The sequence below is a fragment of the Lineus longissimus genome, chromosome 2 (genome assembly GCF_910592395.1).
Source record: "Lineus longissimus chromosome 2, tnLinLong1.2, whole genome shotgun sequence".
NCBI lineage: Eukaryota > Metazoa > Nemertea > Pilidiophora > Heteronemertea > Lineidae > Lineus > Lineus longissimus.
In genome coordinates, this window is record NC_088309.1 from 12,276,000 (window position 1) to 12,552,935 (window position 276,936).

The 276,936-nt window shown below is 40.4% G+C and overlaps 3 protein-coding genes across 16 annotated transcripts; all 3 read left to right on the plus strand.

The window, feature by feature from the left end:
* Window positions 1-76,854: 76,854 nt before the first annotated feature.
* On the plus strand, window positions 76,855-239,930 carry LOC135482641 (RNA-binding protein Musashi homolog 2-like). Of its 14 annotated transcripts, none has more exons than XM_064762871.1 (15): window positions 76,855-76,996; window positions 77,203-77,243; window positions 77,470-77,551; window positions 77,992-78,085; window positions 79,731-79,772; window positions 113,356-113,448; window positions 169,177-169,225; window positions 215,132-215,253; window positions 218,831-218,888; window positions 222,106-222,219; window positions 226,152-226,379; window positions 227,779-227,859; window positions 229,749-229,921; window positions 234,202-234,263; window positions 236,525-239,930. In XM_064762871.1, exons 1-14 carry the CDS (start codon window positions 76,926-76,928, stop codon window positions 234,241-234,243), a joined length of 1,290 nt encoding a protein of 429 aa, XP_064618941.1. In that variant the 5' UTR covers window positions 76,855-76,925; the 3' UTR covers window positions 234,244-234,263; window positions 236,525-239,930. The 14 variants fall into 14 exon arrangements, with proteins under 14 accessions (XP_064618941.1, XP_064618944.1, XP_064618947.1 ...); XM_064762874.1 differs by having other exon boundaries at window positions 215,132-215,214; XM_064762877.1 differs by lacking the exons at window positions 169,177-169,225; window positions 226,152-226,379 and adding exons at window positions 169,280-169,328; window positions 224,846-224,959.
* A 21,452-nt stretch (window positions 239,931-261,382) lies between these two features.
* On the plus strand, window positions 261,383-264,827 carry LOC135499710 (uncharacterized). The gene is made up of 2 exons (XM_064790648.1): window positions 261,383-261,800; window positions 263,353-264,827. The coding sequence occupies exons 1-2, from the start codon at window positions 261,383-261,385 to the stop codon at window positions 264,825-264,827; spliced, it is 1,893 nt and encodes a 630-aa protein (XP_064646718.1).
* Window positions 264,828-264,868: 41 nt separating this feature from the next.
* Window positions 264,869-265,594, plus strand: LOC135499716 (uncharacterized). The gene has a single exon (XM_064790660.1). It carries the CDS (start codon window positions 264,869-264,871, stop codon window positions 265,592-265,594), a length of 726 nt encoding a protein of 241 aa, XP_064646730.1.
* Window positions 265,595-276,936: the final 11,342 nt, after the last annotated feature.

Here is a 276,936-nt window from a genome sequence, read left to right on the forward strand (position 1 = left end):
CAAACAATTTGCTCCCACCCTTGAAATTGGCATTCACCTCCTTTTAAAAGAGTTTGTTAGGATTTCAAGCCCCAGCCAAAATTGTGGTGCCATTGGTTTGTGTAGGAACCAAGTTACCTTGCCTTGAGCCATGATTACGCATTATAAGACCAGTAGCACTGTGTACCCCGGGTACAACCAGGTCTCTGCCAAGGATGACTTATAAAATGCAGCTTTGTCAGCTACAGCTCTGACGTCCTTTGCTCTCCATGCATTGTTAAGAGGTATATTTGACTCATGCCCACAGATCTCTTGCCCTTTCATGCTATGCAAAAACTCTGGGGATTTTTTGAGATGCTAAACATTCTGATATCATGCTGCCAGGAGCTTTCTTGTAGTTTAGTAGAACTGGTGGAAATGCACAGTTCAGGTCCACAAGCACTTGGCAGTTTTCGGGTGCTGTGCTGGTCATATAAATCATAATGTCATGAATATTCTTACCTCAATACTAATATTCTTGTTATCAAATTGAAGAAAAAATTCCAAACCTCATCATTTCTCATTGGCCTTTTTTTCCTGGTATTTAAACATTCAGCAGGGTATGATTCAAGTGGTTCATAAATGCTTGTGTGTACATTTGTGCGCTCTGCTCCCCCTTTGGAAAACGGTGTCTTTTTCTGTGGCACGGTTTGAAGAAATTGGTGCATTGAATGCTGTCTCTCTACTCACTGCTGTATCTCAAGGCAAACTGACCCTCACTGGATGTGATCATTGGTCCGTACTGTCTTATCCTCAGGCCACAGTAGCATTTTTTCAAACAGTCGCGGCCTTTCCTATGTGATTGCCATACATCCACCTAGAACGGTGTTTTTTTGAGATGGATACATCAATTTTGGAGATAGTGCTAGAAAGGTTTGCTGTGGGGGCAGATGATATGCATCATGCACAAGCTTAAAAGTAAGAATCTGTAGGTTTTTTTAGACAGGATATCAGACATTCTACAGGCTGATGATCACAAACAATGCTAATAGCTTGAAACGCTCCTTGGCTCGCTTGTTAAAAGGCATGTCCGCTCATAACATCATGTGGACATGTCATTTCATGTACATGTACATCAATGCCCATGTAACAGCGTGTTTACATGCTGTTATGAATTAACATGCTTTCTAACAAACCGGTCTTGGATATTTTTTTACCTCAAAAAGTACACAATAAATGTTGTCATTCTCAAAACTGAAAAAAATGTAATATTGGATCAAATTGCAAACTCGAACATTTTGTTAAATGGTGCAAAAACCATCCAACTACTAAATATCATCATCAGACTTACCCATTATCATAAACTAATTGATATGAAATCTTTCAATTACAGTTTTGCAAACAATAAGTACCGCAACATGTTCCTGTTAAAGGGGAACTAGAGGCAGAAGATTGGTGGTCAGACCACTGGTGATCTCCAGGTGACTATATAATAGGGAATGGTCTGGTTTGATAAAAAGGGATGTACAATGTGAATGTACTGTGAGATAGTAGAGACACCTAACGGCAACTTTGCTTAACTTATTCTGGCCAACATGGCTTTTGCCTATAGTTTCCCTTTAACAGTAAATAGTTTATCCGTCTGGTGCAAATGCAAGCATGTTTAAGATAAACGCAGTGAGCTTGAAGGCATCTGACGTGTCTGATGCTACACAACTAAGGCAAATAGCTCTGATGATAAGATCAAAGAAGAAATAAATTGGTGTAGAGTGAATTAGTCAATAAATGATAATCACTTTGGTGACTGTTACAAGTGGAAGCTTAGGTTGATAAAATGTAGTTCTACAAACCGCTGCTAAATCTCTGGTGAGGCAAAAGTAGTATTATGGTTTGCTCTATTCATTGTGACATTTAGGCCTACGATTCAAGGATTCAGTGCTATTTAACTACCATTTTACTCACTTCACCTAACGCAAACCAAATACTTGGAGAAAGTGTGGAGTTTGGGTAGGTTGTCATTGACTATTTGTACAATTTCTCTCTTATCAGTCTTGTAAAAGTAAGTTCATAGAGGTTCCTTCACATCAACCTAGTAAAGTGCTAACTCATAAAAAATCTCTCACATCAGCCCTGTAAGAGCAGGTTTATACAGGTCTTCTCACATCAGCTCTGTAATCGTTAGTTCTCAGAAGTTCTCACATGTAAGTGCTGTAGAAGTAAATATGTGTAAGTTCTCTAACATCAGCCCTGTAAGAGGCAGAGAACCTAAATTGCCACAAAGCTCTGTTGATGATGATGATGATGAGGAGGAGGAGGAGGAGGAGGAGGAGGAGGAAATTAGTCCTCACATATGGTGTAAAAGGTTTCCTCAAATGCCTTGGACAGGTAAAGCGCTGTACAGACTAGCAAGTTTTGTTGCTGCCACCAATGACTATTATCACAATAATGTGCGACAAAAGCTCTCATCTGCGGTTAAATTGGGAATTGCTGGGTTTCATATTGATTGCAGGTTGCATGCACCTGCAATCACCTGCAATCACCTGGGGGAAAAAAAGCAATCTTTGCTTGATCACAGGTCGCTGCGACCAACATTGCTTGTGTGCAGGGCACTTTAGAGATATTGATAAGTAACGTATTCTATCAGATATCAGCTCTTGTCTAAGTAAAACTAGAGGTGTAATATCGTGGCCATTGTGATAGGAGATGCTGACTGAAATCCATACCGTAACTAGAAGCTCTTCTGGCATTCATATATCCATTTAGAGTGTACACATTCATACGAGACACCACATTTATCAGCTAAATGATATGATAGTGGACCTCAGATATCCCATCGTATATATAATCAATTGATCGCAATGCCTCCCTGATTTCTTGATAGATTGCCATATTTGCAGGTATTTAGATTTGTGTGTTTCGATTGACGCGGGGAATATACGTCATAGCATCTGGTACCATGGGGAATATGTCGAAGCAATTTCGAAATGCATTACTAAGATTGATCAGTAGTCCAATCGGCAACTGAATGTTCATGATCGTGGCTTTTGGTTCTTTAGCACACAATCGTCTATTTAAAGAACATAACTTGATAATAAATAATAATTAGATCCCAAATAACATGTTGTTCTTCGGTCTGTTGTTGATAAAACTAAAACTGTAGGTCCGATTCCTTTTCTAGGTAAGCCATTTTCAGCTCACCTGGGGGAGCTTATCTCATTACGTCGTCGTCTTGTCCGTCTGTCGTCCTTTAACAATGGTGGCACGTTTGCTCACTGTTCTTGGTGTGTGCATGTCTTATGACAACATGACGTGACACACAAAAATTCATCGCCATTTGACCTACTTTCTGGGTCCAGGCAGCCATCTTTGAAAACCTTATTTTGTCAATATCTTATTGACGCTTATAGCTAGAACCATGAAAATGCTACTGTCAATACTTCTGAGACTACATGACATAATATGCGGGGTTTTTATTTGATCCACTTTTGAAGGTCATAGAGGTCAAACTATTAAATTTCAGCAAAGGTGGCACGTTTCATCATTAATTGTCCTAGACTCTACAAATTTGATATGTAGACACCTATTGGGTGTCTGTACATATTAACAAAAAATCAGGTCAATGTGACCTACTTTTCCGGAGTAAGTAGGTCAGGTCTTAAAACTCAATGTCGGTCATATATCAAGACATCTTCACTTTATGATCTTCAAATGGCATCATTGATTGATATGTTCAAGATTAACATAGTGCTTATAACTTTTGACCTTGACCTAGTTTCCACGGTCAGAAAGGTCAAACTCTTACATTTCACTAAAGATGGTATGTTTCAATACTATTTGTCACAGATTCTTCAAATTTTACATATAGACACCTGTTGGTCATATTAAGAAGTCAATTTAACCTCTATGTCTCATTTCATCTGGTACTAAATCATTCCCAGGTGAGCACATTGTCCCCAGGACATTTCATTTCGAAAAACTTGCCAAATTCATGACACCATATCAGGTTGCATGTTGAAATAAGTAAACAAGCACCACAATGTAATATAATCTGTCCCATATCAGGTTGCAGCCAATGAAACCATCCCAGATCTACATCTGAGGGATAAAACCCCTGTGCCAGGTTGTCCCCACCATGCTGACATTGATCTTATTTTACCTTATTCTAAAACAAATTGTAGAAAACCATGTGAAGGTTGAAAACCTTGTCAAAAACACTTCATCAAATTATTGAACTCCTGGTACTGATGTAAAAGTGACATTAGTGGAGAAAAGTCTGAACAAATATTGAATTGCACAATCCTCTTTTAGGCGGTGTAGTCTCACAGCACTTTTCTTCAATCTGTACTTTCAGAACTGGTAGAATGTTTTTCAGTGTTTTTATGGAAACACTGAGATATGTTGGACGCTAAAAAACGTCACTGCACTGTTCTGTGTCACAATGACTTCTTATCTAAAACAATTTTTATCAGTAATCTCATTAATTTCATTATAGATCCAAATCTTGACTTTCATCAACATGATTTCGACAAGCCACTGGACTGAAGTTATAGTTTAGTCAGGTTGAAGGCTGTAGAAGAAGAAGAATTAGCATGATTTGAGACAATTACAGAAAGGAATTATTCACAATAATTCCCTCCACGGCATTCACTTAATTCGTATCCTATCGGTTTAATCTTGTGGTGGTGGCTATCAATTTTGATAAAAATTTTCATTTCATTAATTCATCAAAAGTAATTATTCTCTATTGGAAAGAAAGTGAGGCAACTACTGGTATGAATCTTTAATAGTCAATCGATCAGTAATTTAAGGCATAACCCTTACATTAATTCAGTGCGAAACATGAAACATCACAAATGGCAGCACATTTTAGGAAACTGCTTGACACTTTTAGGTCGGTAACATTCAGGTAGGTTATCAGTCTTTTCTCTGCCAGGTTGCTTTCTTGATGCAAAAAACTGTTAAGCATTGTTAAGAGAAGATGCAAGATGCTGAGTTGTAATACTCTGAATTGTTATGACCCAAAAATGCAGTCTCTTTGGTAGATAATCCAATGATCTTGGTCATGAAACCAGAACAATTCACCCAGGGTGATCCCTTTACCTGATATCATCCTTATCAGCGTACAGTTCATAAAATCCGTTCTCTAAATTGTGCTGCCAGTTGGGGAGTTTCATGTTTCACTCTGAATTAGCTGATGGTATTCCTTAAGTTATTGATCAACTGACTACTATCAAAGATTAGGTCCTCAAGAAGAAGAAAAAAATTCACACCATTATTTGAATTATATTCTTTTCAAATAGAGAAATAATGGCATAAAGTGAAAATATAAATTGTAGGAAGAAAATTATTTCTGGTGAGTTTTCACCATCGTTTTTGGAGCATGGCAGATCTGTAAATTGCATGAAGAAAACCTTTTCTGGTGATCGAGTTTTGACCATCGTTTTTGGAGAATGGCAGATGAAGTTGATCGAATGTCTGTGGATTTGACACGTTCTTGTCCATCAACAATGAAAGAAACTGGTCATCTACATATACTAACTGATTGTCATGTCTACCATTAGTCACAAGCGAGTTGTCAAGCTCACATTTGTCACCACGACTGACTCCTGCCACCATCAACACGCGTTCCATCAGATTCCAATATGTATTGGCAATAACCTGAGTCGCAGCTACACATCAGTGATATTAGCAATCACGGCTAGGCCATAGCCCAAGGGATGTTGTCCCTGAATACCACATTATTAAATTTTGGCTTGTCCTGGGAACTAGCCTGGGGGGATTGATGGTGAATATTTGCTCTGCTTTCCACAAGAATCTATGAATAACAAGGCATTGTTTACTTTTTGTCTATATCTCGTGGCCAAGGTGTCCATATATTGTATGCGATTGTCTTGTTAGAATCTATCGATGTCAACCGATTTTTCAATATTTTTATCCTGTTACAAGTTTGTCAGAGATCAAGGGTTTGTAACCTCCAGTCTCTACTGTCTTTCACATATTGATATTGATTTTTAAGATCGTTAGGATCAAAGAACTAGCAACCATGTTTCTGTACACATTTTGCTCCAGATTTCAAGGAAACTTTCTTAACTTGGTATAGACCGCCAGAGATTCGCTGGCGTTTTGTTTTTATGGTTCTTGAATAACGTTAACTCATGAAAAAGAAATTTAAAAAAAGAAGAAGACCAGCAATCGGAATTTCAGAAATTTCAAAATAAAATAGCCGAAAAAAATGGTGATTGCCAATTACTTAATTATAAAATCTATAGCTGATAACTCCATACATGAAGGAGTAATAAGCCGCACTTACACCACCTGAAAATGGACCACCAACCTTGGTTCGGGAACCAATGCCGCACCATCGAAAATCCACCAAGCGCTTACACCAGCGCTGCAGCTAGTTATAAAATCCGGCTACAGATGGCGCGCAAACAATAAGCAGAAAGCGCCATTTCGAAAGCGCCGCCTGGAGCCGAACCATCTAACTAGCTAATTGCCGATCCATTTGCGCTTACACCACGACAAAGCCGAGCTTTCAACAAGCCGGGCGAATTTGGACCATCAAGCTTGGTGGGACAAATTCGCTCGGCAATTTGTATCGGCAATGGATTGCCGAACCAATTTGTCGCGGCAATGTGGTGGTGTACGTGCAATTGGTCCACCAATATTTCGTGGTGTAAGCGCAGCTACTCTCTTTACGTTTAGGTAGTGAACTAATGAGCCGTAGACATTTCTGTGCTCAGGGGTGGATACAAGAGGATGCAGCTGGAGCAACCCCTTTTATTTCAGGGAAATCTTTGAAACTGACCATAAAATTTTGAAAGTTGAAAATAAAACTTCAAAGTTCAAAGCACTGAGATGACTCCTCTTTCTTTGACTCATGGATCTGTGCCTGATGCTTGCTAGGTAACTGCAATGATCTCAATAAGTTGGGGTTCTCCCAAGATCCAGATTTTATCCTCTGGGATGTCATGCTTTAATGGTGCTCAGGTTAGAAGTACACAATCATAGCCTATAAAATTTTCTTTCATCCTCATAATGTCAGTATCATCGTGCTTTGGCTGTACATAACGGTATAGAAATGAGTCATTTGCATGTTAAGCGTCTTGAGGCTTGATCCCACCCCAATCCTGACACGGCCTAGACAAGGTTTCCTCCATGATTAGGAGCCAGAATCAATCAGACATTTCATGGCTTGGGACTTAACGTCATCAATCTCCTTTGACAAGCCAAAGTGACCTATAATAGCATGTTGTTCATTACTTTACCAACTTGATGATATTCTATCGATTTATTGGATTTAAGTAGTAAGATGTATTATCTTCGGATTAGGCGTTTGTCCAGTTCATAAGATGAATTCCTGTGGGGTCCCTATACATAGAAGTAGAAATCCCAAAGTATGCAAGGCAGTCTTCATAGTTGGTGTTAAGTTCGCATATTGTGTTCTCCATGTTCCATTTTGTAGCCCACGTGATTCTCTGGAACGAATACAATCCCCGATCATGGCCCAAAGAAAGGTCATCCATTGACAAAATATGTGATCAAACTACATCATCTCATATCAGGGATTGTAAGTCTTCAACAATTTACTCGGTTGTCCTCTGTTCATCTTTCAGATGCTATCCAGTGGGTTCCCTTCTAAATATCATATCAGTCTTGGCTAGGGTCAACTGTTATTTCAGTTTCTGGCATGTGATCCAATATCAGTGATGATTAACAGATGACAACAAACTTACATCCAAAATCATTAAAAACTCTACAAGTGTCCCACCAAATTGCGCAAGGCGAAGATATTGTTATTGTCTAGACCTTTATCGTTACTATCTGTAAAGGCCTACATTGTCTGTTGACAGAGCTTTACTTTGTATTTTCCTGTGGATAGGGTTTATCTAGTACCATTGTCTAACACCAGAGTGACAATCACCAATTTTTTGCTCAGTTGAACATGAATATGGTAGGGCCTGGTTGTTCAAAATAAATTTTGTCACTAACGCTGGCGTTAACTTAACTCAGCGTTATCTCCTTCAGTTAAGCCTTTAGACTTAACGCCAGGTTAACTTAACGCCAGTGTTAGTGACAAAACTTGCTTTCAACAACTGGGCCACTTCAGTGCAGGAAATGATGCTGTTTCTCTCTGGCATTGTCTGGTGGCTTTATTTCGATGCAAGTTATTTGCTTGGTGACTGTGACCGACCACAACGGTGCAACGATGATCTGCTGTTATAGATAGAATCAGGCCTCTATAAACCAGACTGCCAAATTTGCAGAAAGAAAGTGGCAAACTCTCGAGGCTTTTGTGATAAAAAACATTTTGTTTCAGTAGATGTTATTCCATTACAACTACACTTTGTAAGAGCCGGTCCTTGTGTCTCAGCTCAACTTTTCAGGCATGATTTATTGCCTGTGTCTTGTTATCGCCAAATCTACTCATCTTTCACGTCTGCAAATAGGTGACAGCCAACCAGTGAAAAATACAATTCCCACTGTAATAGAATTATATCAGTCGTCGTGGAAACGGGCGATGCTTCTGCCAAGATCTGAGTGAAAGTGTAATTGAGTATTTGATACAGATGAAGATGTAACGAAATCAATAACAAATCAGTCACCCGGAAAAATACATTCGGGGGCATCTCATGCAACAATCTGTTTGAAATATTTTTACAATGTCAAGCAGTCTTTCTTCTGTCTTAGTGTCCATCCAAAGTCTTCGTTATTATGGCATCCATTAAAGTGCCTTGTTATTGTTTAATTAAGGTAAATAGATGGATAGGATATCCCAGAGTAGAATCTTCACTGATACTTAGGACTGTCAAAATTTGTAGTTTGAAATTTGACTTAAATTTTTTCAGTTGCCAGTATGTAAATATGTGTTAATTTCAAACTTCAACAATGCTATAGGTTTAACACAGATGTAAAATACTATACATGCCAAGTTTCATCATGATGGCAGTAATAATGAGTTCACTACAGCAATGTTTATGTCAAACTGCCAATGGTCCACATGTAAACAATTTACTTGGATGAACTTGGCCATTAATTTCATGACACGCTCGCAGTTGGAAGTTAATCCCTTCAACCTCAAGACACTTCATCCCAGTTACAATCAACTGCCATCAGATATCTTGGCTTTCAGCATCTTGACCTTGTGGGTGCTCCATTCCAGGACCTTGTGGGTGCTGTACCTTTAGCAATTTCTACCTACTGACATGAAACTTTGTCATCATGATAACAATCCAAATACCTCAGGTTGGTTACTCTTGGCCATTTCAGCTCATAGTTAGGCCTATGGTGGTGTACTGTGAAAATACAAAACACAGATACCTTGTTAAAGCTGCATCGTCACTTCTACAACATGACCATTATTGTAGACATCTTCAATTTAATATTCCTTATCATAACTCAAGTACCGGTTCCGAGATTCATTTCATATTAGAGTTGGATAGTGGGGTAGAATGAGCCAGCTGCCCTATTGGTCTTTGGTTCGTCTAATAGTCAGTCTGGCTGCCAGGCAGATATCTTTAATAGATTTCCTCTTCTTGACCGTAAGTGGACCATCCCTTGCCACATCAATTTCATTTCATTGTCCCCAAGAGGTGTCCTATCGATCTTCGCCTACCTATTGCACCTATAGTTTGACTTTCATATTTCACTCAAATATCATTCCTCAATCCATGCCTACAAAGTGGGAGTATCTTTGAACGCGTGCTCATTTACATCACATCTAGTTATTGATATGATTGAGAGCCAATTTTATTTATTTTATCGGATACAACTTTGGAGCTGACCCCTCGAAGACCTTGGCATTCCATGCCATCAAAACGAAGGGGTTATCATATTATTTATCTTTGGTTCATCACATGAAATATTCCAAAATTGACAATGATTTTCAATCCATCATGGAGAGATTTTTGGGCAATCAAGTGAAAAATATCTCTCAATCATTGACTTAAAGTTTTTTTATTGATTCTGAGGTCATCGCTATCTCTGGGAAGGGTTTCTTCCACTGCAGCACTTTAGATATCATTCAATCTAATTCACCAAACTGCCAAGTCATTTTGACACTGACAGTTTCCCTTCCAAAGGATGACACCATCAGAAAAAAACATGGTCTTGTATTTTCTCACACAAAAAATCAATGTGCTATATTAACTTCATTTTGAAGAAAAAACAGGGAGACCAGAGGCAGAATGGTTAAAGGGCCAGGCTCACTTTCTGGAGGCTGTGGGCTCAACTCTCGGAAGGATCACCACTGTTTTGTCTTTGAACAACACACTCAACCCTATTTTGCTTCATCCTTTGCGTGGGATGTAAAACCTTGGATCCTTTTACCTGTTTTTTTTTTTGCCCAGCTTGAATTAAATCCTTAGGTGTTCATACCCTCCAGTTATGACAAACATCAAAATAGCAAATTTAGGGTTAGAGTTAAAAGAAAGCTGTTAATCATGGAATAGGAATATGAACCAGGGGCACAAAACCTGAGATATTAAATAGGTTGTGCATCATTTACGCCTCCTACTCTGATTTCAAATTTGAGAGTGAATTACACTCGTCTAATGACTAATTAGATTTATACTGATAATATGTGTTCCTGCACATACCATAATCTTTTAAACAGTGTTGTTTAAAGATTTGTTATAAAGATGCAGGGGGAAGATTGATATAAAAATGCTTGACAATTAGAATAAATCTGGAGACAGGGAAAATTTGGGGGAGTAAGTGTTTTAATTTCTCATGACCAGCAAATTTTGCACAAAAAAACCCAGCAAAAGCAAAATTTCATTGAAATTTATACTGTCACAGTGTTCTGATTAATGGTAAATTAAAACTATGCCAAAGATGCAATTCCACAAAACCACAATCTATAATAGACGCAAATGTTTTCTGTTTTAGTAACTGTAATTCAGCCTCCGAGATGAAGTCAGAGTGGGAGTCGAAAGGGTGCGTAATCTTCCTATTATACGGAGTGGCCATGCAATGCCACTAGGCATGAGATGGTTCGAATAGTTTTAGCACTTTAGTTGAAGATTTTCATTTGGCAGGAGGGCGTGTCTGACATCGCCAGAAAGGCTATTTCCTATTCTAAACCAGACTGAAGCAAGAATGCGTGCTATGATACCTTGCTTCATTATACAGCTGTTTAAGTGACAATGTCCCATCTCCCCCTGGCTGTTATTAATGAGGCCCACATCAGTGCAATAATGGCTTAGATCAGACCTAAACATGTGATAGTCTGCTCTCGGCTATTCTTTTTTTTTGACAGGTGAATATATTCAAAATGTACGTTGATCCATGATTTGACTTGTGCTGTCCAGAATGTATTCTGTGTTGTCAAAATATTATTCTATCAGTTTGAACATTCAACATGAAAACTATAAACGTCAGTTACATGGTTTCCTGATATAAAACTACCCTCTTCCTTTAAGTCTCAAACAAAGTAGAAGTTCATGTGCCCATCATACTCATTATCAACAAATGGAATCGTGACGATTACTTTTAGAACCTATACGCTTTTATCACATCCTAAAACATCAGTGCAGTCGAACCTTCTTCAGCGGACAAATATTGACAGGAAACCCTCTCCATTAGGAACAACAATTTAGGCCCCATATAGGTTGTTTCTTTACAACTTTACCTCTGTTATCAGGACACCATACCAGTTCCAATTGCATCTTTTGCATTCACAGATAATCATGAAAAGATATGCCTGCCAAGAAGAAAATCTAATTGAAAGTACTGTAACAGGGCCGGGGTGGTCAAAATGGTAAATTAGAAGTGCGCAGAAGTTGCAATTTCACAGAACCGCGTGTACATGTAAGTAACCTTGAGGTGAGTGTTTCTCAAATAAAAACTTTTACAAATTATGTGTTCTGAAGTTCCTATCGCACTAAATTCTCCATCTAATTACATGTGTCATGTCATTTTATAGGCAATATTTTACATAATCAGTCCATGCTAAAAGCACAATGTCTCAGTGTCTTTGCCCCCCCCCCCCCCAAGGGTCGCATACTGGATGGATTTGACTCATCTTGACAAGTGAGTGAGTGCCACTCCTGCTTCATCCAAAATACAAACATGATGTCACATGTGGTGTCACGATTTGTAACATTTACATTACCAACTGTCTGATCCCTTCCATTGTCTTCATCTATGACTTGGTAACATTTGCATTACCAACTGTCTGATCCCTTACATTATCTTCGTCAATAGCTTGGTAACATTTACATTACCAATCATCTGATCCCTTCCATTGTCTTCATCTATGACTTGGTAACATTTACATCACCAGCTGTCTGATCCCTTCCATTGTCTTCATCTATGACTTGGTAACATTTACATTACCATATATCATCTGATCTTCCCCTTATCTTCTTCTGTTACTTGCTGAAGTTTGAGGCTTTGGCAGAGTACCAGAGGATGAGAATCTGTACAAGGTTTGTCTTCTCTTGATCACCATGAAGCAGATTTGACAATTGGACATTTTCTTGGAATCTACACTTTACAAATACACATATACAGCTGTGAAAATGATATCCTAGAAGTGGAAGAATGAAGCAATTTGAAGCACATGGTAAGTTATAAGTTTTAGTATACTTGGCAGGTTACCTGCCTTTTCACTAACTGTTCTAATTTGTAGGAGTTTGTGAGCAGAGGGGATGGGGTGGACTGAAAACAAGCCTTCCCACACCAGATTGCTCATGTGACCTCTGACCTTTTCATAATCACCTAAACTTGCCAGGAGTGTTCAGGAACTTCGCCTCCTCCTTCACAAGCACTAATAGCCCTGATACTTTAATACCTCGCCATTGCCAATAGTTATAATTAAAGTCTCGAGCATGTCTCTCGTGATTCACAGGAACCATTTCCGCACTTACAATGGATCCAACCCCCAAGGTAATGGCGGGTATACGCTTCTGAGTGTCGCCAGTCAATATTCCAGCCCGGCAGCGCCTGCGTTGATTCGATACTTTTGTCCCTGTTCCTTCGAGTCACACGCAATATTCCAGTTGACCACCATTGTACGCTGTATAATTTCCTGATCATTCACACTGAATATGTAGGGGAATGCCCGGTAGGAAGCAACGGGTCAATCTCGTCATCGATGGCTTTAATGACGGCGTGTTTCTGTACGCAGCTGGAAAAAACCAGACCTCCGACGCTGAGCTGCGGGGTAATTGCTATTGAGGCTTGACTTGAGAGTTGGGGATGACGTATCACGATTTGTGATTAGTGAGCTGCCGTGATCTATCTTGGGGGGAAATCCTGTTATTACACCTTGTGGCGAAAGGAAAAGGGTCTCTTATCAAACACTGGGTGATATTTACGCTGCTTTGTAGAACTAATCAGACAGGCTACTGGCTGGTTGAGGTGTTGCCCACACAGTCATGTAATGTTGACTTGTGGTAAAGAGTAAGTAAGGTCCATAGGTTGCAGGTGATGTGGCACATCCTCCCCTTCACCCAACTAGCTAAAGATTTTGTAGTTAAAATGTTTTTGCCTTCTTTCATAGTTGTATTAAAGGCCATTGGGTGTTACATAGTGACAAGTGTGTTGTAAAAAAAGTTTGAGGTGTAAATTCAACTCTTTGATGCAGAGACATGATTTTTGTCATGATCACGAGATTGCACACACTGCACGAGAAATCTGATAAAATGCTATTTTTTGTAGCGAAATATTTAACAAGTAATATTGCATGCTCCAACTGCCATCTTTCATGTAAAATCACAAACAAATAACTGAATTCTCATCTCACTAATTAAGTCATCAGTATCAAGAGATGATATCAGATATGGCAACGCCTCAGTCTTTTCCAAAAAGGTCATTGACCCGAAATTTTTAGTATTCCGGTGTACGGTTCAACTGAGTGTCGCCAGGGAATGAAAGGCCAACCGAGTACACCCGGTCTACAGCATCAAAGAGTTCACCAGGGACTGAAAGGCCAACCGAGTACACCCGGTCTACAGCATCAAGGAATTAACCAGGGACTGAAAAGCCAACCGAGTACACCCTGTATGTGGCATCAAAGAGTCAAACATGAAATTCAAGCGCATGATGGCTGAGGATGAGAAATCATGTCTTTCTCGGTAAGTGCTGCCCTGATGGTTTCTGAGTTTTAGTAAGTTGTGGAGTTTTAGTGAGGAGTAGAGTTTGAGTGAGAAATGGAGTTTTAGTGATGAATAAGTTAAGTGAGAAACGGAAAGTTTACCACGTTGTGTCTTTGTTACCGATCGGGGTAAGTGCTCTTAAAGTATTCTTATTACATGTATAAGGCTCATGTTTTAGAGACCCTGTCCTTATTTGTAGATCTCATAGCCCTACTAATAGTTATTGGCTAACAACCTATTTGCTAGAAACCCTCAAGACACTGCGGCGGCCATCCATCTCACATTTTAGAATCACCTGCAGCCACATTTTGATCAGGCCCCATAAATGAGAATGTAAGTCTGCTCATTACTTTACTTTGACAAAATGTGAGTGACAAGAAGTAATTCGTGATGAATCACGTGTCGTGGTTTTTAGAGTGCTTTCAAATACTTTTAATTGGGAAATCGACAGCACTCCTTGACCATTTATTGACACCTTGTTGACGAATCGTTGAAGCAATGGAAGTGAATCACCACGCTGTTGCAAAAGTGATAAGAGAATGAAGTAATTATGACATTATGATGTGACGAATAACTTCATTGTTGTCTATGTCAATGTAACAAGTTCTTCATGAATGGCTATTGATGCGAGAGGTTATCGGCCATAAAACACGACCGGTTGGCTGTAGACGTTGAGACGTCGAAATGAATGATGTGAATCCACTTATTCTAACTGGTCATTGATTTGATTTCTCTGAGTGGTCATTAGGGCAAAAGTTGCAAGTTAGGATCACTTGGGTTAGCGTGAGTGTGTGAAAGGTCCTCTATGAGAGGGCAATGACGCTTACCCTTAGGTTGCAGTAATGGTCGCAAATTGCTTCTGGCAGGCCTGCTCTTGTCATTAGTGTGAATATAGGGAGGGGAGGCAGAATATGTTCTTGTATTTGAACAGTGTCTAAGATGTTTAAATCTTTTATCCATGAAGCATGATATCGACTGAGGTTTTTGCGGGTAATCAAAGTGTAAGACTCTTATTTCTGTATGAACATGATGAAAGGCACTTTTAATTAGTCTCGCTCCCAAGTCAATGTACCGTGCCCTGGTCATAGCACGAGTTGAGATAGTCGCATAACTTCCATCATTAGGGGCGTCAAGCATGTTCTGATATTAATAATGGACCGTCGCAATGGGCGAATTCATGACAACGCAACACTCGAGTAATTAGTAGGTAGCGAGCGTCTAATTGAAACTTTGTAAAGGGCATAATCACCGCTCGCTAAACTAATCCGGGTTTTTCCACATGGCTGACTTCTTGTCGATTAAGAGACAATCTAATTAGATGGGAGGTCCATTGGTTTATTGGTGAGGACCCTATTCTCGAACGTGTGACTTAATAACCGTGCCAGGCGGAAACTAAACTTGGTCAGCTACTTGGTTTTTCGATGTCATTGATGGTAAGTAAAGGAATCTGGTTGAAATTAAATGAATGTCATCTTTCGTAATTTACTCTCTGCGAGGGATATCGTTGAAGGTGAGGGAGACACACTTGGGGAGAGCACTGCTAGTGAAGAACAGGAAGATTGTTCAACAAGTTTTTTTTTCAGCAAAATGATACCTAACTTTATTATTTCGTGCGACAACATGTTGCTTTTTACCTCAGCAGACGAAACTCAGCAGAGCTGGTAAAATAGCTGTTCGAGTTGTGTCCGTCCTTCCATCCATCCGTCCGTCCGTAGACATATTTGGCATTTTCGACTTAAATTCTTCTCACCAGGGGGCTAAAGGCGTAAATTACAAAGAAATTTGTTGTCGCTTTATTCCAATAGAAAGAGGCTTGAAAGAAAGTTTAGGAAGTCTGCATGCAAGTAGGTTTTGCTATAAAATTGGAATAGTTTTGATTGGTACTACCAGTTGGCGTGACAGAGCAAAACTCTGTATTGACCTAGTTTTAACTTGATTTGAATTTCTCGCTCTTGTAACTCCGAAGGTTTTTAAACGAAAATTAGTTTTTGCCATGAAGAGTTTTTTAAAAACTCTTCAGGCAAAAACTAATTTTGGTTTATTTTATTTTTTCCTTTTTCCATTTGTATACTACATGTTCTTTCTTTTTTAGCTCAGCCGACAAAGTCAGCAGAGCTAGTCTAATAGCTATTCGATTGGTGTCCATCCTTCCTTCCATCCATCCATCCATCCATCCGTTGACAAATTTGGCGTTTTGTAACTGTAAAACCTAGGCACTTCAAATTTGACCATCAGGAAAAATGTCCAAGATATGCTGATGACAGAAAATTCAGTGCTATCCGACAGAAATTCTTCTCAATAGGCAGCTAAAGGCATAAATTACAAAGACATTTTTTGTCACTTTATTCCGATAGATAGAAGCTTGAAATAAAGTTGAGGAGGGCTGCATGCAAGTAGGTTTTGATATAAAATTGGAATAGTTTTGATTGATACTACCAGTTGGTGTTACTGGGCAAAACTCTGTATTGACCTAGTTTTAACTTGATTTGAATTTCCCGCTCTTGTAACTCCGAAGGTTGTGGGTTTGATCCTTCTTCAGGGCAAACCTTTTTTTTCTTCTTTTTTCCTTTTTCAATTGTATATTACATGTTCTTTCTTTTTTTTATCAAATCTGACAGGTGGCCATCTTGGATATTCATATTTCGCCATTTTAAAGCCTTGGGCTGTTGCTAAAGAGTGACTAAATGGTTGGTGTGTCTAATAAATCTCCATTATATATCACCCAGGTTTTCGATTTGACGTACTCCTGAAGGTCATAAGGCTCAAGCTCTCAACTTTCACTAATAAGTGGCACGTTTTGATATTATTTGTCCAAGAGTCTTTTTACTTTGGTATATTTATGCGTGATACATATACTGAGATACCAAATTTACAGTCAGATTCCAAAAATGTTTTCCCCAATTTCGAAATGTCACAGTCAAATCCAAAGATTTATCTCAAAGTGTGGGAGGCCTTCCCTGCATCTTGACTTGCCATGGCTGTGGTGTGATAACGTGAAAACAGTGATGTGCCAAGTATGATATCGATTAAATATGAAACTTTAAGGAAATGCCAGGTAATACTGGCAATTAACCCACTAAAACTAGGTTCTTGTGATTTTCAATCCAAACAGGTGATATTTTGGTACACCCAGTAGCAAATGGTTAAAACACAAGAAATCCATCAACGCAGCTGCTGATTGGAACCATTCCACAAGAAGAGGTCGGTTTTTTTGGTAGCCCATAAAGTGTTCTAGTTGTTCAGGAAATCTCATTAATTTGGAAAAACAGCTCAAGGATTATGCATGAATGTCCATTAGTTAATGAATAATGCTAAAAATTGTTGTGATTTCTTGCAATCAATAATCTTCTGAGAAGGTGATAATTCACGGGAATGACGGCTTGCTGTTTCTGAATGAAAATGTAGAATTGATGTGGAATTAAGTATCAAATGAAGCATAAATAAATTACAGTACCAAATAGAGATACAGTTTAACAGAAAAAATATTCTTCAGTTGTTACACATCTATCCAGAATCACTGAACCTTTCTTCAACCAAAAGCTAACCCTCCAAATTTTCATTGTCAACATGATCAGGCTGTCCATCTCTTTCATAAAGATCCAGTTTTAACTGAAAAATTTCTCTGTTCGTGAAAGTATTCAAGGAAACCTTGACTGTGTTTCAGTAGGTCAATGAAACTACTTTAATATCCCTAACAGGGCCCTAGTGTCACCTCCTTTGGTTGTTGTGTTTGGGTCATATGTCCATTACAGGGCTCTAGTGTCACCTTGGTTAGTTGTGTTCAGGTTTCCTACTTGTGCTTCCCCTGTACTTGATAATAGTCTGAGTTAATTGTTGTTGGCTTTGATCCATAGAATAGCTCCTCTGCTCCCAAATCACCCCCATCAGTTCATAGAATCGCTTTTTGCCAGAAATCCCTCTTGTCATCACCTGCCCCTGCATCTGATGATAGTCAAGGATCATCTTACCCCAATGGTTCATGTCCCTGTCACCCATCTCTCCTTGCAAGAATTTCCCTCTCACCTTGCAATCACCTGCCATTCCATGTCCATGTTTCATAAGGGTCAATGATCATCTATCCCTCAATCTCACCAAAATTGGTTCACGTCCCACATCACTAAACTCTCCATGCCGGAACCTCCTTCTCACCTTGCCATCAACCTGCCCTTGCATATCTATGTTCATAACAGGCAGTGATCACGTTCCCCCAATCTCACCAAAATTGATTTGTGTCCCTCATCACCCATCCCCCATGCCTGAACTTTCATGCCTTGCCATCATCTGCCCTGCATCTATCCACCCAATGGTTCATGCCCCTATGTCACCAATTCCTTTATTGCAGACTACCCTTTCTTCATGTCCTGTGGTCCAGTTTCTAACCAGAACAACTCCATAGCCCTTCTTATTGGCTCACTTGTGAGCCTTTACTCTGGCGCAACGTCCCACGTACGTCGGTGTTAGACATGGGACCATGGTGGCACGTTTTGTCACGGCTAAAGCTACTGAACTCAAACCTGGTACACATGTTCCCCTGGGTGACCACTACTCAGAGACGGCATTGCAGCCCCCTATCTTTTCTTGTTTGCTCACGGTGGGGGGCAAACATAAAAAGTGAAAAAATCAATAACACCCTTGATACTAATAGGAGTTTTATTTAACCTATTTCTCAAGGAAACAAAGGTCAGTGTTATCTGTGATCTGTGATCCAACAAACATTATGCAAATTAGCCACGTCTGTGGGTGAGCAGAGCACATGGTCCCTGGACAATTTCATGTCATCTCATCTTATGTCAAGTTCTGTCAAAATAGACAAAGTTTTCCGTTAAAAAGGTATATTGTTTTCAGTGATTTTAGTGACTTTGTTGTCCAAATTACTGCCTCTATCCATAATTCTTACTAGGTTTAAGTTGAGGTCATATAACCACCACTTCTCTCCAATTGTTTGTGCATCTTTGTCAACAACCACCCCTATCCTGAGACCCCTTCCCATGTTTTAATCAAAGAGCTGCTAATGGTCATATGTGACTCGCTCTACCAAAACTAGGCGCTTGTCGCATCTGAACTTGACAGGTTGATACGGACTTGTTGTTCTTTCCCTATTGTAGACCTTTTGTGAATAGACTGGCGAAACGGAAGTAAGAACCAAGGGGTGAGGACAGGGGAAATATGTGACCAGCTCTACCAAAACTAGGCGCTTGTCGCATCTGAACTTGACAGGTTGATACGGACTTGTTGTTCATTTCCCTATTGTAGACCTTTTGTGAAATGTGACCAAATCAGTTTGTAATAGATTTCACAAAAGGTCTACAAAAGGGAAATGAACAACAAGTCCGTATCAACCTGTCAAGTTCAGATGCGACAAGCGCCTAGTTTTGGTAGAGCGGGTCACATATTTCCCCTGTCCTCACCCCTTGGTTCTTACTCCCGTTTCACCAGTCTATGCATACCCCTGCCACCCCCTTCCAATATTTAGGGGCCACCCAACACATATGTCATTATTGCCTGCAACCAAGTTTCCATCAAACAATCGCAAAAGTTTCGGCAAGAAGGAGCCCCCAAGTCACTATCAGCTTGTCCTAACCTGTCCGTATTGACGTGTCTTACACTAAATGGTCATCTTGTTGCAATTTCACCCAATAGTTCATTCCTCCATGTCACCAATCTCCTCTTGCCAAAACCCCTTCCTATGATGCGTGTCCATCCAGGATTTCCCAAAGCCATACCATCTTAAACAAGGTTTCTGAGAAACATTTGAATGGTTTCCAACTGGCATCGACCCCTGGTCACTTTCAGGGTGCCCTCACCAGTCCTGTCTGTATTAATCTTACACTTAGTGATAATCTTTGTCCAAATATCACCCAGTGTGTCACCAATCTCCCCTCGCCAGACCCCCTTGGTATCGTTTAGTTTCCTAAGTGGCCATTGAGTCAATAAAGTGCAATCATTGATAGTAGAATCTTGGAGACCTTACTTCCACATTATCTAAATTACCAACTCTGGCCAATTCAATGGTGTGCCAATATCGAAATTGTCGACCTTGATTGTCTGTCTTGCCAGAGGAGGGTGAAATATTAACCCTTATTCCATTGTAGGAGGGCGAGACAGAGGAGTGAGAATGAAAGAACATTCTTAGGAACTTTAGATTGAGTTCATTGTCTCCATATCTGGGTTTGCTCTAGCTAATAGGAGTTTCTCTTAAAGCTGATGGTCCACCAACAGACTTTCGATGGGGATGGGTAAATGGGATGCGATGATGCATTATTTTTTGTAGGTGCTGGTCTCATATGATATATTTTGTCAGCCGCAGCCCTGCAGATAACAGTTTGGGGATTCAATCACTAGTGTAGCTCCCAGTTTATGACACCTCATTCTAAGAAAATCGCAGTGAAGGATTCGCTACCTAATGATTTTAAAGAGCATACCATGGTGGCCAGAGTTCTTTGCAATACACTGCTTGCCAATTGGTCCGCTTTCCAGTGTGGTTGTTAAAAGTTCATGTCAACATCCTATGACTTTTTGTTGCAAGAACTTTTGAGCTGATCAGTACTGATCAGAACTGTCGTACACGTGTAGTACACTGTTGGATGATGATGGCTATCATGTTTAGCCGAAATATTTAAGAATACATTTCAAACACTGCTTGTGACAGAATTAATTTCGAAACTTTTAGTCATTCATACCAACCAAGCTGATAAACTTCTTGGTTCTATTTTTCAGTCCATTCATAGTTTCCAGCTTATGGTGTAAACAGTCAACATCAGTTTGCCTCAGTCTCTAGCCTCAAACATTCCAGCTGCTGATTCGGAGAATCCTCCACATTGGCCCTGAAAGCAGAAAAATGTTTCAGATTCACCAGGATTCAACCACCCGATCCAAAGTCCAACGCTCTAACCACTGAACCCTTAACATTCAGTCATTTCATCATCTTATAAGGTCAAAGGCTGTTCACCTATTGGCCTGTAAGGTATAGCAGCTAAAGTATAAAGGTCGCAAGAGATTGCTTACACAGCAACTTTCCCAATGTTAAAGAGGGGAAGTTTTCTCCATTCTCTAACTTATTTAAAATTACCAGCCAATCATATGAGAGAATGTTAATTTTCCAGATCTCTTTCCTTCATTGATTTGTATTGAGCATTAAAGTGGCTAGTCTAAGGTCACAAGGGAGTAGACAGTCACATAGATTTTCCTGAAGTAAGAGAGGGGAGGTTTAAAACTCATTCACCATTGCCAGCCAATCATGAAATAGCATGCATGTAATAGCATGTCACTTTGCCCCATCAACTCGCATCGTTGGGGCACTTGCACCGTTGGGGCGCATGGTCCCGTGGAAGCCATGTCGGCGGCTAAACTGATAACGTGTTCTGTTTGGCTTTATCTACCACGCCGTCCCCGCGGCCAGAGAAGTGGTCAATGGTAAGGCTCCAATCACGATATTGACGAGAAAAATTGACATGAATGCAACACAGATCTAATATTAGAATGATATGCTAGTTTAGTTTTGACCGGCCGTATCAAGATAGCATTGATCATCGGCTACATTTCCGAGTTTTGACAAATCCCGATTAATTGGCAGTGACTGACCAGCACACATGCGTAGCCGAGATATAGTATTTAGGATTAAGTCTTTTAAATGACGGAAAATTGTTCATCGGCAGGACGGAGCCTCTGAGGCGGTGTCTTGATTGGTTGGGGCTACTGGAGTCACGGCTTTAGATATCGGTTATCGTCTAAACATAGCAATGAAAGATAAACTATCTCTTATTCTTATGTACTCAGTCGAGTGAAAACCCTAGTACATTATCCACTATAAGTAAACTTTGTATCTGATTCAAGTTAGAATGAAGTCCAAAAGGGGCAAAATATTGAATTATCTGCTTGATTGATGGGCTTAAGTGAAGATGCAATAAGTATGAGCTGTGATTTCTACGGGCGCTGGTAATAAATCTGACTTATCATTACAAAAGGACTTTATTCATCTTCGGTCCACAAATGCTGATTTTATAAGATTACCGATGAGCATTTTTCTGGCTAGGAACTCTCTGGTGCTTCATAAAGGCATCATTTATGACTATGATGATTATCTCTGGCTGTATTTTTCAGTTGTGTCCTTGACAATTATGATCGGCATCCATCTTGGATAGCATAGTGTCACCTTATCTTCAATAAAGACAGCAATTATCTCATTCTGCGTTCAGATTTGCTGCTTTATACTGACAACTTAGCTTTGCAACTCTCAAAGGGTAATGCAAGGCTTGACTAATCCTGCACTTCTGTATATATCAGAGTTCTAGTGTAGAACGTCATGGCTGGTCCAGCACTCTTGTATATTTCAGTGTTCCATTGTAGAACCTCATGCTGCCATCGTTTTCTCAACTAAGCACCTCAAAAAACAAAAACCCCTTTAAGGTGTAGGCATCTCGCACATTGTTGCCCTTGCAAGATCAAATGGAAATGATGTTCTTATTTATGACTTTGAAGAAAGCCATTTCGACTTTAAAAAGGTAGACTTGATATAAATATCATTAGTGTTTCAGTCTAAACAGCGGCATTGTTAAAATCAGTATATAGTATGTTCTTTCAAAATTGGAAATTTGTGAATTTTATTTTCAAATATATGAATTATGAACAGAGAAAATAGGTTTTAACACCAGATATAAGGTTGGCTGTTGATGAGTGTTGTGTGACCTTATGCGTGTCAACTTTTGCTGCCAAACTCAGCCATGAACACACGGCCCTCAGTTGCCTTGGCATTACATTCATGTTTGTCTTGAGGGAGTCAATCCGCCTACTAATTGAACAACTGATGTGGATCACTTTGACATGTTAGTCATTCCTCCTCAGCTTGTTGGCATGTCACTTGCCGTTTTACTCCTGTCTCTTTCAACAAATCGACAAGTTAAGAATACACGATTCAATCACGTCGTCAGGCGGTCTCCTCCCCTATGGTGTTATTGCGTGTCGGGAGCGGTTGGGGGCATGTGGTGATCAGGAGAAGACATGAGGTAAGGACATGACTGGCTCAAGACAATGAAACAGTCGTGATCATCTGTAGGGATTTTATTCAGAGAATCAGTGCTTGGCTTTTTAGATTGAACAGTATGATTTTATAAAAATAGTTGCAGCCATTGATCATAATACAGCGCTGTTGTGCAGTTGAAACATAGATCCTGTCACCTCTGGGGTCTCCAGTTCGATTCCCGGCTGGTTCATTTATATTCATGGGATAAACGGCAACTCTCTTCAACATCATGAGTTTTTCCTACAGTACAAATTGGCTGTGTATTTTCTAAAGAGCCGATAGTAAGCCAAGTTTGCTCGAATAACATTTACTGGACAGTGTAATGGTTAGCGCTTCTGTTCATTATTGGTATTGACTTTCAACAAATGGTGGTGCCTGCCAAAAAATTGCTGCTGCAGCGAGAGGGTTAATGGATATGGTTGATCAGGTCTGGGAACTGTGGCATTTCGTGCTAAAATTAGTTAGGAAAACAAAGATGGTGATTAACTGACTCATAAAGTAGCCGTGGATGCTGACACCTCAATCACGATTAAATAAATGAACAAAAAACAAGACAGAGTACGCCATTCTCGATGTCCAAAAACAATACGTTGCATGTAAAACATTAACATTGCATGAGAAAATATTTGCCAGTGTACTGGGATAGCAGAACCACTTTATTGAGAAAACATTGGAAAGGTTTATCTCTGTTTGGTGTGTCACTCGGCGATGGAAATGTTGGAAGTAATGGGTTTTAGCGCATATAGGTCCTGCATATGTTCATCAACAAATATTGTATGGTGACATTCACATGAGCATGGAGATTTTCATGTAAGGGAAAATTTTGCTGATAAAAAGGGATATCAAATTTGTTTGATGTCTTTAGCCCTACATGTAAATGCCAACAATGACCTCACATCACTTATCTGCAGGGCTGCAGGGCTGTTCAAAATAACGTTATCTTTAACAGCGTTGTTAAGTCAAAACGTGAAAATGTTAATGGGTTTAACTGAAAAAGATAATGCCGTAAGGATACTTGATGTAACTGTTAGGATAACGTGACTTTTGTACTTTTGAACAACCGGGCCATGGTCACTAACACAGCCTTGCAAAACACTTCTTCCCGCAAAACGGTGGATGAAATTTTGTAATCCTGAGAGGCTTGCCTCCAGTGAGTAAAGAATAAGCCTGCATGCTCACAAAGGTTGGAGATATGAAGAGTTTGGTAATGAGTAATGTGGGCCTTGGACCAGAAGTAGGGAGCTGCAGATCCCCAGAAGCCACTCACTCTCGTTAACACGTGCTAAGGATAAGCCACTAATTAAGAGGTCCCCTCATCTTGTCAGAAACAGCATGGGGGAGTGTAATAACACGCCTTAATTAACCTGAATAGGAGCAAAAGAGGAATGAATCCAATCAATCAGTACTTACGGGATCTCATTTAAAAACCAAGCATGTTGAAGATATCATTTGGATCCACATTATGGGCTGATCAAACCAATTATTATATAACTCGGTGAAAGATTTCTTTATAAAGAACATAGAAAAGTCTAGCGATAAAGGTCACTCAACAGACCAAAAGGTCATTAAAACCAAAACCATAATATGTTAAGTTTATAAATTATCTTGTTCTTTTTCATAGATTTAGGGTTATTATTTAAAAAGCCGGCGTTTGAGACCCAACCGATTCATTATTGCAACTCTACATTCTATCCCCAGAATCACCTCTTCCCAGACTGGAGCCAGATTCGACTCTTGTCAGACTGAACTTGACGTGTGAAAAATTCTTCTTTCAACAACAGGGCTGGTGGTGGGTTCTTGCTGCCTCTCAATTTCCATGTATTTGTAATTGGCTAGCAGCATTTTGTGTGGAATTCGCAAATCTCAGTCTTGCGAAAACGTGAGAGATAGTAAATACGGCTAACTAAAACTGAAATACTTTTCGCCTACTTGTGTAAATACCAACATAACTTATTGCTTTAAAGAATACTTCTTACATTTAAGAAGACATTTCAATGGATGAAAGTTGGGTTTTCTGTCAAATATAATACTAAAATCTAATTACAACAAGTCCTGTAGATGTCGATGGTAGTTACCTACAACAGTATTGAAGAAGGTTGGCTTTGAAAGGTGGTAGGCTGGTAGAACTTGATATCAGCCCTCAGTTTAGTAATATTAAAACAAGACTGTTCTACACATTTTTCGAACACCTGATATAGGTTTGTGAAATAATTAGAGAAGGGTTGCCTAATCTGGGATGACATTTTTTCAATATTCATTAAATATCCCTTTACCAATTTTCAATATTCGCTCCAGAATCTGTGGAGAGCCTTTTGAAATCTTAATCACACTCTTATTACCCATTTTCATGTCCTGGTATCTCAGTTATGGATCCAGCTGTAGCTTCGTTAAGGATTGGCTGCTAATTAGTGATCTTTGTAAGGCTTTCATCAACCTTATTAGTGGCCTTTGTTGATGTTTTAGGTGCACATCATGGAGTATTTGATGAATTCAGCTCCCAGCTGCGACTGATTAGAGGCAACTGATTTTCATGATTGACTTGATTTTCCAATACTTTAGCAACCGCACTAATTAAAGTCGCCAAAGGTTCAAGTGACATTTGCAGGAAGTTGGTTTTGCACATATCATATCATCTCGGTGTACTTGAGATATGCAGAACTTGAATACTTTGAGATTATGCGTCAAATTAAATACATCTATAGCCAGGAAAGGCGTACCCTTGTAAAAAATTAGTAGGCCTGGAATACACAAACATCAGAGTTGCAGTCCTATTGTGAGATAATCATTAGGGGTTTGGCATAGGCACCACAATTTTGGCTAAAACTTGAAATCCTTAAAGCAATCAGAAATCTTTTTAACGAAGTGAATGACAATTTAATGGATGGGAGACTGTTCTTTGTTCCCAAGGCACAGCCTCTCACATTTGAAATGGGCATTCACTCTATTTTGAAGGAGTTCTAATTGCCTTGGCATTCTAGGTTCCAGCAAAGCAAGTGGTGCCTATGGTCAATCCCTAAATGATTCTTCTCTGATAAGAACATTTTTACTCGAATCGTAGGCTGTGGTTTTCCTTATGTACCAGTGTTGTTCGGTGTTGTGTTCCCGCTTTATACAGATTTTCTATCACGCCAATGGTGAATCTTGATAAAGCGTCAGCGAGTGCAATCATAGATAGTGACCATCTGTCCTATATTGAATACCAGCTCGCATGTGGTCCAGACTTAGCCTTGTCCTCCAGTAAGCCATCTGCAGTACAGTAAGCTTCCCTGGAAGGGAGCTTTCAACAAAAATGTATACAGTTACTGAAAGTGGATTCGGAGGCGTCTAGCACAGTAGGACTATGACAGGTATGGCTACTGGTTACTGATTAGGGGATGGAAGGACGAGAAAACTCATTGATACTGTGAAACAGACTACAGATCCCAAGGCCGACATTGTCGTTTTTCCCTGGCGTTTAGAATTTGACTTTTCTGGCAAACATATCATGCGTGCCTTTGAATCTATTTGAAATTAGGAAACTAAAACATGTGATCCTGCCATAATAAAAAAAGCTAGCAATATACTTTTCAAAATATCTTTCTAACCGATTGGCATTTACCAAACGACTTTCAGATTACCTTTCTACATGAAGGGTAAGTCGAAGGGAACCAAATGGGTTAGTTTGCCCATTTTCAATACCCTAAAAGGTACCCCACCCTTCATTTCCTTGCAATGCCCTTCACCCCCTGAACAATCAGTTCCCCAGCTGACCAAGAACCTGGTGTATACAAGGCAGACCTTCCAACTTTCCGAGCGGACATGGGGCCTGAAAGAGGCCTAGGAAAGTGTGTATGCTTCACAAGAAAAACAAGAAAAATGTGTAGTTACTGGTAAAAGATTTTATGAAATAACCTGGTCAGAATTTCTTCAAACAATGACGAAGTATTTGAGTGTTAAAGACCTAACCTCCAAATTTTCGATGCCAAGCTGAATCGAAAAGATAGATGGGAGCTTCCCAAGGCCTACCTACCACTGCTCCGCAAGGAGGCGGGGGGGGGACCTTGGCAAACTTGAAACTGGGACTCGGTGATCAAGATGGACAGTTGACATTGAAAATTTGGAGGTTAGTTCTATAACACTCAAATACGTCGTCAATGTTTGAAGAATCTCTATTCTGACTGGATTACTACATGACAGATATATCTCTTCAACGATGAAATAACCTGTTTCCATATGACAACTTGGACAACATGGGATCTTTTGAATGAAATTTTTAAGTAACTTATCCACCAGCCCAGGGGGGTTACTCTGTAGTCAAGCGACAAATTTAGTTGAGAGCCTCTTCATTAAACTTGTTGATTGGTGGACCATAAGAAGGCTCACAAGGCAGTTGGTGGCTGTCCCTTAAGCACCCTGCAAACAAGGAGTTTCAATATTTCAGATGAACCCACACGCAAGTAAGCATCGTCCTCAGCAAATGAGGGACATAATGACATCTTGTAGACAATGTACCCCCTCCAAGTTTTTACTTATCATTCCGGTCTTTTGTCTTCAAATTGATTATGCTATCCCTAGATGAATGCTTACCAACTGCATGTATATGATACAAAAAGAGTATCTTTTACGTGTGTAACTCAAGAAATAAATACCCATGGCCTGAGTAAGACTCAGTAGACAGAAGCTGACTGCCACAACTGTTCATGTGAAGAGTACCTTGGGGAAATTCTACAACAAAATGTGTTCTTTCAACAAACATGATAAAAATGTTCACCTGTGGTGCTCATGAAAAAGGCCTACTGAGTGACAACGGTGCATGAAGTTCATAACAGATTTCTTTCACAATGACATCATGTTTTTCCCTGTGTGTCAGTTTTTTCATCATTAGGCTGGCGTACCCACAAGTGGCAATGTACAGGGTAGTTTGTAAAGGTTGAAATGGCTCAAAATGAAACGGGCTAGATGATTTAACGACATCTTTCCTTGTATTATAAAGTGAATGTAAAAGTAGTTGTTTGTCGTAGATTTTCATTTGGATTATAAGTCGAAATCGAAGATCAGTGGTCCACTAACTTATACCATACCAGCATACAAGTTGTATGTCACGTCACGAGAGTTTTTTTGGTCTTTTGAGGTTTTTTATCGTCGTTTCTTAGATATGTATGGGGATGTGTGGTATCGGTCTCAAGCTTTATTCTTGCCGTAGAAAATCATCTCGTGCTGATCCGGTGACACAGACCAGTCACTTAGCGGGTTTTCTTACTTTATCAACTACCCATACATGTTGATGGCCTGACTTGTCTGTAATTCAGAATCACCTACTACATGGATCCTATTTTGTATTTTTTGTATTTGATTGGATTGACAGAAGTGACTAGCAAGGGGTTAACTCAAAGAACGAAAGGGGCAAGGCAGGCATTCTTTTTTGCTGGTAGGCATTCGTTTTTACTGGCGGAGGTTTTTGTTCTCAATGCATTGCAGTGCATTGGTATACTGTTCCATCAAATAGCACCTGAGTTGGGTTAACATGTTTTTTAATGCACAAATATACAAAGTTCCATTCCAAATATACAGCAAACTTTTTTACTTGGTTTAAACTATGTTTTCACTTCGAAACTTGTTTAAGCCTGATTCTGTCTCAGAGGCGCACAGATGGTACATTCTTTCCACACAGGTATCGCCTCTGTGGTATTGCATGGCATTTCTCTCATTTCATCTATCTTGCTGTGTTGTTTCCTCCAAATCTTTTTTCCGGGGCTTGATTTAAGTTTGTACACATGCATCACACTGAGTGATAGGTACAGCTAACCTTTCAGAGATCTCTTTCTCTTTGATAGCATTCAACCATATGTTTTACTCAGAAATTTTTTAAACACAACTAAAAATCTATTTCAGTGAGTTTTTTCCCTGTGCTTAACTTTGGTTTAAATTCAAGCTTGCTGACTCTATGTTTCTACAAGAGATGATGTATCACTCTTTAGCATTTGTTTAGGAAAATTATATTTCTCAAAAAGCTATGAAAGAAGTGATCATGTAAGAAGAAAAATGTGTTAGTTATCTGTAATGCCTATTGTTTGCAACCCCACTTCATTCAGCTCTAAATGTACAAGTGATTGAATGATAAAAAACAATTACCGCTTCACTATTTTACCATTAACATTTTTGCTTTAACCCTAATAAATTTTTGCTAACATTAATTATTCCACAAGTGTTCCTTTGTCTGAAAAGAGGAAGCTTGACTTGTTGTTCTGGAAAACACAACTTTTTATGACAGAGCTCCACAAACATTGAGGACAAATTAGCAATGGTGGTAAAATAATTCACTCAATGCTATTAGCTTAGATCAATGATGATGATATCTCGGGCTCAATCACAGACTTTTGAAAACTGTGATGGACACTTTCTCCAAAGGTTGGCATTCTCAAGAGATAGAATCTTAAGTCGTAATTAAAACATTGTCCACAAAAACCAGCTTATCCTAATCAAGAATATTAACTTGGACCAACTTTGGTCTGCTCACTAGGAGGCTGTCAACTAAATAGCAGGATTTTTTCCCCCTTTGACAAGATCAATATATTTAATATTGAAAATCACATCTTGGAGAATTGGACTGTGTCTTATCAATAAATTGCACATGTACTTGGGCGCGAATTCATCTTACAACCTTTGTGAGGTTAAGATTAATTAGGTTTTTCAATTACGAGAACTCTTGGCAATCTTAAATTTACATCGGCAAATAAATTGGGAATTGATCCGCATTTGATCAACTGGAATGGTGTACTTATTGACTTTTTGTTTGCTAATTACGTTTATGTAAATGTCACTCATATTCACCAAATCACAGATATTTTCCTGCTGCAATCGATTACCTATAATAACGTCATTTGTCCATGGCTAGATTGATTGGAGCTTTTTTCTAATGGTTATTTTAGAGTGGTTTTGGCGTAAGTCTGCGTTATTGATGTTAGGTATATCAGCATTGACCCTTTCTCATGTGACCTTGGATAGGGTAGATTCAATGGATGAGTCCCTGGAATAGCAGATGGCCTTCACTTAACATGTAATTGCATTTTACTAACTGTTTTTTCCACTTCAAGATACATGTACACCCCTATTTTTTGGCAGTGTTCAAAAAGTTTATAATTCTCATCTGACTAAAGTTTGCTCTGTTCCCTATTTCTCACTCTAAGATCTCGCCTAAATAACATAATCCCGATTCATAGCAGATATAAGGGCTTAATCAGTTATCCATTAGTAAGGGCTGAAGTCACTTAAAGCTTAGTAAGTAAGCAGCATCGGGAATAAGACATAGGAAATAATCAGCCAACTTTCAACTTGTATTTTCATGAACACTCTTTTTAGATTGCCCATAGGCAATAAATCTGAAAACAATTCAAACTTGTTTAAGATATGGGCCTTTACAAATGTATGCATGTCTTCCCCTCAGTATGAGAGGGTTAAGTTGCTTCCACTCTCCCACTTGGCTCTATGAAGGATGATAAGACATGATCACTCCGGTTACCACTGATAGGGTTAATGCCTGGAGGAATGGGAGGTGTCATTAAATTCTGCTCGGAATGCCCTGTATTGTCAACCTTTTTTTATGGTGGCATTTCTATGTGTCACCTGTTTGAATTTCATTCAGATGACAGTGATCATATTGAATTACAATGAAACGGTGTCAATATTCTTGCTGAAATGAAGTTATTGATAATTAGGTATTTGACAATCAACCAGGTGGTAGCACTGTTTGATTATTCATATTGGATGAGCTTTGGAGAGAATATCTAGTTACTAAGTACCAGAGTTACTTTGTAACCATCATCTTAAAGAAAAATAAAATCTCAGCCAGAACAAGGGATTCTTTAATCAGTGATAAACCAGTTTGGTTAGTTGTTCATTTTCCCATCACCTTCAAAAATGTGAAAACTATATGACCATCACCAGTATTCTAGTGGTGGATAACAACTATACATCAGGTATGCTGTTCCTCAGGACTCCCTTCACTTGCTGCATCCTATGCAGCATCATCGCTTCCTCCCATGTTGCATCTGGTGGTTGCGTGCAACAGAGAAAAAAACATTGTGATGAGGATTTGAATGATTGATTGATTGACAAGCACAAAAACATGAGAAAAATGGCATTGGATCTAAATGAGGCTCGCTCCATTAGGCTATGAGTATTAGTTTCTTCGGTTGATGGTTTAGAGCTTTACCACGGTGCTTCTTAGGGTAGATTGAGAGGTGGTACTGCAGTGTACCCTGCCTTTCGCAACAGCTATCCATCTCATTTCCGTTTTCTAATCTTGAAGCTCAGGGGTGGATCCAGAGTCACCCGCCATGCACCACAATTTTTACGACCAACCAGAGATATTTTCCAAACTATTATATTTCAGTCATTTTTGAATAATTTTTTAAAAATAATGTAGGCACATGCCCATTCCCCCCCCCCCCCCCCCTTAGATTTTCACCTGGAGCTGGTGGCAGCTGGATCTCAAATTACAACCTTTAACTCGAACTTAGCTACTACAGTCCATAACAAATCCTTCTTCTTTGAAGACGGATAAAAACATTTTCTTAGCTCATGACTGGTGTGCAAACCAATTGGTTGTGATGGATGAGAAAACATCAACATGTATAAGTATATAGTTGTTGTTTAACAATGTATTTTGATCTCGCTTGTCTAACACTTTGCTTGTTTTTCCCCATTTGTCTTACATCTAATGAGTTGTTGCATTAACAAGTCTAAGAATGCTTTATGTCTGCGTGGAAATGTACACCTGAGGAATTTGTAGTTGTCGGGTCTGGTGTACTTCAGCAAATACGGTGATGGGAACCACTGACTGCTCTGGCTGGGTGGAGAATAGCCAGGATACAAGACCCCTGAGGAAAGAATCGTCATGTCCAATTTTACTGACTGCTCTGGCTCGCGAGCAACTGGTTTACATGACCAATAAGGAAAGAATGGTCTTGTCCAGTTCTACTGCTCAGCCTCGAGAGCAGCTAGCTGGTATACATGACCAATCAAAAGAGAATGCGCATGCATTTCTACTGCAGCGTTTCAAGTTAATTACAAATGATTTCGTATGTATTACGTATATATATTTCGTATGTGAAAAAAAGAGAGGAACTCAAAACATTAGTGGTTTCATTTTCATTATCACACATAAATGCAGAATTAAAAAACAACAATTACCCTGAAAGTATAAAAAGGATAAGTCAAAGGAATGAAATGGAAGATCTTCCCCTTCTGTGTATTGTCCGTCTTGTTTCTGCTGAATAAACCAATATCTTTGACCAAAAAAGAATGCTGTTGCTGATACAAAAAGCTGACCCGTAACTACTTCACCGACAGCCTCTGTAATGGTAAATACTTCAGATAGAATTACCATTCTTAATCGCCTAAATATTGTCTACAATACGTGCCTCTTCCTCCTTCCGTTCATAGAAGTGTGTTCGACGTGCTACAAGATAATACCTAACTTAAAGTCCCTGATGTTGTGTTTTCCTGATCAAACAGGCCGATAGAAGGATTAAATGGCTGAGGAAACTTGGGAATCAAACAGGCAATACGTCCCAGATCAAACGAGTTCGACTTAATGCAACATGTATGGAGCAACTTTAGATGAGCGTGACAAGGCCCTAATCTGGGCAACAAATGGCACTCACGTTTTAATCAATTTCTCTTGTTTATGATTAGAGGTAAATCTTGTCCATGTCTTCGAATGCAGTTTTAAACCCTTCATGTGGTAGCATGAAAACATGTTGTCCGATAAAAGTCTGTTTCAGCATCAGTCACGGCACCAGAGCATTAGAGTTCGTTTGCAAATTAGGCTGCAGTTGTGGTGGAATAAGGACAGATCTGAGTGGAATGGAGACCAATCTGAGCAGAATTGAGAAAGATCTGAGTGGCATGAAGCCAGATCCAATTGGAGTGGAGACCAATCTGAATTGATTGGAGATAGATCTGAGTGGAATGGGGACAGGTCAGAGAGGATGGAGACAGTTCTGAATTAAATGAAGACTGGTTTGTGTGGAATGAGATAAATCTGAGTGGAATGGAGACAGATCTGAGTAGAATGGAGACAGGTCTGGATAAAGGGAGACAGGTCTTAGTGGAATGGAGACCGTTCTGAGTGGAGACAGATCTGAGTGGAATGGGGACAGGTCAGAGAGGATGGAGACAGTTCTGAATTAAAGGAAGACTGGTTGGTGTGGAATGAGATAGATCTGAGTAGAATGGAGACAGGTCTGAGTAAAGGGAGACAGGTCTGAGTGGAGACAAATCTGAGTGGAATGAGGACAGATCTGAGTGGAATGGAGACAGGTCTGAGTCGAGACAGATCTGGGTGGAATGAAGACAGATCTGAGTCGAGGGGAGACATGTCTTAGTTGAATGGAGACAGATCTGAGTGGAATGGAGACAGATTTGAATTGAATGGATACAGGTCTGAATGGAGTGGAGACAGATCTGAGTCGAATGGAGACAGGTCAGAGTGATATAAGACAGATCTGAGTTGAATGGAGACAGTTTGTGTAGTTTATTTGGATGAAAACCTAGATACTTTTATAGATTCACATGCACAATTTTAGGTTTTATGAAGTACCTATATACAGGATAATATTTAATAATAGCCTGATACACAAAACAAGCCAACTTAAAAATTGATTAAAAATAGGTAGAAACATTATTGGGTTTTTTTCGCTATTAGTTCAGACATGATCATGACATTTTTAGCTCACCTCTTAGCAGAGGTGAGCTTATCCCATACCGTGGCGTCCGTCGTCCATCGTCGTCGTCGTCGTCGTCGTCGTCGTCGTCGTCCGTCGTCCGTTAGCAGGGCACGTTTCGTAACTGTTAGAGCTATTGAGTTGAAACTTGGTACACATGTACCCTTATGTAATGACACCTTGGAGACCAAGTTTCGGTCCGATTCATTTCATGGTTTGGCCACCAGGGGGCCAAACGTTAAAAGTGAAAATATGCAATATCTCCCTTAATAGTAGTCGGGAAATTTTGAAAAAAATATGGTAGGTACTTCTAGCAAAGGTGCATCATATATCCTCCGGGTTTTTGATTTGACCTCCTTTTCAAGGTCACAGAGGTCAAATGGTGTAAATTGGCCGTTAGGATGTAACGATGGCACGTTTCTAAACTGCAATGACTATTGATACCAAATTTGGTACACATTTACCCCTTAGTCAGGTGATCTCAGGGACCGAAGTTTGGTCCAATATGATTTGCCACTTGACCACCAGGGGGCAAAATCCAAAAACCTTAAAAATGTGATTATTCCTTAACTTCTTGCCCGATTGCCACCAATTTGATATCATGGGTACATCTAACCACCATACAGTATATGTCACACAGGTTTTTAATTTGACCTTCTTGTCAAGGTCACAGAGGTCAAATGGCGTAAATTCGCTGTCAGGCCGTAACTATGGCACGTTTCTTAACTGCAATGACTATTGATCACAAATTAAGTACACATGTACCCCTTGGTCAGGTGATCTCAGGTACCGAAGTTTGGTGCGATCTGATTTGCCGTTTGGCCTCCAGGGAGGGGGCCAAATCCTAAATTCTTCGAAATGCCATTATTCCTAGTAATGACTTGCCCGATTGGCACCAATTTTATATCATAGGAACATCTAATTCTAACAACCATTCAATGTGTCACCCGGGTCTTCTTTGATTTGACCTACTTTTCAAGGTCACAGAGGTCGAATGTACTGTAAATTGGCCATTTTGGGGAAATTGTAATTGCTTGGACCTACATCAAACCTAATACTACATGACACAATACCATGCTCTTTATCCATCTTTCCTCCACATGAGGTGAGCACAATGGCCCTGGCCATTTCATTAAGAATAGCATTACTCCATAATATATTCGCTGGGCCGCAAAAACCAACTCACTACCAAATATGGAATTGTACAAATAGTACAGAGGTTGAAGCTGTCATATAACACCCTCAACAGCTCTTTCAAAATTTGATGTAAAAAATGCTATGCCTGATGGAAAGTCTACTCAGGGAAATCACAGAAATTACTTGAACAGTATTAGCAGGTTGATGCAGTTACCGACACTTACATCAACGAGGTAATGCAACATTTCACTTTAAATCAGACGAATGCCCACCATGGACATTAAAATGTCCGCTTAGCTTCTGCAACTACATTTTGCTACTTAAAGCAATGCCACCTTGACAATATTTGATATTTGATATGGATATACATGTAATCATTGAGTAGGGGGTGTGAAATATGAAAGTCTTGCCTGATCAAGATTATTTAGCTATTGGCCTAAAATTTGTAGCCAGTGTGGCAAAAAACTTATCAAAAATGGGTGAGAAATATCTAAATTGTAGTTCTCGTACTTATTGCACAATTTAATTGTGTACTCGTTTTTTGTAGCCCACCCGCTACTACCCTAATTTGATTAAAATGCTTTTCAAGTGTACTGTCTAATTTAAATTCGTCTCGAGGAGAATGGGAACTGCACATACTTTATATATGGCTTCATATATACTAAACGATGAGGTTTTCTGTCACCATAGATAGATATATCGCCCCTGCTCCCCTGCAGTGCATGGACCAATCTCACAATTTGATAATTCCATTCTTTTGTGCTCTTATGATGTCACTTTGAAAATATTTAGAACACCGGTGCCTGTGGGTTAAAATTGGTACCGTGTATTGACAGCACTTAATGCGGAATAAAAGAAATAATCCATCGCTTTGCTTTGGGCAGTTCAAATGGAAAATGCTCATGAATAAGAATCATCTCACGCATGTAGTTGTGAAGCATTCTAGTGCTCAAAATGCCATCGGCGATATCGGGAGAGAATTACATCAATAGACTGGAAATGTGGGCTCAGTTCATCAAGTCCGGTATTTTATTTTTGTAAACGTTGATCAGATCACTAGAATTGTTCGTATTAAAGCTCTAAGATGAGCTTATGATAATCGGTCTTATGTCTGTGTACGTGTTTGTATCTGTCCTTGAATATGGCTCTGGACACTCAATCGTTAACCCGTTGTGATAAAATGTTTCATTGTCTCTGTGTGGATAGTGAATATATGGGCAATTTAAAGAAAGGTGTAAAATATATGTGTCAGAACACTCAGTGATGTTACCATGAGGTAATTTTTAAGTCGGCATTCACAAAATTCAGTAGATTTGAAAATAGTAATACAGTACAAACAGTCTTGTCCGTTATACATGTATAGTCCATTTCAGGAATGATCAGCACTGTATGCAAAAAGCCTAAAAGCTGCTGTTTGGTGCTATTTATAGCAATGAACAAGTAAGATTTATCTTTTTTCCGTTTGGTGCTATTTGTATATAGCAATGAACAAGTAAGATTGCTGTTTTCTTTTTTAAGTGCTATTTATAGCAATGAACAAGTAAGATTTACCTTTTTTTCCGTTTGGTGCTATTTATATATAGCAATGAACAAGTAAGATTGCCGTTTCCTTTTTTTAGTGATATATGTATATATAGCAGCGTTGGCTATTGCCGTCTGCATGTATGAGCCTGATCATTTCTTCGCTCATGACATCATCTCGGTTTTCAATACATGGTCCAGACACATGCCATTCAGCTCAGAGAATTTGGATTACATGCCCCAAGGCTGAACATCAATTGGGAAAGTAAAAGTGGATTAGTGCTATGTCCGTTGATAATTTCGTATAAGATGAATTATGATAATACTGTAGAAATGAAGGGAAATGTAAATACGCCTGCCCTGAGGACTGTAAGGACATGCCTGCACACGTCATTCCAAAATTGCCTTGGTTTGCTTTGTACTTCTCAGTATAAAAGCCCTACTTGTTTTACTTAGATTTCAATATTTTAATCAGCTCTGTCAATGCAACTGCACTTGCGTAAAGTGTCTGCTTTCTCTGAGCGATTTGTCGTTGAATTGCAATTTAGATTATTTTGTTTGAAATACCGCAGCTTTATCTCAGGAAAAGAAAGGAAAATGTGCACCTGAGGACACAATATGAGGAAATCTGTTTGTATTTTCTTGTTCAGAATTTCTCAATTGAATTTGAGATTAAGAATATTTAGTATACAAAAACCAAATTACGTTTTCTTCCATTTTCTGTGAGAAATTAGAACCAGTATTAAATCTCAAGGTAAACTTGGTATAATATGAAGATATTTGTTTTCAAAAGCTTGTGTTTAATAGTGTTACTTTTAAAAATAAGTTTGATTGTGTGATTAATGTCCCCTGAGGTCAGAAGTACTCAATGACCAAACACATTCATGTCTTTGTTCATTGCACCATAATGGTAATGGAATAGTTTGTCATTGCATGTCCAGCAAGGGGAAAACACTTCTAAGAAAGTCCCAGAACAAGGCTACATACATGTAAACATATTTGAAATTTGAATGGGCAGTCAGAATTTGGCCATGAAATTAGCACTCTCCATTCACTGATTTCGCTGGGGGAGGGACTCTTCATCAATTTTAAAAGGAGTGGCTTATGAAGGTTAGACGCTGGGTAAGAACAGACCTAGCCACGAGTGGTTGGGGAAAAAAATGATCCATCCCCTTCATCAGGGGTCGGGTTGAAGATACAGTACAGAAATTGCCAGATACTTCTGGAAAGGACGCCCTCGAAATGTTTTAAAAGAAAATATTGGTGGGTTGCTGTAAACAAATTGTGATATGCTGTTTTCCATGACCAGATTATAGCATTTGTGCTAAAATGTTATGTTCAGTTTGTTGATTCAACAGACTGCTCATACCAAGTACAGTATCAAGTGGCAGATATAAAAAAGCTAGGACCCTTAGCCTAAAAGATTATGTAAACTCACTTATGTATTTTTGCCATTGCCTAGTTCTGCAGAACCATAGGCAACACTGGTAAATCTGAGTTGAAAAAAGTTCCCCATCCCAAGCTGATCAGAACAAAGAGTATGAAAAAAGAGAATATGATAAATAATCCTTTATTTCCTCAGGATGACTTTCCTTGCTATAGGTAAATGTGGACTCGGGTTATTGAGTCATTTAGATAAAGCATAACAACAGTATCACTTTCAAAAAGTTGCTGATTGCGGACATTCTATGCTGATATTAACAGGTTTTGTTAATTCTTCGGAGGCAACTTTTATTTCCCCACTCCACACATATGTGGTCATCGGACCTTAAAGTGTTAATCGTACAGATTCAAAATGTGTTGAATCTCTGTCATCATGATCAGAAATGGGAATGTGATAAAATGTGATAATTCATTACCTACTCTAATTAGCCACACTTAAATTCTCTCGTCTCTCCATTACGGTAACACCACACGAAATTAGTCATAATTACTTCGCGCCAAGTGGTTGTCACCAAGCGTTGGGTTTCTTGTCGTAATAAATGGATTTCTTTAGCGATTTGGGCTGACAGAATCGACATATGATCACGGCCGCTTTGGGTATTGACAGGTGGATTTTAGAGATTAACTGTGTAATTGATTGACGTCGGCCATTAAAACTTGCCACTCTTGTTAGTATGTCAAACAGCATTAATTGTACCACTGCGGGCCCACGCGACATCATCTCTGTTGGACTGGTGAGATTTAAAGCCGCCCTCGAGCTTGCTTCTATAAATCTGTCTTGAGTTGATTTTTATGCGTTCTGTTCATTCTATAGATAATGAGATCATTGCTTTAGGTTACCCTCACATTCTGAATGTTAAAAAGACTTGCCCAGTTTTTTCAACTGTACATACTGTCAAACTTGATGTGCAACTTCCGGCCAGTAAAAACTGAAGATGTCTCTAGGAGGAGATGTATTCTTTTAGCTTGTTATATCAATTTTTTGTTTCATTTCTTTTCGGTCGATTTCTTTAGGACTATGTGTTGTTGCTTTTAAGATGAGGAGATATTCAAGAGGTGATTGTGGGGAAAAACCAGAAATCGATATTGTCGGAAGTTCATGTATCTGATTACAGTTGCCTTATTCTAATTGAGACCACTACCAAGCAAAACCTCTGACTTTGAACTAAAGGGCCAACAGAGTTTTAAAGAGAATTATTACCAAGCTGTGGGCTGCTCAGTCACCTACAATGCTAAGTTGTTTCCATCTTAAAAGTTTACATGAAATGGGCAAATTCTAAATCTGACTGAATTATCAAGCTAATCCGATTTTAATCCCAACTGAACCAGAGTGAGCCCTCCATGCACCGATGATCTTTCTCCGGATTGTTGCATTGTGAACACACTGTGCTGAATCGAGGAATGGCATCATGACATCATTGAGTCTCGATATACAATGTAACAATGACATTCATGCCAATGGTGTTAGGGTTGTGTTGTTGGGGTGTTGTCGTTAACCTGGGGTGCATTCGGGAGGCACAAAAAGTTTCCCACACCAGGAAATGTGCTAAAAATTGTGTTAAAAATAATGTAGAAGTTGTTTTTCTACTATTTTAGAGGTGAAACAAAATAAACCTCAAACATTACTCATGAAAGAGGTGCAGAACAAGCGTATTGAAGGAATAATGCATCCGCAGAGAATGATGAAATTATTGAAAGCTCCTGCCAACATTTACCAATTTCCCACCAACGCTTATTCCTTAAGACTTCAACAACATACATGTCCAATCCATCCCTCAAAAGATCGATAACCCTTGTGAACCCTTTCAAATGATACTTGTGAAAACTTCCATAATTCGATTAAGTTTTCATAGATGGTAATGTAAGTCTCTGCCAATATCTGACTTGAGGGACCATTACTTGTCATGTGCAATAAACTCAACTCATGTTAATCTGAATAGCCATTAATAGTTTCATTTTAGAGGAAATTAAGTAAAAGGAACAGTATGACAGACATTCAATAATACCAGGACCATTTACTAGATCCTCATTATCAACAGGAACACACAAGTCCCATGAATTTCGTGTCTCATTATGCTAATTGTGATCAGGATGTTCGATTACATCACTCACTATGACACAGTGGATGAACTAATGTCAATTTCACCTTCGAATCTTAGACATAATTGATGGTAAATCATACCAGGCAGTCAAAAGGTTTAAGACTTATTTGGCCAATATGAATGGACAAGTTAATGGATTGAGGGAAGACTAATCGTTGGATAAACTATCCAGATTTAATCCTAATTGATGCTGAGATTGCATTGCAGAGCGGACCATCGGATATGGCGCACTAGCCGTCCATCCTGCAAGGTCACCATTCTGTAGGATTGGCACATATCTTGTGGAGTCCAACCTGTGATATGAGATGGCCTTGCTATAGAGGTTCTTCACGTGACATCAAGACGTGATGTTTTGATGGCCTCCTGCCAATGCATTTCCTTCACGTCGTGACCACGTGTGACGGCCAATATGGCAGTGCAAAACAATTGGCAACGTATTCCTTTGACGTCAGTGAAGCACCTCAATATACAGAATATAATGAATCCCTACAATCATAAGAATCATGTTTCTGTGACGAACCTGGTTCAGTCTATTTCTTGAAAGACTGATAGGTGGTTAATTATTCCTACCTGTGGTATTTCATGAAATGATGACTCCTACTAATTTGTTGTTTATTTCTCTTTTTGGGAGCCAACAGATAATGGGCCCGTTGTCAAACAATATCGTTCTATGTCCTTGTGCAAGTCAGATAGCAATCTTGTGAATCTTGTGATCGAGTTAAATGACGTTCTTCCCAAGTGGTTTCTGGATGTAATGCTAAACGATTTAAACTACCAGTATTTCAAAATTTGAGGATGTTTAAGTTTGAATATGAAATGTGTCACATGTGTCATGATTCACCACTAAATTATAAGATTATGTAAAATATTTTGAAATATCGTGAACAAGCCCATTCACATCCCATGATTATATGTACCAAGTGAACCGTCCTAATGCTCACTAAAACTTGTGTTCACATGAATAACACATTCGACAATGGATGGATTTTTATCAACCATATCCAGTTGGTTAAAAATTTCTTATCCAATGCATGCGTCAGAATTCTCTCAAGGCCAACTCATTTCTAGATTCTTATGCCTCATCTACTGTCGATATTTTCAAATGAGTGAAGAGGACAGAGAGCAGGGTCAATAGGCTTTGAATCCTCTTGGAAAAGTAAGGCGAGAAAGGATGTTCAAAACAAAATATATGCAATCACCTAATTGATTGGGGGGTCTGGCCTAAAGCCTGAGGGGCCGGTCAACAAGGATGGGTGCAAGCCACCACGGCCCCGCAGCCTGAAGCCAAAGTCTCATGGATCAAGGTACAACTGACATGAGTTTGACAAGACCCCCTCAAGCTTTAAAGAGAAGAGTGTGGAGTAACTTGTTGCTGGTGTGGAAGACAAATCTAGGAAATCTCTAACCCTCAATATGGCCAATGATGAGCAAAAAAACAGTCCATCATTTCACTCCAAAATTCTTAGGTAAGGGTATGTAGGTGTAAAATGCAGTACCGTCAGGACCCATTTTGAAAAAAATTTCTACTTCTTCTTCTGCTTTCAATATTGGTCAGCATACTCTCAAATCCGTAGCATTTACAAAAGCGGTGCTCCAGGATAGTTCATCCAGCCATCCCAATGGCTTGTTCTTCAGTTCAGTTCTGCTCATTCTCACCACGTATTTTAGTCGTTGGGCTAAGAAGTTGGGTAGTCCTGCAGTATTTGGGCTGAAGTTTGGGTGCCAATCTCTCACTGGCACTGGCACAGCACTGTGTCAATCGCATCAAGTCTCTTGAAGTGGGCTCGTAGACATTGTCCAGTTCTGAAGCGAGTTAATGAAATTGAGACAATCAAATTGACAGTGATATATCATGTCTGTCAAAACACCCCGTTGAAAACAGCTCAGAATTACAATGTGATAAACAGTATTATGTGAACCAAAAAATAAAGTTTGTTGGGCTTACAACAGTTAATCCGTCTGCAACCAAGCAGTAGGCACTTAATCCAGGCAGTCATCTGCATAGGGATCACACCATTTAAAATCCATCGATCACGAACCGCCTCCCTATCATTATCCAATTGGCAGCCTGTATTTGGCGACCGTCTCGCGGGAAGAGAATGGCCGTGATTTATGGACTGACGTTACCTAGTATGCCAACTGTGTTGGAGTTATTCAAGTATGCTGGACACAATTTAACCCCTCAGCAATTGGTGAAACTTGCATTTTAAGAAGAATCACATCCAAGAGACATCATGGAAAATCACTTTGAAGAGTTTTAAAATGTTTATTATTTGAGTTTGATTTCCAGACTGATTACATGCATTTTACAACTTGTGTCAAGACTGATTTTGCAATGCCCAAAGCCATTCAAATGAGTTATTGAAATCACTGCTACCAGTGAGTTTTAAATTGCATGCCATGAAATTGACTACAGTAGTTTGGGGTGATCATCTCTGGCACCTGTGACATGAATTTGTGATTGCTTTGACCGATGATCAATATCAAACCCGGAATGACTGGTTTTAACTGCACACAAGAGATACTTTTTTTGCGCATAGCAGCACTTAAAATAATTTGCGAGCGCTTTCGTAAGATGGAAGTTTGGACTTGTTAAAGCATAAAGATATGCCAAAAAGGGCTAGAGTAGTCCTTCCTTGCCCGGTGCCAGTGCAAAGTCCCTAATGAGTGCTAATTAGCGCATTTCTTTAAGTCACCTTTCCCATCAAGTAAATTTTTATAAATAGCATTAGGGAATTTAAATCCCATTTTGGAGGTTATTTCAATCCAGCACCCCATCAGCTTGGTCAGCTGGGATCCTCAACCACCTCAAACCTTTCGAAATTCGCAACAATCAAATCTCACTTGGTGCCCAGTCTGCATGGGTTATGATGATGATGATGTTGATGATGATGATGATGATGATGATTGTGACTGTGACGGTGATATCAATGTTGATGATGATGATGATGATGATAATATGATATTGGGCTTTGTGTTGCTGTCCATCTTTGGGAGAACTTTGGAGTTGTTATTTCACCCTACATGTCGTTGAAATATCTTTGCATGACATGCTAAGAGAATCTATTGGAAGTCAAATTTGACATTCGAAATGGATAAAAACAGAATGGCCTCGAGGAACAAGCTACTTTATTGGACTCATGTGAAGGTCATAGCTGATCCTGGTCATTAAGTTCCCTGAATCTAATCTGACATCAGCGTATGCCATCTCTGATGAATAAATCTCCAAACATTAAAACGTTACAACGTGCCACGATACAATCTAACAATTGTCATAACAGCTTTTTATTCGGATGGAAATGACTTGAAACGTGCCACGATTTGATGCGACTGTCACTGAATGACAGGGCAGTGTTTTGATTAATCAAGTTGCATTGCATGTTCTGTGCTCCTCATGTCAAGCCGTCTCTCATGCATCAGTGTTTCTAATCCGGCCAATTTAAAACAAAATCCCTTTGGGAAATACCCTGCCAGTGTCATAATCAATGAAACAGTTGGCCCGTCTTTTACAATAAAGTTCTTTAGTATCATACTAACCATAACTCCGAGTACTATTTTTATGCGTCTTACACTGAACACAGTAGCTTATTCTAGTGCTGCATTAGTGTACACTGACTTAAATTTGAGTTAATTGGAGTAAAATTCTGTATCGTGAGTTTAATTTGAATATCGTAGAAAGAAAATATTGTAGAGATTAAAAAACTCTCAACAATCATTTCTACACTGCTTTAGCTTAACATGCTGAAGTAAAACCATGGGAAGCTTTACAAATTTCAGCAGAAAATGGAAGAGTTTTACAAATTGTAGTTGACTTCTTTCACCATTTTCACATGTTGCACGTCAGTACAATTGAAGTGACACAACATGCAAAAATTAGCTTGGGCACTTGGATTGATAATGGACTCATGATGAAATCCATATAAAGTTACCTGGCAGATACCGCCCTCCTGGACTATAACATAAAGGAAAGTTGGAGCTCTCCACTCCCCAACCTCCTAACGCATCTCATACTTAAAACGTTATTTCAAATTGGCCGTGGGTTTTGCTAAATTGGCCCTAATACTCCCACTTTAGCACACTTTACTTCTCTAATGGATCCGGCCCTGCTCCCTGCCAGTGATATGTGACTGAAGATGTTTGCTAGGCTCTGGCTAAAGGCTACACATATGCAAAAAAACTTTTAACTGAGTTATAAGCTTATAAGCATGGGATTATGCCTCACATAATTATCTTTAAAAAGATATATGATAAATTACAATCCATTAAGGTTTCACTGGGATATGGATTTCGGAATACATCACGCTCGAAAGTTTAGAAAGTGGTGAAAACCTGGTCCAACTATAGGTTACCTTTAAGAAAAGCATTTGAAGGAACAATATATTTACTGTATTACATGGCTTATGTGGTCTGTAAACAAAGTGGAAATTACTCAGGAATGTCATAAAATCATTTTTATGACCCTTTTTCTCCCTTTTCCTCAAATGCAGCTTGCAGATCCTACAGCCAGAGCCTGTCACATATGTGTATCCAAACTGAAGATTCAGCGGCTTAATTATCAATTTACTCTCCATCAAATTCTCAAATGGAAACCCATCAATCTTGATGAGTATTTATTGAACTCACATTTACCATTTAGTTGCCATCGAAAGTCATCAATTTGACCACTATGCCAGTGAATAAAGCGGAAATAAAGCATATATAGAACACTCAGAGTAGTATGGAAAACTTTTCTAATGTTGCTTCAAACCAGCATGGTGTACTGTCTCACTTCCTGCGCACAGTTGCTGCACACTTCCTCTGCACAATAACTATTGACGGGTGACTTAGACACACTTTTCTTTTTTCACATTCTAGATAATTCAATAAATTAAATTTATTGACACTTGTGCGCTTGCTTATCAGATGTCAAGAGCCTGAGGCCTTTTTATCAAGTTTGATCAAATTGATTGTGACAGTGTGACAATTCACATCGTAGATTGGTGCCCCTTCCAGCAATAATAATAAATATTGTTGGCAGTTGGCTCCTCGCTCTCACTTAGAGAGCTGATTCATTTTAGCCGGACAGAGAAAGCCGGTGGTTATTATTTTTAAACCTTTAAGGGGAATTTGCCAGATGAGGGGATCATCTATAATGTGAATAAGTTTTGGAAATATTTCAAAAGACGAGTTCTCTTGTATCTGTTTTGTTCACATCGTGACCCAATGTAGATGATACCCATAATGCAGTTATGAGATAACCAAGGGCTCTGAAACCTGCATGGTGTGATTTCTCCAGCTTCATTCTTTACCATTTCCAATGTTGAAGCAGTGCGGGCATCAACCCCGTTACCAGGAGGTAAAGGTTAGAGGCACGTTGGCAATTCGTTTGATTAGCTGCCAGCTACCGGTAGTTTAATATTTTTTACAAGCTGCCTTCTCAAAGTACTTGGCGTTACACGATAGGAGTTTGGAGTAAAGACTATTAAGCTTTGTCAGTAGGCATGATACTTTAAAGAGGGGAAAGATGTCTCATTATAGAAAAGCTCCATCAAAATTCCCAAAAAGCTGAAATCCCAAATTTTATTCACTGCTTAAAATTAATATAGGTGTCAATCCTGTATCCTGTTAGCAGCATTCAGCCTAGTAACAACCATACCTCCTCTAAAATCAGCAAATTTTACTATTGTCAGTTTGAGAGAGAAAAAAGATTTAGTGCAAAATAATGCATTTCAATTGCATTACAATGTTTTTGTAACAGGTAAGATAATTGGCAACATTCAACTCATTTTGCAGTTCTGGGTCATGTCTAAAATTGCTCCCTATTTTGTGATATCTGCTTTTCTTTTTGCCAATCTACACTTAGCCAGATTTGTTGTCCTAATTTCGTACAGAAATATGTCACTGCTAGCACAGGCGATGTCTAGGAAGAAAAAGCTTTGTGATAGATGTGATGTCACTCAGTAATGTCAGCGCAAATCAAATTTAAGGATCAGATTGTACTGGGGACTCTAAAATCGCTCAAGTGGCAAGACGAATTTCAACCAAATACTGTCACCTTGGTAACCAACGAGGAGATTACATGAAAGACTAAATTGAACAAATTGGATCAGTGACATCCCTTTTTGCACGATAGAAAACGTCCCGATTTTTTACCCTGTTATGGAAGGACATGTCCTGGCATTGCACCTCATAGCATCAGTTTCTAGTTCCAGGAAAATTTTTAAAAGGACACAGCTAAATAAGTTTTTGTTGTTATTTTATCTATCAAGAATAAACATGTGTATAGCATTTATTTCAGAAAGTGTTTCTGTCAACATATCTTGAATCCCTATTTATTGACAATGAATCGTGATGGGTGGTATTGATACCATAGTGAAGTAAATGAAAATTGGCGATCCTGGAAAATTTCAACAGGCATTCTATAAAGCGACCTGTAAGCAAATGAGTAATTTTTGTCACTGCGATCTGCAGTCATGATCGCATGTGACAAAATTGCTCATCTGCGGTGGGCATTGCAGGTGCCTGTGACAGGAATTAGCAATTGCATTTTCTGTGATTAAAATCAAACCCAGTGATTACTGGTCACCCACAGACGAGAGATAGTTTTGTAGCATGCACCAGCGATTATAATCTGGTGGCTGTGACAAAAAGTGCCTGTTCACGGCGATTTAAGTGCGTTGTTCTCGGCATTATGATTGAATCCAATAATTGACGAATTTTTCAACATTCTTTGTTTAGGATGATGTGTCATCGACCCTGACCCCTTGTTATTGAACCGTTTGTGGTGAGAGAAAGTCTGCTCATAACTCATCATAAAACAAATTGACTTTCCACGCCAAATTGAACATTTTGAAATGAAATTTGAAAACTTCCAGACTTAAAGCAATGTTGAAATCCAATCACGGCCCAAGAAATGATATGTAGAATTTTCAGCCTTGGAGTTTCGTATTGATCAAAGTTCATCAATTTTCCTAAGGTTATCTCATTGACCCTGAGCTTTTTGATCCAGGAAGGGCTGGAACTATTCGAGATGAATTTTCATTGTTTATGACAATATATGCCTAAGGTTATGAATCTCCCAAACAGGTACAAACCATCACAATAGCTGATTGTAATAAGAAGGCTACTTTGAAATGACCATTTGATGTACAAGAATTTGATTGCTTGTTTTTTGCTTGATTTCTGTTTGATGGCCACCAGGTAATTGCTGATTTATCTGTTCATTCAGATATCTTCACGCGCCTTTGACACATCAGGGACCGCATGATGTAGTGGAAGTCAGTGGTGGCGTCGAGAATACCTTTCGATCTGCTTCCAGAGGGCATAATAATATCAACAAATATACCATGGGTCTTTTTTGTGGCTTAGAAAAAGAAATTGGAAATCATTCGTCAATAATATTAATGTTGCTATTCTCCATTGATATTAATTGATCTGTCACTAAGGGGTTAAAATGTGTCAGTTATGAATATCGAGATTCATTAAACGTTCGTCGTAGATACTCGCCTCGTCCAGCATGACCAAGATTAGTTTTGTTTTATCTTATTGGCTGGTATTTTTCTGTCACATTAAAGCTAATACTTTGTGTAGTAGCGTATCGATTGGCTGTCGGATGAAAAGAATGGCTGAAATATTACTGTGATAGGGTCAGTTGGGGGGTCACTCCAATGAATCACGGCTCGGCTAACTGAGATGCCAGCTTAATCAGACTTATTTTGGTTGGTTTGTAATATAGAATGGTTCGAGGTTGAGTTGGAGTAAAAATGTTTGTCGGTTGCAGTCTTTTTCATGACATTCATTATAGATGAAGTTTAGCGATTCCAAAAGACTCAGTGTGGCTTGACTTTGCAGAAGCCATCCTCCAACAGCTGGACTTTTCCTTCGACCTGTTATATAATATCAGTCATCCTGAACCTCATGGTCTACACTCCCTTTAAACATAGCCAGGACCGGATAAGATGCAAAAACCTTGGTGGTCAAGATGGATATCAGTTATAACATACATACATAGCCGCCAGCTAGTTAAATATAGGGTACAAACTGCTTTCTCGCCAGGCGCCTGGCATTGGAGATAGGAGTTTGGAAATAAAAAGCGCCCAAGAGCAAAAGCACAAGTTTCGATATGAAGTTGCTTAGACCTTTTGATTTCATGACTTATGTAGTATAACTATTTCATTAACTGTAAGTTGTCACCAAATGATAGTCAATTTCATAAGTGGTTGGTGCTGCACGCAACAATAGCTTGGAAAATTTTGTTTTGCTTCAGATTGCTGGTGATTATTGGTCAGACATTGTTAACAGTAGATTTGATCAGCAGTGGTTTAACCAGTACAAAATCACTCGCTCTACAAATGTAGATGGAGCGAGAAATTCTGTCGACTTGCTACAGCTGTCGATACTCACCCTGCAGAGAAAACATAATCACGCAGTTGTGGGTCGTAACAGCTTGGCGGTCATTCTTCCTCACGAAGCTCTAGAATAGCATTTCTTTGATTATGGTATTAAGTGAAAGATAAGTACTCAAGCACCCCGGACCAAGCCCAGCCAAGATCCCAGATTGCCACGCAGGACTACTTACAGCTGATGCCAGCTTATTAACGGGTCTTTGTGACTTGGGAGGGCTGGATAATCAGCTTTGCCGCAGACTCATCCTGATGCATGGTCATGAAATCAGGAAAGTCTTACAAACTCTTTGATACAATGAAGCACTGGTCTGGTTGATTATGACCTTGAGCAAGTCACTTGAGAGTCGCATCCCGATGCATGGTCATGAAATCAGGAAAGTCTCACAAGCTCTCTGATACAATGTAAATTGGAGCACTGTTTGATTATGACCTTGAACAATTCTGTTGAGAGTCTCATCCCGATGCATGGTAATAAGAATAGGACAGTCTCACAAACTCTTTGATACAATGTAGCTCTGGATTATGACTTGAGAGTCTCATCCCGATGCATGGACATGAAATCAGGACAGTCTCACAAACTCAATTTAGAGCTGGTCTTTTTGATTATGACCTTGAGCAAGTCACTTGAGAGTCTCATCCCGATGCATGGTCATAAAATCAGGACAGTCTCACAAACTATTTGATAAAATGTACATTGTAGCACTGGTCATTTAATCAGGACAGTCTCGTAGACTCTTTGATGCAATAGAGCAAAGGTTTGTTGATTTTGACCTTGAGCAAGTCACTTGGAGAGTCTCATCCCGATGCATGGTCATAAAAACAGGAGTCTCACAAACTCTTTGATACAATGTACATTGTAGCACTGGTCTGTTTGAATATGACCTTGAGCAAGTCACTTGAGAGTCTCATCCCGATGCATGGTCATAAAAACAGGACAGTCTCACAAACTCTTTGATACAATGTACATTGTAGCATTGGTCTGTTTGAATATGACCTTGAGCAAGTCACTTGAGAGTCTCATCCCAATGCATGGTCATAAAAACAGGACAGCCTCACAAACTCTTTGATACAATGTACATTGTAGCACTGGTCTGTTTGATTATGTCCTTTAGCAAGTCACTTGAGAGTTTCATCCCGATGCATGATCACTAAATCAGGACAGTCTCGTAGACTCTTTGATGCAATAGAGCACAGGTTCGTTGATTGTAACTTTCAGCAAGTCACTTCACAGTTTCATCATGATGCCTTGTCAAAAAATCAGGACTGCCTCATGAAGAGTTTTGATTTGATGTAGTGTCGTACCGGTCAGTGCGATTGAGGACTTGAGTGGGCCAATGAATATGTGAATGTATTTCTCATAAATGTAGCAAAATTGAATTCTTTGAATGGTATTTTAGGTTGATATTTCAAATATCGATGAGTGTTCTGGTTCTCTTACTATTATATATTTGGCTGCTCTGATAAAGGGGTATGCGGTTTGTAGTTACTGGTGGTCCAGGAAAATAGCAATGCAGTTATTCACAATGCCGTAGTTCAGTTATCATAATACAAATTTGCTGAAAATTGGTTCTTATAGTATTTGTATGTCTATCTACACAAAGACAATGCTGAAATTTATATCTGGTACGTATTTACGCAATTGGGAAGTTTCAAATTCAATTTACAAATTTTTAACAACGGTGTAACCCTTTAAAGCAGTTCAGCATCCTATATATAAAGAGAACCCAAACACTCATTAATTATTGGCAAGTTAGTTTCACATTCCATGTAATGGACCAGACGATTTTTAATCCTATTTAGATACTTTGATAGGTTACTGCTTAAGCTATTGTGGTCCTTTTGAGGTAATCAAAGTTGGTCCAAATGCAGGATCAACATGACATTATATTTACTGCTTTGAACATAACCATCCCTCCCTATCGCCAAGGTATTTCAGCTGTCTCATGAAAATGCCTGCTGTATTGTGATTGACATAATGGGGCATTGTTGTACATATCTTATGTTGGGAATAGGATTATTGTCCCATCTGGCCCTGTGACTGTGTGCAGTTTGTGCGTACATGTGATTGCTGACATTCTTTATCCTTCATTATGACATCGAACAATAAGTTGGTCGCAGCTGGAGATGCAGATGATATCTCATTCGATTTCTGTTAACATAGGAAATGGCCAAGAACATCCCATTATAGGCCTTCTTTTGAATTATGTATCAAGTGGGATAATGTCTTACACTGATGATACTAGAATGTTTCTTATCATCACGTCTCTGGCAATTCTCTTGTAGGTCTCAAATGTAGAACTCTCGATGACATAGATATGAATACACTTGGTCTTGTAATCAAACTTGGCTTCAATATTAGCATTTTCAAAAGCAACTTCATGTATCATAATTGTTTGCCATTTATTCAATCTGAGGTCTAACATCCTTGTAACAGTCCAGATATACAATTCAGGTTATTCAGATGTATTTCCAGTGCCCCTTTGAAGACTTTAGCCTTGACATGCTACCATTGGTTCGCCAACTTTGCTGTCGTGTCATATCCGCCCCTGAGTTACGGAGGACCCCATATCTCCTGGACCAGATCAGCAGATCCTGCCAATTTGATGGATATGATTCGATCCATGAATCACAATTATTTCTCTCCCATGCTTTATTTTGCTTGTATCTTTGTATATTGACTATGCTCATTGGCAAATCACATGATTATCCAGCCATAAAATGAAGTCCTGATTGTAATCATGTACGTACAGTGGGCAATAGTAGTCGTTGTACCATGACTGGCAGAAAACAGGGGGCTTGGCTTGGCTTGGCTTGGCTTGTCTCTCGATCATATGCATCATGTCATAAAAATACCCTGATACATCACATGGTGCGACTTTTTGAGATATCATGTGCTACAAGTTCTCATGATGCATCAGATAGTACACATTCTTTGAGATATTATGTGCTACAAGTTCTCATGATGCATCAGATAGTACACATTCTTTGAGATATTATGTGATACAAGTTCTCTTGATGCATGAGATAGTACACATTCTTTGAGATATTATGTGATACAAGTTCTCATGATGCATCAGATAGTACACATTCTTTGAGATATTATGTGATACAAGTTCTCATGATGCATCAGATAGTACACATTCTTTGAGATATTATGTGATACAAGTTCTTTTGATGCATGAGATTGTACACATTCTTTGAGATATCATGTGATACAAGTTCTCATGATGCATCAGATTGTACACATTCTTTGAGATATCATCTGATACAAGCTCTCATGATGCATCAGATAGTACACATTCTTTGAGATATCATGTGTTACAAGTTCTCATGATGCATGAGATAGTACACATTCTTTGAGATATTATGTGATACAAGTTCTCTTGATGCATTAGATAGTACACATTCTTTCAGGTATTATCTGATACAAGTACTCCTGATGCATCAGATGGTACACATTCTTTGAGATATCATGTGATACAAGTTCTCGTGATGCATCAGATAGTACACATTCTTTGAGATATCATGTGTTACAAGTTCTCATGATGCATGAGATAGTACACATTCTTTGAGATATTATGTGATACAAGTTCTCTTGATGCATTAGATAGTACACATTCTTTCAGGTATTATCTGATACAAGTACTCCTGATGCATCAGATGGTACACATTCTTTGAGATATCATGTGATACAAGTTCTCGTGATGCATCAGATGGTACACATTCTTTGAGATATCATGTGATACAAGTTCTCGTGATGCATCAGATGGTACACATTCTTTGAGATATTATGTGATACAACTACTCCTGATGCATCAGATGGTACACTAACTCTGAGATATCATGTGGTGCAAATGGTCCTAGCATATATCACATCATACACATTATTTTAGTCTGGGATCATCATGACCACACACACAACAATTCTTCTGTGTGCATTTTTTCGATGTTAACAATAACCTAACCTGCAAAAATCAGGGCAATCAGTTCCCAAATTGAGCTTTTTAAGGACACACCATTATTGCCAAAATATAGTCAGAGTATAGGGAAACCTCTTGGCTGTTGCATAAAATACCCTCAATCGTACGTTTGAAGAGTGATTTAGATATCTCTGCATTGCGTGTTATGAAAGATATTTTCCACAATTACATTATCCTTGGAGAATTTTGACCAAGTAGTGATAATTCAATCTAGATTAAAAACTCAGCTAAATCTGTATATGAAACTCTCCAGTATCCTAGCCAGCTACCTATGCGTTTTAATTGTTACCCAGCCAGAGTAGTGATTCTGCTGGAAATTGAACTCTGGGCCTCTCAATCATGAGGCAACTTCTCTAATTCCCTACCACCAAGCCCCATGAAAAACTGAAATCTTACCGTCTATTTCAAAACTGTTTTTATCAAAGTAGATTGTGTTGCCTGATCCTTACCAGAGGAATAGGCAGCGCAAATGGTGATCACAAGTGATTGTACTTTATCCCTTTTGCTGTTGTGTCTAATTTAATTTAAACCAATTTGCTTTAAGTTGATTGAGGCAAAGCTATTGGCTTTAGATCTAAGCCTCGCTCTGTTGGATTGAAGTGGAAACGTGCCATCTGATAGTTCTATATTTTGAGGAGGATGAGCAGTGGATGTTAAAGCACTGTAAAGCATTTTAATGGCGGCCATGATATTCAGCAAATATTATTGTTTTATTATTGTGTGACCATTTTCCTTTCATGAACTAGACACCACAGTCGCTACCATGTGGTATTTCAGAACCTGCTACAATGTGTTACTTCAGAACCATTTAAAAAAACGGGTATTGATGATGCAGGGTGGCGAGAATAATAATGTTCCTATCATTAGTGTATCTTCCATACCTTTGCCATTCTATTACAAAGAAATACAAGGGTGGTTATGATGATTATGATTTTGAAATAATGGGATGACCATTATACCAGGCAACAATCATGAGGCAACTTCTCTAATTCCCTACCACCAAGCCCCATGAAAAACTGAAATCTTACCGTCTATTTCAAAACTGTTTTTATCAAAGTAGATTGTGTTGCCTGATCCTTACCAGAGGAATAGGCAGCGCAAATGGTGATCACAAGTGATTGTACTTTATCCCTTTTGCTGTTGTGTCTAATTTAATTTAAACCAATTTGCTTTAAGTTGATTGAGGCAAAGCTATTGGCTTTAGATCTAAGCCTCGCTCTGTTGGATTGAAGTGGAAACGTGCCATCTGATAGTTCTATATTTTGAGGAGGATGAGCAGTGGATGTTAAAGCACTGTAAAGCATTTTAATGGCGGCCATGATATTCAGCAAATATTATTGTTTTATTATTGTGTGACCATTTTCCTTTCATGAACTAGACACCACAGTCGCTACCATGTGGTATTTCAGAACCTGCTACAATGTGTTACTTCAGAACCATTTAAAAAAACGGGTATTGATGATGCAGGGTGGCGAGAATAATAATGTTCCTATCATTAGTGTATCTTCCATACCTTTGCCATTCTATTACAAAGAAATACAAGGGTGGTTATGATGATTATGATTTTGAAATAATGGGATGACCATTATACCAGGCACCACATCAGAAGACGATTCTGGGAAGAATACAGTCTGCTCAGGTAACGTCATCACAGAACCTTCAACACTGACCCATGTTGCATCCTTAGTCTTTGGCACAACAATGCCATTAGTTAGGTGGGGTAATGTCAATGGTGATGTTATCCACATAATATCGGGTCAAGACACGTATCAACATTTGAAATGATATGTCCAATTTACATCTGTCTAGGTTGAAGCTAATGTTCCATCCCAAATGGTTTTTATCCACTTTCACACTCATCATAGCATTCCTCCAGTTCCACTTTTTTATCACCCAATAGTTAATTTCTGCTAAACATTCTCTCTACTGAAAGGGTGAATGTGCAGGTATAGCAATCAGATATGCAGATGCCACCACATAGGCAAGCCTGATTGTTCATTTCCGGCCTTAACGAGGAAATCAACGGTGAAAAATTGGCTGTATCATCGTGGAGATATTGAAAACAGCAATTTGGTGTCTTAACCGCAACGCAAATCACGTTGATGATTCGCCATTGTTGTGGAGTGTATGGTGATTGCTTTCCATGTTACCAGTTTCCTAGGGTAAATAGTGCCCGAGATTGGTGCATTGTTGTTAGATCCAGTGTGGAGGGGGTCTCTAAAGATGATGTAAACGAGGGCCCAACCCTCAAACAAACAATATCGCGAGACATGTTCAAGCAGCTATACCATGATTTATATTTTGTTTCTAATAATAGTCAACTTTATTTCCTCTGTGTAGAGGAGGTTTTTACCTTGGGTTGATTGTTCATTTCAAAGATTAAAAATTTACTACATGTTCTAAAGAATAATACAAAACTTATTATCTTGTGGGGAATCTATAAAAGTGTCTGTCATAACCAATGGGTTGTCAGTTACTAATTTATTCTTTTTGTCAGGCACAAACTGAACTTGGTTCAATTTTAAGACTAGTTTTGAGACCGGTTCATAAGAAAGCAGGAACTGACCGAAACGAACCAAAACCGGGATAGGAGTTAAAATTTTCCGAAACGGAGCTTCTAGTGGTTTTAAATGGCATCTATACGCAAGATAGGGCCCCTGAATTATAAATTATGTTCATATAATGAAGATCAGACTTCTTTTCCATCGTGATATTGATGATATTGCCTGATTTGGTCGGGGCCGATTCCAGTAGCAGACAGCGCTTATACTGCACAAGAACTGATGACATCACTTCAGCTCTGCGTGAAAGTAAATTTAGTCCTCATTAAATATTTAGGGGCTATCATGGAAAAGAAGTCTAATCTTCATTATATGAACATAATTTATAATTCAGGGGCCCTATCTTCCATATAGATGCCATTTAAAACCACGAGAAGCTCCGTTTCGGCAAATTTTAACTCTGTTCCGGCCCGATCTGGCCCGTTTTGGTCCGTTTCGGTCTGTTCCTGCTTTCTTACGCACCCTTTGAGACTAAGACTGTGGGGATGGTGGTAGTTTTACCCTTCTTGATACTGGCAAAGATAGCCAAGAACAAAATTTGAATTGAATGTTGTTGTGATGAATAGAATTGATGTACTTGTATCTGTTTTAGAATAAATGTTGTGACATCATTTTTGTCTCCATCTCATTGAGAACATCTGGCACAGAATGAATTCTGTCACATTAAAAAGTGGCCTTGAGAAGTCAAATTTCAGATCAAATGGCAAATTTGTTGTTCAATATGTTTTTTGCAGAAAAACATATTGACACAAGGCTTCCAAACTCAGTTCCTTTTTTCTGAATGTTCAATATTTGAACCTGAAATGTATCATTTAGCCCCAAGCATTCAGTTGGTAGAAGTGGAGAGGGGTTATAATAACCCATAATTTTGCTCAGCACTACGAGAGTGCCAAGTAACCTTGTGCTCAAATCTCGAGGAAGACAGTGACAATGTTGACTTCCTTGTTAAATCTGCTCAGTCATCAGTTTTAAGAGGCTGTTATTTGAACAAGTCAGATTTTAGCCCTCGGCACTGTGCTATCATATCCTTTCTTGCAACCTTGAAACTTTCCTTGAAAAATGGAACTGCATCCATGGTATCATGTTATACTGGATTATTTTGTGTTATATATATGACTTGCTCATGGTAATCATAAGAACTATTTTTCCTTATCAGTTATCTAAATCACTGGGTACCTAGGGTATCTGAAAGCTGTATCACTTCAAAAGCTAACACAAAAAAGCCAAACAATTTGGGCGTTATTATTCAGTACTTTACCTAGAGGGCCTACTAAAATTTCTCAGTCATGATTGGTGCCAATTATAAATTGCAGTAATAGAACTACAACTGGGAGCAAATGCACAAACACTAATGTTTGTTATTAATAAATCAGTCATTTCTATGATTTGTCATTTTACTGTGGAGAAGTGAAGGGTGACTATTGTAGGAATGAAGAAAGAAACAGGAAATGGCATATTCCGACCACGTCATTATTGCCCGCAGATATTTGTAATGAGCAGTGACATTTTCGATTCGATATCGTTTCATATTCATTCAATCTGTGCACAAAGTAAGCACATGTATTGCACAAGATTGAAATTGCTGTTATATCTAGGCTCTAGACTTTAACCCCTTCTGACATGTCAGATGCATTCATGACTTCAGTTGAACGAAGAGAGACCCTTTGCTAAATCTGGCCCAACAACGTTGCAGCAGAGCTTGTTGAAAAATATGACATTACGTTGTTTCTTGTAATGATTATAGGTCTTATTATTCTGGGCCTTGATGACAGCCTTCTGAGCATTCGATTCGATTTAGTACCATAAGTGAGGTGGTATGCCTCAAATGGGCCCACATAGGTGTTTTTAAACAACCAGTGACTTAATGCTTTCCTCTGAACATTTTGCTGGTCAGAATTGTCCTTCTTCGTTGTGGTATAGTTATAATCATAGATCGTGGTGTGTTTCCTCTGTGATTCATTTTATGTGTAGGTACGGTGATGATAAATCCATAACAGTTTCAGTCGAGAGAGATGACTATTTTTGCTGAGACAAAACTCATTCAAACCCTTTTGAGGATCTATCCCACCCATTGGTATGTCTTCAATTCTTCACATTAAAGGAAATCTATCACAAAATAAGAACTTTAAAAAATGGCCCAGTCAAAATCCTTTGGCCTGATTAGCTTTCGATCAATCTGATGCTTATTGTGGTGCCTTTATAATTCACCATCAGGTGAGCTGGGATTTAGGACATCTGATATAACATTTCCATGCTTCGATCAATGTCAATCTCTAAACTAATGGTTTTCACTGCAATTAGGAGTGAGTTTGTATTCTTGATTGGATCCCTTTAAATGATGATATATTTCTTCATAAAATGTGGTGATGTTGGCTTTGCTGGAACTAACAGCAGATGAACTTTAACATTTCAGACGCCTAAAGGTATTTTCTTATTAAGCGTGTTATATCAATTTAATTAAATATGAAAAGCCTTCTCGGGTAATAATCTAATAGAACCATTAAATACTAGCCACAGTAATGGAGTCTATTTCATATTATATTAAACACTAATGACATGGACGGCCAAAATATTTTAATCGAGGTTGTCCCAGATTCAAACTTGTATGGTAAATGAGTGTCTGCGTGAGCAAAAAATGGTCCTTTTCATGTATATATATCTGATAGCTGATTATTCATATTTTACCTGGTAATGTCATTAGCTCATGGATAATAACTGGGATCCTTGGTTGACCGTTTTCTTACAATGTTAAAATTTACTCTGTGACCCCCTCCCTACCCTAATGTGAACAGCAAAAACATTGGAATTGCACTATTAAATTACCCTTGATAAATGATGGCCCTGTTTTATTTTTGCTCCCCCCAAGACCAAACAGCTAGTTACACCCCTGCTTTCCCCCCTCTCCCCATTCTGAGCATTGTCAGCATTGTGATGTACATTGAAATGTATTGACAGTCCTTTAAAAATGAGGAAAACTGAAAGTCTTGTAAAAGTTGGAATTCCCGTCAAGCTTTGGAATAGATTATCCAGGGTGGTCCTGATTTGTATTGCTTTGACTCGAATTTTCGGCTGGTAAGCAATAAATTATGATACTATATTGAGTAGACAGAGGGCTTTCTGTCCCTTATGTTTTAAATCAAATGAAAATAAACAGCTGAATACAGCTTTAGAAACTTGGCGACAGTTAAAGCCTTGTTGACTTTCTTTACGAAAGTCCATGAAAGATATCATGAATATTCACGAGAACTATTTATATGGCAATTTTAAGATGTCATGTATATCAGCAACACAGCTCTCGTTATTTAATTATTTTTAAAAGAGATGAAATCTGATTTGGGTAAACTCCGGGATGTCTTGTTATCAAGTTTCTTTTTATTAGTGTCATATTTATCCACTATAGTTATGGATCCCGTTGGTAATGAAACATGAATTTAATGTGATTGATAATGTGACACTGTATGTACTTTTGGGAAATCGTTATGATTGGATTATTCCTGATTAAAAGATGATGCATTAGAAATCTTTTAATGGAAAAGGCGATTTCATTTTCTTGCTCTGGTTTTTAATCAGAGAGTCTGAGCACTTTTGTTCAAGACTTCTTGGAGTTAGCTTATCTGTTTGTTAGTTTTTTGCATGATGATTGACTTTCAGGTTCCGATCTGATTGTCTTCCATTTGAGTGTTTGTGTGAGGACCCTGCAATGGTGTGGATTTTAGACATAATGGTTGCTAATTATTCACTAGTTAGCATTTTACAGAACACCTATAATCAGTGTTCAAAGAGGTATTGGTTGTCTCAACAAACACAAGACATAAAATGTAGCTCAAAATTGAGGTGATAGCCAATGTTTTGGGTGAAATAACACCAAAGAAGTGTTCGCTGAGACAACCAATATTGACAGTGAGGCATCAATTCCTCTCCTGGAACACCTCAAAATAAACAACAAAATTAGATTTTGACTGCTTTCATATTTTTCTTAACTGGGGCCTTGATGTACCGGATGTACTGGGAGAGACGGAAAACTGTCAGAGAGCTTGTTGCCAATTCCCAGGGTGATTAAAATGCAGTGCTCAGATACATTCTAAAAAAAGGTCTGTGAGAATGAACTGAATTCACAAATGTGAAAAACATTTGTGACATTGTTGTCTCATAACATAGTTGGGGTAGTGATCATAAAAATATAGTTCTGAGGCGTCAACATCTTAAGAACCTACTGTACTTCTGGTCGACCATTACAACGATTTCTTACTAAAGCAGTAAGTCTTGTATAATACTTCAATACCCCAGTGATTGCCAACCAATCAGATACATCTCATACCACCTTTCTCTTAAGTGTTTAGCTTCTCACAAAAGTTCCACTCTCCTTTTCTTTCATTGATTTTTTGAAAGAAGTAAATGGCATCGGAACTTGGTCTGTTCAGGACGTGCTCTCCATCTCTTTGCCTAAGAACTCTGCACCAGTAATTGCAGGTGCATCTATTGGTTCGTTAGGGCACTTCTTCTGTTATCTTTCATTCTCCATTTCAGCTTTCCGTCCCAATGGCTCTCGATGACCATGATTACTACGATGACCGCTGATGATGAGACGGTGGAGAGATTTGTCGTGATTGTAGTCGAAGAAATGATCTGCACACTCGATACTTACCGGTATTGAGAGAATATGAAATTTGCCGTGCTCTGTGTTTGGTCATGATTAGGAGCCTAATGAGAACAATCATATGCCATCATGATCTGGAGCGGGGATCATTGAGTGACAAGGACCTAATCCGGTGTGGACAATACATGGTGAATCAGACACTTACCCATTGTGACAACTGGAAGAGATATGGATATATAATCTGATCAGAAGATACTCGATCAAGATCCACCATGTCCTCTCCAGCTCTCACGCTCTTCTTCCCATTGTGTTTTTGGGTTTACTTTCTAGCTCTGTCTGAGGGTCATATATTTATCTTCCTATCAATTGCTGGAAAAATCCTGTGAGTTATTTCTCATCAACTTGTGTTAGTGGATGCCATTTATGTATTTAGTTTGAACATAAATGTGTTAGTTGATACCAGAGGCAGATCCTGAAATTTAGGAAGGGGGTGCAGCCCAACCCAAAGAGAACTGAAAGTGTGATCTTGGAATGAGGGAGGTCTGGGATCCTCCCTCAAAAGAAAATTTGGACATTTTATTGTCAGATATGTATATTCCTGCATGCCCTCTGCACTAAGACTTGAAGTAGCTTTTTACTTCTTAGGGAGGGAGCCTTGAGAAAAGAATTTGCTTTGGGGGAGGGGAGGGGGATGCGCCTTATGCATCACCATCACTGGATACCTAGTAGTTACTGCTGACCAATAATGCCTAAATGTTTGATTGAGGCTAGTGAAGTTACTCGGTTGTTTCAGTACCAAATACTGCTGCTGCAGAAATTTGTCACTCAGTTATGTGCTTGAATTCATTAATATCATTTAAGCAATTCAAACAACTTGGGGTACAAACGTGACAAAATGTGTTTATTCAGTGATGCTGCAAATTATGGGACATACAGAGTTGCTAATAACTGTTTCACTTGTAGTTACTTTCTCCTTTGTGCAATCGTCATGTGTCTTTCACTAAAGTTTGTCATCACCATTCATGTTTACTTCCTGATCAACATCAGTCTTTAATTCTCTTAATTCAACATGGAGTGAATTTTCTTGCACCCTGCAGTTCTGACTCCACCCTAGATTGACCCAATAAAAACAGAGTTCATCTCACCGGAATCTGACCATAATATCCTTTGCATTTTATGGCAACAACTGTTTGATAGGTTCTGCTTATTTTAGTCAAGTTTCCTGAATTAAACAATTTGGCTTGCATGCATTTCACATTAAGTTAACACGATCCATTAGTGCGGCCAGGACTCGTGCCGTGCATTCAGGTTCAGGTACGGACGGACGTGGCCCATTGTGTCACTAACGCACAAGTCTATTTCATTCATCCACCCATGGCAGAAATGTTATGAATTTGTCGATGCAAGATGAATATGCTGCCTGTGATGTGTGAATGACTCAGGGGGAGACTTAACGGTGAATTACCATGTGCATGTTTCTTGATGTCACAGACCGCAAGATGCTAACTTTGTGGTTAGCCAGTGGCTTTATGTATCCAGCATCATTTTGATGTCAGGCTTAAACAGTGGCTCCACATGCAAATTATTTCATCCCCTTGCAACCTTGTTTTTTGAACTGTGAGGAAAAATATTTGGATGTTTATTTCATTTTATGATTTCCTTTATGTCTGTGATAAGCTGTAAGTGTTCCTTTATGTTTTTTTAAAGGGATGGATATATCCTGTTACAATGTTTACCAAGGTTGCCATGGAGCTAAATAGCCACAACAAGGAAGTCGCTTAGTGGTCTCTGCAAGAAGTTGTCTTTCATAAATCAAAACTTTATTGGAGGTTCTCCAAATGCATTCATGTGTTTATATTCTTAATTATGGAAATAGTAAAAACTAGCAGTGATAAATGCTTGCGAAATTCTACAATGATTGGATTTTCATTTTCACTTTTGACATTAATGAAGTGATATTTAATGAAAATTTAAAAGTTTTTCTATGTTCACTGGCATTATCTTATGTGCCCCATGGCCAATTGTGGCATGAGGTGTAAGCATGATCACCCCAGCTTAATCTGTGTCTCCACACTCTGTATCAAACACCAATAACAGTGGTGGATATGTCCACAATCCATGTCACATGTCACATGCCTATGTTTATGGGATAATCGGAAAATTGGAATATTTAAAACGGTGGTATCAAAATGGAAGTGTTTCTATCTAGTAATTATGACTAAAGAGCATCCTCTGAACACAATTTAAAGGGAAATGAATGCACAGTATTTTGTAAAAACATGTCAAAAATGTCAAAACAGATCAAAGAAATTGAAAACTGTTTTGAGCACATTTGAAGAAGTGAACTAGCTACCTGGTGCATTTCAAAAAATGTCATTAAGGCACATTGTTAAAGGCTCTTTTTACACTTTTCCTGTGCTGTGTTGGTTTTCACATGCAAATGAGGTTATTCCGCTGGTAATGGTTGTAACTTGAGTGAATTTTTATGGTGGGTGTACGTGGTCTCAGCTAATAGCGTGGATTCCTTCAAGAGGAGGTTGACTGAACACTGGGAGGAGATCCCTCAGTGTTTGAATAATGGGACATTAATTTGTATATACATTACGGCAATGTAAATTGAGGACAATTTGAATAGCACAAGTTCAGATATTTTCTCAAGTTAAAGTGAAGGCACTACGTCTCCCATGCTAAGTCTCGTTTGAAGCTAAGGCACCCGCACGCAAACCCTAAATAGTCGCTACAATCATGACATGGTTACTAAGCAAAATGATGATGATGATGATAAGGCTACATGTCACCCGGGTTTTTTATTTGACCTACTTTTCAAGGTCAAAGAAGTCGGACTATAACTCTTTTCAACACTCTTTTTTTGTGTATATCGCCAAAAACACTGGATGCGGAAACAGAGCCAATGGTTTTGATTCGGGACACCCAGTAGACTTAGTCGTTTGTCATTGCCATCAAAGACTTTCTGTATCAAGAGACATAAAACCAAGAGAATCCAAAGGTAAAACAAAAAATTAGTTATGTACGAAGATGTATAAATATGCAGTCCTTATTTTGATGGTGTAATCTGTTGCAGTAAAAATAGAGTTATCACACGGATTGTCGTCACCGTTTTGTTATTGTATTTTGTGTATTATCGCCGATATTTCATTCGAAATTTATATGATGAATATTAAGAGATAATAATATCACGTAATTTTTTAAGGCGGATTGTTTTGTCAAGAACAGGATGGTTTTAGTGTTAGGTAATTTGGACACTAACCATGTAGGGAAGCAGGTGCAGAAACATATGTGGGACTCATGAAAGATTAATTTCTTTAAGTGTGAATCATGATTTTGAAGGTGGATTATTTTGTCAAGAACTGGGCCATTTTAGTTATAGGAGACGTGAACACAAACCCATCCCGGCAATATCAGGCCATTTCACTCGATACATACTTAGGCCCTTCGTAGGCCCTGTTTGCAAGAGGATGACACAAACAATAAAGGGAAACAAGTGGCAGAAATCAAATACAGAAACCATGAAAGATTAATTTCTTTAAGAGTGCTTCACGATTTTCAGCTCCAGTCTATTGTCAGCAGTCACAACATGGTGAATATTCATCAACATTATAGTAATTATGTAGGACTTCAAAGCAAGAATATAAGCATGAGATGAATGTAGCTGAAAAGGCCTTGCGGAGGATCAATTGAAAAAAAATGGGACACTCAATGATGAACGATTTGATTATTGTGCCTTCCATGCATTTAGCAGTCCAGGTTCTATATGAAGGGGCTAAAGTTGTGCTGCTGGAAGGAGGTGTATGGCTTGTTTCTTTCTGTTCTCAGTAAGCCAGGACAAGCCATTGACTGGAGAGGTACATAAGGAAATCTGCTGCCACCCAGAAGTTGTTTGGACCCTGTCATTTGTTCTCACTAGATACTTTGTCTGTTAAAATACGCAGCCCCAGATATGGTTAGTGTAGATAACCCGGATATGCCAACATACGAAGTGTGTGAGCAGTATAAAAGGTTATTTGCCAGGCACAGACAAAATTTGAATGTGCCAGATATATCCCTATGAAATCTTGAGGTCCAGATTCACTGCACCATCCACCAGTAGGCAGGGATGAAAAACAATGAAGTGCAGGACTGGTAAAACGGATTCTGGCTTGTGGTGAGACAAAGCAACCCTGTCATTTGTTCTAACTGGATTCTTTGTCTGTTATGAATAAAGCAGCATTGGATCCTGTTGGTACAGAGGACCTGGGCATGACATCATTCCTAAGAGTAAAGATTAAGAATTTTGTAGCAGGTCTGTTTGTTGGAGAATTACTTTTCTGGATGATTTGGTCTTCATCCTAGTTATGATATGTCTTTCCAACGGAATTGCTCGCAACCATCATGGCAATGAAGACAATTCACCCAAGGTCAGAGTTCAATGGATCGAATGGGGTAACATTAAGTAAAGTCTAAGTTGCTTCACAAATATCAATTGTATAAATTAAAGCTTCCAGCAACTGAGAAGAGCAAAGCAAGCGACCATCTTTAGACTAAAGCATGCACAACAACCACTTATTCCACACTTAGTACCGAACTGGAAACACTGACCAATGCTCTAACCACACTGGACGAATGACAACAAGCCATGTACCACAGGACTGCCCACTGCACGAAGCCCTGCGAAAATTGCAGAGGACGGCTGAGTACATCCCTGAGCAGGAGTAACTGAGGGAGAGATCATGAAGAAGAAAGAAAGGAAGTAGAAGTACCCAACAAAAGTATCATATCTTCCTTGCAGGGGCCATCAAAGTGAATTGGATGGCATTCACCTTCTAGAGAATGGCTTTACACCTCCCTTGACCCCTACAGGTCTGATTTTTCCCAAGTCTGCCAAATCTGATGTGACACTACTGCCAAACTGTGATTTCGACAGCTTCAGATTGCTTGTCTGTTCCCATGACAACTTCAGAATCTTGTAATGGACTTTCAATCTGAAAGCCTCCCAAACCCATCAATCCAATTTCAAATTATTTCTGCTAGATTGGACTTGACACTGATTCTTCTGAAGATTGTTCAAGAACAAAGAACACTGACCTTGGTATTCATATTTAGTTGTAGCATTCATGGGGCTTAATCCGAGCTAGTCTTGCCCATAATGAGATGACGACCAGAGGTGACCATTGCCGAGATTATTCGTGCTAGTTAATATGCAATCATGTTTTGCTCACTGGTATTAAGCAAGGGGGCCATACCCGGAGAGAGTTAGTTACTAGTACTTCCAGGTTGGTACGTGTACTTCGGGTATACTGAAGAATTCACAACACTGATGAAAGAAATTTTTTTTGTTGAAATCCTTATAAGATACAATTTATAACCCAGTATCCAAATAACGAGCAGCACCAATGGTCTGCTAAACAGGTTGTGGGGATGCTGTTTTGGTATACAGAGAAAAGCAGTTGTATCAGAATCCAGCTGAATTGACTTGGGTTTGACATCACTAAAAAGCTCAGACTGAAAAACTTCAGGGTTGGTTGAAGAATCTCAGCCAAGCTTGTGAGTGTATGAGAAGGCCCCTTTGATCTGCGATCATCCTCCAGACAATGTCCACAGAAGTGACCAATGATGCTACAGTGAATTAGGGGAGGCTCCAGCACGGTAATCTGTAATCTTCATTTGATGGCACTTCAATAAGCAGTTATCACAGATATTCATCTCCTGCACAATCGCCTCTGGTCAATCTCGTCTTCCAGGGAGGATCAGGCCAAAGGATTCAATGGAATCTGATGGTTCAGTGCGGGTCCTAAAATGGCAAAAAAGCAATTACCTGCTAATCTGTAGTGATTATATAACTATTATTTCTGAAAAGCAGTAGTTAAAGCTTGTTGGGTTTTAGAAAGAATATACAAGCACGATAGTGATGGCGCGGGCAATCACAATCATAAATGGTCCCGGACTGGTTTGGCAATACAGAAGGATGCGTAAATACGAGGTGATGTTAAAAAGTAATACATGGGTCATGCCAGCCCACAGATCTTCGTGAAAAGTAAAATACAAAGGCAATACCAGCCACAGATCTTCTTGAAAAGTAATACAAAGGCCAAACCAGCCCACAGATCTTCTTGAAAAGTAATACAAAGGCAATGCCAGCCCAGAGATCTTCTTAAAAGTAATACAAAGGCCAAACCAGCCCAGAGATCTTCTTGAAAAGTAATAAAAGGCCATGCCAGCCCACAGGTCTTCTTGAAAAGTATACAAAGGCCAAACCAGCCAACAGATCTTCTTGAAAAGTAATACAAAGGCCATTCGAGCCCACAGATCTTCTTGAAAAGTAATACAAAGGCCATACGAGCCCACAGATCTTCTTGAAAAGTAATACAAAGGCCATACGAGCCCAGAGATCTTCTTGAAAAGTAATACAAAGGCCAAACTAGCCCACAGATCTTCTTGAAAAGTAATACAAAGGCCATTCGAGCACACAGATATTCTTGAAAAGTAATACAAAGGCCATGCCAGCCCACAGATCTTCTTGAAAAGTAATACAAAGGCCATTCGAGCCCACAGATCTTCTTGAAAAGTAATACAAAGGCCATTCGAGCCCACAGATATTCTTGAAAAGTAATGCAAAGGCCAAACCAGCCCACAGATCTTCTTGAAAAGTAATACAAAGGCCATGCCAGCCCAGAGATCTTCTTAAAAGTAATACAAAGGCCAAACCAGCCCAGAGATCTTCTTGAAAAGTAATAAAAGGCCATGCCAGCCCACAGATCTTCTTGAAAAGTAATACAAAGGCCAAACCAGCCAACAGATCTTCTTGAAAAGTAATACAAAGGCCATTCGAGCACACAGATATTCTTGAAAAGTAATGCAAAGGCCATACGAGCCCACAGATATTCTTGAAAAGTAATACAAAGGCCATTCAAGCCCACAGATATTCTTGAAAAGTAATACGAAGGCCATACCAGCCCACAGATATTCTTGAAAAGTAATACAAAGGCCATTCGAGCCCACAGATCTTCTTGAAAAGTAATACGAAGGCCATGCCAGCCCACAGATCTTCTTGAAAAGTAATAAAAAGGCCATACGAGCCCACAGATCTTCTTGAAAAGTAATACAAAAACCATTCGAGCCCACAGATCTTCTTGAAAAGTAATACAAAGCCCATACGAGCCCACAGATATTCTTGAAAAGTAATACGAAGGCCATGCCAGCCCACAGATCTTCTTGAAAAGTAATACAAAGGCCATTCGAGCCCACAGATCTTCTTGAAAAGTAATACAAAGGCCATGCCAGCCCACAGATATTCTTGAAAAGTAATACAAAGGCCATACGAGCCCACAGATCTTCTTGAAAAGTAATACAAAGGCCATACCAGCACACAGATCTTCTTGAAAAGTAATACAAAGGCCATTCGAGCCCACAGATCTTCTTGAAAAGTAATACATGTATAAAGGTCATAACATCACACCTATCTTTTGAATAAGTAATAAAGAAAAACCGAACAATTTCGTTCTACTGCAGTAAATTCAATTCATTTTGCCAAAGTCATCAAGACTGTCAATCTTCCACGGTCTTGCATCTATAGTTGCATCAAATAGTTTTCATTAGCCTCATTCACTTAGTTAGATATGCTAAAATCGCTCCTGATTAGATGCTAGCTCTTTTCTTTGAAATTTTTTGAATGTTATTTTTACATAACATGACTGTGTCAATTCCACTCTGATAGAATTAGAATTTAGTAGCTTTTCATTTGCGTATCTGTAGATGATGTACAAGTGATTTTAGACAGGTTTAGGGTGAATCGGTAGGATAGTAGAACTAAAATGAAAATATTCTTTGGTCGAATCGTAAATTGCTGGACGGTGTTATGTGTCACAGCTTGGTTATAGATGTACAGTAGAAACTCTCTATTAAGGACACCCTCGGGACTGATAAGTGCTGTCCTGATTATAGAGGTCAAATTGAATGGAAACAGCCAATTTGGGACCAAACCTAGTGTCTTTAATATAAGGTGTCCGCCAAGGGAGGTTCCACTGTATATACTTGAGTTGGGTTATACCAAGTATGTATGCAGACCGCTGACCCACGCCTGTGACCTTGGCCTCGTTTCATCTCAAGATAGGGTAGTTGGAGAACCATAGAATAATCTATACTCAGAACTACAGTAGAACCTCTCCATTAAACCCTCGGAACTGACAACTGCTGTCTTTAATAGAGAGGTGTCCTGATTGAGAGGTCAAATTGAATGGAAACAGCCAATTTGGGACCAGACATAATGTCCTTAATAGAGAGGTTGTCCTTGATAGAAAAGTGTCCGCTAAGGGAGGTTCACTGTATTAGAGGAAATATTCTATATTCTAAATCACATCAATAATGTAGTCAATTGCTGAACCAGCTGAGCAATGTCCAAAGATATTGCCAGATATGCTTCTATCAGTAATTAGACTCACGAAAGGTTTCTTGAACAATCATTGCATTACATCAAGCATAGATAAAGCCAACTAGGCTTTATTTATTCTTGATTGAATGTCTTGATACAAGTACCATCAATGTGTGTGAATGGTGAATGAAATAGTTGGTCACAAAAGGCAGAATCAGTTGTAACTTTTTCTAAGCAAATGCAACTCATTTCCCCTGACTGGACATAATCAATACCAAGGAGACAGTCAATTACTATAGCGTAATTAATTAATTAACAGTGGGCTCAGTTTCTTCATTGATGTTGCCTTGGTGTATCACCATCTTTAGATGATTCGATGTTCCTAGCACTACGGACACTAGATTTAATCGTAGATTGTAATCGCAATCTGTGTTCGCGCTTGCACGGGCAGTTGTGAATGAAGATGCATAACTCACTGTGTATGCCATCTTGGCACCAGTGGTTTTCAATGGTAAGACGGTATACGGTAAAAAAGGTACAGGAAAAAAGGTACAGGAAAAAAAGGTACGGAAATAAAGGTTCAGGAAATAAAAGTACAGGAAATAAAAGTACTGGAAATAAAGGTACCGGAAAAAAGGTACCGGAAAAAAAGGTACACAAAATGGCATAAATAGGTAAAAAAGTACACAATTTTTTTAATAATATTATTCTCTTCAACTGGTTCAGACTCGGCCTATGTCTTAATCTTTTCTTGCCCATTTTTCTTCTTCTGTGACTATAAAGGTGGTGCCTTAAAATAGTTTAATACATTGCGGACAATTTTGTTACGGAATGAATTTGAGGAAAATTCATGGAAGAAGTTGCCCAACAGAGCTGACGTTTTTTTTGGCAATAACTACATGTACATTCATGTTATTTTAAATTTTAAAAAACTCGAGTCGTATTCTTATTAGGGGCAGATCCAGGATCTTAGGAAAGGGGGGTGGGGGAGCACCTGGCATCCTACCTGGCATTTCACATTAAGATTCTCGCCAATTTCCCTAAAAAGCTTGTGTTTGGTCTTAAATCTAATAATTTGTCTGTTAAGACCTAATTGGCCAGGCACATTGTTAATTGGGTCCAGCTCTATGATGAATGTTAATTGATTAATTGCAATTTAACTTGAACATTGGTACGTTTATCGGTTAACCCTTTTGCAGAGGGAATTGTCCTAGAATCTTTACAATCATCATGATCTTGATAGCCGTGTTTTCACTCTTGAAAACCATAACGGTATACTGGAAATTTGATATACCTATTTCTAAGGCCTATGCAATGCCTACGCAACAAATAAAGTTAACTTTATGAATAGAAAAAGGGAGAATTCAAATGATATTTTTTTAAAAATGTGTACTTTTTTACCTATTTATGCCATTTTGTGTACCTATTTTTCCAGTACCTTTTTTCCGGTACCTTTATTTCCGGTACTTTTATTTCCTGTACCTTTATTTCCGTAACTTTTTTCCTGTACCTTTTTTCCTGTACCTTTATTACCTAGATTCGTTTTCAATATTCTCCACCACATGACGTAGGAGTAAAAAATCATAATCTCAGGACGTGTGTATGCATCTAACAGAACAAACTAAATCAGGTTGGCTGGTGTTTGTATGATCGCTTATTTGTTGGAAACCTTTTGTGAAAATGCTGAAATATGGCATGCCGATCTATCCGCGTTGTGCGTATTTTAAGATTGGCGCTCACCGCCGTGTGCTGGCATGAAATATTGACGATTTAGGGATATGTTTCAAAGAGATTCAATAGAAAAGCTAGCTACTTACAAACAATAGCATCACTGACAGATTTCATTTGGTGTACATTGATACCATTCCTCCCTACAGATGTCGGCCCTCCACCCTGGTCTTCTGATGATGCGCTCTTTAATGAGACATATCATGCATATACATGTAGTTGTCTTCAGCCCTGGTCATCTACGATACGTAGCTATCATGACACCCACCTACCATGTTTCTTTTGCCCTGGTCTTTTGCGATGCGTTCTAATGAGACCTACCATGGCAATAGGTATTTCTTTAATTCCGTCATGGAATGACGTACCTCCCATACCCCACACGCAACTCCTTATCATGCCAAGAAGGCATCTTATCCGGGAGGCAATATTGTGCATATTTTTACATGCCAATTATGTTTGCTGACATTCCGTAGCTTGGCTTGCCTGATATCTTACCAATTATACAGGTGGCATATCTGCGGAATCCTCGCCAGCAGACGTCAATTCTCGGAGAAGGCTTCCCATAAATTGCGGCATTAATTAATGGTTAGCGGAAATACGGCGAAATGTCAGGTTCCGCTGATTTTCCCATTTGACAGTCGCATACAAGCAGCATGTGTTTTGTGCAAGCTGAGGTTGCAGTCTGTGTATCATTTTATGGCTAGAAATAGCCATCAAATTGTCTCGTCAGTCAGTGGCAAAAGGCCCTTTAGAACTTGATCGACCCTCTAACGAAATTATCTGTTCCCTGGTGCGGAAAAGAAACGGAGAATAGGGCCTGATGTGTCTTGCCAATCGGGACAGAGGAAGATGAAGTTTCTGCCTGTCGGGCGTACCTAGGGATTAACACAAATGTCACATGCACGTCACTAGCACGCGAGTGTTTATCTTTCTCAATAAATGTAATTTTAACTTATAAATAACTTCGATTTTTGTCCTCAATATATCGGCAGCGATATTGGTATCATTAAGAAAGCGGATGACAATTTGCGTCACCACAATGATGCATTCATTGGATAGAGCTTTTCCAATCGCATCACCACGCCAAGGTGCAACTTGGCTGGCTGATCAGTTAGTGGTGGGAATGATATCTCGGCTGTGCAAGCCGTCATCGCTTGGCCACGTCCACCTTGACCCTCAAGGCTCCGAGTTCAGCCGGTGAAAGAGTTTTTAATGTCCTAGATGGCGTGATGGGGATAAAGGATTCCATTACCCGTTTTGAATCACAGAGCAATTAAATGTCATTGATCTCTCTTCACTGAGAACTATATCTTCTTCCGTCACCATTCAAGGACACTTTTTCCCGGGCGGACATCTAAGACTACTACACCGCCGGTACTGATTTCGCTAGTTTTGTCTAATGGATGAACACGACAAATGTGCGCATTTATATTACAATGCCCGTCCTATGCGCCTTGAAGCCATCTTTTAGAGTGTAGCAGCAATTTTCATCAATGATTTACCAACAAAATGGTGCAAATTATTGGTGCCAGTTTAGAAAATGGTATTCGCTACCCAATAAAACAATGTATAAGTCGATCGAGTTAATATATTTGAACGATCAGTGGGTCTCAACGGGCGCAGTTTCCACACTGTATAATTAGAAAGGCGCGGCAGAGACAGGGACTCGTCGAAAAAGAGATTGTGAATTGTATGATGTAAGAGATGCTAACGGCCGTCAAAGTCCTGACTGTAACCTGCCTGGACCCTGCAAATGTAAGCAAAATGTGTAAGGAGAAGTAGCGCCCCAAGAAGAAGAGCTGTCCAGTAAGATGCACGAGTAAGATGGGCATTGCAGCTAAAAATATGTTGCCTCCTCCTCATCCTTTTTCCTCTTTTTCTTACTCCTGTATCAGACCTAATAAATAGTCAAGTTGAATAATATTGGCGTGTCCGTGCACCGTAACTACCTGAAGGTTCCTCAGCCAAGTCAATTCGATTTTGCACTTGCGAACGTGTCAATTTGCAGCAACCTATACTTGCATGATTTGAGTGACTAGGATTGCGTGTGAATTGGATAATCCATAATGGAATACGATAGTTACATTATAATCACGACGAATGCATGTCTTAGTCAGCCAGAATCTGCGCTCCTTCTTGGAAAGAGTTCATGTTGCAGAAGACACACCCTGCAATGTCTCTTATACAGCCGCAATGGGTTTGCTCCTTAAAGCATAACAATTTTACTGATCATGGCAAATCATGTACCGAAAACCTATTTGAAGTAATGGATTTTTGTATGTCCTGGGGGCTTGGATATGGTACACATGTAGGTCGGCCAAATTCCGTCCTCATATGTGCAAAAGCATGATGTCACGGCAGAAATGACAAAACTCGCCTTTAATATGCATGGGTGTTTTAACAACATGGAGATGACACAAGTTTCTTGCATCTGGACGTTTTAGCAGCGATGCCACAGACAGAAGTGACAAAACTCGCTTGTGCACAGACGCAGTGTCACTGACAATGGCAAAATTTGCGAATATTTCATATGTGCAAATGGGCGTTTGAACAGCAATGTCGTAGCATAAAAATGATAAATCTCTCGTATCATGACGTGCACTCATGATGTGCGTTTTAGCAGTGATCCCACAGCCAGAAACTTACAAACTCACTTTTTATCATCATCATCATCATCATCGTATATCATTATCATACGACATATCCCCTTGGGGATATGTGCATGTGAACTCGCTTTGCATGTGCACATAGTTATTTCAGCAGTAGGCTATTCTCAAAATTTATAAAACTGGCTTTCCATCTATATATATATATATATGCGCATGGTCTTTTAAATAGCGATATCACTGCTAAACATGGTGAGTTGTGTAATGATATTTGTACCCTCATTTCAATGAATGTACAGAGAATATCTCATGACGCACTCATTGATTCCATAGAGCATGTACAGCGCAGTTTTCTTCCTAAGTTGGTCCTTTTCAATCTTGATCCTTGCGCATGGAGCTGAGGGCATGCACATAAAAAAAAGGTTTTAACTTGTTTATAACGGCGTTTTTCCTTCTATATTGGCCTGCAAGCCGAGCATATAGCCCCAGGTTGTCGCGTATAAGATGGAAATATCGATCGTAAATTGATTTTTTACTATTTCTACCGATGGAGATATCCGACTGCTATTTATTCCATCGAATGATACCCACGCTTCTATAACCAAGGTACTAGTTTTCTTCCTCGCTGATCAAGGCTATGACGTATACCAGGGAAATCTCTGACGCATTCGTGACGCACTTGCAAGCGGAGCTAATGAATGGGCTCGAAGCACGGCAGCTTCGGGCGGAATTCTCGGTCACCTGTAGGAAAGAAATGGGGGAAGAGGCCACCCCGGGGCTATTCACTGACAATGTATACTTTCAGTATATTTTTGTTTTCTATTGTGAGGCTGCGTATCGATATGCTCACGTAATCCATTAATACTTGCGTGATAGGCGCAGGATCAACGCTGCTGTATTTATCAATAGCCCGTGGCATAGGTATTTTTTGCATTGATATAAAGGGCAACACGTGTCAATTTTTGTAGTACAATTACAAACATGGTTTCTTGTTGTGAAATGAAAGAAATCATGACCGTGCGTGAGTGAGCTGACTATCACCGCAAGGCTACCCTCGCTATGAACGCTGTTTCTTTGAATTGACACGTTTTTTCTGTATATGATTTTCGATTTTTCCACTGAAATATAACTGTCAAGTACAATACGAGAGGTGAAAAACACAAGGAGAAGGCAAAAAACCAAAACAATAACACGGCTACAACTTCATCGCATCTCGTGCGTCCATCTGAAGCCGAAATCATCCAAAAAGGCACCAGATGCCCTGTAGAGAATTCTTTTTCACGAGGGTTCCAGACACCATATTTTTACATCACAATTCTAAGCGGTGGCGAACTGTACTTTGTGGTTGTTCTATACCGCGATGCTCTAACCCCACTCCCCAGGTCTATAAAACCTAACCCTTTTACTTCAGATAGCAGACATTCAATTAGGAATGCGTCCATCCTGGCATCAGTGGTTTTCAATATACTCCGCCTCTTGATATTTCATATTTGTACATGACGTAGGAGTATCCAAAACCTGTATCCCAGGATGGAATGCTTCAGAGTAGGTAGATCGAGGGGTATGCCATCTTGACCCGCAATGTTTTGAGATCGCTAAATCACTCACGGAGCTCGATTGTGGTGACGCAAACGCATGAGAGTCAGGATGGGGTTATGCTTAAGGATCGAGACGTAATGGTACTTGGTAGAGTCAGGATGGGGTAATGCTTGCAAGTACCATTACGTCTCGATCCTTAAGCATAACCCCATCCTGACTCTCATGCGTTTGCGTCACCACAATCGAGCTCCGTGAGTGATTTAGCGATCTCAAAACATTGCGGGTCAAGATGGCATTAAAAAAAAGAGCGAAATTCAATCTTTAAGAGCTAATTTAGCGATCGCTCTTTCTCAAAGAGCAGAAAGCACAGAAGAGTGAAATAACCTAACATGTAAAATATTGTTTACAATCTGCTGTAATCATTTTCAGTGCGTTTATTAGTTTCAACACACCTGAAAGTGTTCCAAGTTAATCATTGCAATAATTGTATAAACACCAAAGGGGAAGATTATCTTATCCAAGTTTCACTCTTCTCTTGTCTCGAAGAGCGATCACTAAATTAGCGCTTTCAGAGCGAATTTCGTTCGCCCTTTCTTTTTAGAGAGTATTGTCATAACAAGCAATGCTTGGAATAAAAGCAATGTACGACCATTTCGTGCTATATAATAGAATTTCGACACTGAATTCACATTTCGTGTTCGTTTTAAATCGTTAAATAAAATAAACAAACCACAGTTTTCACCCGAACGTCTGCTAATATAGGCGAAATTTAACAAGTATGATCAGGTCGCATTGATTGGCGAAATCCATGGACGCTATTATATGGAGGCTTTTTGTGAAAGAAAAAGATAAACATTTATCTTTCTCACGGCATTACCAAAATGTTTGTCTTGCCTGTTCGCATTTGGTGTGCGGTATACTATGTACACACCGAAATCTACATATATAGGCATTCTCACATAAGCATGTCGAGATGTCCATGTATAAGTCCATGCAAGAATATAACAGCGGTATTTCATACTATTTATCAAGCAAATGCTAAATAGGCTACCCCTTGCTGAGAAAATTGGCTTGATATTCAACAAGCAACCAGAAAATCATGTTCAAACTGACGTTTCTTTCAAAAGTTTGTGTACCCCATTGGAAATTTGATAAAGAACCAATCATCAGTCAAGTGGTGTGCAGGCCATAGTGATATCTCTGCCGTTCATCAAAACTTTGACCCCCCCACCACCAAACAGTGGACAGGTTTGTCTAGATCCAGGGGTCCAGGGGTGTGTGATTTTGGGCGGGGGGGGGGGGGGGGTGTCACCTCGTTTGTCAGGTACCAAAAAACACGTTTTCGGCCCACATCTCTCTACAGTTATAAAAGATGCTTCATATTGGACAAAAATGCTGTAGCCGAAATTGCCTCCACGAACACAAGAGTCAGTCGTATGCTCCTCCCCTTGCACACGTTAAGTTATTATTAGTAATTGGTGGCGAGTGTTGCACTGAAGTTCAGGATGGCTAGAAATGTAGAAATGGTTGCGCGTCATTCTCTCATCAGGCCAGGGGAAAGGGTTACCACTGACTGGCCTCACCCGTAACGCCAGTCTAAGGTTATTTCTAACGCCAAACCCTTACCCCAACCCACGTCAAGATGTTTGCTCGCATTCGATGCGCACGGGCATGAGACAAACATCTCTCTGGCGGTGGTCATCGCAAGTGCATGCAACAAGACACGTCCATCGTTTCGACCAATCAAACTCGGGCGGTTACCCGCGCAAACAAGAAATTGCTGACGCTCATCGTAGTGGTCATCGATCATTATGACGCTGGTCGCAGCCAACCGAGGCAAAATCGCTCGTTGCAAGGTGTTAAGGCATACCGGCTTTCCGGCGGAGTGTACCCCAACGAACGAACCTATAAAAATTTATGGTTATGATTTTATGTCAGTTATTGCCTCTTTTTACTCCACTAAAGTTGGCACAACTATAGACTCCCGGGCAGTCATTTGCGTCATCCTCTCTAATTGGATTTCCTTATGGCGAAAGGAGGAGGCCGGTCCAGTGCGTCCGGATTGTACCTGCTCAGAAATGAGTGAAAATTTAGGTAAAAGTATGCTATAGGATTGCTCTGATAAGTATACCTTTGTCGGGTGCTTTCAAAAGTCCGTACATAATTTTTTTCGATACACTCTGTATGAAAGGCAATAGCGTCAGGGGAGGACTTAAACACGTACATGTTCATGTATATGCAAGGCTACATTATATCTATTTAGATCTACACAGTGATTTGAGTGTCACACGATTTATCAAAATGTATTGCGTAACATGGTCTGCGATCAGTTTTGATAATGAAAATGTCATATTTGTATAATGAATGACAAACTGATAGGGATTGTAAGGAAAGGTTCCTGTATGACGAGCATATACATGTTTTAAACAACTTGGACATGCTCAAATAAGGTGTCCAAGCCAGACGAACCGTTAAATGTATCATTTTCAAGATTTAATCACCCGAAAAATACTTCATGGGTCTCCTTTCTTGCTGGTGTTGAGAAATATCAATGCTTAGCCTAGTTTTCAATTGTTGAGACTTACAAATGTTTCATGTTCCGTAATTTGGGACCATTTGTTGAATAATTTGAGAACACGCAGACCAACTGCTGTTCGGCCATCAATGGTGCATGTTTTATTTCGTATAAATGCATGAAACGCAAAACTTGTGTGATGCTCTTTCTGAAAAAAGCTGGCAAGAACCATTCATTTATGTATTGAAGTAATAGCCGTTTAAATCAACAAAAAAACTCACATTAAAATCATTGCCAAGGACTAAAACCGAAGTTCTTACAATATCTCAAAATCTCGTCTGCAAATGAATCTTCGCGATGGTTCCGTTGCTCCGTCTCGAGAGGGCGTGTTTGTTTTCATTGCGATATCGCTCATTGGAGGCGTGGTTTGTGGGGAAATCTTTCTATGACGTCGAAGACATTTGACAGATGTTGCTACGTAACACACTGCAAAGAAATCCGATTGGCTGAAAGAGCTGTCAATTACCCATGTGACGCGCTTACTCGTAAAGCGCGAAATGCCCACCCACGATGGACCAATAGTAGGGAGAAAGCGAGTCCAGTGGTATACACGTGCTGGCTCCATTTTCGCGTTTAGTTAGTAGAAGTAGTGGATTAGAAACATGAAAATGGATGTTCAGAGCCAGCAAAACTCTGTAGTGGCCATGGCTAATTGTGGTGATGATAATCCAGGGTGAGTACACGTAGATTGGGGCATAGATTTTCCTGTAGACCCTTATTACATTGTTGTTCTGTCGATCGGTAGCGCTAAGGCTGTACATAGTATACATGGCGTGTATTCATTTTCTCCGAAAAGACGCCCGTCTTTGAATGACTGTAGCTTCTTTGTGGCGTTATGTAGCACTATATTTTACACACTCCTTTCTTCCTACATTTCAGGAAGATGTTTATAGGAGGCCTAAGTTGGCAGACAACGCCAGGTAAGTGCACAATCTCTCTTCATTTTGCCATTGTTTTCATCGCTTTTCTTACACGATCGGGCATTCCGTTGTATACATAAGTATTGGAATGTATGCGGTCAGTGTACAATGAGTTGTCAGTTCTGCTTAAAGTAGACATGGCGCGGCGCTCAAATGCGCTCTAAGCCCCTTGCGTTGGGCTATTCAATAGCTGGTCTGTGACCGCTATTTCTGTTGTATTTTTCAGACAGCCTAAAAGAATATTTCAAGAGATTTGGAGATGTTAAAGAATGTATGGTGATGAAAGACCCAGTTACAAAGAGATCCAGGTAACTTCTGTTTTTGGAAATTTCATGTCTGACCTCTACAAATTACATAAGTATCTCACCTGGCCTAGATGTCATTTTTAGTGAAAAAGCTTCTTTTTTCCCCTTATACTATTTAGAATAGCCTAACTTTGCTCATAGTCCCCCATAGTCAGTATTTTCTAGTGGAACCTTCTGTATAGAAATAGGGTCTAGTCGCCTAGTTCAGTTGTTAAGTTGTAGCAATTGCTTAGAATTACCTAGAATTAAAGCCTCCCCTAAACAGCCATTAAAATTCCAGTTGAGTTGTTGCATGGTGCCGGTCAATGAGGTAATTCCCAACCTCCCAGTCTTTGAAAACTCCTGTGTCACAAAATTGTGCATTTTAAATCGGTTTCAAATACGAAAAAAAATCAAATGCATGCTACTTGAGCCTCATTAATTTTGTGTATTTTATGTTTCAGGGGCTTTGGCTTTGTAACCTTCAATGACCCGTCTTGTGTAGATAACGTTATAACTAGTGGATGTAACACACCTCATATTTTAGATTCGAAGAAGGTATGCATAGCTTTACTTCCATTGTTGTTTTCTGTGTGTGGCTTCGAGTGTGTTTCTTTGCCAATTAGTGATAGGAACTGTGCCACCCAGCTCTGTTTCCTTGCTAATTAAGCCTGGAAGCTGAGTTAATCAATTCCTGTTGCTGTGTGACGTCAGTTTACATTCCTGTTCTTCTCCAAAAAATCTTGTTGACTTTCCAATATATAATCCTTAGTTAACTGTTGTTGATCGAAGGTGCTGGTTTTCACACGTTGATGTTAGTCTAGCCATGTCTTTTACTATTGATGAATAGAAAAGTGCAAAGAAAACAAATAAATGATCTTGAAATTGGGTGGAAACTGTGGGCTGTTTTAATGACCAAAGAGCCTTTTTTGTGAAAAGTGACAAAAAAAACATTTCTTCTCTAAAATGGCTTTTTATCCCTGACTTGGCTTTCTAAAACATTGAGGCTTTGAATTGAAGTGATATGAGTGTTAAAATCTGTGAATAATTGGCAACTTTCTTCTCCTGAAAATTTTTATATCACTCCCAGTTCTGCGACGTAAGATCTAGAAACTACGCTATGTGAAATTGACATGAGTGTCTTGCTTCTGAAGGTGGGCTACCTCAGAAATCATTAGCATCCTGAGCAACAAATGCTGATAGTTCGGCTAACCTGAATCACTGAACGATATTTATATCTCCTCGTTATTTATTATACAAACATTCCAAAGCAAAGTACTAGCATCTGAGGTTTTTGCACACTAGGTTTTTGTTTGATGCCGGCTCTCCCGAGTTGGGATGATCTGGCTTCACCTAGCCATTATGCGCATGTAAATCACATGGCTCCAGCTTGGAAACCAATCATCTCATTAATAACGCACGCTCATTTCAATTAATCATGATGTGGCAAATTGTATAGTTTTTGCATATAAATCAACTGTCATTGTGCGGCAGTAAGGTGTTTTTGTCATTGGTTTGCACAGATTGTACCGGACTGGCTCCCCAGTAAGCTGCTGCAGACTGCCGACCAATCAGGTGCGAGCGTGGTCGGGTTAGAGGTCACATGAATTGTGTATTTCAGCTTGCTCTAATGATGCCGTGTTTGATATAAAGCCCAAGATCAGTGAAGTACATTACACTAGTGCAGTTGTTTTACAACTTATATTTTTAATGCTCTTGATTATACATTTATAATATTTCTGGATTATTTGATAGCTTTTTGCTGGCAGTTTACGCGATATGTACAACGCTTCATTACTTGGTCCAACTATTCAACCGCAGAGCACAGTTTTTGATCTGGTAAAACTTTTTGTTGGGATGGGTTGGATCATGCATGCACATTAATAATCTGATATGCATTACATCATGCCAGTGGTTTATATTAGAGCAAATACATAATGCATAATATACCATCACCTTATCTCAAAACATTTTGATAACTTTGGTTAACTTTTAGGGAAACATTTCTCACTTCTAAAAATTATCAGTTTATTTTATTTTTTCCAAAAAAAGTTTCTTTGGAAGTGTTCCAGTGGTGTAGTCTGGGTATTTTGAAACAGGCTTCTCTAAGTTCAGTTTTGTTCTTAGGCAATTTTAAACTTTTCACTATATATTTTTGAAATAATTTGTTGGCAGTTTTTATACGCTCCCTTTTCATTTTCAGATTGATCCGAAGTTAGCAGTTCCCAAGAAAAACACACAAAAGGTAAAGTATTTCCTAATATTTCTCACTCTGTGTGGAGCACCGCCAGCACTGCACTCCGTGGATTACTCCATTTTATGCCTTTTCTGGATTACCTTGCTACCATCGTTTTCACATCTTGAGTTGTCTGCTGCTGAGGATTACAGGGAAAGGATCAGTAAGTCAACTTGGCATCCGGTGTCAGAAACTTTACCCAGCTTTTTTCTTCTGGGTGCTGATGATGTGATAAAGAGGAGGCTATTTTTATAAAGTTGGATATATCTTGTGGATTATCTTCATATTACGGTATTCTTGGACAATTAATCTTCTGAGGTCAGTACGTAATTAGAAGTAGAAAATCTAGACTAGGCCTGTAGAAAATTAGGCATGATTATTCCAGAGCTGAGCGGGAAATATAGAACATAGTATTCGTTAAAAAATGTCTTCTCTTTTTTCGAATAACACAATCAGAATATTAGTCGAATAGATTCTATGTTAGCACTTTCTGTGGCCCAAATATGCAATTTAGCCTTCAATTTAAAATAATTACATTTCTCAGTTAGTGGCAATATGAAATTAACAGTCATTTTTTTCTCTTAACAATTCACCCATTACTGGCATTAGCTCCAACAGGAAAAAGTCCCTTAATTAAATCTGATTCTACGTCATTTCTAATTGCCACTGTGATTTTATCAACAATAAATATATCTCATGAATATATTTCCAATCGTCAACAATATAGTTCTGGTCACAGCAGCATGCTAACAATTTTAATAACCTTATAAATGGCGATAACTCCATCCAACCATACATGAAATTGTGCCCAGGGAGAAATTCCCCATTAATAGCGGCTATTGAAAGAATAATGAGGATTGTAGTCTTGTTCTATAAATATGTGACCCTGCGTACAATTGGTTGCTAAGGCTGTCTGTGCATCTTTTGTGGTATCCAGTAGTCCAGTGTGATTACTGAGACTGTCCCTTTGGGCTATCTTCTGCCGGCTGTGTTGTTATTGCTCGTCTCCAATGACACTGACACAATTTCTGTCATTCCATAACTCTGATTGCAAAACTTAAGCCGCTTATGTAAGCTTTTTTCTGTAAATTCTCAAGTCTTGCCCAATGATATTTGCAGAAAAAACATTATTTGTGGAGTGATACTCACTGTAACATAACCCAGATGAATTGGAGCATGTTCAAATGTCAACAGCAATTTTCCATTTGCTGGAATGTCTGTCCACTCAATGGTTTTTTCATACTTCTGTGATACATCTCTTGTCATTTTTTTCTGGGAATTAAAAAAGGATGTGTAGAACCCATTAAAGCAGTGTATACTATGCTGTCTGCTCAGCTCTCTGAAGCAGGCATTGTTTGCACAAGAGTAGAAATGTTAACTCTTTAATGACGGAGACCTCGATGCCAACGATTTTGCTGGAACCATTTGAAGACTTAGAAATATAAAATAATGTTTTCAGCATTACTTAATATGGAAATGTAAGACCAGTTTTAAACATAGGTTTTTAAAAAGTCGCTAGGCCTATATATATGATTTGTACTGTAGCTCTAAAAAATGTCCCTACTCATTAAGGTGAGAGTATTGGTTGCATTGCATTATCTGACAGGATTGGTTTGTAATGGCCTGAAGGCTTCAGCATTATTGGTTCCTCCTGCTTGGTTTCACTGTCTGTTGCTGATCTTTCCAACATGTGGAGGGGATTTGCCTGCTATCCTCACAAATGTCAAAGGTATATAGAACACAGCCGTACCTCTGGCCTTTCATTATATTGATGATGTTGAAGGCTTCAATATTGGGTTGTGGGGGCAGAAGACGCTTCATGAAGTTACCTTTGTGTCTGGCATTGACAGCCTCTGAGATTCCATGAGGCCTACTGTATGAGCCCTTCTTTAAAACTAAATTCTATTATATAATTTTGAAGGCCTGTGGGCAGGCATATATCAGTCCAATAACCTATGCTTCTTTATTCTATCTCATTTACTCTTTTTGGATTATGAAGAACTGTTCTGTTCTGTATTGTGAAAGGAAAGAATATGCACATTGTGGCATTATGCCTATCATCTTCTATACTTCATCCAACATGCGTCCAATTGTGACTCATCCAGTCCAAAGCCCCGTTATCACACAATTTTTTACACTGGAAACCACACCTCCCCACGCTACTTTTTCTGTTCCTTTCATTGTTTTGCATGGCCGCTGACCTCTTCACCTTGTCTTCAATTTCATGGTCCTGCTGTGACCAGTATCCACCCATCATCACGCATGTCCATTTTGATCCAATGTTCTCCACTCCATGTGTTGCAGGCTATCGTTGTCCTGCCTCCTATGGATGGCTCATCCTTTGTGTTGTCTGCTCCAGATTGTCCCGGCTGCTACAACTCGTTTTAAGTGAGGGGCATCAAACTTGCATTACCGGGTTGCAGTGTACTCAAGTGGATAGAATGTGCTGAATTCTTTATAGGATACAAAATGAACAAGAAATATGAATAATAGCTGTTGAGCCCGTCATTGCCCTTTGGCTAAATCCTGTCACCTTCTTACATGATGAAGGCGGCTTACCGCACTCCTTGTATAATATGAAGTCATACAAATCACCCGTCTGCAGGCCGGTACTGCGTGTATCGGTACTGCATGTATCGGCTCTTCTGACCCTCTTCTGCAGTGTATGCTCTAAGATCTTACTTCATTGGGTCCAGCAGGAATGTGAACTGGGTGAACGTTGGTTGGAAGGGGCAGTATTAAGTTTGTGCAAAATAATAGATTATATACCTCTGCCGCATTGACAAAAACATCCCTGGAGTGTGTTGGCTCCCATCTTGCTTGCCTTTCAAAAGATTGGACACTAGTTCTTTGTATCGGTCTTCAGACTCATTCTACTGCTCGATCAGATGTTGAGTAACACATTCTATGCCTCGTCCCAAAATAACTACAGGTTCCCTTGGGTCAGATAGACACTAAGAAAAGAAAGGCGGTCCAGCCACATCGAGTGACTAGGGTAGAGTAGGACAATTTTGAGATGATGGTCCAACATTGATAATGTTGATAGGACTGATCATGCTGATACAGAATTAAAAAGGATCATCTTGTGAAACACCTCAAAGTTATGTGCTCTACTCATCGAATCCGGTCTGTGCCTCAGCCTTTTTGAAGTAGGCTACACTTGATACTTGAAATCTATATGATACTGACAAAGCTCTGATGATAGTTTGTTTTGTCTGGAGTCTCCATTTTCTCATGCATTATGAGCATGCGTCTTCTATTCCTGAAGAGATCCTTGATGCTCCTTTTGTATCTTAAGCCCACCAGTTCCTTAATTTTATTTTTGGAGTATTATCCTTTTTGATAAAGAATGGTTGTATAAGCTGTGTTGTACATGTATATTAAAAAAGCATGGCTTTGAAAAGACTGCAGAATGTCTTGAATTCTATTTCTAGGTTACCTTTCTTGTGTCTGTTTGTCTAAATCATTTGTCCAGGACAGCAGGGCTGTTCTTTTCATTATTTTGAAGTGTTTTCCAAATATATTTCAAGTGGGTTAAAGGTTACATCATGTCTTTTATCACAACATTTATGTGCTCATCTTGATGATATACTGTTAACCCTTTGTTCATGAAAACAATTAAAACTCATTCCATGGCCTCTTTGAAAAAGGAATGTTGTAAAGTGAATATAGCAAACTTGTGTTTTCACAAGTATTTTGAGAAATGCCCTGAAAATCAAAACCTCTTGAGCCTGTTCTATCTCTCCACCTGGCCTCCCCTGTGGCCAGTCTCCATTTCAAGTGCAGTGTATATTGTTTGACTAGTTCCCTTGACATTGCATCTCACTTCAGTTGTATGTTGTAATGCATTATGTGTAGTATTTCTCATTAATTTACACTATTAAATTGATTTTTGTTTTAACAGATGTTATTAGAATTTACTCTTAATATGGACAAAGGTCTGGGTTTATACAGGTTTTGAGCCATTTGTTCAGCTTTTGAGTAGGGCCTGGGACCTGAATTTAGTTTATTTAAACATCTATGAGTGTGTTGTGCGTGCAAATGCTTTTAATGAGGGCTTTTCAAACAAGATTAACAGTTTTACAAATACAAGTTTCATCTCTAAGAAGGAATACGCTCTCAGGTCATGAGATGAAACATCCAAATGATATGTGACAAGCTTGGTTCATGGAAATAGAAATACTCACTTTCCCATCTAATATAGTTAGTAACCCTCCGATCACTTATGAATTGCGGTTTATAGAGATGAATTCTTTGTATTTTGCATGTAAATTGTATAATATATTCATCTGTTCTCTGTTCAAGAATATAGCTGCGCGTACACCACGAAATATTGGTGGACCAATTGCACGTACACCACCACATTGCCGCGACAAATTGGTTTGGCAATCCATTGCCGATACAAATTGCCGGGCGAATTTGTGCCATCAAGCTTGATGGTCCAAATTCGCCCGGCTTGTTAAAAGCTCGGCTTTGTCGTGGTGTACGCGCTAATGGTTCGTCAATTAGCTAGTTAGATGGTTTGGCGACAGGCGGCGCTTTCGAAATGGCACTTTCTGCTTATTGTTTGAGCGCCATCTGTTGCCGGTTTTTATAACTAGCTGCAGCGCTGGTGTACGCACTTGGTGGATTTTCAATGGTGCGGCATTGGTTTGCGAACCAAGATTGGTGATCCCTTTTCAGGTGGTGAATGTGCGGCTTATATTCCATGATTATGTAATCTTTTGGGTAGGTTTAAAATGGTAGCCTGCTCATGAAGAAACTGGGCCTACATGTAGGTCTGGGTCCTAACATGTGTTATAAGGTAACAGCATCCTGTTCAGTTTTCTAATGTGAACTATTAAATTTTTCACTTGAGTTCACACAGGAAGCTGGTATCAAATGAAAGGCTGACAGCTGACAGCTCTTGGTAGGCCTGGTATACCTGGTTGTGAGGCAAAAAAACAAAGAAAACAAACTTCTGTAAATTTTGTAAAACTAACCTTCGCTTTGCTGACAACAGCCTCTAGCTTAAAAAAACCTGATGGTTCATCTCAAGCAGCCTGCATCACATGGGAGTGTTTTCTGAAGTTTGGTTGGAGATAAGGCAGAGTTGTGTGATTAAATGGTTAAACAGTCGAAAATAGAACATGAAATTCTAGTATTTTATTGTATTGACTCCGCACACTTGAGAATGCATTGCCAAGGAAAGGTCAGACTCATTGTCATTCTTGTTTGGCTCTGTGTCACTTGAAAAAGTTTGCCTCTGGTGCAGTATAACATCTGGTGACCTATTTTCTCTGGTTCTTTGCCCTAAACTTGACATGGCAATCTGAGATTCATTTCCGGGCCACTGCTGGTGCCTGTTGACAGGTAAAAATGGTACACCCTCTGTACATACAGATGTATTTTAAATAATGGGCTGATATACTGTGTTACAATTACATTGTGTCCTAGTGTGTAAGAAGTGAAGTACATTGTATCAGGTTATATGGTTTAGACATTCTTTTAATTTTCCAATCCTTTCTGACAATCCAAACTGGTTGAGCTTGGTGACATATCTGTTCTGGATGCCCAGGAATCAAAAAAGATACAAATCTTTGTGTCGTTGTTTACCTGGTATGGTAGTCAAGTCTTTATTTCAGAGTGGAGTTCAATTTGGTTTGCTTCAGGTCCATTCGTGTGGTTTAATTGGTGAAAAAAAGCTCGACTGATAAAAAAGGGCTACTTTTCCCTTGTAAGCTAGACAGTTGAGAAGGATTTTGTGGATGGGAGGTGGGCTTACTGCTTTTTCCCCTGCACACACTATAGAGTACAAATGGTACTTCTCACTTTCATGCTATAAGTAGCATACGTGTTCGCCATACTTATTCAGGCACATGTGTCCAATGAACACTATTTGTCCAACATGTTGACTTTCTTTGAATGAAAATGGAAACTTCGTCATCCACCTAGAAACGTTTGTACGTATTTGGAAAATTCATGTAATTGAGCATAGACTGGCCCTGGGCAGCATACATGCTTACACAATTTGTGTTGACCTGCTCAATTCCAGACAAGCTTGTGATTGTAATGAGGCAAGTTCCTGCAACAACAATAGAACTTATATTCTCCACCACAATCTGACATGAGAGTGTAGAATGTCCCATTACATGTCAGTCTCTGGTGTATTATTGCTCTGCCCTCTAGGTGTAGTCCATTGAAATGACTAATTAACGGTGGTTAATTTTTATTTATACATTTATATGTATAATGTACATGTTGGCATTATATGTACAATGTACATGTTGGCATTAACTGTGTCTGTTCTAGCGTTTAAAGTGAAAAGTCAGAAGCTGGCTACAAAGGAGAAACATCCTTTCTTCGGTGGGTGACTGCAGCACAGTATGGGTGACAGAGTTGCGCTAGAACTGGATGTTTCACTTCCTTCTCTGGACAAAATCTGGATTACAAATGTACCCTAATGATGTAGCAGGGACCGAAGTTGCTGGGAGGCTTTTAGAATTTGGGATGTTCTGTGCAGCTTTTACAGATACAGTGAACTCTTCGTACATCAATTTGGGACATGGTCCCTTAATGTAATTAGTGCACCTATCAATCCCTTCCATGTTTTCAAGGTGGAAAAACAGAAAACATGCACTCTTTTGCTGCCCGACTCTCTTTGTAATTGAGTAAGCCACTGGGTGCTGCAGCGAATAGGTTGGCTAAACTGGGTGTACTGTGTTATCTGCATTTGGTGGTGCATGTGCATTTGGTCGTGCACAGTATAGCCTCCTTTCTTGAGCGGGAGTTAATTGTCTGAAACCAGTCTATTATGGTGGGATAATGAGGGAGCTTATGAAGCCTGATCCCGTTACTTTTCTTTGTGTTTCCTCTCTGTGATTTGTGCCATGGAATGGTGATGACGTCCCCTTAGGAATGGTATCTGGGGGCAGCTGCTGCGCACCAGGTCTGATGGGTGGAGGAGGGTTGGGAGTGTTCCAGGGATCTCAAAGGCAGAAAAGGGTGAAACCTTTTTCTATTCCAGCAGTTCTTCTCTCATTTGAATTGAAATGATCTATAAAACGGGGAAACCATGACCAGCTTCGTTTGATTTATACAAGTGCAGTGTTGGCTTCATTTCTCATCGGGTTAATTATGACATTGTTGGTGATAATGAAATAAATCAATTGGTGTGAGTCAGCAGATCTTCAGCAGCTGATTATTATTCCGTTCAAATCAGTCCACGTTTTTACCTTTTAATAAACCTCATTGTTCATTTTCGTTCACAGCTTGTGCAACTGTTGAGTCCTTGCACATGTGTTTTGATTGAATTGAATATTGGCTATACAGAGCAGACTATGACCACGTGGGGTTTCTCATCATCAATATCGGAAGTCCAATCATTGTTTGTGAAAAATAATTGTGATGAACTCAACGTCCAATGGTTCTGTCCCAGCTTCAGCCCATTTCATTATTCATCACATTTGGTTTTCAATGGATGCCCATGGCTTTTGCTGTATGCCATAGGTTGGCCATTTAATCATGTAGTCAGGGTAGCCTGCTTGACCCATGCTGGTCCAGACAGTTTTTCTTAACATAGCTCCTTGATGATAGTACCTACCATTATACACTACATGCTGTTGGCCAAGACTCAATGGATTTGAATATCACCGCCTTTGTTTTTAGATTTGTTGTTTTGAAACTATATAAGCTGTAGCTTTAGAGGACACTTTACTCTCAACTGAAAATAACAATACTGTGAGAAACAAGCAAAATCCTGCATGTTACTGAGGTTTACTAAAGATGTGTACACTTTTTTAACTGACACAGCTGTGTTCTAAAAACATTCTGTATAGTGTCAATTTCCCTGACAGTGTATAGAATAATAGTAACTAGTTAATGATTCTAATAAGTTGATGTTAAAATTGCATAAATGAATGTTACAGATTGTTGTGATAATTGTGCACTCTGTTGTACAGTAAATGCTCTTGGGATAAATTCACAGTTTATGGTTGCCAAATAACACATTTGAGCGATCGTTGAGAGTGCGAACATCATTCCATATAACTTGTGCATAGAACTAAGATTTACACACCAATTTAACCTTTGTTGCATGTGGAATCACTACTTTCTCCATGGTTTCACTTTTATTTTAGAAGTGGCATAGGCTTATTGCACAAAAATAGCTAATACCAAGTACCCTTTAGCATTATTGAAGAATGCGTGGGAATAATCTGGTTAATTTTAGTGACTGACTGAAATAATCGAAAGCTGTTTCATGTTGTCAAAATATTGTCTATTTTCTCAATTTCATCAGGTAAACACGAATTCAAAGTGTTGTATTGAACTTTGCTGTTTTAGAAATCCATCAATGATCCTGCCCTCAAATGGTTTACAAGGTCTTAAAATCTTGTAAAGCGAGATATCTATTGAGTCCTTTCCTGTCCTAGTTTGGTGCATCCAAATCTCCATCTGTAAGTACTCCTTGAGGGTCAACCATCCCTGAAGACAGGGTCCCTATGAACTATGACATTATTAGACAAAGTATTGGATTTTGGGCCGTCATCATGGAATACTTCCTGAGATTCTCAGAATGTCATCAAAGTATATTCACTTTACCACTATGGCCTTTAATAAAATGATTTGGCTTTATATCTTGCAAAGTTACGTTTGCATCTGCATGATTCCTTTGTGGACAATTTGAACAGGATGACTGTTGTGCAGTGGAAGTTGTGTTCCTCAGAGCTGCAGCGATGAGCAATGCATTGCGCATATTGATTACAACTTGTGCAGCTATAGCTGACCTTATAAAGCTGAAGAGTTGAGGGGAACGTTGTATCTTTACCCTCACTGTTTAAACAGTGCTCCCCTAGTGCACTATTGTCAGGAATTTGGGAAGGCAGGCTTTGCAAAAGTGGTTGGGGAAAAGACCTTACACAGGCACCCTTCTGTAATTGAAAATGCATTAGAATCTTTTTGAGGAAGACAGGGCGCAAATGGACTTCGTGGAAAAAGGTAGGGTCCAGCACCCTTCTGAAATGGCGGAGCAGAAAAGCCACTTGCACTCTCTGCTACCAAGCTCTGCTACAAAGCACTAGGAGTTCGGAGAGCGGATGGTTGCATAAAATCCATTCTTTTTCTTAAATTTGGAAGTTGTGGTGTCCACATCTGTCAGAACTCTCTTTAAGTTAAAACCTAGTTGATATCTTAGATAAACTGATAGCTGGCTTTCACTACACATCGATATTATATACAGATGTAATGGCAAACACGTGATTCAGTGAAGTTAATGTTACTTTGTCGTATCCAGGTACAACATCGCATATTCTGGGGCTATAAATTGTTAATCTAATAAAAATTCTCATCAATGGTCATTCATCATTCCTGAGTTTTTCATTTAGGTTTTACCTGTCCATAGATCACTGTACATTTCATAGTACATTTCTGTGTATATGCTGATGATGCAGAGGGTTTTGTGTGTACATGAGGTATTCATCTACAGGAAATAAAATTTTTTTCAAAATGCGTTTAGACTGGGGATTGTGCCATATTTGTCTACCAGGGGACTTGTATCAAGTATTATGACCTCAAATCATGTAAGAACCCATCTCTCTCGTGCAAAATATCATCTGGTGCATTTAGCGGCTCTGAAAAATAAAATATCTAGGGTTTGATAGTCACTGACTGATCATATGTTGGGTCGCCATATAGACAGAAGTGGTCTTCATGATATTTCGTAATAAGCTGAAGGGCACTTTGCTTATCATTGTTCTTTATCAATGGTATTAGTATTGTGATTAGTGCGCCCTGTTGTTGGGGACGATTACATAATTACTATGATAAGGCTTCGGCCACCTCATATGTGTCACAACAATTAGCGTTGGTATTTGTCCTTTTGTGTGTTGAGTGTGATTTATGCTTTAGGGTGCTGAGCTTATCTCCGTGATTTGTCATTGTTTCAAGATAGATGACAATTGTATTAGCAATGTATAAACATTTATATATGATTGCAATAGTCGCTTCTTAATTATTTGCTATAACAAGTATTTGATCATCACAACAGATTGTGTCAATGTTAGCAAATATTGAATCAATGCACAAAATAGTGATTTACAATTCTTTGTACCATACTAGCCTTAACTGTTTCAAAAAAACCTGACTAGCTTGCGGACTTTTTTACCCATAAAATAGTTAAATGCCATTCTTCTTGATGTTTAAACCATTTCAAATACCAGCACCCTTAAGCATGATTACCCAAGTAGCATTCATAATTCAGAAGCCCTTATCAACTCGTAATCTTTCGTTTTTTGACGAAATTGTGCCACTTTCCACAAGACGATAAGCCATTTCATATTACGCCATGATTAGAGGTCGCTCCCTGTCAACTGCTCTTTGACAACAATGCAAGATAAAAGAAATGCGACAAGAATGTGGCACTTTTTTCGCCAGGACTACCAGCAAATTGTACCTTTTGTTGCCCAGACAGTTCTTTTTGTCATTTCTTTGAGATAGCGAGAAAAGTGCTATTGAGATTTTGTTGGAGGAGATAAAAAAGTTCTATGTAAAGGTTAGGTTATGTTAGGAATGAAATTGGCTCCATTGTGTTGTCAGCAGCGTCTCGCTGGGCAGACGTGAAAAGCCACTTCCTCCTGGTGATGATAATTGGACATCCTCTGTCCATGTATGGAGGGATTTTCAGACATGCATCTGGCTGACGGATTTCAACTCTTTCAAGAGGTTTTGTTGATAATACTGTCTGAGGGAGTGGTGTCCATTTGGGCTGCTACACGATCTGTGTCTCTTCTTCTCCGCATGTTTGGCACTGTTTGCACTTTCTTGTGATTATTCCACCGTTGCCCTTGGCAAGACTTGATATTTTTTTAATTGAAAATGACGAAATCATGCAAGCATTATGAGTGCTTTTATTGAACAGTTCCCTAATTGCACAAGTCACCATGGAGATTTTATTGTTATTTCACATTCACGCATAAAAGTGATGATGTCGTTGTCAATTGCATCTTCTTTTTACTCGCAGGCGAGTTTTAAGAGAAAAAAATTCTCGAGCTTCAGAACTTTATACGCATTAATAGGAGGGGTTGATAAAACTGTTCTTTCCTTGTTGAAATATTACCGGAAGATGGCAGGCAATATTGAAGTCGAATTTATAAAAATACATGTTCACAGATCATTCTGTCCAAAGGCTATATGGTCGTACAGGAAATCAATGGCAAAATCGAAACTGAACTCTGTCTGAGATAAAACCTATGGTCAAAGCTAAAAATATTTATCTATTTGTTGGACTTCAGTGTTGGAATCCCCATTTGAGTGTAGCCAAATGAGTTAATGGGTCTCTCATACTTCCCATCATCAGAGTCCTCTCTGGAAATGATGAAAAAATCCCTTTTGATTGCCTCTGATCCTTCTTTGCGGCGATTAATCCGTACTAAATACGCGCAGTCTTGAAACCTTGGAGGCATCATGGCGGACTTATAGCCAATCCTCCACTCGGGCATAATTAGTGAATCATGCACAGATGAGACCTGGCTCTGCCCGATGGTAAGAAGAATTGATGACAGGCTCCGCCTCTCATACCCCAAGGTGAACTTACTTGATAGATCCATAGCCTACTGTGGCTGTCTGGATGAAAGTCGCTCTTGCTGCCTATGAAAGTATGTGAGTGATACTGCTGTTGTTTCAAAATGTGTTGTTATGTAATTTATTACTGGATGAGGTCTTGGCTGTGCTGTGTTACCATCAGCGATGTCTATGTGCCATTAGTCGTTTAGGATTAGGAACTGTGTGCTGCATGGTGATGTCTTTGCCTGGATAGATTGGCCCATTTTAATTTTTTGGTGTCAAGGTGATACACATTATGAGCTGTTTGGGCTGGAACCTGACTAAGTACAGGTGAACATGGGTATTTGATGTAGTTCCATTGTTATCAGCCATGATTACCACAAAGGAAGCCCTCAAAATGAAAAATGACCAAGGTTGAACTGCAACCTTTTCTGTCTATGTCTTATTAGGTCGCTTTATGGTATCAAAGCTATGAGATGGTAACCATGTTGCTTTGATATGGCTTCATTTCAACACCCTGGGTAAGGAAGCCGATTTATAACGTCCATCAGAAGTGTGAGTGTCTCCCTGAAGGTATCATGAAGGATTGAATTGTAATCGCAGGCTATGGAACTGGTTACTGCATTCATAAAAAGAACGGTATGAAGTAAGCTCATAAGCTCGACAAGAATGGATGGCTGACTTGGTAGGCAAATGTTAACCCTGTGAAAGGTTTTCCTAGATTTCTAATGGAAATTTACTGTGTTGGATTGAGAATTTATCATGAAAATATCTAGTACCTGCCAGTAGTGTTCATCTACTAATAGCTAACACTGCATCTTTGAGCTAACAGGCTGATAAGGTAATTCTCCTTAGCTCAAGTTCACTTGCTTTTTTGCAGTATATCAAAAATCTTAGCCAGGGTCACTACTCGAGTCTCACTGCGGCCAGAAACAGCCGATAACTGCAGCATTATTGCCATGAATTGCCTTGAGAGTCATCCATCGTTAGAATCATGTGGTCACTTGGGCCACTCTTAATTGAATTAATGAAGATGAGGAGATACATCTTGCTTAAAGGTCCATGCAGATTGAGTATCCGCTACCACTAAGTGCAAAAAACCACACTCGCCTGGGCGTTATTATTCCTAAGTGATGCAAGTAATTTGTCATTTGGGATTGGAAAATGGTATGCGTCGCCATGAAAAAGTAACTGCGGTGAGGAAAATGTACATACTGATACCTAAATCATTTGTGTGGAGATGGTGTTGTGGTGCTAAGTGGGGCTTAGGCTACAGTACTATTACACTCCACATCGCACACTTTTAGGTTTGAGACTGACTGCCGACAATGAGATTGAAACACAATTAAAATATAGAGGAAGATGTCTGATGGCCACTTATTGGTATGTCTCATACATGCACTCTAAAAAGGTTGGTTAATGGTCAGCTCACTGAAAAGCTAAAGCCACAAGATTACATGCAAGTTTTTTGTTGCCAAAAAATCCCCAGCTGAGTTTTGATTAATCATGTTATTGTGTGACTTGGTAGGGATTTATTGGTTAATTGTATGAAGACTTGCACCGTTCTCCTATTGCTGTATGCATGAGTTTGTCTCAATGTGTATGTTAAGACGTTATGCCTCTTAAACACTGCTTTCAGTTGAAATCATTGTAAACATGGCAATAATTTCCTATAATTGATGAACAACACTTGGTTAAATGCATGCTCGATCAGGGGTGCCCTGAAAAATCCCCTCTCAGAGTTGGATGTTTGGGGTAAAAAAGGTCACCAACATTCATGCTAATGTAATGTGTATAGGGCCTCCCAGTCAAAGGTCTGCATACTTTTTGACTGAGTAATATCGGTGTACAAGCCTCCTTATTGTACGTTTTAGTGGGATAGCAATGGCATTGCACCCTGTCCCATCATCAAATCATGACCGGCGTCGTAACCCTATTGAATTTTTGCCGGGAGGTATGGAGTCCACTGTGGGCTACTGTCTACCTATGTGGGATCTTTTACTTGCCCTAACATAGACACTCAGGAGCGAGTATTTCATATGTACGTGTTGTGAAGAGCCAGGAATTTTAGTTTTATGAAAGCCATGCCAGTTCATCCAGAAATACAATCCTTGGATCTTCCCGGGATCGAACCCGGGACCTATTGCCTAGTAGCCAGCAGTGTTAACCACTAGGCTATGAGGCTCCTCTATGACAATATCCCCCCCCCCATCTGGCAAGCAGAAGCAGCTGGTGCACGCAGGACAGTGCATGTATTTGTGATGCAGTGTTGATCCAAGAATACAGATGTATTGTAATCTCGAATTGTGGATTCTCAATGATATTTCAGTTACATGCCTTGTCATGAAGAGCGACTGGAGTGTGAAGTCAGCTGCAGCGCAGCAAGCGTTTGTCCACATTGCAACTGACCTTGATGGATCCGTACATATTGTACACAAACGTATTTATTCCTGGGAACATATTGGAACATACAATCACAAGTATACATGAATAATTTCCTCTAAATAATGGTTGAGATTAATTAGGGGTCATTTAGCCATTATTGCGGTGATTCCTTCTCATGTATTTTAGTGTATTTTCGTGATCAAAATTATACCTTATGGATTGGATATGTCTGAAAAGGGGTCAGGTCGGTTCCTACAAAATTAGTGAAGTTTGATTTTTCTGTGTCATCTTGAGTTGATCACTTAATGCAACAGAGGTCTTTCCAACATTTCAGCACCTAATGATACTGTGCATCCTCAGTTAATCAGCATTATATACTATCAAGTGGCCAGTTTGGTTAATAACCCACTTATCCTGGCACCACTTTGTCAGAACCCTATGAGACTGCTGCAGGTTTCTTATATATTGCTCCATCCTGGCAAAGACAAGATACCAGTTTACCAGAATAAGCTGCTGGTCTCCTCCATCATCAAGGTTATTAAAACATATGTGTAATTGTAGTTAATTCAACTGGCCAGCCTGTAAACAAGTGGTTGAAACACAGGTATGCTTGTCCTAACATCTCAACATGCATCCCTATTTATCTATATTCTAGTACATTGAACTCATCAGAAACGCTTGGAGGACTGTGATAACCTATATTACACTTGTCCCTCCAGAAAGAATGCACATGGGAGCTGTACCTGGTCAGACATCTTCCTGGCTGCCAATAGCCTACTGTATTTTGACATTTGAAAAACTCTTTTTCCATACATGTACAATATGCTGCTGAGGATGACGGGATCATGCTGATTGGCTTCCAGTTTTATCAGCTTGAACACTTGGGTAGTTAGAGCAATGAGCGCGTGTGGTGGCATTTTGCCTCATTTACCAGACATCAGCACCGATATAATGATCATTGCTAGTCGGTTCTGCATTACCATAATCCTGTACTAAAAGCTCCTATGAGGGTCATGTATGGATTTAACCATAGATCCTGTTGCCTTCTTGCCCCATGGGTCCAGCGTAATTGAGACGCCAAGTGCAAAATGCCTAATTCCAGGCTAATCTAAGACTTCTGTCTCTACCCTTTTACTCCCACTAATGAACAAGCTGGCTCGTTCCGGATGCTGGTCACATCTCCAGTCACAAGTAAGGCTGAAGGGGTTATTGTCGTCCTGGGTGATGCACAATATCACCCAGGCTCTATCTGGCGATGCATAACATCACCCTGGGTGATATTGTGCATGCACAACATCACCCTGGGTGATCACCCTGGGTGATATTGTGCATGCACAACATCACCCTGGGTGATGTTGTGCATTCGTTTCGCTATTGGTGACGAGGTTGTCAAATCGTAGCATGGTACTTCTGCTATATACCGTAGACGACCGCGCACGGCGAATAAATCCTCGGCACCTTTCTCATGTTTATTTGTTAAACGCACATATTTTTGTTTGATTTCCCGTCCTTTGGCAACTAAAGATGCCCTTTCGACTTCGGGAATAGCTGCCAAATGATGTTTCAAGTCGCGCTGGTGAACCAGATGAACGGCTGCCATTTTTTTGGGCCGTGAACATTTCCACGTCCGCCGATTCGACAACCCCGTCACCAATAGCGAAACGAATGCATAACATCACCCTGGGTGATGTTGTGCATGGACTATAGCCGCACTTACACCACCTGAAAATGGACCAACAATCTTGGTTCGGGAACCAATGCCGCACCATCGAAAATCCACCAAGCGCTTACACCAGCGCTGCAGCTAGTTATAAAATCCGGCTACAGATGGCGCGCAAACAATAAGCAGAACGCGGAAAGCCTTGGCAGAAAGCGCCATTTCGAAAGCGCCGCCTGGAGCCGAACCATTAACTAGCTAATTGCCGAACCATTTGCGCGTACACCACGACAAAGCCGAGCTTTTAACAAGCCGGGCGAATTTGGACCATCAAGCTTGGTGGGACAAATTCGCTCGGCAATTTGTATCGGCAATGGATTGCCGAACCAATTTGTCGCGGCAATGTGGTGGTGTAAGTGCAATTGGTCCACCAATATTTCGTGGTGTAAGCGCAGCTTATGTCACCCAGGGTGATGTTATGCATCACCCAGATAGAGGCTGTGTGATATTGTGCATCACCCAGGACGACAATAACCCTTTTGGCACAAGTAACATAGAACGTGAGCGATTGCTACCCTGAAATCAGGGACTTGGTGTAGTTGGGTGCTGTTGGCAATGGTGTGTGTATGTCACTGCGATTTTTACTTACATCGAAGAATATGCATGATGAGGGGGTGGGAGGGCCAGGGGAGCGGACAGTCACTCTACAGAGATTGTGATATCCACAATCCCCCAGTTTAGGCCATGCCCTTGTTGATAAACAAATTCTTGGTTCTAGGCGGAAGTGTAAAGAAATGTACCTTGCTTGGCTTGGTCGAATTTCAGTCCATATCAAGCACTGTACAGTAGATTGAATGTTTACCTGGAAACAAGAATTTGTTTATCAAGAAGGGTATGACCTAAACTGGGGGATTCTACATGGTTTGTAATACATGCAGTGACACCTATGGACCGTAAAAGGAATTGTATTTGGCTGCAATATGAAATTTCGAGGAAAAAGGGATGACAATCCAATAAAAGGGGAATGTTAAGACACTGCATTTCTCTTATGATAAATAAATATCAGTAATCAGAATTGGGCATTAAAACCAGTGAAAATGAGTAAGTGACCAGGGCATTTTGATAATGAGATCATTGCTATTGTTATATTTATGGTTCCTTAGTGCTTTTGTAGTGGGGCAAGCATCTGATGAGAGTACTAATGTATTAGGATGAACCACCTACAAGTGCTGTTAAACCTCTCATAAACCTGACAATATCACTCTGAAGTGTTGTTGAAAAATCTTCATTTACTAGTGATTCATAGTATGAAGCAATGATTCCAACCGGAGTGGTGTGCTTTGCAGTGTAAAGCAGGAAACGCTCACTGGACAAGTTAATAGCCATTTTCCTGTCATCTAGGGTCATATTGAACATATTGTGATTAAACAATATATACAACTTTAATTAGTGTGAAGTGCTCTAGAGGCCAGGATGTTTCCAGGTGCCATGGTCTGATGATGTGCCTCTCTCGTTTTCCTAATCTGTTTCTTACAGTTCAGTTCTTTTATGTTGTTTCAATCCAGTTTCAGCACCAGAATCATGAGTAATTTCTGTGTAGAATAAAAAATCCCTGATCGAATTAAAAAATAAATAATTTATTGGCTTACCCTTACCTGTACTCTTTTACCATTTGGTACGTAAATTTAATTGTGTGACTTCGCAAGTCAGCTAATGTGCTGAACACTTGCGAGACGTGCTCATAATGTGTCTTTACCATCTGTCATTCCGGTGCCCCGCAGTGCCTAATTTTGAGTTCCCCCCCTTGAGATTTCAAGCGAAGACAGTATTCTGATTATCCATGTTCGTCTTCATTACATTGTAGAGCCTGCGTATCCCTTAAGACTGTACCCATGGAATAAAATTATGTTCATCAATGATTAAGGACTACAAAAGCTACTCGGTGCCCTGGTCTTAATTGAAAATGGTAAAATGAATATTATGGCACACACACACACCTTCTAAGCTAAGGAACTGTATTGACCCCAGCTTGAAGGTGGGCATGATCAGTTGCATCGCTAGAGACATGCGCACAGTTAATATTGTTAGAATGAGAAATTGATGGAAGTTTGTTCAATTAGACTGTCTGGCGCTAGCTCAAAATGGTAACACCTTTCATCACATTTTGAGTAGCGCTGCCAAGGTCAGCGCTCTCCTTCAGCACCGAGGCCTAGGCCCCTGTTTTTTCCTGGGCTCAGCTTTCTCAGAGAGAATTTTAATGATGACAATGGTTCTCACTCAAGATGCCGCCTTTGCCTGCTTCTGTTCCAGGCATAGTAGTTTCAGTGTGGCTAATCTGCATGGCTTGTGGTATTCGACTCGATGACTCGACGACGCGATGGCTCGATGACGCGATCGTTGCTATGGATTTTGCTAAAATACGGAATCCCATGATCCTGGTCTCCGGGCTACCGCTGCAACAGCAGAGGTTTTAGCTCGGCCTTCCCATACCAAGCTACGGTATGTGGAAGGATGTCCCCCCCCCCCCCCCCAGCCATGGCCACTGAAGATTGGTCCCCGCGATTGATTTTGATATTTAAAGGACTCGTGGAAGTTTCATAGCATGCAAAATGACCGGAGATTTAATTGACAAACAAGCTTCTAGTGGCCAATGTCAGATGTCATGTGGTAGTCTGTCAAGAATCGGAATTTCGCATATGTGCAGTTTTTTAGACTCAGTCACTCAGTCCCTCTTCTGTCCCTTGACATCTGCCCCCCCCCCCCCCCCCAATACATCAGCCCCTATACATGCTTTCCGAAATTGGTGGCTTGCATTGGAACTAACTTTTTCCCCCTTGTCCGTCATTAAAGGCATTCAAGTGTGTTGGTCAACCATGACTATCTCCTTTGTCCCTCCACCACAGGCCTAGTTTCCCCTTATGACATCACTATTTCGGACACTCAGCGCCCCATTTCTGGAAAGGTGTATAGGACATTTAATATTGCCGTGCTGAACGGATATCCAGAGCCAACCTTGTCTCCAGGAACTCGCGTGTCATTTTAACATTGGAATTTCTGCTCGTAAAGATCCTGGGTAGGAGGTTGATCTGAACCAGCTATATTTAGGTGTATTAGCTGTATTGACGGTAAGATACCAGTGGCTTGCATAGCAACATGGCGCATGGTTTTATCAAAAATGCGAACTTGTAGGAAACGAAAAATGGTCGGATTAGATACGGTGAAAACAGCTGGAAAGGGGTTGGTAATGATCGGTTCTTTTTTATTTTCCTCCACTTATGATTCTATGTATAAATTACAGTCCAAGCAGTGATATTCTTTAAAAAGATTCCAACCGGATCGCGTCATCGAGTCATCGCGTCGTCGAGTCATCGAGTCGAATACCACAAGCCAATCTGCATTGCTCAGATACCAAGGGCTTGTGGTATTCGACTCGATGACTCGACGACGTGATGGCTCGATGACGCGATCGTTGCTATGGATTTTGCTAAAATACGGAATCCCATGATCCTGGTCTCCGGGCTGCCGCTGCAACAGCAGAGGTTTTAGCTCGGCCTTCCCATACCCAGCTACGGTATGTAGAAGGATGTGCCCCCCCCCCCCCAGCCATGGCCACTGAAGATTGGTCCCCGCGATTGATTTTGATATTTAAAGGACTCGCGGAAGTTTCATAGCATGCAAAATGACCGGAGATTTAATTGACAAACAAGCTTCTAGTGGCCAATGTCAGATGTCATGTGGTAGTCTGTCAACAATCGGAATTTCGCATATGTGCAGTTTTTTAGACTCAGTCACTCAGTCCCTCTTCCGCCCCTTGACATCTGCTCCCCCCCCCCCCCCAATACATCAGCCCCTATACATGCTTTCCGAAATTGGTGGCTTGCATTGGAACTAACTTTTTCCCCCTTGTCCGTCATTAAAGGCATTCAAGTGTGTTGGTCAACCATGACTATCTCCTTTGTCCCTCCACCACAATCCTAGTTTCCCCTTATGACATCACTATTTCGGACACTCGGCGCCCCATTTCTGGAAAGGTGTATAGCTTGCATAGCAACATGGCGCATGGTTTTATCAAAAATGCGAACTTGTAGGAAACGAAAAATGGTCGGATTAGATACGGTGAAAACAGCTGGAAAGGGATTGGTAATGATCGGTTCTTTTTTATTTTCCTCCACTTATGATTCTATGTATAAATTACAGTCCAGGCAGTGATATTCTATAAAAAGATTCCAACTTGATCGCGTCATCGAGTCATCGCGTCGTCGAGTCATCGAGTCGAATACCACAAGCCGATACCAAGTGTAAGCAGTGATTACTATGAACCAGTGCAGAAATGCAGAGGATATAACCAAGCACCACTACCACTGTTTGCTTTGAAAGATCCTGATCAGAAATTTGTTGTTAGGTTAACCACTTGTGTTCAGTGTGGAGTGAATTGTATTGAAATGGTTATGTTTGCACACCTGACTCTCTTGAAGTGTTGAGTTATTGTATATGTTGCTGTTGTATTTACGAAAATCAGGTTCTGTTCTTGATGTTGGCAAAGGGCATGGGTATTTGAATTGACCTAAAACGTGGTCTCCATAAATCATCCACACTGCCTACTTAGGCCCTATGCCTTTGAGCATGAACTGAATCAGTGCCCTGTGAGTGTTGGTTTGTCTGATCTAGCTGAGAAATTTAAAGGCATGTGCACCTCTCACATGCAGATACAACTTGACCTCTTTGGTATGAAAATCTGCTAATTTCTAATCCTGGGGAATTCCCTGTGTTGTGCTAACTGAACTAATATTATGCCTTGGTCCTAATATTATGCCTTGGAGACTCTGGTAGCCATTGGCCAATCCATAGCTTTTCAGACAGTATTGTTCCTGTCACTTGACCTTCACAGCTCACAGTATTCTGATGCCCACAGGTGGCACTGCAAGTCTGGAAAATAGCAGTTTGCCATGTTACTTGTAGAATGCAGTGCCACCTGTGTGAATGGTCTAAACTTTATCGGACTAAACAGCTTGATGGTGTACTACATTTGCCAGTGGGATTTACAGTTAATTTGTTTCAGTGGTGCCAGTCAGACCCCAACCAACCATGGGCATCCTTCAGCTATGGAGCACACATTTTACTGTTAGCTTGCATTCTCACTTTACCAGACAAACAAGTAAATGACAATGTTTGCTTATTTCCCACTTCAGATCTTTCACCTGGTGGTAACGTTTTTGTAGGAAGTGTGAATACTTGCTCTTATCAAAGTGTTTCCTGACACTTCTATTATAGACCTCTTTGAGGGCATTATATGGCAGAAAATCTAAAACTTGTGGTCATTCTTCTAACAATTGGTCTCTTTTTTTCTTCTGAGGGTATGACAGCATGTATCCACAAATTGGCCAAGCCACATGTGTGAGGATCCCATGGTCGAGTAGGGAGTAGTGAGTAGCGCAATGCAATCACTGTTGAGTTCAGCCATTGTCCACTTAGCAAGAACTCTTTGAACTGGTCTTTTTTGGGAACTCAATGGGCAGTCTGGCCACGAATTATGAGTTCTTGCAGCACAATACCATTCCCGACAATACTATTTCAGTCATGGTATGTGATTTTTGGGGTGAATGGTTTAGGCCATATTCACCAGGTGGCACCTACAGGCAGCCCTCCATTGTGGGACCAACTGTAAAGAATAATCTCAAATTAATGCTAATAGATTTTGCCATAAGCATAGCATTGAAAGGATGTTGACTTGTCTTTTGACTAAGAGTTCAAATTTATCTAAATTCTGTTTTGGTTCATAAAATATCCCTGCAGGACTTAAACTTTGTTGTGGTTACTGATACCAATATTTACATGTGTTCATACACAAATCTGAGAGAAAGATTGAAGCCAACTTTTGAAATATTTGAAGTTGAACTGAAGGTTGTTAACTGCTTTTTATTATATTCAACTGATCATACATAATGTTACAAGTCCAAGAATAATGCAAATGATCATAAGAACAAGGGCTAACACAGTGCTGTAAGTTTGCCAGAAAATGCCTGTTCAAATGAAGACAGCCAACAATGTGACTGGACCAAGTAAACCAAGTTATGCAACCCACATAGAAACCTTACTTCAGTTATGGATGACAAATATTTGAGTTGTTTGCTTAGACAAGGTTTGGTTAGCTTTCAGCAGTATGGGGTTAATTGATCTGCATGTGCTTGTGAAAACACAACTTTGGTTTTGATCCTTGAATAAGTGACCAAGACATCCTAATGTTTGCTAAGTGATTGTTCAACACTGGTTGAGTATACTTAAGCCAGTTCCTGTAGCATATAGTTGCAAACAGTCCAAGGCTGGCGTACCATTTACAGGCGGACTTCAGTGGTGCTAGAGAAGAGAAGTGCTTCCAGGTTCGTAAGAAAGTGGGAGACAGCTTGGAATAATATGCTATATACAGATTAGTGTGGCCTAAAGAAAACAGCTTGAATCTTGGAATACAGAACACCATATCCAGGAGTAATATATTCAACTTGGAAACAGCTGTGTCCTTGTCTCCCTGGCTTTCTAGTCCATCATGCTCAGTCCACCCAAGCAGTCCTTCCTCATGAAGGATATGTTCAGTCCTCCGTCCAGTGAGCAGCTTGAGTTTGAGAGAAGGCGGGCAGAAGATATGAGGGTAAGTCCACTCATCATGGAAATACTACTTGTGACCTGAAGTCAGGCTGTCCTCCATTTGATCTACCCAGTATCAGACTGATCATCAGATTGTCTCGCTATATTTTTGTGCATAGAATTCTGGTCTGCAGGTCTACATAATAGAAATTACAAGAAGGTGTGTCAACTGACCATATTTGGCCCAAGGCATGCTTCCATTCATCAACTTTGCTGTACATTGGTGAAGACAGTAACTCAAAGGGAAGCAATTGTGGGTTAAGTACTTTTGATCTTGAATAACTCCCAGACAATGGGTTAAATTAATTATTACCAACTTTTTGTTACCTGCATTGGTTAGTGCGCGATAAGCTTTAACATTTTCCTACACTTCTGCAGGGAGGCTTGAGCAGGATTTATTGGTCACCAGTTAAAAGTGTGAGATATATTTCGTGTCATCGAGCACTTTGAGTCGATGTATTTACCTAATCTGTCTCTAAAGATACTGACTCTGTAATCAACTCCCCTTAAGGATTGTGCCCTTTCCAATATGAATTCAAGAGCTGCCTTTCATGTTTACATCTGTAAATATTTCTCTTCATAAAAACAGAAACAGGATAAATTGGTTTCCCATTTATTCTTATTATTCCAGGAAGTTTAAACCACTTTATATTTAATGATATTCAATCTAATTTTGGTTAGAAGCTATTTCGTATTGTATTGACATCACTGGCGGTGTCATGTTCCCATGATGCTCGGTTGCACAGATTTTTATGTACTCTTCAGAACACAATGATGAAAGCTATTGACATGCACTCAGATCTAATTGTAGTGAATAATGCATATTTAGCCAGGTGCAATACCAGCATGTCCCTGAACCCTCATCCATAGATTTCATTTAAGCATGTGTCGAGAAGTTCATGCTTTGATTTTGATTAAAATATGACCTATTGAATAAAGTATTAAATATTCTCTTATAACTGATATCAGTATATTGCATTTTGAGAATTTGAAAAAAACAAATTGATTTCAGCAAAAGTTTAGATTAATGGCCAATGATACTCGCCATAGGCAATTTTGTGACATCTGAATCAGTCTTTTTTCAGTTAAAGAGATCCAATCATGGCACAAGTCTTTATTTGGAATTGCTAAACGTGGTAAAAATTACTAAATTAGTGATTACTTCTGATGCAGCTCATTTGCTAAATAATCAACCACCTGAGGGAACTCGAAACTGCTTACTTTTATCAATGGAAGCTTATTCCGGCCTTAGATTTTAACCGGGCCGTTCAAAACTCCCCATTTTTATCAGCGTTTCGCTATTGGTTTCCTTTAATCTGCCTATCGTTTGGTTAAATTTCGGTGCACTTTTAGTGTAATGGCATTCTTTATCGTAGGAAGAGTTATTTGTGGACCCATACGTTTTTCACCGTCTAATCAATCAATGTACATGATGTAGTCGAGGTGTCATATAACAGATCGTTGTCTATATTTAATGTGAAATCATAGAAGATGCAAGCGCCTTGGCGATGTCACGCTAATGTCAGCACATCTGATGTGATGCTCGGTGGCGGCATGTTATTGTCTTGTGGAAAATGGGCCTTCAATCTAGTTTCATGTCTTTGGAGTTGGTAAAGATGTTTGAACTAAATGTCATTAACCTTTTGGGGAGTAGGCTGTGATTCTAAATGATTCTTTCTCCGACCATACCTTGAATGATTGTAATCCATGAGTACTGAACTGATCTTTGCGATTATTATTAACCTGGTTTAATTTTGATGACAAATCAGACGTGCTGTCAGCATCTCACTGAACTCATGTCTGACCTTGAAATAATATTGATTGAAAAAAATATTCACAATAATTACACACATCACACTGAGTGTCATATTGTATTATATAATTAGGACAAATCTCTATGTCACCTGAGGACAAAATCATGATCATTTGCAATTTTTCTATAACTTATATTTTCTATGAGATAAGACATTGATTTCTGATAATTTGCTTATAGAAACTAGCATTAGAGTCATAGTTTGCAGTCTGCTGTCTGTTTTATTAAGTACCCTTTATCAATAAAGTATTCTGGAAGTGATGATGTGTAGCACAGGCAAGTTTCCTCAAGGGAAAATAGCCAATTTTGTTTGTGATAAAAAGTGGGCGTTAACATTGTCACCTGAAACCAATTATCCTTGATATAGCTACCACATACCGGTAGTTCCAGGCAGTCCTAGTGCAAGAGCTGCATGTATGTATGTCAGGACATAATTCTGTGAAAATTTTGAAATAAATCATACCCACACTTGTTCAGTATTTTCCTGGCTTATATCACCAAGGGAGGTCATCTGCCTGACACTTTCTAAACATTGAGAATGTACTGAAAAATGTTGAAGTGATGAAAATATGTATCTTTGAGGATTGAGGCAAAACCCGTTAATAATGATTTCTGGCCTGTTGAACTGTAGTCTTTGATAGGTAATATGAATAAAAAGTCACTGAGAAATGCTGTGGTTTCAGAGTTATGTTGACTGGTGGGAAATATGGATTGTTTGTGTCAACGCTTGGCCAATAACTGTGGACATTTTGTGCCCAGGAATGTACCCCCTCTACAGCCAAATATCTGAAGTTTGCATAATGACGTGGTCATTCTAGCGTGACATGCACCGCTCTACACCTGATTACACAAGCCATTATGTTGCAAAAATAGCACAAAAATTGTACTAGGTCAGGTATTTTGATTGTTTTGGGCCTGAGTAAAAACTTGTGCTGGGTCCAGCGATACCCAGTGTCATGTCAATACAAAATGATATTTTTGTGATTGTACTTCTATTAAAGTTTCAGTTGTGCAGTTCATTTGCATGGCTGGTGTGAAAGAAAGTTCATCTCCATATAACATCGGTCAAACCTAGTAGCAGCAGGTCGATTTCCATCAGTCCTTTGCCTTGTTCAAATGGGTATATTCTTATATAATAGTGTGCCACAGTTTTCATACGAACAGCTTAGATATCGTATGTACAGTGCTCCAAATCCATTTCTGGAAACAAAAATGGCAAAAAACTGATATTGTCATATTTTCCAATAAAATCTATGTGTGAGGTGTCTGGAATAATAGAGTATATAATGGCTTTGGTTGTGATTGAGGTTTGAGTGTGCGTCTGCCTGTGAGCGACCTCTGTTAAGGCGTTATCCAATATGATTTGAACAGAAGTTCATACCGACATTAGGCAAGTTACAAAATGCGACAAATTCAGTGGAAATGAAAAAAATGGAATCTATGGCTATAAGATTTTTTTCGACCAAGAAGCAAACGTGTTTTGGCTTGAGTAATTGAGTAATTCAGAAATGGAAAATTCTTTCTGAGCAGTCACGGAAGGGTTTTGTCGCCAAATTAGGCAATAACCCCTCTAAACTTCTTATTTGACGGGAGATAGCTCAATCAGTGAGTTTGACGGAGATAGTGCGATCAAATTATGACATCACGAGGCTGAATATACAAAATGTTCAGAATTTTACATACATAAAAAATGTGTTATATCTGACCGCTTAGTGTTGTGATGCTTATTCCAAAGTTGATTTTACAATTTAGGTTTCCCAAATCATTTACCCTATTAGGGCTGCAAAAGTACCACTTGAACCTGAGGCTTGGACATTGACCGAGTCTCTTTGTTTTCGTCGATTATGCAAGTAAAGGTCTAACAAAATACAATATTACTGTTTAAGTGTCTTCAACAACCATAGCTTTCACGCAATTCTGTATTTCTAAAAAGGCATTCATGTATTCCAGTTCGGCATTAATTGTTAGGGTCAAATGTTCATAGTGGGTAAAACTTGAATGATCATATTGATCTTTCGAAGCATGATGAGCCCTCCAAAGTGTCCTTTACACTTATCATCATCACCCCAAAAGCTTCCAGGACAGATTTTTATTGACCATTTATCGCTCAATATTGAGTCACGCCTAATCATTTCAATGATCCAGCATGTTTTCGGGGCTGGAGTGTCCGTTGAAAGTGACAATAATTATATTTGAATAACTCACTTTCTGTTTATTGAAGCGCTGTGTTTTGGCTACCTTGGCAACTATATACACAATATGCGGGTTAATGGCAGGATTCAGGTCAAAGTGAATGGCTTTGCTGAATGCGACCAAGGGACGGCTTTATCCCCCTTGTTGAGTCAGGTCCAAAACATCCATTGCTTTGTGCAAACACGGTGCAGTTATCTAGCCCTATAGTCCGTTTCCAGGTTATGCTTGGGCAGTATTTTAGTAGCTAAAATGTGAGAGGGTTATTTTCCACAGACTCAAAAACCAAAAGTGTCTCAAAGTGGCAAAATAGCACAGAACCTTGCACAGACTTTGGTTACCACAAACCTGATGTTAAAACTTTCGATTTACTAGTACAAGGTGGAGGTGTTATTTGTCCATGGGAATGAGTGAAGAAGGCCTGTACAATCACTACCAAAATAAATAAGGACTTTGTCTGGCACTATCTTTCCTTTATAAGAATTTCATCAGTGCACCAAATTTCATTATTTCTTCTTTATAATTCTCTATATTAATCAAATCTTTAGTGCAGAAGTTAACTTCAGATATGCCTGTGGCTGAATTTTAAGGAAATATCCTCCTTCATTTAAGCGGTTTGTAAAGCTAAACCAGCATGAGGGGGGAGAAGATTCAGGGGTTGGTCGCTTTCTTATGCCCGAGTTCGTAATCTGTATAGGCCACTGCTTGGTTGGGAAGACTATAGCCACCTCATGAGATTCCTCCATATGACAGTAGTGCAAGTTCTATAACGCTTTTATATGACGTGAATGGAGTATGAAGAATGGGATATAAAACTATCACAGTTGAATTGAATGTGAACTTGCTCTGTATGTTTGGCAGGGCATGACTTGTGAATTCAAAAAGAAATGGTTCGGGCGTGCATTGACACCATAGGGTTTCAGAAAGTATAGGTCGTCGCTCAGTCACCAACCCAGATACGAATTCAAAGGGCGCCTTTGTTGAAGGAAACTATGTATCCATGGGTGGATGGCTACGTCACCCAAACTTTTCATTGCTCGTCAAAGCATATTGTTATCACTATCTCTATACTTTTATTCATATGATCCACTCATTTTAGTTCTTGGATTTTGTTCAAAATTATTGATGGGACTTTATTGTGATTGTCTGTGACTACTGATCCTGGACTTGCTTAGACCTGTTAAAGCATATACTATCATTTTATATGTGATATCCATGCGATGCAATTAGTATATGACACAAGCTCACGGGTTTAGGAGACATTCATTCGTAGTTGGTAGTTTAGCGTAGCGTGAACAAGCATAAGCAGAAATCATGAACTCCATGCCGGCACAACCGGTAAGTATGAAACAGTATTTCAATTTCATTTTCATATTTCTAAAAATCAAGGATTCTGATTCATGTGATGTTTGTTTCAAGTGAGAATTCTTGGAGTGCCAGAGGCACTTTTCATATGGCGCCACCATGGTTTTTTGCTTCGATGATTTTGCACTGGCATACATTATAATTTGAATTGCTGTATAGGCTATCGAAATAACGATGACGCACTAAAACCGTATGTTAAAAATCAATGGAGGTAATTTGCGATTATGGGGTGGAAGCGCCCAAAAAGGTTACATAATCAACCAAAGAAGATGCGGGATCAGTTGAAAAGGGTTTCGTCGTATGCTCCTCGACAATTATGCAGCCATTTTGTTGAATAAATTAACGAAGGTTTGACCACAAAGAAAGGTGTCTTTCCTATAAAGTCTTGTTTCTGATATTCCTGATCTAATTACTGTGACCTTCCTGCCGATGGGAAGTGTTAGTCATCCTCAAGTCACTCATCTTGATGACAAATTTCTTTGTTGATGTTGGGTGTCATGATTCAGCTCATTTGGTACCTGATTTGTCCATATTCAAACAATATTTGGACTTTTCTGGTGTAGAGTAGCATCCTCTGGCTTTGGTGGAAAGCACTTATCTTGTCACATCTTCTGGTCTATTTCTTTGTATTTAAAGAAACACCTGCCCTTTGTTTCCAGTTTTCCTTTGCAAGATTGGTGTTTTCTGCAAAATTTGCTCAAACATTGTACTTCTTGAGTTTAATTCGTATCACCTCCTAACTCTGTTCTACTTCATGCATAAAAACTATCTTTGCTAAACAGATAGCTTTTTAAATATTTTGTTGTGCAACAATCAACTTTCAAACTATTAGTAGTTGTTGTCTTGACGCCGTTGTTCCCACGATTATGCCTGTTGTTGTGTCGAACAAGATGTTGCCAGGACTTAGCATTGTAATGATGATTGTTGTCTCCTCGCAAGTGATTGTATTTCATTGGCGATGTCCTATAGCTTTGACGCACAACCAGCTGCCGCCCTCACACAATAATTCAGAATCATCTCAGCTGCCGTAGTCTGCTGAATCTGAATGATGCATGTTATCAGGCAGCCATCTTGGAAAGATTGCAGATTCCCATTTGTGCTGTTGAACTTCCACTAATTAGTGTTGAGCGAGCAGCACTCTCAGTTGTAATTAGAATGCTTAATTGAGAATAATTCTGCTTGATTTTGGATATGATGTGTCAGATGTTTGATTGGGCGCTGGCAAAATTCAAAGACTTCTGACGAAATGCTTATTTCCTGTTTCATGATGTCTACTTTCTGCCATCATTATTTTTTGTTGTCATTGGTTTCAGCATTGTGGATAATTCAGTTCCTTTGCAACAAAGTAATTGCAGTGCTTTTGGTTCTATTTTGAACGTACACATTAACTTCCATTTTTTTGCCAGTTTGTCATTTCTCGTCAAGTTGTAACACACACACATTGGGTTACAGTGGAATGACCAAAGATGAAAATATGTTGGATCCCATGAAAGTGAAAAGAAGTTTGGGGTGTTTTTGTGCTGATTTAATATGAATAAGAAAAGAAACTCATACAATTGTCACCCACGACTGCATTCCCCTGTGTCTGCATCTTTAGAAGCGACAGCCATTGTATCTGCCGTCTTGTGGGAAGATGCTGCCAAGCGTAACAAGAGGTGGGCGCATTTGAGGTGTAATTTAACATGCCCAAGCATCAGTACTATTGAGAAATCAGGAAATATTCATCAGTGGATTGTTGGCCACAAGGAATTCTTTTGACTTGTAGACCTTTGTTTTGTATCATTTTGATTGGGGCATGAAGTTTAGGATACTTTCCTCACAATTTCCTTATTCCCTTGGGGAGTAATACATATACTTAGCTGATCCCCTAGTGTATAAAATCACTTAACAACTGGCCGGGCTGCTGCGATGTTGCTGACATTGTAATCACATCATAATGAATGGCCTTGCCACATTCACTTCTAGTGACTGACTGTGCACTGACCATTACACGAGGAAATTGTCGCCCGTGATTTTTGTGGTTTATTTCCATTATTGCCCAGGGTTACCACTAACACTCGTATGAAGCAACGACTGGGCATGTTGAAACAGCCACATCTTTCCATTTCTTTCACCCATAATCCAATTTGTTGCCATGCTGCCCAAGAATCGCTTTCCTGTGTTGGATTTTTATACACCGGATAAAAGAATGACTTCTTCTGCTTGGAATCTTGCGGAGAATTGGGGAAGAAGTGCTATGAGCTTCCCTGATTGAATTTCGTTCTCTGGCTTTGATGTTGGCTTCATGGGGAATGGGTGACTTGGGTAAAATTGCCATGAGTCCCTGGTAAAATACCACAATCTATTCCATTGTATTCTCATCTTCTTTATAGCCTATATATTGCTGTCATCAGCCTACTCTTTGATGATCTGGAGTTGCAGTCTTTCTGGTGGAGTTGGCTCTGACTTAAAGCGATTGCGATATTCTATTCAAATATCTTAGTGGCTTGAATAGAGGCTGTAAATTGCCTTGGATACAGTGGGGGAGGCAGGGGCGTCTTGCGTCATATTCCACTGTCGAAGTACATCCTTTGTTTCGAGGCATTATGTGTCATTGTCTTCCATAAAAGAGAAAGACATGTTCTTCCAGACTGCTTCTGTCATTATTTTGCACAATTGGAAGGCCTACGCTATGCCAATAACTTCTTTTTACTTGGGTCTTGATTTCGACAGCAACCTTCCCTGTCGATTGCTTTATTGAGGACAGAAGGGTTAGGAAAAGAAGACATAAACTTAATGATCTTGAAACAGAACCCATTGCCATGCAAAGATGTTCATGTGATATTGTGTTCGTGCGACAATCGTTTGTAAATGAAGCATTTATTTGGGATGGCATCATCTGGTAGTCTTGTCAGTGAAGTCCCAAACCATGTTTCTGACAGCCTCATATCACCTAGAATTTGATTTAACAGAACCATATGCTAGCCTGTGTACATTCATGTTAGGTACATTGCGATGGCTAAGCCGTAGGGATAGTGATTGGCTATATTTACTGCTCACCAATTTCCCCTGACAGAAATTATGGTGGCCAAGTGAAAAATGAGCTGCGCACATGTACGGCAGTGTAAGAAATGCCACAAGCCGTCCGCAGTTGACAAGCTAAATTTGTAGTCCGTTACATGGTTCTAAGATTCGTCTTTTTAACCAATAGCTCTCTGTGGATAACATTCTTTCAGCGGCATGTATTGGGCTAAATAGCTACATCAGTCGCGCTACTGGAGACCAATATATAGAAGCGCTCTTCTTGTTGTTGCACTGAAAAATACATGATGGTCTGTTGGCAGTTGGCAATCCACTTGCGGGTTGACATAAGAGCTGAAGGTTGTTCAGGGGGGAAATAGACTGGCAGTGCGACTACTTTGGCATTGATGGAAATTGGAGATCGATGCTGTGAAAGATGTTCATTCATTGATGGCTGTGCACTTTGCAGAAGAAGTAGTGTTTAGTCCTTAAGTGATCTCAACTACTGGTACATTATATAAGAGTCTAGACCTGAAGTAGCAGTCTGGAGAGTATTGCTGAGGTTGCTGCTGGTCTTTACCTATGGCTCCATAGCACAATATGGTAAAGCATTATGGACATAGCATGGGGTGTTATCTATGTATCTCAGCCTTCTGGCCGTACTTACTAAATATTTACCGCTAATATAAATTATCAGGAACACAGAAGTCTTTATTTTAACCCATCCTTGATCAGACACAGGTGCACTTTGAATATACAGTTCCACTCTTGAGTCCACTTTCTATAAGAATTCCAAGTGAGGTGTAGTAGGCCTACAATTTCTTGAATCATATTTTATTTTACATGAGGCAGACAAACCTTAGACATATAACATGGATTTTGGCCAGGATTGAAAATCAAACCCAGCAGATAATTGCCCCCCTTGGCAGAATATCTTGTGTTGTCATCCATTTTGGTAGGGTGATAGAAAACAGGAACAAAGAAAGTATTAATAACATTATTCCAAGCCCAATGATGTGGAGGTCTTCAATTGGCATTTCTTTCTCGAAAATTGTGAAAGGCTATCAGTATGAGACTTATTTTCTTGGGTTCTTACTTAAAATTCATAAAACTTTCGGCCTTGGTACCGTTCTATGAAGATAATAGCATTCGTTGTGACAACTTTCTCCTGGCGGGCCTGCTTAATACCTTTGTCCTCTATTCACCCTTCCCACGTATAGAATTTTGTGGTTATCATAAAATATCTGCCACGTATAAAGGTGATTTCAAATAAAGGCCATTTCAGTGCAGAGTTCTATTGGCTTTCTCATATGCGTATAATTTCATACAGCATTCACAGTGGGGTGTCCACAGGCCTATCTTTATATTGACGTCACCTAGCGTGGTTTGATGGGACATTATTCAGAGCACAGACAACAAGCTGTTCCAGCTTGTTGATGACACAAAGGAAAATGGTCTTGAATCAAGGGTGTTCCTATTGACCACACTGTTGGTTCTCATCAACAGAAGAGATTCCTGAGAGATTGCCCATTCTTACGTAGATAGACCTATGAAATCCAGATAGTGATTTCATGTTAGACACAACAGCGTTATAGCTTTATTTCAGGATTTAGGCTGTCTAGTTTGGTCTGATGGAGGCTTCTCTGAATCAGTGGTATTAAACTATAACTTAAAAAATTTACCAAAATAGCCTACTCAATTTTAATCCAGGGAAACTACTCATTTAGTAGTTGAATACGTTGATGGATATATTTTCTTTTGCGTCTGACCTGAAGAGATGATCAAGGATGGTAAAATTCTGTTTGCCAAGCATCCTGCTTATTCTAAAGGGAGAATATTGGTAAATCTCTTTACCTACATTCTCCTTTGAAAGTGCCTAGTTGACCATGTAGTCTGTCTAGACCTGTCATGTCTAGGCCTCCAATTGACTGGTATATATAATTAGGGCCAAATCTGATTAAGAAAAGACAAGAAGAAGTCAATGCCTTTGAAGAAGCTAATGCATTAAACGTAACTGTATGTTTGTCTGGTGTAATTCATCGCGTGTAAAGGTCTATTTTACATGAAATTTTAAACACTTGATTAATCTTGTGAGTGACTGGCTTCATTAAGCGTTTTGTTGGTCATTTTAGGTCAAGGCCTTAGGGAATTACATGGGCTAACTTGTGTCAAGTCACTCTCTGCAATCTCTTACTCCTATTTCCCCCTCAGTGTCCCTAGATTGCATGGACTCGTTTGCTGTAAACTATGGGTCTTTGTTGATTTCACAGCTGGCGTATAACCTGCATACACTATATCAGCAATAGTATTGGCTCTACGTATCCTGAGATATTCATCTAAAGCACTGTTATTGGGCATTAAGAGTCTCCGACCGCCTCATTTTGAAAGCGGTTAATGTCATTATTTTCCTCGACCTGTCAGTTTTTTTTGTCAAGGGACGCCTGCTGATGCACTCTTCATGTGTCTGCTTCTTCAGCACTCTGGTGACATGTCATCAGTTCCATTAGGGCATACTGCGACTCATAAGAAAACACAAACTTCCTTGAAATGCATGGCTGAACATGCAGAAGGGTTTTTCAGCTGGGTATGGGAACCTGCAAAAAAATAAATTTCAGCCATTTAGAAAGAAATTTTTTTCACATGCAACGATTGTTTACCATGGCATAAAAGTAATAATAGACAAGCTTATTCAAGCAATTTACTTGAAGTTGTCCATGTCTTCTTATGTTTATGATGATTTGAATGTTTTTTGTGATGATTTGATTCAAAACATGACTTTATGTCATGGTAAACTTACACTGCCTGTGAAAAGGCCATTCCAAAAAAGCCGAAATTTATTTTCGCAAACTGTCTATTATTGGTGATCAAACTAACAGACTGGGAGACTGAAACTGCACACTTAAAAACGAAAGGGTAGATTACTGACCAAGTTGCACTGTGAATCAGGCTTAAGAATGGTAAAAGTTAAAAGTAGTACTAATTTTCACCTTTCCGTGTCTTTGCAGATGGTTACAAGAACAAAGAAAATCTTTATAGGAGGTGTGGCTAACACTACACAAGAAGAGGATATTAGGCGCTGTTTTGAAAAAATTGGAAAGGTATGTTACTTTATTGTGTGCTTTTGCTATCAGTTGTCACAATCTACACATTGCTGAGGCTGAGAATCCCAAATTAGGTTATATGTGAATGCTCATGAACCCATTGAATCAATATGACACATGAGTTTATGTAAAATGGCCAAGACATTTGTATGAATTGGTACCGATGCATAAAATAGTGATATTCTCAGCCTTGGCAATGCTGTAAATGGTTACTGGTTACATAAGGACTGGACCTCTCATGTGATTTTTGCACATGACCAACCTCTTGCAGCAGTAGTATCTTTTAGTTTTCGATTATTTTTAAAAACCTCAATTGACATGAAACATTTTCAACAAACATTTGAGTTGGACCTTTGAGATACAGCTGATGAATGTGGTCAATCAAAATGATATATATGATGTACTTCTAATAATGAGAAAACAGCATGTAGCCTACAGGGGCCTGGTTGCTCAATCGGTGTTAGCGGTGATATTGGTGTGCACTAACGTTGGTGTTTGTCTCTACAATTAATTGAGCAACTGGGCCCTGGTGTTCAAAAATGGTGGTGTGAACAATGACTTATGGCCTCAGAAAGCCATCTTACTCAAGTCATTGGTCACCCTTCAATTTGCAAATGATGATCATAATCAGTGATGACTGTTTATTCTCAGATTTGTGATTCTAGTCTGATTAGTCCTGTGGGAAATAGATAATTCACTACCATTTAAGTTAATGGCACCAAAATAAATGCGATGGACGATTATGCCCAGTTGTTATCTGTGTGAGGGGAGTTCTATTCCTTGGGTACCATTTGTTTTGATTTGCTTGCGCATGTCAATTTTCATTCCAGCTATGTGATCAAATTAAGTGAAATTTTCCAAGTTGTCAAGTTTATTTTCTGTTTCCTTCAACTTCTGACTTGAGACTTGTATTGTATTGAGATCAAAGCCGTCATGTTGAAAAATGTCCCACCTCTGTATTGATACCTGAACAAGTCAAGTGCATAGTCATCTTCAGTGTTTTTCTGATTAGTGATTTTGATGTTCCTTTCATTAAATTAATGAGGGAAGCAGTCTTGTAATTAGTTGTAAGCAACAGTAATGGGAGCCCTCCATCAGACTAGTACCTATCCAATCTTCATGCCCATGCCTTCTTGTCAATTTCATGTCCCCATCCAACCTTTACCCTCATGTGGCTTGACTTCAATTTCCTGAGCACTCCTCAATCCAGACCCTTTTATAATTGTGCCTGAATTCCCATCAGCAATTAACTTGATTTCAGCCAGCACTCTCTTGAGTATTTCATGTCTTTGACAGCTCCAATTCATATTTCATCAAAACTTCAATCCCCTCATATTTAGAAGCGATCAATTAGAAATATATATCGGCATGCTGCCAGCTCCATCTGCCTGAACAGCTGCCGTGCCAGCACTTGCGCTGGTTAGCGTCACAAGTTACCCCATCGGAGCCCCACTCTGCTGATGATGAATCTCAGTTTCTCGTTCTACGCTGGTTAGAAGATAAATGTGTCCCCACGGACCATGCTCAGGGCTGTATCTCTGCTCGAGATGCCGAAGACTGCCTATTCCTCGGCTATATTGGCTGTACTGCGCAGCTAAAATGGGTGTCATAATCAGTCACCATAAAATTGAAGGTTATGGAATTGTTGCTCGTTTCTTCTTAGCTTCTGTGATGTTGAATTAAAAGGCTAGCTTGTGTGTAAGAAATTTCTGTGATTGGCCTCTCTATATTGGTGACCACACTGTCACTATACACACGCGTATACTTGGAATACAACACTTATAAACTAATAATATGTTGTAATAATAAGCTGTAAAATTTCCAATATAAAAAGTTGAATTTTTCTGCACTTTTCTGTCATTTTAAAAGAACTAAAACTGGCACTTCGTTCATAGGATCCAAAGCCATATCCAAGCAAAATCTTTTATTTCATGGTCATATTAAATGCTTTTTAGCATGACTAAACAGTTATGATTTATTGCTTGTTGTAAATGTGGTTTGTATCCATTCCCATAGATTACCTCCTTAGATATTGAGTTATACACCAAAAACAAGCTGATGTCTCTCATTTATCCCTCAGCTTGAAATGGTGGCAGTCAAAAAAGTAATGACCGGTCACAGGGATTAACAGTCGGGTCAGATATATGACCCCACTGTCTATAACACAGTCTCTGTTAGTGCGCTTTGGTACAATCTGATCAATATTTGATTATGCATGTCAGTCACACTCCTTTACAAACAGGTGATGCAACACCAACGATAATTGGAAATGTTTGGGGTACTCTCTGCTGTAGCTTCCCTGGTTTTGGTGAACCATGGAATTTTCTCTATCAGACATGTCAGTGACTCCCAGTACACGCTGTCCTTTTCAACAGAGAGATTTGATGAGCTAGAGACATAGTCATTATATTGCGCTATCCTTTCTAATTAGGTTGGGAGTCTGCTCCACTCCCTGGATCTCATGTAGACATTCTTGTATTTGTCTTCTCATCGAAGAAGCTCGCAAATTCGGTCTCGGACGTATTGCAATAGCTTTTACACAATATATAGGCCTATATTGCCATGTCTTGTGGCCCATTTGCTTCCTTTAGGCCTCTAGTCAGCTGGGACAGATTTCTTAAGAATTTATGATTCACCTTTCCAACCTGGGTGAGAAAAAACCTGATTCCTGATGCCATGTGAAGGTTTCAAATCATTTGATACCAATGCTGATCATTTACTGAACAATACTCATTTGACAGCCAGGGTTGTAAAATGTGTTCATTGACTTCTGCTGACTCATTTCCAGTGATGGAGAAATGTTGGTGAAGCCAAAAAAATGAAAACTTGCCTATTAATCATTTGGCACAGTGATGTTTCATGCCTTGGTTAAGTCATTTCAGTTGAAATTTTAGTGAATTTAATGTTAGTGTTTGCTCCCAGATTGCGAAAATGAAATGGTTAGTGTATGACTGGTCATACACTGCCGATAAAACAAGGAACTTGACAGAGCGGAATGCTTGGTGTATTCTTAGCAGTGGCCTACTGAATAAAGGCTTCCAGGAATTTGTAGGCTTGTAATGAGGAAGCATGCTATGTTCTTTAGTTTCATCTTTGGAAGTGAGTCATAGGCAAGAAAAAGAATCTGCCGCCAGCAGATCATGGGTTTTTAATGTCCCTCTGAATTCATTGACGTTCATTAGAATTTGAAACTAAAAGTTTCTTCACTCTAAAAGGTTTTGTTCTGGCTGGCATCATCTTAAGCTTCCTTCTGATATTTACGGCATACTTGAACTTATCAATGGTATGTATGGCTGTATTTATATGTCATAAAACGTGAACTACTTGTTACAGATGAAAAGTCTTCTGGCTCTCCTTGGAAACTGCACTTCGTGAAATATGGACATCATGTTCAGGGTTGACCGAAGGCACCAACTTGAAATCTTGAAGCAATTAAAACTCCCTCAGAATGAAGTGAATCCTTATTTGAAACATGCGACACTCTCTAAAAATGAGAGAACCGACTCCCACCTTTGAAATTGGCATTCACTTCATTTTGAAAATATTCTTATTGTTATATATAAGATTTCAAGTTCCAGCCAAAATAATAGTGCCCGTAAGTAACTGTTGAAGCTAAATGTTGGTGAATCTGTTCATTTTCAATTCACCTCTTTCCAGCTGAGTGCCCCAAGTGGTTGAGCTCCTTTGTGGTGAAATCAAATGGTTGATTTGTTGAACCTTTGATGTTACTGACATCACGTCAGCCGTTGAAGTCAATAGAGGCTCACCCCAGAACCTAGCAAGTTCAACTACTCCACCCCACCAGGTGCTCATCTACCATAAAGAGGACCAGCAGTCGACTAAATTCTACATTAGTTGCCAAAAATGAAATTGTTGATCTTTGTGTTAATGCAAACGTTTTTTTCTGGCTATATTTTCCTGGTTTACAGTAGACATTTTGTATGATAGGAATTGTGTTTGCTTTAGAAAATCGATGACATGATTGATTGATGTGGTGCAAACCTGACTGTCCTTGGTTTGAAGAGGGACTTATGGCCTGACAATGTTGACCTGTTGTGCGCTCAGTACATGATGCTTTTTAGCTCACCTCTTAGCAGAGGTGAGCTTATCCCATACCGTGGCGTACGTCGTCCGTCGTCGTCGTCGTCGTCGTCGTCGTTGTCGTCGTCCGTCGTCCGTTAGCAGGGCACGTTTCGTAACTATTAGAGCTATTGAGTTGAAACTTGGTACACATGTACCCTTATGTAATGACACCTTGGAGACCAAGTTTCGGTCCGATTCGTTTCATGGTTTGGCCACCAGGGGGCCAAACGTTAAAAGTGAAAATATGCAATATCTCCCTTAATAGTAGTCGGGAAATTTTGAAAAAAATATGGTAGGTACTTCTAGCAAATGTGCATCATATATCCTCCGGGTTTTTGATTTGACCTCCTTTTCAAGGTCACAGAGGTCAAATGGTGTAAATTGGCCGTTAGGATGTAACGATGGCACGTTTCTAAACTGCAATGACTATTGATACCAAATTTGGTACACATTTACCCCTTAGTCAGGTGATCTCAGGGACCGAAGTTTGGTCCAATATGATTCACCACTTGACCACCAGGGGGCAAAATCCAAAAACCTTAAAAATGTGATTATTCCTTAACTTCTTGCCCGATTGCCACCAATTTGATATCATGGGTACATCTAACCACCATACAGTATGTGTCACACAGGTTTTTAATTTGACCTTCTTGTCAAGGTCACAAAGGTCAAATGGCGTAAATTCGCCGTCAGGCCGTAACTATGGCACGTTTCTTAACTGCAATGACTATCGATCAAAAATTAGGTACACATGTACCCCTTGGTCAGGTGATCTCAGGTACTGAAGTTTGGTGCGATCTGATTTGCCGTTTGGCCTCCAGGGAGGGGGCCAAATCCTAAATTCTTCAAAATGCCATTATTCCTAGTAATGACTTGCCCGATTGGCACCAATTTTATATCATAGGTACATCTAATTCTAACAACCATTCAATGTGTCACCCGGGTCTTCTTTGATTTGACCTACTTTTCAAGGTCACAGAGGTCGAATGTTATGTAAATTGGCCATTTTGGGGAAATTGTAATTGCTTGGACCTACATCAAACCTAACACTACATGACACAATACCATGCTCTTTATCCATCTTTCCTCCACATGAGGTGAGCACAATGGCCCTGGCCATTTCATTTAAAGATGGTGATTACCTTAACTCAGCTCTGTACTCTAAAATAGTTTACACCCTACATGTACCATCTTCAAAAAACATATAGCGCCTCCATTTCAAACGTCCGCATGGTGGTATTGCCTTAGTACTGTAATTATTTATAATCAGTTCTTTCCTTGAGTCAATTGATCATTCAATTGCTTCCTGGCCAATCTCCGCCATGACCTTGAGGCCAGGAAAACACCCTTTCGTGTGCTTGGATGGTTTAATGTAGGCTACACAGTTGAGTGTTAAAATGTGTGTCACTGAAATCTGCAGCCCCAATTATTTTCAGACAAAATTTGATTGGAAGACACCCGTCTGACACCTCACAGTTTTGTGTCTTGTCATTTCTTTTAGTTCACCCATGAACATCCCCCTACCCTTGAACATTACCACCTGGTTGAGCCCTACTTACTGTGTGATGACTCTGTGAGGAAAATTGCAAAAGGGAGTATACCTCAAGTCTGTTAGCTGTTTTCCTTCAGCTGTTGACAGTGTAAAGTTTCCTCCTGGACTGAATATGATACACTGGTTTATCATATCACTTCCACATTATCTTCGGCCTATCTGGTAAACATGGAGTTTAGGGCCTACTGATATCTATAACCTCTAGGCCTACATGTACCCTTCTTCTGTTCGTGCTTTGCATCAGTTTCTAATTGCCACCAAAACAGCTGATGTCTTGGAGCCAATCCTTTTCCAGAATTTTGGTCGTATTGAATTGTGATATTGCCAGTCTTTTGAGAGCCGTTTATCAGATTAAAACGACACCAAATAACAGGCTAAGCCTTTTAAAAAAAGCATGATTTATTTCTCTGTTTTTTCTTCAAATATCACTGATTATTAAACCAACCGGTGAAATCAGCATTTCTCCCATTTTTTCCTGGCTAATTGCCCTTCCAACGTCCTTGTCTGTGTTTCTTACCTTTACCTGGCTCTGTAGGAAGTCACCATCACGGAAGCCTCCTCGCTGAGTATGCACCACCTCTGACTCATCACCAACACAAGCAACTCAGCTTCATTTTGTTATCGTGAGCTTGATGATAACCTCATGGAACCCTACTCTAAAGATACCTGGAATTTTCACTAAACCAGCAGTTGGGGAGCTGAAGACCTGATCTGTCCTATCGATGCTTCTCTTCACATGCCAGGTGTTATGTGTTTACCACAAGATTCTGCAGCTTCTGTCTTTTTTTTCCTCATGATTCACATCGATGCTTGCTGTTCTGCACCAGGAGGTTGATGCATGAATTCACATGCCTGTCATCATGAAGGCAGAAAGAAACTCATTTTTGGTTTCTCAACCATCGCTTCAGAGGATGTAGCATTAATTCCTTGTGGGCTTGAAATGAAGTAGTCACATGAAGTTCACCTTAAGAAAACACCACTCCGAGAGTTGTGACGCCACTTGTGTTTTTACCATTCTCAGTTTCCTGGATCAGAAATATGGAAATCAAATGAATGCATGTGCCAATGAATATTTGATTGGGCAAACCCATGCATCACCTGGGACAGTCAACCCATTGCTTCTTAAAATCAGAAGTGAAAATGATTGTGTGATGCAGTCCTGCACAATGACTGTACTTTACATGGTGATTGTCACTGATATATTTACTACTTTCCCATAACAATCAGGTCACTATGTCAATGGTCCTTATGTTGGCAGGTTGCAAAGGTCAGTCCATCTAATTAAATCTTCCACAGTGATTTACTGGCAGTGTGTAGCAGAGCAGCAGTCAGTACAGTGTTCTTGATTTTCATGCAGCCAAAAGGGGGGCCTACTTTCCAGGTGTTCCTTAGGAAAGTATACATTATGGCCTGTACCTGGAGTCTGAGGTCACAAAGCTATGCATCTACAGGATGTTGGTTGGAAACCCACAAACCGATCCCCTATCATTCATCAGCCAGACCAGCAATTGGGAGTCTACTTTCGTATGGAAGATCATTTTGTAAAGCATAAGATGGAAAAATCAGCCATCCTCATTTACAGGTCGATTTGACTGATGTTGTTTAATTAGGCAAACATTCTATATCATATCACAGCCATCCAGAATATATAGACTGTCTGAGCAAGTCATATTCTGCCCCTCGTCTCAAAGTCTACCAAGCCGAGAATATAGCAAACCCAGCCAACTGGTTGTGACAGTGAGTAATTTGTGTCCGCCCTGTTTCTGAAAAGGTCCAGGGGTGATTAGATACAAGACGTCACTGTCTGCAATTACAGGAGGTCTCACAACCAAATGACCCTTCCATATTAGGTATTAATAAAGCAGAGGCACGTCCTCTCTCTTAGTTAAGTCTGTTAGACAGCCTCTTCTGGTGTTGATTGGTCAATGTTGCCTTTGGAAATATTAAGAAAAAAACGTCACACCCAAATGGGCAGATGACACAAGCGTGTTACATGGCTAGTTTTGTTAGTTAATCATCTCGTAAAAGATCACTTTTGGTCTCTATCGCTATCAGTATTTTTCCATTTTCATGGTTTTGTTGTGGAATGATACCAAGTGTATGATGTTATTATCCAGAACTGCAGCTGGGGCCTTTAACCTTCTCTGTATTATTGCCATAATGGCGCTACAAAGCAGTTTCTGTCTATTTCTGGTTGCTATAGAAGCCATGTGATAGGATGCTTTCCTTGTGGGGAAAGTCACTTGGATGGCAACCTTTTTTCTAAAGGGAAACTTCAAATGCTGAAGTGGAACCTTGTAGAAACCCCTTTCTGTAATTATGAAAACAATATTGAGGCTTTTTTCATGTCTGGCATTCTCTGGTTAGTAATTTTAATGCAATCCCACCACAGTTTCAAGTTTTTGTGATTGCCCTGTTTTGATTATATTGGGAGGAAATTGATGCAATACTCGGCACTACCATTGTTAAGCAGTCTTGCAGCTCTGATGAAATTGAATTTACATTGTTATGTTAATGGCTTAATTAGATTATAGACTGTTCAAATTAGATTTAGAATTTCTGAATATTTCTTTTCTTTTTACCACTGCATGTCAAGTGCAGCTCTCACAGCTCTTTGCCAACAGAAAGCGACGCTCTACTGTCCAGGACCACTGAGGTGATATGAGCAGGCAATTGTTAATGAAGTAAGGGTGTAACATATGGAAAATTGTTCGTCATTATCATGATATTACCAAATGTTGAAAATGTCAGTTCACCTTGAAACAAACCTGCTGTGTTTCAGTGATTTGCGAGTCGCTTCCTTCACATCAGAGAACAGCGTCAGTTGCTTTCCTAGAACAACAACAGTTGCTGGCGTCTGTTTCCGAGCTGTGTACACTACATCCAGTCTCCCTTGGTTTCCCGCCTAATTGGCTGACCTGCTGTTGCAAGCTCATTTTTCCACGTCGAGGTGTTTCGCTTGTGTCTCTGATCTCCTGATGAAATAGAGGCGTAATGCTATTGCTGTATAAGTTGTAAGACAGAGCTATGAGATTATTAGCAAAGATTGTGTGCTGTCGCCCATAAAATTAGCTCAAACTATTGCTTCCATATTTCATTTCTGCGAGCTACTCCCACAAGGTGAGATTTATTGGATAGGTGTAGGAATACATGGTGCAAGTTGAATAGTAGTGTAGTAATAGTGGCGCGTGCTATCCTTGGAATGCGGTAACCTCGCTAGCCAGTTTTAAGCCAAGTTCACAAAAATATATGTAGGTTTTGACTTGGAAAGTACAGATGAATCAAGCCAATTACCTGAAGCTATATTCACCCATAGACTGTGCCAAGATGCCGCACTTTCCCTACCTGACTCTTACGTTTGCATTTGTGATTGGAAAAAAGTCTCAATGAATTATGTCAAACTTGGGCAGGTGGTGTGATGAGTATGATAAATTTCTGGGATCACTTCAACTTGTTTTCCTCCTGAAATAGACATTTACGCTTTAAATGTCTATGCTCAATCAGGTTGCAGCTATTTCCCAAGCCAGAAGTCTCACCTGGTTGATCTTGTAAATAGGCCTTGCTATATCCTAGCATCATTGTCTATTTGAAGGCGTACATCCCAGGCTTTAAAGAATATTCTTATTGGTAAACATTGATTGGCTTTGACCTTTTAACCTAGAATTTCTCACCAAATTTATTGTAAAAACACACACCATAACACAATAAAGAAGAGAATGTGAAGGTCACATTGGTGAAGCTGCAAGTTCAAGGCCATTGGAATGTTGACACTCGTTACAACTGCCAAATGGTAAAAACTTTCAAGGTCAAGGTCACTTTGTTGAAATAGCTAAGGTCAAGGTCTTCTAATCAGACAATTTTTCATTAGGAATATTCCCCAGATGGCTGTTGGAAATAGATCTCCCCCACTTGAAACTGTGCCTGGTAACAACACCAATCTAAACAAACAAATCCAATAAAACCTCCTTTATGATCAATAATTGTCTTGAATAAAATCCATTTCAACCGTGGCCAATCCTTTTATATTAGTACTAAATTGGTAAATGTCCTTAAAGGTATTGACCCCTTAACCTTTCCAGATGATCACGAAATACAGCTGCCATTCCTAAATGGAAAAGCATTAAGGAAATATGATTATGACATGTATTTCATATTGAAATCTGTTTTATTCACTTGTGCAGCTGTGACCACGAGACAAGCTAATTAAAATGTGGGGAGTAAAGCCGCTGGACATGGCTAGTGTAGTTTGTGTGTACATCTGGGCTCAGGTTAGGGTGAAGTGTTCTGATATATTGTGCTGGACTTGTATTCAAGAAATATTTTAATGAAAATATAAAATTGAACGTCTGGTGTCCTATTGATTCATGTGTCTGATGTAGCATTCATTCGTTGCAGCTGATTCTTGTCTATGTTTAATCTTTCATGGGCTGCTTTTTGAGCATCATTGGCCATTGTTTTCAGAAGAGGAATTGATGGGTAGAAAAAAGTGCAGAAAAATGCAAACAGCAAATCTTTTGTTTGTGTCATATGAGTATGATCAAACCTGTTGTATATGATTGAAGACAAAAATTGAGTGAGTGTCTCTAAATGTGTACTGTAGCTCTTTTGTGTTTCTTGCCTGAAGTGTAAATCACCTTCGTATGTCGTTTCTATTTTTCAACTAATCATATTTGTGCAAAGTTGGTGTTTTCTAATATTGTCGTTTTCCCCTGCAAGGTCTTTATTACACGTTCTTGTTCACAATGCATTAATCAACTTTGTGGAGAACACAATCTGCCTTCCAGGAATATGTTGTTCTTCTCCGTATTTCTTTCCCGTGGCATTTTCATCCGTTCAGGGCCACAACCAATTTTCTGTGTCTATTTGTAATATTTGCCAATGATTCTTTTCTATTATGGTACACAATGTTGGTTGAACTTATCTGATGTCTTATTTTCATCTCCCGACCTCATCCCGAGTAATGCTTTCATGGCAATGGTTGTGTTGTTGTCTTCGTCATCACCCAATCGCAGCAAATATGACACATGAAATGTCCTGAGTGAGTTAACTTTCCCACAAAAGACTCAACCTATTGTTGACTAATAATCTATAAAGTGGAATCACTACCACTACTGTTCATTCCTGCCTCCCCTTGAACTGACTTCGATTTCAGCACAGCCCATAGAGTTCCAGTGAAGATTGTCATTGTACAGTTGCTTGACAACCATGTGAGCCATTTCCCTATACAACTCCACGGTCCCACATGTAATTTCGATATTCAAAGATTTGCCTTAATGCTTTCTTTGTTTTGGTTTGATGGGTGTGCATATGGCTGGACTTGGAGGCCGGTAATAGCCTGAGTGTATATCCTGATACATTTGATTGAAAATTGGGAATTGTGGTGTTAATTAGAGTTCACTATATGTATTCTATGGTATATTCATTTGTGCATAGCATTAATTTTATTCTGATCACAATATGGCCGGGATTCCATACAGGAAGCTCTTTCATGCGCTGTGACAATGGGAAAATTACATTCAATCAATGTAGATTTGCTTGAATCTCTTAATTTGTGCGTGCATAAGTGGGATTATTCATGCTGCAGTCATTCTTGGGGCCTCAAATGGGTTATGGTGATTATCAACATGGTTAGAATCTTTGAGAAAATAAACTGCTCTATAAATTACATTTAGTGCCTGGCTGAGGCAATTTCACTGGTTTATGGTATAGCGTTAGAATTACTGCTCAAGCCCTTTTGAAATTAAGTGAGGAGTTCTCATATTGTCTTGTTGGTGGTTAAAATGTTATACTTAAGCTAATCTAACCTGTTTCTCTCCCTGGTCCGGCATCCTAAGGAAATCAGGGTCAACGTTTGCTTCTCCCACTCTCACACATTTCCCCTCATTGGCTGTAAAGAAATGCGCCCAATCAGAGCATTACTAGCAGATTTTAGGAGTTTCAGAAATGTTGTAGTCATCAAATATGCATTTTCATTGGCTGTTATCTTGCTGATGAGGAGAAAACACATACTTTCTCTTGCAGCACTATTCCATGAATACGTGACTACCATCATAGTAAACAACCAGATTTGTGAGGCATTTCCATTCATAAAAATCATTCGAAGTACTGGAACCGAGGTTGTCACTTAATATCTCGGTTGTGGAAGTATGTGCATGTACTTCAGCCAATGAGGTGAAATGTCTCAGGGGTTTTGTATGAGGGCCGGAAAACCAAACGTTACCCCTGATTTCCTCGGAATGCCGATCCTGTTGCTTAACCAACCTGCTGCGGGTGATGTGCATAGTATGTCGTCATGTACATGACACCATGACCTGCGCATAAATTCTGTTTTTAAACATGGCTGTTTTATCATGCTCTTTCTTGAGCGTTTGAGAATCTCCTAAGTGACTTTGTTTCAAAGCCAAACACTTGAAATTGACAATGCCCCTTGACAGTATGATACTTCACTTTAAAACCAAAATGGATATTACAAAACCAATACTAGAAGTAGCACTCAGATTGTATGAGTTTTCAATTAACACTCACTCTTGTTTCATAGAAAATGATGCCTGGCCTTAATTAATAGATTCAGTGTCAAATGTAATATAAAATCCAATAAAGGAGCTGGTAAAGTATCAGAGGATCGCATTTGATATTCAAGTTGCCATAATGAGAACATAATATTACTTGAGATTAGGTGTTCATTATTACCAATTGATTACAGCCATATAGGAATTTGACAGTTGCTTACTGTATACATGTCATCTTTTTAATCAGTTGGCAGAGAGTGGAGTGGGGTTAGTGAAGGGTATCGTTCAGATGTCGAAGCAGTTATTTAGGGAGGTGTAGAATTTAAGGCCATCACAACTCACATCATGAAACCAAAAACAGAGTGTGAAATGGACCCTGGTAAGCCAGGATGAGCATATTAACATACAGTAGAACCTCTCTATTAAGGACACCCTCTGGACTGACGAGTGCTATCCTTAATAGAGAGGTCAAATTGAATAGAAACAACCAGTTTGGGACCAAAACAAAAGTCCTTAATAGAGAGGTGTCTGCTAAGGGAGGTTCCACTGTACAAGCAGTCTTGACAAGCATCTGGGCGCTGCTTTGGGTTGCCATAGTTTTACATTACTTATATCATGATCTTAGATTTGATGATGCTGTTTCCCCTTGTGGCTGTCCCCAGAATCGCCAATCATATTCAAGTGCCAGTGGCAATGATGTTGCGTGGCAGTTACTGTCTGTGGCGTGGTTTGGGGACATCGCCTGTGGACTGCCTTGATTAAGGGTGGTAGCCATCATCTTCAGGGTGTGGACCTCAAGCCGCAGTGCCCTTATGTATATAAACTGTCCAGCACGAGGAGAGAGCAAAACAATTGCACCAAGACTATCATCGAATACGCCCATTATATTCACAGTGCTGTGTGAGCTATGAAGGCACTGTCATTGTGTCGCATGCAATAAAATTTAAATTATTCTTAACAAGAGCAGAGGAAGGGGATTTTCATTTGAGTTATGACGCTCCACTGCGCATTGAATCTCCATAGCTCGGAGTAATGTGTGCTCTCTATTAATCTTTCAGTATGGTAATCATGTCTGTATAGTTGGAATGGTTTGATGGAAGTGTTGTTCCCAGGCGTTTTGTCGTATTTTCTGACGACATTCTTGGGCAATATTTGCCTGAACTCGTCCGCTGCACACAACAAATCACAGATCAGCTGCGCATAGCACCAGCCGTTGCCAACATATCCACCGAACCTATTCATTGTACGCCAACTGATGCATTCTGGTCTAGATATCTGAATTAATTCCTTCATTCGTGCGCAAATCTCCTCTCGCCAGATGTTGAAGATTGATGATATTGCCTTGAGTGATTTATTTCAGAATTGTAGAGATTTGTTGCTGGTATGTTAGTTAAATGAAGTGAAACCTACGTCACACAACTGCTCACCAGATCCTGTGAAATGTTCTCCCATGCAAAATTACTGAACCCCACTTTTTCGGCGGTGTTCTATTTTCAAAATTGGGTTGCAAATTATCCTAATTTTCTTTGTGCATTTCACACCATGTTATTAACAGCACAATAGATTTTCCTGGCTGCCGTCCATTTCTGTTGAATAAAAACCTCATCATTGAGGCTGTTTGTAATAACATTAAACTCTCTCATTGATTAATTAACCTGTCGGGCAATCAGAACATGTACACGCCAACATTGCATTGGCGCCATTTAATGATAGTAGTAGAGGGTTAATGGAAAAGTAATTGGGTCTATCCATCAATGACTGATTAAGCACTCTACAACCAGTATGAGGGGCTCGAAAGGGAGTGCGTCTGCAACATGGGCATTGTATATTGCATACAATATTGACTCTTTTGTTCATCTCCTTCTTAGTCGGACTTGCAGTCATCTCCAATGTCAAAACAACATATGCTTGTCGAGGTTGTCAAACTCGACATCTCCAACACCCCACACCCCCCACCCAATATACTTGTACTGATCCTTTGCTGCCCAACTTAGTCAAACACATAAATACAACAACAGCTCCCTGGGTGATTGAAGTCATTTATCCAATAGTTCAGGAACAGGGATGAAACTCCTATTGGTGCTTATTGCTTTGCCACAGATTTTCAATAGCGATAACAGACCAAGAATACGTTTTTCTGATAAATAATGAACACTAGTTACATATATATAGTACGTCGATATTGGAATTATTGGTTTTGTTTATTAATTGCTTTTGCCCAAAGTATTGGATGCTTTATTCTCAAGATACTAAGGAATACCAATATATAGAAAAATGGCTATAAATGAAGGACGTTATGTGCTTCAAATGTCACCACATTGTATCATGAGCTACTGTTGTCTCTTGAATAACCGTTCTGCACTTATACTAGAGCCTTGCTGAAAATATTCAGTGGGTGCAGGGTTCTCCACTATGCTTTTTGTCCAGGCGCAGCACCCGGGCAGAATCATCTTCCCCACTTCAGCACCCGGACAAAAAAGTTAGCACCCGGACAGATTCATAGAGTTGGTAATGGTTTTACTGTTATAGCACCCAGACAGATTTTGCTGCCAACCTGGACAGAACTGAAGTGAATTCTCAATTGTGTCAAAATATGGCGACAGCACCCGGCCCAAAAAAATTGTTGGGAGAACACTGGGTGCCCTTCTAGGGCAACAGGTTGACCATAAACATCCATGCGGTGTAAAATATATGGCGGCATTAATTCTCTGTCATGAATGGGGCGCCCCAAGGATTGGATGTGGCATGCAAGTTGCCTCTGAGGTGCATAAATCTGAGGTAAACATTGACATAATGGCAGTTGATGAAGAAGGAGGCAGCTGTTTACATGCTGAGTGGTGGAGCTGTGAAGGCGAGTGTAATGGCGGCAGGATGGATGAGATGGCGTCGATAGTACCAATGAACCAGATTGATCATAATGGAAAAAAATTGCCTTGATTGGACATAAGGAGGGACTGTTAAATTTGCTGTTGTCTAGTGTTTGCTTGTGTGATGGGTTTGTTTGGCCAGTTCATGTGAAGTGCTCACAACCTTATTAATGGGTATGGGTATGGTCATGCTAAAGAAAGTATCTCCTTATAGTTCATAGTGGGTTTTGCAGCACTTTGCAATGCCAGAACCATGCTGAAGTCGGTGCGCCATGGATCACGACTGAACTTTCTAAATTACACTGATCGATCTCCTCTGCTGTCTCGCGTGTTAATTGATAAAGTCAAAATCACTCCCAAGGTAGTGTGTTTATAATTTGGAGCAATACCCTTGGGTAGTGTCCATTTTGATGACATTCTTCACAAATTGAAGAATTTCGCAAATTTTTGGTTGGCTCTTGTGGCTTACTAATTCCACCCAGAGCAAACTTCGGCCTAATCATGTGGAACAGCTCTAATGGCTTTAACTTCATATGGAAGAAAATTAATCGAAATTTATGCTGATAATTGTAGCATGACTGATGGCCGATTAGTGATGCATGTTGGTGAGGCAATCACAGCGCAAGCTATTATTAGAATATCAATACAATCTGTGGCTGCAGCGGGCTCCTGGTTTATTGGCCGTTCTGAAACCAGTGTGTGGTAACAGGCAATTATTCCCGTCCATTCTGTCTGTGTGATGCTGTACATCAGAACACTCCACACTGGTCACAAAATCTGCTATTAACCCATTTCCGCTTCTGGTTTTGTTGTGAAGGTAATTTTTGCCACTGATGTCTAGTAAACCTGCACTGTCATTAATGACACGACGTGTAATTCTATTCTGTTAACTTTCGTTATTGACTTATCAACTGTTTTATTGCAGAAATAGATTACCGCATAAAAGAATGAATTGCACAATAACATTAAAAAACATTAAAACAAATCCATGAGCGAATACAGGCTCTTATTTTTCCCCAGTCCACGGTGCATTGTCAGATTCCGCCATTCTTTTTGTAGCAAGTCATGATTAATGGTTTGTTATGTGTGCCACGCATGACTGCCAGAGTGTGGGAAGTCCGCTCTATTCCTCCCGAGCCAAACTCAACCTGCGACACGAGAATCCCATTTGGATGTGAGAAAGCCATTGGTGTAGGCTGTGGTTTGCAATGTCATCAGGCGACCATAGATCGCCTCAATCTTGCGTTGCCTGGAGCTAAGCATATCATTCCAACTAATCAATTGAAAATGGATTCTTACTTGATCTCAGTGTTGCCATTGGATGCATTCTTAAACAGACGCTTTGGGCCAGTTTCTTCAGACTCCAAGGTTTGGTTGGGTTAGAAATCAGGTTCTGAGATGGGTAATCTAGCGGATAGATTTTAGGCCAGATTTTCAATTGAAAGACTTTCATAATGTTGGTGATTGCAATCCCTATCAATAAAGATAAAAATAAGAACACTTTAATTTGAATTGTCTCTTCTATTTGTCCCAAAGAGATCATATCCCATATGAGCATCATATCCCATATGATAAACCTGAGTTGTGGAAGCAATCATTTTAAATTAGATTGTCTTACTAATCTTCTCTCCGAGTTAAAATGGCTCATCTTTATTGATAAAGGTCAAATTGATCTACCAGGGGTGAGACGGTCCAGTTCCTTTGGGAGTAGTCAGTTGAACACGGGTGTCATCCCCACTTTCTTGCAGGCAAGTCGCTATGGCTGAGGCCCAACATATCGCACTCTACTAGATAGTTGGGCCGGGCGTGATGGATGTTGCATGCAAGCTATGTGAATTATGAATGCTCCCATGACTGTGCATACCGATAAATATATTTATTAATATTCAATCTTTCTTTTGGTGGCATCATGATGGTATGGATGTGTTATTATGGTGCAATCATGGGATCAGAACGTCCCATCTACTTAGGCAATACTCGACAGATGATTTTTTTTGTGGTACATGCGATCTACTAATATTTTGTTAGTAAATATTAGATGATGTACATCGTGTATGAGGGGATGTTGACCGATGTCTGTGGATAAAGGAATCAGTATGGAGCACTGCGACTACACGATGGCATTGCATGATGCATATGAAATTTCAGAAATGCTGATCTTGGATGACAAGCATTGGGAATGGGCTGAGATAATGTCTGATCATCGCTGATAAATTGGATGGCCAGAACATTATACGTCAACTTTGTCTCTTTCTCATTGCGTATTAGCACATCTCAGATGTATTCTAACCTTTAACTGCATGTTTCTCAGTAGGTTTTCCATACCTGGTATCCAAAATATAAATAATAAAAATGAATCCAATAAAATTTGCATATCAATGAAATGCTGAAAACCATTGCAGTGTACAGCAACAACACACTATTGCTTGAATTTTTGAAGGTGAATGTCCTCAAGAAGCTGAACAGATCTATATTCAGTGGTATTTATTATTCTGTGAATTTTCTTTGCGTTTATGTCTTTCATTTTTGTGTGGGTGGGGTACAATATTACAACAAAAAGATAAAATGCATGATACACGCAACTACTTATTCCTGTGGGTCCATCTGGTCAGTGACCTTTCCAGTGAGTGCAGTCGTCATAACAATAATCAATTTCCTGTACATGGTATAGTCAAAGACAGCCCGGACTCCATTTTGCCTACCTCTCGTTCATTGCCGTTTGATTATATTTATCTGAAAAATAAAAGCATCAGGCTTCTGTAAATAGCTATTAGCAACACCCTATAAAACCAATAAACTTGCTTTCAGTAATTGTGGTTTCAATTGTTTTGCTTGATGTGTTCAACTGTTTTCATTTTACCATTGCCTTTGTTGTGGTGTGTTTTGTCTCATCGCAGAACAGCTGTGGTTATTCAGTGGTTTTTCAACATTGCTGGGAGTTCATTTACAAAGTAACATTAAGACAACATTTTGACTTACTTAATCATTGAATAGCTCCTTCTGCTTTGTGCAATTCGACTGATGCACTTTTTGGCATATTACAGGCTAGTTTTCTTTGCTACAATATTGCTCGTATCAAAATAATATAGTGTCATGCTAAAATGTAGTTGATGCCATTATCCAATATTACGAACTCTTGTTGAAATACCGTCAAAAACCCTAATCACCATCTATACACTGTCAGCCTCCGTGAACAACAAAATGAAATTCTACAAGAAAATGAGTGTCGCTTCAGAATTGTCTGCTGTAGTTTCTTCACCTCTGTACTGACTTGTTGCAAGTCTAAAGCATTTATAAGTAAATTCCATCTCAGTTGTGACATGTTTTGATTAAATTCAGAGAGCTGATTCCCTAGGGGGTCTTGCCAAATGCGTGAATCAATAAAACTACTATTAATTATGAAATGGCATGTTCTCTTCTGAGCCGAACCTCCCCCATTCGAAGATAAATGATATGACTTTCGGTATTTTATCATGGTAAGTCGGGAAATACAGCAAATAAAGTAATGGTCTTGAGCGTAATACGCTGCAAGAATACCAAACGTTGGGCACGCCGCACAGCAGTCAAATGTCTGTGGCGGCATTCCTGATCGCTTTGTGGCAATGTCTCTCCTCCTGTGCTGGATTCTGCAAATTAATCAGAGTGCTAGTGTCAGGAATGAAATGCTCCTCAATTTATGATAGGACAGCCTATCAATTATTGCAATAACAAGCGCATCTCTTCCAGCCAGCCGAGCTTGAGAATTGCTTTGAACTCGATTTCGCTGCTGGTATACCCGTAGCGTCGCATGCAGATCTGCTAATGGCAGCCGTGTGCATTTTATTACACGTATTAGTCTCTAGTTGTGATTTTATATCACGATAATGTAATAATTTAAAGGGTATTGGCAAAGGTTGTGCCTTGTTTGGCATAAATAGACGGGATGGCTGGTTATAAATTGGCAATGATGAATTGTTAGTTTCTCCAAGGAAAACAAGCTACCATGGGTTTCTCACAGTTTCTACCCATAGGTTCTCTGCCAGTTGCATTACTTCATTGTCACGGGCTGCTAGAAATAAAGATCTTCATTTGTTCACTTTTCATGATATTGGGTAATGTTCTATGATTTTTCACCAAAAAATGATCAGAATTGCCATCCTTGTACATGTATTGGTGATGACAAAATAGTGGGAGGGCATAAATCCATAGATTTAATCCATCTTGTATAAAAATGACCCTCAATTTCCGAAGTTTTATCATGATGAATATGGATCTTTACTCATAGAATTCTTCAGGCAATTAAGTGTGATTAGTATTCCTCTGGATGGTTTACATAAGATGATTTTCTTGAGCCCAGGTGAGCAATTGGCAAGGGGCATGTGATTAAGGGATAATTGTGGCTCAATAGGGGATTTATCCACCTGTTTCAGGTGGGTGTTACATAAAACAATCCTAAATATATGTTTTCTCAATTATAGATAAAACCAAGATGTCTTTATTTATACATGATAAAATTGATTGATTCCTATCCCTAACTTTCCTAGTTGGCATATTGTGATCAGATAAGCTGTTGATGAGAACATAACTAGGTATCAAACAGGTTGTAGGAATCTTTCTCCGTCAGCCATAGGACCCTTCCCTAAACTATGTAGTTGGGATAAGACTGAATCACTGGACTCACTGGACTGGAGACCGTTTTAATCCAGCCTCATTTTGGTCCGTTGCTTTGGGCAACTCGCATGAACTGTGGAAGATTCAACAATGTTCCACACTGCAAGTTACTGTTGATCAACGTACGTGAGACGTCAAAGCGATTTCCTGGTGGAAGGATCTACAGTTGCTGCTCAATAGCAACCACAGTGGTATCAGCAGTGTGCTGGTGGTATGCATCATGGCCCCCAGAAAGTGACGAAGTAAATACTAGTGCTGGTGCGTCCTTAGCAAGTCAGCCAGCTGCATGAAACCAGCCTTCTTAGGGCCAGTTCCAACTTGTGTTTGGTGGAAGGTTTCACCTATGGCCAACCTCTGGCTGTGCCAGCGAAATGTTAAAAAGAATTTTCTGGTCCAGATTGTGTGCCATCAAGCATTTGTGCATGAGTAACTTACATCAATACAAAAGTACAGTTCCTGCATAAAAAGCAGTACATTAGCACGAATGTTGCCAGCATCAGCTGCATCATCTCCATTGTGAAATCAATACAGTCATTATGGCACCTCCATCACTCACCTGGCTCAACAACTAGCAATTCTTCCATGCTATCCTAGGCGGAGATGGACCTACCTGCCAAGATGGAAAGGTCAGACTTACTTGGCAGGGAGATTGAACCCATGTTGATAGGATGACAATTCACATTGGACAGTCCAGTAAGGTGATGGTCCTTGGAACCTTACCTGTGTTTGAATGAAGGAAAAAGTAGATTTTATCCATTATTGCCTATTTGTCCTAATTTGCCAACCTCTGTATATACACCTCTTTACTTGCCTTCCCCGCTTCACTCTGAAAGTGTCAATAACTGGGGACCTCTTCCGAACATTTCGGTGCAAATCTGATGAAGGCTACAAATGTAAAAGTTCAACATGAAATTCTTCTTCTTCCCAATGGCTGCTTCCACGCCTCACACTTAAATGTCACTAGCATGGCCTCCACTTGACAACAGCATCATTCCATTCTATAGCGCATTCCCTCTGGGAGAACCTAAGCCTGCCTTGTCACAAATGTCAGACAGCCATACAAGAAGGAGATGGGTGATGTGCCTGTCAAGATTTTAACAGCTGCTCATATAGACCATAATGTTGGAGGTTGTTGCTAGAAAACAACTAATTGAGAGTATTAATCTCAAATTCAGCGATGGTGGTGGTTTACAAGTGTTCACCCATGTAGAACTCGGCATTAGAAGGCCAGTTGTGTGCAAATAGAATTCGATGAAGTGAACATGCCATCAAAAATAAATAGATATCTATAACACCATATTTGTTCAACTCTTTCTCGATGTCTGTCTTAAAGAAATTAGAGACCTTTGCCACATGTACCCCTGTTTGCTGGTCATGTCACTGACATAGTACTGGTTCCTGAAGGTAACGCCACATGCCACTTAAAATTCTCGTAAAATGGCCTCAGGGCACCCTCACTTGTCTTGGCAATCCTTGTATCCATCCCTCACCGATATTGGTTTCATTTCTTCAATGACTGCTATGTCTACCAGTTAATGGGTGTGTCACTCATATTGCTTGTCTTTGACATCAGGGCGTTTGAGTCCTTGCGCTTATGTTAGCCTGCTATTCTCATGAATGGACATTGCCTTGTTATATGGCTTTTGCTGGTGAAATCATAAGTGCATGCACATCAGATAGATACAAACTGTAAATTGGTTAGGTGTGTTTATGTTGGCCATAATGGCTTCAGCTTGGAATGTAAACTTACCTTCTTGAACCAAGCTTTTGTCTACATGAAGTTGTGTGTATCATTGATACTGTATTCATAGTTTTGGCAATCACACCACCTTTCGAAACGACACTGATATCCTTGCGCCAGAGAACATTCTGACATCTTGAAATCGAAATCTTGATGCTTCCACTGGAAAAAAGAGTGCCTGTTAGTTCTTGATTTCCATTCGCTACCCCACCTCTAAAGTTAAGAGAAACGCATAGTCTTTTCTCAGCCTACCCTCAATCCAGCCACAGTTCATCTCCCTTTCCCCAATTGATTTGAATAACAAGAAACTGGGGCCCTTCCCAAGGTCTTCTTTAATCTCACAGCCATCCCTGTTCTTCAACGTGCTATGCAAGTCAAAGATTTCCTTTTGTCAGTTTTAAAAACGAAAGGCAACAAACCATTGGTTAATGTATTCTATATCTTCACCTTGGGGATCAATACGTCTTCCGTTTGTTACGGAGGTGATCTGATTGGTTCAAATGACAGCTGATGCCCTCCACGGGATATGAGCCGCCTCTGCAGGGCACTCGATAACAGACGAAGCTTTTTCTAGGCAGGAGATATAAAACACACAACATTTCAGCTGTGGCTGCTCTTGACGTACATTTTCATGGTAAATGGCAAATATCAGAGAGTCATCAATCCACAGGCTACTTTTCTCAACTTTGATGACGTGGTTACTTAGTCTGTTGCTGCCCTTAGATAAAAAGGCGCAAATCCCAGTGGCTACTTTGTGGCTTACTAATTTGGCTTAGCTATCGCGTGTATTGGTAAAAGAACCTCACACATGACTTCGTCACACATAGTTGCGCTTGATGATGGAAAACTTGCTGTCGGATTGGGCGATCTATATCAGTATTGAGCATGACGTGGGGAATAAGCAAGCACACAGACTTGAGCATGCCAGATCATAATGGGAGCAAAATGATTGGTTCATTAAGCTCATTTCATAGCTATCGTTTTCTCGGCTAAGACATAATGATGTGCTTGTCGCAGAGATGTGACTGTAGCCTGAACACAGCATGGCTGAAGTAGGCTGTGTTAACACTCTCAAGGCAGACATCATCTGATTCGAGCACTCTTAACTCATTTCTGTGGTAATTAGTCAAATTATGTGGCACGAAGCAGGATTAGAACAGAAGTAACATAAGATGGTATATGTGATGTTATGACATCCATTGTCATGTGGCCTCCATGGTCTCAATGGAGGCCCGGCTGGAAGAACTGAGTCTCTGGCAGGGGCCACACCAGAGCTAGAGGACCACAATTGATTCCTAATAAGAATTTCATTGATATGCACCTCTTCGTGTGCTTCATCACCGCTGAAAAAGGACCACTTTGTCTTGCGAGAAATCCAGAGCTTGCTTTGATATTGAGAAGTTTTGAATATCGTGGCATTAATTTGGTATCAGATTTTGTTTGATTCGATCTTGTGGGCTTATAATAGGAAGGAATTGGCAGCGAGGCCAGCTGTGGTGGCCACCAATCAGATTTACTCCACAGATTGCCTTTCTAAGCGGATCAGCAGTGAATCGGTGGCGGCTTGCTGGCGAGCTTTCCCGACATGTGTGTGCCAAAGATAACAAGTCTGAAAAGGTTTCAATGACAGCTAATCCTCAGTAGATTCTTGACCATGTTTAATACAGGCCACCGCCGTCCTGACCAGTTCGACTGCTTCAGTTAGAGGAAATATGGTCCACGTGGTTTGCTATCTTGGCAAGAAAAGCATCCCAAGGTTCTGATGCCAGTCTTGTTAATTTCGAGTTAAAATCTAATGGAAAGCAATCGTGTCAAAACACAGCACTATTCTAGGTTGTCCAATCTTGGGTTCCAGCATAAAAACTTGAAGACTAGCCTTGTCTTAGTATGCTGCTGCTTTGTTCATTGCCTCCGGGTCAGATTACAGCCTGGAATTCGTAGCTAATCCAAGCATCTCACGATTGTGCCAAAAAAATCTGCGCTTGCTTGGAATTTGTGTGAAAGAAGCCGTGACACCAGAGCTGATGAAGTGTTCGATGACTCTAGCTACAGAGGCGGTATGCCGTACTTTCATAGCGAATTTGCTAAATTGGCAGCCATTTAATATAAAATTGTGGAATATGTCCTCGGCAATCCTGCTGAACATGAATAATTGTTTAATAAGGATATCTTGCATCCTGTGGCGGTCCTTCCTGAAGTGTTCTGCTCTTCTCCTGATTTCCATAAGTAATTGTTGGCTTTCAGTTTTTCGCTCTGCACTCGTACTTTTTATCCCGCAATATTGCAATAATCACGATGCCTCTGGCTCTATCAGTTTAATTAGCGACATGTGATCAGTGAGGGGAATGTGGCCCTTGGCAGAACATAATACAAAATTTCATTTGCATGGCAAAGTCTTCCACGCATCTGATTAATTTGCATTGGATGTTCGGGCTTTAGGGTGCTCCACTTTTTCAGAGCAATTTCCACTGTAATTTGAGGTTTCTTACTCCTGTATTGGAATGGCATGAAAACCGGTGTACTTATGTGATATCCAGTAATTGTTTTGTTCTGCAATTAGTATAATATTAGTGATTGGTAATTTGGCTGCCAGACAGTCTCGTTGATGCTTATGTGATTTGTTTGTGGTTTGTTGTTAGTGTTCCAGATTGTGCTACAGTACTGTTGTTTGGGGTATATGATTATGTGAAACCATGGTCAGATAGGTCAACTACCTTACACCCATCACACCAATAAGTAAGGCGTCATGCCTAGCCTTAAGCAGTCATCAAAAATATAAAATTTTGTAAATTTTGTTCACTTTCTGATTGAGACAAATAAAATCCAGGTTCTCTGTTTTGTTATTCAATTTGGCAGAAATACTATTTTAGAGCAGCTTGAATGAAGTCCACCCATGAGAAAATGGATGACCTTTGATTTTCTTCAGACGATATTGCTAAAATCTTGCTACTTTCTCTAAAGTTGTTTATCGATATCTCAATCATCACAAAAGATACAAAGGTAAGTTATAAGAACATATGGATGAATCCATAAGTCCCAAATGCGACTTACTGACCCTTTTGGTTTGATTGGTCTTGTACGTTTCAGCATTGTCCGTCCATTTCCTATGAGAGTTATGTGTTTGTATTACATTACTGGTACTAATTACTCCCACTCTCCACTCCCATCGAAATAGAATACAAAGGCATATCAACTTAGGATATTTCCCACCAAAAAGATGGTCCAAAATGCTCATCAAAAACCATCTAGAAATTAGACACTGTTATCTCTCTTAAATTCCATTAACCTAAACCCATTGCAATACAATGTGGATTTCGATAGGCAGCATTTTATCATTCAAATTGCGCTCTCCAAGTCTCTCTCGGGCCTCCTTGCACCCGACAAACTGTTTGGTCAACAAGATATGAAGAACACTTTGATTTTCTTCTTCAAAGTAATCTGTGGGATATTGTCGAGAACGATGCAGATTCAGTCCAGTGGGACTGACATTAACCACAATTTTATCGCTACCTTGGGAAATGGCTTTGAGAAGTGGCAGTAATTTGAAGACTTTGTCCAGCTGTTGGAATGTTGAGAGGAATGCGCTTATAAGTGTATTTTGAGAAAGAATATTGGTGATTGCTAAAAAGATGCTCTCTTGGCTTTGGTAGCTCATCTTATTTCTTGTGTAGCAATTTCTTGAAATCAGAGTGATTGCATTTGAACATTGTATTCCCAGTGGGAAAGAAGTTAGAAGCTCATGTCACTCAAAGATTTTATTTCATTCAAAGCCTAAGAAGCTTCTTTTTCCTCTCCTGAAGCTTTACACAGCATTATACGGCTATATTACTATACATCTTTCTCTATTCTTGTTATATGGGAACCTTCTGATTTTGTTCTGCAAATCTCATAATGTGGAGGAATTTGTCTGGTTCCAGACAAATACCAGACATCGTGATAGAGAATCAATGGATAGGCTAAAGGAGACACTAATCAGTCCTGAAAGGAGGATACGGTCATATCCATTAGCATTGATTTCGTCCTATTAGTCGCTAATCAACTTCCAATCAGTGACCAGGAGCAGAAGGTGACTAGTAAAGATCACATAGGGTGATCTGTCATTGTTATGACTTGCTCTTACCAGCAATTATTCCTCCATTGTCCTGTAGTTGCACAATGTGATGTATGCTGTTTACGTTATCAATTTTCCATCACTGTGTTGTGGTATTATGTCATCGTCTACTCATGCTTTCCCGATCATTCTGCGACTTCTCACAATAAACAATGCTTGATACATAGATTCGTAACAATGCTTTTGCTTTAGAAATACCTGAATAGATGGATTGGTTTGACAATATGATGTAATATCCTTTTTGATATGTAAGTGAAATGTATTAAATTTCTGCTAATTTGTCTCTTTTTAGGTGAGCATCAAAGTCCTGTCGCGGTCAGGGATTGGTAATGTAGTATTTATTTTTGGAACTCAGCTCTTGAGGAGCTAATCAGTGAATTGCTGTTAAGGAATTGGTATCAAATTGGAGGCATTAATTACCTCACCAAACACCGCAATGTCGCAGCTAAAATGTGGCCAAAACAGAGGCATCTTGCTGAGGTTTTAGGCGTCATGATAGCTCAACCACGGTGTTGGGTGTGATAACCAATACCGACAGTGAGATATCAGTTTCTGTCCTAAAACACCTCAAACTTAACACTAAAATGTGATTTTAACTGCTTTTCGACGGCTTTCATATTTTGTACTGGCTTATTAAGTGGTTATGATACTACAGTAGAACCTCTCTGCCAAGGACACCCTCTTGACTGACAAGTGCTGTCCTTAATAGAGAAGTGACCTGATTAGAGAGGTCAAATTGATTGGAAGCCAACAATTTGGGACCAAACCTATTGTCCTTAATACAGAGGTGTCCGCTAAGGAGGTTCCACTGTACATTCAACCAAGGTGTTTTAGAATTTCATATCGAAAATGCCTATTTTGTTCTTTGGTCATTTGTTTCAGTGTTAGCTTCCAGACCACTTAAAAACATTACTATTGGCAATTTGCTATTGGTGATAACTGTTATGTTGACACTACTAAATTGACTGACTGCTCTCAGCACTGCACCTAACTCCCCTTTGAATGTATTTTGTCAAAATAGAGTTCTTTCCTCATTCGATATATAAAAAAGGTTTGCTTTGGGTGGCACATTTGGAATGCTGGGTCTGACGCTGCTTAATTGGAGCGGCCTGATAGCTATCCTAGTGGGGTTAGCATACCTTGTCCTTATCGCCTGGTAGAAAATGAGCTCTTTGGTAATTCTGAGTCCACTCTTGATGTTAGCATGCTGAATGCTTAATGCTACTGGTTTAGATTCTGCTAAATTGAAAGTAGGGGGTTGGGGCCTGTTGGGACTGCTGGGCTGTTATCAGCAAATCACCTTACCTTGACTGACTCGGAAAAGTCTGTCGACCATGAATTAGATCACTATCAGTTTGATGAAGGTGGTTGATGGAAGAGACACAAGGGTTTTGATCAGGTCAGTGGCTTATTTCTGGTGATTTGACATGCTGGAGCTAGATAGGGAGCAGAGTGACTGCAGTACATCATGTCCCTGGCATTATGATGAAGGGAGTCGTGTGTGCCTTCTGGTGTCGTGTCTGGATCCCATGAAGAAGGGCTAGATTCTGCAGCAGGAAACATCCCTCTTGAGTGCATTCCTCTTAGCTGACACTGCCACTCAGACAAAAGTCAGCGAGTCCTGACTTTAGGGTTCAGACATTCCGAATGCCTCTGTTGCCTGACACGACAGCTTAAAAAGTCTGACGTTGTGCTAGATTGATTGATTAAAATGGTTCCCATGGAGAGTCATAGTCCAATACCCAGATGTTGGTGACCTTTCCTGGCTCTCAGCCCTTGAACAGGACTGCTTTGGATTTTGCCAAAGTCAAATCTAAGCTACGGAGGGGATTCTGTGGAATTCTGCCACTGGGAGTTTCACTTTTTTTGGTAGCAGTTCCGTTTTTGGAGCATGAGAGGCAATAGCTTAGGAAAACTACTACTCATGTACCAAAGGATTATATTGCTCTTATTCATCACCAGGCAATGAGGTTTCCTGATTCTGTCTTAATGCTTTGTTGCGTATTTCATTGGCAAAGCATGCAGCTTGTTAATTGACTCTCCAAGGGAAGCTCTAGGAGTTGCAGGCATTACCAACCAGATTTTGCTTGATTAATACACTATTAAAAATGCGATGTGATGGTGTGGGTTGTTTGCACCATGTCAAGGTGTTCTCAGTATTAGACTGAGTCGCGTGTTATTTCAGTTGGTTCAAGCTTGGGAAGTGCCTGGCGGAGCTCAACTTGCCAGGGTGTTTGTCATAGTTGGCTTTCCTGAACCAATGGTCATTGTCAATGGCCAGATAAGTACATCCCAACTCTAACTGATAGTTGGAATGAACATGAAGCTGAAGGGTTAAAGGAATATTTATCTGTGTGATTGGAACATTTCATTTGAACATTGTATTTGACAACTTTAGGAAAAATTCTTTGAATGTTGTCTCGTAGAAAAAGCGATTTACTGAATTGGTACTGATTGTGTTGTCTGGTGAAATTTCCTTGAATGTTTGACTAGCGAACCACAATCAACACGCCATGTTAACAGAATGCCTGCTTCCATATCCACATCTGATTACTCGACAAGAGAATCAGACAGATGATCAACTCCTCTCAGTGGACGAAGGGTTAATGCTTTTTATTTCCGAGGGGTTGCGATCGGCTCCCAATCAAGGAGTATCGTTCACTGTCATGGCAACAGGCGATGGAATCTTGATCGGATGTAATTGAAATTGTTCTTGAGATTCTGTAAACATTGGCGCTTGCATCTCTCGACACCAGGTGGGCGAGACAGGGCCCTGATCACTGCATTAGCAGTGAGTAGTTTGCCTCTGGGAACAACCACCATTATAGATTGGTTTACTTAACTCATTCTGCCTTTGTTGTTAGACACTGCAAAGTAAAGAGGCTCCTTCTTCTTTCTGGCACTTGATGGTGGTTGCTGCTGACATGTTCAACTTCTCCTTGTTTTTTTTTGCGAAGGCAGGCTCAAGGCATTGTACTTGGACTGATCTGAACCACAGTGCCACAAAGGTCGGCACTGAAAGATGAGTTTTGGACATTTTCAAGTCGTCTTTAAATTCCCAGAGCACCAAAATAAACTCTTACTTGTAGCCTTCTTTGGTTTGGTGTGATGCTGCTGGCATAGTCTTTCACACCATTATCCGCTTACCAATGCCATATATACAGACTCCACATTGCACTCAAAAGGTGTGTTATTGTCTCAAAATCAATTCAGGTGACTGCCTTTCACGTTTAACTGAATGAAAAGCAGCTCAATTTCTACCAATAACGTAAGTCCTAGATCTAAAGTCATCATGAAAAACCTGAACTTTATCCAATCTGAAATTTTGATGAGATTACAGGGCTACAAAGAAGAATTGTTCCATCTGCTTGCAGTGTGTCAGGCAGAGCCATCTCGCTCAACGCTGTCTGCCACGTTCAAAACCACAATATGAGATTATTATAATGTCTCTGCCATGGCGCATTTGATCTGTCCAACCATAAAGCCAATATCATATTACCAATCTTCTGCCACTTACAGGCTTTGAATCAGTCCAAGAATAGCCAAGCTACTTGACCAGATATGTTCTGGTCAGCAAAAATGTCTGACTGGTGCACACATTGATTTCGGATTATCTGGTTTCTATTTGGTTTCCTTTGAAGCCAGCTGTTCAGTAACAAATGGTATAAGATATGATTTCCAATATCCTTTTAAAAAGATATCACGCTCTTCCCGCCTTCAATGGTTTTAGCCTCTTAACCTTTGAATGTGGAAGACTGTGGTATCTGTTATGGTAATTTAAACTCTGTCAAAAGTTACAATCCTTTAAATACGATTCATACCTGTGTGAATCAAGCAGTGATCTTCTGAAGCTCTTTAGTGATGTTTCCAACACAGCTCCAGAAGTAGAAACGCAGAAGTAGCAATTCAGTAACATTTTGGCAGAAGAATTTTGGCAGAAGAATGACAAAATACTGACCTCAGGAAGAACAACTATGATTTATCCGTTTCATGAGTTGGGTCTCCTTTGTGCAAATGATCCAGTTATAAAAATGAGTAACCCCCCCCCCCCAAAAAAAGCTATTTCAGTCGCATTTCAATTTAAACTGAAATACCTTGATCTCCACTGCTGGTTTTTTTCACCGCCAGCTGAAGTCATGAGTCAATTCTTACTGTAGGAGTGGTGTTGCTTACCATTGACTTGTTTTATTATTCATGGAGAATTGAGTTAAGTGGCTAGTTATTGATATACTTGACTCTGTTGGCAAATTTGGTTGGAAAACCATTGATTTCATGTGCTTTGGCTAATCAGAGTAAAAAGGTAGGAAGTTCTGAGGCCAGTATTTTATATGAGGCAATTAAATTTTGTTGAAAGGCTTTGATTGAATGTGCAATGGCATTCTGCAAGCAAAATATCTGAGGTGCTATCGTGCCATTATATGCATTTTGCATCCTTGGCCGACTTAATTGCCAAATACTGTTAAACGTCTTTTGACTTGGGTGTGTAATGTCTTACTACAACCAAAGCATACCTGTTTTTGATGTCAGCGAAGCATTCATCACCTCTCCTCAGCTTCTATTTGGCCAGTGGAACTGAGGACCTTGATTGTAGTCAAGTGCTGAACTAGTCTAGCAGAAAAGTGCATGATCCCTTACCAAGGCCTTCATGGGCCTTGTACTGTGTGAACACCGGCATCGTTGAAATGTACGACACTACACATTGTACATTACACGGACACTCGTGATCATTTGCACAGCATCTGGTTCCTCACAAACCTCTTTACTCATGTTTGTTCACGGACCAGCTGAATACCTCAATTGGCTTGGTCGAGAGTTTGCACAGGCAAATGATATTTGCTTTTATGTGTTGGAAATAACCCGTTTGTTTCATATTATGTTAACCAGATTGATATGTGGCATTCTGAACAGGGTCCTTTAAAAAACAGTCATAAATAGTCGGACAGTTTTCGGACAGTTTATCATTATTGTGATTGCATTGTTACTTGGAATTAGATTTGTAATTCTTATCATTCCCTGCAGCCCAGGTTAGTGTGCGTGTGCAGGGTAAGGCTGATGAAAATTGACCTTATATCGAGTACTACATGTATTTGTATCATCAAGTATGGATTAATCCATACTTGGTATCGTTGACAGAAAAAAGCTGTGCTACTCTGTCTGATACTTAATGGGTTACACATTTGTACAGTATGGGTCAAAAGAAACATGCCATGCAACAGGCATAATTGAGACAGCACAGGCATGCATGAAAAAAATTGCGTGGAGAAAGGGAAGTAGCTTGTGACTTGTATTTTGTAACTGCTTGGAAAGGGCTTATGTATTTATATGATCAACATTTATGTGTGTAATTCATTGCAGCTCAACTTCTGTAATGTACAAAACATACCCTTTCTTTGCATAACTGGCTTGAAACATAATCATCCCCAGTTAATCAAGTGGCTATAATTGCCTCGTCTGAGTTTGAGTTTGATCGACTGTAATGTTATGATTAGACCCAATTTCCAAGTCCCCATGACCTATGCGAGGTGACTTCTGAACCAGAATTTCCCCCCAACTTTTTATTAGGCATAAAATTTCTTTTGATATGGTATATTACCCATTGGTTATGAAAAAGTTGACCAAGTTGACCAATATGCAGGGTATATGGCTTGTTGGTGTACACTATGATCTACCATTAGCTCGTGTGGAAATTATTCATGCTATTTGCTCTGATTATAAATGTGTACTGAGGTGATTGTTTGCTCTTTGTGTAATTATGCATTTAGCTAATAACATAATATGGTGGTGCTGGTCCCAATAGTTATTACGGTGATAATAAACATCAAAAATCTACCTCTCAGTTTGCCGGACATGTTTTCACGTTGTTTACACACTGCCATGGCAACGATGATTTGCTCGAGAAATATTTGTCCTGTTTTGAATGCATTCTTACAGCTGTGGTTGTGCACCATAAACAATGCTTTCACAATATTAGCTGAGTAAGTGTTGATGCTCAGCCCTTGAGCGAGGAGAAGTTTCGAAATCAAATGATAGTGGAAAGTTCTGGTCACTTAAAGCTTGTTGAACTTAATACAAAGCTCCAACCTTACTGGCACCAAAGGTGTTGTGATCTTAGGAGCTTGTATTGAATAGCAAGATGATATCACTCTGACCGAAGTTCACCATTGTGGTCAACAGATTAGGAAAGTGTTCCTGACTTAACCTTGCCTACTTTGGCCTCTCTAAGGGTGGAATTGTCTGAAAATTACACACCATGGTCATCAATGGTAGCATTAGTGACTGTGTCGTCTGATATTTTTGATGTGGGATCATCCATTTTCATGAGCAAAGCATCTTTAAGAGTATGGGATCTGCAGTGGCTGAACATAGAGGTTGGTTGAGTCTTCTAATGTTAATGGTTAATCCCATGAGATCTGATGGTGCCTCTCCCCTATAAAGTCTGAACTTTCGTCATGCTTGATCCAAGGTTGGCTAGGGAATAATAAAAATAGATATAAAAAATAGATGGAATTCTGTTTGTGCACAATGATTCCATCCACTGTGTATGCCGTGCAGGTCAAATAGCGCTGGTACTTTTATATGAAAGGTTGTATTGTAACTAATTAATCAACGATGAATCGAGAATAATGTGTACATCTTCTTGGATATCCGTGACGTCTTTTATAGACAAGTTCTTGACATGGAAACTGACTTAACGTTATTAGATGACCAATTTGATCTTGAGTAGTTTTTCTGCCCCAGCCAGGCAGACAATAGTAAGCTACTCCTTCTTGCTGAGTAGGCTTTGAGTAGGGGCTGATGTTGTTGACTAAATGGCCTCTTTGTATAGTTCAACCTTATTTGTCTAAAATAGCATACCCTTTTCACAAAGCACATCCGAAAGCAGACTGACCTTGAAGACTATTGGCTTCACTGTTTTATCCCATATAAAAAAACATCATTGTGACATACCATTCGGATCAGTGTTAGGGTGAAAGGTAATACAACATCATTTCATTGCCAGAAATCTTTTCTATTGGTCAGTCATTGCAAATCTTTATTCCCAGTCATTCTTTATGTCTTCACTGTCAGTTATCACGTGTGGTATTGCACAATCCAGTGAAATCCCCCAAGAGGAAAAGTCGAAGTACATCTTTTTTGAAAATCAGATCTGGTGAGCTAAATTTGTAGAGATGGCTATTAATCATTGTCACACTGATGATCTGCAATGTTTTCAACTTTCCTTTTATGACTGTGTCTGTATGTTCAAAGCCATTCTTGCATGAAAGGCATATCTAAAGGCCTACCGCATTCATGTTCAACTGAGAAAGAGTAGTGGTTAATATTCGGTTGTTGACGTGAAAATCCTGCCCGTCAGGATGGTATCTGCATTTACAATTACAAGGTGAGCTTTGCGAAGTTTGACCAGTAAAATGTTTCAACTTACCTTAGTAGTGTTTCCAATGCCGATTTATGTACTTGTACGGCCTATAATGGAACCACTGTAATGGTACCATGTGAACTAAAGATCTTACCTTATTCAGCATGTTGGTTTTTCGATAGAATTATGTGGGAGTGGTTTTACCTGGCTTGGTGATATTGTAATCAACCAGAGAACAAAATGTATGAGTTAAAATGGTCCATGTTTTTTTAATGAGTCTGAAATTCTACCGCTTACTACAAAGTCTTCCTCATTCCGATGATACCTGTGGTTAAGTGACTCTCCAGATAATATGGAAAGGTAATAATCGACCAAAGTGGCTCATGTTCACTTGGAAATGCCATTAGAAATCTGAAACTGTCACATTATCTAGCCACCGGAGCCCAGGCATATAGATTATTTCTTTTTCTGTCACAATATATAGTCGCATTATCTATCTGGTCATATATTCGCTTCTTTTTGCGCAGATCAAAGTGAATCTGGTGGAATTCTTATTGGAGCTGCCGGCGATTGAGTTCAAGGGTCGTTTCACTTCAAAGATGAACTTCTCGTCAATTTCAATCCCAAGTAAACAACCAGATGTACGCTCCCAGGAAACTCTATTTGAAATTAGTAGCTTTGATTTGAGTCATTTTATTTGAAAATAGTGTTGGTGGTGTGCCTTGCTTGTTTTTCAACTGGCATGCCGAGGTGTTTTCACTTCGGGTTTGAAAGTATATCAGCGTTGTTAACTGGTCTGGTTTCCTTCTACACCTCTCCGGTTTACAGATTTGATATAAGTGGATTTTTCTATCAAAGGGGATTTGTAGTTATACCAAGTTATACCAAGATGGCATGATGATTAATGTGCCAAAATGCCTAGTACTGAACAAGTACAAACCCTTCCTCCATTTCCCAATGGCATTCTGCTTTCCCCTAGACTTGTGTTTCCGACATTTTTGCCCAGGATTACAATCCATATTTTCTTTATTTTGCTTGTTTCTTTCCCTCTGGCGGATAATTGAGTCTGGCTCTCTTTGAAATAACAAAAAAATTATTGATCGTAGTTAAATTTGTCTTGGAGCAGAGCATGCATGGAATCCATTAGGCTGCTTTGATTCGTTAAAAAACCTTGCTATATTTGCAGCTGTTGGTGAAATGGTAGTTTGAGGACTATACATTCTGTAATCCGTTGTCCTCACCAGATTGGTGACGTCCGTCTTGAGCTTTGAATGTATCCTCTGGTATCACGTCACTCGGCCGAATCTGGGCTGAAATCAGTTTTAAGGGTCTATTTCTAAGCATACTAAAGCAATCAGAGTGAAGTGCCTTGCCAGTGGAACCAAGCCTCAGATTACAAGGGCACCATTGTTCAAAAACACAAAATTTAAGTTGTCCCTGGTGGTTACACAGAAGTATCCATAAAGATATTTTAATCTTGTACAGTTAATCCCATTAAAGTTTTTCGAGTTGAGACTTTTAGACTAATGACTTCATTAACCCTCTCACTTCCATAGGATCTTGCTAAAATGACATACTTTGGGTTTGCACCTATCAGGAAAAAATTTGCAAAAGTCCCAGTTGAATGGCTCAAACCAACCCAGCTACAAACAGGAAGTGGAGACGTGCTGCCACCTGGCATTAAATTGGTGACATGTCCCCGTTATATAACAGGTGCAGGGCTGGACTAAGATAAAGTGGGAAAATTTCAAATTTCTTGACCTACTGGGCCAATAGCCAATGCTTGAACACGGTATATACTAGGTGCAGGAGCTAAGGAGTGATAGTTAACATGTTTTTGAACAACCCACCTGTCAGCGAGTGCCATAAGATATTGTGTTCATTGAAACACAAATTAGAGAAAACAGGAAATTCTTGCTTCAGGCTTTCTTGTACCGAGTGACTGTCACCTGGTTTTCCGAGATAAATGTCAACATTCTGTCCAACTATTGAACATTATATTGTCACTGGAGCTGTTGCAACTAATCAATAGCCTTTGATGTCATTTTGTCATCTTAAAATAATTCAATTGATCTTGTGTCAGATTTAGAATAGTTAGATGACAAAATAACTTGAGTGTGATTCAGATTTCTCTGCAGCCCCTATATCGCGAGGGTGCTAATGTGCCAGTGTGGGTTGATTGAAGACTAATTGCCACCCAGATAATATAATGGGCTGCATGACCAAGAGAGGACTGGTTTTTACCAGAGATGTTGGAGGAAAAAGTCGGTCCTGTCTCTCATCTAGTTCTGGTACTCTTCAAATGATTCTGAACAAAGAAAGAAATGATTTTCTTTGGTGGTGGGGTGCTGTCACATTCAAATTTGTGACATTTTGGTCACTGAGAGATTTGTCAATCTTCTTCACTAAAATCTTGTCTGCTCACTCCATGGTGTCGTCTGCTTGCATCAAAATGTTGTCTTTGAATGCCATAGTGTCCCCCCAACCATCTTATCATGGTATGATCTCTCTCTGAACAGAGCGCTGCCCTCCAAGGCTACGACCAGCTTTGATCCAAGATAGTCTCAGCTAAGATGATTATATTGAAAGTCTAATTATTGTTTATCTGCGCAGACTTCATTGCTGGACGAGATAAACGCATTATGTTGAATGTGGCCGCTTTTGCTCTCTTTGGTAGCAGCCAGATAGTAACAGATAAATTCAACTTGCACCAAAACAATATTTGCTCGAACGTTCGTAATCAGCCAAGTTTTGTGTTGGCAATGATGAGATACTTGAGCTTGGTACGAGAGTAAATTTGTTTAAAGAAACCACCTCGATTGGGGTTGCAATGTCGCTGGTGCAAACGCAGATCATACTAGCATGACTCGTTCGAGCTTTGATGTCTCTGCCATTGATTGGCCTGACGCTAGCAAGGCCGTCTGTGTGTCTCCTGAGATATTGGATCGCCGGCTAGAAAGTGTTTCCGAGATGGGATTGATAAATTTAGCGTGGATTATTGGAAATGCAACCAGGAGGCTGGATAGAATATATTGAATGTTGGGTTTCTCTTGTGTGCCTGGTATTGAGGGATGACACCACAGTTTCTACCTCGATATTGTGACTTTTGTCACCAATATTTGATTCTGCGACTCCAATGATACAGTGCTGATTAATCCAATGAAAGAGAAACCGGGCCCTGTAAATATCAGTTACTTCGCAAAATGTACTGGTTGAATTTGATGTTATTGTTTGAAACAGAGTATTTTCTTGTTTAATTCAATTTGGTTTAAGAAATTATCATTTGGAGGCTACTGAATTACACCTAATTCATGACATGCGTCATAGATTGGAACTCTCTCTTTACATTTTGTTATCTGTGAAAACCGCCATTTCTAACCATTCTTAGAGTATGATTTAGCGATATGATATGACCGATGATCTGCTGTAAACATGAAATAGGTCATCATTTGTCGACTAGAGGTCTCAGTGGCTTACTATATTGGTAACAAAAACACCAAGACACAATCTTTTCTTCCAGCGAGCTAAGATTGTGTAGATAACAGTTTAAAAGCGGTTCCCAACTGGTCACAGAAAGGCTCCTGACTAAACCTAGTCCTGATGTTTTTTACTCATTAAACAGCAGGTTTTCACCGATCTTTGCTAAATGTCCTTTAAAATTAAATTGTAATTTCTTCAAACAAGTACAGTTGTATTCCATAGGCAGCTTTCCACCCCATGTTGCCCAATTTGACCCACCTTGGTGAGACCAGATCCAGCTCAAACTTGTTTCTGATATGCCCGTACTTGTTCGTTGGTGAATTTGTTGAAAGTTATTCTCAGATTTATTAGATATCACAACAAGGTGTTCACCTTCATTCAAAGATATTTATTCATTGGCAGTTTACCCTTTGAAATCTTTTTATGTGACAGGGTCAGCCTTTAGTGGTTTGCCTGTTACTGGAAGGCAGGAGAAGATATATACAGGTTTGCATTTTATGCCTGGGCAGCTTTTCAGCTTTGTAAATGGTTAGAGAAGTCACACTGTCTCTTTCATTTGCAGGGTTAATTTAGAGGCAAATGAGGTTAGCGACTCCCTGGTCGGAAAAGTGCCATCACCAGTATGTGATGCGAATCCCTAATTTCTGCTGAATGGATAGCCGATTGAGTGCATGAGACTACCTGATGAAGACAAGTGTTAGATCTGTTATTGACCTTTAAAGCCTGAATCCATTTCCTATCATTTGTGATCACCTAGTCCTTCGCTGTTGAGAAGAAGCCCTAAAGATCATCTCAATGCCCCCAAGATTGGCCAGAGCAAGGTGATATGCATTCACATAACAAGGAGAGGAGGGTCATTCTGGTGTGGGGAAGGTGCAATGGGTAGTGTTCTTCATGATATCCATGATAATATTAATGAGAAAAAATGTAATCTTATCAGTTGTGAAGTCTGTATAGGCCCTGCAAAATTGCTAAGTCTTAAAAATGATAATCCAAAGTTACATCGAGGCATTGATATTGGGAAAAATTTCATCTTCAAAATCAAGTAATCAAACTCAGTGCTTTTCTGATATTTTAGTAAAAATGGAAAGAACTTATTGAATCGAGATTTTGATGGATTGAGATGAGTTTTGCCCAGGAAAAATAACATAAACCCATCCTCCCACATTCGGCTTTGTATCATTGCTGAGCTATACTCATCGAAAGCCCTGTTGAAATCAGCCTGATTTGGTAAGATTTTTGTGCGAGTGTATATTAGAAACGATCTGAAGGCCTGCTATCATGGAGAATGGAAAAAACGTTCAGAAGTAAGAAAATGTGTCCTACCACTACCATTGCGCAGTATTAAGAAATTGGTTGCGGGAATGCTGCAGCTCCCCTGATGGAGGGCTGTGAGTGATGTGAGGTTTCCTGTGAAAGGTGGCAACTGTCACCTGTCGGCTCCCTTTCATAGCATCCATCACAATGTACTGAAAGATCAGGCAATAGGCATTATCTGACTTGGTTTGCGGGCTCTCGCTCACAGAAATGTCTCCTTGGCCCTTCTCTTTTGAAGATTTTAAGAGAGCAACAGAAGTGTTGACTTCATGAGTTTTCATGAAAGTGCATTGAAGTATTGGCCCCAGCTGTTGGGACAAAGATTCATATCGTTGGTCAACTCCCAACATAGAAGCTGTCATAAGAAACCCTTATGAACTCCTTTTGAGGTATGGCCTACCGTGTACCGTATTTGGCTATTCTAAGGTGATGTATTTTTTGGAATAGCTTGAACCCGCCTCTTCAGATCTTGGGATCAAAAGCCTGAACACCAAATCTAGAGCAATCTGTAGCCTGAACAATCATTCCAAGGACATGGAGATCATTGTAATGTCAGAAATTGAAGCAGACATGCCACACTCAAGTCGTCTGCCTGCTTGTTTCGTCTGCTTGCTGGGTTGACAGAAAATGGACATCTCCGTCATTTGAAGGCAAATATATGGAAATGTATTGGTGGGGAAAGCTGGTTGCTTGTTTGTATGACACTAATGTTTGTTGACGATATGTGAGTGATTCTCACACATTCCACTGTCTTCAGTAGCTGGGGATGTAAAGTCGTGTTGGGGTGATCTGGAGGAGCTGTTTCAAGTGGGTGAACTCTCGGTAATCTCCATGTCAGTTATTCGAATGCTGGCCTGTTAAGAATTTTTTCAAATAATTGTCATATCTTTGAAAGGGATTTCATGCTGTAGTTAAAAAAATGCATAACGGTGGATGTTGTTGTTTTGGATGTACTGTCGTCTTTGATGTGTTGAATTGTACCATGCCTTGTTTTGTTTGTGAAATACTTGATTTTGCCCATACCGTCCAGATCACAATTGACCTACGCGCTGGGTAGCTCGTCATTGAAGTGCTACCCAGTGCATCATTGGCCCGTAACTCGCGCTACGTTGCGTGTCACTGACACGAAGCAGGATGGAGGTTTATTGTGATTTGGACTGTAGTTCTGTCCCTGGGGAGCGCAGTGGAAGTGCATTGGCATCCAACTTGTGATCAAAAGGCAGTCGGTTCGAGGCCGCGCCAGTGCCACTCTGTATACTCTCAACTGGCCTGAAGTCGCAAAGTGTAGCGCAGTATGCATGCTCCTTGTTTTCCACAGAGATCTTTATAGATTTGGCTGGGGACTTAAGGTAAAGCACTAAGTCTGCTGTGCGGTATAAAGCGCTACATAAAAAAATTCCTGTTCATTATTTCTTTACCTCTGCTGTCCAAGAAAGATGAGTTTCTCCCCACTGCCATATGAGACGTTATGCTGAAGGAACGGCTTTTAAGACATTATATGAAATGTATGCACAAATTGATGTGGAAATATATGCACAAATTGAATTATGGCTTAGCCGATATCACCCAACTGCTCGGGCTTTTAGCTTAAGTGGTTGTGATGCACTTCTTGGGTGTGGAAGGTGTATTTGTGTAGAAGTGGTTCTTTATGGTAGTTCAGCACACTCAGGGAGGTTTTGTGCAACTTGTCAAATATGGAATGATGTTTTGTGATGCATGAGCAAATACAATTGCAACATTTCTACCTTCAGTTTCTTTGTTAATGTCCTCCAAGTTGTTTTTGTTAAGTTACCTTCAAGTTAAGGACATTCTTCTATATTATGCTGTTCTAATAACAAATTTTTTCTTTCCAGATTGTAATCCATGCATTCCTGTGCAATATTTACCACTGTTGCTAATATAGTAACAGAACTTTTCCAACAATCGTTAACCAGCGATTTATATGCAAAGGATGGCTTTCTTTCCAAAGTCTGGTTGAGCTCGATAAGTTTAAAAATCAATCCCAGAATGCTTTTTAGGTCCAAATTGATTCGTCGCCAGCATCAAATGGTGATCATCACCTCCTCTCGACATGAAGCGGGCAGTTGCCAGAGGCAATGACGTTGCTCTCCAAGTTCAGCCAATGAAAAAGTCAATCTCAACACATTTTATGAGAGTTCAGCGAAGCAGTAAATTCTTTTTCAATGTATTTATCGAATGCTTTACATAATGCTCAAAGCAGTGTGATTAAAAAAGCGATTTGCCCAGTTAGCGAATGAAACCCTGTGAAGTAATCAATTGTAATCAATTGCGGGGCCTTCAGGTGACTGGCAAAGCGTGCTGAAGCCCCATGACATCTTTCTATGAAGCTTATTTCAGTCTGACTCCGGTGAAAATCCTTGTGTCTTGAATTGAGATTGAATGTTAAGTCTGTCTGAGTGAAACTCCCACACAGAGCATACTGCGTATAAGAGCACAGAATTAAAATGCACCCACACAGAAATGTTACATTGAAGCCCATTACTTTCTCCTGTTTCAGTTAAAAATAATTGAAACTGCTACTCAATTTTCTCAACTTTAAATGCCACACTCAGTAAGGGAATGGAAAACAATACTGAATTGGCTTCAGAAACATCTTCCTATTGTCTTTTTTCTAGAATTTAGCAATTTTGACACACTGTAATATTCATAGACTGTTGGTTTGGTGATTATTGTTAAATCGACTGTTTTGGGTTAACATATTGATAGGTTATTCCATCATGAATCATTAATTTAGGTGCAGTGATATAAATACACCAGATGACCAGGGGATGCATATTGTTCATCTCTGACATGTGATATTGCCAGAGTCAGGTTCAACCTCTTGACTGACCTGTGATATTGCCAGAGTCAGTTTCAGACTCCTCACCAACCTGCTATATTGTTTAAGTCTGGTTCAGAATCCTGACTGACCTGTGATACCGCCAAAGTCAGGTTCAGACTCCTGACCGCCTCATGATATTGCCAAAGTCGGGTTCAGACTCCTGACCAATCTGCTATATTGTTAAAGTCAGGTTCAGAATCCTGACTGACCTGTGATACCGCCAAAGTCAGGTTCAAACTCCTGACCGCCTCGTGATATTGCCAAAGTCGGGTTCAGACTCCTGACTAATCTGCTATATTGTTAAATTCAGGTTCAGAATCCTGACTGACCTGTGATACCGCCAAAGTCAGGTTCAGACTCCTGACTGCCTCGTGATATTGCCAAAGTCAGGTTCAGATTCCTGTCCAGCCTGTGATATTGCCAAAGTCAGATCCAAACTCCTAATTTAACTGACCTGTGGTATTGCCAAAGCCTGGTTCAACCTCCTGACCGACCTGTCATATTGCCAAAGTCAGGTTCAGACTCCTCAACGACCTGCCATATTGCCTAAGTCAGGTACAGATTCACGAGGACCTGTGATATTGCCAAAGTCAGGTACAGACTCCTGCCTCCTGACACATGATAGTTGCTAGTTTAAACTGACAGGTCTATGCAGTTTCAATAACTCCGTCTATAAATTGATCGGTGAATTTCCGGTGATATTCATTGCTCAACTGCAAAAAAAGAAACTACCTAATATACCAAATGGGCTTAATCAGTTTTTGTGGTCAGTGCTGGACAAACATGGGTCACTGAGGTCGACAGGGTGTTTGTGAATTTGGTTGCCAGGCAACAAAGTAGTTCCAACACCACACATCCCTAACTTGAAAAGATTCTCTCCGAGTGCCTCATTTACTCGATTATGGATTCAATATGAATTCATATGTCGCCTATATTTGCTGATTTAGTCTTATTTCGATGTTTTATTGCTTATGATCCTTGACCTTTCCAAGTGATTAGGGTTGGTTTAGAAAATGAAGCATTATTACCCACGTATAGAAAAAATGGTGTTATATTGGATTTCCTATATAATATAAAAAAAGTCACTCTAATGAGTATCGTGTAGGTGAGGCTTGTGGTTTTTCCTAAACCTCAAGTCTGTAGTTTTGGGTTTTTTGGTTTGTTTTTTAGCGCACCAAGTTCTAATGTTATCTTGAAGACATTTCAGTGGAGGTATTTTGTGGAATGTTTCGAGGCCTTATGAGTGTCCCTTCAGAAATATAACCGTCACCAAAGGCTTTTGGCGATTTGTGTTAGAATATATCTCAAATAACTTTCAACCCATCTGTCTCAATATTTCATTGATGGCTGTGGTATTAGTTCAGCGGGGGGAGATACGAAGCAAGAGTGTTTTGCTAATTGGAAGGATGATATGGGGTATACAGGAGTAAACATGCTTGTATTTGGGTCCGTGGCTCCTGCAAGGTCCAGTCAATATTTATTAGTTTTGCTAATAGGCCTTGTATTTGGAGTTTCTCTCATTGCCAATATGTGAATTATTTACCAATGACCGGTTGAACAGGAGACCAAAGTCTTGTCGTGTTTGTCAGTCTAAACTAATGTTTGATGTTGTGGGTACCATTAGTTCAAAGGGCCCAGTCAATAGCTCCACATTTGTGTCAGTCAATAAGATTATGCAGGTAAGGGCACAAATGCCTTTACTTTAGGAGTGAAATTCAAGTAAAGTATGGTGGGGATTTCTTTTGCACTTCTACTGCTTCTGACCTGATGACCTTTTCGTCAATGTGCGGAAATATAAGGCATCCAAACAGATCAGAATGTCAAATCTAATACTAAGACCAGTTAGGGTAGAGTGTTCCCACTGGCTGCTACTGCTGTTGTCATGAGGAGATCATGACTGATAACCTTACACCCCTGTCCTTGGAGTATTCCTAGTCTCCTTCTGTCTTATTGTTAAGGGATTGTCGTATCATTAAGGGATCATGACTGTCAGACCAGATACTATTACCAGTGACTGCAGAGTAGATTCCGAGTCCGTCCGTCCCCCCCCCCCCCCCCCCCGTTCTGTCATGAGGAGATCATGACAGTCAGATCTTATAACAATAATTATCGAGTATTTCCTCAGTCGTCTCCTCCTGGGGATCATCACTGTCAGACCTTATACCTATGATGGTAGAGTAGTTCCCGAGTCTCTGCCTGTCCTATCATTAGGGGATCATGACTGTCAGCATGAATCTAGGGAGCATCATGGAGATGTGGAGAACGCCAAGCAAGGATTCTGACTGGTAATTACTGGTATTACCCGACTTTACAGTATGGCTGGGGGACAATTCTCTCTAATTTGGTCACACGGCTAACTCTACATGGTTATGTGTGTGTCTATTAACATTGTACATGGTGTCATTTCTGAAAAAAGATTAAAGAATTTGTTAGAAAAGTTCACCAAAAAATATTGTTTTGACGTTATGGTCTGATCTCTTCATATCAAGGGCAAATTATATTGTAATATGAAGGGTTTCTCTGTTCCATTGAACTTTTGGTCCTAAGACCATTCAAGTCTTTGGCTGTATTGTGAATGCGCCATAGCAGACGTTCACAGCGGTGTTTAGGACCGAGTTCAAATAGATTGGTGATGTGGAGGAAGTTCCTTCACCGCATATGATGCTCTTTATTTGATTTATTGTCATTATGCAGTATGCTAATCTGTGCTCATGTAGTTTCACAAATCCGAAAATAAAAACGTCATGAGTGATCATGTCCTCCGGTTGTGAGATTGCACTTGATTTAAGCCAGTGATCACATTAAATGAAATGGTTATGATAATTTATTGATGCGTGGATGATACAGTAATATTCAGTTTCTATAAAAAGTTGTTGAAGCTTTCATAACAACGTCAACAATGAAATGTTCATGAAGCTGAAAGCTGGCAAAATCGCTTATTTTCAATTGGAGATTGTCAAAATATCGCATTGGCAAAAATACAGCTGTAGATATTCCGTTATCATATCTTTCAGTCGCAAGTACAGAAATGTCATTGCCGGCATTTCATAACTTCCCCGCCATTTAAATCACTTCTAGGGCAAATAAGTGAATTGTAATGAAATCCGTGCCTGCCTAGGTTACTGTATTACACCGTAATTGTATTGAAAATTTATATCGGTATTGGGCTACTGTTTCTAATTGATACAATTTTGATTGACAGGTTCGTGCAATTTCATACAATTAGTCTAGCATGCATTGCACTGGCCAAATGCGGCTTGATTATCTAGACAATCACACCATAATGGATATTGGGGCTATAGAAAAACCTATTGGAAACACTGGGGCTGTTTTTGTCCAGGGAATGTGTCCGTATGAAAATCTGATATTGCACGGTGGTCATTTCTTCCGATAAAAGTCATGTTACATGTAAAATGTACACGATCCATGGCATTCTAGACCTGAAGTAGACTGAACGGATGCTGTTTACTTTGACATTCTCATTTCCCATCAACCAATCATGGGCCTAGTCATCCATGGAAACAATCCATCGCCAAGAGAGTCCATTTGAGCGCAAGCTAATCCCCGCTGGTACTCATTCGCATGTCGTCATTATTCAAAATGGCTATAGAACATGTAGAAGCACTACACGCATGCCTTTGTTCATATGCGACCAGTTAATGTTTAATCATATCGCCGAATGCATAATCCACCATCTTCTTCCACACGTCTGTGTGTCCCCCATGCTGTTCAGTCCGCACAATCTAATTTCCCCATGTGCATATGCAGCCATGTCACACCATGGTCCGCCATAAAATTAGATCCAAATTCACCATGGCAGAATAGAGTTATGAGCACAGCTATTGAAAATCAAATCAGTCCCCATTGCGAGACTGGTGATCAGTGCAGACTTGTTCTTTAGCTCGGGAGCAATGTGAGGCTCTGTTACAATGTGGTCTTGGCAAGGCGCAAGGAAGAGGTGGGTGTGGTGAGGTCTTCTTGTCATGTGTGGAATCCTGATGGCCAAATAACCCTTTCAGGTGCACGAAAATGAAAAAGAATGGTCAAAATGTTTGTAATTGCTAAACGATAAAACTTGGCTAAAAACACCACTTGTCAAACACACAATCATTATCTCATAATCTTTAACTTACTAAGTTTCTGGTGGGCATCCCACTGCAAAATTTGAAAGATCCTGTTCTCCAAATGGTGTGAGTACTGGTGACCCTTTTCCTTCCATGCCAGGTCACAACTTCCCTCTTCACTTATCCCCCCTTTGAATTCCCTCTTCACATACTCATGCCAAATGCGTGAGGCAGCTCAGAAAGGGGGGATTTTGGCAAATTACAGTAATCAGATGCCTTGCAATGTGATACTGGTTTCATGTCAACTTGTCAAGGTCATACTGGTCAGCGTGGCTGTTGACATTGATGGATCATATTGTCAATACTAGGATAAGGCTAATGCGTTGTGACTTGTTCATTGGTTGCCGGTGACACACTACAGCTTATCACAAAAAAACCCCAGAAATCTTGTTAAAAAGTTCCTCTTCTAGTTAGCATCACTTGAGGATTTGCCCGTGAAATCTTTCTGCCCCTGATGTTTGGTTTAAAGGACATTTGTTTTCCCTATCTATGTCTGCGGTGTTCTCTATGTATAACATTTCAGACAGCTGTACCATGAAGTTTTTGTGTGTCTTATAAAACTGAATGGCAATATCATGATGCTGATCTCACTGTCTGATCATCAGCAATGCATTTTTAAATTCCAAGGGACGAGGCTGCACGTTTTAGATTGCTTGGAATAAATGACTTCAGTGTGGGTTAAGTACGAGAAGACTTAGTGGAGGCATCTGATAAAAACACATTACATTCTCTGTTGTTCTTTAAATAGCAATGCTAGGCTATTATGAGCTTTGAAAATGAAAGGTTTCTGATGGCATAAACCAAATCATGTCGTTGGAAAGCACATGGTAATGAATGTATGGAAGAAGCCATAATGCTGCACTATATTCAGCAGGTATATGAAGACGGCATGCTTTCAGATATCATTAGAAGTGTTGGTAATAAGGAAAATGAGGCAAAGGTAGAGGTTTCATTTTGTGTCATTCAAACTTACCTATGGAACACTTTTGCATGTTACTCCATTTGGGCTCAAACACAAGAGTATCCCTTTAATTTTCTAAAGGGAGAACTGAGTTAACAGCTCGGCCGCCAGGCGGCGCCCTGACCGATCCCGCGAGATCGCGCCGATCTCATGCCGCCATATTCAGTCTTTACTCTTGTGCTTCTACGAAGCACATCGTTTTTTCAAAGCTGCCGTGAATTCGATTTAAAACCAAATTCAACCAGCCAAGTCTAGACGATTTTGGGTTCATTCACCTACGGAGTAGACCGCCAAACTAATCTTGGCATTAGTATTGTCCAGTCTATTTAATTATAGACATTTTCTTAGCTAGCTTAGTCGACCCGGCTCCATTATTTTGATCTTGGTAGGGTAGAGTTAAGTAGGCTATTCTCCGCTCTATTGTAATGAACAAGACTCAGATCCATTGCAATAGTGTTTAATTCAAGTAGGCATGTTTTCCTTTCCATTAATTATTGCGTCCTTTCTGGCCTACTTGGGGTTCCCAGTGTTTTTATTGTCATTGGTACCATTTTTTATATGGCGTACCCCTCCGACGGCATCCTTTGTCTCACCACAAAGGAATGCGTCTGGTGGCGGGAAACGGGCCGCGAAGACGCCTAAACCCTCTTCCGGTTCCGTTTCCGGGCATATAACCCGGAGGTCTAGCAAACCTCCCGCCACCACCCCTTCCGTCAGCCGAGTTCCGGTTCCGGCCGCGGCTGCGAAGGATGCGGGATCTGACATTATTAATGTCTGTGGTCCCAAGGGAGACTTACATCCAATAAGTCTCCAAGGGTTTAATATACCCCGGACCTCAGGGAACCTTCCGGTTCCCCTGTCGTCCGCTCCCCCGAGTACAAGCCCTTTGTACCCGCGGGAGCACCCTGCTTCCGGTCCGCCGATTGCAGTTCCGGTTACTGACGCGGGTTCCCGTTTTTCAGTAACCGAAGACTCTACTGGGGGTTTTTCTCAGTCTTTACTGCGAAATAACCCCAGTCCTCACGGACACAGAAGAGTAGGGCCGGACCTTATAACGCCACCTCCGAAACGCCATGCGTCTTCGGTAACAGCGTTTCCGCCCTCCGTACCTCCTTCTAAAAGGGCTTCCGGTAGCTCCATACCGGCGAAGGAGTTACGGGCATTTCCGGTTTCGGACTTCGTCCTACCGGAAATGCAGGCACCTTCCTACGTTGGCCAACCTCTTGGGTGGAACCAACCGGAAGTGCCACCCCCTCCTCGTAGCAGAGGCGTCGTTCCCATGGAACGAGCTACGCAGGGAGGACATCTGAACTCTAGTTCAGAATATGGGCAACTTCCGCTTCCGGAAGACCCATTCGCCCGCACATACGGCTTCCAGGGTTCGCTTATGCGCTCACCCTCGCCTCAACCGCCCGTCGTTGAGAGAAGCCGCACGTCGGGTCCGGAACCCGAGTCGGGACAGCAACTGTCCCAGCTCATCCAGATGGTAGCAGGTCTTTCTGATAGACTCAGCCATCTGCAGCAGGGTTCCGGTTCCTCTGGTGCGCCTGGTCCCATCGGATACCCACCATCCGACTCCTCTATTTTAGAGGAATTTTCTGAGAACGAGAGTTCTCAGCCAGGCTACCGCTCCCCCAATCAGGAGGAGCTGTCACCAGAGGAGGCCAGTATCCTGTCGGATATGAGGACACTCAGATCCTTGATCAGAGCGTACCTCCCGCAGGATCTGTGCCCTACCCCGCCGGAACTGCCAGCCTTGTCAACACCGACCTTTTCACTCTGGGGACAGGAAGTGGATCCCAATCCACAGGTTTCTCAAGGCTCCACTCGGGCACTTGAATTCCTTCCTCCCTCCCCGTCGGTGTTAGCAGTCTCTGAACTTTTGGAGCGTACAATCAGAGACTCACAAGGCGCCCACCAACGTACTTCCATCCCTGTCCTTCCGGCAGTCGGACCGGAAGCTTGGTGTAAACCGGGGAAGTTGTTCACGGCACAACTTCCTCCCGTTAGGCAGTACCGCGCTGACTATTATCGAGTCAGCTCGGCCGGCTGTCCAGCTGCAGCATCGACTTCCATATTAAAGGACGATGTACAGCTGGACCAACTCGTGCCTAGGGTGACCTCCTCCTCGGCTTACCGAGACCTTAGAGCACAAGAGGGTCTGGCCAAAAACACGTTAGCGGTGCTCTCCTACGCAGAGCACACTAACCTGGCCCTAGCCAGATCCCTAAAAGATAATGAGTCACTATCTGATGACACAAAATCGCTTGTGACATCCTTGTCACATTCGATTAGGCACGCTATTGCGCTGTCCACCAAGACCGCAGCAAATAGCGTCCTACTCCGTAGAGACGCCGCACTGGGCTCTCTCAATGTCATCAGATCCCTCCAGCTGGAAGGGGCCTTAAGAACCGCTCCTATGGACGGTTCTTTCCTGTTCGCAGATTCTGTACAAGAGGCGGCTCAAGCACAGAAAGATTGGGACAAATTATATGCCCCCACTGCGACACAGAGGGCCAAGACCTCTCTACCTAACGCTAGAAAGATAGAGAGGCCCCAGCAGGCATCGGGTTCAATCCCGTACGCCAGGCAGGTCCTGCCTAGGCCTACCCCGCCTAGTCAGCCTGCTCCTGCTGGATCCTTCCGACGGGAAGCGGAGGGTCGCCGGACTGGAAAGAGGAAAAATACTTCCTCTAACCAGGGTGGATCCGGTCCGACTAAGCACTCCTTTCGCCCAAGGGGTGCTGGCCGGAAGAGGTGACTCCCCCCTCCTTTCTCCTCCCGGACGCAAAAAGGAGCCGACTCCGGTAGTCGGGGGCCGTCTGCAAAAATTTGCAGACATTTGGGACGATTGGTGCCCAAAGGGGTCCCCAGTCCCAAACATGTTGAGGTACGGAGTGAAACTAGATTTCAACCGTACCCCCCCGACTACCATATATCCAACCCCAGTTCAGCCACCGAAGGACCCAGTCAAGGCCTCTGCCCTCCAAGCAGAGGTCGCGACATTACTGGAGAAGCAAGCTATCCAGGTCCTTCAAGATCCATGCTCCCCCGGCTTTTACAGCCACGTTTTCTTGGTTCCCAAGAAAGCAGGGACATGGAGGCTGATCATAGACCTTTCCAGGTTAAACACCTTCTTGAATGTTCCTCATTTCAAGATGGAAACCACCAGGTCTATAGCAACGGCGATACAGCCCAACGATTGGGCGGTATCGATGGATTTAATGGATGCGTACTTACATGTACCGATCCATCCAGACTATCAACACTTCCTTCGATTCCATTACGAAGGAAAGACGTATCAATTCAGGGCCCTGCCGTTCGGTCTGGCATCGGCACCCCTAATTTTTACGATGATAGTCACAGCCTTCGTCGCTCCCTTTCACGTGATGGGGTTCAAGCTCCATCACTACCTAGACGATTGGCTACTCCGTTGCAAATCGCGGGAACTACTACTGCAACAACTTCAGGTTCTAAAGCAAAAAGTAGTTTCCGCAGGTTGGATTATCAACGAAACAAAGTCAGAATTCATACCATCCCAAGACTTCGTTTACGTTGGAGTTCGGTTCCTTACGGCCATAGGGAAAATGCTGCCCCCCCTAGACAGGATAAAGAAAATTCTTCATCTCGTCGCAGAATTCAGAGGAAGGACTCAAGCTCCCGCAAGGCGATGCTTGAGCCTTTTGGGACTTCTGAATTCGGCAGCAGATCAAATCCCCCTTGGCCGTCTATATATGCGTCCCATCCAGATGTTTCTAATGTCTCTATGGAAACCCCACAGGGACCCATTAGACAAGTTGGTATTGATACCTCAATACCTACTCAAGAACGTCTGGAACTTCTGGGAGTCGGAGACTCGTCTCCAAAGCGGTGTAGATCTTGCTCCACCGCCCCCAGAAGTGTCCCTGTTCACAGATGCTTCCCTACTAGGGTGGGGAGCACATCTGAACAACGGGGACATGTCCATAAGAGGTCTATGGACAAGGGAGGAGACCATTCTTCCAATAAATATATTGGAAATGAAGGCTGTCCTTCTTGCCGTGAGGGCTCTTTCCCTTCGCCTGAAGAATCGGAGAGTAACCCTGTTCTCCGACAATTCTACAGTAGTAGCATATGTCAGGAGACAGGGAGGCAGCAAAGGTCGGCATTCTTTGCCAGCTAACTTGGGAGCTTTACCATCTTTGTGCCGACCTTGGAGTATCGATATGTGCCAGACACATACCGGGCAATCGCAACATCCTTGCCGACGCCCTGTCCCGTCAGAACAAGCTAGTTCAGACAGAGTGGACACTCCATCAGGAGATTGTAGACGACCTTTGTCGCCTTTGGCAATCTCCGAAGGTAGATCTGTTCGCCACCAGGCTGAACAATCGCCTCCCCATCTATTACTCTCCACTTCCGGACGAAGAGGCCCTGGAAGTCGACAGCCTTACAGCCTCTTGGGTCGGGCTGAACGCATATGCGTTTCCACCCCTCCCTCTCATCCAACCAGTCCTGAACAAGATCTTGACCAGCCATCCGGTGAGAATAACTCTCATCGCACCTTGCTGGCCAAATCAGGCCTGGTTCCCAGCCTTGCTGGAGCTCCTGATAGATCACCCCAGGAGTCTTCCTACTTGGAAGCACCTCCTGTGGCACCCCCTGGGGAGATGCTACCACCAGAACCCTGGATTTTTCAAGTTTCACGCCTGGAACTTATCCAGTTGCATCTCCACCAGAGAGGCTTTTCGGACATCGCTGTCAAGCGCATGTCCGCACCTCAAAGGGGGTCTACCCTTGATGTGTATCAAGGAAAGTGGTCTACCTTCACTTCCTGGTGCAGGGAGAACGGAGTTAATCCGATCTCTCCCTCTATATACAGATTAGTTGATTTCCTTATTGAATTATTCACGGAAAGACAACTATCTGTCACGGCTATAAAAGGGTACAAGTCCGCCATCGCTTCTACCCTCCGTGTTTTAAGCACCTGGGATCTTCGTTGGGAGGACCAAATAACCCCTCTTTTCAGAGGAATGTTATTAGAGCGTCCTAGACCGGTTCACAACACCCCTAAATGGGACCTTTCTGTTGTCCTTAAGGTGCTCATGAGGCATCCTTTTGAACCCATGTCTATTTCATCCATGAAATATCTGACACTCAAAACGGTCTTTCTAGTAGCCTTGGCTACCGCCCAACGGAGATCAGAGCTCCATGCACTTTCTTTTAAGAAGCTGGCTTTTAGAGAGGGAGGGGAGGTTATCCTGGCTTTTATACCAGGATTTCTGGCGAAGAACCAGGGACCGGCCGCCTCTCGGCCCCCGGTTACTATTCCCTCTCTGTCAGGAACGATCTCTTATGATCTTCCTGACAGAACTTTATGTCCCGTCAGGGCCCTAAAGTTCTACATAAATAGGACAAAACCTCCCGGTATCCGCCAGGGGAGAGAGCGTTTGTTTTTGTCCTATAAGGAGGGAAATAAACGAGAGATAGCGGCCGCCACTATTTCAAGGTGGATTGTGGAGACTATTCGTCTTTCCTACAACACCTTGAAGACTTCCTCTGATCTTCGTGCGCTAGCTAACATCTCAGCGCACGAAGTTAGAGCACTAGCCACCTCCTGGGCTAACTACCGAGGAGTTGCTCTTCAAGAAGTCGTTTCCGCTGCATGTTGGAGTAATCACTCCACATTCTCTCGTTTCTACCTACGAGACGTTTCTTCCCTCGTAGATGGCATGCACACAATCGGCCCGATTGTGTCTGCGGGGCATGTTGTTTGATCCTGGCTAGATCAAAAAAAGGGGGGGGGAAGCCCGATTGAAGAGTCAAACGCGCATCTTGCGCCATTTTTTGATATGCCCTATCTTCAACATCCAGGCAACCCCTAGTAGACTAGAAAGGACGCAATTTCTTATTGTTGTTTAGCAATAATTCATTCTACACCCTTCAACATGCCTTACTTGCTCTAAGCTCTGTTGCCGGAAAGAAGATGGTTTTATTACGCAATTCTAGCGCTTTCCGGAGAATGGGTCTATTACTCTCTATAATATGATTGTAATACCGAGATCAAAATACCGGTCCTCCGGTTCTCCCCGTTTCTTTCCCCTGGCGGTCCTCCTTAGCTAATATGCCGGTGGTGCCTCCTGGATGGAACAACAGCTCAGCCTTAGGTAAGTCCTCGTTTCCCACCTCCAATAGGTTGCTGGGATTCGATGCAAAAGTGTTCCATAGGTAAGTTTGAATGACACAAAATGCCCATTTCCTTACAAGAAATGGCCATTTTGTTAGTTCATACTTACCTATGGAACACGGCCCTCCCGCCGTCCCCACAAACGGGACATACTCTTTATTAACGCTCAAGAGTAAAGACTAAATATGGCGGCATGAGATCGGCGCGATCTCGCGGGATCGGTCAGGGCGCCGCCTGGCGGCCGAGCTGTTAACTCAGTTCTCCCTTTAGAAAATTAAAGGGATACTCTTGTGTTTGAGCCCAAATGGAGTAACATGCAAAAGTGTTCCATAGGTAAGTATGAACTAACAAAATGGCCATTTCTTGTAAGGAAATGGGCATTTTCTTACCTCTGTAGCTCTTAAATTTGATAGACATTTTCTTTGGAGTAGATGCCAACAAATGCAAATTCCATGTTAACTTTAACTATTCAGGTTGGAGGTTGATATTTAGCAGAGCATTTGAAGTCTTTGAGCAAAGTTTGGGTAATGTTTCTTTGGATGAGTCCCAGCTCTTCCAAAAGTCGTATTTGTTGGAGATGGACTGCAGTGGTTAAACTCTTTGATATGTTAAGAATGATTTGGCATGATTGTGTTCAATTGAAAACCAAATTGGTGGTTTCCTTCACTGTCATACCATACAGTGAAGAGATCAAATGTTTGAGCTCCAGTTTCTCCTATTGAGTAACTTGATCTTCCTTGAGTTCTAGAGTACCCTATTCGTAGTCTTGAACCTTTTCAAACTCAAAGAATTGAACATTTCACTCATACAACTGCTTCGATGAGCTGAAGGATCCGAATTATTACAGTTAATGATGTTTTCGAATGATGTTGCTAAATGAGGTCGCAAGATTGCTAATGTAGCATTTCAAATGCAATAATAGTCTGCCTAGTATGTGAAAGAAATGCACTGGAATCTGTGCTGTGCAATCGGATTTGAGCATTGCCTTTCATTGTTGTGCTGGGGATTCTTGAAGTCATTAATCTCAGCTCGTCAAAGAAACATATAGCATGGCTGAACGAACAGCTTTTAACACTTGAAGCTCAAAATGGCGAATAGGATGGGTTTGCGTGGTTCAAATATAACTGCATTAGTTCCTTCTCCTGCCACTAGAGCAGATATTTGGTCCTCGATTTGGTAATGGTGCTAGTACTGTTGATTGGTCCTCATAAAGTGATTGTGCATTTGTTATTGGCTAGGTCTACTAGAATGATCATCAAACTGGCTATGCCATGATCGGTGTACACTACCGTTGTAAAGCTCGTGTATGGATTATCGAATAGTACAATATAAAAGACCTTGCAGCCCATATTGTGTCCTATTGAAAGGCACAACACTGCATCCTAATGAAACCTTTGCAAATCTGACTCAGCCAATCATGCATGTGGCATGCAAGGACAACACTGTTACCATATCAGCATTAATCCTGCATAGTGACGAGTGAAATTGTGTTATGGAGTGTGAAAACGTTCACATCGGCCAGTTTGCAATCCATAAATGGATGGGAAGTGCTTCAATCAGCTATTTCTATTTACCATAGTACACAATAAAATTACCAGCGGGCTGCTTGATAGACAATAAAAATAGCATGCCGCTTACGAAAAATGGGGAGAATAGTGAGGCCCAGTTGGGTGTCTGTCATGATATTGAGTGATGTTACCTCCCAATCACCATATCCTTTCAGAAATATCAGCAGTGCTCCTGGCGTTCATTGAGAGGTTCGCAGAATCCACTCTCGTGGTGTGACAATAAATATGGGTATATATCAAATCTGGTAATTATACGTGGTTCATCTGTGCATTGGGGCAGTGTTGGACAATAACTTCAACGCAATTAACATTCGATCAGGGTGTCATATAGATTATGAGCTAGATGAAGGAGAGACAATGGCGAGCCCCTGAGGACCGTTCTGAAATAGATGAATGATAACGGTGCATGTCAGATTCAATGATAGCACTACATTTATTTTGAAGCAAATGAAAACACTTCTAATGATATCTATAAAATTTGTCTATTATCTGCACTTGATTGGGCTTTGAGTTGGGCAATGATAGCCTGGCCAGGCCCGTAATATTTCTTCATTATGCAAACCTTTTTGTCCATGAAGGGAGGCCCCTTCCTCCCGTAATGAGGGAGAAATGTGCACTGATGTCATCGAAATCTTATCCAAGTTTTACTTCGGTCATGATGGTTTTCATTTGCATATTTAATCAATTGCTTCCCGTGTAAACGCTCGACTGGCCATGTGCCGCCAACCATTAAAACTCTCAAGTTGAGAAATGAAGACCAGACTAAACGCCACGTCTGTCAGGATGAAAATTTGCTAGTGATGGGAACGAGATTAGCGGATGTTCAAAATGTTCATGTATAATTTAAATATTTTAAAAGGCATTCTCTCATGAAATTCTTATGAAACTGAAAAGCTTTGAGTCGTGAATCATGGTGTTTTTAACGACTCTACTAGAAGCTGCCAATACCAGTAACAAGGTGTGGTTGATGGCAAGACATTTCGTAATTTCTGTCCCAGTAAGATCTCCACACAAATTGAAGTTGCTTGAACGGTATTCGCTTTAATTTCACGAGAGTAGTTGTGCCGAGTCCTAAAAGGGTTTATCCTATCATCTCATCTTACGAGAGAAGGTCTTCCGTTGATAACGTTTATCCATCGTATGTTGAAGAATCCTCAGGATCTCTCTGAGATGAGACAGGTCCTGGAGGCCTTACACCGAGTCATGATAAGGAGACAGCAGGCGTATAATGCTTGACAATGCTTCTGCGGGGGTTGGGGAAATAATGACAGTGCTGTCATCAGAACCGGAACATAGGGGTATATGAATAGTAGTGGAAAGATGAGACTTCGGTGGTGGTGAAAGCAGCTAGTCATATCTCTTGAACATAGAGAGGGACCAAACCCAATGAATATAACTTACGGAACACAAAATCTGTTGGTGGTTGTGGATTCTTGGGCTGATGTACATACCTCAATAACTGGGGTATTTAAAGAGAGTTGAGGGCGCATGAGCTCGAATTTTGACTCTTTTGACAGTACAATAAAACCCCCCCTATCAAGGACACCCTGGGACTGACAAGTGCTGTCCTTAATAGAGAGGTGTCCTGATTGGAGAGGTCAAATTGAATGGAACAAGCCAATTTGGGACCAAACCTAGTGTCCTTAATAGAGAGATGTCCGCTAAGGGATATTCCACTGTATTTGGGAATTAATATTGAAGGACACCATGGCGACCAGAGCAAACATATACTGTTGAAGAGTTGCTGCCCCTCTCACTTGGGTAGAGAGAGAGGAATGGAACCTGTGACCTCAGTGATAATAGGCACTGTTGTTTCCACCGGGCCACTCTGACAGCCCTGTGTTATAATATATGAGTGTAGTGTTATGACAAGATTTGCTCGGGAATGGATGGTATGTTTGCTTGGAAATGGATACTTGCTTCCATTCATTGATGGAAAGAGATAGTGCAGTCAGTTGCAACTTCTTAGAAATCAGAAGGTACATTGCTATGCTATGAAAAGGTTGCTTGTGATTTGGATATGATGATGAAATAATATATATAAAGGTTATGACGTGTTGGAATCGTTTCAGGTCGAAATGGGGAACAAAAGGAGTGCCTTTCAAATTCAAAATCCATTCGCCCCTCAATTTTCACCAGCCACAAAGGATTGCAGCACGTCAATTTCTGGCCACCCATAACCGCTCTATCATTTTGAATCACCACAGTACTGGGTTAAGAAGACCCATCTCAGATTGATGATTTGTCTTAGTCATCATGCAATATCTTTTTTTTTCAGCGGTTGGTTGCCAAGCCTTCCTTTCACCCTTGTCATAGAGACTTCCTCCCTCATCATGCTGCTGACGTCATTAGCTCATAATTGGCCATTAATATCGCTGTGATTCTTTCTCTTTCTAGATTGAAGAATGTGTATTAATGTACGACAAAAATACACAGAGAAACAGAGGTAAGACGACATTTTATACTATGATTTCAACGTGTAGGCTTTTTTTCTTTCTAGATTGAGGAATGTGTATTAATGCACGACAAAACCACAGACAGAAACCGAGGTAAGCAGATACTTTATATGATTATCTGAATGCGTATTGTAGGCCTTTTTGAGTCAGTAGTGTCAAAAGGCAGGATTTCTTTTCAGCTGGGGTTGTCAAAAAGCATGGACGTTGCTTTTCTCTGGGTGCAGCTACGGTTTTGCTGCATCAGAACACTCCTGCGTAAGCCATTAAAGCCTAAAGTAATGTATAGGCTTCATTATCAAATCGTTACGATGAGGGTAAAACTTGTGAAAATTATGTTTGGAATGGAATGCTTTGAATTGAATGGTGATAAAAGCAGTTTTCAATTTGTCTTCTGATAATGGTTTGGACGAAACAAAAGTTCAATTTCATACGATATTGACTGAGGGTAGTTGAAACCATGAAATGTCTGAGGCCATGTTTGAATACTGCCAAAAAATCTTGGATGGAAAGGGTGAAAGGAAATTGCCTTAGTTCCCCAATCATGTTCACCATGTCAATTTTGAAACCACTAACTGCTAAACTGTGCGGTAACTTGCTTGTCGGAAGTGAATTAAACACCCTCTGACGTACCTCTCAACATATTATGGTTCTAATATCCCTCTAAAGTTGAGAGTCATGTTTGAAGCTCACGTGTCAGAAAAGTCACACTTGGACATGGTCTCGTGATAATGATGAAGTCACCAGATCATTGGAAACTTCCGATTCAAACTCGAGAGCTTCCGGATGAGAGATTCATTAAGTGATTCAAAGGTGTTTCCTGGATAATTTCCTGTATGTCGAAAACCCCCGTATTGCTTGGTCACTCCTGGTGACACGTGTATAAATAGCCATTTCCTCTAGAGCAAAGTGAGTGAACAACCCCCAGAGATCTAAGAAAGCATGCCAAGTCAATTTCAGGGACTTCAAATGAGGTGAGATACCCCTCAGCTGCCCTAGTTAAAGGTATCTCCTCAATTTGTAACTCACGCATTGCCTGAGTCAAGTAACCCAGAGATGAGGTAATGACACGTATATTTGGCCACTGATGTAGTTGTAATATGATGCACAGGATATTGCTCAGTGGCGTTTGATCAAAAAGACAAATTAATGATCTGCCTCTGGGTGACAGGAATTCCATCAAATCACGTTATCACTATCACGTGCCCATCCACTCCCACTCACGTGGTTGTCCCTCTTGGTCAGGGTATTGCCTCTGTGGCAATCCCTGACATTTGTTGGCCTTTCCCATGACATCTCTCACCTTTACTGTGGTAAACCCTGACTTTTCGTAGACTTTCTCTTGACATCTCTCACCTTTACTGTGGAAATCCCTCTTACTTTTATAATATCAATATCAATTATTGTTGCCCGATTCAGAAGTTGCCAACTAAAAGCAGCTACCTCAGTGGAAGTCATCTATTTACTATTTGGCCAATGAAGTGGGTGTGATTTCTAACAAGACAAAAACATTGATGTCGTTCTATCATACTACTATGGAACCATTTACAGATTGTCTCGATGGAAGAACTGAAAACTATGAAGTGACTGTATAACTGTCACACCTACCATCAATGAATGACTCATTGTGAAGTATTTGCGTGGTATTATCTGATCACGAATGCCACTGATTGGTGCATCTTGGTGCGTGTTCAATTTTTTAGTGTAGTCTCCTCAAATTGTGAGATCATTTAATTGGCTACAGATCACATGTTTGGTTGTCAGGTGTGATTTGGAATCTGTGCCCACAATCAATTCTTATCTCGTTTGAAAAACAAAAATAGTGTTTCTTTTGTGTGATTTTTGTTTTGTAATGGGTGATGGAGTGAGTTTGCAATTAAGCAATAAGTTCACCGGTGATTAGTCAAATATAGATGTTTTGATGTCGTGATTCTTAGGTTTTGTAATAAGCTAGTTGAGTTTTGTTAATGTTGACAATTTTATCAACTATGGTGGAAACATCACATAATTTACAAAAATATGTTTTGTGTTAATGTACTCTTCATAGTTTCACCAATCTAAGACTTCTTAATTAAACAAATCAAAAAAGAGCTTAGCTTTTGAATTCATGACAACATTTTGGGGGCAAAGTCAAGATGCCATTATGGTGATAAACAAGGTGCTTACTTCACATAAAACAAAAGTTCCCACAAAAATAGTTCCTCCAAAACCAGATCCTTAAGCAGAAAATCATATCAACTGCTGTTAGCAGAAGAATTATTTATAAATCATCATTTGCCTCCTTATTGGCAGGGCTGCAGGAAGCATGTCTGGCCAACAAGGAGGGGCCGAATCCTTGTCTATCCAAATTGACCATTTTGGATGCCATCGAACAACCATGTGCATGAAATTGCCAGTTCTTTGAATATTCAGATGAAATATTGAGGTGATACCAGAGTGTACATGATAAGCACAGGTTTGTAATATAGTGATTCAGGGATGACTTGCAAGTTTCGTTGAAATTTGAAGTGGTGTTGAATTAAGGTTTCACTCAATGTTCTTAACACCCTTTTGGCTCTCTGCACAAAGCTTGACCCGATCGATTGTGCACCATGATGCCTCTGCATGTATCTCTAGAGAATATCGACCAGGGTGTGTCATTCTTCTGTCTTGATGTCACCAACTCAACAATGCTTGCGCAGCAAACTGACTGAAAAAAAACTGGAAAATTTTCACACCGTGCATTATCAACATTTGTAAAAAACAAATTTCAACTATCTTTGATGTCAACAGAAATGATGTTTTATTTATCAAAAGTTGATTTCATTATTGGGAGGATTTTTAGTCCTCTTTTAGTTTCAAAGGTTTGTCAAAGAGATCTGTTTGCAGGTAGAATTCAGAATTTCAGGAAAAACTCCCATTAAAGAAATCAAGTCATTTTGCGCCGAATAGGAACAAATCGTAATTATCTTTTTCAAACACGCCTTCGGATTAAGTTGCAAAGTGGAAGTGATCTTTTTCTTCTCTCACTTTGTTCGGTTGATTAATTGGATGACAAGTCAGGGATACTATGACACTTGGAAAGTGCAATCCAGCCCCCCCCCCCTATTTGACTCATTTGGTGTCTTGAAAGAAATGCACTACTTGTCCGCAGATGTTAATCTCTGAATCTGGCAACACTCATCACTATGTTCTTCTACTAATGCTGGGTGAGCTAGATTCAGCTCCAACTGGTCCCAGCCAATATCATGGGTGAGTTTTGATGATGTCTCATATTTGAACTATTTGCCCTTTGATGACGTTCAGCCTGTACCGGCATGTCGCCGAGGTATATGATTAATTTAATGATGGCAAGGCTTGTTTCATCTCACTCCACATGACAAGGTGAGCAGAAAAGGGCACGCGACTTTGACAAGAACCGACAAACAGATATTGCTGGCTCGGTTAGAAATGAAATGCCGCGGCACAGTCAACTGGGTTGTCGACACAGCAATAATCCCTTATTGGTTTGGCCCTTATTTTGACTTGGGACTTCCTTGAGGTGAATTGTGATACTTCTGAAGTCCTGATGTCATGGTGAACCGAGGCATTTGGGTGGAGGGGCGGCACTTCATATAAGATCTTTGACTGAATGTCAGGCCAAATAGAAGAGTTCAACCTCACAACACTTCCCAAGTCAACACAGTTGTTTCTATCATGGCTCCTTCCCCTCTAGGAAACTTTTAAACATTTTCTATTACCCATTTTGAAATGTTTGGCATGACCAGAATGATCTCCGTCATTAAATCAAAGCTCTAAAAGTTTTTCTTTGTTTTTATTCCATCAGAGATTTCATAATGTGGCTGTTTGCCATGCACTGTGAGCCGTTCTTCCTTGGCCTCTCTTTGATTGACTAACTTTAAATCATCAGGAGATGCTAATTCCTTGATAACAAAATGCGTATTTTACAGCTTTTGTTTCAGTGTACCCTGTATCAGTGAATTATCGTTCAAATCCCTAGCTGCCATCGTAACATTCAACTGGCATTAGGAAAAATGTCATCAGTCATGGCGTATTTCATTCACGAGAAACTGCTGAAGTTTATTGCCCCCAAATGCTACAGGAATGAACTCCTACTATCCAATCTCTGCATTGGTGAAAGTTTAATGTGGCCCTGTAGTCGCTGTGTGGGGATGGCGCTTGGCAGGCTCTTATCACTGGATAGCAGAGAATGCTAGCGAGCTCACACTCGCGACCTTTCAATGAATCATCATGGAGTAGCGGGGAATCTGCATGTTGAACACGTGGAGATAACACTTTTTTCTATGGCAAAGAAATGGCAAGGAATTATTGGCCATTTTCTTGCGATGACGTTAAATCAAACATGAGCGTTAACTCTCAAATGGCGTCTGCTTGAGTGGATACTGCAGATCATCTGAGAATGTTGCTTGGCACTTTTATTGCTAAGTTTCCATCAAGTTTGCATTTTTGACGCTAGAAAAAGCGTTATGAGGAATGTATTGTTCTTGTTTTTCTTTCGTAGGGAAGCTTTTGCTGGAGTTTTGATTCCTTGTCACTTGTGGTTGGGTGTCTATAAACCTAAGACTTTATAAAACTATGACCCAACTATAAAACTAAGACCCATATGACAAGAAAACTAAGACCCAACTAGAAAACTTAAGACCCAATAGTCCTATGGGTCTTAGTTTTCTAGTTGGGTGTGGAAGAACATTCAACGTTTGCAGATAATGATGTTTAGCAAATGTGAATGGTAACAAAATGATGTGCCTAAAAACTAGGGGCATCCTGATCCATTTAACCATTGCCCTGGTGGAACAGCTGACTGACGCCTCGACATGCAGGGTAAACTCATTCTCCTACGTTGCAGTTGATGATTGATAATGAGACTTAGTTAGACTTTGGATAAGGCAAGGTTGTTAGTTTTGACCTTTCCTCACCGCAATCATGGGGGGGGGGGGTTACAGAGTACAATGCACCAGCTTGAGACATCGTTGTCTAGCTGCGCACAATCAAACACATGCTTTCAGTTCTCAACTGAAACCATTTGCACTCAAGTAAATGTCACCATGTCCAATATATTGATCTAGGGCTGTATATATAGACACCAGTATTGACCTTCCCTTGTCAATAGAATACCCTACAAAACATGTAATGGCTTCATGATAAGGGATGGGGAGGGGGGATGGGGGTAAATGAGATGAAGAAAAGAATGCTGCAAAACTACTCTGCCTATACCCTCTGAGATATAGGTAATCGTAGTATGGTTTCAAAATTGCTAAATCTCCATCAGCCATTGCTTTACTACATGATGTGGATGAAATTCTATGTCCTGGAGGGCAATTATGATAGTAATTCCATCTTTCCTGATTGGTGTGTGGGTGATTTAAACTCAAGGTATCAGGTATGGGACCAATAAAGCCTTGGGCGAAATGGATTGCGATGATTTGAGTAGAGTGGTTGGAGGTTGAAGTGTACACATGGTGGGGATGACCTATTGGAGAGAGGGGTGTTTCAAGAAAAAAACCTTGTGGTTATTCAAATACAAAAGTGACCTTTTGGCCTTTTCCAAATACAACAACTTTTATACCAAACGGCCTGCTGTGTTGTGTTTTTTTACATAGCTGATATTTGTTCCAGTGATCCTGAATATAGTTCCTTCGTCGCATCCCCATTCCGATTTAGTTTCCTTTGGGTGAATCCAACGGTTCTACATTTATAGGAACACAGCGCCTGTCTTAGGTTGTATTAGCAATTGATTTTACATGTCGAGATGATTCTTTCACTTGACTTTGCTTGCCTTGAGTGTGTGTCAGTTGAGTTTGATTCTGCCTTGTCATCATCTTGTCTGAAAAGACCATAAGAAAATGTGGTGTATTGGATGTTTAAAAGTCTTCTCACTGGCTTTTGGATCAACATTCATGACACCTCCAATATTTCAAGGTTGTATCGAAAGTTGAACACACAAGCTTGACAAAATGACCAGGAAAACGAGAACATTTTCAAAATGTCTTCAGATTCACCCCTACTTGCTAAAACAAAAAATTAAATGATGTCGTGTCAAGTACAAGGAGCTCCAAAGGGTTGTTTATAAGAACTCATTTTCTGCACAACCAGGCCATGCCACTCTTGTAAAAATTATAGAATATGAGACTTCAAAGCTTAAAATATTTTTTTTATAATAAAGTAATCACGCTTCTTGTTATGAAATGGTTATTGTCACATTATGCAGGCTGCTGGGCTGCCTCTTTATGAATGGCTTATTATCACACCGTAATCAAAGTAATTGTCGGAACAGGTTACAGTCATGAGACAAATTAATTTCCTTTCCAATCTCACTAAAAGAATAGGTTTTTGTTGCTGTTGCAGAGTCTGATTAAATTAATTGACAAACCCAGGCCACCACAAAGCTGTGTTGTGTTCAGTGCAAGAAAATTGTTGGTTTGAGGTTTGGTGCCTTGCCGTTGCAATGGCATTATATTGGTTGGCCATGTTGGCTAGATTATTTATTGTTAAAATCAAAAACTTTAAATAGGGGCAAAAATGTACCAGTTTACACTTAAACAAAGGTACAATATTCAAACTTTAAGATCTTACTTAAAATAAGCAAATTATTTCATAGAAAAAATGTTGAAAATGAAAACATCAAACTTATTTCTTGAGAATGATCATCGAGTTGCTGCATTATTCACTTTGCCAGTCTGTTTTGCCATGACATTTTGAAGTTGATGGCCTCAGGGGACTGTCATCTGCACTCATGTCACAGTCACAAAGATATAGCGAGTGTCCTTGACTTCCCCACCTCTTCCACGCACTTTAATTTAATTGAACTCTAGAGTCATTTCCAGTTAGCCTCTTGCATCTGGTTAATGCACAGCATGTCGATCTAAGTAACATGTATGAGGTTTTAATTGGTCCCATCAGAGCTACTGGTTGGAGTCGAATGTAAGACATCTGGTTTTCTGTACCTCGGAACAATGTAGAAAAATACACAGAAGTCACGAAAAAAGCATTGCCGATTTATTACCAGTTAATTATCGAAGTGTCACTCTCTATGGGAATCTGGGTCATATGCTTCTTCTTTGTTTATTGTTTTGAGTCTTTTTGGCCTTCCTGCAGCATTTATCATTGGCTGTTTTTATGAAAGTCAAAGAAAAAAGTCCGCGACCAGGATTGAAATTAAATTATTTGAAACTGCAGAAGCTACTTGTAATGAGAAATAAATTGACCAATCGATCACTCGGGGTGAATGTAAGCTGTAAAATCAAAACATGACTTAAACCATCTCATCATTGCCAACATTTTTGTAAAAAATTGGTTTGTCACCATGAATGGTGCGTGGTTTGTGGTTTGTACGTGCCGTCTAAGATGATGGTTCCATACCACATTAATCAGCAGGAAATCTGATGAGAAGATTTGACCATTTCGTGTTCTTAAGTGGCAATAATTCATTTCTATGACTGACGGGCTGTAGGAATGATCCTGTACAATGCCACTTATGCATGCAGCAAGTTGCTGGAGAAATTGTCATGCAGTGTTATTCCAATTTGCCCGATCTTGTGCAAGTTGCTGGAGAAATCGTCATGCAATGTTTTTCCAATTTGCCTGATCTTGTGCACATTTAACTAGAGGCCTTTGCTGAAACATGTTCACCCAAGCCCTATAGATAATGAGAAGATAAAGTTGTTCTTCAACAGAAAGGTGCCTTCTTGATATCGTCTTTGAAAATCTTAATTATTGTTGAATTAGAACCTTGCCAATGCCATTCTCTTTTGAGGAAATCATTTATTTGTGAGCAATTTTTCATCAACTACAAATAGAAATTAACAGTATTCGAAAAGACCAGCATTTTCAATATAAGCACAATGCAGTCGGAGTTACTGGAAACGGACATGGCCTCGGCCTCAGCTCAGCAAAGCTGGAGAACAGCGATGAAATCATTATTACAAGAGATGATGGATTCAACATTGAAATAGTATCTGTCGCCAACACGACTGTAAATACAATGCCATGTTCTCATCGAAGGAAAAATGTCGAGGTCAACATCGCCGACATCACCCGAGCATATTTATCATCGGTGGTCAGGAAACATCGCCGGTGTAAAAAACGCTCTGTAAATACCCATCTACCTTGTGTGCAAACCAATGATAAGAGGAAAAAATGCGAGGGATGGATATGGAGGGAAGGGATTTGTGATTATAGAAATCAGATCAGGGGAGCCACATCTAATTTGGAAATGGCAAAGGAAAAACTGGCCTGGTAATGTGTACTTTGGCTGGGTATCAATGAACAGTGATATTGTTGCGGTGTAATTTGGCATCAGTGGAACAATTTGGCTTTGTTGTTCACTTTGAAAACTGGTTGGCCGAATATTGACTCCCTGCTCAGTAACAAGTATGTACCCTCTCCCTAAGATCAAGGCCAGTGCTAATTGGGTACCTTCTAACGAGCATGTCCTGTGGTGTATGTTCACGGTAGTGATGGTTATTGCTGGGAGCAAGAAGGACCACATCAACGAAGGGCCAGACTAATGAGGCGACCACAGTGATGGTCGACTTGACCAGGCTCATTTTAAAGCCTCATGCTGATTTGTGAGTGATGATGGGGATGTGACTTGTCTCGGCGAGAATCAACAAGGCACATGATTTATGGTGTGGAGTTTGGAGGAAATAGTTCTTGGGGAGGGGGTCTTGACCATCTTGCTGGTAAAGTTAAAGTACGCCAATAAATGCCAAAAGATAATTCGGGACTGTTATAACCTTGGCACCTGTACATGATTCCTAGAACTTCTATGCTTTTCTTGAAACCCTGTAATAAAAAGAAGTCACTTAGATGATACTATATGCCATGAATGAAAAAGTTAGTTCACCCCATCCTTGGTGATTTTTGCTTCCAATACAATGTTATAAAAGTGTCTGTAGTGATGCAGATTTGAACTTGAATGACAGCTGAATTCTTTTAATATTGTTTACCATAATGTACAATCATGTATTCTTTCTGCAGAAATGTCATTTTAATGACTATCTACACATCCCTTGAGGCAATAACATTGGATTATTTATGGAAGCAGTTCTTGCATACCTGTCATTGTTTCATTAAGATTGTATGTATTATTGGCCTTGGTAATTACTTCCTCTCCTAAAGGCTTCAATTCAAGTGGCCAAATATGCTGAATGATTTTCTTATGCAGGGAACAGATTGAACGCAAATAAACTGATTTGTAATGAGATTTATGTAAATAGCAAACAGAAAATTGGCAAACATCTGCATGTCTCTTTATTTTTCTGAAAATTTTGGAAAAATCATGTTTTGGCAGATTACAAACTTTTGTTTGGAAAAATTTTGTTGTAGTTATTATTTTTTTCGTTAATATAAGTTTTCCGCAAAATCCCAACCTGCAAATTTTGCGGTTCACAGTATCAATGTTAGTGCTGGGCAGGACTAGTTCAGCAATAGAACATGCTTTTAGGCCTAAAAATAAAATTTTGACTGATGGTATTTTTGCCAAGACAGCTCCTTTTCAAATGCTTATTCCTCTGTGCCTATCCTTGGATTCTTCTCCTTTGAAATTCGATTTTCTCTAAACTCTGACATCCACTGTATCGTATCCTCAGCAGAATCAAAGATTCCTACAATAAAACCTGCTACAATGATTAATCATCCTTTATCCGTAATGCCTGGATTCCATTCTGGTACAGCATGAAAATAAACCACGATCAAAACCCTCGACAATGAAAGAAGCTAACCGAGTCATCCGACATCAATAACGTGGTCTAAGACTTCCGTTTGTTTGCTGGTGAGTTTTGCAGCTCGGTCTATAATCATCTAAACTGATTAAGGTTTTCCTTGCGCTTGTAGTCTAGTCAGGTCTACACCTAGTTAAGGTGTATTCACTGGGACAAGTACAAATGATGTGGCGATGGCATGCTCAGACTTGGACCATGCGCTTACATATTCCATTGCCATTTCATTCTTGAAGCTAACAAACTAACTAGCGAATCATTTCACCATAATCTGCCTTGATCTGTGGTACATTTTCACTTATGAGACTGTACATCTTCACCGGTGCCTTGGAATAAACCTCACTAAGCACTTAGGCAACTGTCTGTTGCAAGTATTAGGACAAATTGTTGCTGATTAATTGATGGGCGGCTTGTGGCGTGGTGGACAATGCTAGTGTCGTATGAAGAAGGTGTCCGTAACCCTATCAGTGAATTGAAAGGAAGGACATAATATGAAAGACATATGTACTCGTGGAGTGGAGTGGTGGCCATCTCAGTATCTCCTTGTAAGGAGGTGTTATGTTGGTAATGGCATCCCAAGTCATTACCTCTCTTGATGGTTGTCTTTTGAAGGACAGCCACCTGGCTATTTTTGGGAAAGTCGAATCAGAAAAGTTAGAGAAACCAGTTAGAAGTCAGAAAAAGTGTCCCAGAGTCAAACAATTGTCCTGATGGTGATTTTAACTCTTGAAGGAAACTAATCTTATGTGCCATCCATGGCTGGAAGCCCTTTCCCCCAGAGACCTTACTCTGGATGTAAACTGAGAGTACCTAAGTAGTTCTCGTGAGAAATATATGTTGACCATCAATGATTCCTTCCCCTGACCTGGCCTTGCAAGCTTTGCCCTTGCATGTCCATAAGATAGGAAGCTATATGAGCTAGACATTCAGGCTAATGATGATGAGCCCATCCATTTCGTTCACCTGTCAGCTACAAAACGACCTCTCCTTGTGTTCGGTCTTATTGGTTGGATGTATCTGTTGCTATTTGTGGTGGTTTTTGCGAGAGGTAACTGATTGTCTGGATATACTAGTGCATCTGTTGATTCTGATCTGAGGGGCTGCCTCTCTACACTTTAGGACCTCTCATCACCATCTTAGGTGTCACATCTGCAATGCAACTTGAACAACTTTTGACAGCAGTGAAAAAGAACCGTGTGGACATGAAGAAGATGATAACATTGGTTGCTCTTGCTAGATTTCATTGAATTTTGTTTCACCTCGTTTTAATATTTTGCATATCCTTGGTATTGATAAGGCAATCCGACTTTATCCTTGTATCCTATATTCTTTCAGGTGAGTTTCCAGTCAATGGCCCTACCCCTCATGGCGGTAATGTACACCTTTATTTTGAATTGCCTCTTCACCAAGTTGGTCCTTTTGCCACCCTTGTTTTCGCATTGTACTGATAGTGAGGGTTGAATAGGTGTAATTTGAAACAAATCCTATATTCTAAGTTAGTCAATAGTTGAAGAAACTACGGTGTTATCTTTTGTTTGAATATGAGGGTCTTAGACAAAGATCAAGGTCGTGGGATTGACTTTCACATTTTGCATTTGGAGGCTTTTGGTGTCAGTTTTGCCTCCTAATAAATGGGTGCAATGTTAACGCTAAACAAAGGATTGTTTACCATCTAGCAAATGATAAAAAGTGTAGCGCATCAGATTAGCCTTTTAAAAAGGATTCAGTCTGAGTCTTGACAAGAATTTATATGGCCTCGAAGAGGCGCTTTGCAGAATGTGATGATTGTGCGTTGAAAGCTTTCCGCACATTTCATCTGTGCTATTTGAAGATGAATTCGAGATCTCATTTAATGGCACTGGAGCAACAGCCTTGTCCTCGGAAGGATTTTCTAAGATTTGGCCGATATTTCGTATCTTTTCGAATGGGCCAAGAGATAAAGCATGATTACCAGAACGGTAATGTTCATTGTTTCCCGATTGGTTGATAACAACTCCAGCTTTGCTTCTAATGTACTTTGCGACTGGCTGTTTCCATTAAAGCCATATCTCGTGATGTCTAACTGCAGCTATTGGCTGTACTGTAATTCCCCTTATCGGTCCTTTTGACTTTTCAAGCTGAAACTGATAACGAGGGGACCGATTGTTAATTTGCATCGGAGCACGGCATAGTTGGGCACCAGTATATTGAATATCCAGAAGTATTAAGGTAGCAGGAAGGGTTGGGCGTTTGTGGTTTCTGAGTCTGAGGGGGTTGGTGTCTGTTGACTGTGCTTTAAGAGAGACTACGCATGGCGCCAGTCTCTCTTAAAGCACAGTCAACAGGCATTTGGTCTCAGTATTTGGGTAAGTACAGAATCAAGGCAGCTCAGAGAGCAATGATTGAACGATGCTGTGGACAAGTCCAAGGATACTGCATCAGTCACGACCAACTTCTCATCAGAAAGCGTCACCACCAGCATATTCAATGTTCAGTTCCAACCTGTACCAGTCCAATGCACGCCTGTCATGGTCAGCAGTAGTCAGCTTAGCGCGATATGGAACATTCTTCCGAAACTCAAACGAGGGAAGTCTGCTCATTAGCATATCTCACGCACTGCTCCTTCTGGTCAAACATCGTAGTGAAATCGTAATGGACAACGTCTGGCTTTGCGCCAGACATCGAGACTAATAAGTTAAGAACTAATAGGTAAAGAACTTCTACTTGCGCGAGACTGCTGTGATAAAATTATCATTGCAGAGACTCCGGTGACGTACACATATATTTTTTACAATCAAAAATGCCCTCAAAAGACGACGTGGAATGATTATTTTATTGATATTTCCTACTCATGTATATACCTTCCAATTATCACTTTATACAAATAGATCGGCGTTAGCTCGCATGCTTTTCTTTACTGGTGACACTATAAAGCAAAATAGTTGCAACCCCGTAAATGCGATGTAAGTCCAATAATAAATGACGGTGACCCGTTATAAATGTTTCGCCAGCTTCGCTTTTTTGCCGCTACGCGGCGCTTTGGGCCCTTGCGTCCAGTAAATGACCTTGCCCAATCGGTTCTTTGGTGCATCTTAATATTCTTACAGTTAAACAATCAAATCTAAATGAATCTACTTATCTAACTGATTAAGAGATGCCATTTCATAGGCACTCCAAATCAGGTCCTCTCTCTTGTAAGGACCAAAACACTCGGTCGATTGTAGCTTTAATGAAAGGAATCAAGAACAAATCAGTTATCTATCATTGTCTATGCAAGAGATTTGTTCCGTTCACTAAATATCAGTACCAAAGAGGGGCAAAAGTATCTAGTCACTCTTCTGGAACACACAGGTGATCAAATATATTGTCCAGGGAACCTCCAGGGACGCTTGCTTGATTTCATGCGCTATTGGGTTCCTTGCTGGCTTGTTTACCCCAGACTGGGTGTGTGATCTTCCAGCGCGGTCAAGGTCGATATTCTGATTGCTAGATCTAAAGGTGCGACTTCGGGGACAATTTCATTATGCTCTGATGTTGGCTTGCCACAACAACATGTGCAGGGAATCTTGATGTTGTGTGATGTTCATCTAAAACAAGGAAATGAAGTTAGTGCATTTTGATTACTGGCTGCTAAAAGAGATGGAGGTTCATTGTAATAATGTGCGAAGACGAAACCTGATGAAAATGCCATGTTTTTCCTGATCAGGCATTTACCTTTTGCCTCAGCCATGAGGTCATAGTACCGTCAGCTCAGTTGTACGATGGACAGGCATGGTAGTGGCTATTGTTGTTGTTCTTTGTTGTTGAGAGGGACACTCCTAGCAGACCCCTGCAGACAGCGCCATGCTGAAATTGGCCAGTTAGCTTTGTGCACTCCTGCTTCAAGTAAAATATCCATCTTTGCCATTCCTTGATTTGACTTGTGGTCTAGTAAGACACTTAGCCTGTGCTGTGTTCCCTAACCATGTGACATGGTAGCTAATCAGGGATAATGGCCGTCTGGTTGCTAACGGAATTAGCCTGCAGCAGTCAGGTGTCTTAGTGGTGAGAGGGGAAGCAATTTGCCAGTGCCAAAATAGATATCACATAATAAAAGGTGAAGGGCATAAGTAAGTGTCTTGACCATGGTTCCTTAGTAATCATTAAATACAAAATATTGTTTTCCTGACACTTTCCTTTCCTGCAACTTACTTTCAAGAAAACCTCCCAGTCCCAGTTAAAAACAATGCCTTCTCTGATATGTTGGTCAAGTTGTCGAGAAGAAGAAAAATTGAATATTCATGATAATTTGCAGTACTTTCCTTTTTTCTTTGACACACTGTTTTTCTCTCTTGTGATCAAACCCATCAGCCAAGTACAATTTTGCCAGCAATGCTTTGGGAAAAACTCATTCCATGAAGCGATTATTTCTTCTCAACATCCAAGAAATTGCTATATACATCCTTTGCTTGAAGAAATTGCAATTTGGTCCCAATTGCCATAGGCGTGGAGAACTAATGGTCATTCTTTTATTCTCTTGTCATGATAAGTCCTGCGGAACCTTCTGCATCTAAGTAGTAATTACTTTTGATCTCTGACTGATATTGGCAGAACGGCCCTTTTTTCTAGCCAGATGTCGAGAAGCAGTTCAACTTAACCTGCATTTGTCTCAGTGGAGTGGGAGCATTTTCTTGCTGCCTTTAAGAGATGTTGCATTATTAAACGCGTCACCCCCATACCAATCTCTCTGAGAGATGTTTTCTACCCTCTTCATCTCTTGGGATATGTTACATTTGCTGCAGATTGAAGCGATAAAAAGTAGCCATCTTGCCAGTATCTGTAGAGGTTTGATGAGGTCGTTTTGGTTTAGCTAGCTGAACAGTTGCTGGCTTGACTGGAGAAGACATGCATGAATGGATGTAGGTTGTTTACTCCGATATCATTGATCTGTTGATGGTTCTTTTAGTAACTTGAGAATGAATTGCATGTACCTGTACCAAAATATTTCACATGTCAGCCAGTTGTTTAAGCCCTGCACTAGACAAGCAATTTAAATGCCTGCTACCTGGGATTATCATGTGCAGGTCACTGCTTAACACGGGTTTATAAGGTGGCTGCGATTCTTGTTGCAGGTGGCTGCAATGACCATAACCTACAAGTGATCAACGTCACATGCGATTGAAATTGCAAATAGCAGCCATTTAAAATGCTCTTTTGCGGGGCGCCTTAGTTTTCCAGATGTTGAAGAGTCATCCAATCAAAAGACTTTGGAATTTTTCACAGAAATGTAATATGGATATCAAATTGGCTGAATTATTTTGCTATTTGAACTTTTGGGAAATCAGCTAGAGAGGAGATCATGCTTTCCAATGAAAGTACATTTCAGGAGACATCGCGTGTCAGCTTTTGAAAAGGTTAGCGTGATCTTTATTGGGAAGTCTGCATTGGTTCGTTACTAAGACCCGGCAGTTTGTAATGTTTATATCCCCATGTCTTTGACATGGGGATACATTCCTCATTCTCTGCTATAATAAACCTATGCCATCCAGACATTGGAAATAATGAAATACTACCTGATTATTTGCTTTGGATGGAGATTGATTAACAATGCATATACGATGATGATATTTACTTGGTCAAGTGGACACAAGGTATTGTTTGGTTGCTTTCTGTGGTGCTTTCAGAATGTTCAACTCCTTGATTGCAGTCTGGTTTACTCTCCATTGAGGCTAGAACTAGAAGGTTTACCTGAGGGTTTGTTCAACCAAGCTGTGATCAGACGGTGCTTTGATTGAGGCTGGTACCTGTAGAAGGTAGAATATTGTTTGATTGAGGCTGGTGCACCTGTATAAGGTAGACTATAGTTTGACTATGGCTGGTGTACCTGTTTAAGATAGACTATTGTTTGATTGAGGCCGGCACACCTGTTTAAAGGTAGAGTATTGTTTGATTGTGGCTGGTGTACCTGTATGAGGTAGACTATAGTTTGATTGTGGCTTGTGTACCTGTATGGGTAGACTATAGTTTGATTGTGGCTTGTGTACCTGTATGAGGTAGACTATAGTTTGATTGAGGCTGGCACACCTTTTTAAGGTAGACTATTGTTTGATTGTGGCTGGTGTACCTGTATGAGATAGACTATAGTTTGATTGTGGCTGGTGTAACTGTATAAGGTAGACTCCGTTGTTCGATTGAAACGGGTGTAACAGTAGAAGATTGATTGAGGCTGGTTTACCTGTGGAAGGTAAACCTTGTTTGGTGTTTGGTGTACCTGTAAAAAGTAGAATTGATTGTCTATTTGATACTGCAGTATCTTTAGAAGTATACTTTTATTGTTTGATTGAAGCTTGTATAGAAACATACAACCAAGTAGGGAACAGATGGTGCCTGTATTGAGGTGTTGTAGATATATACTATTGTTAGAAGAGAGGAGTTCTTATCAGGCTTGCAACAGCAGCTGTCTTTCTGTTAATCCCATTAGTTGGAGCTTGATTTTGTTCGATTGTTGATTACTTTTAATTAGATTGCGAGATATCTCTGTTTCATTTGTGATTTTTAATGGCTTCTGCCACTCATTTATCATGTGCCCTATGTATATTGATATGGTGGACAAAACCACAGAAAAAGAACATTTTACCCCCGAAAGGTTCATTCAAATTCTTACTACCGCTGTCTTTCTGTTGATCCCATTAGTGGCAGCTTGATTTTGTTTGACTCTTGATTACATTTCATTAGATTGCAAGATATCGCTGTTTTATTTCTGATTATAAATGGCCTTGCTTCTCATTTATCATGTGCCCTATGTGCACTATTGATATGGTAGATAAAACCACAGAAAATGAAAATTTTACAATGATCGGCCTAAGCGATAAAAGATATCTGGATCACACGAGAAATAATCCTGTGCGGTCCTGGTCCTGATTCCTGATTCTTGAAAGACTTTCCCTTTTGGGACATTTCATGATGTGCCATCTGGTGACACAGATCAGCCACGCACTCATGTAGTTTTCTTATTTATAAATCAGATCAATTAGTTAATTGTTATAAACCTGTGCGTGTGCAGCAAATGATGGTTCCTCTAGACTTTAGGAGTAGAAGAGCCTTCTTTGTTGGCTGGTTCCGCAGCGGGTGACCACAGTCGTAAAGGAATTGGATTATTTTCATTAAGGAGTTCCCATTGAATGGATATCGATTCCATCTTTCAAGAAGGAGACGTGTACCTGTTTCATTGTGCCAGTCTCCTTACTAGACTTCCGTCAGAGCTATTTTGATCCTTCTTTGTTGGAAGCGAAAATAGCTTCAGTGACTAATTAGCTAAGCCTCGTGCAGAGTTTGCCAATACTGCTTCTGAGGTAGCCTGTGCTTAGGCGTGCAGCCATGAAAGGAGCGTGTCATGAAAGTGTGGAATTCACTGTGACACTTGCTTAGAATCAGGTTCATACTGTTACACTATTTCTGGCTATGTGGTTGATCCCCTCTCCACTGCCTTTTTGCAAAGGCTGCAGGAACAAACAAGATATGCGACTATCATCCCATCTAATGAATAAAGAAGTCTTATCTGTAGCACACTTACAGCATATTAAAAGGTCTAAAGGCTGCAATCCGTGCAAAAGTTGATGACCTTGATTTGTCATTTAGCGATATTGTAATATGATACAAATTCTATTATGCTGATATATATTCCCCGCGCGCTGGTAATAGATAGTAATAGGTCTCCGAAGGAGCTTGAAGATAACATGGCATGTCATATCTCATCTGTTATTGTTAGCAGTTGTGTTTTTCAAAAAATGGGGGTTTGCATGCTTTCAAAGATATGTTTTCCTTTGAAATAATATGAAGTACGGTACATTTCCTTCATTAAACTAGAACATAGAATAATGGCAAAGATGGATTTAGCCAACCTGAAATTCATTTGAAAAACTCTTTCATTATTGTCAATATTTTGTTTCCTGCGGGTATCAGTCTGGTCTGCACCATCTTAATATTGTTCTATCTCAATTAGTTTTACGTGATCTTGATGATAAGCTTGCTGCATGAGCCGAAGTCACTGAACAGATGAATCATGACTGAATCAGTTGCATGTCTTTGTCTGGATGGCCGTTAGTCATGTGTGATTAAGTGGACAGGTCTCACAGGAGGACCTTGATTTTACTTATTGATAGAAAGGGCCGACAGTGTCCCTTGTATCTTACTGTTTAAACTTATGAAATCAATTGACATTACCTACATTTTTACCAGCATTTTAATTTTTCAACTCATAAGTTTCTAACTGCTCGAGTCAGCTGAACATGAAGTTGGGACAGCATGAATTACTTAAATTGTTTGGCTGCAGAAATTCGAGATCGAACGTTGTTTAGCAAAATATATGGCATAAATTCAAAATTACTGAAGATGTTTACTCTACCGAAAAAAATTGAATAATGTGCTGAGGGTTAAATTTCTTTTCATCGAGCCAGAATCACTATTTGTGGGAGTGATATCATCGATCAGCTCTCATGTCCAGTTTTATATTGTACTGACACAAGTCTACCAGTGTACATTTCACAGCGCAGTGTTTGTCAGTTTCCTTTAAGGTCAGTATGAACACGTTTTGCTCAATAACCTTGGCGACGTCACGAACAAGAGACACTCTCGAAAGGTGATTATATGCGGATATCGCTTCATTCCTAAATCTCCGTTCATGTTATGCCTGGCACCTTTGATCCATCAGAAACTCATCCAGGTTCGTACTGGCCGCGATTGTAATGACATTTTCACGCAAATTGCTCTAATTTTGTTGATAATGAGCTAGTGTCGTTTGATATGTTTAAATCTTTAAACTAGAAGGTTGCCATGGTGACCGTGCAGATATTTGAAAGAATTTTGTCACCGATAAAGAAATACCAATTTTCTCATTGCAGAGAAAATAAATTGGAAGCAAACTGAATTATGAGAATATTATATTAGAAATATTTTTGTATGAGGTTAGAGTACACCTTTTTTGGTGGTGATTTAGTTCCTTTTGAATGGGCACTGAAAAGCAATCCCCCTGGAGCAAATAAAATAAACACGAACAGCTTCCCCTTTAAAATATTTCTGTTAAACTTAGTTTATCTATAATTTTACTTGCTGCTGTGGGTTATCATGATAAATAGTAAAAGTTAGGCATGCAAATTTTAATTGTTTTTGAGATAAATGACGTATAAATGAATCTTTCACGCGATTAGTCCTGCATGCAAATAAGTTCGTATCTGCGATGATTAAAGTTTGATAAATGAAGCAAAATTCCATTTGTTGCCGATAAATAGTCTGTTCTTGATTGAGAGTGCAACAGTGTCTTGTGGGTTGCCCTCCATAATTCTTTCTGACACATAAAAAAGTCTCAGGGAAGCAACAGATTTATTTCCTTGCCTCCTTTGGAAACCGTTCAGTGGGTTTGCTGGTTGTTATTTGATTCTGTCGGGAATTCTGTTACGTTGTCAGATGACAAATATTTGTGTAAATTCTCCTTTTACGTATATGTCTTAAGATGAAAATTAGTGAAATACGAAATTATGTTTTCCGTTCGTGATTATGAAGAAGGGCTTAGCTGGCTGTGCTGACAAAATATCTATTCCAGCTGCGCCCCCCCCCCCCCCCCCCATCTGCATCAGGTAACAAATCAGTTATGTTGAACATCAATCCTTTGTGTGGGATGAAACCCAGCCAACATAGAGCCAGCCACTCATTCTCATGCAGTGTGAAACATACTGCATGACATGGTTGAGAAGACGAACACAGATGTATATGAGCGAAGATGGAACCGGTCCTTGGGGTACAAGTCATAATTTGAATTCATCCCCTGGGGTTGCCCAATGATCAAGAGCCAGTGTCTCTATATTAAATACCACGCGCCCAATCAGGGAATCAGAGGGGATGACTGTCCATAACAGGATCACGCTTGTCAAACAAATTCTGCATTATTGGCCGGCGCATATATCCCATCTGATAAATGCACGGAAGATGCTCGTATGTATTCCAATGTTGGACAAATATTAAAAATACTGCACAAATCAAATAAAGTGGAATTAGATTCTCCTAAATTACGCCGTGACAAGACCAGGCGTGCATGTTTGGCTCATCCCACTGAACAAATATCGCTAAGAGAAGATAAATAGGCCTAGGCGTTAAGTTTTTTGGCTCTGGGCAAAAGAGGTTAAGACTGGTGTGGTTTAACCAGTTGCCTACCAACACTAATACTATCTCTATTGTTCAGTATGATAACTGGTGGCAAATTGCCTGATTGTTTATTTCTTCTTTGATGTGGCCTTGCCATAGCTACAATATCGATTGCTTCTCCTTGCGCAAAAGAATCAAGTGAATACATCTTATATCAGTTTTATGAGATGTTCACTGTGCCCCCTAGATATTCTCTCCCAGTAGAATCTTAATTACAAAATGTTACAGAAAATGTGAAAGATGCCACGAGCTGCCTCTAGACACCATCAGTTGGAGGTGTCCATTGTAAAGTCTAAATCGATATGCGGTATTCTTTGTTAGAATAATGAGATAGAGCCTGGCGATCCCCGGCTAATATGTAGCAGTCACGTGTGCCTTTCTCATCAGTATGACCTACAGACAATGGTGAAGCATCAGATTTGACGCCATTTGTGCCAACACAATTGGGACATTGTTTCCTCATGAAAATAAAGTACAATGATTGGCACCAACTGCTCCGGCCACGTTTTGGGTTCTTGGAAAGTTCGACATGGCCATGTGTTGCGTCAGGGCACAGATGCTGTCAAAGACGATGAAAGAAATCTCTCCACGCCCTTCAATAATCGATAATGCCGCCTTGGTGAGCTGGTCTATAATGGTGAAAAAGATGTGCTGTAATTAATGTTGATTTGAGATGCTCTGGACCGGCCATGCGGTGCGGCCCATTACATGAATTGATTACCGATGACCAGTGCACCATTAAAAAGTCTTGAAGGACTTGGATGTCGGGCGTTGATTGAGAGGCCAGTAACTTAATCAGGTTTTAACCCTGTTGCGTGCAAATGGCAGATTTCTTTTGGGACGGGACATCTTCACAACTTGGCAGATTTTTTGGTTGTCGCATTTCTATCTGGAGTGCGCTCATGTTGCCGTGCAGTGCTTTTCATTGTTTCTCAAGTTTACTGTCACCATCTTTGCAGTGGGTGGGGCATACACATAACATGTTGAAGAGCTCAAAAGATTGGTTCATCAGGATTCTTGCCCTGAGCAGTTTTCTGTCTGGCTATAGCTTGGTAGTCAAGACCATATTATTTCCAATTTCCACTCTTTGAACTGTTTGGACAACATTTTGTGATGACCTAAAATATTTGCTTTCAAATCATTATGCCAATTTAAATTTGACACCTTCACAATGGTCTTCTGGTATTGACCAAGACATCTTTCATCATAATGTGACAGGTCCTATTCTTGAGAAGTCTTCCAACAGAGGCACCCTATCTTATAATATTTTGAATATTCAATCTAGATCATGTTTTTGTAGTGTCCACAAATGCGCATTTGTAAAGTAAAAGGAATGTCACCCATTTGCCTTGTGTGTGAAATCGTTTCTCTGTTTGTGCTCAGTCAAGACGCCTTGATCAAAACGATCTAAGGGGGCATAGACCATATTGAATATCTTTCTGAAGAACCTGTTTGGGCTGGCCTGTTCTGGCAAATTGACAGATGGGAGGTACTGCCAGGAGCATAAATTCAATGAGTAAATTTTTGCATTACTTGAGATTAATGGATTAGCATTAGCAATGCTTCTTACTGAACGATGGGTCGAAGTCTTCAGTATGTGGTATTCCCCTGAAGATTTTTGCCAACCAGTTGTCAATTTCAATCATTGATTTCAATGAATGAAAGCACTTCAAGTTGTTGAGTGTTTATGTTCAACACGGCCATATCCTGTACTACTCATCCAACAGTTCTCGGCATCCCCTTTAGCTTGCGAAACGATATATAGTTTTTCCTACAGAGATGTTCATGTCTTCCAGCCATGTTTGTGTGAAACGAACCCTATCTAATCGGATGATTTATCGGAGTTCTCTCTCTTCTTCCCTATGTATAATTTACTCCGAAAATCAATCTAGCGATAATTGGTTAGCGCATGACCTATAGAAAATAGCGGAGCGCCCATCTTTCCAACAACTCGCACACGTGATCAATACTTTCTTGATGAAAATGGATTAAAATGCTCGAATTGAGTCTTGTTTGTTGTAGCGAGATGGTTCCTCGTCGTCATGATAGGATTATCTGATACTGTAAACCCCCTTTATGTTTAGGACTCTGTTTTATTGCTCCTTTACAATAGATTTTCCGTATGAACTACCCTGAGAAGATCATTCAGCAGATGACAAAACCACTTGGCCGTACAAGACACTGGCACCAATGAGAAACGGCAGTGATACACACTGTCACATTACAGTGGCATTAGGTAGGAGGGGCTCCATAATTGAGTCACTAGAAACGTGGTCTTCTTGCAGGTTTTGCCTCAGAAGTAGCAAAAGAGGCGGCCCCTCCTCCCTACCATAAAGCTAGCTCCAGCCCGACCTTACATGTAGCATGTTAGGGCATAGTATGCGTCAGTAGATGGGGCAAACTTCACTTGGTTTTAGGCATTTCCAATGGACTGTCCCCTACCTTCTGATACTGTTTCTATTCACAGTATTGGTGGTCGTTTATCTCGCCTTATAGCCATTCCTGGGAATCTCGTGTTTACTGCAAGATTAAATCATTGTCGGCCGAACACTTCCCATGGTCATTGTTCATTCATCAAATGGCTCGATAAAATTTGCCCATGCTTGTTGCGCGAGATTTCTTACGTCAAAGCAGCGATTGTGATCTATGGTGTCAGCCAGTTAGCGACCATATCAGCACCACTGCCCATAACTCTGCAGGATGGCTAGAATAATTTTACCATTATTTTCAACTGGATATGATGTAGCAATTGAGTATGCATTGCTACACATCACTACTGTGTCCAGAGTTGCCGTGATTGAGAGGATGAGACCGAGATATCTTCTTTTGGCTTATTGCTAATGGTTTCAGCTGGTATTGTGACCAACATAACCATCTTGGAAACCTGTTGGTTCTATCTCTGATGGCCGCCAAAATCGCAGAATACTAAGCAAGGAAATGTACTGAATTAAACTCAGTGAGGATGTGACGAATATTTGCCTTTACATGTTGCCAAGTTCCGGCCAAGTGAAGGTTATGTAATGTATGTTCTTTCCTTGACGTTACCAGTCCTCATCTTTGAACCCCAGAATTCCTGAAAAGGAAATCATTCGTATATGTCAAGAACTTTATCGAGATTCTTGTATTTTGAAACAGACCTCATTGAACAAACCGGTTGCTTCAGTTGGCTGTGAACATCCTTTTTATGTGGACGGTTAGGATTAAGCTTAGCGTTTCTATGGTTGAATCATGCTCTTCTGTCGTTCTTTCACTGTGCGTTGTTGCTTGGAGAAAAGACAGCTTATCTGTTCATTCACACAACCAGCTTAGTGATAAATCTCTGTTATCATATCCTTAAAAAAAGAAGAGGAATAATGAGACAGAAAAAGACATGCTGAGATGTTTTGGGCTTTGCCTCAGATGTTTTGGGATAGAGTTCAGATGACAGGATGCATTCTATTGCCCTCCTGAAAAGTACAGATGACCTAACAGTTCCTTTCCTTACTGACCATGGTCAGAAACTAACCATATATATCACACAAAAAATTCTTGAGCCATACATTTTTACAGGCTGTGTGCAGAGTGTGTCCTCATCGAGACGGCCATTCAGTCACATTGGAGGTGATTTTCGAATCATATTCTCATTAGTCTCCTTCATTTGTTCCATGAGTTCCTGTATGTTATGTTCCCCCTCGTTTTGTCACCTGGCTGTGTGATTTGGTCATAATGGCCTCCTAGCAATCACCAGCCTGGCCTTTCTATTCGTTTGAATCCTGTTCAGTGCTCCGTCTACTCAATGAAGTAGAAAACCGTGTCCTCGACTGATGAATTGGAAGGCGTATAATAGTGACGTGCGGTATATAAAGCTCTTTATCATCGTGTGGGCTTCACTTCAACTTGTGACAGTATTTTTGTATAGCTCCTCCATCGTTTGTCGATTATCGCATAATTCTAAGCGTGTTTCAGAACCCCCTGGAAGGGATCGCGTCACTATACCCAGGTAGCAAGTCGGCGCACAATATCCTGTTATGGACATATTAGCATTAATTAAAGGCTTGGAATCTTCCTGAGGAAGTGTACCGGTATAGCTTTCATCCGAGAAAGAAATGTATTTTTGTTGCATTCTGTACGTAATGTTTGCGTGATGTTACTTGGTACACTATTGATTGTATCTAAAGATTGGTTGAATTCTAAATAATATTAGCATTTGAGATTATGCTATATAGGATAATGGGCACTGGAGGCTACTATGACACGCTAGGGTGTGCTCAATAAAAGGTGCATTGGTCAATGATTATCACTAATATGAGTTGTACTGTGAATGTCCATGGCGATCATGATAAAATACAGTCTTTCACATGTCAAGAGCTGATCCTTTACTTGCTTCTTGCCGTGTTGGGCTAATTGCCCTGCGAATCCAGCAAGATAATGTACAAAGGTCTTTTCTGTTATCCGTTGTCTTCGAAAATGCTGATTATCATACTTCTGCTGACTTTGCATAATATTCAAAATGCGACCAACTAAAGTAACTGAAAAATCTGTTTGAATATTTACTTATGTGTTTTCTCTCTTTTCTTTTCATATCTGTGATTTGACGAAAATAGGTAAGTTCAAACATTCAATTTCTTTCTCCAACTGACCAGTGTTTTCAATGCAATACTGTACCAGCTGCATAAAAAGTTAGGGAAAAGGCATGCAGCTACACATCCAATGTGAAAACCATGAATAAAAAGCAATTAAAAAATCTGTTTCCTATTTGTGTAAATTAGATTGAAAACGGTTTTTGATCGTGACGTGTAGAATATTGCCTTGGCTTCCATCGTTAGCTGAAGTGGCTCTTCCAACAATTTTAATCTCCAGCTGCCATCACCGAAAGACTTTGATCTCATTAAGTGTAATGCCTGTGTCTATTCCGCCATTTACGTTCCTGTGGCTTGGCACGACAGCAGACGTCAACCTCTCCTGCTTCATTATCATCTCATCTTGACTGTTTTATGGCAATGATCCTGAGGGAATAAGGAAATACTTTTAAGACTCTCTCTGCGGAAAATGGTGAACGACTTTTGTAAAAAAAAAAGCATGAATTTGCTTCAAATTAAACTATTCTGACTGAAAATTTTAAAAAGTGTGACTCACATTAGAACTTCTTTTAGAGTTTAGCATTGCATATGACAAGTAATGTTACTTCTGAGCACTTTGTTTTGTATTAGAGGAGAAGTGGAGAAGAAAACAGATCAGCCAATCCACCTATCTAATTTGAAAAATATTCAATAGGGTAGGTTGAGATAGATTGAGGCTAGCTGATTCCAGAAACCGCACTTCGTGTAAGATGTGTTTTTGGCATGAAGTAATGAACAGATGAACGAAGAGTGCTCAAACTGCTCTCCTAGGCAGCGAATCCCATCAAATCATAATAGAATTGATGCTGATTAAATGAGGATAGTGATTTGTGCCACCAGTTTAGATGAATAATGGCAATTGAGATCAGCGAACATCCACAGAATACAAACAGTCGACTTGAACAGATTAAACTCGGGCGTGAGCGTGGAATAGAATTTGGTTTTTCAGTGGATGATTTTGATTGGTGTGGTTTTGCATGTACAGTCTGATGCACATCACTTGTACATTGCTGGCTATATTTTCATCGGGAAATTTTATGTCATGCAAGCTGCTAAAAGTACTCTGTTGATGCATGCAACTTTTCAATACACGAAGAATAAATTTTATAGTTTGCATCCAAAGAGAACTATTTCATAATTTTTTTCCAATGAATTACCCATTTGGTGAGACCTGTACCTACTGTACCAACACTGCAGTGAAATAGATATATATTGATGGAATACTCGATCCAGACCCACCCTGTCTTCGATAAACCCTGCCTAGAATGCTGAAACATGTCATTTTGAAATAAGATATCGCACGTATATTGGCCATGTTGTGAAAACGTAAACAGATGTTTGGACAAACCTGAAATCAATAAGATGACACAATGAGATGAGAATATAATCGATGGCCTTTGTTTTGGGAGGAAAGAATGAATTTGTTCAACTGTCTCCTTTGGTGCAATAAGATACTGAATATTGTATTGAGTTTTAAGTGTCAACTAGGTCACCCTGGCTTGATAGATGATGTGCTCTGGTTGTGCAATGTTAGAGAAAAACCCTGCACAGAGAGATGCCCCTTTGGGTCGTTCTCGGTGGATTTAAATCCTTCCTTTTCGAGAAATAGGCATGAAATTTTCATGGATGAATAAATGATACACAAATGATACAAAAATCCCATTTGTCTTCATTCCTAGATGAACGACCATGTAATAGGTTGAGTACATTCAAGCATTGTGGTTCTCTGGTAGAGAAGCTGGGGAAGGAAAACCGACAATCACCACTTGGTACGCCCTCTATCATACAAATGACATTGCAACAGCAGCTTGGCCTTCAATCAAAACAGGGTCACATGAGGGGATGGTGCCGCCTTGATCTGCCAACTGGACCAATTCGTTTCGACCACCTGGTTTTAGCAAGAATTAATAAAGACCAGTCTTTATTACTTCTTTGTATATGTGATATCATTTTCACATCAATGTAGCACGGAACTTATATCCATGGGAATCGTGACATGTTCAGTTTCATTATTCACAAATGTATCAGAAGCGCAACTACATCCAATTCATTCGTGCCATTGATTTAATTTGTCCATTTCCGGTTATTGAGGTTTCGTGACATTTTCCTTTGTTCTCCTAATTTGACAATCTGTCCTTTTCCAATGATTTCCAATACTGTATCTGGTAATCCATTGGTAGATTACACTGTGAAGGCCAGATTGCTTCACCTCGCAAACCCTTTGTACCCTGGTCCATTCATTCCACTTTAGGCCATTGATTTATCGGTAGCCCTGCACTGGTGAATATTGTCTCTGCTTTCAATAGACGGCCTGCCTCATGCTCACTGAGTGGGGATGAACCTGGTTAATAATTTATCCTATCTTGTTACTGATCATCACGTGTTTTCAGATGACACAAATGGCGAGGGAAATGTGAATGTCCCCAGTACACCAGGGTGTCTGCACTGATGATGACTAGTTCAAAGGGGATTCTCATGAGGGAGGTGTATACCTGAGTTATGAGGAGTTCCAAAGACAGTCTTCATGTGCCTGCTTTTGCAGGGGTTCTTCCAAAATAATCAAATGTGGCGTCAACCGATGATAGCATATACGCATCACTCTCAAAGATCTGATAGTGCATCTCCAAACACGCTTATCGCGTTTGCCTGGCCTATTCCCCAGTCACTTGTAGAGTAATCTTGTTACGAGTGTGTGGTGCTATTTTCTGGCAGTGGACGAGCAATTTGTAAAACTTGCCTACTATCAATGTCGTTCATTAGCCATGATGGGCATACAAGAGAACTCTGGGGATTTTAGCTGACGACTGTGTCAAAAATGTCCTCTCCTTGTGAAGAAATCGGTGAGGTTTTTCTCAGTTGAGTAATTGTGGCAGCAGAATAACAAACATGCAGATGAATCTTAAAAAATATTTCTAGATGTAAAGCTCCCTTCCAGATCATGATACGTTATGTCTTCATTTCGTTGCTTTGTCAGCCCTGTGGCAGTAAGGTGATTAAAATTTGAAATATAACTGTCGGCATGTCTGTCGGTTTTAACTGGTGGTTTTGAATAGTTTCCAATCCATACAACTATAATGCCTTACGACTTCTAAAAATATTGTCAAGGCTTAACCATAGGTTCCTTGAAGCGTAGAAGCTTATACGACTTTGCGGATGATAATTATTTCAGAGCGAGGCAGGGAGCCGGGGATATAAGGTTCACATTTATCATGGGGTTCCATGATGCGTGAAGGCTGATTCATTCCATAGTTGCTGCATAATAGTATTGATCGAATGTGAGCTGGAACCGTCGCCATGGTACAGCGGAATGCCACACAATTCATAACAAATATCATCTCGTGTCAATCACGTAGTGAAAAAAAGTCCATGCGGACAATAATGACGGAATTCTGGCTTTGCCATGATGTTCTGCTAATGAGAAATCGTATGACACGATGCAGGGAGGCGCTGTCGTGATCCCCTTCTGCTTGGCATTCTGGATGCTCAGGCAATCGACTTTCTATGAGGTGAGCAGGCTGAGTGAACCACCAGTGGTAAAAGCCAGTGTAAGTTGTAAATACATCATATCATCTTATGACATCACTTTCCCAGGGTCACTTTGCCTGCATTATGTCGGCAGTGATGTTCAAGGGACAATCTGGAAATGAAGCAAATGACCTCTTTTTTGGTGAACCCCTGTTGGTGCACGAACTAGTAACTTTGGTTCACCTCAGGTGCTTGTACCACGAGTGGTAATGGTCACTAGTGGTGGTGATTTTGACGTGACGTCACCTTTTCAGGCCCACGTCACCTTTTCAGGCCCACTATGAAGTGGGCCTGAAAAAGTGACGTCAAAATCACCACCACCACTTTGGTCGTGCATCAATGTGAGAACACCCTCCAAGGCTTATTTCAGCTACATCTACCTGCTTCTGTGAAGGTAATGATAACTAGTTGGTGAATTGGGCATGACTGCAGCATCTTGTCTGCAGTCATAGGTGAAAAAAATATTCTGGAAATGAAGGGAATCATCAGTTTTCGACCCTGTAGGTGCATTGAAAGTAGCTGATGGTCAGCTCTTATAAGTGCTGCCCTCTGGTTGTAACATTTGAAACAAAGTCATTGTAGTCCTATGAGTTCTATAATTGATAATCATGTCATTCTTATAACTGTCAGAAGGATTCTCACATCTTTGGCCTTTATGCAAGTGGCTTCATATGTTCATGATTTTCCCTAGGCCTTGGTGATAGAATGCTGCCAGGAAGAGGTTAAAAAGTTGGTCTGACAGCGTTCATGATATCACATTCTTTCATCATGTTCATGTGTCTTGTATGTATTCATTGATTCATTGAACTCAGCATGCACCAGGTGTTTGCAGTTTTAAAATATGACTTTAGGATTATAAAATCCACCAGCAGCGCAGTGTAACTATGACAGTACACCTGACATGCTAAGCATCTGACTTCGCTACTGGAGAGTTACAAAGAATGGTAAAATCCCTCATTTCTCTTATCATACCGCACAGGAGCTTATCGCCGACTAAAATGAATGTGCCACCCCAGGGATGTCTGTACGAAATTAAAATTTAACTTTTTTCCTGGCACCTTTTCGATAATAATGAAATGCAATGCGTCTATTGGCTCTTACATCAACAAGCCTTTTATGATTTTCCTTCCCGTTTGATAGAAATTTCGATTGAATACAATGGTTGCCTGGCAACTGACAGGTTCTTAATATGATGACTTAGCTTCCTCCTTGTGGAGCATTCACCCTTAATTTCTTTTTTCCCTTTCTTTACAGAAGCGGAGTTATTCGTCATCTTATTTTCTTGATCAGTCATGATGATGTTAAATTTGAAAAGTTGTAGTTGTTAGCATGGATAAACCCCAGTTGATGATGATATTATAATTCATTAGTTTTTCATCTTTTGAAAAGAATTTATAGATTAGTTGGTTGTTTTTATTTTTCATTGTGATGGAGGATCTTTCGAAGCATCTCTGTGCAAGTGTATCTTCGTGTATAGTAGTCATGGCTCAGACTTTTAATGAAGGAAAAGGTCAAGGATCTAAAGACAGATCAGTGACTTTTAACAACTGAGATGCAATTCTTTCTGTCTTGTCTGTTCTAATGACAAGGTCATGAAAGGTTCTGTCAATTTGATGACGTTATTTGGGTGCTTCTTGTAGCAAGTATCTTTGCCTTGTCTCGGTGAGCTGTCTTTGACAACGTCAGCAAACAACTTGTTACGATGATGAGACACCCACAAATCATAAGAATGATAAAAAGAAATCCTTCGCGGAACACCTGTGGGAGGGAAGATAAGAAAACAGACGAATATGACTGGTAAATCCCAATATTCTTCTAGGACTTGAAAATATCGTCATAATGGCATCAGTTCTTGTTGTATTCTTTGACGTTCAATATCCAGTGTGATGATGAAGCCTAACGATTCGGAGGGTAAGCCACTCGCTGACAATAAACCTGTATTCATGTGTTGGAATCAAACCCTCATCTCCACAAAGAAGCCCTGGCAATGACAAACTATCGAGATGATATTGACATTTCAGCAATGAGCAGACAGTAGCCATGATTGAAGGCTTTGCCTGCAAAGGAAAGCAGACAGACAAAGCAATAATGTGCAGGGTCTGCTTAAATGGTAGTCTGTGTGCATTGTGTACAACAAAATGCACTTAAAAGTCTTTGGTGATTATACCCAGCCTTGGCTGACCTGATCGGCTGTGATATGGAAGACTTTGGTGTCAATAGAAAGAATTATGAAAGCACTTGATGTGATGTTTCTTGTTCTTAATCAAAGGAATGAGGGAAAAAAATGTATGAAATCATATTGAAGTATCGGGTAATCTTTGTCTGAGTTAAGTGGGGAGATGAAAAGAGAAGTGTATAAAATGGTTGGCTATATTATGTGACTATAGATCCATTCACTTGATTGGGACCAACGTTTACGAAGATGTCGCGGCTCGTCACGTTACAGTAATGTAAAATGCATGGTGACGTGACGACGGCCAACACTACGTCATGTAAACGTTGTTCCCAATCAAGTGCATGAATCTATAGTATGATGTTTCTGTTCAATTGAGTCAGTAGTAGGATAAAAAGCAGAAGGGAAGAAAAGAAGGAATAGGGCCACTTATACCAGGCTGTCACCATTGTTTGGTGACAAATACCTCTCTGTGAGTGTATTCTTAATATTTTCGGATGCATCAGAAGTACTCTCTACTGCCGTCTGAAATGCTGTAAATAGAGGACCTGCAAAGCGACTATCTGGTCAGTAGGTCTGGATTAGGTCTTTAATTACCGCACCACCAACAGGACCGAATAATTTCCTCAACAGCGCCCCAGTCCCCATTGGAGGTAGGTGCCACAGCAAGCCATTGAAAAGAACCTCCTGTAAAATAATATCCTTGTCCAGTCTAGACTTTCTTAAGTAAGAAAACCTGGAAGTAATACTTGAATCAGTGCTGTGACCTAGCAGTTCAAGTTGCCTAAGTGGCCTAATATGGCTGACTGGGTTGATGTGTCTGTCATCACTGATGCCGATGTACTGTTATTTAGCTCATTTTCACTGAACTTGTGCCTTTCTGCTACTGGATTACACCTGTATGAGAGTTATACTCTTTTGGAAATTTTTCATCTCCTTGCATTTTTGCAGTATGCTCTGTTCAGGAATTTATTGTCATTTCAGACCAAATATAGTTTTCCCTTGGCAAACTTATCATCTACCAGCCCTCATTTTTAGCTCACCTCTTAGCAGAGGTGAGCTTATCCCATACCGAGGCGTCCGGCGTCCGTCGTTGTCGTCGTCGTCGTCGTCCGTCGTCCGTTAGCAGGGCACGTTTCGTAACTGTTAGAGCTATTGAGTTGAAACTTGGTACACATGTACCCTTCTGTAATGACACCTTGGAGACCAAGTTTCGGTCCGATTTGTTTCATGGTTTGGCCACCAGGGGGCCAAACGTTAAAAGTGAAAATATGCAATATCTCCCTTAATAGTAGTCGGGAAATTTTGAAAAAAATATGGTAGGTACTTCTAGCAAAGGTGCATCATATATCCTCCGGGTTTTTGATTTGACCTCCTTTTCAAGGTGACAGAGGTCAAATGGTGTAAATTGGCCGTTAGGATGTAACGATGGCACGTTTCTAAACTGCAATGACTATTGATACCAAATTTGGTACACATTTACCCCTTAGTCAGGTGATCTCAGGGACCGAAGTTTGGTCCAATATGATTCACCACTTGACCACCAGGGGGCAAAATCCAAAAACCTTAAAAATGTGATTATTCCTTAACTTCTTGTCCGATTGCCACCAATTTGATATCATGGGTACATCTAACCACCATACAGTATATGTCACACAGGTTTTTAATTTGACCTTCTTGTCAAGGTCACAGAGGTCAAATGGCGTAAATTCGCCGTCAGGCCGTAACTATGGCACGTTTCTTAACTGCAATGACTATTGATCACAAATTAAGTACACATGTACCCCTTGGTCAGGTGATCTCAGGTACCGAAGTTTGGTGCAATCTGATTTGCCGTTTGGCCTCTAGGGAGGAGGCAAATCCTAAATTCTTCAAAATGCCATTATTCCTAGTAATGACTTGCCCGATTGGCACCAATTTTATATCATAGGTGCATCTAATTCTAACAACCATTCAATGTGTCACCCGGGTCTTCTTTGATTTGACCTACTTTTCAAGGTCACAGAGGTCGAATGTACCGTAAATTGGCCATTTTGGGGAAATTGTAATTGCTTGGACCTACATCAAACCTAACACTACATGACACAATACCATGCTCTTTATCCATCTTTCCTCCACATGAGGTGAGCACAATGGCCCTGGCCATTTCATTTTCAAAACTACATCTCCTGGTGATGATGCCACGAGGCAATTTAAAAACCCAGCGAGCTGCTTCAAATCCAATTTGAAACTTAATCCTCAAAAACCGTTTCATTTAGATGATGATGAGGCATGTTTCATGTACTGCCAGTCCCACTTCTTGTTCTTCTATCTCGAGTGTAGGTCATGAGGGACTTTCTGAAATTTCATGCTTATTTCTTCAACTCAGATGATTGGACTTGGTAGACAAAAAGCCAGAACTGACTTCACTCATACCTTGCAAAAATCTCCCGTACATTTTGTGTGACGTTCCATGCAAGATGTCAATACATTTCTCGCTATTCAGGATGGATTGGAATGCGACTTCCCAGCCCACACTGTTCACTATACATGCCAGCTGTACATTCCTCCTTGCTGATCTGATTAGCCATCAGTAATGCAATAATGATACCATCACGGTGCTCCTTCACTTGGCTCGGTTAGGCATGATTGCCTCAATTTGATGTCACCTGATTATTGGCTGTGTGACAGTTATGGCAAATGGTGATGCTTCATGTGCATAAAAGATGCCTAACTTTGATATATTGCATCACCGGCTAATATTCTTGTCTCATTTTTATGCATCATAATGTGACAGGCATAACAGACAAGTTTTCACACTAAAAATACTTTTCCCACAAATCTTGATTTGTCTCCATCCTTTTTGCATTGGAGATGGATTCGAAATAAATCTGTGTAGCCTGTTTAGCCTGTCTACTATTTAGACCCGCTTTAGCTTCATCATATTTTGCAAGAATAACATTCCAAAACAATTACGTGGTTAAGTGGCGACGTTAAGATTAAAATTTCAGAAGTGTGATATTTCACAGAAGATAATGGTGACAAGTTCACAGCGTTAAGCAGTGACAAAGGAACATTTCTTGTTCACTCGTCACAAATGAGATATTGTTGATCCTGTCTGGATACCCCAAAGGCATTGTTACAGCCATGGAGAAACCGTTTGATTTAATTGTCGAATGGACAAATGACTTGATAGACTTACAAACTCGGCATACTCGTCATAGCCGTGGGTCTATCGGCAAATGAACATCGACACTTTCTGGACGAGGAAGGTGACAAAAATATTAGGAAGTCATCATTGTTGCTTTAAAAAGAGGTCACTCCACCGAAAGCTATTGGCTCACCACTATTCGACAAAAAAGGCAAGGGCAGTTGGAAACCTTCCTTTGCCAAGTTGCCATATTGGACATCTTGATGCTGTTTACAGAAATGTTGAAATGGCGTTGCCACAAAAAGTGTTGCTTTCAGCCATGCCTTCTGATTCGGAAAAAAAGGGAGATCTGAGGATCAGTCACTCGTCGCATTCTCCTCTCCGCAATTAAGAGTTAACCCATCTGATTCGAGGTAGTCATTATCCCCCTAAGTGATTCCTGAAGATGGTCATTAGTGCTGTCTTCGGCCTCTTGCTCCTTGTCCACAACCAGCCGTCACCATGGTGACGCGGATGCACATGGGGGACCAGTGTCACCTCAGTCAATAGTTGCATCTTTACATCAGGCAGCTGATATGGTGAGTGATGTTGTGACATGTCTTTGCCCAATACTTCCAATTACCGGACTACTTGAGGCGTGATTAAGAGGAAGGAGGTTTAAAAGAAGGTGAAGGACATAGGGCCTACTCAGTTTACACATAAGATTTGATTCGGTAATAATTTTGCTTACACAGGCCTGCAGCTGGTATTTTTTATCACTAAGGGGAGGGAAAATGCCGATTCTGTGTTCTATCAGTCTGAAAGTCTGCCAAAATCTGCATGAAAAACACATTTGGGTCTTTGCCTCCTTCTAGCATGTCTAGCTACAGCCCTGTAACAGCAATAAGTATTATATGAAGAGAAAATGCAGTGGAAAGTTTAAACCTGATTGCCTTGATTGCAAATGAAATAAAAATATTCATTCCAAGTTGCCATGAATCGAGGCAAAAATTCATTTTCATGTGATTTCTTCATAAAGTAAGTCATTCTCGTTGAATTACTATACTTTTTTGCTCTTGTTCGCATTTTATCCAATCCTGTGAACATTAATCAGATTCAGAAGTTTGTGGGTTGCTGTAGGTCTTTGACTTATTTTAAGAGACATTCAAAGCTGTTTGAGTGACTTGATTAGAAGCTGGTGTAATCCATGCAGCAAAGCACCTTTACCATTTGTCACTCGGGTCTTTGACGTTGCTAGTGACAATGTGTTCCATTAGCATCAGGTAGTGCTGGAACATTCCATAATTGGAGTCGACAAGCAAGGTTTGTGCATGCTTCATTAGCCCGATCTCGGGGTAATGAATTTTTATGCACGGTGATTCCCAAGACAACACCGTTGATCGCTGATAGGTTGGAACATCGGCGGAACATGCGAAAGTCAGCCGCGGTGATTGTTGATTAGCTGTAATGCAATGTCAGATTTGGTGAAATGAATCGTTCTGATGTGACAGGCGCTGCTGGTGGAGGGATGTCCTTATGGCATTCTCAGATTAGATGAAATGCATTGATGTGGAGCTTTTCTGTCAGTGATGCAATGTGGTCAATAGGAGGCGTATGTTGTCAAATGATATATGACGTATTGATGAGAAACCTGATGTGAGATAATGATAAGAAATGATATTTTTTATATCCTGGTAACAAGGTTGGGAGAGTTAGCCCACTGCCCACATAAAATTGTTGCCAGTGTCTCGATGGGTTCCACAGGACATCACATCATTCGTCTTTTAACGAAAAGGATAATTGGCAATCTCATCAAATAAATAGCCCTGTTTTGCATATCCGATCTCTTGGCACAATATTCTATGTTAGCAGTCGATAATGATGACCTCTTTTTTTACTCCCTATTACCATTTGTGTCAGTATTTGGCCTTTACCTTGAATTCATCAATAGAATAGCTCGTCTTTAATCAATCATCAATCGATCATGTCTCTACCATTTGATGGGCAAGACCAACAAATCCTTTTTCATGGCAAGTCCTATATGAACATTTAGGCCTCTCTTGAGAACAGGTGAAGTATTGGAAGACTTATTGATTTTGTTGAGAACTTGAGCGCATGTTCTCCCATTTCTATGCAGTTAGGATCCATGCTGAGGTTGTAAGCATTCTCTTATCTATATAAAGCAGAGGTGCACTGTTAAACTGCACACTTTGGCATTTCGAAAACATTCTCAGTTTAAAATGTTTCTGGCGAAAACAACAGATAGTAGAATGTGAAGGTGACTTCCTTCAGTCTTCATAATCTGAAGTTACCATAAAAAGCCCCAACTCTGATGAATTCTTGTCTGTAGCGATTTTAATAAAAATATGAAAAGCTTCTCATTTGATCGACGGCAGAATTTTATAACTGAATGAACTCGGGTGTGTGATAGAATTATGCCAGCCTTAGTTGCCTGAAAATCAATTTGGCAATCAGAGTGGTTAAGGATATGTGACTGCTATTTTCAGTCAGCTGTTTACCCAGAATAACATTCCCTACAGGCATAGCTACTGGAAAATGGTGCGAATTTCTGAACACCCCTGAGGTAACTGATTAGGAAAATAGAAGAAGCCCAATTTGTTAGATTCAGCAGTTGATATTTGTGCGTCTTCTACGAGGTCAAGGAAAAGAAGGACATTGGCAATTCTTCATGGTGTGTTAAAGTACCTGAATCAGTCCATTAAAAATCAATCCGAGATCAACAAACCCATAATCATGCGCAGCTATTCTGGCCATCTTTAAGCATGGTATTACTATTGAATATGAATGAAACCGAGTATTGTGGCAATCTTTCAGCATAAATGTGACCCATCACAGCAAAACCAGGCGCATGTCGCACAGAAGATGAGCCTAAATGACACCAGGAGATAATGGAAGAAATTGATGTGCTCATATTTCACAATAGGCAGACAATAGAGAAATGAACAAACAGTCCGTCTCAACCTGCCAAGCTCAGAGCGACATGGGCCTGCTTTTGCTGTGACGGGTCACAAATGCACATCTTTGGCAGACAGCCTATTGGCAGAAGCCTTCAATGAAGTTGATACTCATCTGCTCTCTACTTTACCGAGTTCTCCACTACCTTCCTTCGTAATACCTGTGTTAAAATTACTTTGTAGGTTGGCATGCTTTGAATATTTGAGGCATGTTTACTGGCCGATGGAATGTCCTACTCCTTCTTGTACCATGAGGCTGTCGTTTGCAGCAAGGTTGCAGTCACCATTTAATCTGCTGAACAGTGCAGTCTGCTTGACTTTTCCCAGGTCGTTTGCCCAGCGGGACAGGGTAGAGAAAAGACTGGGATCTCCTGGTGCAATATTCTTACACTGAAAAGACAAACATTCTGTGTAATACCTCAGGGTAGATCGAATAATTTTGACAAACTTTCCTTGTCGGATCTTGGCCAAATACCATACTGTTCAGAAGTAATACCCCAAGCCCTTGATTTATGCAATATGTTATTCTACAAACCCATGTATTTCTTACAAAGTCTGGCTGCAACTTCACAAGAGTAGTAGAGATCCTGCTCTGTTTTTCAGATATGACTTACTTTTGACCAGAACTGTAGGTCATTCAGTTTCTGCTGATTGTTCATTCCCTGCATGAAGTGATCGACTGTAGGTGAATCTGATTTCATGAGGCTTGAGTAAGATATGGCATATCATGTCTCAAATCTTGAGCTCTTGTGGAAATAGTGAAATGAAATGCAAACACTAATCGCTGGTCAAGTCCTGATTGGCCATGTGTTGCCGCTGTCTGAATCTACATTCAGGGTACGCTTTTTCAGCTCAAACAGTTGTGCTGTGTCCAACATAAAATTTTGTACAGTGAGATCTTAGTTCCAACGTTATACCAAAAAAAAGGTTTTCCCATCTTTCAAAACTTGGCATTTTTGTGTACTAGGAATGTTGAAGTTGGCCTTGCTGCTCATGATGCATCATTCAAACACATATTCATACATGTGCTATGCTCCCCAATGAATATATCAGTAATGACATAAATGCCGGTAAAGGGGTGACATGACTACATCTTAAGAAAAGAACTGGATAAAGATTTCTTCTTGTTCCTTGCAATGGAAAATACAACAAGTGATATGATTGAGGAATATAGCTGTAGCTCTAGCTGTAGCATAGTAAACATGAGCATCTGTTGTATGATATGAGTTATGATGCGACTCACGGCACGCCATTATTTCCCTCTGTTTATCCTTGTTATCCATTTACCACAACAATATTTTTCTTGCATTTTTTCTGCGTTGTATCACGGCACGATCCAGATAATCTGTAACTAACTTATCATTCCGTGGAAGTTCTTCCTACTATCAGAATGTTGGCGCTGCATACTATACCAGAGGTTCCCCGATGTTAATAAACAATTGGTTAGCCGATTATGTAAGGACAATTCAATTCTACCAGTCAGTCAGTGGAACGAAACCTTAATCGAGATTTGCCAAATTATTTTGTTGTTGGTATTGAGCCCTGAGATAGTTATGAACACAGATCTTGGATTTCCATCATCACAGCAGAATAGGGCTGTCTAATCTTTACTTCGATGATGTAAAGGTCGGGTCTTGCTTTGCGTTTCTACTCAATTTGCTGATAAAAACGCAGCCATCAATAGTATAGCTGGGACAGATCTTTTCTCCTCATCTCGAATGTCTCTCATTAAATATTGAAGAAGCCATTACACGGTTTCTATAGTATTAGAGTGCCAGTGTTGGTACCTATTATCACATTTCTCTCTTACCTGCCTCAAGTGGACATGAACTGATCTGAGCGTGCAGGGCTCGGGAGGTGGCTGTCACCGTTGCCATAGTAACAAGACTTCTTTTCAAATACGGATAACTCTCAAGACGAACATCGGCTACTCTGGAATCTCTGATTAGTTTTTCGGTTGATTTGGGTGCTGCATCGATATGCGAGAAATACTTTTCAGTTGTCATAGCTACTTCCTGCAAATTGGACAGTTAGTTTTGGCATATTGTGGCGGATTAGACCTCACAAAACATCGCAGCTGTTCGCTGAATTGGTTAGCTTACTCAATTGAAATGATGTATCAATAAAAAAAGCAGCTTCCCCGATTTATTTTAGGGCGAGAGGTTGTGAGCAAATGGTGTAAAAATAGATTTTAATGTACACTAAGTCCTGAGCTTACGCTGAAGAAGAAGAAGAAGGATTTGGACAATTCTTATGAGGCACCACGTGCATCCGAGTGTAATATTTGAAACAAAAAATTTGGGAAAGCTGAAATACAGGCCACCACTCATGCATGCTATTCTTGATTGAGTTTGGGGGACGTGGCGTCCAGAGGTGGGGATCGATCATCTGCGGATCAATGGTGAGATGACACGAGGTGTACGCTGGTCTCCATCATCTTGTCAAGGCTTTCATGCCATGATCGATGTGACCAGGTATAGATGGAATAGTGTCTGGAGAAATCGATACTATCAAGATCACATTAACCCATACCGATGGTTAAATTAGATCTAACATTTGTCTGAATGTGACCAAATCCACATTACTGTAGTGTGTAAAATGTGGCTCTGTTTGTTTTGCTCAGAAGTTGCCCCCCTGAGATCTGTCTAAAGCAACCATTTAACTTGATGTGAGAATGCAGTGACGGCATGTGACATTTACCCATATCTGTAACAAACATCAAATGAAATATACTTATAAAAAACATTGTGTTATTGAATATAATTTCTTTGTATTTGGCTTATGTGCAGTTTTGAATTTCCAATTTCCTTATCAATTATAAGTTGCCATGGCAGTCATGGATGACTTAACCCATCAGGGAGATGTCAGCTTGTCGCGTTATGGTGATCCTCGTATAATCTCCTGGGTTTTTAACCAAGGGCTGTGCGGATAAGGGGGCAATTAAAGGATCCACCCATGAAATGAGATATAGCCTACTGTATTAACACACAAAGCATTTCAATGTATGAACAGATTTGCATTTTCCAGCAAATGCGACTTCTATCCGATTATTACTTATCTTTGCGGAAGGAAGGAATAGGGCATCTTTTTATATTCCGCGCCAGCATTACACAGAACTCCAGTTCTTTCTTTGGTGATAGATGCTACAGTTGTTATATTGGTTTGATAGGCGCACCTCTGACACCACCTTCATCAATCAAGCTGGTAAGCTTATCTTCCTCAATGAGGGTACACACTGGGGTTTACAGTGACAGGCTGACTGCATACACGGCCCAATCTATCACTATTGACACCACTTTCTTCTGCTCTTGTGTCATTTGTTACCACTATTTCCTCATCTATCTTTGCGATCTCTGCATGTATCTTCTCACTAAGGGAATTTCGCCTGTCAGACTTGTACAGGTTTGTGGTTGTGTATAGTCATGTAATGCAATGAAGCGGTTTGATCGGGTTACTTCTTCTTCAAATGATGAACTCATTCACTCCAATTTTGTTGTTGTTTTTCTAGCCTCTCTTAAAGTACATAGACCTACATCAATTATGACTGCCTCTCCTTGTAAAAAAAATGTAGTAAGCCTAATGAGCAGCCCGTTTGTGGTATCATCATGTAAAGCAGCGATCGTTTCACCATAAGCTGACTGTAATGTGTGCAGAGGGATGACTTTATGAATGTTTATGTAAATCGGAAGAGGATGTTTTGCTACAGACTCGAGTTGTGTTTTGTGAAAGCCAATGTGGTCAATGGAACATTCCCGATAGCTACTGCAAGCTGACTACTCACCTGCATTAACTCAGAAAAGAAATTTAAGAGCGTGTTTCATTTATCTTCTCCCGCTGAATGGAATTCTTTGGCTTGCTTGGAACTTCTGAGTTTCATGTTGAATGCGGCTACCATTCCAGGATCGCTGGCGGTATTTTGTGTCAGCTAGATTGCTGCCTGTTTTCATGGGTGTAAGCTACTGATTGGTGGTTAATAATGTAGATGATGATTTATGATACAGTTTGGCCCCCAGCCATCTCTTTGAGTTATGCTCTGCTTTGTGTGATCTATGATTCTTGGCAGTTGCGCTTACCCTGCCGAGAAATCGTATAATTCTATTTTAACTGTTCCCGAGTTGCTAAAGTACAAATGACTTGATTTTACTTCCTGCTGCTTCAGAATCTCTGCAATCCCAATATAAGGAAACCCTAGCCTCTATCGAGTTTTGATATTGGTAGAGTGTATATACCTTTGTATCATATTGTTTCCATCATGGCCTAAGGAATTTTCCCAAATGCCAAGCTGTGTACGCCTGCCTCTTGTTCTGTTCATCCCAGTAAAGTTTGTACTATCTGGTGGCACAGTTACTGAGCATCATCATTCTCCCCTTTACCCATGTCTTTTATCCTCTCTTGAATTACAGACCCTCGAGTTGCCATTTTCCCTGGGTTTATGAGCTCCGGATACCCGTTGGGAAAATAAAGTGAATTCACATCCGATGTTAGAGTGATGCTGAAAAATGTGGCTTGGCTTATAAAAAAGCATCTGAATGGCGAAGATACCTTTACTGTTGAGGTAAACCTGAAATTAGATTGGGAACTGCGGGGAAAAAATCCTACGGATGAATTTGAATGGCTGCGCCATTGTTGAGATGACTATTGAAGTCGGATGGCATCTTCCATTACGACATGAGCCGATTTGAATAATACTGAAATAAATTGATAGCTACTGCGGTGTGATATGATCTTGCATCAAATGATCAATTTAGCTTATTCAAAAATAGGATGCATTTGCGTGGAATACTTTAAGTAGATGACTATGGCGCACATTTACTCGGATTGAACTGCGACCTTGTGGATCATGCGGAGGCAGATAAGATGTCAAATGGATATATCGCGACTTGGTGATCTCGATAATCTTTTTAATTTTCCATTGGCGATTAGTTGATGGTGAACGTCTAAGCTGGAGATTAGGTTTAGAGTTAAATTTTTGGCCCTTCCCCAAATATTTGAATATAAGTCCTGGTGTCTTTTAGCAGCTGTGGCTACGGTTTTAGCAGTGAATCATACAGGCCCCGTTTGTCAATCATGTACCGGTTGATATACGAGAGCCATTTGTTGGCTAATCCTTCTTGCTAATCTTAAAAATTAATGGGAACTGTCTCATGGAAGATGATTATCAAATTAACCCACAGAATTTCAAATGGTGATAGTAACGTATTTGACATTTCTTAGACAATTAATAAGCAAATTATTGCTTTTTCCGTTGAAGGTGAGATACACTATCTGAAAAATAAAGAAATCTGTCTGTTAAAAGTAGAGTTTCTCTTTTCAGAAGATATCATTTATTGTCCTCAATTAAAGCCAAACACAAGAAATATGAATAAATGAATATGAATAAAATGAATAACAACTATGTCACAGACGTGTGTTAAGTGAGACAGCTAATTTCACAATCCAAACATCGTGAATGGGCCTCAAGTAGCAGTGAATTGATCCGAGTGGCTCTTGAATGATGGCTTTTATACATAACCGAACGTATCGCTCCCTCCACAGTGAAGGAGTTCAAAAAGCCAGCCACAGCACTGCAATGTTAATTTTGTAAGTTTCATGGTATCTTATGTATCAGATTCCTCTGCTCCAGTGAAATTGAGAATGTATTTTAGGAAGTGTTTTATGTTGGTCTGATGTTCGTTGTGGGATTTTTGTGCAATTTTTGTGGGTCACTGTAAACTGTATGTTGGAATTGCTTTCTTGTGCAGTTACTGATTAATGGTGGGTCACTGTAAACTGTATGTTGGGATTGCTTTCTTGTGCAGTTACTGATTGATGGTGGGTCACTGTAAACTGTATGTTGGGATTGCTTTCTTGTGCAGTTACTGATTGATGATGGGTCACTGTAAACTGTATGTTGGGATTGCTTTCTTGTGCAGTTACTGATTGATGGTGGGTCATTGTAAACTGTATGTTGGGATTGCTTTCTTGTGCAGTTACTGATTGATGGTGGGTCACTGTTAACTTTATGTTGGGATTGAAGTAGCATACCCATGGGATGCAAGATATAAATTTTTGGTTACACACTAAGCCTATGTTTTAGTTCTATTAACATAGATGATAAAAGCAAATGAATTGGTATAAATCTTGCTTACCTTGTGATTGCAAAATGAGACTAAATGATGATTATATGGTCAGAATTGGATTCTCTGTTTGCCTAGTCATTGTGCGAAGGTGGGTTATGAGGAGCACTCAAGTACTTATAAGGATAATGAGGTGGTCTCCCACCACCAGGGGAAATCCACTGGCTAGATTACTGGAGTACTACTGCAATAGACAAGTGATAGGGCCAAGCAGAACAGGAGACACTGCAGAGTAATTACCTTTGGTAGACTACAATAATGCATGATAGTCTAGTGTTCTTATTTGGGGTGTGATGACTATCATGCCCTAAGTGAAGCTCCAGATTGCAAAAAGCTGTCTTTTGTGACAACATTTGGGGGCAGAGTTAAAATGCTTTTAGCATGTCAAATTAGGTGATCACATCACGTGATAAAAAAGTTCCGACAGAAAGTCATTGCACAGCCCAATAAAAGGCAAAAAGCGATTCAGAGAATTTGAAAGAACTGCTTTAATTTGATAAATTCATGATCGGTTTTATCAGTCTGAGTGAAAAAAGTTACTCTAAATGGGAAAAGAGTTAAGGAAATCCAGCTGAGAATAAGGAAGCTTGTGCTTGAATGTCAGGCATGTAGTGCTTTTCTGATTGGTATCAAGCATATTAGGACATAATCTACAGTTAATGTACAGAACTTGAAGTCTTGTTGACTTGACATGAACTCGTTGTAAATACGTTGACAATTGGATATTGCATGCAATGAGGAAATACTAGATTTGAAGAGTGCGTTCTGATATCCATCATTGTACGATTTGAACAGCTGCGTGCAAAAGGACAGCCTCAGTTCCATTAGACATACAATGGACAGCATGCATTTTGCGTGATGGCATTCCATGGCATACCGTTGATAAAGGGTACTGACTTCTTGCCAGTCTTTGAAAGTAAATGAAGACATGGAAGGCTTCTGTCTTTGGTTTCAGAATCTAGAAAAAGATTATAACCATTTTTAGCAAAACCCGCATTATTTGTGGAGTGATAACCATGCAGGCATCTTCTGCAAGTTTCATATCTGTTCAAGGAGTACAAGAGTCTGATGCATTTTATGCTAATCAAAAGCTGATGATGGAAAGTTTTGAGTGGGCCGCATTGATTTTAGTGGGCGTAATGAAGGTATATAACTTGAATGTATCCCAGCTGTGACTCCTGTGTGATGAAGCGTTTATTCTCGCTGTAATTCGCAGATATGTAAGAAATGTTGGCTGCATTATGTGGTAATATTCAGAAATAAAATGCACTGCTCAAATGTCACCATCTGCTGTTGCCTGAAGATGGCTGATAACGCTGCATAAAGATAAGTTTTTATAGTGAAAGGTTTCAGTGCCGTCTGCTACCATTGGAAACATGATTCAAGGCAACATTTTACCCAAAACTGAACTTCCAGCTTGTTTTCTATGGAGTGTGTGCTGAAGGATTTCTGACCCTCTAGGCCGTAGATTGGCCTAACTTATCAATCAAAGGAATCTCTGCAATCACCAAAGCCGGCTGGCCATTTTCTATCCATTGCAATTAAGCCAACCCACTTGCCTAATATTTGTGTTGCCAATTTTTTCAGGAGGGCGGCTAAAAACTGTTGACTTGGTACCAGTTGTTTTAGGATCCAAAGTTAGTTTCCCCAACAAAATTCAGTGCAACTCGTACTACTGTTAGTTTTTTTCTTGGGAACTGAATTGTGAAGATTGTTTTGAAGAAATAGTATTTTTCGTCATGTTTATGTTGGGCAATAGACATTGTATTGGTGATATGTGTGAGTCAAGATTTGATAAATTGGCAAAAAATGATGCTTTACCTATAGCTCTTTCCATTTGATTCTCTCGAAAAAAGATATCCTCATTCGCAGATAGGTTTGGTTTCTTTTCGAATGTGTATATAGGTGAAATGTAGCGTGGTGATAAGACATGCAGGAATAATGCTGCCAAGCTGCACCATTAATCATAACTCCACTTTAGGCTCTTTGGGAAGTATCTGGCAGTGTTTTTTGGATGGACCACAAACCAAGTGGTGATCAGGTCACTTCAATGTTGATGAGGAAAACTTGGTAAATGTTGGCCAATCGTTTTGTGTTCAGTTGAAATAAATGGTACTGCCACCTGGCCTGAAATGAAGGAACTAATTACCCATCGTCTTGTGGGAAATAGTATCCAAGTTGAGAAAGAGGGGTCGGAGAGAATTCAACACAAGCCTTGATGTAAATCAAGCTTTCTGATTGGATAATGTAGATTTGATAGCCAGGTATTGACCAATCACATAGTCATTTCCCGTTCTTGCTGGACAGTCATTGGACTTGCAGACTTTCGCCTCCCAGGTTGTGACGATAATTCAAACCACTCTGCTTCCTCTGGTGGGACAATTACTCATGAATCCTGACCATTCCAAGTCTGTATGATTGAGGCATCTTCTCAGTATGTTCTGATCTTTACTATTACATGTAGTTTCTTGTTCTGTACATCATGTTTACTAGTTATGCACAGTTTTGCACAGGTTCTAGACATTACTGCCAGCTCTGGCAGCTGTCTTGAGTGTGTAGTAAACTCTCAAACAGCTGATAGTATTCAGATACGTTGTCCCTAGGCAAACCCAAGGTATGGTATTGCACATTACATTAGCCGTCAGCCACATAATTGTAGTAAATATTTCATGGTTAACATCATGGTAAGTTTCAAGAATACTTCTCTGGAAGCAGTTGAAGGTTGGGTGTATTTTTCCAGGATGTTTTGGTTCTGTTGATAATGAATTAGGAGGAAGTCTGACAGAAACATTTTGAGCACTGTTTGTGAGAAATTGGCCTTCATCTGTAGACCGCTGAGATATGAGGATATGGCTAAGCAGAAAAAACGTCTCAATCTCAAATAGAAATGTCCTTCACTCTCAAATAAATGAGACATACATGTAAGTCTAACTCTAGTCACCTGTCAAGTTGATATATTTTGGACTTCTCAATGAGCTATCCCATGTTGGTGCTCCAAGATCATCATCCTGTTGATATTCTAGTAAATCATATCACTAATTATCATAAATAGCTTTGAAAGGATGTAAACATTTATAAATAACTGAGGCCTTAGAATTGCTGCTGAATAGGTTTAGAATAGTGATGTTTTTGTCTTGGAGTGCCTTCAAACAATATGTTACTGATTATCACTTGTATTTTGTGATATTGGTGATTCTCGAGTCAAACTTTTTAGATAAAGTTGACAACTTCCATCAGAGAAGAATTTGTTCTGACATGTGTGTGAAGAAGTCGATCGACAGTGCCCTCTGTGAGAAACTTGTATACTTCCTTCACTTTCCCAGTCTGTCCTTTAATATGATGAATATAACCACAAGACCTATATTTTCTATTTGCTAGGGAATTTATTGTTAACAAGTGACAAATGTGTGGAATTGCAATGCCCAGAAATCGGTGCAAGGTTTTGCATTTTCAGCATTTTTCCCTATTAGTTGCACAATTTCTCATTGAGTGACCAATGTCTTAATCCTTCTCGCTCTACTCATTGCAGGTTTTGGCTTTGTGACATTTCAAGATGAAGACAGTGCGGACAAGGCCTGTGAAGTCCACTTCCACGAGATCAATAGTAGAATGGTGAGAAAACGTTCATCAAGTGTCTCAATAACTAATATGGTACATCCTAATTTTACACACAAAGTGAATGAATTCACTGGTGCCTTGTCCAAGTGAAAACTGAACAAAGAACAGATCCGAGTCATACCTTACTTAGGTCTATTTCAACCAAGTTGGCATCAATCATCTGTGCATTCCTTGCAGGAATCCATACATGCACAAACATTTAATGCCGGCTTGAAAATGAAACAGACTTTTTCACCCATTTGTTACAAACTTTTAGTTTTTCATCCTAACTGAATTGAGAAAGTGTGTACACCGGAACTAAGTACAGTCAACCTTGATTCAGTTAGGTTGAAAGCACTTTCCACTGAACAGAGAGGCGCCATCTTTTGGCAACAGTTGAATTGCATTTGGAGGTATGGTATGATTCAGTGTGGATGGCTCTGTCATCTCCTGCTGTTCCCAAGCTTCAGTCCACTCTTTCAAGGTATCTGAATTCTGTGGCTTTTCCTACTGCTAATACTTTCAACCAAGTTGCTTTCCCTTCACGTCCCTTTCTCAGCCCTCATAGAACATGTGACTAGGTTCTTGCTCATACCATCTGTGTCCAAAGAAAATGTCTCACAATAATTTGCTTGGCTTTAAGTGAAAATGCAGAACACTGTCATCTTATTGGGTGCAGTTTCTTTGGACATGAACAGTAGCTGACTTTACACTTCTTGCACTCAACATAGGCCGCACACCGTCTAGTGACGGTGGTGATTCAAATTGATATTCCGTGGTTACAGACCATGATATGTCTGATGGAATCTTTTGTCAACATATTTTTAAAGAGGTCGAAGGCACTCCTTTGAGTTTCTAGGCCCCTCAATTTCACCAGCAACAATGCTTGTTTAAATAAATGGTGTTATCATCGAAAAATGCACCAATTCACAGAAACAAATGGAAGTGGGGCCACAGAAATTTAGGGGTATACAGTATCAATTTGAATCGCCATCATGCCAGCAATGCATCTAACATGCTCACGAAGTAGATATAACCAAACAGAGAGATTACAAGTCATTATATTGCCTAATCTAGCTGTAACAATTATTTGTGTAGTTGTAATGCATTTCGTCATGCCATCAGCATTTTTAGAACATCACATTTTTAAATGTTCGTAATCTGTATATAGAGCTGATGAATCTCAGTAGAACATCGCTTAATCTATCATTTGTAGAATTTTACAGTGAAACCTCATTTCGACTTAATCCCAATATCAGTCCTTTGTATAATATCATATTGGTGTTACTCACACCCTATTTGATTTGTACATATTTGTTACATTCATGTTATGAGAAAATATCAATAATGCTAAGAAAATTGATTGGAAATCTAGAGTTCAAATGAGGCGGCACTGTAAATTCTGCCAAATATAGCTGTAATTGTTAATTTTGAGAAGTAAAGTGTACCTTACATGTTTAGCTCTATAATTTGCAAGATATTGCTTATTCCATGGCACTGTGTTAGGAATGTCTAAATGTAGCCTTGTTAAGTCCTCTTAGGAAAGTCTTGTTTAGGATGTCTCTGGTGATTCAGGACTCTCCACTCTCCACTTCCTCCCTGACTGTTTCTGCAAGCCATGTCCTCCCTGCTTTGATGGAAGATATTCCTCCTTAATTGTCTCTTAGATTGTCTTGCTAGTTAGTGCATGATAATTGCTCCATATGTATGTAAATGAGGGATGTAATTGACTGTCAGTTATTTGAGGCTGCGGCCAATTTCATATCTAGCTGGTTTAGATTGTACTGGGTCCTTCATGTGGCAGTAATAGCCAACCTCAGATGCAACACTACAAACCAAATACCACTACCTTAAATCATATAATGAAGTTGGTAAAACTATTTTGATATGGTGTCCTGGAAACATCTACAAAGAATCTTGCACCTTTTTATGATGGGAAAAGGGGCTCTGCCTGGTCAGCATTCTTGATGGAAACTGCAATCAGCTTGATGAACCATGTCTTGAATAACCATGCCCCAGGAGGGGATTTCCATGAATAAGACGTCGCTCAGCCTATGCTTTCTCCAAAGTATGCTGTTGCATGAAATGACCATTCCAGAGTTGAAAAGAATAATGGTTGCCCTCAAACAAAAATAGCCCATCTTCAGATCTCCTCACTGTTGTGTCATCCTTTAATTTTGAAATTTATAAAAAATGTCTGCCATCCGTGTTAGAAATTTGATTGATGATGATGGAGATTGGTAGCCTTATCATGGTCATATTTGCAACCTGTTCTACCATCAAACATCCTGCGTAATATTCCTCAATGAATTCGAAGATTAACAAACATGAAAGTTCATTCGTGTGTGAAGAATTGTGGGATATGGTCCACATCTCCCATGGAGATCTGTTGTCTGCGTATGACACGGCAAATCATAGCCTCGTCTGTCATTGTGGGCACTATGAAGCCGGTGGTGTGATAAGACAGTGGCAAGGAATGATGTGACAGGGCTTTGGGAAGGGAACTTGTCTCGACTATGACATGTCTGAATGAGCAGATGGATAAAATCTTGGTCGCCTAGATGGCTTGATGGGGTGAAAAGTAAAACTAAGACAAGGCAAAAAATTGATTGGCATTAATCAGAAACCATTGCGATACGCATAATTAGTGAAAGTGAACAATTCTATATCTTGTCTGTTTCAATTGGATTGGTGTCTTTCAAAAAGCATTTTCTTCCTATACATAGACAACAATTCTTGTAAGAGGAGTTACTTGAAATAGAAAAAACAACAATGTGATTCATTATCTCCACTTATCAGTCTCGCACTTCAAAATATAAAAACAAGTCCTTGAGGGCGAGGTCAACTGTGTTCGATCTGTTTGTTCTTTCAAGAGGGTTCTGAAGTGCCATTTTGTGAGCATACTTTTCATGACGGAATTGCTATGTTTCTCTGCTGAGGTTTTTCATGTGCGGTTTATTGCGATGGACTGAGTTACAGCTGAGAGAAGTACACATGGGGAGATTTCTGCCATGGTTTGAATTCGGCAGTTATTGAATCACAAATAGGCATATCATCATGTGATTTGAGAGCTGAGAGGTATGCCTGGAATCGTCATAAATGAGTGCTCAGTGCACATTAATGTCACATGTTATGACATAGAATTTTGATTACTGATTACTTCATTTTTATAGCCTTACGAGGACGATGCCATTAAGAGAAGGTGTGAACAACTCCTGCTACAGGAAAAAATGGTTGAAATTTATCAGAAATCCTAGAGCTGAGATTGACCATAAATTGTCCTTGTATTTTCGGAAAATGACATCTCGCTTGGGAGTTCTGGCATGGCCCCAGCATGCCTTACTATTAGTCTAATGGGAGACTCGGGTTGCAGAAACATGAATGGGCTTCAGTGTTATGGTAGTGTATCTCATCAGAATCTAGTCATCTGCTATAAATATAGGAAGTATGTGCATCCCTGCCTATAGTAGTACCATATTAGAACCTCATTTGCAATCATTTTACTCAGAAACTAGTCACACTTTCTTCAGGAAAAGCCCAAGTCCCCTCCCCAGTAGTTAGTCTCAAGTGCTGCCATCTCTTTCAGCTTTTCCTTGTCTTCCTCGATGTTAACTCTCCCTTTCTTTATCAGGTTGAGGCAAAGAAGGCACAACCCAAGGAGGTGATGAATGCACAAAATGCTGTGCGAGGTAAGCATAGTCTTCTAAGAAAAGTGTATTTGTGGTGTTTTGACAGCCAATTTGATATCTGGCAACTGATTGGACCAACAGTAACATCCTTTGCACAGCTTTCCCTGGCCACCTAATTAATGTGTCTTTTAAATGTTACGCTCCACCATGGAATGCACAATCTGTTGTCCTTGAAACCAAACAGGTATTGAAGACTCCTAAAAACTTTGTGTTGTGCAAATACATGGATGATTGTGCTGACGGGGTATCAGTTTTGTGACGTATTTCTGTCTGCGCAGTGGCCTGCATGAGAGATCTTCCTTGATAACCTGGGAGTTTATCTCCTTGATCCCTTTGGACACAGTTGATTGCCTTGAGGATAACTGCTTGCTTACTCAGGGTGCTCTTGGATGAAACTTTCATGGTTACCATGGTTTACGTTAGAATAAATCTGACTCCTCAACAATTATGAACGATGATAAGTGCCTGAACTGGAAGGGACTTACGCCATGGGTACATATGCACTTTTGAAGGGACACTTCCATTTCAAAGTGATGAACCCTATTTGTTGCCTTGGACACAAATGGACTGGCCTGGCTGTGTCACTGTGACATTTTGAGAAAGGTGTATTATTCTAAATGAGGGCCTACCTGGATGTTTTAGTTCTTTTTTACCAAAATTTGAATTTAAAGAAGAATAAATTTCCCCGTGTGCGTCAAGCCTCGTGCCTGTTTCCATGGTTCCTATACTCAACATTAGTCAAGAGTCGCCTGTTCTTTCAGTTACACTGACCAAAGACCCCCCCCCCCAAGCACATTTCACCCATGAAATTACAACAAATCATCCTAAAAAACAAGGAAATAGAATATCCCCTCTGAGAAGCGCTGCATGAACGCACTAGTTTCTGGGATATCAATGGAATTCCGAAGCTCGGTAATGCCAGCCACTTGAACAATGGTAGCTGCAGTCAAGTATCCCCTCGCCATATCTTCTATTTGACTTCATCATTGTTGTCGTTAGTATTTTACGTTCAACCCCTAATGTTTCGTCATCTGCTTAAAGTATACCCTTGGCACTTTGATGTACTGTTTCATGAAGAGCTTTTACCTTTTTTCCAAAAGTTAAAAAAGATTTCCTGAGAATAATCAAGTTTTGGGGGAAAAAATCACGAATTCTTCCTTCATTTTTTACGCAATTCTGCGAATTCCTGATGTTGTATGTCTGCACTCAAGTGGCTAATCTTGCATGTACTGTATTCATTTGAATTTGCAGTTGGATAAAAAAAGGACGAAAAACCTATCTGATATTGTCTGATAAAATAAAAATTTGCGCCCAGACCTGAGCGGTGCGTGAGTCGCTAAGGTAAGATGGGTAACTGTCAATGGAAAGTAGACTTAAATGTAGCTTACTGTTGTAGAGGAGCCTTCCAGATACATTCACTTAAACGTAAGCGCCATACAAAACCAGTAACAGTGACATTTATGAGAGTGTGATTTATTAGCTTCTAACGAGGGAATGTCTAGGACACAACGGTGCAGTGCCGTGAGATGATGTTGGTTGTCGTCAAATGAATGTTGCAAATATGATATGTCACATCTCAAAAGCAGAGTACGCCATTTCCAAAATGTCTGAACTTGGCAACGTTGTCTTAGAATGTAATAATAACAAGTCACTGAGATTCTGTCTTCAAAGGAAGGCCAGCCAGGAAACTCAATTTATCTCTCCTACCAATATCATTGAATAAATATTGGTTCTATGTACTGTCATATTGGGATCAAACACATGAGGTGACATGGCTGGAGGTGCTGGCTTGGTGAATCATTGCTAAAGTCCAATGAGTGGGCACAGTGAACTATCCTATCTCTTCTTCACCTTATATTCTGAATTTTGTGATGATATAGTGAGATATACCCTAGAGCAATTAGAAGTATAAATAGTGTTGCAATAATGATTCAAGATTCCGGCGGCCATATTAGCAGCCATCTTGTTTTTACTGACCGCCAAAGTCTATAATGCTGTCAGTGTGTTCCTTTACCCCTAAAACTAGGGTGTATTTAGGATATGAAAAGATTGTCCTATTCCTTGTCATTGTCACTGTGTGCATCTTCGTATGGCCCATCTATTATATCCTAGTTGATGAATACAGTACATAACTGATAGATATCTAGAAGTAGCATTTTAGCTCTGGATTGTAATACTAGAGAAGCACTTCAGTTCAAATGTGTTCTTCCTTTTACCTCTGGATGTTCTCTCTGTGTTTTACTTACCCTTTTGGTTTGGGTTATTTCTATTCATAATAATAAAAAACCCTTAAATGTGTCTTTGTTTCAATTGATATAGTTATTTTTTCTTTATTGACCTTCGTTTTTCCAATGTGCTTTTGATAGTTCAACTCATGGTTCCTCTCCTGTGAGAGACTATGATGAGAGACTATGACTATGGTGAGAGAAAGAAGGAATGTTGTACATGTGACAGTCTCATGGATCCTTGTTCTAGCCATCGTGTATCAATCACCAATCCTTCTTATGGTGGTTTATGATTGCACAATGTAATTACTGCCCCATTTGACCATGGACTGAACCTCTCTGTCCAAGGCATCCACCACAGCATTCTTGCCACAAAACCAGACAGCGTTGTTAGTTCAAGAATCAAATCTGCTGTTGATGAGATTTGATGAATTTAGTCTAGAATAGCTTTCCTGTTAGCCGACAACAAACCTATTAGATAGGTAGCCTAGCCTGATGCTAAATAATTCTGACAGTTATTTTCACAATATAAGAAAAGTTGCTGTTTATTCAAGTCAGTGTGAAAATTAAAAAAGAGAGATAGGCACTTCTTGTAGTTTGCTTCATGTGAAGGGGTGAGTCACTATAAACTGCTAGGTAGATCTATTCAGTGGTATACCTGCAATGAAGGTACAACATAAGTGTTCATTTTTACCCCAGAGCTGGCTTGCTTTTTCATGTGAAGACTTTACCCCAGGCCAGTTCACTTATAAAGTCTAGAAAGAAGCCTAATTTGGGGTGATTATCCTTTCACATGAGAAGACTATGCACTACAGGCGATGATTATTTCCTTGGAGATTGTCTGGACACTACTACCCTCATCTAGGAATGACCAAGGTTTTTTCCCCTCGCACATCTGCATCGTTACTTTGTTTGTTCCAGGTGTCACATCCAAGGTCCCTGACGAAATTCCCCGGCCCACGTTCCAACATTTGTCATGTTTTTCTTTACAGATGTGGCAGGGTTCGTGCCAGGGATCTTTCCAGGATTCCCTGCGGCGGCAGCAGCAGCGTATAGCGCATATGGCCGGCCATTACATGGATACCCCGCAATTCACTATTTCCCAGGTAGGTGCCAAGATATCCAATTCTGACTGTCCTCTGTAGTTGATAGGGTAGTCTTCAACTGCAGTCATGCAATTACTAATGGTCAAATCCATCGGGATGCCTGAGTGTATTTCAACTGCATGTTTGACATCTGGAGGACTGAAGTGATGAACTTTTTGATATGCTAGTTGTGCATTCCTAAAGCAACAGTACACCCTTTTCAAGAGAGGTTTCTTTTGAATTGTCGCTCGTTTGCGGGACGCACCGCAACTCATGCTGTGATCATGATTACCGGTCGCTGTGATTGAAATGGATCATTTGCGGAACAGGAGACAGTCTTCCTTCACTTATAAAAAAATATGAGAGCTGGAATTGGTGATCTTGGCAAAAAACGTGATAAAAGGTTTAAAAAAGAGTCCTCCATGTGTTAAGATTGCTTTCAGTGTTACTGTTAGGTACCTGAAGGGGGGCATGTTTGCGCCCTTTGTGCGAGCATGCTGGTGTCTCTCCTATCAACTCCTTCCTATCAAAGGACAGCTTTGTGAGACCAGGACTGATTAGTATCACATCACCCGTTGTGTTTGTTATGTAATTTGCAGTGTGCAGATGCATCTTTCATCCATAAACATTTCATACCGGTGTTGGGAAACGCTTTCAATTGAGGGTGTTGTATGGTTATGTCATTTGATGTGGACAGTATAGGCACATCACATATTGTCTAATGACTTGCTATTAATCCACTCTAATGTGTAAAGCTAATCTTTTAAATGTACATGTATGTTGTTTAGTGGTGTCGGGTTATTGTAACTGCAGGCAGTATCAAATTATGTTAGGGGGATGCATTCAAAACAACATTTAGGCCAGAAACTCCAACATGTGAAAAGAAGTTTACCTCATACCTATGAAGGCAATAAGTTTTTTATGAAAGGATTTGTTTAAGTGAACAGCAGAAGCACCACACCTCATTGACATGGAATGAGTTGAGCAGGAACAGAATGTTGAAAACGTGATTGCCCTATGCAGCTGATTGAAGCAATCACGGCAAGAAATCCTTTCACCAAGCTGACATGGATATCTAATTAAAAGCGTGCCCGTGGAGGAACCTATTGCTGCTATTGATCGAAAAATGTATTAACGGGAAACAGAGATAAAACACGCGCCAAGAATAAATTCAATATTCCAAGATATGTCCAGTGAAGATTAGTAATCTGTTTTGGATAACCACAGTTCTGATAGAGGTGCTTACTGTGTTGAGGGAATCACAACCGTCGATAGAACTGAAAAAGTCAAATGAAGATTTGTCGTGTTAATTGAATATCTGCATATCTTCTTCATGGCGAGAGAATTTCTTTTCTAAGCTTACCACCTTACTGATACTGCCTGTAGTTTCTAGTATTTAAAGCAAAGTATGTAAAATCTCGCCAAATCTTTTCACTGATAAAACATTGGTAACATGTTCAATTCTATAGGCAGTTTAGGCAATTAATATTCTAACATGTTCATCTGCTTGCGTGGAATCGTGTTTAGGTTAATATTGCTGACATTCCTTCTAAGAACTCTCCGCGTTATGTTCTTTGGGACTTTCAGTTTCAACATAACTTAAATGTGGTTTGACACAAGCCAATTGTTTGTGTTTCATGTTCATGCCTGAAGGGCTCATGCATAAAGGACACTCACAACTTGACAGATTTGTTCTGCATTTCGAGAGCAGAAAGACATTGGACACCTCACTTTGTCAACTTTGCAGACACACGTTCGTCAGTGATGCAGAGTCGATTCAAAAGATTTTGCCTGGTTGACTTGTGGCAGCTGTGTGGGTGAACATCCCCTCATTGGCGTCTGTTCATGAGCGTGATGGCTATTTCACCACCCACCATGGTGTCGAAAATGCCTCTGGTCTAACGAGATATGGCCGATCTCGTCTAATTATAGATTTGCATATCTTGTCTTTCCTGTTAATTAGTGTACTTTATGGATGGTCCCTGACGACCACTGTATGATTAATCCTCATCGGTGTCCACTGAATGCTACTCACTGCAATCATGAATGCATATGAAAATGATGTTGACATCCCACTAATGAGGAACTTTATCACCGGTAGGCGATAGAAGTTGGCAGTCCAATACACAGTAGATTTCCAACCCATGTCAATTTTATCCATAATAGGTCGTGTATTGTGTTAGGACCTCTGGCTACTGTCACCTCTTGGCAATGATATTGCTCATTGTGTCCGTTTGTTTTGGATATAAAGCATCTTTAAAGCTCTGAGGGTTGATATCATTAGATGTTTCGGGCACTTTTGTGAAGTATCTATGCAAAATGTAGCATTTTCATGAATAACACCCCTCATTGGTGAGAGAAAACGTTGACATGGAAAGGACGAATTTTGATTTCCTTTCCATGTCAACGTTTTCTTGCACCAGTGAATACCAAGCTAGTCTGAGGCTTAGTCAACAGAAGTGAAGAAAACCTCCTACTTTTGCACACATACTCATGAATAACGACCCGTCTCCAGTGATTGCTTTGAGAGAATGGTAACTGTACTAGGCATAGCAAACTGGTCCACTGTGTGAATGGATGCAATGTTCGTGGCAGAAGCTTGTAGTGGTACCAAATTCATTTGCTCTATAACCTTGTACCTTCCTAGGGCTTGCTGCTTTAGGCCCCTTGACTCAGGGGGCTTCTGGTATGTCTCGCCTGTCTGGACGGTCAGCTGCTGTGCAACGTGGGCTGACTGCTCTGGGCCCGGGAGCGGCGTCTGGTAAGCACTCGACGTGTATGCTTCCCCCTCACTCAGTTGAAATGCGCTGTTCTATATGTGTGTGTGTCGACGGTCCTGGTTGCTATGCTTAGTTACATGTAGTTACCCGATAGTGTGGTTCAGTGTTCCTCTCTCCGTTGATTTGATGGAATGATTTTGTTTTGAAAAACTTGTGGAAATCGAAGTTTAATTATTTCTCTGTGACAAACATAATGAAAGTTTTCGATATCTTATCTTGCCTTTCATAGTTTCGATACTCAAATTCTTAAAATTTTGGGCGAGTTTGATCATACAGGAAAGCCATTAAGCATTGACATGGTAAAATACTACTGATGAACGCGAGAAGAACACTGGAGGTTTCTTTTGCGGTGTGCCTCGTTAACATGGCTGCTACTGTTGTTTGATTGGTCAGGTGGTGCTATAGTTGTATGTCCATTCTGTGAGCACTTGCGTATAGGCCAAGCACTGCAGGTCTTTTCAGATGAATCGCGATGTCAACTCATGCTGCTGTCAAGAGTTCTAAAATGTCGTGGTCCAAAAAGTGCTTTTGCAAATTTCATTTATTTCATAATATCACCTATTTGTATGTAATGATCTATGTTTTGTTCTCAGTTGTGGAACTGGAAAAACATAAAATGTTGATGTAGTTCTGCCCCTTCCCACTAGATGGTACTCCTAAGGGGTCGTAGATGTGGCCTGCACACCCTCCGTGGTTGCATGACTGGTATACTGCACGACACACTCCAACATGCTTGTAGACTTTAGAGTGCTTGGTATTTATTGCATGCTAATTGGAATTCAGGGAGAAAAGTATTAGTGAGTGGTAGATGTAGTTTAGATGTGAAATCATGTACGCAGAGCCCAGCACCGGTCAAGGAGAGAAAGCCATCTCGACCTGTGTTTGGCTCTGTCATTAGGAGAGAGAAGAGCCGAACGTGCAGTATGCGGTCTGCTACCAGGGAAGCCAAGTTATGGCTTGAACCACGCTTCTTACCACGTTGCTGGGCTAGAGTAGGAGGGGGCGGTGGTAAGACACGTGAGTTTTCATAGCCATCCTCGATGCACCAATCCTGCGGCAAAGCACACCCAACAAAATCAGCAGCAGCCATGTGAAGTGACCATTTTTCATTTTCTGAACCATCCTGGCTACTTACATTTGACTAATGAATGTGCATGTTCGTTTGAATGATAGGCTTCCCTGGGTATGCGAGTCCCTACATCCAACAAGCGACGACCACCCCTGGTGCAGAGCAATGCAGACAGCCCTCAGCCGCCTACTACCCAGCCGATTACTTATCCCAGGCTGCGGGCGCTCACTGCAATGCGGTCACTGCTGCGGGCATGGCTACTGCAGTTGCGAGAAGTGAGCCATCACCCATGCCAACAATGCAAACGTCACAACGCACTGCAGCAGGTATTGGTAAATGTCCTTTTTGTAAATTTGACTTGTGCAGTTTGACATGTCTGGGACTACGTCCGAGACGTGTGATTTTAAACACGGGCTCTGTAGAGGAATAAATCTAATGTGTTGCTTTAGGTTGTACTGAGTGGTAGTGTATATAATATCTGTATAACTAGGTGGCTAGTATTTAGTTTTAGAACATATTGGTGCATTTAGAAGGAGGTGTGTCATCTCGGCGATGTCTCTAGCATGGTGCGATGGAGACGTAGCTAGTCTGCTACCATTAGTCTTATCACTCATTCTATACACCTTTTCTCACGACAAAGATGCCCTACTTGATTTCAGGCTGGTCACACTCAAACGTTCGGCATGTCGGCAATTTCAATTGGTAAAAAGATCGGTAAGACGAAAACGGACCCCATTTTGGAAATCTTTACGATAAACACCATAAAAGGTCAGGTATCTTGTTGTTATACCTCCTATAGTATAGCACTAGTGACTAGTGTTTGCAGAGAATTGTACTGAGATGACATATGTCCTTTTGAATGCCCCATGTTTTGTACATAATCCTTTAGCCAGGGCTGCCTGATAGTTGCCACTTGGTTAGGCTTAATGCTTCTACCTCACCAATTCCAGTGCTTAATTTAGGTACATTTTTAGGTCCAACATTTTCTCAGCGAATTTCTTGACATCAGTTGTTTTTGCCCTATATACATTTTCGATAACTGTTGACAATTTTTCACGGACTATCCCTGATGATGTTGTTGTTGTTGTTTCGCAAATAGAGAAATTCAGGGTTTCCTCTGTCTTGGAAACAACTCTTAAGTCATGGCAGTGACTTTTATTCTGAATAAGGAGCGTGTACAGGTCCTTGAGGACTACATAAAGCCCAGCTTCACATTTAAAGAGGTTCAGTCATCTGGATGGTAGAGAGTACTACTGCTCTGTTGACCAAGTGGTTGAAAGTGCAAATCCTTTCAGAGTGACTTGCTATTTCACATAAGATTATGCTGTACTTGCGGCTGCTCACCGAGTCCCTTGTATGCCAAAGTGCATTGATTTACCATTTGTTGCAAAAGTAATAGATAAAACACTGGAGCTTATTTCAAAATTTAAAGTCTATGCCTTTCCAACTGAGATTGTAAAGCATAGAATGCCAACTGAACCAGGCATGACCACATCAAGCAACTTATCTTGGGACTACTTCATCACATTACCAAGCGAGGATGCCAATCTTTGGACACCAGAATCATGACAGACAAACAGTAGTAGTGAGAATTGTCAACAGTTAGAAAAAGATTATAGGGTTGAAAGACAATAAGCTGAGAAAATTGTAAAAACAAGAATTATTCTTGGAATCTCTTAGAACAAGTTGAGAGCCTCCCTGAGTACACGGTTTCACTGTTTTTATTTCTAGATCAAGCACAACAACAACAACAAATGTTACTCAGACAATCAGCTATGGAAGATTCGCTCCGGCAGCCCTGTGCTTACATGTGTGAGTTTTTTCCGTCATGTCCTCATAGAGAAGTAGCGCCACCCACTTCCATCTAAAATGACATCCTAGTTTAACCAAAAACACCTGACGTGTATTCTTAAATGAGATAAACTTAGATATAAACTTAGATAAACCTTAACTTCTTATGAACCTTTAAAAAACATCCAAAACCAAAGTCATATCACCAAAATCTTATTCAATTTCGTTGAATATTACGAGTTGCGATTTTGAAATACTGAATGCCTCTAGATCAATGAAATGCTATTGCATTCAACAGTAGTACTCTAGTGAAATGTTCTTTACAGATAAACTCTCTACTTGGATAAATGTCACCAAACTTCAGAACCATTCCTTCCTGTTCTGAGAAAGTCATGTCTAAGATACAAATTAAATTTGAAGTTTATGATGTTACTATTTTCCAATGAATTCCCCACCGTAATTGATTTTACGAAGAAAAAGGAGTTTTGATTGAAATCATTCTGCATTACTGTAGGAAAAAGCAAAATTTATTTTAACCTGTGTTCGCTATAAAGTAGGCTTTTGATAAAAAACAGACACTACAAAATGTCCCTTGATGACAAGAAATAACTTATGTGCTACTGTTCGTTAAACAGGTTTAAAATGTGTGTTGGCCATTGAAGGGAACCAACTGTTGATCTCAGGCCTATGCAGGAGTCAATCCTTCAGAAAACCAGACCTACGAAATCATATTGACAACATCCTAGAATGCAATTTTCGATTTTTTTTCGTAACCATTCTTGTTAGTAGTCTATAGTATAAATAACATGAGCAAATGTGATTGTTGTAGCAAGTAACATGTGACGTAGTGTGCACGCATTTCATAATCTGCTGCTGCACATTTCATTCATTTAGGAAATACACTTTCTCAACTCCCAAGAATTGTCAAAATAGGGAAAAGTGAAGAGGACATTTCCTCTAACAATTCTTTTCAAATAACTACCAAATTTAACACACTCATGGAAAAGTTATTGAAGCCAACATGTGGTTTCCTTTTACAATCCCAAATCACAATTGTCATCCAGTAAATGGCGTCATAGCGCGTAGTCACGCGTAATTTACACGAAACATATAGAGAGATTCGCAACTCGTGCGTACGTCACGCGTTACTGACGCGAAGCAGGACGGAGGTCAATTGTGATTTAGACTGTAGCAAGAATGAATAAAGACTTCATGAATTCTTGCTTATAGTAAGATGCGGTGATCAGTGACCAACTGTATTAAAATGCCCCGTAAAAGTGAAAACGGCTAACGATTGGTGCAATACTGTGCAATATAATATGGGTGGTCAACATTTCTTGTTGTTGAACTGGATCCAGCCAGACTCATCCCCAATCTTACCCTATTCTGACAACATTATTGACGTGATCCCCACTCTTCATTGAAGTGACTTAGAAATATGGTGGTGAAAATTATGCAGTGTGACATATTCCCAAGCAAAGCCTAATAAACCCCAATTATCAGAAAATATGTCAATCCGCGCAACTCTGTAGAAAAATGGACATGATGTGACAGTCTGAAAGAACTCTAGCCCACACCTAGACAGATATTGAAGCTAACCAGATCATTATAGCGTCTAATTTTAGCTAGTTTTCAAGTGTAATATCAATCCTATATTTCATGAGCTAATTTCGCAGGAAAATAGACTGCGGTTTCTATATCACACAGTGATATTCTCAGAAGTGTCCAGGGTTATCTTTTCTTCGGGTGGGGAGGAGGTGCAAAAGAAAGATGAAAATATTTATCGAGAAACTAAACTTTGCTTCTACCAAATAACAATTCATTACATACCATTGTGGTGTTGGTATTTTTCTTATTGAACCTAATGCCGTGTGTGGCAATAAATGAATATGCTCATTTGAACATTTCAGTGATCAACAACTTCCCGCAGGGGTATGGCCCCCCGACCTCCCCCGCTAACAGCCGAGGCTTCCCCCCAGCCAACAGCCCAGGGTCCATAGATATGTACAGCTCCAACTCGGAGAGCATGAACTTTGTGCAGGCTACCAGCCCCCAGCCAACACAGTTCACACATAACCTTACAGTAAGTTCTATTACGACCAATAACTTCTAAAATATCTTGACACTTTTTGCAATACCACAAGTATGAGGATCTTCTAATACAGTTTGAATTTTAGTTTTTTTTCTTCTCAACAACGAGCCAAAGGATCATGACCGCCGTGCAGGTTCAGTACACAGTTTCCTGGGTTTTGAACTTGAAATCTGATTTTGAGACCCGTAAAGTTCCAGGAGAAAAAGACAATATACAGAATAAGTATATATGTGCTCCAAACAAATAGGCGGAACCCATCCCTATCTCTGTTTTATATACCATACTACTAGTTACTAAGGTTTCATTTCATGTCTTCCAGTATTAATTTTGTGACATAATTCACTCGAACCAGAGCCCAAGCCACCACCAATATCTGGCCTCTGGTTGGAGTGAAGCTGTCCTGTTGCTTCCCACCCTATGTGTATGCATGATGAGGATGGCTTGCCTTCTGTTGTCTCTCAGTTTGATAGATGGTTTAGCGCACTGTGTCCCCCCTGGTTTCACTTCAGAATCTTAAAAATGTTTGCTAGGTATACCTTCGGAATTCCCTTTGAAGAATTCATTACAGCAGATTTTCAATTTGCGGTAAATGCTAACCTTGAATTCACTTTGTTAACTAGCTTAAACATTTCTCCATTGGTCCAGTTTGTTTCATTGGTTAGAGGATCCTCAGCTTGAGCATCCTTAGCCAAAATGATAGATCAATGAAGAACATTTAAATGAACAGTTACAGCAGTAGGTCACCCACCTGTATTAAACCAACCCACTCGGGGTTGCACACGAAAATAGTTCAGTTTGAGATTGATGCGAATATATTTTTTCTTAAGTTGAGAATTAGGTGTGTTTAAAATGAAGAAAATGATGATGTTTCAGTCCAATTGGCTTAGTTATGTGGTTTTGGGCCTCAAATTAACCCGTTGTGGTCAAAAAGCTGATTCGCGGGTTAAAAGCCATCAAAAATCACCCCCTAACTTGAGACCCCCTAACCCTGAAATATTCACACACAACGTACAAGGAAAATTACATGGTTTGACAATCTTTGATAAATCTATTTGGCTGTGAAAGCGTCGCTGATTAACTCTTGGAAAAAGTTATGAGCGTGTGGATTGGGCCAATTTAACTGAAAAATGGCTTAGCCATTTATTACAGGTATGTGGCCAGTATGGATGACGTCATCATTGTCGCAATTCACAGCATGTGACCATGGGCACTAAAACATAACGTCTGTTCAACAGCTCTTCACTTTGTGATGTCGTATGCCATTGTAGACATGATGCCTAAATTTTTAGTGCAAGCGACTCGTGGAGAACTTTATAAATATTAACCTGAAATGCCTGAGAACCTAAATGAACCAATAAGGAATTAGCAATTTTCTTTGGAAAATAAAAAAGAAGCAACAGTTTAATTGTATGCTTTTTTATTTGTATGAATTTAATGGAACTTCTGTAATATTCTGCAAGGTTTCATCTGCATTTATCACTTTCGTTAGCAAGTAATTCATTAACGGCGTATGTCGTCATGATTACAACTTGAAAAATTACTTTTGAAGTTGAAATGAAATTCATTAATCAGTTTGTTTCCTGTTTCATTAATCTTGGGTTTTTTGTGCTTTCATTTGCCTTTTGAAAATCTTTCATTCTGATAATGCAGTTTATAATCTTAGTTGTCTTTTAGCAGAGACCTTAAAATTCAAGTGCACTCTGTAGCCTGAGTGACTTACAAGTGTTCGGTCCAAGAGACCATTAAGTACTTTATAGATAGGTCAGAGACCCTTTGGGAACCTGCATGTGTATGAAAGTTGGTATCACGAAAGAATGATTTCATTTTGAAACAGAATCATTTATACAAGAACATATTGTCAATGAATGAAACCTTATGCAAGCTCATATCAAACAGACACCGATGCAAATTGATTTGGGGACTATACCAGGATTCATGAATTTGAATCAGATACCCAGTATATACTGGCTCATTTTGAGTCTAGGAATTGAAATGGAACCAAGTCATCATTGAATGCTCCTCCTGGTCCAACACTCTGTGCTGATGTTACCAGTACCTATAAAATTCAATCAGATACCGAGTAACAGTTCATTTTGAGTCGAGGCATTGAAATGAAACCAAGACCTAGTCCTAGTAATGCTCCACCCAGTCCCTACACTCAAGGCTGTATGTGTGTAGATAAAGCATCTTGGCCCCCCACAATATGTAAATGTTTAGATGGCTACATTGTATCTGTCATGTACTGTAGTGTATGTTCCTGCATGTCGGCCATGGCCCCTAGTTGCCATTCAGTGGGAAAACCTGATCCTCACAGAGTCAATCATGAACCATTTGCAATAAATTTTTCTTTCGTTGTGCTGGTACTGTAAAATATAAGTTTTACTTGCCTGACCTCTCAGGTAGTGCTTCAAAGTGTCAAGATCTTTTGCATTTTATAAATGTTTATGAATGTGTCATTCAATTTGAATGATGGGTTAAAAAAAAGTTTTCCGGATCTAAGACCAGCTGATTAATTCCTACAAAATCGTTACAGAAGGCCCAGCCAGATCATGACATCGTGTCCATTGGACAACTTGGTATGGTCAATTCACTTCTGTCTACCCAAATTGGACATGTTGAAAGGCGTCTAGCATGATTTTAGAGTTCAGAACAGGTCTTAGATCAGTGAAACTAGTGTATATTCAGTGACGTTTTTGATAAGTATTCTTCATCTACTTGCGGTAATGATGATTTTGAGCATTTCTTTTCCATTGGGAAAATTCTTGTACCTCCGCGTTTTTAGCCCAATTATAAACCTATGAGATGGCAGAAATGTTCCACTTTTCTGCTTGGTTAATAGTTCTGCTTTGGGTTTGTACACTTGAATACCCTTGGCTACGGCCAGAGATGGAGTCACTGGAGCATAACGGCAATGTTATGCACCATCACCTTGAGCAAATCATGAAGATGGGAAAAAAAGACCTTAGTTGCTTTTTTCCATTGCTAATTTTTTTTCCATTACTCTCAAAAGAGTCTACATAAACCTGAAGATTCTGAGCAGGTGTGGAATAGTATAATTTTACTCAAATTAAACTGAAAAAAGATTCCTTCTTTACCTTTGACTAGTGATGTTCTCCCAGTTAGGTTTTGTGCAATGGAATTTTTACAAGATATTTTTTGTACAAACCTTTCTTTGAATTCTGAACTCATGCAATTTGGATTACTCAGATTGAAGAAAAAGGGAAGTGCTTTGATCACAAACTATTCAATCAGCTTTGAAATCATCTGATTTCTTTCATGCTCTTATGTTGGCTTTCGCTCTACATGTATGTGCAGTTTAAAAACAAGGTTTTCTCCTGTGATTCAGTCTTTTTCTTTGAAACTGTCTGACATTACTTTTGATATTGGCCAATCAAACTGACCAACTTCTGAGTAAATGTATATTTATGATTTGTTGGGAACGTTCAGAAATACTTCGTTCTGTGACAGCTAGGGTTATTTTCTGTGACGGCGAGTAACAGCTCAACTCAGAAATAACCACTTTATTTAAATTCTTAAATTTCATAAAAATCATTTAGAATTTAATCAAATGATGAATAACAGACAACATATTTCATCCTATTTCATGTTTTGCTGCTGTCAGACGCAAAGATGGGTGTGTAGCACCGAGATAACATTGCCAATTCAGAAACATGTTTATACTTAACAAAAATGATGTGCTCCTGTTTATCTTAATGGAAATCTTCATGTTGCTCCAGAAACTAATTAAGGCACTCCAATGGACTCGCAATATATTCTTTTTTGCTTATGATAATTATATATCGTCTCTTTCAATCTTAAAAAATGACAATGATATATTTTCTTTCTGAAATGAAATAAGATATAAGTGGATCATCTCGATGTACAATTATTGTGAGGATTTTATACCAGGGATAAGAACTTAAGTTCCCTTGTCTCTTTTGCAAAATGTAGGGGATGACTGATGGGTTACTTTATTTTGGGTATTGAGCTTTCAGCATTTTCAAATCATGATGTGGGGCGATTCCTGTTAAAAGAAGATGTTTGTGCTGCTTAATCGTGCAGCAGTTGGTCATAAATCTTACAAAAAAGCCTCCAAAATGTTTTTTTCTCCGATATCATGCAAGGTTTTCATTTTATGGTCAACCTTGATATGCCCAGACAGAAGGTGACCTTTTGCGGTTACTACTTGGGCCTATCAATATCTTAACATTATCTTTCCTCATCTGATATGATTTTAAATGTTTAGTCATTAATTTGTTTGTTTTCTCCAGGGCACCTTGATACCACAGACTTTCCAAAATGGCTTCCACTGAACTGGACACCCCAGAATGAGGTACGTATTTAAACCCTCATATTTGAGCCATAATAATTGCCATTTATTTCGTAAATTTAAAATTAATGGTAATTCTCATGTGGTCGAAGAGGCAGTAGCATATGGAAAGTGTGTCTTGAAGCAAATTGCAAAGTTTATTTTGACTTGAATCAAAGGGTTACTATAGTAATCAGATTGTCTCAGAAAATGTGCCCATTTTGCTTGCACATTCTGATCACTAGCGGAATTTCAATTTAAGCCTTTTAAGATGAAATGAATTGGAGGGAATTTCGTAGATTCCTTGGCATTGGTTGCTATGGATACGCATGTATTTTTACCCAGCGGCTAGTCATACATGTACATCAGAATGCCACCCTGGCACATCCATCAGATCGTATCTGGTGAATATTTTATATTTTTATTGGCGACAGACGACACTCTCCCCTTCTGAATGTTTTTGGAGCTGCGGTACTTTGCTTGCGTGATCTCGTATTTGTGTGGGCAGTGTATTGTATTTATCTGGGATACCACCAACTGCCACAGGTTACCAGATCATCTGACAGCACTCATGATCTCATGTTATATTACTGTAGCCATAGTAAGTTTTGTCAGGCATCTTAAAATTCAAGTGAGTGTGTTTTTAGTATGACTGTTTTAACTGACTAGGAATCCTTCATCTGTTATAAAAAAACTGCCCTAACGTATAATGTGTCTGATGTAATTCCACTTTCATGATCAAATCACAAGGCAGAAAAATAATCAAAGTCATCAGACCCAGTAATGTAATGGTCATTGCTAATTCTAACATTGCATAGACTCGGCCAGTTAATTAAATCTCTTTCACGGATCTCAAAAATTGGTCACTTTTTAGCCCAGGGTTTCACTCTAGCTCAAAGTGACTCACTTTTCTACTCATGTGGGAATGGAAAGCATGCCTTTACTGATTAGATCCACCAGGAATGATGACACACCGCCGATATTCCTACCAATTTGTGCATCTGCTTCAAATTCTCCTACACGAACCCACAGCGATGATTCGAAGCATAAAGTTACCATTTTCAAATAGAATTTTGAATTGAGAGTTCGCCATGCAATTATTTTGGACACCGCATTCTTATTGAGAATTACAGTACTTCCTGCATCTACCTGCCATGTATTGAAAGGAAATAGCGTTCAGTTTTTTGCACCTAACTAATGCTCCAATCCATCAACGCTTTCTTGGCGTATTTTTGCAAGAACTCACATTTTGAATTCTGATCATGACTGGGATGCTGATGACATCAAGTGGCGTAATGTTATCAGCATTTCCAATAATTCCCTTTGTGGAAGTGCCATTGCTTGTCTTTCATTCTCGACCATTTGAGTTCATGGGTACTGTCAGCTGAGTTTATGCACTGTCAGCATGCACCTTTGCAGAAACCGTGAGTGGAACACCGATTACACAATGGGGATTGTATTGAGGTTCTTCTAACCTGGTGGAGATGTGACTGAATGCTGCAATAGATTCAGCTTGATAAAAGTGTTGCTGGGGGTGAAGTCAGGGGAACCTACCTGACGGAGATGTGACTGAATGCTGCAATAGATTCAGCTTGATAAAAGTGTTGCTGGGGGTGAAGTCAGGGGAACCTACCTGACGGAGATGTGACTGAATGCTGCAATAGATTCAGCTTGATAAAAGTGTTGCTGGGGGTGAAGTCAGGGGAACCTTACCTGGTTGAGATGTGACTGAATGCTGCAATAGATTCAGCTTGATAAACTGGTTGAGATGTGACTGAATGCTGCAATAGATTCAGCTTGATAAAAGTGTTGCTGGGGATGAAGTCAGGGGAACCTTACCTGGGTGAGATGTGACTGAATGCTGCAATAGATTCAGCTTGATAAAAGTGTTGCTGGGGATGAAGTCAGGGGAACCTTACCTGGTTGAGATGTGACTGAATGCTGAAATAGATTCAGCTTGATAAAAGTGTTGCTGGGGGTGAAGTCAGGGGAACCTTACCTGGTTGAGATGTGACTGAATGCTGCAATAGATTCAGCTGGGGGGAGTTATCGGTGGTGAAGGATGGATATACGCACAACGACAGTGGATCGGCATGTCATTCTACAAGGATCAATGCCTCCTGAAATATAATTTCTATTTGGTCCAACTATAATATCTACATGACCTTGGTTCAACTATGATATCTGCTTGGTTCAACTATTATATCTACTTTGTTGAACTATAATATCTATGTGAATTTTAAAATCTGAATTCTAACCATTTTCACATCTCTCTGTCTTTCCAGGCTGGATTTGGAGGTTCAGGCCAAGGCGGATACCTGCGGAATTTCTGAATAATCTCTCCCATACTACCGTTACGGTGAAGGGCTTACACATGACATTATCTGAGATGCAGGGACTTAACCGTCTGTGACAATTTTTATATAATTGTGAAGGGTCATGATCAACTCAGTATTTAACTATGTAATAATAATGACTGTCATCTCTGTCGAATTTCAATGTTATATAAATGGTTATGTTTTTATCTCTATGAAAAATTGATTTTTAATTTTATTGAAAAAACTGACTTGTTTGTCCTACTTACGGTGTTGTGTAGAAAGTGTATTCTGTCTACTATAGAATCGACCACAGTAAAAATGCATGATTTCAAACACAATCAGTATATATAATGAATATAAATAAATATATAAATATTATACATAACTATGAATATATTTCTTCTAGCGGTTAGGGTTTAGCTCTTTTATTTTATTTCTCGCCTTGTTTATTTTTGAGTTTTCTCCTTTTAATGAATAATCTCACCTCTGGTTGCTCTATTTTTATATATCAGACGCTTTCGTGTTGATTTTCTCCGGCTGTACTCGCCAGCAGAGTATGGTCTCTTTGTAGTTTAAAGCTGTATCTCAACTTAGTAGCATAGCATGAGTAATTTAAAACATAGTACAGATCTCCCTAATAGTTTGAGTTTTAGAGACTTTGGTAAATTAACTAGATCTAGACACCTGTACACTACTTATGTTATTTGTACAGCTTGTTCAGTCTAGTAAGGGTGACAGAGACTTACCATGAATTGTATTTCCCATTGCATGAAACCAAACTGCTACATCATGTCTACAGTCACTGTACAGGTGTTTCTGTCTAGTTGGCGTCTTAACTTTATATAATAATCGACTGTAGCAAGTGTCTCCTGGCGAGACATACCGTGTTACATCACAAAGCAATACATGTACAAAGTTTTTAATTATACACCTAATGTGCAAAGGTATATTTTATTGTGGAGCAGACGGAGGCCTGTGTTTTGCATTATGTACACTATATTACATTCTTAAGGGTACAGTTTTTGTTAGACAAGCCAGGACAGCGTCAGCTCAAGCTGATATCTATAAATAGAGTAAGCCAGACTAAAGTGGGTCTTGTACACAAAGACATCAGAAGTGCATGGATTCTGTCACTTTCTGTTGGAAGTATTTTACATTTTTTCATTAAAATCACAACGAAAACCATTTTATTGACTATTGTATTCTACATAATTGACATTGTATAAAACCTGCCAAGTTTAACAATTTTTAATGTTGGCAAAACCAATGATGTGTTGTTGATCATGTTGACTATATTCCCAATATTATACACCATGAAATCTGTATATGGATCTGGTAATCTCCAAATGTGAGTTTATGTAACTGTATCCAACTATAAAATGTATGTGTAGCTGTAGTTGTCTTTGTGTATAAAGTCCCGCTTCCATCTTCACATAATGTAGTGCAGGTGCATGCTGTATAAAGTTATTCCGGGAGTAGGGGTAGGAATTTCGGGCACACAACATTTTAGACTAGACTACACCTCTGTTTCTTCGAGTTACTTGGGGTCACACAGCAGGTCATTATTTCATATTAATTTATATTTTTTATTTCTGTTGTTCATATCTTTCAACAAAATTGCATTTTGGATGATTTGGTCCAAATATATATAAAATTCACCAAGAATTTCTCAGCCCTGTTCCAAGCAGGCGCTGTATTGTTTGGTTGCTCCTGTGTTTTTTCTGTTGGTTATATTGGCCATGTACATGCTTGACAGTTGCAAACTATTAATATTATATTTGTGTACAGACCAATTTACTTATAGACTTGGGTTTGTTTTCAAAATGATAACGGCTTGTAGAATCCTATCAGTTTAGCCAAATCTTCTAGTAATAAAAAAAGGTAACTGTTGTAGTGTAACTTGTTGGTTAACAGTCTCTATCTTGTCTCTTTCTTGCTCCTTGTAAATTCACTGCTTCTGGTAATTTAATTCAATAATAACAAGAGGTCGTACTCCTGCGATAACTACCTGAGCCAAATGCTACTGTTTTCAGTAAAGTTAGAAAGGTAACAAATCAATCTATTATTAAACTTCACCAGTTTGGATCACACTTGACCTTTTATCAATGGATTTTTACATTTTGGTCGTTAACCTTTACATTTTTAGGTGCCATATTAGATTGAGAATGCACTAAAGCCAAAATCTTCTGGTGGTTATCAGAGGGGTATGACGATGAAGGCCATTAGCCAAAAGGGTTTTATAAACCCCGGCAAGTCCAACAAGCACTTGTAGACTGGCATCTCATTAGATATGCGGAATAATGAAATCCATGTTAACGTATTCTAAGGGTGTCCCAGTCGCAACACCTATCACACCTGAAGCCTTAAGATGAACTGGACTTGTGTACAGTGAATTCATTGAGATGGGTGGTCTTATCTAGGCTGGGAGGGGGTGATAGGAGGCAAATTGTGACTGATTTTGGGACAATTTTATTGATATTTGTTGATATCACACAGAAAATTGCTAAATGAATAATGAAATATAAATTGCGTAGATTAGATATTGTATGTATAATGTATTATGTGTAGCAAGGTCCCAAATTCAAAACCACTATGTACATTTCAAAAAAAGGTTAACAATTGAGTAAATGCCATTGTTGGTTGATTGTAAATTATGGCACGGGATGTTGCAGGTGGCTCCTAGAGGGCACTGAACATCTGCATGTACATGTTTTGTTATCCTAGTTCTGTAGATAATTAGGGTTAGAAAGATGGATCACTCCTCATAGCACACCATCGACATGTGACAACGTCGTGGTATGCCGCCACAATGCAAAGGCCCAACATTGTATGCGACGTTAGACATCTAGACAACATTAAGGGTAGTACGCATCACGTTGTGTCACACGCGCATGTGCTTTTACGTACTAATGTGTAGAGTGACTTCGATGATACTAATCATTAGTTAATTATGAGCAAAGCAGGGTTCTGTAAGAAACCATCCATTTTGTCAAGAGATTATCCTACATTCTATTGTTGGGCCAGTGTGTCTTTTGATTGTATGCCAAAGCAATACTGTACATTCAATACACAAATTTTTATGCACTTTTGGATAATTTTCTGATAAACAGACTAGAAATGAAATTAATTTGTAATGTATAAAGGTAGCTATACTGGACGATGACATTTGTGGTCTGTGCCAAATTTGTTCTGCTAAGGCATTGGTGTGGTAGTAGTGGTCTTGGGGCATCACAGTGTGAAAGCGGACCACCAGTTGGCCGCCTATTTTTCCCTTGTTTTTATCAAATAAGGTGTTTTTCACACTGTGGGGGTCAATGCAGTCTAGTGTCATGTGCAACAACTGAAAAACAAATAAAAATTGTTTTCAAAGTTACATTTTCTGTTGTTCATTTTCTTTGTCTTTATTCTTCCATGAATAATGGAGCAGAATAGAACTACACTGTACTGTATGTCCTTGAAAACTAACAAAAATACAGGAACCAATGGTTCCCTGGCTCACACCCCTTAAAAAGGTGTCAGTGTTTCTCAAATCACATATGGATTTTAAAAGAATTTACCTCGACCTTTGCATTTTCAACATGACACAGTCAGGACTGATGTTCAGTCAGGTTATTTTTTTTGCAGCCAATTTGATAAAACAGATGACGGATTTGAAACGTTAAAATTTGTAACCCATCCCATCAGATGGAGTGGCTTCAAGGTACTTTGTAGTTCTGTTACACTAACTAACCAATGCATATGTTGTAGAGCAGATGCTTGAGAATGGTAACTGCTGAACCCTGAAACTAGAGACGGACATACCTCATTCTTGAGAATGGAGACATAATTCAACCTTGAGAATGGAGACGTACCTCAACCTCAAGAATGGAGATGTATCTCAACCTTGAGAATGGAGACGTACCTCAACCTCAAGAATGGAGATGTATCTCAACCTTGAGAATGGAGACGTACCTCAACCTCAAGAATGGAGATGTATCTCAACCTTGAGAATGGAGACATACCTCATCCTTGAGACTGAAATCCTAACTCGACCATGAGAATGGAGACATACAATGTATCTATCATATCTTAAACCTACAGGTGTGTATCTCCATATCAGGAATGGTAACAACTAAACCCTGAAAATGGAGACGGACGTATCTGAACCTTGAGAATGGAGACGTATCTCATCCTAGAGACTGAAATCATAACTCGACCATGAGAATGGAGACATACAATGTATCTATCATATCTTAAACCTACAGGTGTGTATCTCCATATCAGGAATGGTAACAACTAAACCCTGAAAATGGAGACGGACGTATCTGAACCTTGAGAATGGAGACGTATCTCATCCTTGAGACTGAAATCATAACTCGATCTATCATATCTTAAACCTACAGGTGTGTATCTCCATCTATACTATAATGCGCGTTGTGGCCGCTAAATAGGAGGCGATTTTTGTTTCAAAATTGGGCCTCGGAAATGCGTCGAATTCTTGCAACCTTTGGCTTCGTAGGTCTGGATCATACGTAAGAGTGTCACTGAGGGTGTCATACGTCGAATATCTTCGTGGTTTTAGAATAAATAACAACTTTTCAGAGAGCACGTCGACTGGAGAGCTCCGCTCATTCTCAAAAGCATACACAAACTTCACGCATATTCTCCCTGCCACATCAGTATTAGCTTCCAGCACGTATGTAGTGCTATACAACCTGGTCCATGGTGCAGGGTATTAGCAGGGAGATTAATGATTAGCCTGTTCTATTTTAGTTCTATTCGAGAAACACTGACCTGAGTGATGAGGCAAATTCTGCAGAGTGGCCTACCGGAACATGCAGTCAGGGTATCAATAAACAGTTATGCCACGATGGACAAAATATGTACAGTGGCCAGCGCTTGCGCTTTGTTTTATTCTTTACTGACTGATGTTGTCAGTTTGAATTGCGTTCTGCATCTCTCCATGCGCCTGGCTTTGGTCCGACAGTGGCATTGGGTACGGGAGTGGGTAGGGTATATGCCTGACATGTGAGGGCCTTATTTGGAACAGGACCTGCTGTCACTGGTCTCAATGTATTGTCACATCATTGTGCAAAATAGCGTACTCCAATCAATCTATTGGGGGTTGCATGTAGATAGCAGCAATAAGTCCCTAAATGCAGTTCATTTCGTGTTTAACCTTGAATAAAACTTCAGTAGCGTTAGAAATTTAATGTAGCTCAATCATCGTGCCCATTTAAAGAATGTATATTACATTTCAACTTTGCCCGCTCCATGGGTATATGCTAGTCTCAGGAATGGTAACAATTAAACCCTGAAAATGGAGACGGACGTATCTGAACCTTGAGAATGGAGACGTATCTCATCCTTGAGACTGAAATCATAACTCGACCATGAGAATGGAGACATACAATGTATCTATCATATCTTAAACCTACAGGTGTGTATCTCCATCTCAGGAATGGTAACAACTAAACCCTGAAAATGGAGACGGACGTATCTGAACCTTGAGAATGGAGACGTATCTCATCCTTGAGACTGAAATCATAACTCGACCATGAGAATGGAGACATACAATGTATCTATCATATCTTAAACCTACAGGTGTGTATCTCCATCTCAGGAATGGTAACAACTAAACCCTGAAAATGGAGACTGACGTATCTGAACCTTGAAAATGGAGACGTATCTCAACCTTGAGAACGGAGACATACATCAACCTTGAGAGTGGAGAAATATCTCAACCTTCAGAGTGGAGAAGAACCTCAACCTTCAGAGTGGAGATGTATCTCAACCTTCAGAGTGGAGACGCACCTCAACCTTTAGAGTGTTAACTTACCTCAACCTTGAGAGTGGAGAAATATCTCAACCTTGAGAGTGGAGACGTATCTCAACCTTGAGAGTGGAGACGTACCTCAACCTTTAGAGTGTTGACTTACCTCAACCTTGAGAGCTGAGACGTATATAAACCTTGAGAGCTGAGACGTACCTCAACCTTTAGAGTGTTGACTTACCTCAACCTTGAGAGCTGAGACGTATCTCAACCTTGAGAGTGGAGACGTACCTCAACCTTGAGAGTGGAGGCGTATCTCAACATTGAGAGTGGAGACGTATCTCAATCTTGAGGGTGGAGAAGTATCTCAACCTTGAGGGTGGAGAAGTATCTCAATCTCGAGAGTGGAGAAGTATCTCAACCTTGAGGGTGGAGAAGTATCTCAACCTCGAGAGTGGAGAAGTATCTCAACCTTGAGAGTGGAGAAGTATCTCAATCTTGAGGGTGGAGAAGTATCTCAACCTCGAGAGTGGAGAAGTATCTCAACCTCGAGGGTGGAGAAGTATCTCAACCTCGAGGATGGAGAAGTATCTCAACCTCGAGGGTGGAGAAGTATCTCAACCTCGAGAGTGGAGAAGTATCTCAACCTCGAGAGTGGAGAAGTATCTCAACCTCGAGGGTGGAGAAGTATCTCAACCTCGAGGGTGGAGAAGTATCTCAACCTCGAGGGTGGAGAAGTATCTCAACCTCGAGGGTGGAGAAGTATCTCAACCTCGAGAGTGGAGAAGTATCTCAACCTCGAGAGTGGAGAAGTATCTCAACCTCGAGAGTGGAGAAGTATCTCAACCTCGAGAGTGGAGAAGTATCTCGAGGGGCGTATCTCGATCTTGAGAATGGAGACGTATCAAACCTTGGGGAGTATATTTTCTTTGAGACTGCAATAACAACTCAACCATGAGACGGTGACATAGCTTGATCTTGAAACAAAAACAATGTTAAGGCCCATATCTCATCCTTGAGGATGGAGACCTATCTCAACCTTGAGAGTGGAGACAATCACAGACGTATCTCAACATTGAGAGTGAAGACACACCTCAACCTTGAGAACGGAGACATATCTCAACTTTGAGAGTGGAGACGTATTATAACCTTCAGAGTGGAGACGTGTCTTAAACTTGAGAATGGAGACATACCTAAACCTTGAGAGTGGAGAAATATCTCAACCTTGAGAGTGGAGAAATATCTCAACCTTGAGAGTGGAGACGTGTCTTAAACTTGAGAATGAAGTATAACCTTAAGATTGGAGACATAATGCAACCTTCAAAGTTGAGACACACCTCAACCTTGAGAATGGAGACGTATCTGAACCTTGCAACTGGAATCATACCACAACCATGAGAATGGAGACATATCTATCATATCTTAAACCTACATAATTTATGTATATCTCCATCCTGGGAATGGTAACAACTAAACCCTGAGAATGGAGACGGGCGTATCTGAACCTTAAGAATGATGTCGTGTCTGAAACTTGAGAATGTAGACGTACCTAAACCTTGAGAATGGAGACATAACTCAACCTTGAGGGTGGAGATATATCTCAACCTTGAGAATGGAGACATGTTGCAATTTCGTGAATAACGACAGTTTTGTGAATGTGAAAACCAAATGACAAACTATTTCATCAATGGGATGTGATGAATTGGGCATTTCTATCTCAATGATGGCACTTTTTCTGATACTGGTACATACTATTGTCAGGCTCAAATGGAGCAGGACAGACAACAGGAGACGTGTTTGTCTCTCTGTTTGTCTTCAACGAAAAGATGAAAAAAGGTGTTTGTCCTGGAAGAAACAGCTGGCTGTCGCAACCTCGCCAACCACCAATAACATAAACCCAACATCTCTCGAGGAGACCAAAAAATACATTATCGTTGCAAGACGGCAGACAGCGTTATTCAGCTGTGCTTGTTATTCTCATGGCTGAGGTGAATTTCCCATTCGTTTATGCAATCATGCATGCAGGCATCTTGAGTTGAGTTCTCCTTCTAGCTGACGATCACTTATTGTGCTGGCCAGCCTCACTGGAGTGGATGTTAAAAACGTTGCCGCAACATTCTAACAGAATAGCGAAGCTGCCGCTCATTCTCAAAATCCGTCGTCAAGATTTTTTAATCAATTTTCGAGTTTTTGTCTGCTGAAGAAATCCAATGGCCTGGCTTTGATGGACTTGTGGCTCTAATCTGTATTGCTCGGTATGAAGACAGAATATTAACGGTTCACTTTGTCGTTCTTCAATTACCAAAGCACTGATAGCCAAAACTCAGTGATAGGAAGGTTGGGATCAATTAGCAATGCATTTTACTATGCTCGAACCTAGTAAGTCGGCCTATCGTAGTTCGTTCTTGATAGCCAGCTGGAAGAGTCATGCGCATAAATTTGAGGAAAAAATAAACTATAAGACGTAAACATCTGGAAAATTATAAGTGCTGGAAGACTCAAACACCTTGACATTAAACGGAGATTAAGTTACACGAAGTCGCTGATACTACTGTGTCACGCAGGTCATTAACACCGTTCATAACAAGTTAATATATAATATATTGAAATAACTAAACACGTTTCCAATTTTACAGATGCCGCCTGCCTAAACCCCCGGCTAAAAATGCTTACGAATGGAAGACGTATTAAAATTCAGGGTTTTTTTGCGAGAGGCGGAGTATATTGAAAAGCTTTGATAATTATAACCAGTTGGAAGAGTCAACATGGTCGGCATTGTAACCAGTTGCGTTATTAAAAAAAGCATGCTGGCTCCAATGTATTTTAGAAATCGATCGCCAGCTAAGAACCAAATGATTTCAGAATTGGTGGCAAGCTGGAAGAGTGAAAATTATTGCAGACTTGGCAAACAGCTGGAAGAGGCAAAGGATCCGTTAGATCACAACTAGATTTCAATGTCTTGACACTAGCTTGTTTGATGGTGATCAACATCAGCCTGAACAGTCCTGATTCAGTGTTTATCTGTAAAGTAAGGTGAGTTTCATTCTGAACCGTCCTTATACCCCCCCCCCCCCCCCATGGTATACGGTAATAAAGGTACAGGAAAAAAAGGTACGGAAATAAAGGTACAGGAAATAAAAGTACAGGAAATAAAAGTAGGCTACTGGAAATAAAGGTACCGGAAAAAAAGGTACTGGAAATAAAGGTACACAAAATGGCATAAATAGGTAAAAAAGGTACACAATTTTTTTAGAATTTTTTTAGAATATTATGCTCTTCAACTGGTTCAGATTCGGCCTATGCCTTTTTCTTTTCTTGCCCATTTTCCTTCTTCTGTGACTAAGGTGGTGCCTTAAAATAGTTTAATACATTGCGGACAATTTTGTTATGGAAGAAGTTGGGGGAGCTGACCTTTTTTAACTACATTCATGTTCTTTTAAATTTTAAAATACTCGTGTCATATTCTTATCAGGGGCGGATCCAGGATCTTGGGAATGGGGGTGGGAGTGGGGGGGGGGGGGGGGGGGCATCTGGCATCAAGATTCTCGCCAATTTCCCTATATAGCTTGTGTTTGGTCTTAAATCTAATAATTTGTCTGTTAAGACCTAATTGGCCAGGCAAATTCTTAATTGGGTCCAGTTCTATGATGAATGTTAATTGATTAATTGCAATTTAATGAGTTTAATGCGAAACAACATAGAATGAGTTTAATCATATTCAGATTTATGTCCAGGGGTTGCTGATAGAACTCCTCCTTACAGTTCAACTTTAAATCACATGGTTTCTTGTGCAATACATGGTTTCTTGTGCAATATTTCTATTCTCTTAGTTTACAATGTCTTCACCACATTATTGGAAAAAGGGATTCCAGTTGGACTAATTACTGTAACTACTGGGTCAAAAAGACATAGGCCGAATCTGAACCAGTTGAAGAGCATAATATTCTAAAAAAAATCAAAAAAAATTGTGTACTTTTTTACCTATTTATGCCATTTTGTGTACCTTTATTTCCAGTACCTTTTTTTCCGGTACCTTTATTTCCAGTACTTTTATTTCCTGTACTTTTATTTCCTGTACCTTTATTTCCGTACCTTTTTTTCCTGTACCTTTTTTCCTGTACCTTTATTACCTAGATCCCCCCCCCTCATATATACTGGTGTAACGGAGTCCGGGCCGGCGGAGTGGGTCCAAAACTTGAGGGTCAAGAACCTTGGGTGGTTGCCCAGTTAGTGGCTGCATTCACCTGTGAATTATAGTCGCTGGGTTTTTCTTAGCCCACCTTGTTTTTTCTCCCCATTTTAATGTATAAGCTATATATAATGGCCCTTTTCAATCTCCTAGTCAACAAGTCTTCATTTTGCTTATCTGCTCGGTCATCATCCAGACTCTCACTGTCTTATAATCCTGTATCGATGAGATGCAAATGAGATGCAAAAACCTTGGTTGTCATGGCTAATCATGAGTTAAGCGTGTTCAAAATACTTCCAGCAGCATAGCTCTCCAATGGAGGTAATATAGCCTACATATATATAATATATGACTATAAATCTGAGCTGATTTTAGATCTTACAAGCTTGAGGAGCCAGTCTGTAGATGGGACGAGGTGACAAGCTTGTTATCAATGCTCACGGCTCTATCAATCGTTATCTCTAGATTCTCTTAGTTTTCACTTCAAGACAAGATACCTCTTCCAGTTATAAATTCCAAGGATTTGTTGACCCTTCAAACCTTTCCTCCAGGCTGCTGGCATGCATATGGCGGTTTTATGGGGGGGGGGGGTAAGGATAAGGCGCCAAATCCCTTTTATTCGTTTTAGAGAACTTTACAATGCATTTGACAATTTCCTAAGTAGACTACACCGTCCAAGTCGAAACCACCAACACCCAAGGAGAGACGAAAGAATAACAACAAGGAATCTATTCTTTAAAGAAACCATGCAGCAACTAAATGAATACATAAGACATTTCAACTCAACAAACCTTCCGAAGACAATGACTCTTCAACTGGTACGCATAAGCCCTACATGGCCACACCCAAATTCATAACATACTACTCACCTCAACACCGTGCGGAGCACGGGTATTGTTAGTTAGGAATAATATTTGATGAACGTCTTTGGCAAAGGGCTTTATATAAACTGCTGGGAAGCTGATGTCCTTGATTGCCCATCATACCCTGGGTGCCCCTGCAGATACCTCAAATATTGACAGTTATGTGATAGAACACTTTTAAAGACAGACCAGGTCATGCACTTTCATTAATTTACCTCTGACTAACACAGTAACAGAGTTGCGGTGAATCCAATCACCATCCAATGGTCACCATCATCCCATGGTCACCAGTGCTGGGCCGAAGTGGGAGTCGACTGGTGGGGACGGATTGTTATAACCCGCCGCTGCTGCATCGGTTGACCATATGGCACATGGCCACGGCTGCACTGCTATCAAAGCAGGAGACTAAACACTCAAGGTTTTGAACACGTTTTGCATTATTGTATCGATTGCGCCAGGCATATTCATGATTTTTCTTTTAGATGCTAATCACACATTAGATATGATATATTCTGCTTATTCAGTGCAAGTGGAATCTTCCGAAATGATCAATATTTCACAAGGAGGCGTGCTGCGTGCTGCGGAATATTGACGTAGGGCGAGAATACGGGTAAGTACACCATGCCGACTTATCGGCGGTGAATATCAGTCCTAAAGTCTCCTCCTTTCACCGCCGATAACTCCCGCCAGGTAATCCGTCGGACGCACCGTCATAAACGGGTGGCCAATCAAATTGCTCGACACAAAGTATTTGAATGACGGCCTGAATTGATAGTGCCATCCTCCGGATCACGTTACCCTTCTTCTATACAACATCCACAGTGCACTTGGGTCAGATCAGCATCCCTGGAACCGTTACTCACTGAATACCTGGTCTTCAATCATGATGGCATTGTCGCGATATATGACGCGTGGGAAAGGAAGGGAATGGAGGGAGACTACCGATAAAGTAACAGCCCACTCCCCTTTTCCTAATGAAAGGCTTCAAACTCGGAGCAAACAGAGACAAATGGGTACATGCGAGATCAGTTGTTCGCAGAGATTTAAAAAACCCGTCATTGAAGGACCATTGGCATTATTAAGGGCAATACTACCCAGCTGTCGGATGCCAAATGTCGGCTCCCCAGTCGCCTCCTATTCTACATAAGTAGTTTCCAACAACAAATTGCACAAAAAAGGGAAAATTAAAAATATGACTGAATTCTCACGCTTTTCCGTTGTTGAATCCGATTTGACCCGAGTTAGCTCTCCAGGCGTCGACCCTTTCCACTTCGAACTATGCACTAGTAAGGCGTTTCCTGGAGCTTTGACGTCTGGGTGACCCGCAATATTCTGAGATCGCTAAATCATTATGGATCTCGATAGTAGTGACGTAAAAGCATGAAAGTCAGGATAACAACTCATTAAAACTGATATTTGGTCTATATTGAAGCCATAGCTGCAGCTATACAGCGTTCAAGACTGACACTGATTCATAGTTTGCAATCTCTGCGAGCTTGGTACCCATTTACTCCTGGGAAGTAAGTAGGTTTAAGCGCCTTGCTCAAAGACACAAAGACGAAAAAGTGGTGATCATTCCGAGAATCGAACCCACGACCCCCTGATTATGAGCCCAGTGCTCTAACCAATTTGCCACTGATCTCTACTGGATTCGTGCCACCTTCGAAATATTTGTTCCTCTTTTGGTTGTCAAAAGCGTGCTATCCTCCCGAGGATGAGACGGGGGATGAGATAGCTTCATGACCATACGTGAGGGTGTGTGTTTGTGTTTTGTTGTTGTTGTCGGTTGTGGCTGCGGTGGTGATAAGGTGGGTGTGTGTGGGGGGGGGGCTGTGCCTTCTTTGTGCCTCCGCAGGGGGTGATGTTAATTAAAGGGACGACTTGGGCATGAAATATGTTGGTTTTTCTTCCAAAACATGACTTCCAGCAAAGATGTAATGGTAGGCCTGCCTGAAACTCACAAACCATGTCAAATTGACTCTTAACACTGACGAAATATCATTACTAGAGAGACCAGCATTAGTGTGACACTACAAGTGGCGGCGCATGGTGTCAGGCAGGGGAATTATCCTTCTGGCTGGGAATATCCCACGCCCAAGTTGTCCCATTAAGAATTTTTTCTGTTTGCAACACCAACAAGCTTTCCCGAAAATGTGCAGTTTTGTTATTTTATAGATTTGCAAAGCGTACGGTAATACCAAAGACCGCGCTCTTGATTCAAATTAGTATTGGCTCACGTATACATGTTATCCATCCCATTGTCCTTATGCTCAGAGCATTTTATTCAGATCTGTTTTTGAGTAATGATATTTGATCGTCACTCCCATCATCCATAATAGTCCAGCACCTCTCACTGAGCGATACCGGTCTGATGCGATAGCCGAGCTACAAGGTGTGTTGTGTTATTCAATCCGAAATCAATCAGTGCTTGTGCAGTGCAGCAACTCGGTGACCCATAATCAATATGCATAGAAATAGATGATAAAAATCTTTGCTAAATGTCTAATATTGTATAGGATTTTGTCTCCGACTCCAATTAGTCGTCGCCTGAATGAGTTAGATAAGTGGGGCGTTTCCCCACCCCAGTGAGATCATAGTGACATCAGTAATCATAAAAACCAGACAAAAACCGATACGCGTACAAACTAAGTGGTTTCATCAATGCCGTTCAGACGTCCCCCCCTGACTCTCAAGATGCACCGGATACTGGCCTCATCCCACCCCTGTATAGTACACTCAGTCGGACGCATTGGACCCAGCCGCGTCCTGTTGCCGGATGACGCAATGGACTACCCCGGGAGTCTACTGTATTATATTTTGAGGAAGAAAAAAAGGATAACGAAATCAGGCTGTTCGGAGACGCCAAACCCACCTCGGCCGTGTTTGCTTACTTGTGTTCACGGACATTATCTGTATCAATGTCAACCCAAAAGAATAACAGAGTGGTTGATTAGAGGGTAACAAATGGTTAAACAACACGATGTGAAAGGGCCAAAACTAGAGGAAAAAATATCCCCCTATAAAAAGGGGTGACTGTAGGTACTTTTTGGTTTGAGGCAATGTTTGACCCTTTTTACTCAAAAATTCTCTCGAAAAATATAAATTCCGGTGGTCAGTGAAACATTTTTGGACGGTCCCACACGAGGACGTGCCTCAGCTTTAGAAGTGAGAAGTGTTGCCATCTACAATAAGTGCTTCGAACTGAAACCTGCTCGCAGTCGGTCGGATATCCTCTCCAAAGACCTATTGGTGCATGGGTATTTCTGGAGTCTTTCTTATCTCACCCTTTGGGTATGGTGAGTACCGTACTTCATTGGCAATGTCCTGTCTCGACCTAGGGTGAGTATTCATTGTGAGAGCACTCTCACAACCCAGGTCGAGTGCGTCATTGGCACCGTCCTGTCTCGATCTAGGGTGGGTATTCATTGTGACAGGACTGTCACAACCTCGGGCGAGTTCGTCTTTGGCACAGTCCTGTATCAACCTAGGATGGGTCTCATTGTGAAAGCACTGTCACAACCTCGGGTGAGTCCGTCATTGGCACCGTCCTGTCTCGACCTAATTAGAACTCATTGAGACAGCACTGTCAAAACCTCAAGCAAGTTCGTCATTGGTACAGTCCTGTCTCGATCTAGGATGGGTATTCATTGAGAAAGCACTCGCAAAACCCAGGTCGAGTCCGTCATTGGCACCGTCCTGTCTCGATCTAGGATGAGCATTCATTGTGACATGACTGTCACAACATTGGGCGAGTTCGTCATTGGCACTGTCCTGTCTCAATCTAGGATGGGTATTCATTGTGAAAGCACTGTCACAACCTCCGGCGAGTTCGTCATTGTCACTGTCCTGTCTCGACCTAGGATGGGTATTCATTGTGAAAGCATTCTCTAAACCCAGGGCGAGTCCGTCATTGGCACCGTACTGTCTCAACCTAATTAGTACTCATTGTGACAGCACTGTCACAACCTCGGGTGAGTTCGTCATTGGCACTGTCCTGTCTTGGCCTAGGATGAGAACTCATTGAGATAGCACTGTCACAACCTCGGGTGAGTTCGTCATTGGCACTGTCTAGTCTCGACCTAGGATGAGTATTCATTGAGACAGCACTGTAACAACCTTGGGCGAGTTCGTCATTGGCACTGTCCTGTCTCGACCGAGGATGAGTACTCATTGAGACAGCACTGTAACAACCTTGGGCGAGTTCGTCATTGGCACTGTCCTGTCTCGACCTAGGATGAGTACTCATTGAGATAGCACTGTCACAACCTCGGGTGAGTTCGTCATTGGCACTGTCTAGTATCGACCTAGGATGAGTATTCATTGAGACAGCACTGTAACAACCTTGGGCGAGATCGTCATTGGCACTGTCCTGTCTCGACCTAGGATGAGTACTCATTGAGACAGTACTGTTACAACCTCGGGTGAGTTCGTCATTTGCACTGTCCCGTCTCGACCTAGAGTGAGTATTCATTCTGACAGCACTGTAACAACCTTGGGCGAGATCGTCATTGGCACTGTCCTGTCTCGACCTAGGATGAGTACTCATTGAGACAGTACTGTTACAACCTCGGGTGAGTTCGTCATTTGCACTGTCCCGTCTCGACCTAGAGTGAGTATTCATTCTGACAGCTCTGTCACAATCTCTGATGAGTCCATCATTGGCACTGTCCCGTCTCGACCTAGGATGAGTACTCATTGAGACAGTACTGTCACAATTCAGGGCGAGTTCGTCCTTGACACTGTCCTGTCTCGACCTAGAGTGAGTATTCATTGTGATAGCACTGTCACAATCTTGGTCGAGTTCGTCATTGACACTGTCCTGTATAGACCTAGAGCGAGTATTCATTGTAACAGCACTCTCACAATATTGGTCGAGTTTGTCATTGGCACCGTCATGTCTCGACCTAATTAGTACTTTCTCAGCACTGTCAGAACCTAGGACGAGTTCGTCATTGGCACTGTCCTGTCTCGACCTAATTAGTACTCTCTCAGCACTGTCAGAACCTAGGACGAGTTCGTCATTGGCACTGTCCTGTCTCGACCTAATTAGTACTTTCTCAGCACTGTCAGAACCTAGGACGAGTTCGTCATTGGCACTGTCCTGTCTCGACCTAGGGTGGGTGTTCATTGTGACAGCACTTTCACAAAAAAAGGCGAGTTCGTAAGTGGGAACTTCGATGCAACTGTCCTCTCACAATCTGTCCCGTCTCGACCTAGAGTGAGTATTTATTGTGATAGCACTGTCAAAACCTAGGATGAATTCGTCATTTGCACTGTCCCGTCTCGACCTAGGATGAGTAATCATTGTGTCAGCACTGTCACAACCTCGGATTATTTCGTCATTTGCACTGTCCCGTCTCGACCTAGTATGAGTACTCATTGACACAGTACTTTCACAACCTCGAGTGAGTTCTTCATTTGCACTGTCCCGTCTCGACCTAGGATGAGTACTCATTGAGACCGTATTGTAACAACCTTGGGTGAGTTCGTCATTGGCACTGTCTAGTCTCGACCTAGGATGAGTATTCATTGAGACAGCACTGTAACAACCTTGGGCGAGATCGTCATTGGCACTGTCCTGTCTCGACCTAGGATGAGTACTCATTGAGACAGTACTGTCACAACTTCGGGTGAGTTTGTCAATGGCACTGTCCTGTCTCGACCTAGGATGAGAACTCATTGAGATAGCACTGTCACAACCTCGGATGAGTTCGTCATTGGCACTGTCTAGTCTCGACCTAGGATGAGTATTCATTGAGACAGCACTGTTACAACCTTGGGCGAGTTCGTCATTGGCACTGTCCTGTCTCGACCTAGGATGAGTACTCATTGAGATAGCACTGTCACAACCTCGGGTGAGTTAGTCATTGGCACTGTCTAGTCTCGACCTAGGATGAGTATTCATTGAGACAGCACTGTAACAACCTTGGGCGAGATCGTCATTGGCACTGTCCTGTCTCGACCTAGGATGAGTACTCATTGAGACAGTACTGTTACAACCTCGGGTGAGTTCGTCATTTGCACTGTCCCGTCTCGACCTAGGATGAGTACTCATTGAGACAGTACTGTCACAATCTTGGTCGAGTTCGTCATTGGCACCGTCCTGTCTCGACCTAATTAGTACTTTCTCAGCACTGTCAGAACCTAGGACGAGTTCGTCATTGGCACTGTCCTGTCTCGACCTAGGGTGGGTGTTCATTGTGACAGCACTTTCACAAAAAAAGGTGAGTTGGTAAGTGGGAAATTCGATGCAACTGTCCTCTCACAATCTGTCCCGTCTCGACCTAGAGTGAGTATTCATTGTGATAGCACTGTCAAAACCTAGGATGAATTCGTCATTTGCACTGTCCCGTCTCGACCTAGGATGTGTAATCATTGTGTCAGCACTGTCACAACCTCGGATTATTTCGTCATTTGCACTGTCCCGTCTCGACCTAGTATGAGTACTCATTGACACAGTACTTTCACAACCTCGAGTGAGTTCTTCATTGGCACTGTCCCGTCTCGACCTAGGATGAGTACTCATTGAGACCGTATTGTAACAACCTTGGGTGAGTTCGTCATTGGCACTGTCCTGTCTCAACCTAGGATGAGTACTCATTGACACAGTATTGACACAACCTCGTGTGGGTTCGTCATTGGCACTGTCCTGTCTCAACCTAGGCTGGGTGTTGATTGTGACAGCACTTTCACAACCAAAGGTGAGTTCGTAAATGTGAAATTCGATGCAACTGTCCGGTCACAATCTAGGGTGAGTATTTCATTTTAACCACATCCGAGGGCGAGTGCTTCATTGGAACTGTTCTGTCTGAACCTAGGGCTGGTACATGTTCTTCATTGGAGTACATCATTGGGTCTTTCCTGTCTCACCCTATGAGTATGGTGAGTACCGTACTTAAATTGAAGTGTCGTGTTTCGATGTAGGGTAAGTATTTCATTGTGACAGTACTGTCTCAACCTAGGGTAGGTATTTTATTGGCACTGTCCTGTCTCGAATAAGAATGAGTACTAATTTATACAGCACTGTCACAACCTTGTGCGAGATCGTCATTGGCACTGTCTCGTCTCGACCTAGGATGAGTACTCATTGAGATAGCACTGTCACAACCTTGGGCGAGTTCGTCATTGGCACTGTCCTGTCTCAACCTAGGATGAGTACTCATTGAGATAGCACTGTCACAACCTTGGGCGAGTTCGTCATTGGCACTGTCCTGACTCAACCTAGGATGAGTACTCATTGTGACAGCACTGTCACAACCTTGGGCGAGTTCGTCATTGGCACTGTCCTGTCTCAACCTAGGATGAGTACTCATTGAGATAGCACTGTCACAACCTCGGGCGAGATCGTCATTGGCACTGTCCTGTCTCAACCTAGGGTGAGTACTCATTGAGACAGCACTGTGACAACCTTGGGCGAGTTCGTCATTGGCACTGTCCTGTCTCGACCTATGTATTCATTGTGACAGGACTGTCACAACTTAAGGTAAGTTCATTGGGGCCTGTGGCAGCATTTCATTGTGACAAAACTGTCTGACCGGGGCTGAGTACTTCAGCAGGACGGTCTTGTCTCAACCCCGGGGCAAGTGTTTCATTGTGACAGGACTGTCACAACCTAGGATGCATTCTAGACAGCAGACATTATATTCAAGAATGCCGCCTCATCACACTACTATCACTGTGCCAGAGTATGCCAGGGCGAGTACTATGTCATAACAGTCCTGCATCAATCTGAAGAAACCACTTAATTGGACAGTCCTGTCTCAAACTTGGGCGAGAACTTAATTGGAACTGACCTAATTCAACCAAGGGCGAGTATTCATAGCGCCAGCACTTTTAGAAGAGAGGGCTTATAATTACTGTTCTGTCTGAACCTAGGGTTGGAAATGTCCTGCCTCAACCTGAGCGAGTATTTCATTTTGACCACAACTGAGACAGAGAGCGAATTCTTCTTTGGAACTGTCCTGCCTCAACCTGAGCGAGTATTTCATTTTGACCACAACTGAGGCTGAGAGCGAATTCTTCCTTGGAACTGTCCTGCCTCAACCTGAGCGAGTATTTCATTTTGACCACAACTTAGACAGAGAGCGAATACTTCCTTGGAACTGTCCTGCCTCAACCTGAGCAAGTATTTCATTTTGACCACAACTGAGACTGAGAGCGAATACTTCTTTGGAACTTTCCTGTCTCAATGTGAGGTTAGTACTTCACTGCAACTGTCCTGTCTAAACCAAGGGTTGGTACTCTGTTGTAACTGTCCTGCCAAAACCTGAGCAAGTATTTCATATTGACCACAACTGAGACTGAGAGCGAATACTTCTTTGGAACTTTCCTGTCTCAACGTGAGGTTAGTACTTCACTGCAACTGTCCTGTCTGAACCTAGGGTTGGTACTTCGTTGTAACTGTCCTGTCTCAACCGAAGCAAGTACTTCATTTTGACCACAACTGAGATTGAGAGAGAATTCTTCTTTGGAACTGTGCTGCCTCAACCTGAGCAAGTATTTCATATTGACCACAACTGAGACAGAGAGCGAATTCATCTTTGGAACTGTCCTGCCTCAACCTGATCGAGTATTTCATTTGGACCACAAGTGAGACAGAGAGCGAATACTTCCTTGGAACTGTCCTGTCTCAACCTGAGCTAGTATTTCATTTTGACTACAACTGAGACAGAGAGCGAATACTTCCTTGGAACTGTCCTGCCTCAACCTGAGCAAGTATTTCATTTTGACCACAACTGAGACTGAGAGCGAATACTTCTTTGGAACTTTCCTATCTCAACGTGGGGTTAGTACTTCGCTGCAACTGTCCTGTATCAACCTAGGGTGAGTATTTCATTTTGACCACCACCGAGGGCGAGTATGTCACTGGAACTGTCATGTCTCACTTTTAAATAATGCAAGAAGGCCTACTTGGTTAGTTGTATGTTTATTGTAAATGTAATATTGTTTTTTTTTATTGTCTGGTATCAGGACATCAAATTATAACATCAATGGACATTACTGAATTTATTGTGTTTTTTGGGAAACATTCTTTTAAAAAGTTTCTGTTTGTAATTGTTAATATACCAATTTTGTTGATTTTTTAAAAACCTTCCCAGAAAAATATTTGCTCCACAAACAGATTTTTCCAGAAAATTTAAAGCAGTTAATACTTTTGTAGCAGCTCCATGTTTTTTCCATGATGGTTGAGTGTTCACTTCACAACACAAAACCCCTTGTGAAAGAGAATCCCACTTAAAGCTGACATGCATGCATAAAAACCCCAGCAACCAAGTTAGAATACAGAAATGCCCGTCCACGTTGAAAGACTGTCAGTTTTGTTTCTAACAGCCACAGATATGATAGACTACCAGCAGTCCACAGTAGCACGTCTATATTCACTAACTTTGCACCCAGTGTGAAGCAATGATATGAGTGTCATTGTACACTTATCTGAAATCAACAATATAAACCATACATATATGGATGTCTGATGAGAATGCCAAAGAAATACAAAGCAGATATAATCTTCAATAGCTCAAGAGTGCCATCTTTTATTTTTCACTATTAAATGGGGACTATAGGCAGGAGCGGGGGGGGGGGGGTAAATTGGCCATCTTAAGGTGACTAACATGCACAGTAAGAGCACTGGGTCATATATCTCTCATACAAGCGTGATAATTTTGACATCATTAAAGACGGGAGAGACCCCTATTGGCAACTTTGTCTAACTTTATCTTGCCAACTTAGCTGCTGCCTATAGTGTCTCTTTAAAAATACATAAATTCCTTTTTTGGGAGAGAAACCGCTATTTTTGATGAAAAAGTTGTTTTCCTCTTTTTTTCTTCAAAAGGAGCCTAAGAAACTAATCAGAAATTTATCCCTATGTCGTCATGACTACTATTACTAATTCTTCATCAGAATATTGTTTAGCCATTGTTTGTCTCAATTGTACTACCCAGAAAACGCAACAAATAGCAACCCTATGCAAGTTATAGACGTCACTTCCGGACGGACGTGTTTAGAGGGCGTGTGTAGTTGAACGTAATTATACACCGATTTAAAGTCGAGAAGGACTATAAAATAAACAGTCGAGAAGGACTATAAAATAAGAGGTCGTATACTCTCAGCGAGCAAGGCTGGAGAGATGGCGAGGAGGCCAAAAGTCGAGTAGGACTATAAAATAAACAGTCGAGAAGGACTATAAAATAACAGTCGAGGAGGACTTTATGGGTTCGTCTAGATCTATGCGAGAAGGCAATGGATTAGTGCCAATATATGTCACATGTGTAGTGATCATGGTCAACATGATGTTATGGTGCTGTTGGTGGTAGATGTTATCGAGTTTGCATCGTCGTGTGATATTCATGGAAGTTGATTAGGCCAAGGAGTATGCCGTTTGTTACAGGCATTACTGCCTTTTCTTTGGTTGAGTGTGTGTTAAGCATGGTGTAGTTAGGCTATACCCCGTGGATGGTATATTGTTAAGAAGAATAGCTTACGTATTATATGGAACCTAAGCCGTAGGCTCTGAATATTCTTACATCTAATAATACTTGTTGAAGGTGTGCATGGAACAATAGTTTTTGCTTGGGTGAATTTTGGCTACTTGGTCAAGGTTGCTGTGCGAAGTTTCTCTACTTATAAGTCAGACATTTATGTACCGGGTAGTTTCGCTGACACTTATAGCTGACGTAGTGATCCTCTCTGTTATACAGCGTTGAGCAAGGGGGGTCACCGAGCAGGCGGTGTGGCGGTTGGTCGAGTTCCTCTATATATTGGGTTACGTATTTTGGAGGATCCAATCAATCCCATCTACTAGTGCAGCCACTGCGGATCCTGCGGTCACTACAGAGCCTGCGTAGAATCACTGGCCAATGAAGAGGAAGTAGGTTGATGTAACGAATGATGACGTGCCGAAACAGAGAGGGGTAGCGATGAATGAGGAAGTAAGATTGGCAAACCAAAAATGAACCGAATGAGTCGCTCTTGCTGCTACTATTAGATGAATTGGCGAGAAGAAGAAGTGGCGAGAAAATTAGCCAAACATAATCAGGGTAGAATTGATTTGCCTGTGTTCACCTTATCGGTGTTGGGCGGGGGTGCTTTTGATATCGTCGAGAAAGCATTGTCAAGGAGCAAGAAGAAGGTGAAGAAGGCAGAAAGTGACTCGGATTCGACTCCTCCGCGAGCTCGTAAGAGACCAACATCTCCATTAGAGGGTATTATAGAGGTAGTAGGGGCAGAGGTCTGGGTGTTATTTTTGTGGCTCGGACCAACATTTCATCCGCAACTGCAATAAAATGAAATAGGCCTCGAGATGAAAGTAGTATTTTGAGAATATTTCGTCCTATTTCTCGACCCTAACCCGGGGAGTCTTTCCCTAGTGAAATTTATTTCACATGGGTGGGGGTTGAGGGCTCTTTCCATTTCTTTAGTCCAGTGTTATTTTGCAGGGTATTATAGAAGTTTAGGCATGAGAGAAGCAATGTCAGTTTGATCCTGTATTGGCCATGACGAATATTAGAAGCGAGGTGTACTGGACAACCTTGGGTAATGGAAAGGGTCCTCTTTCCCCAGCCCATGTGAAATCATTTGAGGAGTTGCTACGAGATGGAGCACATGTTGATATAGATAGGTTACCATAGCGCGACCCGGACAGATTTGTTGCGGGAGAGATTCATAATCATTATGAACAGTGGGATAAGGTGTTAGATTTGTTACCAGAGTCAGAATTGCCATCTGATGATATGAGAAAGTGGATTAAAGAGGGGGTTGATGTCACAGATCTCTTCAGACACTTCAAGGGAAAAATTAAGGGTCTGAAGAAATGATCACCCACAGCCACCTAGTATGCATGTGCAGAATTCCCAAAATTGTGCAGATTTTGGCCCTTTTATTGCGGCAGAGTTAGAAAGCAAGATAAGGAATGGAGCCATAAGTCTAATTGGTAAAGTAGGTGAATGCGAACTCCCTCATATCATAATGCCCTTGACAGTAGAGCCCTCAAAACCTAGGCTCTGTCATGAGGAACGGTATTGAATTGTTGGATTAAGGATTGCCCGTTAAATTGGAAACATTGCGAGATTTGCATAGGCACGGGTGCAAAGATGATTACATGTGATGAAAAGTCGGGGTATAATCACGTTCTGCTATCACCGAATTCGCACACTTATTTTGGGACACAATTTGCAGGATACGTGATGGTTTTTAACACCCTCCCGTTTGGGTGGAAATCGGCCCCGTATGTGTACAAACAATCGGCAGGGTGCCAACAACTTACTTGCGCAGTTCGGGTATTGCAACATCGCAATACATTGTTGATAGGTGTTGCTGTTTTAGATTTCTAAAATAACCTTTTTGTATAATTAAATTTCGCGCCCTTGAGTTTGGCGCTGTTGTCACCAGATGATGCTTTTTCCCGCGCTTTAGCCACGCGCTTGGAAAGACAGTTTTGGCGAGGGCATCGCCCTCTCAATTTCCACCTATGTTACTTTTATAAGGATTCGATTGGTGGCAACCTAGGTAACTATGGAACCATTAATATATATAGACTCCGCTTGTGGTGTCGTCTTTGAGATTAAGAGATTTGACAGATGTCAATTTTGGGTTTATAATGACGCATTCAATGTGTTCCGAGCAAAGAAAAAATGATGTCTCATTGTAACGATAGGCGGCGCCATTTGCAGATGCAGACCGGATATCCGGCTATAATGTATAACAGACAATGGTTCACCAAAAAGATGTTATCAAAATGATCTCTATTCAATTTATATAGGCAAGAATGAATAGGTTTTGGTGGAGACACTGCCCCAAATATGTAGAACTCGTAATCCACAACATCAGACTATAAAAATAGACACTTGTATTTGTGTTGTACAACATTTGGTACAGGATGTGCATTGCATATATTTCTGGATGTACAGTCATCCTTCTGGTATCCACAGTAACTGCATTGGGCTAGATAACTTTGTATTCCAACTATATTTGTCCAGTGTCTTGGTGTCCTTTAAGCTACAGGTCATGTCCAAATTTTCTCCATGGACACTCATTGGTATGCACCTTATGCTCATGTCTTTCAAGTTATTGTGGTAAAGACAATGTTTCTTATTATTTTGTATTTTGTTATAGTTTTCACGTGATCTGAGGACATTGGAAGAACAGAATAAAGAACGAAACGACAATAGATGTTTAATATCAGTTCTTGGCAAAGAGCCGCCACAGTGAAAACTTAGGTCTACTCTACTGACGAATCGAAAGAACGATGATGACGGATCCAGAAGAATTTGATATCAACGCAATCACTGCAATGATGGAGGCCGGAGAGATAGACCGTCGTGAAAGAAGTGAGCAACAGATACGTATAGTCGAAAGGGAAAATGAACAATTGCACGAGGAGCTTCGTAGGGCTCAGGCGGAGCTTGCATTAAACCTAGCTATGAAAACGCCTTCACAACTTTCTCAAGTTATGTCAGTTCATGATTGTGTAGATGGCATTTGCCCTGTCATGCAGCCGCACCCGCCTTCTCAAAGTGGGAATGCGTCTTTCCAATTGGGACCTAGTGACAAACCAGTGACTGAATGTAAACATGCAGCTGTCACAGAGGCTAGTAGTATGCCTAACCATGATAGTCTCCCTAGTATATTAGCTTCTTTAGCTGAGGCAATCACCAAGAGGGGTGAAGGACTGCCGAAAAGGAACCAACAGTGTTCAAAGGAGAGATTTTCGGCTACCCTGTTTGGCTTAACTCGTTCAAAGTACTTGTCGAGGACAGGTATCCAACCGCAACTGATAGGTGCTACTATCTTGGAAAGTACCCGTACACAAGCAGGAGACCCAAAGAAGGCCATCGAAGGACTTCTAGCATTGAACACACCAGCGGCATGACAAGGCCTTTGTTATTCTAAATGAGCGGTATGGCAACAAACTAAAACTGGCCAGATGTTTTAGAGAAAGGTTGGAGAGCTGGCCAGTTGTGAAATACGGAGATGGTGTTGCATTGAGGGACTTGTCCGACTTCTTGTCTCAGTGTGAGGTGGCGATGGCTACTCTTGGGCAGTTGAAGGTGTTAAACGATTCAGCAGAACATCAAAAGATCTTAGTGAAGTTATCCCGGGGAATTCAGGACCGATGGCTGAAAATCGTGGACGACCGGATATACGGCAAGAGCAACAGTGATGGAGAATACCCTTCCTTTGCAGAACTTTATGACTTCCTTCAAAAACAATCTCGCATTGCCAGCAACCCCCTCGTTGACAGATCCAGCTCTGGTGTCAAGTCGGATCAGGCCAATTTTAGTGCCAAGCACAGTGCAGCCAGTAGTTATGGCAACCAAACCAAAAAACAAAGTCTCAAAGCTGTCATAGCAATGGCAACCTCCACTGATACTCGTGCTGTTTCAAACAATGACAGGGTTGCAAGGCGCTCTTGTGTTATGTGTAATGAAATGCATGAATTGAGTAAGTGCAGTCAGTTCAAGGCTTTTACAGTGGCCAACAGGGTTGAATTCATCAAAAAGCATGGTCTGTGCCTGGGCTGCCTAAAGTATGGTCATCTCAAACGTCAGTGTCAGCACAAACATCACTGTGAGGTGTGCAAACTTCACCCCACTGTATTGCATGATTTTACATTTCAGCCTACAAAAAGGAGCAGCGACACCATTTTAGCGTCTTCTTGCCAAACCTCAGTGCACCAAGCCAAATCTGTAACTGATGACATGAGTGAGTGCCCACATTCTCTGATTGTACCTGTATCATTGTATCATGAGTCTAACCCAGGTGAGGTTATATTGGTCTATGCATTGTTAGATGACCAGAGCGATGCATGTTGTGTGACAGACATTACTCTAGATAGACTTCACGTTGGCTTGTGGTATTCGACTCGATGACTCGACGACGCGATGACTCGATGACGCGATCAAGTTGGAATCTTTTTAAAGAATATCACTGCTTGGACTGTAATTTATACATAGAATCATAAGCGGAGGAAAATAAAAAAGAACCGATCATTACCAACCCCTTTCCAGCTGTTTTCACCGTATCTAATCCGACCATTTTTCGTTTCCTACAAGTTCGCATTTTTGATAAAACCATGCGCCATGTTGCTATGCAAGCCACTGGTATCTTTACCGTCAATACAGCGAAATACACCTAAATATAGCTGGTTCAGATCAACCTCCTACCCAGGTTCTTTACGAGCAGAAATTCCAATGTTAAAATGACACGCGAGTTCCTGGAGACAAGGTTGGCTCTGGATATCCGTTCAGCACGGCAATATTAAATGTCCTATACACCTTTCCAGAAATGGGGCGCTGAGTGTCCGAAATAGTGATGCATAAGGGGAAACGAGGCCTGTGGTGGAGGGACAAAGGAGATAGTCATGGTTGACCAACACACTTGAATGCCTTTAATGACGGACAAGGGGGAAAAAGTTAGGCTAGTTCCAATGCAAGCCACCAATTTCGGAAAGCATGTAGAGGGGCTGATGTATATATATATGTTTATTCGTACTACTTTCCGTTGTACAGATAACAAAAAATAAGGTGCAATAAGACAATACAGAGTTGGGTGCAAATACAAGTTTACGATAAGGCAAACAAAGTAAAAGGTAAGACTGAGAGTCGAACCCGAAAACCTCTCATTCTTGGGGGGGGGGGGGGGGGCAGATGTCAAGGGACGGAAGAGGGACTGAGTGACTGAGTCTAAAAAACTGCACATATGCGAAATTCCGATTGTTGACAGACTACCACATGACATCTGACATTGGCCACTAGAAGCTTGTTTGTCAATTAAATCTCCGGTCATTTTGCATGCAATGAAACTTCCGCGAGTCCTTTAAATATCAAAATCAATCGCGGGGACCAATCTTCAGTGGCCATGGCTGGGGGGGGGGGGGGGGGGGGAGGGGCACATCCTTCCACATACCGTAGCTGGGTATGGGAAAGGCCGAGCTAAAACCTCTGCTGTTGCAGCGGTAGCCCGGAGACCAGGATCATGGGATTCCGTATTTTAGCAAAATCCATAGCAACGATCGCGTCATCGAGCCATCGCGTCGTCGAGTCATCGAGTCGAATACCACAAGCCCTTCACGTTCAGGGCGATGCTGTAAAACTGATGCTGTCCACTGTGCTTGGTAAGGCCAAAGTGGATGCACAACGGGTCGATGGCTTGTGTATGACTGGGATAGGACAACCGACTGAAATAGCTCTTCCAGTCACATACTCTAGAGGTGACATCCCAGCGATGACCAGTCAGATACCTCGACCAGAAACGGCCAAAAGATGGAGCCATCTGCAAGAAGTCTCTACCAAGATCACTGCCTTCCTACCTGGCACCGACATTGATCTTTTGATAGGAACCAGTTGTGCCCAGGCCATTAGACCCTTAGAAGTTGTTCCCGGAGGTGACAATGATCCCTATGGTATACGAACCACACTCAGATGGGGAGTGATTGGGAATATGAGAGTCAACCATGCCAGCAATAACCAGCCCAGTGCAAGAAATTGTCATTTTACCTTTTCAACTACTGTGAAAGAGGTTAGCCCAGCTGAGGTTAGCAGCATGTTTGAGATAGAATTCAGTGAGAGAGAAGAGGACAACACTGACGAGAAAATATCGGCAGAGGACAAAAGGTTTCTGCAGAGTGCCAGGAATGGAATCCATGTGAGAGAGGACAACCATTATGAGATGCCACTTCCCATAAAGGATGATGCCCTTTTGCCCAATAACAAGCCTATGGTACAACGAAGGTTGATGCAACTCAAAGGGAAATTGGCCAAGTCCACTCAGTATCATCAACAGTACACAGCCTGCATTGAGGGATTGATTGCCAAGGGTTACGCTGAACGAGTACCTGATGAGGAGCCACATCTAGACAATGGACGGGTATGGTATGTCCAACACTTTGGTGTTTATCACCAACACAAGCCTAACTCCAAAGTATGTGTGGTATTCGACTGCAGTGCTCAGTACAATGGCGAGGCGTTAAACAGACACCTTTTACAAGGACCAGACTTAAATAACGGTCTAGTTGGGATGCTGGTTAGATTCAGGAAAGGTTCCATCGGATCGGCGTGTGACATAGAGGGGATGTACCACCAAGTGGGGGTGGACAAAGACTACAGAAATCTACTTAGATTCCTATGGTGGGACAAGGGTGACCTAACCACGCAACCCACTGAGTACCGGATGACAGCGCAGTTATTTGGAGCAGCATCATCTCTGTCGTGTGCTAAATTTGCTCTCCGGACAGCAGCAGACGAATTTGAGTCCAAGCATGGCAAACTTGCAGCTGACTTTGTTAGAGACGACTTTTATGTTGATGATGGTGTCACGTCTCTGGATTCAGTTGAAGATACCCTTGAACTTGTGACAAACTCAATCAAACTCTGTGGTGAACGCGGCTTTCGTTTACATCGTTCTCCAATTACAGACGGGTCCTTGACGCTGTCCCAACATCAGAAAGAGGGAAGAACATCCAGCACCTAGATCTAAGACAAGATGAGCTACCTTTAGAGAGAACGCTGGGAATGGAGTGGCATGTGGAGTCCGATTGCTTCAAATTCTCTGTTAATCTCAAGGATAAGCCTTTAACCCGTAGTAGCATACTGTCCACTGTATCATCAATATTTGACCCACTTGGCCTGGTGTCCCCGGTTCCCCTTCAAGGAAAGACGATTCTGCAAGATCTGTGGCACCAGAAAGCAGACTGGGATGACCCAATTCCCGATGAAATCCGAATGAGATGGGTAAAATGGAGAATGGAACTGATGACCCTCAAAGAGCTGCAGATTCCAAGATGCTTGAAGTCCATGAATTTCGGAACCATTCAGAAGGCAGAACTTCACAGCTTTGCTGATGCAAGTGAATACGCTTACGGACAATGCAGTTACCTGAAGTTGGTGGATGATGGATGTGGACAAGTTGAAACTGCGTTGGTGATGTCCAAGGCCAGAGTTGCGCCAGTAAAGGTTGTGACGATACCAGGATTGGAGTTGACAGCGGCTGTTACATGTGTGAAGGTCGGAACGTTCCTGAATAGGGAGTTGAAGATTGAAGACCTCCAATTGCGTTACTACACTGACAGTACTGTTGTCCTGGGATACATTTCTAATGAAACCAAGAAATTCCATATCTTCGTCGCGAACAGAACTCAACAGATCAGAGATGTGTCATCACCCCAGCAGTGGAGCCATGTAAACACTACAGAAAACCCAGCCGACACAGCATCTAGAGGGTCAGATGCCAAGAATTGATCAACAAACAACTCTGGTGGCAGGGCCCAGCCTTTCTTCAAACAGACGTGATCCCAGAGCCCACACTACAAGATATCCCCATCCCTCTGGATGACAGGGACCCGGAGATAAAACGATCGGCTACTGTCCCCAGAACCACTGTGACAGTAAAGACCACTGGCAAGATGGCAGACAGATTTCATCACCTTTCGTCATGGTTTAGACTAAAACGAGCTGTAGCACTTTGCCAGAAGTACATTCAATGACTAAAGGACAAAACTAACCATCCTCACCCTGGGGAGACAGTCGGAAAGGGGGGACTTTCCTTTTCAGTTGATGACATGACTAGGGCAGAGACCACAATTTTGCGAATTGTACAACAAGAAGTTTTCCAGGAAGATGGTACTAATCTGCGACCCTTGGATCCCATCAGAACAGTCATTACTGTGTGTGGGAGGACGTGTCTCAAAGGGAAACCTCAGCGAGAACCTCAAGCACCCTGTTTTGGTACCTAAACATGGCCATGTAACCAAGTTAATCACTGGGCATTTTCACCACTTAGTAGGTCATGCTGATCGAGGCATGACTTTGAACAAGATACCACAGGCCGGGTACTGGGTAATTGGAGCCAGAGGAGCGGTGACTGGGTACATAATGAAGTGTATCACTTGCAGATGTCTGAGAGGAAACCCTGTAGGACAAAAAATGGCTGACCTCCCCAAGGAGCGATTGGAAGCAGTACCTGCATTCACGTACAGCGGTGTTGATTATTTTGGACCGTTCATTGTAAGGGAAAGAAGAAGTGACATAAAAGATGGGGAGTGCTGTTTACCTGTTTGAGTTCCCGAGCAATTCACATTGAGACTGCCAATTCCCTTGACACAAATTCGTTTATGAATGCCTATCAGCGCTTCACATGTAGGAGAGGTCCAATCAGACAACTAACGTGTGATCAAGGAACCAACTTTGTGGGAGGCAGAAATGAATTGACAGCAGCAGTTAAGGAGATGGACCAGGAGAAGATTGCAGGGAAACTCCTCAAAGATGGGTGTGACTGGGTGTCAATTGAACCCAACCGTGTAGCTGATGCCTCACATTTTGGGGGAGTCTGGGAGAGGAGGATTCTTACTGTGAGAAGTGCCTTGACCACTCTGTTGTTGCAGCACGGGCAACATTTGGATGAAGAATTGTTGAGGACTGTTATGACAGAAGTGGAGTGTATTGTGAACAGTCGACCACTGACCTTTATTGACACAACATCTCCTGACAGTCCAGAGCCATTATCCCCAAGCCAGTTACTGACTCTCAAATCTTCTGTTGTACAACCCTTACCTGGTAACTTTGTGAAGCAAGATCTGTATTGTCGCAAACGTTGGAGAAAGGTTCAATACATTGCGAACCTGTTTTGGAAACGATGGCGAACAGAATTTCTTCCAGGTGTACAAGCCAGAAAGAAAAGGGACAAGCCCAAAAGAAACTTGAGTGAAAATGATGTTGTGATTGTAGTGGACGACAGTCTGCCCAGATGTTCCTGGCCTCTTGCAAAGGTCACCAAGGTGTATCCTAGTGATGATGGATTGGTGAGGAGCGTTCAAGTCCGCGTTGGCAGGACTAAGTCTACCTTGGAGCGTCCAGTCCACAAGCTTGTCTATTTGTTGGCACCGGAGAGTGATGACGGGAAGGAGTAAATCCTATCTCCTTGTGACATTTTTACTGTCTTAATTGACAGTTTCTAGTTTGGTATTTTATTACCTCTTTAGGAGTAAATCCTATTTCCTTGTGACATTTTTACTGTCTTAATTGACAGTTTCTAGTTATGGTATTTTTTTATGACCTCTTTAACCTGTTTTTTTTTAGTGTTACTTTGGGCAGCAGGGCACAGACTGGCAAGAATCTTCTGCATGTGTCAGTTTGACACTGCACGGGGTTTTGCCTCTGAAATTTGATGATTATTAAGTACCTATGATCATGTGATTTCTTATTGTAAATACATGTAGGCCTATAGTTGTTGTTTTTTAAATTTTAACCAAAACAAAGAGTTAAACTGAAGTTGAGCAGTTAATTTTGTAGTAGCTCAAAACTTTGAGCTGTTAGTAGTGATGATGTCGGTTTTGGTAGTTAATAGTGACAAGTTCGATCAACCAGTGTACATCATATAATCTTATTGTTTCACTCCCAGCGAAGGGAAGTAATCTTGATCCAATTCCTACATCGCTGCTGAAAAGGTGTCTGGATACTGTTCTTCCTGCTGTTGTACTGATCATAAATAAGTCACTCGAGTGTGGCTACGTTCCGCCTACTCTAAAGTTTGCTCAGGTGAAGCCTCTGATAAAGAAACCATCTCTTGATAAAGACATCCTCAGCAATTATCGGCCAGTTTCCAATCTCACCTTTGTATCAAAGCTCGTTGAAAAGGTGGTGGCGTGTCGTTTGCATGAGCACATGTCGTCGAATGGTCTGTTTGATACCAATCAGTCTGCATACCGTAAATGCCATAGCACCGAGACAGTTCTACTGAAGATTACGGATGACATTCTTACAGGCATGGACAATGGAAATGAGGCAATTCTTGTCTTTCTTGATCTCTCTGCCGCATTCGATACTGTCGACCACAGTATTCTCATTGACAGGTTGCAGCAGAGACTTGGTCTAAAAGACACTGTGTTGAGGTGGTTTTCATCCTATCTCCATGGCAGGACACTGTCGGTTGCTGTTGGTGGTTGTTGCTCTGAGCCGATCTCCCTTCACTTCAGTGTGCCTCAGGGCTCTGTGTTGGGACCCATTCTCTTCACCATCTACACCTTGCCACTTGGTGATGTCATGCGGAACTGGACCATTCCTTTTCAATTGTACGCTGACGACAACCACCTTATAAATTTCATGAGGTGTGGTGATGTTGAGGAGAGTGGTGTGGTTGTTTCCCGCACTGAGGATTGCATATTGGGGGTTGGGGATTGGCTTGTTGCAAACAAACTTGCTTTAAATGCTCCAAAGACGGATATGCTGAACATTGTATCGCCAAGAAGGACAGGTTCAGTTCAAGGTATCACTGTAAATGGAGTCTGGGTCCCTAAGTCGAGCAGTGTGAAGGATCTTGGTGTTTGGCTGGATGAGGGCATGAGCATGCAAGCTCAGATAAAAAATGTTTGCAAGGCCGCCAATTTTAGCTTATATAAGATAGGTAGGATCAGAAAGTATCTTAATCAGCCTTGTACTGAGCGGCTTGTTCATGCCCTTGTCACGTCAAAACTTGATTACAATAACGGGCTACTATACGGATTGCCTAAAAAATCCCTTGTTCCTCTCCAACTGTTACAGAATCGAGCTGCGAGGCTGGTCAGTAGAAAACGGAAGCGTGAGCATATCACACCCGTGCTAAAAGAACTGCACTGGCTTCCGATTGAGGCACGGGTTCAGTTCAAGGTGCTACTTCACTGTTTCAAGGTGCTCCACGGACTGGCCCCTGGTTATCTTCATCTACCTCTCGCAAAAACTGTTCGTCATACGAGGTCCTCATCTAGTGTCAGGTTGCTAGCAAAACACACCAGGACCTCGTATGGCGACAGAGCCTTTTCTGCATGTGCCCCCTTCCTATGGAACCAGCTCCCCCCTGAAATCAAATCAATCCAAAGTACTAATATTTTCTCCTTCAAGCGTCAGCTGAAGGCATGGCTATTCCGTGGAGCTTTTTGAGGAGTAGCGCCTTGAACACGTTTTTTCACGGTGGTAAGGCGCTCTATATAAATTTTACATTACATTACATTACATATTAAAGCTGACCTGTCAAGTTTTTTCTAGTCGGTCTAAAGATGACCTGTCAAGTGTTTTCTAGTTAAATCGGTCAGGTGTTTTTGTTTTTCTTGGTGCCTTCAAGGCAAAGCAATGGCTTTACAAGATGTTCATTTATCAAAGAGTATTAGCAACTCCACCCATTGGAATTACATCGTGTATTAGTTATCAATTTTGTAAAAGATTAGCTGTTGTTACATCACTGTTAGTCTTGGGAAGGCATTTGCAAAAAAGTGTGTTGTGTAAATTGACCAACAATTTAGGGAAGGCATGTTGCTGTTTTAGATTTCTAAAATAACCTTTTTTGTACAATTAAATTTCGCGCCCTTGAGTTCGGCGCTGTTACTTTTATAAGGATTCGATTGGTGGCAACCTAGGTAACTATGGAACCATTAATATATATAGACTCCGCTTGTGGTGTCGTCTTTGAGATTAAGAGATTTGACAGATGTCAATTTTGGGTTTATAATGACGCATTCAATGTGTTCCCAGCAAAGGAAAAATGATGTCTCATTGTAACGATAGGCGGCGCCATTTGCAGATGCAGACCGGATATCCGGCTATAATGTATAACAGACAATGGTTCACCAAAAAGATGTTATCAAAATGATCTCTATTCAATTTATAAAGGCAAGAATGAATAGGTTTTGGTGGAGACACTGCCCCAAATATGTAGAACTCGTAATCCACAACATCAGACTATAAAATTAGACACTTGTATATGTGTTGTACAACATTTGGTACAGGATGTGCATTGCATATATTTCTGGATGTACAGTCATCCTTCTGGTATCCACAGTAACTGCATTAGGCTAGATTACTTTGTATTCCAACTATATTTGTCCAGTGTCTTGGTGTCCTTTAAGCTACAGGTCATGTCCAAATTTTCTCCATAGACAGACTCATTGGTATGCACCTTATGCTCATGTCCTTCAAGTTATTGTGGTAAAGACAATGTTTCTTATTATTTTGTATTTTGTTACAGTTTTCACGTGATCTGTGGACATTGGAAGAACAGAATAAAGAACGAAACGACAATAGATGTTTAATATCAGTTCTTGGCAAAGAGCCGCCACCATAGGTTTGCGGTAGAGGTCGTGAATAAGGTAACGCTAGTGGTGGTGGGTAGTATCAACATTACACGGTAGGCTTTGTTAGAACTATTAACTCGGTTAGCATACTTTTTTGCATTGCATAAGAGCGCATGCGATGGGGTGACATCGTTGAGATATTTAGGGTACATTGTGGATTCGGTACGCCAGGCATATATTTTGCCCGATGATAAGAAACAAAACTTTATTCAGTTGAGACAGGCCGTTGTATTGTGTGAAGAGCTTGATGTTAGAACCTTACAAAGATTTGTTGGGAAGTGCATATCAATGGTTTTGGTGGTGCCGGTGTAACAGTAACAAATGCCCCCCTTGAAAAAGTGTCCGGTGTCGTGTCTTGAAGTATTACTGTCGTCTGCTACAGCAGATGCTGCCACCTAGTTATGAATGATGTAACTGGGCTCTCCGGAGTCTGGAGCGCGATGATGAGTAATTAAGAACGTTGTTAAAGTTTACAAGACTTGCTTCTTTCATTGATGATTGCTACTGTTACGATACCACATTGTGGCAACGAGGATGTGTGAATTGAAGATAAGAATCTGCTGCGCGGAATGAACTTTGTCCGGCACTCTTACAATGCTCCATTGCTAGAATTTTGGGAACTTTTGCTCATCACTTTGCATCCATGTGCTTTTAAAACCCGTCCCTAGCTTCGATTTTGTTACTTCACTACTACGACCTTGCTGTGCTGCTGACATTACTCCGAACCTCGTTCCTAGGCACATTTCTACGAAATGGCATTTTCTGTGCCACTACCTGCACCGTTCCTCCAGAGTCCTGGTAAACCTGCTTTCCAGTGGAAATTCTGGAAGTCGATGTTTGAGAATTACCTCATTGCTGCTGAAGATGAGAGGAATAAATTCTCACCGCAACGCAAGAGAGGACTCTTACTACATTCTTTTGGGGCTGAAGCCTAACGTGTGTTTTACTCGCTACGGGAGGATGCTGTTGAGTATGCTGATGGGGATGACGACTACGTGAAAGCGCTTAAGCTGTTAGAGTCATTTTGCACCCGTGGAAAATACCATTGCCGCGAGGGTACATTTCCAGAAAAGATCTGAACATACTGATGAAACTATTGATCAGTTCGTTACAAACCTGCGTGAGTTAGTGATTCCGTGCAACTACGGAGATCGACTTGACGAAATGGTACGTGATCAGATAGTGGAGAAAACCAACAATCCGAAATGCCAGGAGTGCCTGCTTTTAGAGAAGGACCCGTCATTAGAAAAAGGCCTCGACTATTGCGCGTCGTGTTGAACAAGCACAGAAAGAATCGAAAACGATGGGAAAAGAGGCCGCTAAATCTGAGGATACAGTCCATGCAATGAAAGCCCATCATAAAAAGCCAAGCCATCGACAGTCGTTTTCAAAACCTACGAGGCCTACGCCGTCTACTGACAATCGCTCATGCTATAGGTGTTGTTCAAGATCACATCTTGCTAACTCCAAGGACTGTCGTGCTACACAAGTTACTTGTCATACCTGTGGCAAGAAAGGTCACTTACAGAAGTTATGTATGCAGGCAAAACATACAAATGCTACTACAGTTAGGCACCTACAACTCGATAAAACTTTGGAGAATGATCTTACTGGTTGTGTGACTACACATTCCGTGCCTGAACCTGATATGCATGTGCTGTCACTTGTGAATGCACCCAAGGACGCCAATGCAATCTCGTGTACGATTACGATGAACCATGTTCCAATGCGCATGTTAGTCGATACAGGAAGTCCGAGAACTCTAATCTCAGAAGCGCAATACGAAAAGTATTTCGCCCACGTTCCCTTACAACCTGCTGAGGTACAACTCAAGTCTTACTCTATGGATATCGTTAAAGTCTGTGGAACTTTTACCGCCGACATCACATCAAGGATCGTATCTGCCAGGTACCTGTACATGTTGTTAAACAGGGTGTTGCCTTTCTAGACACTATTATCCGTCTTGGAATGCAGATTGATGGTCGGTTAATGAAGTACAATTATACAGTTGAGTATAACCCAGGTCGTGAAGTTTGCTTTGCCAATGCTCTCTCTAGATTGCCACTAGAAGATACTACTGGTTTCGATATTGAGGATGAAGCCATTTGTTTGACATTCGAGGATGATACTGCGTGTGTTAAGGCCTCCATACACTTCATGACAAAAGTCATTTTGTGGCTTGTTTCCAAAAAAACGTTGCAATGTGTATACAATAGGAACTCTTGTTACGAAGTATCCATATGTCCCGCCTTGTTGAAAATTGTATAACGTTAACCACAAAAGTCAATAGGTGTGTAGATGATTACGACTATTGTGACCGTGTTTCAGGTGGCCACTCGAGCTTCCAACTCTTGAGTCATCTTTTACAAAAATCATTCAGTGTGTATTCAGTCAGTGACCTTTGTGGGCATGTTTACCCCTGTGGAAGGCTGTGGACAGCTGAATTGAATATGTTCAATTTTTGGAGACCTGTTACTCATGGGACAGGAAGATGGCTACGTGGTATTTAGAAAAAAACATCAAGATTTTGTGATCTTTGGGGGGGGGGGGTTGCAAGAATGTCTTTTTAACGTTAAGTCCCCTCTGTACCACAATAGGAACGAAAAGAGGAAAAAGATAGCCGAAATCGCTACTGAATTGGACGTCACCGGTAAGGTTGGTAAATATGCCCCGACCAATTTCAATACACGTTTACCCAAGAAATAAATGAACAAAATATATTAATATCCAGTTTAATATTATTTGCTTGGAAGACAATACAAGAAAATTGGATGTAAACCCTGTGATTAGGATTGCAATTCATCCACTACTTATGAATCTATGTTGGTCGTTTAAATTAGAATGAGGACAGAGCAAATCGCACGCGGAGCAACTTCCCTTTGCATGGTACACAGGCTACAGTCCTATAGTCCAAAGATTCCGAGGCAAAATGTAAATCTCATTCATGTTGATTATACTTGTTTAATACCCGCCGTTGTTTATGCTAACAGCAGATGACAAAATCAAGAAAATCGCATTCGTCTGGTTCGTCTTCGCCGAATGATGACAATGAGAGACAGACATACCGATGCGACCAGTTCGGTGTCTGCCAAGGAGGATACCGCGGTGACGTCACGGCTTTTCCAAGATGGCGCTGCATATTGTAAACAAACTCGATCCACGGCCAAGGGAAAATCAAGTCATCAAAAAAGTTAGATTTTTCGCATCAAATCAGAGTTATTAGTACTTTTCTGCTATGAAATAAGTCTTCAGACAATAAGCTATCATTTGAATAATGAAAAGTGCTGTTTTGATGGGGAAAAATAGGGTTTTTTAAACCAAATAGCCGGCACCGATCTTCCAAAATTAGCGATGGTTTCAAAACAGTCTCCCAGATATGGGGCAATCTCTTCATTATCATAATGGGATTTGGAGGCATGTTTACAGATTTTACAAGTTCGAGACCTGTTATACCTAAAACTCGCATAGATCCCCATAGATCCCCTCTATTTGTCGAGTTAGCGCCCCTGTGAGATCATGCATTTTCGGACACTAGAACGAAATCTTCCTGCGGATATCGCGGTTTCGGTGATGATTTAAGGAGAAATTGACTGTTCTTAGAGTTGTATGGGACAGAAATGAGTTCATACTTCATGAATACATGAATATATTATGATATGGGCGGGTTTCTAAGTCAAAACAATAACAAACTCAACTGCATCTCTACCGTGTATTGCGTAGTGCATTGCCTAGTGTATTTCGTAGTGTATTTTAGCGGAGACATTATTTCCCATTATTTCCGCACTTTGGCCACGCCAAACGTCTTTTTTATTCGTGGAAGTTAATCTGCTCTGTAAATTTTATTCTACACAGGAAGAATCCATACTAGGTATTGCAATATTTCATGTCTATTGGTGTTTTTGTGTACAGGAGCGCACCAGACAGTGAGACGTGGAGATGTGTTCAGTGCTGGTGCTGTCAGTAGACTGAATCTGATTGGCCATAGCGATCACTAATATGGGTCGGGATCACGTGATGTGACGTCACCGCGGTATCCTCCTTGGGTGTCTGCCATGGTTATGAAGTGTGACGTCGGTGTAGAAGAGTTTTGGTCATCGTTGACGTGGAATGTCATGAATGTGTAGTGACCAGTCAACAACTGTGGAAAGTCACAACAAGAGGCCCAAGGGCCTGGCGCTCAGCTGAGTTAATATCATTAATATCTTCCCGGTGTTTAGTTCATTATGCATGAAATGGCATGCTCCATGGTATTTGATATCCTTTTGCGTTCACTACGGTACCAACGTTTTTGGTTGACATAATTATGCCACTGTTCATTCCTCAATCCTGACCATAATTCGGGTGAAATCATCGTATGAAAATATTTACCGAAACATGAAGTTTCGGCCATGAATGAGGATACTCATTGTCATAGCCTCGTTTACAAGTACGAAGTATTTTCCCGCGAATATTCAAAACTGCTTGGCTCCTTGCCAGTTAAATATCATGTGACTATACACAAAATAGAAAACTTTGATGGAAATTGTAAATCATTTTTTTATCTATCAGGGGAAACAAGCTGATGATGATCAAATAAATCATTCATGAGAAATCGTTTTGTTGCTGAAGCTTGCATGACGAAGTTAATGCTAAACCTTTTCTTGTGCTCTACTGCGCCACCGTAGTTTTCTATTTAGACCAGCGATGACGTCATTTCTGGTGATTCCCTACGTTGTCCAATGAGCGCTTTTTAAAATGTGCCATTTGGTATTGTACAGTATGCAATGTATTTTTTCAGCGCTGCCAGTTGCCGAACAGAATGCCGTAGCTCCCTCAATTTCCAATCAATTTTTATGGGAGTGACATTTTTGTATTGCTTAGAATGTCTACTTTTTACCCATGAAAGAATCGTAGAACTAAAACATAATAGGCGAACAGAATCATGCCGATTCACTGCACATACTGTGGGAATTCTCCACTTCAAAATACATCGGCGATGTCATCGCGAAAAGAGCATGCACTTCCGATATCGTTTTCACAGAAATGTGGCCAAATTTTCAAGAACTAATTTCTGAATTTAGTCCCTAAAGACCTTATGACTACCACTGAAACGATCTAGTGATAATATCGCCCACCAGACTACTTTTTAAGCAGAAAATTGGGTACTTGAGTGTCATTGAGCTCCAAGATTATTGCACATGGCGTAAACAACATCCCACCATTTTGTCTCTGCTTCGGTATTTCGTACGCCGCTTATAATGCACCTTCCCAATTAAAACCAACATAATGAGGCCTTACATCGTTGATTGAATAGGAACACCACACAAAACACAATAAAGTGGGGGTACAATCGATTACGAAGCTGAAGTGAACAGTGATTTATTCCTATAGAGCTACTGCTTTTGTTGTGTAGCTGCCATGTTTTGAGAACTGGCAAATAGGAGACTTCATTGATGGCTGACGTCATCGGGCGGGAATTTGAATCAGCAGAAATAATTAAAAGGCAGGTAGCGCCCTCTCCTGTTAAAATTTTGAACTTTTTCTCAATAAAATAGATTTTCAAGAATTTTATCTTAATATTAGAGCATATTTCGACTAATTCTGCTGCTCCTAGGCCGATATAGGCCAGTTTCCTTCATGCACTCTCGCTCGCAGGAAGTAGGTCGAATGGCGACAAATTTTGTTTTGAAAGTAGAGTTTGACCAGAAGTATCCAGAAATGCAAAATTGAAGTCTCTAGGTCTTACGGTTACAAAATGTGCACCATGGGTTTAACGGACGGATGGATGGATGGATGGATGGATGGATGGATGGACAGACGGACGCCACTGAACAACTTATTTGACAAGCTCGGCTGACTTAGTCAGCTGAGCTAAAAATATTTGTGGCAAATGGTGATTTCTGTGGCCTGTCGGGATCATTTTGTAGCAAATGTGTGCTACATTATTGACTATTGTAGAGTGTCACCTGGAAACATGTCGCAGTTGCGTTTTGCACGTCCACATGTCTATCAGTGTGTGGAGAAATTTCGACTTCTGTGGAATGTCACCAGAATGTCTTTTGTCGAAGGTGACTTTTGTAGCAGCTGATTTCTACTTTTGTCATGTAGTGTATGAAGGCCTTTACTCTCGCTGAAATAACTACTGCTACGAATGATGATGAAACCTTGCAAAAGGAAATACGTTACACTGTGAATGGTTGGCCAGATAAACTGGATGCTGTAGACAAAGCTGTCCATGGTATGTTCAGATTCCGAAAGGAGTTGTCTGTTTACAAGCAAAACCTGTTGCGTGGAGATCGCGTTGTCGTACCGAAAGCGCTTACCGCACGAATCATAGAAATTGCACACCAATGCCATCAGGGGATTGTTCGTACTAAGCAACATTTGCATGGACTATACTGGTGGAATGGTATGGATATACAAGTGGAACAAGCGATCCACACGTGTACCACTTGTCAGATGAATGATAAAACTGCGCCTACTAGGCCTGCACCGATGCAGCCT

What these genes read in the sequence shown, in the direction of transcription:
- LOC135482641 (XM_064762871.1), top strand. Translation starts at nt 76,926, where the DNA reads ATGAAAATGGATGTTCAGAGCCAGCAAAACTCTGTAGTGGCCATGGCT. An exon ending in CCAAGAAAAACACACAAAAG is followed by an intron (nt 79,773 to 113,355) that starts GTAAAGTATTTC and finishes GTGTCTTTGCAG; the next exon opens with ATGGTTACAAGAACAAAGAA. An exon ending in TGCACAAAATGCTGTGCGAG is followed by an intron (nt 218,889 to 222,105) that starts GTAAGCATAGTC and finishes TTTTCTTTACAG; the next exon opens with ATGTGGCAGGGTTCGTGCCA.
- LOC135499710 (XM_064790648.1), top strand. Translation starts at nt 261,383, where the DNA reads ATGGCTACTCTTGGGCAGTTGAAGGTGTTAAACGATTCAGCAGAACAT. An exon ending in TAATGAAATGCATGAATTGA is followed by an intron (nt 261,801 to 263,352) that starts GTAAGTGCAGTC and finishes TCCGTATTTTAG; the next exon opens with CAAAATCCATAGCAACGATC.
- LOC135499716 (XM_064790660.1), top strand. Translation starts at nt 264,869, where the DNA reads ATGGAGTGGCATGTGGAGTCCGATTGCTTCAAATTCTCTGTTAATCTC.